Source organism: Hemiscyllium ocellatum, chromosome 2, assembly GCF_020745735.1.
Source record: "Hemiscyllium ocellatum isolate sHemOce1 chromosome 2, sHemOce1.pat.X.cur, whole genome shotgun sequence".
NCBI lineage: Eukaryota > Metazoa > Chordata > Chondrichthyes > Orectolobiformes > Hemiscylliidae > Hemiscyllium > Hemiscyllium ocellatum.
In genome coordinates, this window is record NC_083402.1 from 119354915 (window position 1) to 119643272 (window position 288358).

At 42.0% G+C, this 288358-nt stretch overlaps 2 protein-coding genes across 2 annotated transcripts in view; one reads left to right on the forward strand and one right to left on the reverse strand.

The window, feature by feature from the left end:
* Nucleotides 1-2272: 2272 nt before the first annotated feature.
* On the reverse strand, nucleotides 2273-184887 carry musk (muscle, skeletal, receptor tyrosine kinase). Its single transcript, XM_060845866.1, has 17 exons — nucleotides 184715-184887; nucleotides 164843-164969; nucleotides 152992-153143; nucleotides 150411-150538; nucleotides 149115-149259; nucleotides 132847-132971; nucleotides 128025-128184; nucleotides 104509-104515; nucleotides 101933-102196; nucleotides 95589-95755; nucleotides 95445-95468; nucleotides 86953-87041; nucleotides 83317-83476; nucleotides 79621-79801; nucleotides 77727-77924; nucleotides 13445-13593; nucleotides 2273-2955 (listed from the first exon to the last, which is right to left on the reverse strand). Exons 1-17 carry the CDS (start codon nucleotides 184797-184799, stop codon nucleotides 2273-2275), a joined length of 2844 nt encoding a protein of 947 aa, XP_060701849.1. The 5' UTR covers nucleotides 184800-184887.
* Nucleotides 184888-263997: 79110 nt separating this feature from the next.
* Nucleotides 263998-288358, forward strand: part of svep1 (sushi, von Willebrand factor type A, EGF and pentraxin domain containing 1) — a 232298-nt gene continuing 207937 nt past the window's right edge. The window contains exons 1-2 of the mRNA XM_060841756.1: nucleotides 263998-264498; nucleotides 284119-284374. Of these exons, the coding sequence (XP_060697739.1) occupies nucleotides 263998-264498; nucleotides 284119-284374 (757 nt within the window). The remainder of the gene's footprint in view (nucleotides 264499-284118; nucleotides 284375-288358) is intronic.

A 288358-nucleotide genomic window follows, 5' to 3' on the forward strand; every position in this document is an offset into this window, starting at 1 on the left:
AGGCGTTCTTCCTCCAAGCGTCTGGTGGTGAGGGAGTGGCGGTGAAGGAGGCCCAGGACCTCCATGTCCTCGGCAGAGTGGGAGGGGGAGTTGAAATGTTGGGCCATGGGGCGGTGTGGTTGATTGGTGCGGGTGTCTTGGAGATGTTCCCTAAAGCGCTCTGCTAGGAGGCGTCCAGTCTCCCCAATGTAGAGGAGACCGCATCGGGAGCAACGGATACAATAAATGATATTAGAATAATCAGAATGATCAGAACAGGCAACACAGATGCAGGTGATTCTGTGGACCATGCTTTTACTGGTTCTGTGGAAAGCTCTCCATTCCCTCTGACTGCCCTTCCCCCATCCCCATTCTCTCTCCCAAGTCCAGACAAATTTTTCTTTCCCACCACAGTGCCAATTTTATTCTGAGAGTGACTGTAGGATCTGTTTCCATCATCTTTTCAGGTGCCGCAATTACCATTTGGAGATAGTGAGGACGGCTAATGCTGGATAGTCAGAGCCGATAAAATGTGGAGCTAGAAAAGGCACAGCAGGTCAAGCAGCATCAGAGAAGCAGGAGAGTCAATGCTTTGTGTTGGGACCCTTCATCAGTTATGGGGAGGGGGAAGGGGGCCTGAGAAATAAATAGATGGAGGGGTATAGGGCTGGGAGAATGAAGGGCTTATGCTCGAAACGTCGAATTCTCTATTCCTGAGATGCTGCCTAACCTGCTGTGCTTTGACCAGCAACACATTTGCAGCTGGGAGAAAGATGGAAAGGATAGCGATAGATGGATTCAGGTAGGAGGTGATTATGATTGGCCAATGGGAAGAGTTAAACAGATAGGTAGGAAGGAAGATGGACAGGTTAGATCAGGTCAAGGGGGTGGGGTGGAGAGGGAGCACTGGACCTGGGATGAGGTGGGGGAATGGGGAGATTTGGAAGCTGGTGAATTCTATGTTAAGGCCATATGGTTGTAAGCTCCCAAGGTGGAAGATGAGGTGTTCTTCCTCCAGTTTGCATGTGGCCTTATTTTGACGATGGAGGAGGCCCAGGATAGACTTGTTGTCAGGGGAGTGCGAAGGGGAATTGAAATGGCTGGCAACAGGAAGATGCCATTGATTAGAGCGTGTGGTCCATAGATGTTCCCTGAACCGGTCCCTGATTTTGTCCCCTGTCTGTCCTATGTAGAGGAGACCATATCAGGAGCAACGAATGCTATAAATCAGGTTAGAGGAAATGCAGGTGAATCTCTGCCAGGCTTGGAATGATGCTTTGGGGCCTTAGACGGAGGTAAGAGGGGAGGTGTCGGGGTAGGTGTTGCATCTCCTGTGACCGCAGGGAAAGCCGCCAGGTGTGGAGGAGGGGTTGGTGGGGTGTGTGGACCTAATGAGGGAGTCGTGGAGGAAACAATTCCTAGGATAAGGAAGGAAATATTTTTTGGTGATGGGGTCAGACTGCAGGTGGCGAAAATGAAGGAGGATGATTTGTTGGATTTGGAGATTAGTGGGGTGGAATGTGAGGACCAGGGGACTCTGTCCTTGCTCTGGTTGGGGGAGGGGATAGTGGAGTTTGAGGGCAGAGTTGTAGGAGATGGAGGAGATGCTATTGAGGGCAATGTTGATTACAATTCACAGTGGTTAAAATAAATCTGCTTTCCTGCTGAATTTGTTTTGCCAAGTGGTGACAATGTTACCCTAGTTAATTGTTGTAAAAACCCATTTGATTCATTCATTTCCTTTCTGGAACGAAGACCGGTTTCCTTACCAGGTCTGGCAACGACATTTGTATTCACACCCAGACAGTGTGATTTGTCTCTGCTCTGCTCTGAAGTGGGTCAACAAGCAACTCTGTTTAGGGACAATCAAGAATGTCTAACCAAAACTGGCTTTGAGAGCCACACCCATATCCCAAGCAAGGATTAAATACATTATCTAGAATCTATGACCACTGGTTACTGACCCAATGCTGGTGGAAACAGTTTCTCCTTATCTATTCTATCATAAACCCTTGCAATATGTTGTCATATCACTAATGAAATCATTTGCAATTCCTGAATAAAGAACATGAGGGTGGTATCTTTAAAATGTTATGTGATCATGAGTTATCTGTATAAAACACAACATTCAGAGAGGGAAAGCTCTGCAGTGGTCTAAACGTTGGCTTCTGTGAGTTCTGGTGGCACACTATGTCTCCACTTTTGTTGTCCATGGCAACCAGGCCAGTTAACGCAATGCTCGCCATTCTCACAGGGAATCCAGGGCATGGAGTTATAGAGAGTTACAGGGGGATTAGACGGGCACTGCAACAGTCATTCTTTCATGCATGCGCTCCAGAATGCGATGAATGCTCGCAAATCTCGGCCTGTCGGATGGCATGGTACTCCAGCAGAGGCGCATCAAGTTGTACAGCTCAGGCGGGCAGTTCTCCGGACATGACAGGATGTTTCCATCTCGGACGTAGTAAATCACCTCCTCGTGGGCCATACCATAGTAGGGTTGCATGCCAGAGGAGAAGATTTCCCAGAGGACCACGCCGTAAGCCCAGACGTCAGATTCAGTCGTGTAACGGTTGAAGAATATAGATTCAGGAGGCATCCACCTGATGGGGATGGCATCATTCTCATTGGCTTTGTAATAGTCCGCAGAGTAGATATTCCTGGAGAGTCCGAAGTCTGCAATCTTCACCACCAGGTTCTCCCCCACCAAACAGTTGCGTGTGGCTAGGTCCCGGTGGACAAACTTGCGTTCAGACAGGTAGGTCATGCCAGCTGAGATCTGCTTGGCGATGTTGAGCTGGTCTGCGCAGCTGAGGGGCATCAGGTCCATGCCTGAGCCGATACTTCGCTGCGAGGAACTGGCCTGACTTAAGGTGCGGATGTTAACGGCTGACCTCGTGCGTAAGAACTCGTTCAGGTCTCCGTAGGCCATGTACTCGAAAAGCAGACACATTGGCTTTCCGACTGCACACACCCCTGTAGAGAGATATCAGAAAACACCTCTCAATTATCAATGTAAGCTCTGCTGCCCCTCTCCTAAGCTATACCAAGTCTCATTCACACATCACTGGCCATGCTCACTGATCTACATTGGTTTATGTTTGGTAACATTTTGATTTCAAAATTATCAATTTTTCTAAAACAGTTCATGTTCTTTACTCTCTTCTAATTCTAATCTTTTACCTAATCTTGCTTTTTAATCACCCCACCACTGGCGGACAGTGTTTCCAAATGCCCAAGATCTGGAAATCCCACTCTAAACATTTGTGCCTCACTAGCTCCTTCAAAACACTCTTTAAAAACATGTCTCTTTAACTGAGCATTTGAGCATCTGTCTCCTCATATGGCTCAATGTTTAATTTTGTTTCATGTTGTTATTGTGGAGCACATTGGATTATCCCTATATGTCCCTAATTATTCCAATATTTGATGAGTCACCATTCCAAACTTTAATTCTAAAAGACCACCATTTAAGTCAGCAGGTCTCTAAAAACAAACTTGTGCATTGATGTTTATTTAAACAAGCAGTATTCCTAATAGCTTCAGCAAGAAGATGGATTAATATAAAAATAACATTATTGTTTGGTTATTCTTATTGTTGTCCAAACTAAACAGCTATAAATTAATTTTAATACAATTTTGTCCTGAGCCCCTCCCAGCCCTTCTTCTGCTCACGGCGTGTTGGGAGGGTTTCAGATTGTGAAGTATATGAAATTTGACCTTATTTGTAACACTGTGGTGTGGGGCTTCCTAGTCTGGAATTACATGAACTTTCCTTTTTAAATTGAAACCTCAAGATTGACCAGTTTTAAAAGATTGTGAATTCATTGACAGTATCCAACTGGAATTGGCCTGAGTATTCTGCTCTTTGTCCTAATCCTGTCTCCTCTGTTTGTCATTTATATGATCCATTTTATGATGAAAAACACTTGTGCAATGCAGGCTATAAATAGAATGCTTACAGGAATTGAGTACACTGCATTCGTTGTCAACCGCATACATTTGAACTTGGTAGTGTAAGTTAATTTTTCAGATGGTTCATATTAATGGACCCCACTGTATTCCAATTATTTTGTCCTTAATGCTTTTTCATGTTGAATGAAAATGCTTTGGAAAGTGCTGCATCAGGCATTAATAAGAAGGGTTATTAAACCTGAAAAGCAATGTTTTGTAAAACTTGATGCAAGAGCAATATGAATAAGACAGACATTAATAAACCCAATAAGGAATTCAGGTGAAAACCCCTTACCCATTAGGGTGCCGAAGACTGTAGGGAGTACAGTTCAAATTATAATATTCTTCCCCAAGGTAAAAAAATACTATGGGTTCAAGTTACATTTCAGGGAGTTCCACTCAAAATCCAGGTTGACACTTTACTGCAGTACTGAGAGAGTGCCGCACTGTCCAAGTTTCTGTCATCCTCATCTGCTGTGGCCTACATGTGACTCCAGACTGACAACAACGCGATTGACTCTTAACTGCCCTTTGGGCAATAAGTGATTGCCTGTGATAAAGCAATAAAACCTGTGATACTCACATCTCTTGGTAAATAGGGTCAATATTACTAAAGTTAAAAATATAGCTCAAAATCACTCAATACCAGGTTTATTTGGATGTACAAGCTTTCAGACCTCTGCTCCTTTGTCAAGTAGCTCATGAGACAGGATCATGGCAGCAGCTGTATGACACTTTGATCTTTTACTATAAATTCTGTGTCCTATGATCCTGTGCCACTAGTTACCTGATGAAGGACCAGCGCTTCGAAAGCTAGTCCTTCCAAATAAACCTGTTGGACAATAACCTGGTATTTTGTGATTTTTAACTTTGTCCATCCCAGTCCAACACTGGTATCTCCCCATCATGTTTACTAAAGTACAGCTTCAGGTTGTAATAGGCTAGGGCCATATTTTACAAGTGTCAGAATTGGGAATACAACAAGTGTACAAACAGTCAGAAGATTGGAAGACATGGAACTTTTGAGACACTTCCTGTCCTAGATAGAGTTGAACTTCTTGGACATTGTCATAGCTCTGTGCCTTTTATATTGTGGACAGGTTTTGAGAATTTACTTTCCACAGAATACTCAGCCCTTGACCTGTTCTTGTAGTCACAATATTTGTACGAATGTAAGTTTGTTCACTGAGCTGGAAGGCTCTTTTTCAGACATTTCATCACCATACTACATAACATCATCAGTGAGCCTCCTGTTAAGCACTGGTGTTATGACCCATTTTCTATTTATGTGTTTAGGTTTCCTTGGGTTGGTGATGTCATTTCCTCTGGTAATGTCATTTCCAATTCTTTTTCTCAGAGGGTGGTAAATAGGGTCTAAGTCGATATGTTTATTGATAGAGTTCTGGTTGGAATGCCATGCTTCTAGGAATTCTCATGCATGTCTCTGTTTGGCTTGTCCTAGCTGCTGTTTTAGTGTGTTTGTGGGTTTGTGGGCTACCATAATGCCAGGAGGTCTGAGTAGTCTGGCAGTCATTTCCGAGATGTCTTTGATGTAGGGGAGAGTGGCTAGGGTTTCTGGACGTGTTTTGTCTGCTTGTTTAGGGTTGTTGCTGAGAAATCGGCACACTGTGTTCATTGGGTACCCGTTCTTTTTGAATATGCTATATAGGTGATTTTCCTCTGTTCTTTGTAGTTCCTTTGTGCTGGTTCATTGAAATAATGTTCTAATGCTGCTTCATTTCTGGGTGTTGGGATGATTGCTTCTGTGGTTTGATATTTGGTCCTTATGTATTGTTGACAACACATCCATCCTAGGGCAAGCCAAACAGAGACACGAACGAGAATTCCTAGAATTGGTGATTGACAAAGTAGACATGGAAAGGATATCTCTTATTGAGCAATCTAGAATGAAGAGTCACTGTTTAAGGCTAAGGGGTTTAAGACAGATGAGAGGAAATTACTCCTCTCAAATGGTCATCAATCTGTAGAATTCACTACCACAGATTGTCATGGATTCTAGGACATTGAGTAAATTTTAAGGAGGAGATTGACGGATTCTTAATTATTAATGGATTGAAAGGTTATTGGGAATGGACTGGAAGGAGTTGAGACGTAGATGAGATCAGCCAGGATTGTATTAAATGTCTGGGCAGGTTTGAGAGGCTGAATTGCCTGCTTCTGCTTCTAGTTCTTATTTTCAGTGAACAGGTTCTGTAGTGTAAGTTTCAGAATGCAGATGATCCCCATGGGAGTATTGAAACAGCTGGAATGTACATTTGCTGCAATGGTTTATACAATAGGAAAAATGGAACTTGTGTTCACCCAGTGCAGATAGTGATAATGTCTCAAACTGGTAATCCAGAAGCCAAGGCTAATGGTCTGGGGATCTGGGATCAAATATTATCACAGTAATTGATGACATTTGGATCCAATTTACAAATCTGGAATATACCCGTCGCAGGCTGTGGAGGGAGTCATTTCTGCCGACCGTCTGTCCCTCTTCTGCAGACACATTGGTGCCTGGGTGTCCTTAAAGTGGCTGCACCAATACTCTCTATGCCTTTAGAGAGAGGTGGGCACCGCTGTGGGTACAGTGCTTTATCTACAGCTCCAATTCCATTTTGGTATAGCCCTTTCTAACTCTCCCTACTTCTCCCTTACCTTTTGATGGTTTGCATTGCCCATAACGGGCTTTGCATGTAAATATTCAATTGGTGTGTGTGGGCGATGTAGATCATAGAAGATCATAAAATCCCTACAGTCCTGATAAAGGCCATTCGACCCACTAGATCTGCACTGGCCCTTCAAAGATCATCCCCCCCGACCCGACTGTATCCTGTAACCCTGCACTTATCATGGTTAACCCACCTAGCCCGCACATCCTGTAATTTAGCTTGGTCAATCCACCTAACCTGTGCATCTTTGGATTATGGGAGGAAGCTGGAGCACCTGGAGGAAACCCACACAGGCTCAGGGAGAACGTGCAAACTCCACACAGGCAGTCACCTGAGGGTGGAATCGAACCCAGTTGCCTGGCACTGTGAGGCAGTAGTGCTAACCACTGATGGTGCTGGTTGTACTTAAAACAAGCAAAAAATATCATAGTCATTTGATGGTGGAGAAACTTTTCCGTTATGTGTGATCGCATTTCTGTATATTAAAGTCATCAACAATGTATTTGACACTTAACTGCTCTTTGAATGGGCTACCTGGCCACTCAGTTCAAGAGAAATTAGGGTTGAACAACAAATGCCAGCAATACCCTCAGCTCATGTGAAAGAGTGTTTTACAATCACATAATATTCTAAAGCACTTTCCAGCTTGGAGTTCAGGAGCGACACTGTAATATAGGAAACAGAGAAGCCAATTTTCATACAGCAAGCTCACCTAACACAACAATGAAATAAATGACCAGTTTATCTGTGGTAGGTTGTTGGTCAAGGAAATCCATATTGAAGCACTCCCTTGCCTTGCTTCAAAAATAATGCCACAGGATATTTTACACCCACCTGAGGGAGCAGACAGTGCATCAGTTTAACATCCTATCTTGAAACCGACACCCTCAACAGTGCAGCATTCCCTTAATCATTACGGGGAAGCACTCACCTAGATTAGGGGCCAATGTCTCAGGAGTAGGAGTTTGAACACACATTTTTCTGATTAGAAATGGAAATATACCCACTGGATCACAGCAACACCCTCAGATTGCTTAGAATTCACAGCAAATTTGCGACTCAGTGAGCGATTCAATAACTCAAAAACTGGAGGGAGGCAACTCTTAATGTAACCCTGGGGGAAATGATCTTTGTAAATGGGACCTTGGAGTCTGGGTCCAGTGTGAGCTAATGGAAAAATAAAGACAAAACAGCTTGGCATTGCTGGCATTCACTACAGCTATTTGTAGCTTGTTGATAAGACACATAATCAGTCATTTAAAAAAGATGGAAGATACTGTTCTTTTTAAAGGCCTCCCATGGTTTGCTGAATGTATTGTAATGTGATTGTATTTAGATACATGATTAGCCAAGGGATAATCTACCCTGATTGCCAGATAAATCACCATGTGTTGTTTTAATGTTGCTTGGCAGCACATCATTATCACCAGTAGAACAAAACAGAAACCTTGGGAACAAATAATCTATTTTCAGATTATGGCTAATATGCAGCTCTAATCTTCTCAAATGATGGAAACTAAATCATTTAAACCTATTTAAGGCCTGCTTTCTTTTGTCCAGTGACTTCCCTGTCTCTCACAAGGTTACCCAACTCTCCAGATTTGTCCTGAGGTCTCTAGGAAGTGAAGGATTGATCTCTGGGACACTGCTGTGGGAAATCCTGGAAAAACAATCATAAACGTGGCATCAAACAATTTAAGGTTAATTTTTGTCACACCTAGTTTTTAAACGTCTGACTATTAGTTACAAGAATGTTGAGATTGTGGAGGGAATGTGTTTGATTGACAATCAAGGTACATCTACTCGATTGGTGAAGAGGATTTAGCATGCTTTCTGGTTGGTCATGGCAAGTGGAGCCATCCTAAAGGAAATCAATGATGCAAGTTTGGGAGCGGTCCAGTTGAAAGTGAGAAGCCAGATCATGAAACGTCCAGGAATACATTCAACCCTAAAGGTGCCCCGACAGCTGACACAGGTCACGGCCCAGTCCCACTAGCCTCAAATGGTCATTTTCTCATGAGGTGAATTCATCAATGGATTACATGGCTTGCAATCCCAATTGATGAAGAAAAGTTCTTTGGAAAGAGAGAGGCACTCTGCCGTTCCCTTGTGGTTTGAGAACGTGAGCCTGGGAGTAACTGATGTCCCGGAGTGGGACATTGTCAAAATATTCCCGTAGTTCATCATTTCACGTGGCAACCTTTTTGTCTTGTTTATCTCATGTAATGTCATGACCACTGCAACTCGGATAAATTCATCTTCCCGTTTACAGGTTCTGTTTTGGGGCTGTTTAAAGGGATCACATTTCTACCATGTGAAGATCGATGTTCACTGAGCAGAGGGCAAGACAAAATCAAACTGTCCTGTGGTGGAACCAATTCATGGTGAACGTTTTACAGGCTATCTTCACATTGCAATCAGTTTGTTCGAGGTTTCTAGGACTAACATAATTGACAAATGAATCAAAGGTGAAGGTAATTAGGGAAGATAATGAGGAGGGGGTAGGGGTGGTTACGGTGGCACAGTGGTTAGCATTGCTGCCTCACAGCGCCAGGGTCCCAGGTTCAATTCCCGCCTCAGGCGACTGACTGTGTGGAGTTTGCACATTCTCCCCGTGTCTGCGTGGGTTTCCTCCGAGTGCTCTGGTTTCCTCCCACAGTCCAAATATGTGCAGGTTAGGTGAATTGGCCAAGCTAAATTGCCTATAGTGTTAGGTGAAGGAGTAAATGTAGGAGAATGGGGTCTGGGTGGGTTGCGCTGCAGCAGGTCGGTGTGGACTTATTCCACACTGTATCTAATCAAAAAAGAAATTTGCTAAAAATGTTAAATTGTGATCTGGAGTATGTACTGTGACAGGATGGTGGAAGCAGAATCAATAGTAATTTTCAAGAGAGGGAATTAGATAAAGGAACTAAAAATGCAGAGCCACAGTACAAGGGCAAGTGGACATGAGAATAATTGGATTATTGTACAAAGAGTCAGGACAAGCACAATGACAGAATCACTGCATCACTTTGTTATAATCAAGTCAAGGCTAGTGAGAATGACTGAGAATATTCAGTATTGGAATATTTCAAAGCCAAGTATTTTCTATCCTTTGTAATGAATGGCCTATCATAGTCCGATGAAAGACATCGTTGCTTTTTCTTCTTGTATGTAGGATGTGCAAGGTGCAGTCAGTAAACGTAACCCCCGCAGTGTGCGACTGTAACATTCAGAACAGGTAGTTCCCAGTTTGCCTGCTAACTTCTCTAGTGTAAGAGATCAAAAAAATAGATTTCTATTGCTAAGAATCATGATCAGATGAGGGCTGGTTTAGGCCTCACTAGTTTGACTCTCCTGTTCCTCAACTTTGATAATGAACAACACAGCTCAGGAGCAATGTGACTTTGTCAGGCCACCAGAGGTTGTCTCTAGTTTACTAATTCCTAATGCTTCACACAATTGCACATCCACAATGTAACACTGACTGAGGCATATTCATTATCTTTGCCTATCTATTTTTCTGATTCTTTCCTTTTTCTAATCTTCTTTCCAACCCTAAAGGAAGTTTCCTTCGCATACTCTTCAACTTATCGTTTTAGACTGCTTATTCTCCTTCTTTTAGATTTATCTCCAAAGCCGTCCCCAGATTTGAATTCTCCTCTCCTGCTTCACTTTACTTCTCATTGTAAGTGTTGGTAGACTCTCCAATGGCGTTTCTAAGAAGTTAATCCTGACCTGCTCTAAGTCATTAGTGAAAAGTCTAAGCCCGTTACTTCTGTTCTTCTCTCTACAGATGCTGACTTAGCTGCACACTTTCTGCAATTTTGTCTACCATTCACTCAAACAGTTCACTAGCTTCAAAGAGCGTATTGCACCAATTTCAAAGTTCATGTTAACCACCTCTCCTGGCTTCACAGCAAAACCTTTCAAGGTGGTGTTTGTTTGCTGGACCAGCTCGATGCTTGGAAAGGCTGAAGAGTTGAGCAGGCCCAACATCTCCAGGAATCAGGAATCATTACTGATGGAGGGCTTTTGTCCAAAACATCGATTTTCCAGCTCCTCGGATGCTGCCTGACCTGCTGTGCTTTTCCAGCAACACTCTAATCTAGACTCTGATCTCCAGCATCTGCAGTCCTCACTTTCTCCAATATCTCCTCTAGGCAATCTAAGTACGTCTTCCTTAAACAGGCTCATTAATGCATGAAAGTGACTTAACAGCTGTTTAAGGAGCAGAAGAGTGAAGACTACCTCAAACTAATATCAGGTCCAATTTCATTTGGCATTCTTCTTTCATAAGATGGTGGTCCTTGAAATTGGCCACCTTTTACTACCCTTCACCCAATTCCAGTTCAAGCTAAACATCCTCGTTTATGCTCTGCCTTGGCATTGCTTCAGGAGAGGAAAGTCAGGAATTAAACTACTTTAGGTCTTGGATAAAGCTTGGACAAAACTGGAAAATGTTAGGCTGCACCTAGTCTTGACTGAGCTTCACAGGCTATCATAAAGAAAAGCCACAAGGGATTATTTGCTTGTTCTGGTCTTTGGGTGCAGAGAATCACCAGTTTGGAGTGCAATGATGAAAATCACATAGAGATCATTGAACTCTTGGCACTGTACACTATTCATGGTTGAGTGGGTAGTTCGCTCCTACCTTGCAGAGACTTGAATACACTACCTAACCCTAACCCTTACCCTAATCCTAACCCTAACCCTAATCCTAAACCTAACCCTTACCCTAACCCAAACCCTAACCCTAAGCGTAAACATAAACATAAACATAAACGCAAACGTAAACATAAACCTAGCCCTGCTGAGGCTAGTACTAAAGGACTGCTACCCTCTGTCTTCATTTGGATGAGATGTTAGAATGAGGCCCTTTCTGGGGATATTTCCACAGCCAACACAAGAATGATGGACCTCCTTCTCCCTCATGTTTTGTTGTTTGATTGGCCTAGTTTGTTACTGTGTGATTCTCAAGTTTTTTTTGTTAGAGTACAAAGGCAGGGCAGGCTTAAAAACAAACAAAACCAGATGTGCAGTATTGACAGGAATTTTCCTGAAACTGCTGGCAGTTTCAATGTTTAGCATCTCCCAAACTTTGATCCTCAAAATCCCATTTTATGATCTTCACAAACACTGAGAGAACCTCAAGCCATTATTACTGTGTGGGATTTATATTGTGAAATGTGTGACTTAAGCAACTGATACAATCTTCTAGGACAGTTAACCACCAAAATATGTGTCAAATAAAATGGTTTCAAATTGTCAGCTTGTGGAATTACAGTTTGCTGTTTGAGTTCTCAAGCATTGAACATCAACTTGAAAATTTACATTGTCTATTTAATAAGCTGTCTTTCCAACAAGATGCTAATCCCAAGTTTCTGCCTGTCATCATGTAAAGATCCCATGAAGCTAAGGGGAGGTCTTCCTGCTGTTTGGCCATATTAATTGCTCAACCAATGTTTTTTAAATAAACAGAGTTATCTGGTCATTGTCAGGTTGCTGTTTGTGGGATCTTGCTATGCACAAATTAGCTATTGCAATTCCAAAAAAGATACATTTTGAAAGTTGTAAATCACTTTGGGATGTTCTAAGTTCATGAAATGTGCTGAGGAAATGTAAGTCCATTCAGCCCAATTGGACCCCTACCCCTCCTTGCTCAGTTAAAACGTGCGGAATCCTCAGCTTTGAAAGGCTCACGTACACACTGGGTCATGGCACCAGGGAGAGAATTCCTTCTGACCCCTTCTTGAATTTCATCCACCTCAGAGAACAGATTGTGAACTGAAAAAGTAGACATAGGGTCAAGGACACAGGTCTGGTGTAGATTAAACTCACAAAAGATCACTCGGGGCACTGTCACAGTTGTGTGCTACAATGAAATATTTCAGGCAACATTAATAGCATGTGAAATGTTACTTTACAAATCTTTTGTAGTTATTTTGGACTCTACAGTGGTTTCATTAGCCATATGCACAGAGCTCATCACTAGCAAATGCTTGGCCTTTGTTCACCATTGTGGAAATATTAGTTTCGCTGATGTTTTACTTCCCTGTGCGTATATATTAGAAAAAAACATCAGCCTCTTTTGAATTAATCCCTGGCTTTAGGCCCCCTAAGTATTCTGCACATGAATGGAACAGCTGCTACTCAACATAAAATCAGCAACTTCTCTGACAAATACTTTGAATACCTTTCGAAATTGATAAGGCCCAGTTTGGGGTTGCTTTGGGCCACGTTCCAAAGTACTACGTCATGGGCTTTAATTAACAGAGCAGAATAGCATTTTAGCCCATTGACCTCTTTCTTATGACACTGTCTGCTGCTGATGGCCTTGAGCAGGTCATTGTTAGTCTAGACCCAACTATTCCAACACTGCCCTGGCCAACATCCCATGTTCTCCCCTCCGAATGGCAACATGCAAAAATATGTGTCCTGTACCCTGACACCAAGTCCCATTCAGCTATCCTCCCTGTGTGGGCCATGACACTGACCCACATTTCTTCCCAGTGCTCCAGTTTTAACATTCTCATTCTTGTTCTTAAATTATGTCAGATCCTCACCCCTCCCTGCCTCTGTAATCTCCTCTGCAGCTTTTAGAGTTCTTCAGACTCCTCCAATATTGACCGCTTGCACATCCCAGAATTTAACAGCTCCCCCGTTGGCGGTCGTATCTTCAGCAGCCTGCAGGCTGCACTTTCTGCAGTTGCTTCCTCAAATCTCTCCGCCTTTTCAACTTTCTCCTAGTTTGCGATTTTCCTTAAAACCTATGTCATATTTTGTGAGTGGCACAAGGTAAAATGTAAGTTATTATGGTAGCTTGCACTTTTGCTTTTGAAAGCTGGAGTTACCTAATAATTTGACAATGTTTGGGTGGTCAAACTCTGCCATGAGGGCTGCCTCTCTCTGGAAATCTGCTTGCATGTCAGGCGAAGCCTCTTCTTTCAGCATCTTCACGGCCACCATGGTGGAAGTCTCTTGTTCCAACAGCTGAGGGGCTCTAAAGGAAACAATGCACACCATTATAACAAGAACCTCGAGCAGCTCATTAACAAACAGGCAGTGCCTAAAACCTTAGGGAGTTTATGGTCAAATTTTAAAGTTGTTACTGACATATGTCCTACTTCCCCTGTTTAATTAAATAATGATAGATTTTACTTCTGACCGCCAGGAAGAATATAGAAGCACAAAAGAAAACACAAAATGAAGCGTTACCATGGTAACAGCAGGACTGCTTGAGAGTGTAGTGCAAGTGAATTCAATTGTGGCTTTTGTGAGGGAATTGGATCAATCTTTGATGAGGAGAGGATCTGTAAGGGTACCAGGGAAAGGCACAGAGAGTGGGACTAGCTGAGGTTTTTTTTTGCATCAATGAGATTAGGTTATTACTAGGAACAAAGCTGGTTGATGCTTATGGCAAGGCTTCTCATTGGAGAACAGATTCCTCTACTTAGGACAAATATAAGTTGTAATCTTTCCTGGACACCACCATCATCAACCCCCTGCCCGCTCCCCACCCCCCCCCCCCCCCCCAACACTGTAGGACAAACTCTCTGTCGGCTACAGCAGTCCAACATTTGTGAGGACTCGTGGATTGTTAAGTGATGGTCAGATATTAAAAAGATTCCATTCAGTCAGGCTGTAAATTATAAGTATAGCTTTAGACACTTTCACAGCAGTTGAGTCTTTGAAAAGTGATTACGAAAGGCTTGAATTTATATATCATCCTTTAGGATTGCAGAACACCACAAACTGTAGCCAAGATATGTTGGAAGTGTCGTCACCATTACCAGCAACAATCAATTTACATGCAACAAGTGCCCACAGTTACCAAAGAATGGTTAGGATGCTGGAGAATTGCCCCTATGAAGTGACTGGCATAGGATTTTTAATGTCTACGTGAGTTCCCAGACAGATCCCTATAATAAGATGGCACCATCCACAGTGCAGCAACTGCAGCGTTGGCTCAAGTTATGGAGTGAAACTTGAGCCTATAACCTTTTGACTTTGAGACAGGAGTGTTCACAAAATCAAGGCTAATGTGTAACTTGAAACAGCAGAGCTAAACACACCCAATAAGTTAACAAATGGTGGATATTTCAGCTGGTCACAACTTTGTGTCAGGTGATGGATTTTAAAAGCGACACTTTTCAATGCAACATCTTTGAGAGGGTTATTGCTACAGCCATTTACTGCACATCAGAAGTGTAATTATATCGATGACCTCCTGCGTATTATTTTATTTCCTCCAGTGGATCATTTTTCAGCAACAGTTCTAATAGTTTCATAAAATAAATTCTTGCTACATCAAGATTCTCCTTTATGCTTCATGACCCGACTTCATTAATATGCTTTTAATAAAGTTGAACCACGGAGAAGTCCCTGTTCTCTGTCACCTATATTAGACAGCTGTCTGACAGCTTGACAGTTTCAAACCCAGACACCCTGAGATAATCATTGAATGGATGGAGTTTCTATTTAGTGCCTGGCTGAGGTCATGTAGATTGTAATCCGGTGCATGAACTAGGCACAGACAAATATATTCTGTACAGCCTCAAGCTGGGAGTTAGAGGAATATAGCTGCATTTAAACCCATAAAGAAATTTGTGAACAGGATCTTTGCTTACTCCTCCTCAAATGCTCTCTGTATAGACCAGAATGTGATGAGCCATGCACACACATATCTTTTTTTAACTGCCATATCAAATCGGCCTGCCACCATCAAAGATTTCTGTAGATAAACCTCTAAAATCTCCACTCCTGCTCGCCATTTAGATTTGCAATGTTTACACTAGAATAGAGTCGAATCGTAGAATCTCTACAGTGTGGAAACGGGCCATTTAGCCCCACAAGTCCATACCGACCCTCCAAAGAGTATCCCACCTAGACACATTCCCTTACCCTATTCTTTTCCCCTGACTAATGCACCTAACCTACACATCCCTGAACACTATGGGTAACTTAGCATGGCCAGTTCACCTAAACTGCACACCTTTGGACTGTGGGAGGAGACAGGAGCACCCAGAAGAAACCTACGCAGACACAGGGAGAATGTGCAAACTCCACACGGACAATCGCCTGAGGCTGGCATTGATGTGGGTATCTGGCATTGTGAGGCAGCAGTGCTAACCATTAAGTCACCTTGCAGCCCACTAAATACAGATTGTACTACCTCTCCTTACTCTTTCTTCCCTGATCCATCAAAGAATATTTGGTATTTGGGCAAATGCTGCTTGAGTTTCCCTGGGGAACAGTGTGCCACAGGTGGACAAATGGTTGAGATACATTGCAGGCAGTTCAGACAAAGTGACAAGGGTGCCCTCATAGTCCACACCCTTCTATTGACGATGGTAGTTTACTTTATGATTGTTGTCGTCAAATCAATGTTTCAAAGGCAACCTCATAGAAAGGAGTACCTCCCCCTGCCAAGAAATTCAGTCATTTGTTGTTAATTAAAACAGAAAGTAAGAAGGAAGACTATAAAGGGACTTTCCTGTCCTCAAAACACTTTAAACTCAATGAAATACTTTTTGAATTATGCAGCTGAATCTTACATTTTCTTTGGCTCAGACTCAACTGTCAGTGTTGAAATGTTTTGGAAGGTTTATCGCCATGAGGCCTGGTGAGTTTTCTCACAGTGTCTTACCAAACTGGCCTCATTAGCTACCTACCCCGATTGTGTTCTTTTATCCAATTGTGACCCCATTTTATACGTTGTCCTGGAACAACATAATGCAATTGGGATATCCCAGAATTCACCGGCATTCCTGGTGCCAGCACATTCTTTATAAGACCGCGCGCACTTGGCCAAGTACTATCAGTTTGGAGTTGCCCTGCACACTCCTGATACTTGCCCCAGACAGGGGGATATTTGGTGCCACACTTTGTTGCAGGGACCTCCTGGTCCTCAGCAATCTGATGGGATACACAGCACTGTACAAAGAAGGTCAGTAACCTTCTGCACGCCACCAGTATGAGTACAGGTCGTTGTGCTGCATTGCGCATTTCGTCAACACAAAATCATTGTAACGCGATTGACGACTTGGGGATGCTGTTTCTACAAAATGTAGTTTTAAAATGTATGTTGGCTGTAACGCAATTGAATCGCCAACACTTTCAGCACTGTTTCTACAGCATGATTTGTCTATAACACAGGGTTGCAACCAACACGTTATCGAAGAACTGATTGTATCTCCCTCTTCTGTCCAATATCTCGTAGCTTCTTGTTTCTCTGCTACTAAAACCACCTCCCACCAAGGCTCACTACAGCCTGTAATATCTTCACTTGCTGTTACACATCCTAACCCTATATACCCTCTGCACTGCCTACTCACTCACACTGGATACCTCTACCTGTACCAGTACTAACAGCAGCAGCTGAATCACCCACTTTCAACCCCCTTACTATATTCTCTCTGTCTCTCTGTCTTTCTGTCACTCTGTCTTTGTCTCTCTCTCTCTCTCTCTCTCATTCCTGGAGGTAAACAGCCCATAGGAGAACAGAAAGAGACAAGGTAGGTAGTGGGTTTATTGCCATGTAACTCTTTATCTCCTATGAGGAGAACATCCTGACTGTGACCAATCCAAGTGACTGACTGATTTTGTATCTAGGGGACTGCAGGATGCCAAAGTTATGCTGTAATTCTACAAAACCCTGGTTCAACCCGTTGTGAAGTACTGTGAGCAGATTTGTACACCATACCTTAGGGAGGACATATTGACCTTGGAGGGAGTACATCATAGGTTTACAAGAATGAAACCCGAACTTGAGGGGTTAAGTCAGGAGGAGAGACTTTAAAAATGACGTCTGTTTTCTCTAAAATTTAGAAGGATGAGACACAATCTGACTAGGTTTTAAAGATACTAAAAGAAAAAGACAATGTAGATAAAGAAATCATTTCCACTGGATGGGGATTGTAGAACTTGGGGGCATGGTCTGAGAATTAGGACCAGGAGAGATGTTAGGAAGTACTTCTACACACCAAGGGTGATAGATGGAACTCTCTTCCATAAAAGGCAATGGATGCTGGATCAGTTGTTCATTTGAATGCCAAGATAGATAAACCTTTGTTAAGCACAGATATTAAGGGATATGGGCCAAAGGCAGATATCTGGAATTAGGACATAGGTCAGCCATGACCTTGAGGGGCCGAATGGCCTGCTCCTGTCCTAATGTTTCTATGCTCCCGTGACTGACTGTGTCCAAGCCCCAGACTGGTGTGAGAGGTCCTGATTCACTGAGCCAGGACCCTTTAAACTAAACTGAGCCATGAGAAGCTTCCTTCTTTTGTGTATATAGTAAATGGCATAACAATACAGCACTACCAGGAGCCTGGCACCTGTGGCTAAGGGGGCAATGTGTAAAAAGGCAGTGCAAGGATGCTGTGAACATTCAGATAAGTTCTGAGTGCTATGAGAACAAGTGAAGAGCCTGGAGCTGCAGCCTAGTCCAGTCTGTGAGCTGGGGTGTGTTTCCCTGAGTATACAGGCTCCTTGTTGCAATAGTACAATGATAGATGCTGGTGCAGTATGAGGTGCAGTGTTGCAGAAGCATCCTGAGAGTGAATTGGAAATGTGTCATGACGCTCATGTCCAACATCAATGTCTATGGACATGGGGTGCATGTGGTCTATACGTATGGAGTGTGCCCTGAGATTTTGGTGCCCAGTGTTCAACATTAGGAAGGAGTAAGGTGAAGTCATTAGGTAACCACTCTTTGACTTCTGCATTGAGAGTTCTCAGTGTTCAGTTTGTTCACTGCGTTTGTAAAGCTGTGTACTAATGAGGTGAGAACAACCATTAATGAAGTTGTTAATAAGCATTATCCCATTTAATTGGCAACTTGCAGTCACCTAGTGAGAGATATGCCTCGATGCTGACCAGTTACATAAATATCAAGTTGCTATTGATGTTGAGATAGATCTCTCTGGACTTCTCACATGATTCTGTCAAAAGTCTCACCATAGCTCACGCCAATCAGTCTCCTATTTTGCCCATAGTTAATGCTATAACATAGGAAGGACGGCAATCTGCACTTTGGTAAGAAGAATAGACTATTTTCTAAATGGGTAGAAAATTCAGAAATCTGAAATGCAAAGAGACTTGGGAGTTCTAGTCCAGGTTTCTCTGAAGTAAACTTGCAGGTTGAGTCAGCAGTTAGGAAGGCAAATATAATGTTGGCATTTATTTCAAGAGGATTAGAATATAAAAGCATGGATGTACTTTTAAGGCTTTATAAAGCTCCGGTCAGACCACATTGAGAGTATTGTGAGCAGTTTTGGGCCCCATATCTCAGGAAGTAAGTACTGGCCGTGGAGCAGACCCAGAGGAGGTTCACAAGAATGATCCCAGAAATGAAAAGCTTAACATTTGAGGAAATCTTGAGGTCTCTGGGTCTATACTTGATGGAGTTTAGAAGGATGGGGTTGGGGGGGATCTAATTGAAATGTACAGAATACAGAACAGCCTGGACAGATTGGACGTTGTAAAGATATTTCCATTGGCAGGAGCGACTAGGACCCAAGGGCACAGCCTTAGAGTAAAGGGAAGACTTTTTAGAACAGAGATAAGGAGAAACTTCTTCAATCAGAGTGAGGTGAATCTGTGGAATTCACTGTCACAGATGGCTGTGGTGACCAGGTCATTGAGTATATTTAAGACGGAGATAGATAGGTTCTTGATTGTCAAGGGGATCAAGGGTTACAGGGAGAAAGCAAGAGAATTAGGTGGAGAAACTTATGAATCATGATTGAATGGCAGAGCAAACTTGATGGGCTGAATGGCCTAATTTCGGCTACTATGTCTTATGGCAAGCTCCAACAATGAACAATGTGATAATTACCAGATAGTCTGCTTTTGTGTTGTTGTGAGGGATTAACATTAGCCAGGGCTTGGGGCTTGGAGGGTGGTAATGGAGTTAGGGGAGGAGCCTTCTACGGTCTTCTTTGAAATAGTGCTCTAGGTTCTTTCACATGTATCCAAGCAGGCTGATGAGAATAGTTATTGTCTCATGTAAAAAATGACACCTCTGGCAGTACAGCACTCGAAATCAAGACTAATGTCTTGGTGCAGTGTTGACAGAAGTGCCATCTTTCCCATAAGGTCTCCCCTGCCTGCTCATAGATCACGTATCACACTCAGCAAATTGATAGACATCGGTGTCATCTAATGTGAGGTTAAAGAATGCTCTCTAGTTGTAAACAACATTGATAATTGGATCTGTGAATCTTGACCTGAGCCTGATTTTTCATTTCCAGGTTGATACTAAAGAGACAACAACATTTCCAGCTCTGCAAATCCAAACTGGAAAACGTGTGCCTTGGATATTCTGATTTTAGTTCCACGGGGGGAGGGTTTTCAAGGCGTTAGGCCCATTGGCTCAGAGGAGATTTCAGAGGCTACCACAAAGCTTGCTGGGTGCAGCAGAGGCCTGTGGTAATAGCGCACTTTGATGCTCTAGTTCCTGTGATATGTTGCAGTTTAACCACACAATAAACAACTCTCACTCTTTGCACGCACTCACTCCCTACCAATCCTCATGCTGACTTTCACCACCTCATACCCCCTACTCACCCCACATATTCTCCGTGTCAATCTACAGCCCTCTAACAACCCGCATGGCACTTTAAGTGTTCCATGCTAATTTAGTGTGCCAACCTATTCTGTGTACCCACTACTCTTTGCCCTTACAGTGTCCATTCCTGATGAAGGGCTTATGCCTGAAATGTCGATTCTCCTGCTGTTTGGATGCTACCTGACCTGCTGTGCTTTTCTAACACCACACTCTCGACTGCAATAAGAACGTGTTGATTTTGCACATCAGCCATTCTCTCTCAATGTTATCACCAATTTACTGTCAATTCTTCCCAATTTGTTTTTATTTTCTTTTGAATTGGACTGAAGACGAGATTAAAACTGCATCAGGCCTGACATGAGCTATAGGTCATGCAGCTAAGAGGATCTCCAGCATCTGCAGTCCTCACTTTCTCCATCAATAATTAGAGCCCTTAGGCTTAGTCAACAGATGGAGCACAATAGCTGGAACTGATTTTTTTTAAACACTTTTTTTTCAAACAGTTAAAGGGCAGGAGATTTAAACACCTGACAACTTGACAGCTGTCTTGCCCGTTGCGTTGGTAGCTTGGCAACTCCACTGCACTCCTCCACTTTTTAATGCACACTTATGTTGATTTTTAACAATTCGAAAGGGAACAAGACTTCTCAAAAGTTAACTCACCTTTCCAAAGAAATCTAGCAGCTATAGAAAATTCCTGAAAGATCTAAAACCTAAAATGTTTAGGGCGTCCCCCAAGGAAATAGTGGATCTGACTGAAAATCTTGTGAACTTTAAGACTTTATGGACATGCAAAAAATATAATTGGTCCCCACTGCCTCCATTCAGAGGGGGAATTCTGTAACTGGGTCTCCGGCACCATTCTAGCTTAGGTGAAGGTACTTCCTGACATGATGAATATTCAGGTCCTGATCTTTATTTTTCACTATTCTTCAATGTTTGCCATTATTGCTTTAGTGGGGACAGATGTGTCCACTTCCCTGTGCTTGCTGGCTCATTTTTGAACAGTTCCTGGTTGGAAGGCAGCAAGGAATTTTGGTCGGTAGATTTTCGCAAGCATGGCTGCCCTTCTAATTGCATTACAGCAGTGACCACAGTAAATACTGCAGACAGGAGCCAAAATGTCACAAAGGGTCATGGATGGACTAAGTGGCTGGGCAAAACAGTGGTACATGAAGTTTAAGTGGAATAATGAAAGGTTTGGACCCAAAAGGTAGTTCAGAATGTTTTCTAATTAGTGAAAATTTAGAATACAGCCACTTAGGGTTTCATCTACAGAAATCACTAAAAGAAATTGGGCAGACAGAAAGAATATTTAAAAACTGATCAAATATTGACTTTTATCTCAAAGATCCTGAAAAATAAAGGATTGGAAATTAGTTGTCATTTATACAACACTCTTATGTGACCCATTTCTGAATACTGCAACACACAAAAGATAGTAGTAGTGGTTCTGTTCGCCGAGCTGGAAGTTTTTGTTGCAAACGTTTCGTCCCCTGGCTAGGAGACATCATCAGTGCTGTGGAGCCTCCTGCGAAGCGCTTCTTTGATGTTTCTTCCGGTATTTATAGTGGTCTGTCCTTGCCGCTTCCGGGTGTCAGTTTCAGTTGTCCGCTGTAGTGATTGGTATATTGGGTCCAGGTCGATGTGTCTGTTGATGGAATTTGTGGATGAATGCCATGCCTCTAGGAATTCCCTGGCTGTTCTCTGTCTGGCTTGCCCTATGATAGTAGTGTTTTCCCAGTCGAATTCATGTTGCTTGTTGTCTGAGTGTGTGGCTACTAGGGATTGCTGGTCGTGTCGTTTCGTGGCTAGTTGGTGTTCATGTATGCGGATTGTTAGCTGTCTTCCTGTTTGTCCTATATAGTGTTTTGTGCAGTCCTTGCATGGTATTTTATAAACTACATTAGTTTTGCTCATGTTGGGTATTGGCTCCTTTGTTCTAGTAAGTTGTTGTCTGAGCGTGGCTGTTGGTTTGTGTGCCGTTATGAGTCCTAGGGGTCGCAGTAGTCTGGCTGTCAGTTCTGAAATGCTCCTGATGTATGGTAGTGTGGTTAGTCCTTTTGGTTGTGGCATGTCCTCGTTCCGTGGTCTATCTCTTAGGCATCTGTTGATAAAGTTGCGCGGGTATCCGTTTTGTGAACGGAGAATTCACCACAAGGGTACACAGGAAAACAACACACACAGACCAAGTCCTAAACTATGAAAGTAACCACCCCAACACACACAAACGAAGCTGCATCAGCACACTATTCAAAAGATCTACAACACACTGCAGTACACCAGAACTGCGAAAAGAGGAAGATGAACACCTATACAAGGTATTCGCCAAAAACGGATACCCGCGCAACTTTATCAACAGATGCCTAAGAGATAGACCACGGAACGAGGACATGCCACAACCAAAAGGACTAGCCACACTACCATACATCAGGAGCGTTTCAGAACTGACAGCCAGACTACTGCGACCCCTAGAACTCATAATGGCACACAAACCAACAGCCACGCTCAGACAACAACTTACTAGAACAAAGGAGCCAATACCCAACATGAGCAAAACTAATGTAGTTGATAAAATACCATGCAAGGACTGCACAAAACACTATATAGGACAAACAGGAAGATAGCTAACAATCCGCATACATGAACACCAACTAGCCACGAAACGACATGACCAGCAATCCCTAGTAGCCACACACTCAGACAACAAGCAACATGAATTCGACTGGGAAAACACTACTATCATAGGGCAAGCCAGACAGAGAACAGCCAGGGAATTCCTAGAGGCATGGCATTCATCCACAAATTCCATCAACAGACACATCGACCTGGACCCAATATACCAATCACTACAGCGGACAGCTGAAACTGACACCCGGAAGCGGCAAGGACAGACCACTATAAATGCCGGAAGAAACATCAAAGAAGCGCTTCGCAGGAGGCTCCACAGCACTGATGATGTCTCCTAGCCAGGGGACGAAACGTTTGCAACAAAAACTTCCAGCTCGGCGAACAGAACCACTACAACAAGCACCCGAGCTACAAATCTTCGCACAAACTTTGAACACAAAAGATAGATTCATCTTAGAAATGTGCAGCTTAGATACACACAATTATGTAGTTATTAAAAGGGTTAAAACACTAAGATTGATTGGATAGACTAGGGATATATTCCTACACACAGTGAAGATTAAGGAATGATCTAATTGAAGTGTTTAGGATAATTTGCCAGTGTAAATAGAGAGAAATGATTTCCTCTGATGAGGATGGGGGAGGGGGAACAGAGGAGTCTAGAAAATAAAAGGACCATTAATTCTCTCCTTGAAGAGCTGTTTAATGTCCAATTTGATCTGTTCCGTTCCATGAGGTGTATAAAAATATAGACATACATTCCCTTTATTTGACATTCTTGAGATTGATTGAAAGTACTGTCAATGCAAAAGCTTATCTTGAAGCTGTAAGTTTCTTTCCGCTGGTAATAATTCTGCACTCTGTAGGAGTCCTTCAATGCAATAAGTCAGCTATAAAAAATAGATCAGACTTCAAACCACTCAGTGGCCCATAACTAACTGTGTCAGATTCTCTCAAGCCGTAATATTCCACTTGATCTTCAAGCCATTAATAACATCAAAATCACTTTGTGACATTGAAATGCCGCGGTTTCAGGAGATCAGACTCTGTGGAGAGTTTGACTGATTTGTGGTCAGTCACTGCTTTATGCCTAATCTGTATTTCCTTAAATCTAATGCAGAGAAAAGACACCACTGCCACCTCCTCTTGTGCATGTAAACAATACATGCATGATTCTAGCCTTGTACAAACTCTTCTTCTAAAACTATTTTGAATTTTTCAATAAGCTTATAGAATGTCTCATTGCCTTCAAAACATAAGCAAGGTATACATTTATGTAGCAGTTCTCACAGTTACTTGATGCCTCCAAATGCATTGTAGGTAATTAAGTCCTGTCAAAGTGGTTTTTTATATATTCATCCATGGAATGCGTTTCTGGCTGGGCCAGCATTTATTGGCCATCTCTAGTTCCCTTCAGAAAGTGGTGGTGAGCTGCCTTCCTGAAAAACTATTGTCCATTTGCTGCAGATATACCCACAATGCAATTAGAAAGGAAATTCCAAGATTTTGACCCAGCAACTCTGAAGGAACAGCAATATATTTCCAAGTCAGGAAGCTGAGGGCATTAGAGCAGAACTTGTGGGTGGCTGTGTTCCCATGTATCTGATGCCTTTGCCCATTTAGATGGTAGTGTTCTTCGATTTGCAAGGTACAGTTTAAGGACTGTTGAGGATTTTCTGCAGTGCATCTTACAGATGATGCACACTGCTGCCACTGAGTATCAGTGGGAGAGGGAATAGATGTTTGTGGATGTGGTCTATTTAAAGTAGGCTGCTGTGTTTTGGAAGGTGTCAAGCTTCTTGAGTGTCATTGGAGATACACGTTCAGACAATCCAAGAGTATTCCATCATATATCTGAATTGTGTCTTGGAGATGGTAAACAGGGTTTGGGATATCAAGAGGGGAGTTACTCACTGCAAGCCTCTGACCTGCTCTTGTAGACATTGTATTTATATGGTGAGTCCACTTTGATTTCTTTACCCGGTCAATGGTAAAGCCCAAGATGTTGCCAGTGGGGAGATTTAATGAGGCTAACACTGTTGAATGCCAAGGTGGCAATGGTTAGTTTCCTTGTTGTTGGAGATGGTCATTGCCTGTGTAGAATGAATATAATTTGCCACTTGTCAGCCCAAGCCTGGATATTGTCCAGATTTTGTTGCATTTAAATATTTATTGACATTACCTTCATCTACAAGGCACAGGAAATTTGGCTAGGAGGTTGATAGTGGGGGATTCAGTGAATGCCATTGAATGTCTGGTAGAGATGGGAGGGTATTGCAGTTCTTCTATCACCATTTAAATCTAGTTGAATCCCACCACTCTTCCTTGAAATAGTGCCATGGAATCTTTTACATCAACTTTAGCAGGCAGATGGGACTTTGCGTTTGTCAAAACCTAGAGAGAGGAATGAATTGAACTCCTTTTTGGAAGGAATGTAATTGGCGGGGTTCGGGAACAGTTACAGTTTAGTGTAGCGTGGAGTTGGGAGGATGCCTAATACAAGAATTGTTAAAAAATAATTTGCATTATATGGGCATTGCTGGGTGGACCAACATTGATTGCCCATCCCTAGTTACCCTTGAGAATATGGTGGTTAGCTGCATTCTTGAACTGCTTTAGTCCATTTAGTATAGGTAACCCCATAGTGCATTGGGAAAGGAGTTCCAGGACTTTGACTCAATGACAGTGAAGGAACAGGATGATGCATGAGCAGTTAAGTATGAAGATGGAAAATGATGTGGATGAGCATTTTAATGGCCAGTGGACTTGAGGTGAAACAATGGGTAGCCAGTGTCTGTGAGATATAAATAAATTGCTTCAGTGATCGATGGTAAGGTTAGAGGCTCAGTGAGGCTCTGCTCAACACACTATAAACAGAAAACGGAGTTTGAAAGCCAAGTAGAAGCTTAGACATCTCATAACTCTTGTGTTAATTAACCCTGGTTAAGGTTGTTTTTTTTTCACCACATTTTTAAGCAATCTTGTGGTTTATGGGCATCTTTTTTGTTTACAACTGGCCAATTACAATGACTAATTACAATATATCAGTGCTTATTTTGTAGTACAAACTGATTCATTGTCCTACTCATGACGGTCTTCATTATTCAGAGTCTTTACTTTGATCACACAACTTCTCTTTCTTTTTTCTTTTTCTTTTTTCTTTGTTTTCTTTTCTTTTAAAACTGGAGAGTAGCAGCTGAAGGAGGAGGTCTGCACTGGCAGTGGCAGCAATGCCAGGATGAACTGGACACTGCTCCAGCCCAGCCTGGGGTCTCAAGGCCAGCGAGGACCAGATCCTGGACTGACTCCCCCGGCCCATTCTTGCAGGCTAGGCTGAGGCTCCAGGTCTGCAGCTGAGCCTGGACACCCAAAGGAGGAGACCTGGTGGTCTCAGCCCGACGTGGTGGTCTCGTCCCCGTGTGGAGGTCTTCTGCATTGCGGCTCCAAGGTATTCCAGCAGCCTTGTGGCATGGCACCCTTCTTCAGCAGAGGCTTCTGGCCCAGTATTCCCGTGACCTGGTGTAGCCATCCTGTCCTTGCTGTGTCTTCAGGATATTCCATCATTTCCTAATTGGCTTTCCCTGAGCATAGCATTCATTAACTAAACTGTGATGAACTTTGTCTTAATATTGCATTTTAATAAAATTAAGTGTGACATCTGTCTTTAATCTAGGTGCCGTGGTGGGGCAACATAAAGCTTTTCACTGTATTTTTCATGTAAAAGTAAATGTGACAATACATTTATTTCTATTCTATTACGGACTTTATCAAATAACTTCTGCAAATTCTCCTTAATATGATCTAAAGTCCCCACCTGCTTCAAGAAGCCCACTGTTATCTCAGTGCCAAAGAAAACTCATGCAACGTACCTCAATGACTGCCACCTGCAGACTTTGACCTTCCTAATTATGAAGCGCTTCAAGAGATCGGTTATAGCACACACCAGCCTCCCAGCCTGCCTTGATCCCTTGCAATTCACCTTCCATTGCATTAGGTCCATAGCAGAATCCATATCCCTGGCCCTACACTCATCCCTGGTATGTCTGGATAACAAGGATACCTTCATCAGGATCCTACTTATTGATGTTCCAATACCCGGGTGAACATCACTTCCGTAAATGATGCCACCCACCTTCCCCCAACTATCATGCCCACTCCAGTTACAGTCTCTGTCCCCCACTCCCAGCACCAGCACTATACTAGGCCCTAGCTCCCAGCCCTGCTGAGTTTTCACCATTCCCCCCAGATCTCCCCCTCACTGAGGATGAATGATCAGTCCTCAGCAAAGGCCTTATCTTCAACCCTCTCCATCCACACATCAACTAATTCAACATGTGTTGTGACATCAAACACTTCTTCCACCACCTCCACCTCTGAGCTTACTTTTTCCATTAATACTCCCAACCACCTTCTGAGGACCCCTTTACCTGCCTCCAACAAACTCCATCCACTAAGGTACCTCTTGCCGGTCTGTTATCTGCCCTTGATCTCTTTATTTTCAACTGCTGCTGGGACATTGACCACCTCAACCTGTCCACCTCCCCCCACCCACTCCAACCTCTCGCCCTCACAATATGCAGCCCTCCACTCCCTCTGCTTCAACCCCAACTTCACCATCAAACCAGCAGACAAGGGAGAATGCAGTAGTAGTTTGGCGCACTGACCTCTACACTTCTGAAGCCTGTGCCAACTTGAAGACACCTCCTTCTACCATCCCCTTGACCGTGACCCCACCCCCATCACCAACCATCATCACCTCAGGGGATCTTCCACCTGCAGCTTCCAACCTTATAGTCCAGGAACCCCGCACTGCCCGGTTGTACCTCCTTCCCAAGATCCACAAGCCTGACCACTCTGGCCGACCCATTGTCTCAGCATGCTCCTGCCCCACTGAACTCATCTCTACCTGCCTCAACACTGTCCTATCCCCCCAGTCCAGGAACTCCCCACATATGTTTGGGACACCGCCCTTGTCCTCCACCAAGACTCCAGTTTCCCTGGTCCCCAATGCCTCATCTTCACCATGGACATCAAGTCCCTATACACCTCCATTCGCCATGACCAGGGCCTCCAAACCCTCTGTTTTTTCCTCTCCCGACGTTCCTATCAGTACCCTTCCACTGACGATTTAATTCATTTGGCTGAGCTAGTCTCACCCTCAATACTTTCTCCTTCGAATCCTCCCACTTTTTCCAGATGAAAGGGATAGCATGGGCACCCACATGGACCCCAGCTATTCCTGTCTCTTTGTCAGCTATGTGGAACAGTGTATCTTCTGCAGTCACACTGGCACCATTCTCTATGTTTTCCTTTGCTACATTGATGACTGCATTGGTGCCACCTCGTGCTCCATGAGGAGGTTGAACAGTTCATCAACTTCACCAATACATTCCACTCTGACCTAAAATTTACCTGGACCATCTCTGACACCCCCCTCCCCTTTCTGGAACTCTCCATCTCCATGAATGGTGACCGACCCACTGACATTTTCTGTAAACCCACCGACTCCCACAGCAGCCTGGATTACACCGCGTTCCGTCATGCCTCCTGTAAAAATGCTATCCCTTACTCCCAATTCCTCCGCCTCTGCCGCATCTGCTCCCAGGAGGACCGGTTCCACCACAGAACACACCAGATAGCCTCCGTCTTTAAAGACTGCAAACATCCCCCCCAACATGGTTGATGATGCCCTCCAGTGTAACTCATCCAGTTCCTGCACCTCCACCCTCGAACCCCACCCCTCCAACCGTAACAAGCACAGAACACCCCCTCCTCCTTCCCCCCCGGTCCTCACCTTCCACCCTCCAATCTCCGGATACATTGCGTCATCCCTCCGCCATTTCCTCCACCTACAAACAGACCCCACCACTAGCGATACATTTCCCACCCCACCCCTATCCACTTTCTGTAAAGACTGTTCCCTCCACGACTACCTAGTCAGGTCCACGCCTCCCAACAACTCATTCTCCCTTCCCGGCACCTTCCCCTGCACCACAGGAATTGCAAAACCTGTGTCCACACCTCCCACTTCACCTCCATTCAAGGCCTTAAAGGAGCCTTCCACATCCATCAACGTTTCACCTGCATCCACATATGTCATTTATTATATCCATTGCTCCCGATGCGGTCTCCTCTACATCGAGGAGACAGGTTGTCTACTTGCAGAGTGCTGCAGAGAACATCTCTGGGACACCCGCACCAACCAACTCCACTGCCCTGTGGCCAAACACTTCCACACCCACTCCCACTCTGCTGAGAATACACAGGTTCTGGGCCTCCTTTATTGCCACTCCCTTACCTACCTGACCTGCTGTGTTTTTCCAGCACCACACTCTCGAATCTAATCTCCAGCATCTGCCATTCTCACTTTCTCCTACTTATTGACTACACCTCTGCCTTCAACACCATAATTCTAACTAAAGTAATCTCCCAACTCTACAACTGTAACTTTGATTTCCTGACCCACAGACTGCAATCAGTGAGAATAGGCAACTACACCTCCTCCATGATAATGCACATCAGTGACCAACAAAGCTGTGTACTCAGCCCCTTCCTATACTCCCTGTACACACATGACTGTGTGGCCAAATTCGTTCTTAACTCCATTTACACCATTGTTGTAGGCTGGATTTCAAACAATGATGGGACACAGTGCAGGAAAGAGACAGAGTGTTTGGTGGGGCATGGTGTAGAGATAACAATCTCTCCCTCAACATCAGTTGAATGAAAGAGCTGTCATTGACTTCAGGAAGCAAGGTGGAGGACATGTCCCTTTCTACATCAATGGAGCTGAGGTGGAGATGGTCGAGAGTGTCAAGTTCCGAGGAGTGATAATCACCTTTCTTGGTCCACCTAAATTGACACGACAGTCAAGAAAGCACAATACCTCTAGGTTCAAGAATAGCTTCTTTCCTGCTGTTATTAGACACCTGAAAGGACCTCTCAAGTTTCAAATTTAGAATTGATCTTGCTGTTTGTGCACCTTCTGTGAAACCATAACATTGTATTCTTCGCTCTGTTCTATTACCCTAATGTACTTTGTATGGTATGACTGGCCTGCACTGCATTCAAAACAGAACCTTTCACTGTACCTAAGTACTTGTGACTATAATAAATCAAATCAAATCAAATTTCCTTACATAATGAAATATATTATATCATCCTAGAATTACAAATATTCTGTTCCAGTCATAAGAAATTTCAACAAATATCTTCAACACAACCTTTGTTGCATAAATCATGTTACTTTGCAATTTTGCATTTGTTAAGTGTCCATGAAATATTCCCTTTAAAACAGACTCGAGTGTTTTGCTGACAATAAATACCAAGCTAAAAGTCCATAATTTCAGACTAACTTATATTTTTCTACATGAAAATTACAGATCCAAGCATTCTGGGGGTTTAATTTTGGTTGAACAGTCTGATTTACGTTTGGATAGCTAAATGTTTTTATTTGGTAGCTGGGACCATTGGTTCTTTAGAGCTTGATTCTATTGATTTGCACCATTTATCCCCCATCTGGTACCCAGAGGGAGTGAGGAAATATCAATCAGCATTTCACCATTCTCCTGTACTTCTTAGAACTGTATTGGTGATCCAGGAAGATTTATAAGTAGAAGAGATAGTAGAGGATTATGTAGAATAATCTTTTGGCCATCTGAGGGAGTCCAACAAAAGGGAAAATTGTCATAAAGACTGAAATGGTTAAGTGGGTCACTAATATCCTTTAGGAGATTTCAAAGAAGAGTGGGGAGTTCTCCATAGTGTCCTGACGAATGTTTATCTTTCATTCATCATTACAAGGACAGATGATCTGGTCATGACCAAGTTGCTGTTTATGGGAGTTTGCTATGCACAAACTGGCTTCCATGTTTCTTTCAATGCAATAAACTTCAGAGATTTTTCATTGACATGAAGCAATTTGAGATGTCCAGTGGTTGAGAAAAATGCTACATAGGTGCAAGTCATTTTTTTTTCACCCAGTCATTGATTCTTTACTGCCTTTTGAAGTGGACAATTCTGTCAAACTGCAATCAGCAATTCAAGTGCAAGGCCCACAGCTACCTCAGAGTCATAGAGTTATAGAAATGTACAGCATGGAAACAGACCCTTCAGTCCAACCTGTCCATGCTGACCAGATATCCCAACCCAACATAGTCTCACCTGCAAGCACCCAGCCTATATCCCTCCAAACCCTTCCTATTCATATTCCCATCCGAATGCCTCTTAAATGCTGCAATTGTACCAACCTCCACCACTTCCTCTGGCAGCTCATTCCATACACGCATCATACTTTGTGTGAAAATGTTGCCCCTTAGGTCTCTTTTATATCTTTACCCTCTCACCCTAAATCTATGCCCTCTAGTTCTGGACTCCCCCACCCCAGGGAAAAGACTTTGTCTATTTATCCTATCCATGTCCCTCATAATTTTGTAAATCTCTATAAGATCAACCCTCAGCCTCCGATGCTCCAGGGAAAACAGCCCCAGCCTGTTCAGCTTCTCCCTATAGCTCAAATTCTCCAACCCTGGCAACATCCTTGTAAATCTGTTCTGAACCTTTCAAGTTTCACAACATCTTTCCGATAGGAAGGAGACCAGAATTGCATGCAATATTCCAACAGTGGCCTAACCACGGACCTGTACAGCCGCAACATGACCTCCTAACTTCTGTACTCAATACTCTGACCAATAAAGGAAGGCATACCAAACGCCTTCTTCACTATCCTATCTACCTGCGACTCCACTTTCAAGGAGCTATGAACCTGCATTCCAAGCTCTCTTTGTTCAGCAACACTCCCTAGGACCTTATCATTAAGTGTATCAGTCCTGTTAAGATTTGCTTTCCCAAAATGCTGCACCTCGCATTTGTCTGAATTAAACGCCATCTGCCACTTCTCAGCCCATTGGCCCATTTGGTCAAAATCCTGTTGTAATCTGAGGTAACCCTCTTCAAGTAAAAAATGAGGTCTGCAGATGCTGGAGATCACAGTTGAAAATGTGTTGCTGGTTAAAGCACAGCAGGTCAGGCAGCATCCAAGGAATAGGAAATTCGATGTTTCGGGCATAAGCCCTTCATCAGGAAGGGCTTATGCCTGAAACGTCGAATTTCCTATTCCTTGGATGCTGCCTGACCTACTGTGCTTTAACCAGTAACCCTCTTCAAGTTCACTATACCTCCAACTTTGGTGTCATCTGCAAACTTACTAACTGTACCTCTTATGCTCGCATCCAAATCATTGATGTAAATGACAAAAAGTAGAGGACCCAGCACCGATCCTTGTGGCACTCTACTAGTCACAGGCCTCCACTCTGAAAAACAACCCTTCACCACCACCCTCTGTCTTCTACCTTTGTTCCAGTTCTGCATCCAAATGGCTAGTTCTCCCTGTTTTCCATGAGATCTTACCTCGCTAATCAGTTTCCCATGCGGAATCTTGTCGAACGCCTTACTGAAGTCCCTACAGATCACATCTACTGCTCTGCCCTCATCAATCCTCTTTGTTACTTCTTCAAAAAACTCAATCAAGTTTGTGAGACATGATTTCCCACGCACAAAGACATGTGGACTATCCCTAATTAGTCCTTGACTTTCCAAATACACGTATATCCTGTTCTTCAGGATTCCCTCCAACAACTTGCCCCCACCAACATTAGGCTCACTGGTCTATAGTTCCTTTGCTTGTCTTTACCACCCTTCTTAAACAGTGGTACCATGTTAGCCAACCTCGAGTCTTCCGGTACCTCACCTGTGACTATCGATGATACAAATATCTTAGCAAGAGGCCCAGCAATCACTTCGCTAGCTTCCCACAGAGTTCTGGGGTACACCTGATCAAATCCTGAGGATTTATCCACCTTTACCCGTTTCAACACATCCAGCCCTTCCTCCTCTGTAATATGGGCATTTTGCAAGATGTCACCATCTATTTCCCTATAGTCTATATCTTCCATATCTTTTTCCACAGTAAATACTGATGCAAAATACTCGTTTAGTATCTCCACCATTTTCTGTGGCTCCACACAAAGGCTGATCTTTGAGGGGCTCTATTCTCTCCCGAGTTATCCTTTTGTCCTTAATATATTTGTAAAAACCCTTTGGATTCTCCTTAATTGTATTTGCGAACGCTATCTCATGTCCCCGTTTTGCCCTCCTGATTTCCCTCTTAAGTATACTCCTGCTTCCTTTATACTCTTCTAAGGATTCACTCGATCTATCCTGTTTATACCTGACATATGCTTTCTTCTTTTATCTTAACCAAACCCTCAATTTCTTTAGTCATCCAGCATTCCCTATACCTACCAGACTTTCCTTTCACCCTGACAGGAATATACTTTCTCTGGATTCTCATTTTCTTATTTCTGAAAGCTTCCCATTTTCCAGCCATCCCTTTACCTGCGAACATCTGTCCCTAATCAGCTTTCAAACGTTCTTGCCTAATACCATCAAAATTGGCCTTTCTCCAATTTAGAACTTCAACTTTTAGATCTGGTCTATCCTTTTCCATCATTATTTTAAATCTAATAGAATTATGGTCGCTGGCCCCAAAGTGCTCCCCCACTGACACCTCAGTCACCTGCCTTGCCTTATTTCCCAAGAGTAGGTCAAGTTTTGCACCTTCTCTAGTAGCTACATCCACATACTGAATCAGAAAATTGTCTTGTAACATAATAAATTCCTCTCCATCTAAACCTTTAATACTATGGCAGTCCCAGTCTATGTTTGGAAAGTTAAAATCCCCTATCATAACCACTCTATTTTTCTTGCAGACAGCTGAGATCTCCTTACAAGTTTGTTTCTCAATTTTCCTCTGACTATTTGGGGTCTATAATACAATCCCAATAAGGTGATCATCCCTTTCTTATTTCTCAGTTCCACCCAAATAACTTCCCTGGATGTATTTCTGGCAATATGCTCCCTCAGCACAGCTGTAATGCTATCCCTTACCAAAAATGTTACCCTCCCTTCTTGCCTCCCTTTCTATCCTTCCTGTAGCATTTGTATCCTGGAACATTAAGCTGCCAATCCTGCCCATTCCTGAGCCATGTCTCTGTAATTGCTATGATATCCTAGTCCCATGTTCCTAATCATGCCCTGAGTTCATCTGCCTTCCCTGTTAGGCCCCTTGCATTGAAATAAATGCAGTTTAATTTATTAGTCCTACCTTGTCCCTGCCTGCCCTGACTGTTTGACTTGCTTCTGTTCTCAACTGTACCAGTCTCAGATTCTCAGGCAGCTAAGATGTAATACATTTTGGGCTTAACTGTGATCCCATGTCTTGAGAAAAAGTAAATGAGAAGTTGTGATGATAGGAATGGTGGTTGCCTTCAGAATCTGGCTTCCAATGGTTCAATGGAAATTGGATTTGTTCTTCATCTCTGACTCAGTTGTGCACATCAGACTCCATTATCAAGTGATCTGAACATTGTATTTGGTTCGGTTTCAAAAACAGCCAAATGTAAACATCAGATCCTGAAGTTATTCCGAGAATGATCAGTAACAAACTTGTTGCTATTTAACAATGGCTAAATATTGCAGAAGCTAGACCTCAAAGAAGGATAAAAACACTTAGCAGGTCAAGAGGCTTTTGTGGAGGCAGAAACAGAAGTAACATTTCTGAAAATATGTCCCTAACTTGGTCCCTTCAATTTGAAGGTTAATGATACTTGATGCAACAATGTCTTGTAAAGGAACGCAGGAACCTGTCCCGTGATTAACATGGAGAGGGGAAAGTTGTGAGGCAAGGCTTGCAACATATATTTAATAAATTTGTGTTGACGCCTGATGGATAGCAGACCAGATTGACTACCTTTCCTGAAAATGGGAGCAGAATCTAGCTTCAGGAGGTCTATGTTTTAATAGATAGGGGATGAGTTCAGGCCTACTTTCGGTACCTACCCTGCCCATTGAAGAGGGTGTGCTAAAATCAAGGCTATAATGTTTGTAAGCACACATTGCATAAATTAACCATTGGCTGGTGAGTCAAGATTGTTGGAACTCTGTTAGGCTTTGGGAAATGGCTGGAATCTCTCCAGAAGCCTCATTTGTCCAAGCCTTTCTTTTGTGTTCCTAGCAGCACGCAGAGTCAAATCTGTCAGACATCTGTCCCGATAATTGTTTCCAACTGCATTCTGTTGTTCCTCCACCTCGCGTATGAAAGGAAATGTTGATGTTGTTGCGACCAAGTGTCCGAAGAAATTTCTGCCAGATTCCCTGGTGCCAGATTGATAGAGATGACAGAATGAGTAGAAGAACTTCTAGAAAAGGAGGAGAAAGTCCCTTAAGGTGGAGGTCCATGATGAAGAAAGGGCAACAGAGGGACTTTAATGAGTGAGGTTCTAGATTGATAAACAAGGCAGGGTAATCTCCTGATTATTTCCTTTGTCTTATGCTGAATAGATGGAGAAGACTAAGTAGGGGAAAATGTGATGGTGGGGGAGGACAAGGGAACCATTGGCCATTCAAGACAAATATTGGACAAAGGAGAGCTACACCAAAAGGATAATCTTCACTAAAAGTGAACACCCCCTGTGAGACTAACCAGAGGAGTACAGAGCTCGTATTGAATGGGAAGCATTGGGAGCTGTCTAGGCTTAACGTTACTGCAGAACAGGGGCAGAATTAATGAAGTTTTAAGAAAAAAAGGAGAGACTCTGAGAATTCACTTCCATAATTAATTGAAAGCACAAGTGCAGGTTCCCCAAAGTAACAACAGTGGAAAATAGCATTCTGTGTTTTATAAACAGAACAATCATTGTAAGGCTGCAATGATAAACTTGTACAGGCCTATGATTAGAGTGCTGTACTGCAGTTTTACATGTCATTTTAGAGAAATACACAGAGGGCTGATTTAACCTGTCATGTCAATCAGAAAACAAACGGAATTGCGTGCAGTGTTCGTTTGGCACCTCATCTGATTTTGTGAAGTCAGTGAGTGATATTAGGTGTAATGCAAAATTTGTCTTCCACCTCATCCCATAGATCTCTAACCTGGTAGGTGGCCACATTAATCTCAAGGATTCCACAGGAAATATCTCCAAGGAAGTAAGATAATGGTATCAAATACATCTTGATCCTGATATCAGCACAGTTCTTGAGGAAATGTCCAAGCTGAAAGCGAGCTCTGTGACTGCACTGACCTCTCTCTGTGCAGCTAATCTTTCCACATTTGCCCCACACAGCTTCCCCCTTTTAACAAGCAAACTACTTCATCCCTGAATTTTCTGATCCCTATTTCAATGTGATAAAAGCTAAGGCAAGTTTTGAGAAGATTTGTAGCTCAGGTTGAGATTCTGGATGTAGGTGCTCGCTGAGTTAGAAGTTTCATTTTCAGATGTTTCGTCACCATACTAGGTAACACCTGCATGCACGAGAATTCCTAGAAGCATGGCATTCCCACCGGAACTCTATCAACAAACACATTGACTTGGACCCTATTTACCAACCCCTGAGAAAAAGAACAGGACATGACATCACCACAGGAAATGACATCACCAACCCAAGGAAACTCAAACATATAAATAGAAAGCAGGAAACACAAGTGGTACTTTGTCTGGAGGCTCACTGAAGATGTTACCTAGTATGGTGATGAAACATCTGAAAATGAACCTTCCAGCTCAGTGAGCAAACCTACAGCCAAAAATCTAAGGCCTCAGGGCACAGTTTGCTTGGAGCATAGTCAGGTAAAATGGTTTCACTTACCATATTGAGAATTAGCAAAGCCACTTGCTACACTATGGGCAATCACAACAAGTGCACCTGCATTTCAGACCAGAATATTACAATTTGGTTGAGATTTCAATCAGGGCTCACATTTCATTAAAGAAAATGCATAGACTGTGCTGAATTTGTAGAAAGTTGCCTACAATTTGAGTGGAGAGTGTGGTGCTGGAAAAGCACAGCAGGTCAGGCAGCATTTGAAGAGTAGGAGAATGAAGGGCTTATGCCCAAAATGTCAATTCTCCTGCTCTTCGGATGCTGCCTGACCTGCTGTGCTTTTCCAGCACCACACTCTCCACTCTGATCTCCAGCATCTGCATTACTCACTCTCTCCTGTCTACAATTTGATTCTGGTATCAGCTCAAGGGAATACTGGCTCTCCAGGAATAGTGATGACATCAAGAAGTCAATCACATTGAAGAATGCTCATAGACCAGAGTTCAAGAAGCGAAAAGCACAGAATAACTTGCACTCTTTAATCATTTTATACAAAACAATGAAGAGTCAACATTGCTTTGTGCATGGGAAGTTGTGTCTCACTAACTTGATTGAGTGTTTTGAAGAATTCATAAAGAGATTGATGAGGGCAGAGCAGTGGACATGATCGCTCTTGATTTCAGTAAGGCATTTGATAAAGGTCCTCATAGTAGACTGGTTAAAAAGATTAGATCACTTGGAATACAGGGAAAGCTAGCCTTTTGGATGCAGAACAGTCTTGAAGGTAGGAGACAGAGGGTGGTGGTGGAGGATTGCTTTTCAGACTGGAGGCCTGTGACCAGTGGTGTGCCATAAGGATCGGTGCTTTTTGTCATTAATATGAATGATTCGGATGTGGACAAAGTCAGAAATCACACAACACCAGGATATAGTTCAACAGGTTTACTTGAAATCACAAGTTTTTGGAGCACTGCTCTTTCGTCGGGTGAAGTCACTTGACGAAGTCACACTTCACCTGATGGAGGACCAGAGCTCTGAAAGCTTGTGATTTCACATAAACCTGTTGGACTATAACCTGATGTCATGTGACTTCTGACTTTGTCCACCTTCGTCTAACAGCAGCATCTCTACAATTTGGATGTGACCATCGGAGATATGGTTAGAAAGTTTGTACATGACACCAAAATTCGAGGTGTAGAGGACAGTGAAGAAGATTAGCTCAGAGGAAAACAGGACCTTGATCAGATGGGCTAAGGAAAGGACAATGGAATTTAATTTAGACAAATGTGAGGTGCTGCATTTTGGAAAGGTAAATCAGGACAGGACTTATGCTCTTAATGGTAAGGTCCTGGGGGGTGTTGCGGAACAAAGAGACCTTGAAGTACAAATTCATAGTTCCTTAAAAGTGGAATTGAAGGTAGACAGGATAGTGAAGAAGGCATTTGGTGTGTTTGCCTTTATTGCACTGAGTACAGGAATTGGCAGGTCATATTGTGGCTGTATAAGACATTGGTTAGGCCACTTTTAGAATACTGTATTCTGTTGTGGTCTCCCTGCTATAGGAAGGATGTTGTGAAAGTTGAAAGGGTTCAGAAAATATTTATAAGGATGTTGCCAGGATTGGAGGGTTTGAGCTAAAGGGAAAGGTTGAATAGTCTGGGATGATTTTCCCTGGAGCATTGGAGGCTGGGAGGTGACCTAATAGAATCGTGAGCGTCATAGAAAGGGTGAATAGCCAAAGTCGTTTCCCCAGGGTGGGAGAATCTAAAACTAGATGACATAGGTTTAAGGTGAGAGGAGAAAAATTTAAAAAGGATCTGAGGGGCAACTTTTTACGCAGTGGGTAGTGCATGTGTAGAATAAGCTGCCAGAGCAAGTGGTGGAGGTGGGTACAATTACAACATTGAAAAGACATCTAGATGGGTATATGAAAGGAAGGGTTTAGTGGGATTTGGGTCAAGTGCTGGCAAATGAGACTAGATTAATTTAGGATATCTGGTCAGTATGCACGGGTTGGACTCGATGGGTCGAATGGCCTCACTTTCACTCCTATATCTTATGGTCTTATGGACTGAAGGGTTTGTTTCTGTGCCGGTTCTTTAACTCCATGAGTCTATGACTGGGACCTACAAGTGACAGTAAGGTAGAAACTGTAATGTTAAAACCAAACTTTGAAGAAGACTTCATATTTCTTTGAAATGTTTTCATCGTAATGGAGAAATAGGACGTTCCATAAATGTAAAGTTAAATGTTCAAGACTCAAGAATCTTTAGTAGTGATTCTGATTTAATATACTGTTAAAAACTGAGTGACACCTCAGTCAACAATGTTGAATTTTTTTCAAAGTTCTATCAAGTGAGACTAGTACCATATGTATAAAGTTGAAATTCATGTCAAAGCAAATAGTTTTTAAAAGATCGTCTGCAGGAATTTGAAAAGCACACCCTATGGAGCAGCAAGGAAATCACTGACAGCACTGACTGAATTTCCACATTTAACTATGCATGTATAAATGCCAGAAATGCAGTCACTCTTAAAGTAATAACGGCAATGAACATCGACAATCTTACTGCCATTCCTGCTGCAAAATCTGGGCTATTGGTCAGAATTGTGTGGCCCTGCAGGTCTGAGAGCTGCTGAGGGACCTGTCCTACCTCTTCCAGGGAAACAACTTGCAATCAGGCAATGGTGAGGCAATTGGTATGCCCTGTCCTGGAATGAAGGCCCCAGAGTGACCACTGTCAATCATCACAAGCTGAGGGTACTTGTGCTCTGCAGCATCGCCGGGGGAAATCATTGCTGGTGGGAGGGCAGGTGGGTTTGAGCCAATGAAAGAGGCTTGGCTCCCTGTGGTTTTCCCCATGCTTGATGTCCAGTCTTTTGATCAGGTGCTGATTGTCTTTGACTCAACCCTCAAGCACTCCATTTCATCCAAGTCCCATATTTTCACCACTCTCTAGGTAAAGGTGTTTTGCCTGAATTCCACTTTGGATCTTTTAGTGACAATCATAAATTCATGATCCCTAAGCCATTTGATAGAGGTATTCAGAATCATGTGGGGTTTTGTCAGAGTGGCTGGAGAGAAACTGTCCCTATGAGTGGAAGTGTTGAGAACAAGATGATACAGTTTTAAGGCAACAAGCACAAGATGCAATGGAGACATGAGGAAAATCTTTTTCACGGAGTGAGTGGTAATGATTTGGAATACGTTGCGAAGAGATTGTGGTAGAAGACTATTCAATTGAGGTTTTCAAGAGGAAACTGGATTGTAATCTGAATGGGAAGAGTAATTTAATTGTGTGCAGTCAGGATGAGAAAGTAGGAAAATGGAAGGAGATGCATTGTTCATTTGGACAACTGGCAAAGACATCATGGGCTGAATTGTGTTCTCGTTCTGTTGTACCTTTCTGTGATTGTACAGTGAAGGGCAAATTGTGGAGGGTCAAATCAGCTAGTAAACGTTCATGCTATTTACCAGTGGGGTTTGGGCTGCTTTTTATTTGATCCCACTCTGATTTTGTCATTTCTTGCCCCTGGCAAAAGACATAACTAGAAGTCTCTGAGTGATACAAGAAGAAAATCAAGTGGCAAGAAATGATCCACATTTTAAAAAAAATTCTGATCCCTGATCGCAAAGCAATAGGGTATCCAAAAATCTGTATGTAACTGGGGGAACAGGCTGCTCAGTGCGGGGTGTTCAAAGATAGATCTCGCTGCCAAGATCCTTCCTGTGGCTGGAGATTGTAAAGAAGGAAGGGAGTACCATGCTCTCAAGCAGCTCACTCTGCAGCTCAGCAAAAGAACACAGCTGTCTGTTTGGAAGATATGCACAACATTTTCAGTCTTTCCATGGCAACAAGTGCTGGCCGCAGCACCTTATAAATAGAAAAGAGAACAACTTGGTGGATACAAGGACTGTCTTCATTCAAGCATTGCCCTTGTGAAATTTTAATGAATTACAAGGGACACTTTGGATGTTCTCTCTAATTAATTGGCTTCAAATGAAACCTCATTCTCAAAGGTTTCACATAATGAAGCTGTACATTGTTTGCTGGACACTAATTGAGGAGGGAAATTGTATTGTGTCATTCTATGTTGAAAGTGGAGTCCACGCCCAGCTCCTCTCTGTAACATTAACATTAAGAAACATGAAAAACATTTTAGGAAGTGAGATAGAGGTGCAGGAAAAGCCTGAGTTCATGTAACAGGTCAGTGTTTGGAACAAAGTGAGAATGTGTGTGACAAGAGTTGTATCAGACTCAAAGTTCCTTCCTAGTTCCTTGAAGCTGTTTTAAGAGCCCAATTGCATTCAGTGAACTGTAGAATAGGACTAACGTGGCCGACACATTTTTCTATATTTGATCTTGTTTGATTTAATCTGGGTCATGACCAGGGAGACAGATGTTTCAAGGTGTGAAATATAAAGAGAAATCTTTCCAAACCCTTTGCTGCGGTCACTAAAACATGCTTAAGTTTTAGCTTAGCAGCTGCTTATGTATCTCCCAGGAGGTTTCTTTTTCAAAGTTACAATGGATTACACTAGTATAGCGAATAATGTTACATTTTTAAAAGCCAAATTGCTCATTCAATGGAAGCATCCTCTGTATGGCAGAGACTAAATCAAATCCAATTCATTTTTCACTTTCTGTCAGTTGGTTTGCAGTAAACATGCCTCCTCCACCCTCATCTGCTCTATTCTTAACTACCCTGTAATTCTGTCGGTCACTCCACTGTTTCTGATTTGCCAGGCTGCTGTCGGACATTGAATACGAGACGAGTGGAAATTTTCTTCAACTAAGTATTGTTCTCTTTGGCTCTGTTGCCACAGCCTCTCTTGTCAGAGTTAAATTTGATCATTCCAAAGCTCTCCTGGTGAACCACCCATCATCCAGCCTCCTAAACCTTTCAACCTTACCTTTTTTTTTGGCGAAGTTCCAGTTACATCGAGTTTTTCCGGAGGGTTTGACACTGCAAGGCCTGAAAAGTTTTCTCACCATTTCTTAACTACCTTGCCTCATTAAATACTTACCACGCACCTGTGATGTCTCTCTTATGTCTGGTTTCTGCCGCATCTTACCACATGCTATTCCCAGAACTAGTTGCCACTCGCTGGATATCTGCAAATATACTGGCACGCTACGTGCCACGCCAGACCTGAATGAACACTGTCAGTCCGGAGGTGCTGTCCATGGTTGTTCGCATATACTCTTGGCTGAGAGGAATCAGCGGGGTGTGCCAACACCTGTCTTCCTTAACCTCCAAGACCAGTGCTAGAGACCAGGCCCCGATCATACCAACCTGATCCATAGTTTCCACTTACTTAAAGCAGTCTCAGCTGCCTTGTGGAATGCCTGGCACTTTTGGAAGAAGATCAGTGTCTTTCTTCACCTTACGAGGGTTGGTGACACCATTTTCTCTCTGATACGTCACATCCACTACTGTATCCACCTCCTACCAAGGCTCATGTTCTACCACTCTCACTACTGCCTGCAACATCTTCCCTCAGTTGTCCCAACTCCTGACATCACTAACCCCTCATGCCTCTGCGCTGCATACTCGGTCACTCAGGACACCTATCCACTTACACCAACAGCACCAGCTATGTCACATACTTTCATTTCCTTTTTTACATGCTCCTTGCTCTCATTTCAGGAGGATCGACAGGCAGGCAGAAAGACTCAAGGTGGGTGTTGGGCTGTCCATCATTCATCTCCTCATCCCTTTATGAGGATGTGATCCTGACTCCGACTGCCCCAAGAAGTTCCTGGATTCGTGTCTGCACTAATCTGTACTTTCCTTGTTGTGGTTGCTTGACTTTGAGTTAATTTGGTGAGTCTATTAAGATGCGAGGCAGTATGTTAATGAGGTTGTTAACAAGGCTTCTGAAAGATAACAATCAGCATCAAATGGCAACCTTCCATTTCTCATTTCTCCAATGAGAGCCTCACTAGAGAGTTTGTGAAAAGTATAAAAGGTGGCACAGGTTGCTCCCAATGTTGAGATGGGCTGCTCCACAATCGTCACCTGATTCTGCCTCATGCCTCAACATAGACCACACATCCCTCAGACCTCTATAAGATTCTCCCCAAAAGCTTTCAAAACTTTGTTGCCTCAGCAGGCTCCTGGTCATTTATCGCCTGTGGCTGGGTTTAATGGTTTTTGGTGAGGATAGGGAGGCTAGAATCGACAGTAAGTGTCCCATTTGCTCCCACTGCCACCATCTCATTTCGGAGCATCAAGCATTGGGCAGCCACCTGATCCAAAGCAGGCCAGTGGGTGTGGAAAACGCTCTATCTCCCAATCAGGTGCCTAAGTCAAGACGTCAAATAGGAGAGAGAGCTAATGGTTGAGTCTGAAGTTGGTTGCGTCTGCCAATTTAAAGAACTCCTGCCCTCTCACTCCCATCTTATATCTTATGTCAGTTTAAAAAATAAATGAATAAATGAAGTGGAAAAAGCATAAAGTTGTTGCCACCTTTCTCCAGCAGAATCTTGATGCTGCACCCAGCTGTGGTCCTGGTGGCACATTGTGTCGCCTCCTTGTTGCTGCCATCTAACACTTCAAACTTTTCCTGCTTGTTGAGCAAAATGTGGAATTACATACAATTGGCTCTCTGACAAGCCCAATGGTTTCTTACTTAGATACTTCAAAATGGCAGCCAGACTTCAGCTTCCCTTCCCCACCTAGGTTTTGCCAACTCTGCAACGTCTCATCCTATTTTACATCAATTGTGTGGGGGAGGGTGGAGGGACAATGAGGGGCTGCAGATTCCCAATTGATTTGCAGCTGCAAAATCCGGCACCATTTGATCTGATGCTGTCGAATCTAGTAATAGCTTTCATCAAAATTCCTCCATTGAAACCACTTTATGAAGTAAGAATTCTGCTGGTACTTTCTTGCATCCCCAAACAGTTGGGTTAATCATTGCTGTAGTGTTGTTTTATCCCATGGAGCGTGCGTCCTCCCTTTGGTACCTTTCACCAAAACGTTGGCCAAAGTAGAGAAAGCTAATCCTGTTTTGTGCTTACAGTGACTTTTCATTAAAACTATCCACAGAATTTCTTTCTGAGATCCAAAGACAAGCTTCATTGCTTAATATCAAGTGAGGGTAGGCAATGGGGAACTAAAGGAGAAACAGCAAAATGTGTCTTAACAAAATGTTCTTGACTGACCCAGGAACAGAATACTGACAAACATGGTGTCACTCAAAATAACCAATAAATAATATGATGCATTAACAGATTAAGTTAGCATAGGACTTGTCTAGAGTATGGTGTGAACACTATTTCACCCTGGTGGCACTCCTATTGAGCAGAAACGCCATGCTAGTTTCTACAGAGTAACATTTTGACTCAATGAGCACTTATAATACAATTTTGTAATTTTATCCCACTTCACAAAGTTCTGATCTGTGAATTGATTCTCCCTTTGGCACAGGCTATCACAACAATAATCCTAACTATGATAGGCTGCATGCTATTGTCAAAATTATTCAACCTACACACGGAACAGATATTCACAGTCAAATGTGCTTCCATGGGTAAAAATTGGAGGCACACCATTGGAATAAATGAGACTGGAGATTAAAGTGGATGGTGTCACACTGGAACAAGTACATAATTTGTCTGTATAGGACAAATGGCAACTGAAAATGGTAGATGCAATACCAAAGTCAAAAGGATAGAGATAGCCAGAAGGGAAGCTGGAAGTTGTGCTAACAAGAAAACTCAAGCTTGGTAACAAGCAAAACACTTAAAGGCATGAAGGTCGAAATGGTAACAACAGAAAACTTTGTCAATGTAATAGTCTATGGATCATTATGCTCAGCTGCTGCTGCTCCTTGAAGTTACTCTTGCCAGGAGAGCTGCTGTCATAGTGTATTACACTTACCTGTCTAATGCCAATGTCGAATTCCATTCCCCATTTGCCTCATCATCCTGCACAATAAGTAAAGATCAAAGGAAGCAAATAAAAGTCTTTAAAATGTAAATGCTATGACATAGACTATACCTCCACATATAGACATAAGACAAATGAAGAGGTGCTTGAAATTTGAAGAGTTAAAAAGGAACATTAAAAAGTGACATCCAGACAAGGGAATGTCAGTAATTTGGCCAATTGATGAGTGATAAAAAGCTACAGCGATCTCTTCTAAAGAGCAAATTGGAAGTCAGTAGGAAGTGGAGCTGAGTTATGTAAATAGATGGTGGATGTCAGAGAGTAGGTGCAGATGACCTATTGTGATTGGCATTATACAGGTATGTGTAATACAGAATGGCAGCAGCTCTCCTGACTAGAGTAACTTCAAAGAGCAGGAGCAGCCGAGCATAATGATCCATATGACTATTACATTGACAATGCTTTCTGTTGACACCATTTCATCCTTCACACCTTTTGATCCTGCTCCTACGATTAGCTTTTCCAGAAAGGTTTTTAAAACTTTCAATATTTTTCCAGTTGTTCAATATTTCCACATGGAAAAATGTCTTATTTAAGAATGCATAGACAATGATGTAAACATGAAGATGGTTAAAAAAAACTTGAGATGTAAGAGCCATAAAGGGGATAAAAGCTGCTATTAGTCAGTATAGTAGGCCAGGCAGCATCTCAGGAATAGAGAATTCGACGTTTCGAGCATAAGCCCTTCATCAGGAATGAGAGAGAGTAGCCAAGCAGGCTAAGATAAAAGGTAGGGAGGAGGGACTTGGGGGAGGGGCGATGGAGGTGGGATAGGTGGAAGGAGGTAAAGGTGAGGGTGATAGGCTGGAGTGGGGTGGTGGCGGAGAGGTCAGGAAGAAGATTGCAGGTTAGGAGGGCGGTGCTGAGTCGAGGAAACCGACTGAGACAAGGTGGGGGGAGGGGAAATGAGGAAACTGGAGAAATCTGAATTCATCGGAAGATCCGGAGGGAGGTCTGTTGCTGGAGGCTTTGGATTTGTTGTAGGTACAGGTTGTCCTGGTTGGGTCCAAATTTTGTTGGTTGGAATGTAGTTCGGAGTCCGTGTGGGATCAGTCGGTTCTGTAGGCAGGTGCTGAGGAAGGAGATGCAGACCTCATTTTTTACTCGAAGATTTTAACCTACTGCGAATCCTCTTGCAAGGATGCCTTCCTTGAAGAAGCTCTCTTCCTCCCTCTACAAGGATTTCAGTGAGTCTCTCTCTCACTGCACCCCCCAGGTCATCTCCTCTGCACAGAAACTCTTCAGCCACGTTCTCAAACAGACTCGTTACCACAGCCACATCTCCTTCCTCAGCACCTGCCTACGGAACCGACTGATCCCACACGGATTCCGTACTACATTCCAACCAACAAAATTTGGACCCAACCAGGACAACCTGTACCTACAACAAATCCAAAGCCTCCAGCAACAGACCTCCCTCCGGATCCTCCGATGAATTCAGATTTCTCCAGTTTCCTCATTTCCCCTCCCCCCACCTTGTCTCAGTCGGTTCCCTCAACTCAGCACCGCCCTCCTAACCTGCAATCTTCTTCCTGACCTCTCCGCCCCCACCCCACTCCGGCCTATCACCCTCACCTTTACCTCCTTCCACCTATCCCACCTCCATCGCCCCTCCCCCAAGTCCCTCCTCCCTACCTTTTATCTTAGCCTGCTTGGCTACTCTCTCTCATTCCTGATGAAGGGCTTATGCTCGAAACGTCGAATTCTCTATTCCTGAGATGCTGCCTTGCCTGCTGTGCTTTGACCAGCAACACATTTTCAGCTATTAGTCAGTATAAATGAGCACAAACTTAGAACACATCTGTCTTAGAAGAGGCAGTGATTTGTTTTCTCTCTAGAAGACTGAGGGGTGACCTGGCAGAAAGCTGTATGATTATGAAGGGATTTGATAGGATAAATGTAAGGAACAGGTTTCTACCTGTAGGACAGATCAAAACTAACGGCTGTAAATATCTTACAGTTGCTAATAAATCCAGTACTGGATCAGGGGAAAACATCTTTAATCAGTGCTTGAGTAGAAGGTGGAATTTGATATCACATGAATTGCAATTCTTGAGATGTTAGATAAAGGCATGAATGAGAGCGATTGAAGGATATGCTAGGAAGGTGAGACAAAGTAGGATGTGTGGAAACTCATGTGGCATAGATCGATTGGGCAAATCACCTTTATTGTGCCATACAATGGATATTATAAAACAATAGCTACAACTCTTTTTAACTAAATGTAAAAAGAAAATGGTTCATTGATAAACACTGTACACTGCAATTTAATGCCATTTCAGTGCAGTTGTTAACCAACATTTTTATAGAAAATAATTCATGGGATGTGGGCATTATTGGCTGGGCTAGTGTTTAATGCCCATTCTGAGCTGCCATTGAGAAGGTGTGGTGAGCTGTCTTCTTGCATTGTTACAACACTGAAGGAGCAGTGATACCTTTCTATGTCAGGATGGTGAGTGGCTGGGAGGGGAACATGGTGTTGTTCCCATGTGTCTGCTGCTCTTATCCTTGAAAATGGTAGGTGCTTTTAAACTTTTGTATCCAGAGTTTGCAAGGCGCTGATTAAGAAACCTTGGTGAATTTCTGCAGTGCACCTTGTGGATGGTACACACTACTACTACTGAGCGTCGATGGTAGAAGGATTGACTGATTATAGTTGCAATCAAATGGGCTGCTTTATCCTGGCTGTATCAAGCTTCTTGAATGTTGCTAGAACAGCACTCATTCATGAATTTGGATAGTATTTGACCACATTCCTGACTTGAGTCTTGTAGATGGTGGACATGTTTTAGGAAGTCAGGAAGTGAGTTACTCATGGCAGGATTCCTAGCGTCTGACCTGCTGGTGAGCCACAGTATTTATATAGCTAGTCCAGTCCAGTGTCTGGTCAGTGCTAACCTGGAATATTGATCATGCAAGCTTCAATGACGGTAATGCCATTGAATGTCAAGGAGCAATGGTTAGATTCTCTCTTTTTGGATGTGGTCATTCCCTGGCATTTGCATGGTGTGACTATTGGTTGTTACGTGTTAACCCAAGCCTGGATATTGTTCATGTATTCTGCTTTTGTGGATGGACTACTTCAGTGTCTGAAGAGTTACAAATGCTGCTAAACATTATGCAATCTTCAGTGGACATCCCCACCTTTGACCTTATGTTGGAGAAAAGGTCCTTGATGAAGCAGTTGAAGATGGTTGGACAAAGAAAAGTTATAATGGCATCAGGAGCTGAGGGCCCTGGCAGGAGATAAATTGGGCATCAGTGAAGAGCTTTTTGACAACACTGTAGTTGAACCTTCCATCACTTAACTGACGATCGAGAGTAAACTGATGGGGCAGGTGGTAATTAGCTGGGTTGGATTTGTCTTAATGTTGACAATGCATAGGAACCATCTGGGAACTTTTCCACATTGTTGGTTACATGCCAGCATTGTAACTGTACTAGAATGACTTGGCTAGGGGTGGAGCAAGTCCTGGAGCACCAGTCTTTAGTACCCTTGCCAGAATGTTGTCTGGGACCACAGCCTTTGCCCTATCCAATGCCTTCAAGCAATTCTTTGTATCATGAAGAGTGAACTAAATTGGCTGAAGACTAGCATCGGTGATACTGGGAACCATTGGAGGAGGCCAAGATAAATCATCCACTCGGCACTTCTGACTGAAGACTGTTGCAAATACATCAACCTTATCATTTGTACCAGGCTTGAGGTTGGGAATATTTGTGGAGTCTCCTCCTCCAATGAGTTGTTTAATTGTCCACCACCATTCATAACTGGATGTGGCAGGATTGTTGCTCATCCGATCTGTTGACTGTGGAATTGCTTTACTCTGTCTATCATTCACAGCATAAGCTGTGTAGTATGCAGGCAGTTCAGTATTGTATTTTCACCAAGTTGACACCTTATTTTTAGATATGCCTGGTGTTGCTCCTGACATTTTTATTCATTCAAAATTTGAGAGTGTTGCTGACTACAGCAGTGTTAATTGCTCACCCACAATAGCTCTAAGCAGTTTGTTCAGCCATTTCAGAGGGCAGTTGAGTCAGTTGCTGTAGTTTTAGAGTTACACGTAGGCCAAGCCAGTTAAAGACACTAAATTTCCTTCCCAAAAGAACATTAGTGACTCTTCTTGGCAGCTGTAACGTAGTATCCTGCATTTTCTGTTACCCTGATGGACTTGTATCACACAATATTTCCGCAAAGCATAAAGAGTTATAAGTTGTACAGCATGGAAATATACCCTTCAGTTCAACTCATCCATGCTGACCAGATATCCTAAATTAATCTAGTCCCATTTGCCAGCATTTGGCCCATATCCTCTAAACCCCTCCTATTCATGTACCCATCCAGATGTCTTGTAAATGCTGTAGTTGAACCAGCCTCCACCACTTCCTCTGGCAGCTCATTCCATACACGTACCACCCTCTGTGTGAAAACATTGCTCCTTAGTTCCCTTTTAAATCTTGCCCCTATCACCATAAACCTATGCCCTCTAGACTTGGACTCTGCTAGTTTGTGGAAAAGACCTTAACTATTCACCCTATCTGCGCCTCTCATGATTTTATAAACCTCTATAAGATCACCCCTCAGCCTTTGATGCTCTGGGGAAAATAGCCTCAGTCTATTCAACCTCTCCCTAAAGCTCAAACCCTCCAACCCTGGCAACATTCTTGTAAATCTTTTCTGAATCCTCTCAAGTTTCACATCATCCTTCCTATAGCACGGAGATCAGATGAATGCAGTATTCAAAAGTGCACTAATCCATGTCCTGTATAGCCACAACATGACCTCCCAGGGCTTATATTCAATACACTGACCAATAAAGGAAAGCATACCAAACACCTTTTTCACTACCCTATCTATCTGCGACTCCATTTACAGGGAACTATGAACTCCAAGGTTCTTTGTTCAGCAACACCGCCCAGGACCTTACCATTAAGTATATAAGACCAGCCCTGATTTCCCTTTCCAAAATGCAACACCTCACATTTATCTAGATTAAATTCCATCTGCCACTCCTTAGCCCACCAGCCCATCTGATCAAGGACCCATTATACTTTGAGGTAGTCTTCTTGGCTGTTCACTACAACATCGATTTTGGTATCATCTTCAAACTTACTAACCATGCCTCCTATGTTCACATCCAAATCATTTACATAAGTGATGAAAAGCAGTAGACCCAGCACTAATCCTTGTGACCACAACACTGGTCACAGGCCTCCTCCACCACCACCTTCCACCACCACCCTTTGTCCCCCAACTTCAAGCCAGTTCTCTATTCAAATGGCTAGTTCTCCCTGTATTCATTGTGATCTAATCTTGCTAACTAATCTATTATGCAGAATCTTGTCAAATGCCTTAATGAAGTCCATATAGATCATATCCACCACTCTGCCTTCATTGATATTCTTTGTTACTTCTTCAAAAGTCTCGATTAAGTTAATGAGACATGATTTCCATGCTGACTATCCTAATCAGTCCTTGCCTTTCTAAATACATTGAAATCTGGTCCCTCAGGATACCCTCCAACAACTTGCCCACCACTGATGTCAGGCTCACCGATCTTTAGTTCCCTGGCTTTTCCTTACTACCTTTCTTAATTAGTAGCAACATGTTAACCTACCTCCAGTCTTCTGGTACCTCATCTGTGGCTATCGATAATACAGATATTTCAGCAAGGGGCCCACCAATCACTTCCCTAGCTCTCCACAGAGTTCTAGGGTACACCTCAGGCCTCAGGCGACTGTAGTGATAGGTAAGGGGTAAATGTAGGGGTATGGGTGGATTGCTCTTCGGCGGGTCGGTGTGGACTTGTTGGGCCGAAGGGCCTGTTTCCACACCGTAAGTAATCTAATCTAATCTAATCTAACCTCATCAGATCCAGCGACTTATCCACCTTTATACGTGTTAAAACATCCAGAACCTCCTCCAATGTAATTTGACATTTTTCAAGATGTCGTTATTTATTTCCCCAAGTTCTCTATCTTCTATATCCTTCTCCAAGTAAACACTTTTGCAAAATACTCAGTTAGCATCTCCCCCATCTCATGCAGTTCCACACATAGGCTGCCTTGCTGGTCTATAAGTGGCCCTATTCTCTCCTGAGTTACCCTTTTTTCCTTAATGCATTTAGATTCTCCTCAACCCTCTTTGCCAAAGCTATCTCATGTTCCTTTTTTGCCCTCCTGATTTTCCTCTTAGGTATGCTTCTACTGTCTTTCTATTCTTCTAAGGATTCACTCAATCTATCCTTTCTATACCTGACATCTGCTTCCTTCTTATTCTTAACCAAAACCTCAATTTCTCTCATCATCCAGCATTCCCTATATCGACCAGCCTTTCCTTTCACCCTAACAGGAACATACAGTCTCAGGACTCTTGTTATCTCATTTCTGAAGGCTTCCCATTTTCCAGACGCCCCTTTACCTGCAAATATCTCCCCCCAATTCAATCTTTGGAAGTTCTTGCCTAATACTGTCAACATTGGACTTCCTCCAATTTAGGACTTTGACTTTTAGATCCAGTCTATCATTTTCCATCACTATTTTAAAACTAATAGAATTATGATCACTGGCCCCATAATGCTCTCCCACTGACACCACAGTCACCGACCCTGCCTTATTTCCCAAGAGTAGGTCAAGTTTTGCAGTTTCTCTAGTAGGTACATCCACATACTGAATCAGAAAATTTTCTTGTACACTCTTAATAAATTTCTCTCCATCCAAGGCCTTGACACTATGGCAGTCCCAGTCTATGTTTGGAAAGTTAAAATCCCTTACCAAAACCACCCTAATATTCTTACAGGTAATTGAGATCTCCTTACAAATTTGCTTCTCAATTCCCTGCTGACTATTGAGGGTGGGGTGTATAGTCAATCCCAATAAGGTGATCATCCCTTTCTAATTTCTCACTTCCACCCAAATAACTTCCCTGGATGTACTCCCAGGAATATCCTCCCGAGGTACAGCCATAATGTTATCCTTAGTCAAACATACTACCTCCCCACCACCACCACCACCACCACCCCCCCCCCCCCACCTTCCTCTCTTACTCCGTTTTCTTTCCTTCCTGTAGCATCTATCCCTGGAACATCCCTAAGTCATGTCTCTGTAATTGCTATGATATCCCAGTCCCATGTTTCTATGCCCTGAGTTCATCTGCCTTATCTATTAGGCCTCTTGCATTGAAATAAATGCAGTTTAATTTATCAGTCTTACCCCATTCTCTGCTTTGTTCATGCTTTCCCTGACTGTTTGAGTTGCTCCTTTTCTCAACTGTATCAGTCTCAGACTGATCACTTTGCTCACAATTTTCCTGGGTTCCAATACCCCACCTTACCATCTTAAATCTTCCTGAGCAATTCTAGCAAACCTTTCTGCCAGTATATCAGTCCACTTCCAAATCAGGTGCGACCTGTCCTTCTTATACAGGTCACATTTACCCCAGATTCTAATTATCCAAAAATGTGAACACTTTTTCCCTACACCAGCTTCTCAGCCACATATTCATCTGCTCTGTCCTCCTATTCCTACTCTTACTAGCTCGTGGCACCGGGAGTAATCCAGATATTACTACCCTCGAGAACCGACTTTTTCAATTCCTGCCTAATTTCTTTTATTTTACCTTCAGAATCTCATCCTTTTCTCATCCCATCTTAAAAATTACAATGTGTATAATGACCTTCTGCTGGTCCATCTCCTCTTTGAAAATATTCCACACCCTTTCTGAGGTATCCTTGATCCTGGCACCATTCTGATTTCTCGCTGTCAGCTGCAAAAAATGTCTGTCTGTGCCTCGGACTAGACAGTCCTTTATCACAATTGATTGCTTGGAACCTGACATACTCCTCATACATTTGAGCCAATCTCGATACCAGACGCTGGCTGTCAGTGCTACATTCCCCTGAAACTCCATAACCCCCGACATTTTCCACAACAGTGTACTTGTTTGAGATGGCGACAGCCAGAGGAGACTCCTGCACTACCTACTTCTCTCTCGTACCTTTACTGGAGGTAACCCATCTTTGACTGTATCTGCAGTTTTTCTCCCTTCCTATAATTGCCATCCATGACACCCCGTAGCTCCTATAAATTCCTCATTACCTTTAACTGCCGTGTTAACTTATCCATGCGATCCAATAGGATTTGCAACGAAATTCACTGCCTGCAGACATAAACATCAGGTATATTGAAATTCTTCCTAATCTCCCACATCTGACAGGAAGAGCACATCATTCTATAAAATGCCATCTTTGTACCTTAACAATCTAAAAACTCAGAAAATAGCACAATTTTACTGCTCCAAAAACACTGCTCCAGGATCACTTAATATCTATGTTTTATATTTTTAATTTTGTTAAAGACACATATCTTAATAAAACATATAATTAAAAGAAAACAACACTCGACTTACTATTATAGATTTACAAAAAAATAACAGAGTAAAGTTACACTTTAAAAAGCCACTAAGCTGCTTCCCTCATGTGAGCTCCCCTATATAGTTTCTCCAAGTTCAGATGTGAATTTAACCCTTTGTTTAATTTTCGTAAAAGGAAGTCTGATGTCCAGAGGTACTTGAAACTAAACAGCAGAGACAGTCAGCAATGCAGATTTACAGCTGGGTCAGTCAGCTGTGCAGATTTACAGCTGGGTCAGTCAGCTGTGCAGATTTATTACTGGGTCAGACAGCTGTTCAGATTTACATCTGGGTCAGTCAACTGTGCAGATTTAGTGCTTGGTCAGTCAGCTGTGCTGGTTTACTGCTGGATTAGTGGTGCTGGAAGAGCACAGCAGTCCGGGCAGCATCCAATGTGCAGAGAAATCAACGTTTCGGGCAAAAGTCACTAGTCAGCTGTAAAGATGTACTGCTGGGTCACTCAGCTGTACAGATTTACTGCTGAGTCAGACAGATATGCAGATTTACTGCTGGGTCAGACAGATGTGCAGATTTACGTCTGCGTCAGTAAGCTGTGCAGATTTATTACTGGGTCAGACAGCTGTGCAGATTAACTGCTGGGTCAGTCAGATATATAGATTTACTGCTGGGTCACACAGCTGTCCAGACATACTGCTGGGTCAGACAGCTGTACACATTTACTGCTGGTTCAGACAGCTGTGCAGATTTACTGCTGGGTCACACAGCTGTGCAGATTTACCGCTGGGTCAGACAGCTGTGCAGATTTACTGCTGGGTCACACAGCTGTGCAGATTTACCGCTGGGTCACACAGCTGTGCAGATTTACCGCTGGGTCAGACAGCTGTGCAGATTTACTGCTGGGTTAGTCTGCTGTGCGGAGTTAATGCTGGGTCAGACAGCTGTATAGATTTACCGCTGGGTCAGACAACTGTGCAGATTTACAGCTGAGTCAGTCAGCTGTACAGATTTACAGCTGGGTCAGTCAGATATACAGATTTACTGCTGGGTCACACAGTTGTCCAGATTTACTGCTTGGTCAGTCCGCAGTACAGATTTATTGCTGTGTCAGTCAGCATTGCAGATTTACTGCTGAGTCAGTCAGCTGTGCAGATTTACTGCTGGGTCAGTCAGATATGCAGATTTACTGCTGGGTCAGACAGCTGTGCAGAGTTACTGCTGGGTCAGACTGCTGTGCAGATTTACTGCTGGGTCAGTCAGATATACAGATTTACTGCTGGGTCAGACAGCTGTGCAGAGTTACTGCTGGGTCAGTCAGCTGTGCAGATTTACCACTGTGTCAGTCAGCTGTACTGATTTACTGCTGGGTCAGTCAGATATACAGATTTACTGCTGGGTCACACAGTTGTCCAGATTTACTCTTGGTCAGTCCGCAGTACAGATTTACTGCTGGGCCAGACAGCTGTACAGGTTAAATGCTGGATCAGTCAGATGTACAGATTTACTGCTGGGTCAGACAGCTGTGCAGAGTTAATGCCGGGTCAGTCAGCTCAACAAATTTACTGCTGGGTCAGTCAGCTGTACAGACTTCCTGCTGTGTCAGACAGCTGTACAGATTTACTAATGGTTCATACAGCTGTACAGATTTACTGTCAGGTCAGTCAGCTGTGCAGAGTTACTGCTGGGTCAGTCAGCTGTGCAGATTAGCTTCTGGGTCAGACAGCTGTACAGATTTACTACTGGGTCAGACTGCTGTGCAGATTTACTTCTTGGTCAGACTGCTGTGCAGTTTTACTGCTGGGTAATTCAACTGTACAGATTAACTGCTGGGTCAGACAGCTGTACAGATTTACCACTGTGTCAATCAGCTGTGCAGATTTACTGCTGGGTAAGTCAACTGTACATATTTACTGCTAGGTCAGACAGCTGTGCAGATTTACAGCTGGTTTGGACAGCTGTACAGATTTACCACTGTGTCAGTCAGCATTGCAGATTTACTGCTGAGTCAGTCAGCTGTGCAGATTTACTGCTGAGTCAGTCAGCTGTGCAGATTTACTGCTGGGTCAGTCAGCTGTACAGATTTACTCCTGGGTAAGTCACCTGTGCAGATTAACAGCTGGGTCAGTTAGCTGTACAGATTTACTGCTTGGTCAGTCAGCTGTGCTGGTTTACTGCTGGATTAGTGGTGCTGGAAGAGTACAGCAGTCCAGGCAGCATCCAACGTGCAGCAAAATCAACGTTTCGGGCAAAAGTCACTAGTCAGCTGTACAGATTTACTGCTGGGTCAGTCAACTGTCCAGATTTGCTACTGGGTCAGTCAGCTATGCAGATTTGCGTCTGCGTCAGTAGGCTGTGCAGATTTATTACTGGGTCAGATGGCTGTTCAGATTTACATCTGGGTCAGTCAACTGTGCAGATCTACTGCTGGGTCAGACAGCTGTGCAGATTAACTGCTGGGTCAGACAGCTGTGCAGATTTACTGCTGGGTCAGTCAGCTGAGCAGATTTACTGCTGGGTCAGACAGCTGTCCAGACATACTGCTGGGTCAGACAGCTGTATACATTTACCGCTGTGTCAGACAGCTGTACAGATTTACTGCTGGGTCAGACAACTGTGCGGAGTTACTGCTGGGTCAGACAGCTGTATAGATTTACTACTGGGTCAGACAGCTGTGCAGATTTACAGCTGGGTCAGTCAGATATATAGATTTACTGCTGGGTCACACAGTTGTCCAGAGTTACTGCTTGGTCAGTCCGCAGTACAGATTTACTTCTCCGTCAGGCAGCTGTACAGATTAAATGCAGGTTCAGTCAGATGTACAGATTTACTGCTGGGTCAGACAGCTGTGCAGAGTTAATGCCGGGTTAATCAGCTCGACAAATTTACTGCTGGGTCAGTCAGCTGTGCAGATTTACAGCTGGGTCAGTCAACTGTGCAGATTTACTGCTGGGTAAGTCTGCTGTACAGATTTACTACTGTGTCAGTCAGCTGGGCGGATTTACTACTGGGTCAGACAGCTATGGATATTAACTGGTAGGTCAGCAACTATGCAGATTTAGTTCTGGGTCAGTCAGCTGTGCAGATTTATTACTGGGTCAGACGGCTGTTCAGATTTACATCTGGGTCAGTCAATGTGCAGCAGATTTACTGCTGGGTCAGTTGGCTGTACAGATTTATTGCTGGGTCAGACAGCTGTGCGGAGTTACTTCTGGGTCAGTCAGCTGTGCAGATTTTCTGCTGGGTCAGACAGCTGTGCAGTTTTACTGCTGGATAAGTGACCTGTGCAGATTAACAGCTGGGTCCATCAGCTGTGCACATTTACTGCTGGGTTAGTCAGCTGAGCAGATTTATTACTGGGTCAGACAGCTGTTCAGATTAACTGCTGGGTCAGTCAACTGTGCAGATTTACTGCTGGGTGAGTTAGCTGTACAGATTTACTGCTGGATTAGTGGTGCTGGAAGAGCAGAGCAGTCCAGGCAGCATCCAAAGTGCAGCAAAAGCCACGAGTCAGCTCTACAGATTTTCTGCTGGGTCACACTGCTGTACTGAATTACTTCTAGGTCTCACAGCTGTGCGATTTTTCTGCTTGGTCAGTCAGCTGTACAGATTTACTGCTGGGTCAGTCAGCGGCACAGAACTCCTGCTGGGGAAGTCAGCTGGACAGATTTACAGCTGGGTCAGTCAGCTGTGCAGATTAACTGCTGGTTCAGGCAGCTGTACAGATGTACTACTGTGTCAGACAGCTGTGCAGATTAACTGCTAGGTCACACAGCTATGCAGATTTACTGCTGGGTCAGACAGCTGTACAGATTTAATGCTGGATCAGTCAGATGTACAGAGTTACTGCTGGTTCAGTCAGCTGTACAGATTTACTGCTGGGTCAGTCAGCGGCACAGAACTCCTGCTGGGGAAGTCAGCTGGACAGATTTACAGCTGGGTCAGTCAGCTGTGCAGATTAACTGCTGGTTCAGGCAGCTGTACAGATGTACTACTGTGTCAGACAGCTGTGCAGATTAACTGCTAGGTCACACAGCTATGCAGATTTACTGCTGGGTCAGACAGCTGTACAGATTTAATGCTGGATCAGTCAGATGTACAGAGTTACTGCTGGTTCAGTCAGCTGTACAGATTTGCTGCTATGTCAGTCAGCTGTACGGATTTACTGCTGGGTCACACAACTGTGCAGATTTACTGCTGGGTCATTCAGCTGCACAGATTTACTGCTGTGTCAGTCAACTGTGCAGATTTACTGCTGTGACCGACAGCTGTGCAGATTTACCACTGTGTCAGTCAGCTGTGGAGATTTACGGCTGGGTCAGACAGCTGTGCAGATTAATTGCTAGGTCACACAGCTATGCGGAATAACTTCTGGGTCAGTAAGCTGTGCAGATTTATTACTGGATCAGACTGCTGTTCAGATTTACTGCTGTGTCAGTCAGCTGTGCAGATTTATTGCTGGGTCAGACAGCTGTACAGATCTTTCTGCTGGGTCAGACAGCTGTGCAGATTTACCACTGTGTCAGTCAGCTGTGGAGATTTACGGCTGGGTCAGACAGCTGTGCAGATTAATTGCTAGGTCACACAGCTATGCGGAAAAGCTTCTGGGTCAGTAAGCTGTGCAGATTTATTACTGGGTCAGACAGCTGTTCAGATTTACATCTGGGTCAGTCAGCTGTACAGATTTACTGCTGGGACAGACGGCTGTGCAGAGTTACTGCTGGGTCAGACAGCTGTGCAGATTTATTGCTGTGTCAGACAGCTGTACAGATCTTTCTGCTGGATCACACAGCTGTGCAGATCTTTCTGCTGGATCACACAGCTGTGCAGATTTACTGCTGGTTCAGTCAATTGTGCAGATTTACTACTAGGTCAGTTAGCTGTACAGATTTTTCTGCTGGGTCACATAGCTGTGCAGATTTACTGCTGGTTCAGTCAGCTGTGCAGATTTACGACTAGGTCAGTTAGCTGTACAGATTTACTACTGGGAAAGACAGCTGTGCAGATTTACTGCTGGGTCAGTCAACTGTAGAGATTTACTGCTGGGTCAGTCAGTTGTGCAGATTTACTCCTGGGTCAGTCAGCTGCACAGATGTTTCTGCTGGGTCATACAGCAGTACAGATTTACTGCTGGGTCAGACAGCTGTGCAGATTTACTGCTGGGTCAGACAGCTGTGCAAATTTACTGCTGGGTCAGTCAACTGTACAGATTTACTGTTGGGTCAGTCGGCTGTGCAGAGTTACTGCTGGGTCAGTCAGTTGTACAGATTTACAGCTGGGTCAGTCAGCTGTGCAGATTTACTGCTGGGTCAGACAACTGTGCAGATTTACTGCTGGGTCAGTCAGCTATGCAGATTTATTACTGGGTCAGGCAGCTGTTCAGATTTACATCTGGGTTAGTCAACTGTACAGATTTACTGCTGGGTCAGTCAGCTGTGCTGATTTACTGCTGGAGTAGTGTGCTGGAAGAGCACAGCAGTCCAGGCAGCATCCAACGTGCTGAGAAATCAACGTTTCAGGCAAAAGTCACTAGTCAGCTGTAGAGATTTACTTCTGGGTCACTCAGATGTACAGATTTACTGCTGGTTCTGTCAGCTGCGCAGATTTACTACTGGGTCAGTCACCTGTACAGATTTACTACTGGGTAAGACAGCTGTACAGATTTAATGCTGGTTCAGTCAGCTGTGCAGATTTACTGCTGTATCAGTCAACTGTACAGATACTCTGCTGGGTCAGACAGCTGTACAGATTTACTGCTGGGTAAGTCACCTGCGCAGATTAACAGCTGGGTCAGTTAGCTGTACAGATTTACTGCTGAGTTAGTGGTGTTGGAAGAGCACAGCAGTCCAGGCAGCATCAAAAGTGCAGCGAAATTGATGTTTCGTGCAAAAGCCCATAGTCAGCTGAACAGATTTACTGCTGGGTCAGACAGCTGCGCAGATTTACTGCTGTGTCAGTCAACTGTACAGATTTACTGCTGGATCAGTCAACTGTACAGATTTACTGCTGGGTCAGTCAGCTGTACAGATTTACTGTTAGGTCAGACAGCTGTGCAGGTTAACTGCTAGATCACCCAGCTATGCAGATTTATTTCTGGGTCAGTAAGCTGTGCAGATTTATTACTGGGTCAGACAGCTGTTCAGATTTACACCTGGGTCTGTCAACTGTGCACATTTGCTGCTGGGTCAGACAGCTGTACAGATTTACTGCTGGTTCAGACAGCTTTGCAGATTTACTGCTGGGCCAGACAACTGTACAGATTTACTGTTGGGTCAGTCAGCTGAGCAGATTTACTGCTGGGTCAGACAACTGTACAGATTTACTGTCGGGTCAGTCGGCTGTGCAGAGTTACTGCTGGGTCAGTCAGCTGTACAGATTTACAGCTGGGTCAGTCAGCTGAGCAGATTTACTGCAGGGTCAGGCCGCAATGCAGATTTACCTTCGTGTCAGTTAGCTGTGCAGATTTACTGCTGGGTAAGTCACCTGCGCAAATTAACATCTGTGTCAGTTAGCCGTGCAGATTTTCTTCTGGGTCCGTCAGCTGTGCAGATTTACTACTGTGTCAGCCAGCTATGCATATTTACTGCTGGTTCAGTCAACTGTACAGATTTACTCCTGGGTCAGTTAGCTGTACAGATTTTTCTGCTGGCTCAGACAGCTGTGCAGATTTTCTACTGTGTCAGTCACCGTTGCAGATTTACTACTGGGTCACACAGCTGTGCAGATTTACTGCTGTGTCACACAGCTATACAGATTTGCTGCTGGCTCAGTCTGCTAGCCAGATTTACTACTAGGTCAGATAGCTGTCCAGATTTACTGCTGGCTCAGACAGCTGTGCAGATTTACTGCTGGGTCAGGCAGCTGTGCAGGTTTTCATCTGGGTCAGTCAATGTGCAGATTTACTATTCGGTCAAACAGCTGTACAGATTTACTGCTGTGTCATTCAGATGTACAGATTTATTGCTGGGTCAGTCAGCTTGAAAAATTTACTGCTGGTTCAGTCAGCTGTGCAGATTTACTTCTAGGTCTGTTGGCTGTACAGATTTACTGCTGGGTTAGTCAACTGTACAGACTTACTGCTGGGTCACTCAGCTGTGCAGATTTCCTACTGGGTAAGGCAGCTGTGTAGATTTACCATTGTGTCAGTCAGCTGTGCAAATTTACTGCTGTGTCAGACAGCTGTGCAGATTTACTGCTGGGTCAGACAGCTGTGCAGATTTACTGCTGGGTCAGACAGCTGTGCAGATTTACTGCAGTCAGTCTGCTGAGAAGATTTATTACTGGATCAGACAGCTGTTCAGGTTTACATCTGGGTCAGTCAACTGTGCTGATTTACTGTTGGGTCATTCAGATGTAAAGATTTACTGCTGGGTCAGTCAGCTGTGCAGATTTACTACTAGGTCAGTAAGCTGTATAGATTTACTACTGGTTATGACAGCTGTGAAGATTTACTGCTGGTTCAGTCAACTGTGCAGATTTACTGCTGGGTCAGTCAGTTGTACAGATTTACTGCTGGTTCAGACAGCTGTGTAGATTTACTACTGTGTCAGTCTGCATTGCAGATTAACTGCTGGGTCACACAGATGTACATCTATACTGCTGGGTCAGCCAGCTGTACAGTTTTTTCTGCTAGGTCACACAGCTGTGCAGATTTACGACTAGGTCAGTCAGCTGTGCCGATTAACTACTGGGTAAGACAGTTGTACTGAATTACTGCTGGGTCAGACAGCTGTACAGATTTACTGCTGGGACGGACTGCTGTGCAGATTTACTGCTGGGTCAGTCAGCATTGCGGATTTACTGTTGGGCCACGCAGGTGTACAGCTATACTGCTGGGTCAACCAGCTGTATAGTTTTTTCTGCTGGGTCAGACAGCTGTCCAGATTTACTGCTGGGTCAGTCAGCTGTGCAGATTTACGACTAGGTCAGTCAGCTGTACCGATTAACTACTGGGTCAGACAGATGTGCAGATTTACTACTAGGTCACACAGCTGTATGGATTTACTGCTGGGTCAGACATCTGTACAGACTTACTGCTCAGTTAAAAAAAATGACTGCAGATGCTGGAAACCAGATTTTGGATTAGTGGGTGCTGGAATGACACAGCAGTTCAGGCAGCATCCGAGGAACAGTAAAATTGACGTTTCAGGCAAAGCCCTTCATCAGGATTTACTGCTGGGTCAGACAGCTATACAGATTTACTGCTGGGTCACTCAGCTGTGCAGATTGACAGCTCGGTCAGTCAGCTGTACAGATTTACAACTGTGTTGATCAGCTTTGCAGATTTACTTCTGAGTCAGACAGCTGTGAAGATTTACTCCTGGGTTGGTCAGCTGTACAGATTTCCTACTGGGTCAGACAGCTGTGCAGATTTACTGCTGGGTCAGACAGCTGTGCAGATTTACTGCTGAGTCAGACAGCTGTGCAGGTCTACTTTTCCATTTGCTTCACTTCCCACATGGCCATTGTTTTGTGTCTGTTTCTCCTTTTTAAAGTGCAGTTGTTCTGATTTCTTTTTTCCAAAGTTGCAAAAAATGCAATCGCTTTTGAAACAGTTACTGCTTGAACTGTTTGAGGAAATCAGCTCCAACACTGGAGGAGGAGCAGCTCTTAGAGCCTCGTCCTGTTCTCCATTACCCAGAATCCACGTAAGACAATACTTTTCACTGTACCTCAGTGCACATGACATTAATAAATCAATTTTTTAAAAAAAAAATGTGTTTTTTGACAATGGTCACATGTTCTAGTTTTTATTTCCAGATTTTGTTGAATTCAAACTGCACCATCTGCCTTGGTAGGATTTGAACCCATTCCTACATTAGCACCTAGTTTTCTGAATGTTTAGTCCAGAAGCTTTCCTACTACTCCACAGATTCACCAGAAGGCACATCCTGCACTCTTCATTGAACCAGGGTGCTCTCCTTGCTTGATGGTAATGGTAGAGTGGGAATATGTGAAGCCATGAGATTAAGATTGTACTGGAGAGGACAATTCTGCTGCTGCTATTAGCGCACAGCACTTCATGGACTCCCAGTCCTACTAGTTGATGTTCACTGGAAAAACACTAATTCATCACCTCAGAGTATGGGCGAGGGGGCTTATGTGATAATCAACAGACTTCCTTGGCCATGTTTAACCTGATGCCATGAGACTTTACAATCAATGTTGCGAACTCTCCCAATTGTAGCAGTAGCGCCCAGAGGTTGGTAAAAGTCAAAAGCGCTGAGTATACCATTGTCATCTTTGGTAAAAGATATAATGAAAGAGTAGGAGAATGAGAATAACTGGATAGGTCTTTTAAAGAATGAGGAGAGCATAATGGATCAAATGGTCACCTTCTGTGCTATACCATTCCGTATGGATGGAAAATTATATCCAGTGCATGGCATCAGCAGGTGAGAATCTTTGGGATTACAAAGTTAGAACACATTGCACTGCTAACATTGCACTCTCAAAATGGCAAAGTGATCTTTCCAGATATGGCCGTGACTAGTGTCATTGACAGGGGAACATTAGAAAGGGTGCAGAAAAGATTTCTCCAAAGATGAGAGACTTCAGTCGTGTGGATAGAATGGAGATGTTTGCCTTAAAGTAGAGAAGATCAAGAGATGATTTGATTGAAGTTTTTAAAATCATGATGGGTTGGGCAGAAATGATAGAGAATAAAGGGTTAACTATTTCTTAACTCTAATAATTGTTCCTGAATTCTGTGTCAAGAGCTATACCACAGACATTTCAGGTCACATAGAACTGAGACTTGAGTGTATAGGAACTCCAGAGATATCTTCTCTTACTAGTTCATGTGTATATGTAAATGCATATACTTAGATTTAATAAAGATTGTTAATATTCACTGATATGGGTTTGGACCATCTTCTATTAGCAACCGAGATCTGATCATATTCCACCCCTTAGTTGAAGAATGCAGAAACAGAGGACACGGACTTAAAATTATTGCGAAGCACCAATGGCAATACATGGAAAAACTTGTTAACGCAACAAGTTTGGATCCGGAACGCTCTTTCTGAGAATGTGGTGGAGTCAGATTCAATCATGGTTTTTAAGAGGAATAAGATAATAATCTAAATTGAAACAAAATGGCTATTTGTTGCTTGACGTACAATGGATCAGTTTTGTGTTGCAATAAGAAGCTTACAAAATGTAGCTTACTCATATACCTCTGGCCTGGAAAGTGGAGCTTACAATTTCTGAGGAGAATTCAGGGAGAATGAAAAGAGGCATCCAATCACAAAATGTCAAAGTGAAGAACTTCCTGTATTTGCAATTCGATCTGGAGCTTCCACAAGACTAAATAATTGTCAGGTCAATGATTCTGGTTTACATACACAGTTATAAATAATTAAATTGGCAGAAGTGTACAGGGCTGTTGACAGGAATCTGACTGCAGAGATATTCCTACTAGAACAGTTCATATAAAACATTGCTGTGTCTGCAGTATCAGATATTTAACAAATTATTTAACGGGCACAAATCCAATCTGCCAAAACTAGGTGCAATACCATCTTAATTGTGCAATATATATTTGAATCCAGAGAATTCATCAAGGTAAGTGTCAGGAATGGTGTTTGGCCATCTCATCAGTGGCACAGAGACACTGAATGTTCATTCTCAGCTTTGATTCGCACATGAAACTGACCTCATTTCAAAGTGCCAGACAATTAGAGGGTTTTACTTTGGAAAATGGGAATATTGAGAGAGCACATTAACACAGGATCAATGGAAAGTGAGTCTGTGCAGCCAGGGAAATGGTTACTGAGCCATTAATAGCTAAGCCTTCTGCTTTGGAAAGAGTGATGCTGATGTTATCATTGTTGCTGAGTGGCAGGTTGCCAACTTTTTGCCTTTGTAGAATTAAACAGATGTTCTTCCATTATTGCTTTGAGCCCCAATCAATTGTGATGGCCCTCAGCCACATAATTCCCTTCCTGAACCTCTGAATGCCTCTCTTTTAAGATACTCCTTAAAAATCACTTCTGAATAAACTTTTGCCCATCTGTCCTGATATCACTTTATGTGGCACTGTTTGATAGTGCTCCTGTGAAACACCTTGGGACATTTTACAACATTAAGGTAAATTGCTCTTGAAATCAGTCAAATATGCTAATGCCCTAGGGATTTTACTTTTATTTTTTAAATGCATTCAACTTCATGCACAAGAATAAATTGTCTTAATCGCGTCTCTGCACAACAGCAGGTCTGGCCAGCAGCATTGCCATTTCCATACAAGCTAGAACAAGGCCTGAACCCCATGCAGTTGACACCAACCTGGTTCATACCAGGCATTAAGCCACCATCCAGCCCCCAAGGAGTCCAGGTTGCTGTTGCAACATGCGTTTTCACATGCATGTTACAATTCAGAGTTTTGCAGAATGATGGGAGCTTCCACAATTTCTTTGTATCTCATGGCTAACCACACATCTCTTCTGCACTTGCTGCCTGTCATTGAAATGATTTGCAAGTTGCTAACTGACATTTTTAGCTCCATTTTGAACATAGCCTGGACTTGGACTTGAACCTACATCCTTCTGCTTCAGAAGTAGGGACATTAACGCTGCATGTTATAAAATAAAATAACGAGAGGTCTCTCCTTGCTCTTTACTCTCTCCAGTCACATGTGAGTTTGCCCAGGATCTAATATTTCCTGGTACTCCTGGCTGCTCCTTTTGACCAGTTGGCCATTCCAGGCTAATGATAAATGCAAAATGCCAGCAACCGTGTATTTTACTCTGCGCTAACTTTCATTGGCTGCTGTGCCTCCATTTCTTATCCTAATGCCTTCCTCCTTTTGTTCAGTTGTTATTTCCCTGCATGACACAGTAGTCTGGCTTCTTCTCTTGCTGTAATTTTCTCTGAACCCTATAACCTAGAGAGATCCCTGCACTGCTCCGATCTAAGCCTCTTGAACATCTCCCAATTCCTTTGTGCCTCCATTGACTGGCTGTACCATCAGTCACTAAAACCCAAAGCTCGGGAATTCCTTGCCTAAATCCCTCTGCCCACTCTCTCTCCCCCTGGTTTAAGGTGCTTTGTAAGACCTATCTTTTTGAGCAGTTTTTTTTCTTGCCTGTCAGAATACCTTCTTGCTTGGTGAGATTTGGATGACAACATTGAGGTGGCATTTATGGAGATGTTTTATTATAATAAAGGTGCTAGAACTCACTTCCATCTGCTTGCTTCATGTAGTTTATTAGTGTCATGGGCCACATGCTTCACCATATGGAGACTGTCTGCCCAGATTATGCAACTCAATCTGCAGCCTACCAGACATAGGAGGAAGGGGGGTGGGGGGTTTGGTGTCAAGCTGTCTCCCCTCCTTCAGATTCAGTTTAATGTTCCTAATTCCAGGCTCAATAATAGTTGGCTCAATATTCATGTCTCATTAATTTATTAGAGCACCCGTAACTGTTGTTAGGAATGCAGCCAGCTGTAATATGGCACCATTTATCTGTGACAGATCTGGTACAACTATCTTATGCCGTCTTTCTGTTTATTTTCCACAGGTTCCTGCATGAATATTCTGGTAGGATGCTTTTCTATGGAACGAAGATACGAATCACAAAATCTCCACCACCCTCATGTTGCGTAAACTAAATGGCAGTTTCTAAGCGAGTTTCAGCAAGTGATCCAGGAACACAGAGTTGTTCGAAATTTAATGTGAGACATTTGGAGTTTCAGAAGAGCTGTCCCTAATTTGAAGAAAATTCATCAGATATTAGATGTAATAAAGAGCTCACAAAACAGAAAAAAAATGTGGTGCTTTATGATCCATCAGCCATTCCCCTGCATTTACTTTATCTGAATTGAGATCTAAGATTTACATTGCAATCACATAATCCAGGTAGCCATGATGTAGAGGTTGCCAGTGTTGGACTGGTGTGGACAAAGTTAAAACTCACACAACATCAGGTTATAGTCCAACAGGTTTATTTGGATGTAAGCTCCGAACACTAGTACTTCAAAATAAACCTGTTAGACTATAACCTGGTGTTGTTTGATTTTTAACGTAATCCAGGTAGGAATACTTGATTGCAAAGATTTCCAAAAAGTTACTGACTCTGAAGAGTTCTGCAAAAGAAATAGCTGTTCTGTCTTCTAATGGCCCATCTAAAGAAGCAGGTCACATGGTACTGACCAGGCAAACCACACAGTTGCATTACAACCTTTAATATTTAGAGTGATTCAATTAGTTTTCTTATGACTCCTAGTTTCAAGATTTTGCATATTCTACACAGTTTCTCAGAATTCTGGACCATTTCTGTAGTTTATTCATAGTGAGGCCTGCCTTCGACTGACTGAACTGGTCCTCACCCTGAATAACTTCTCTTTTCAATCCTCCCACTTCCTCCAAACTAAAGGAGTTGCCATGGGCACCCGCATGGGCCCCAGCTATGCCTGCCTCTTCGTAGGATATGTGGAACAGTCCATCTTCCGCAACTACACTGGCACCACCCCCCACCTTTTCCTCCGCTACATCGATGACTGTATCGGCGCTGCCTCGTGCTCCCACGAGGAGGTTGAACAGTTCATCAACTTTACTAACACCTTCCATCCTGACCTGAAATTCACCTGGACTGTCTCAGACTCCTCCCTCCCCTTCCTAGACCTTTCCATCTCTATCTCGGGCGACCGACTCAACACAGACATCTATTATAAACCGACTGACTCCCACAGCTACCTGGACTACACCTCCTCCCACCCTGCCCCCTGCAAAAACGCCATCCCATATTCCCAATTCCTTCGTCTCCGCCGCATCTGCTCCCAGGAGAACCAGTTCCAACACCGCACAGCCCAGATGGCCTCCTTCTTCAAGGACCGCAGATTCCCCCCAAACGTGATCGACGATGCCCTCCACCGCATCTCCTCCACTTCCCGCTCCTCCGCCCTTGAGCCCCGCTCCTCCAACCGCCACCAAGACAGAACCCCACTGGTTCTCACCTACCACCCCACCAACCTCCGCATACAACGTATCATCCGCCGTCATTTCCACCACCTCCAAACGGACCCCACCACCAAGGATATATTTCCCTCCCCTCCCCTATCAGCGTTCCGCAAGGACCACTCCCTTCGTGACTCCCTTGTCAGATCCACACCCCCCACCAACCCAACCTCCACCCCCGGCACCTTCCCCTGCAACCGCAGGAAATGTAAAACTTGCGCCCACACCTCCACACTCACTTCCCTCCAAGGCCCCAAGGGATCCTTCCATATCCGCCACAAGTTCACCTGTACCTCCACACACATCATCTATTGCATCCGCTGCACCCGATGTGGCCTCCTCTATATTGGTGAGACAGGCCGCTTACTTGCGGAATGCTTCAGAGAACACCTCAGGGACGCCCGGACCAACCAACCCAACCACCCCGTGGCTCAACACTTTAACTCTCCCTCCCACTCCACCGAGGACATGCAGGTCCTTGGACTCCTCCACCGGCAGAACATAACAACACGACGGCTGGAGGAGGAGCGCCTCATCTTCCACCTGGGAACCCTCCAACCACAAGGTATGAATTCAGATTTCTCCAGTTTCCTCATTTCCCCTCCCCCCACCTTGTCTCAGTCGGTTCCCTCAACTCAGCACCGCCCTCCTAACCTGCAATCTTCTTCCTGACCTCTCCGCCCCCACCCCACTCCGGCCTATCACCCTCACCTTGACCTCCTTCCACCTATCCCACCTCCATCGCCCCTCCCCCAAGTCCCTCCTCCCTACCTTTTATCTTAGCCTGCTTGGCTACTCTCTCTCATTCCTGATGAAGGGCTTATGCTCGAAACGTTGAATTCTCTATTCCTGAGATGCTGCCTGGCCTGCTGTGCTTTGACCAGCAACACATTTTCAGCTGTGATCTCCAGCATCTGCAGACCTCATTTTTTACTAGGTTATGCAGTCGCTCTGCAGCCAGTTCTGATGCATATATGGTAGAGGTAGACTGCATAAACTCACCACTTTCTAAATGATGTTCTTCAATCTAAAAGACAGACTTCAAATGCATGTTGTGTAGTCCACATGGGTTCAGTAGAATAGACTGGAAACAGCAGCCATCTGGGATCACTAGAATGAGGTGAATTTATGCCTCATCCATTTATACAATCATAGTCATGGAGTTGTACCGCACAGAAACAGACACTTTGGTCCAACTCACTCTTTCAGACCAGATATCCTAATTCAATCTAGTTTTATTTGTGAGCACTTGGCCCAGATTCCTCTAAACCTTTCATATTCACATACCCATCCAGGTGCCTCGTAAGTATTGCAATTGTATCACCTGCATCACTTCTATACATGCACCAAATTCTGCGTGAAAATGGTGCTCCTCAGAACCCTTTTAAATCTTTCCTCTCTCACCTTAAACTATACTGTCTAGTTTTGGTCTCCCCTACCTATCCATTATCAAATACCCTCCAATAATCATTCAACAAAGCACTTACTTTGTTTGAAATACACACTTTGGAAAAGGACCAAAAAAGATTGCAGGCGTAAATTCAGTCCTGTGTGGGACACAGGGAACGTTACACCAGTAAAATGTCAGGGAAGTTTCAAATAGATGGAGACATGATACGAAGAGCTAATGACAGGCTGACTGCCTCCCTCTGCTCAATTGAAAACCACTTCTTATAGACATTGTTTTCTGCTTTGCCTTGCCAGGAATATACAAAAAAGTGATTAAAAAGTAACTTCAACTCTGGTCTATGCGTGTTCGTGGAAGAAGATGTGCTAATGAACTGAGGCCTCATTGTTTACTGGCTTCCATTCAAGCATGAGTGAGCTGTGAAGTTTACACTCAAAGAACTACCCACTTGTCATTCTGTGTTACAGGTAAAAACATGCACCTGTTCATAGTGGCCAGTAAGCCAGTCAGAAGGAAACAGGACAACAGAAGAGTCCTTTCATTCTGGTTGCTGTCAGCCACCCAACATTGAAGAAAACAATATAAAAGAATTTCTACTAATTTCAAAGCCAAAAATCCCAAAATCACATGTTCGATCATCAAATTCAGGCTGATGTTCCTAATTTAAGGCTCAATAATTGTTGGCTCATAGGAATGTTTTCTTACATTCCACCAATTACTCTTCATGAACAGCTCACAGAAACTGATCTATACATTTTTCAACTTTTACCTTTCTCTAGACTCCCTTCTCATTTTAAATCTGTATTATGTTTCTTTTTATTTTTGCTTTAGCAATGAAAAGACTCATTGTTTTGCTAACTCAAGAGAGCCTGGTTAATTTAGCTTGTTTTGAAACATAAATTCAGCTTATCTGGGAGATAAGGGAGGGACCCTTTCAAATTAACCGTATTTTAACCAAATAAACAAGCTGCTGAATGAGAAAGGGGAGCCAATTCAGCCCTCCTCACCTGAGAGCCGAACGATTTAGAGTATCTGTCTGACACTATAATAATTTGTGGAACCTTGCGTGGAATCTGGTTGTCATAGTAATTTGCATTCTACTTCTGGACTCTATTTAGATGGAGTGGCATGGTGACCCAGCAGTTAGTACTGCTTCCTCACAGTGCTGGGGACCCGGGTATGATTCAGTCCTTGGGCGACTGTCTTTGTGTAGTTTGCACATTCTCCCCTCATCTGTGTGGATGCTCTCTGGGTACTCCCACAGTCCATAAGTGTGCTGGCTAGGTGGATTCGTCATGGGAAATGCAGAGTTACAAGGATAGGATGGGTCTGGGTGGGATTCTGTTTGGAGGATTGGTGTGGACTTGATGGGCCAACTGCTTTCTGCACTATAGGGCTTCTATGGTACTCTGGGTTTTGTGCAGCCTGATAAATATTACCTAAGAATGACTGTTGTCTTACTCTTGTAGGTCTCTGCAGCACTCCTCTTGTTTACACTATAATGCATGCTCTACTGTGAGGGTCTCTCTCTTTTATGCAGACTAATCCTTCTCTCTGCTTGGACTCAAGCAATAAATGCTAATGTGATTATTCCATCTATCACACACAACACGATTTCATTACTCTACCGATGGAACTGAGGAGGGCATTTTATGTGGTGAGAATGTGCATCATGCTATCACTTCAGATGGTTGTGCCGATGAGCAGGGATGCATTTAATTGGAAACTAGATAAGAGATGATTGATGGATAGTGTAATGACGTAAACAGAGAAGGAGGATGTTCGTGCAGAATAGAGACACCAGCATCGATCCAATGGGCTGTTTCAGTTCCGCCAATGCTAATAACTGATTTGGGAAGATTTGTAATCTGGAGGAAGCTTTGCGTTTGTTCCAAAATGACAAGTATCTCAAAACACTTTTACTGCACATCTGTGTTCACAACCTATTTGCACAGAAACTGCCAGCTGTCTCAGAGAACATAAGGCCTGTAGAGATTTGTTGATTTAAATGTAAGGGGTTATCTTATTCTTACAGAAAGGCAACTTACCATTATATTCATGCAAAAAAAATGTTAAAGATAAACAGGATGTGTCATAAAACTGAATTACAGCATTCTGTGACCTGTGGCAGATGAATGATGCCATCATACATTTTTCTGGTTTATATGTTGATAAGGTGAGCTGAAGGTCAGCCAGAGGAATAAGGGATAGTGGTGTAGTGGTTTGGTTGCTGGTGCAGTGATTTAGAACTCTAGACTGATTATAGATAGGAGTTCAAATCCAGTCACTACAGTTGATAAACTTAAAGTTAGGTAATTAACCAAATCTGCAATAAAATACTTACATCAATAATGGAGATTGTGTGACTACTTGATTGTTGCCAAAACAAATAGTTCCAATATTGCTAGCTTGAGGAAGGAACATACCCAGTATGGTGTATAGGTAACTCCAGACCCAATGATATGGTTGATTCTGACATGGCCAAGCCAGTCGTGTGCCAACTCTGATGTAAAGTGTAATAAAAACAAAGTGAGCAGTTCCCCTGACACTGACCTCAGCTTTGGAACAGCAAAGGCACTCCTGCTCAATTAGCCTGCAAACTCCTGCTTTGGTGGGATTGTGCAAAAGTTGAGGGATTGGTCAAGGTATCATATTTATGGAATCAATGTTCCTTCATGTTGAAGGCCATGGGAAGTTACAGAATGTGTTTTGGCTGAGATACACTAATGTCCATAACAAAGAATTGCTCAGTAGCACCAATACTGATGGAGTTGGAAAGGTTCTCATGAATATAGTGAACAGACCGGGCCAGCAACAAGGGGGAGAAAAAGAGCAAGAGGGGTAATTTTACTTGAATTTTCCCTTAAAGATCTATCTGTTGAAGGTAGAGTTCCTCAGGGCAGTGTCCTAGGCTCAACCTTCTTCAGCTGCTTCATCAATGACTTTACATCCAGCATGATGCTGGAAGTGGGAATCCACTGCATCTGCTCTCAGGAGGACCAATTCCACCGTAGAACATCCCAGATGGCCTCCTTCTTCAAAAACCACAATTTTCCCTCTCACATGGTCAACAATGCCCTCCAGGGTATTTCCTCTACTTTCTGCACCTCCGTCCTTGAACACCACCCCTCCAAACGCAACAAGGACAGAACCCTCCAGTCCTCACCTTCGACCCCACCAACCTCCGGATACATCGCAATTTCCTCCACCACTTCTGCCATCTATAAATGGAACCTTCCACTAGGGATATATTTCCCTTCCCACCCCTATCTGTGTTTCAGAGAGACCATCCCCTCCATGACTCCCTTGTCAGATCCATGCCCCTCCCCGTCCCCACCCCACCCCCCATCAGTCTACACACCACTCCTGGCACCTTCCCCTGACAATACAAGAACTGCAAAACCTGTGCCCACACTTCCCCCGTCACCTGCGCCCAAGGGCCCAAAGGATCCTTCCACATCTGACAGAAATTTACCATACCTCCACTAATGTCATCTACTGTATCCATTGCACCCAATGTGGTCTCCTCTACATTGGGGTGACAGGATGCCAACTTGCGGATCATTTCAGAGAACAGCTCTGGGACACCTGCGCCTTACAAACCTACCGGCCCATGACCAAACACTTTAACTCCCCTTCCCACTCCATCAAGTCCATGCAGGTCCTGGGCCTCCTCCATCAATAAGCTCTAACCACCCGACATCTGGAGGAAGAATGCCTCATCTTCCACCTTGGGATCCTGCAACCACATGGGATCCATGTGGATTTCACCAGTTCCTTCATTTCCCCTCACCCCACCTTATCCCAATCCCAAGCCTCCAACTTGGCACTGCCCTCTTGACCTGTCCATCTTCCTTCCCATCTATCCATTTCACCCTCCTCTCTGACCTATCACCTTTCCCACCCATCTTCATCTACCTATCACATTCCTAGCTACCTTCCTTCAGCCCCACCCCTCCTCCCATTTATTTCGTAGCCCCCCTGCCCACAAGCCTCATTCCTGATTCTCCTGCTCCTTGGATGCTGCCTGACCGTCTGTGCTTTTCCAGCTCTCAACTCTGATCTCCAGCATCTGCAGTCCTCACTTTCTCCATGTTCAACACCATTGTAACTCCTTAGACTCTGAAGCTGTCCAAGCCCATTACAGCAAGAACTAGACAATATCCGAGCTTGTGCTGAATAATCATAAGTCAAATTTGTGTCAAGCAAAGATCAGGCAATGATCATATTCAACAAAAGTGAATCTGGCCATTTTACTTCAAGTTAATTGACATTACAGCAAAGGAATCCTCCACTGTCAACACCATAGGGATAACCTTTGTCCAAAAACTGATATAAATTCAGTAGCTACAAGACCAGGCCAGAGGCTAGGAATTCTGCAGCAAATAATTCATCTCCTGATTCCTCATAACCTCTCTAACATCTACAGGGCACAAGTCAGGAGAGTGATGGAATACTTCCCAACTGTCTGGATGAATGCAGCTCCAACAACATTCAAGAAGATCAACACCATCCAGGATAAAGCAACCCATTCACCACATTAAATATTTCCTCCCTTGACCAGTGATGCACAGAAGCAAAAGTGTGAACTACCTACTTGATGTACTGCAGTAACTCACCAAGACTGTTTTGTCAATACTTTCCAAAACTCTGAGCTCTATTACCTAGAAGGACAAGAACAGTGGATGCATGTGGACACCAGCACTTGCAGGTTCCTCTCCAAGTCAATTACCATCTTGACTTGGAAATATATTGCTGTTCCTTTAGAGTCACTGTGTCAAAGCCTGGAGTTTATTCCTTAACACCCCTCCCATGACTTGCAGTACTTCAAGAAGACAACTCACCACTGCCTTCTCAAGACCAAATAAGAATATGCAATACATGCTGGCCTAGCCAGCAAATCTGATGAATAAATACAAGCAGTGAAGCATAAATGGTGAGAAATTAAGTGTCTTCCTAAATATTACTGCAGCCACAGGATTGGATCAACAACACTGAAAGAAGATCATAACTAAATATTGCACAGTGATATCTCTTGAAGTGACACAGTAACTGGAAGTAGGGTATGACAGACAGAGTAGATTCATTTTCTGTAAAGCTATGAACACCAGAGGTTTTGATATCTTGAGTTGTAATACAAACCAGTTAATGCACTCAGTGACTTCATTGGCAACCTGCCCCTGGAAGATGGGTCATTGCCTAAGAATATTTGACTAGTGTTGATTGGACATAACAGATAGCCAGTCGAATTATTCTGTTGGTGACATGGTAATTTAATTCACAATTATTTTAGTCCAGTTCAGTGGGGAATTATTCCATTTAATAAGACATGAGGAAGCATTGATCTTTCCTGTGTTTTTTAACATTTTCCTCTCACTTCTGGATCAGCAGGTCCTGCATTCAAGTTTCACTTTAGAGACTTGAGCACAAATTCTTGCCTGACTGACTGATACACTGTCAGAAGAGCCAGAATTTAGATGAATCATTAGTCTGATGTCCTCTCTCAGGCAGATATAGAAAGTTCTATGGTCACTATTTCAAAGCAGTGCAGAGGTGCTCTCCCTGATCTCCTGGATGATATTTATCCCTCAACCAACATCCCAAAAAAAAAATTACCTGGTCGTTATCATATTGCTATTTATTGGAACCTGCTGTATGTATATTGGCTACTGCATTGCCAAAGTTGAAAAGTGTGATACTGGAAAAGCACAGCAGGTCAGGCTGCATCTGGGGAGCAGGAGAGTCAACAGTTTGGGCATAAACCCTTTATCAGAAATGTGGTGGGTGAAGGAGAATGAGAGATAAATAGGGGGTGGGTGTGCAGCTGGGGAAAAAAATAGATGGGATGGCGATAGGTGGATGCAGGTGGAGGGTAATTGTGATAGGTCAGTGGGAAGGTGGAGTGGATAGGTGGCAAGGAAGATGGACAGGTCAAGAGGGTGGTGCCGAGTTGCCAACATTACCCTGGTGACTCCACTTCAAAAGTAATGAAGTGGCTGGAAGTGTTGGATGAACAATCTTCCTCATTGTCCATGACATTGCATGTGGCTGTCTGCAATATTGTTCACCAGGGGGTGGATTTTCTGCCACCATGTACAGAGTAGGGATCTACAGGGCCCACTTGTCTAATAAGTTAGAGATATATACTTGTTAATCCAATGAGAAGAGGCACTCTGATCCTAAACAAAATGTAATTTATTGCATGATAACAATTTGACACAACTTACTCTGAAGTAATAGACATTGTTACAGAGACAATGAGGAGAACCTGAGTTGAACATTTTACTTCTTCAAGTTCCTGAGCTGCTCTCTAACCAGGTCAATATTAACTTAAAAGGTGCTGTTTAAGGTAATCCTCAGGATTAACCATTTTAGATCCTTCATATAACATCTCCCCTGAGGTTTTTTTTTCTGTTACTAATATGCATTTGTGCATAAAATCACATTTACAACTACGCTATCTCCCCACGTGATCCGGGTCCTTGACTTCACAAATTAAGGCAGTTTGGAGTTTGTACAATGCTCTGGAATGTACAAGACCACTGGGTTAAAGGCTCTTGGCTTTGATTTGGTTTGTGACTGTGTGAGGTCTAAAGTCCCTGTGGTTATGACATTCCTCATTAGGTTCAGCCCAGTCAAACAGCAGAGGATGATTGATCTGCAATGGGACAAGGTTCCTGCAGTTCCTTTAGCTGGACCAGCGATATAGGATTGCTGGTAGCCTGAAGCTCCTTAAATGACCATACCTTTCTTGTTAATGTCCAGTATCCAGACCTGTTGACCTCGTTCAATTGTGTCAACCATATGGAACATGTAGTTTATTGTTGTGTATGGCCTACTGTGTTCTTCCTTCTGACATACATCTTGAACTTGTGGGTGCAGATGCGCAGTCACCTCTTTGATAGAGTAGGAAACTAACTCTTCAGCTTTCTGCCTATCTGAAATTCTGATGGTGATAGATTTCATTGGAGTGAGGTGGATTGGTAATTTAGCAATGTTGTTTAAAAGTCAGCATTCTTCTTTAGAGTTGACTGACCCACACTTGGTGTCCCCATTCAATTGTCAGTATCTTGGTGACTTATTCAAATCCAGAATTGGCTGCAAGCTAGTTGAAGTACTCATTAACAAATTTTGGTGTACATCTGATATGACCACATCACAGATATCATGTGTTGCAGTCCTCTCTTGAAAGACCTTGACAGTGACATTCATACACCCCTCAAGCCATAGTGAAAATAGACTATACCAATAAGGTTAGACTTCCATCAAATACGTATGGCTCTATGCCCACATGCTGTCATGATCCGATGGCGAATAAAGTGGGTATTAGTGGGTCTCATTGTTCATTTTTCTCAGCTAAACTGCAAGGCCAACTCCTTCAGCTAAAATCAAGGATTTCCAACTTTCATTAGTGAAATAAAGGACTCTCATCTTTTCCGAAGTTCCCTAGATAAGTCCTGCTATTTGCAATGTAAATTAATGGTTCCCATTTCCTTAACAGGTTTGCTAAATGAAATCTATTGCCTGCAGCTTCAATAACAAGATCTGAGTTAATTGTTCTGGCTTGTTTCTGCAGTCTGGGTTCTTATAATAATCCAAGTTTCTTTCATGGTTCCCCGGGGTTTCTTCTGTAGGATTCTTGAATGATCAGCTCTTCCTGATGCTAACTGACTGCATGAGCAGGATGCTTTAAATTGTATCCAAAGAAATCTTCAGACTTCCATTGCTGCCAGCATTTGGCATAAGAGACAAAAAAAAAACTGTAGATCCCAAAATCCAAAATAGACAGGGCAGGAGGCTGGAAGTACACAGCAAGCCAGGCAGCATCAGGAGGTGGAGAAGTTGACATTTCGGGTATAACCCTTACCGTCCTCAAGAAGGGTTACACCTGAAATGTCAATTTCTCTCCCTTCTGATGCTGCTGTGCTCTTCCAGCCTCCTGCCTGTCTAGCATGTGGTATAAGGCAGCTAAATAGGATTGATATCATTGCTCACCATGAGCAATCTTCACTGCTGACTCCTGTGTCTTATGAAATTGACTGCGCTATGGCTCATATTGGGGTAGGCTTATTTTCTCCACCTCCTTTTAGGCTTGAAATCCAAATGTCCTTCTTGCTCCAGTGTACTTTCTGTTGAGAATAGGCCCTTGTCTTAAATAAGATGTGGTTTATTGCTTGCTAGCATTTAAATGCATGTTTGGAACATAGAACATAGAAGGATACAGCGCAGTACAGGCCCTTCGGCCCTCGATGTTGCGCCGACCGAATCCTACCTAACCTATACTAGCCCAATAACTTCCAAATGCCTATCCAATGCCCGCTTAAATGACCATAAAGAAGGAGAGTTCACCACTGATACGGGTAGGGCATTCCATGAACTCACAACCCGCTGTGTGAAGAATCTACCCCTAACATCTGTCCTATACCTACCACCCCTTAATTTAAAGCTATGTCCCCTAGTAACACCTGACTCCATTAGCGGTAAAAGGTTCTTAGTATCTACCCTATCTAAACCCCTAATCATCTTATACACTTCTATCAGATCTCCCCTAAACCTTCTCTTCTCCAATGAGAACAGCCCCAAGTGCCTCAGCCTTTCCTCATAAGATTTTCCTACCATTCCAGGCAACATCCTGGTAAACCTCCTCTGCACTCTTTCTAAAGCTTCCACATCCTTCCTATAGTATGGCGACCAAAACTGCACACAATACTCCAGATGAGGCCTCACCAGAGTCTTATACAACTGCAACATGACCTCAGGACTCCGGAACTCAATTCCTCTGCCAATAAAGCCCAGTACACCATATGCCTTCCTCACAGCACTATTTACCTGGGTGGCAACTTTCAGAGATCTGTGTACATGGACACCAAGATCCCTCTGCTCATCATTACTGAAATGATGGAAATTATTACAGACTATGGAGTATCTGGATGGTAGTTCTTACTCCTTCAAGATCCGAAGTTATTCTCCAACCAGGTCTATGTAACATCATCATAATGGGTGGTGCTTAAGGCATTCCTCAGCATTAACCCTTTCAGACCATCGTACCCTTATTCAACATAAAGCACATTGAGAGATCCTGAAGCTATTAAAGGGGCAACAGAAACACGTCATTCCATTTTGTTGACATTAAGTGTTTAAAAATGTCTAGCTTTTGCGAGGTATTTTTCACAATCACCTTATATTATATTTTAAAGACCATGAATTTTCTTTAAGTATTGTTGTGGTTGTATTGTTGGAACATGGCAGCCAATGTACACTTAGCAAACGTCCCATAGTGAATAATGTGGCACTGACCCTTTTTTTGTGGAGTTAATGGAGAGATAAATATTAGCACAAGAAATCACAAATCACACAGGACCTCCTTTTAACATCTCATCCAAAAGACTGTACCTCCAATGGTACAGCACATCCACTGTACTGCACTGAAATCCTGGCTTTAACTTTTATACTGAAGCCCTGGAGTGGAGGATGAACCTGGAAACTTGTGACTTGGAGCCAAGAGAGCTAGAAATGAAGCCACATTCCTGATAGTTATTATATTCCTCTATAACTGTTCCAGAGAGCAAATGCTTGCTTACCTGGCCTGGAACACTCTTCCAAAAGCTCCCTCTCCAATATCCCTCACGTACTCGATATTATTTCTTGGATACTCAAGGCTCAGCAGTTTAGGATTTAGAAGGAGGGGAAGCCGCTGGTACATTGGGTTGGGATGAAGTCTATCCAGTAACAGCTCTGATGGAAGAGCTGTCAGAGTAGGTGTTTCAGTTCCTCTGTAGCTGGGGTATTTAAAAAAAAAGTGTGAGAATATATTTGGTAGTTACTGGACAAAAAAACTGTTAATGGGAGAACCCACGTGAAGGTGGTTCAATTCTCCAAGACTTTACGCCCCTGCAGCAGATCAAAGCTATAACATTTTTATTGTTTTGTTTTGTTCTTCATGAAAGTGCCAGGTCATCAAGGTAAACTGAATCATTCAGTGAATCACCATTTGGCCCATAATGCATCCATTGCCTCTCGGAAGCAGGTGTTGATTATTCCCAATGCCTCCTCTTTCTCTATGGTCATATCTGGTAGAGTACTATATTGTATCCAGTCCTTGGCATCACCCATTACAAAAGATGTCAATAAAATTGAGTGGTTACAGAGAAGATTTACCTGAGTATTACCTCTACAAATACTTCCTTTTAACATATGTGTCCAATTCCTTTTTTTAAAGTTAATACTGAATCTCATGCACTTTTCAAGCAGCACATCTCAGATCATAACCACTCACTCAGCAAAGTAAAAATTCTCCTCATCTCCCCTCTGTGTTTTTTAAAGTCATAGAGTCATACAGCACGGAAACAGATGCCTCGGTCCAACCAGTCCATGCCAAACAGAATCCCAAACTAAACTAGTCTCACTTGCCCGCGCTTGCCCTATTCTCTCCAAATATTTCTTGTTCATGTACATATCCAAATGTCTTTTAAATGTTGTAACTGTACTGCATCCACCACTTCCTCTGGAAATTTATTCCACACGTGAACCACTCTCCATGAAAGAAAAATACTCTTCGTGTCCTTTTAAAATTTTTCTCCTCTTACCTTAAAAATGTCCCCCTTGGTCTTGTAATCCATCATCCTAAGGAGAAAACACCTACCATTCACCTTATCCATACCCCTCATGATTTTATAAACCTCTATAAGATCACCCCTTAACCTCCTATGCTCCAGTGAAAAAAGTCCCAGCTTATCCAGTCTCTCCTTATAACTCAAAGCATCCACTTATGGCAACATCCTGGTTAACTTCTTCTGAACCCTCTCCAACTTACTAATATCCATCCTATAATAGGGAGATCAGAACTGCACACAGATTCCAGAAGAGACTTCACCAACGTCCTGTACAACATCACCATAATATCACAACGCTTACGTTAAAAGGTCTGAGCAATGAAGGCAAGCATACTAAATGCCTTCTTAACCACCCTGCCTATAAGTGATGCATATTTCAAAGAATCATTTATCTGAACACCTAGGTCTCTATTCTACAACACTGCCCTAGGCCCTACTTTTAATTGTATACTTCTTGCCTCTTCAACCCAACTTGTTTTTACTTTACTGCAATTTTATTTTATTGTAAATTATCTTAAATCAAGGTGTTCTGCTTACTGTTAATCTTGCAAAACACCATATAATTTGCAACACCTCAATTTAAATCATGCCTCAGCTTCTCTGCTCTCCAAATTCTCCAATCTGTCTGCTTCATTTTATTTCTTAATACCTGTTAGCATTCTGGTAAATCTCCTCTGTGCCCATCCGAAAATATTAACATATTTTGTGATGTACAGTGCCTGGAATTGGGCAGAGTATTCTATCTGAGCTCTGATTCGGGATTTGTATAAAATTACTGTAACTTCCTTTATTAGGGGTTACAAGATGAGATACCCATTGCTATCACAGTGTGCAGGAAACAAAATAAAAAGACAATCTTTACCTTTTCCTGTTCTGCCATTCCTTTTGACGACGGTGACAAGTAAAAATTATAACTATCAAGAGAACAGAAGCTGCGATGCTTGAGATTATGGAAATGATGATGGTCATAGAATAGGTTGCAGAAGTGAGAGTGGGTGTATCTAATGTTCCTGCTTTAGGCTCCACACCCATTACTGAGGTAGCTGAAAGAGAAAAAGACATTGAAAAATCCCCTTAACACAATATTATTTCAACACTGTCCATGTTCAAACACTTAAGGTAAGATTAAAACCTACCGCATTAAACTGGACCCCTGGTGCACATACAAGAAAAGTGCATCTCCATTAATTAGTGATGACAGCTCCTCTGATGGCATTGTGTGCCATACAAACAGGAAAACTCTGCCCCAATTGCATTCCAGTGTGTTTCTGACAGTTAGTGAGGACCAGAACAGGGTGGCGTTCTGAACCAAAGTATAAACACTGCCTTGCAAGTGAACAGAAAGACCAAAAGCAGCTCTGATGCCCAATGCAAATAATGCCTTCAAAAAGGGATGGGAAGAAACAAGAGCATTGATGCTTTAATGTTCTAAACATTTGTCATGAATGATTTCCCAGTATAAGTTAGACTAACTCAAATGCCAAATCAAAGGCACAAGAGGACACCAGGACTTCACCAGTTTCCTCATTTCCCCTCTCCCCACCTTACCCCAGTTCCAAACTTCCCAGCTCAGCACTGTCCCAATGACCTGTCCTGCCTGGCAATCTCCCTTCCCACCTATCTGCTCCACCCTCCTCTCTGACCTATCACCTCCATCCCCACCCCATTCACCTATTGTACTCTTTGCTATCTTCTCCTGAGCCCCACCTCCACCCCTCCATCCCCCCATTCCCCCCACCCCCCATTTATCTCTCCACCCTGGGGGCTCCCTGCCTCCATTCCTGATGAAGGGCTTTTGCCCAAAACGTTGATTTTCCTGCTCCTCGGATGCTGCATGACCTGCTGTGCTTTTCCAACACCATTCTAATCTAGACACAAGAGGACGCCAAGCAACCTGTGAGCCTGGTCCACCATGTGAGTAGATTGTGGCAGATTTGCAACTTAATTCTATCTACCTGCCTTGCTTACATTACCCTTAATACCCAATAGTAATAGTGTCCCAACCTCTGAGCCAGCAGTGGATTTTCGTGCTCCTCGGATGCTGCCTGAACTGCTGTGCTCTTCCAGCACCAATCCCATCCAGAATCTGGTTTCCAGCATCTGCAGTCATTGTTTTTACCCCTCTGAGCCAGAAGGCCTGTTTCAAGTCTCACGTGCTCCATAAGGTGTGTCATAAAATGGCTGAATAGGTTGATTAAAAATGTGTATAAATCTCAGTTTTCAAATTTTCCAATTGACATCCTAGGTGGTAGCTTTCTGGGAGAAGAGAATTGCAGACTTGCTCTTTTCCTTGAGTAAAGAAGTAATTTGATGTATTATCATGGTACTGCCAACTGGTAAGAACTGGTCATACCTTAGTTTTGACCAGCCCTTCTGCCCTTTTGACAAGAATCTTGGTACTTCCCAAGTGAACTGACTATGATTGACTCAAAATGCTTAGTAATAGGACATATTACATGACTTACACATGATTACAGCAGATTATTTCTGTCCTCGTTAGTGAAAGGACTGGAACGTTCATTGCCACATGGGAAACTGGCAGTTGTTGCACCTGTACTGAGTAACTTGACTAATTTAAATATATCACTCAGAGCTCACTCACTACAGAGCTGTCAACATGAATCCAGAAGCACTCAGCTCACATCATAATGTCAGTATATATCTAACACAGGGTTGCTTATTTATACGTGAGGAGTTTGTTTGTAAATGGATGTTTTGGGTCAAGACTGTGAAATTGGGGTCAAATAAAGTTTTGGGAACTGTCATAAAGCAGTGAATTTTATTTTAATTGACCAATTAGTGGCCAAAAGACAAGGTTGTCATTTGTTTAAAGATTAGTGGGCAAGCTGTAGATGCTGGAAGATTGATGGGGAAACTGGAATAAGCCACAACATGCTAAGAGAGAGAGGGTGCCTCTATCTTGAAGCATCTCTTAACAACTTTAAAACCTTTCCAATTTAAAGGGTGGCAGCAGCTGCTGAGCTACCGTGATGTAGAGGGAACACCTCCACAGGGCAGCCTGGGCTGTGAGCTGGAGCCTTCCACATCCATCAAAGTTTTACCTGCACATCAACTAATAACATTTATTGTATCAGTTGCTACCGATGCGGTCTCCTCTACACTGGGGAGACTGGACGCCTCCTAGCAGAGCGCTTTAGGGAACATCTCCGAGACACCAGCACCAATCAACCACACTGCCCTGTGGCCCAACATTTCAACTCCCCCTCCCACTCTGCCGAGGACATGGAGGTCCTGGGCTTCCTTCACCGTCGCTCCCTCACCACCAGACGCCTGGAGGAAGAACGCCTCATCTTCCGCCTCGGAACACTTCAACCCCAGGGCATCAATGTGGACTACAACAGTTTCCTCATTTCCCCTTCCCCACCTCATCCTAGTTTCAAACTTCCAGCTCAGCACTGTCACCATGACTTGTCCGGACTTGTCCGACCTGCCTAACTCCTTTTCCACCTATCCACTCCACTCTTTCCTCCCTGACCTATCACCTTCATCTCCTCCCCCACTCACCCATTGTACTCTATGCTACTCTTTCCCCACCCCCACCCTTCCCTAGCTTATCTCTCCACGCTCGAGTCTCTCTGCCTTTATTCCTGATGAAGGGCTTTTGCCCGAAACGTCGATTTCGCTACTCGTTGGATGCTGCCTGAACTGCTGTGCTCTTCCAGCACCACTGATCCAGAATATGGTTCCTAGCATCTGCAGTCATTGTTTTTGCCTTGTGAGCTGTGGCCACAGGCAAATGAGGAGGGCTGTCCAAAGCTTATTCTGAAGTTCTGACTGCTCTGACCAAGGCTGTTTGTACAGAACATAGGAAAAGAAATATTTGCATTCATGTTGCACAATTCATGACCTCATTATATCCCAAAGTGTTTTCTAACCAATTAAGCAGTTTTGGAACACACATCAAAGACAGAAATTGCTGGAAAAACTCAGCAGTTCTGTCAGCTCTGTGGTTTTGTATGTTTCCGATCTCCAGCACAATGGTTTTTTTGTTTTATTCAAGCAGTTTTGAAGTCTAGTTGCTTTTATGGTATATGGAAACAGTGAAGCCAAGATCCCACAATCAATACAGAAAAGCCCATTAGATAAACTGGTCTTTTAGTGATGCTGTTTGAGGGACAAGTATTGGTTGAGGGAACAGCGAAACCAGGCTTTTCTTCAAAATAGAGCCACGTTTATCCAACCTGCGAGAATGGATAGAACTTTGGTTTGACACTGTATTTGCAAATTGTCATCTCCAAATATGCAGCATTTTAATATTGCAAGGAGCATCATGCCAGATTTTGTATCCAAATCTTCAAGGGAGACTTGAACCATCAGGTTTTTGACCCAGAGATGATAAGGCCAGATCTCCACATTGTGCAAAATTCATTGCAAATGTTTGTGAAGGTTATTCATTTTAACAAATATACAAAATTGTTTCCCATGAGCTAATAAAGGGTGACTCAGATCTTAGCCCAAGTCCTTGGTTGACACTCAAATGTGTTTCCAATCATGATCGCGGCTCCCACAAATCTCTGGTACATGTCAACATACATACCATTGGTACAGAGAGGCACGTTGCAGAATTCCCATCTGACTGTTTGATCCATGGTATAACACCAAGGGCGCTCACTCTCACCTCCTGGGTTACGGCAGTAGTTGTCTGAGTTGGTCAGCTCTGGGAATAACTCTGGCATACGCCTGTGGAAATGGGGAGCCTTAGGAAAGGTAAAGAATAGCATTGTCTGTGAATTGAATATGAACTTCTCATGGGACCAGACATGGAGTTTTGAAGTGCAAAAACAATTATATTTATGCCATTGTTTTGCAATTCCTTGGAGGACTGCTTCTGAGGGAACGGAGACTTCAGTTAAATTGGATATGTTACAAAGACTCTCATAAAGAGTCTCCAGTTTAAAAAAAAAGCATGCCTTGTAGCCTAAATGTCTGGGCCAAGGTTTAAGGTCTCTATGAGCCTCCTCCCATCCCACTTCATCTCACTCTTTCAATTTACTTTCTTTTGTTTGTGACATGTATTTATTTGGCTTTTAAATTCATCTATGCCAGATTTTCTTAAAGTGACATAAAAAATTCAGAAATATTCAACCATGCAACCTGTAGATGATGGAAAAATGCCCATGTCCCCGACAGTGCAGTGACTGCAGGAGGGAGTGGAGTTATAAAACAAAATAAGCCTTTGTGTCCCACTCACAATTGCTTTATTTTCATCACGTGCCTTCCCCTTCAAAGATTTTCATCTTGAATTTTCTTTCAAATTGGTATAAAAGCTGGAGGAGTGCAAAGTCAATCAGCCAGATTCAACAGCTTGACAATGCCTTTCAGGCCTGTCAGCCCTGTTGGGCGGATGTAAAGTTTCCTGTTGCACTACCTCAAAGAAGGCCAAAGCATTTCTTCCCAGTGTCCTGATCAATATGTATCCCTCAGACATCACTGAAAAACAGATGCTTGTTCTCACATTTGTGCTTGTGGGAGATTGCTGTGCATTTATCGACTGCTACCCTTCCTAAATTCTGCAGTGTCAACACTTCATTTGTCACCAAGTGCTTTGAAATGTTATTGGGTCTGGAAAGGTACTACAGAAATGCAAGTTTGTCTTTAACTATCTTAATCTTTGATTGAGCCTAAGTGCACTCAATCTCCAATGGGTAAAGCTTTCTGTCATTGGAAAATCGACCAGTCAAAGTTGAGCAGTGGAATGGGAATGACTGGCACATTTGGGAAAGAACCAAATGATCCACTCACATCACATGGAGATCACATTACTCTCTACATCCCCCAGGCCACAGATGGAACCTCATTTTTTTTTCTAGTCGCACAGATTGTGGGTGCTGCTATACTTCTTACTACAGTACTTGTTACTTTTTAATTTTGCTCATATATGGAGACCATGCTGCATACCAAAGCGATAATACATGTTAACCAGGCCCATTCAGTGACCATTGATCTTTAAATTTGCATTTCAAATTTAGATCTTATAAACAAATATTCAAAAGTGTGTGATTGCAAAAAATATTGTCCTTAGTCTTCCAGAGCTCTGAATGTATCCATTGACTGGCAATTTCTCTCCCTTAATAACCATCATTCAGCCTTCCTTCCACTGGCTCAACAAACACATTCAGCTTCCTCAGGAAGGTAGCCAATGTAATTAAATACCCCTCCCATGCCGGTTATAATCTCTTCCACCCTTTTCCATTGGGTAGAAGATACAAAAGTTTGAAAACTCATGCCAACAGATTCAAGAACAGTATCATCCTTGCTATTATCAGACTTACAAATGGACCTCTCAGATATTAGAGTTGATCTTTCTTGCACCTTCTCTGTACCTGTAATATTATATTCTGCATTCTGTTCTATTACCCTGATGTACTTATGTAAGATACGGTTTGCCTGGTTAGCATGCAAAACAATACTTTTCAATGTATCTCTGTCCATGTGACAATAATAAATCAAACAAAATCAAATCATCAATAGCAGCTGGACATTTTCTTCCTCTTCTGACTAAGTATCTGTAAATTCTTCTATCCCTGCTTTCTGAGCATTAGACACAAATAAAACCAGCCAGGTTGCTACTGGAGAGCTAAGGATCTGATAATTACATGGAACTCCACAAGACTGTTGGACATAATTTCAATACCTTGCAGCAATGCCACCTGAAACATGATGGCTCTAGACTTCAAGCCATCCAGCTGACCAAATAGTGACTCCAGCAAAGTTCTGATTGAAATGCTGAGCCAACAAAAATTGTTGGTCATGTCACATTTCAAGCATCTTATTCAATTCTGGGCATCTTACAATGGGAAGGATGTCTAGGGACATGGGAAGGAAACAGAAGCCTGATAATTCGAGATCGAGGATGAAAGACTTTTGATGTACAGAACAACTAAAAGGAATAACTGAGGTAAATTCTCTGCCTAGTTTCAAATCCTTCCACGGCCACTCCCTATCTTTTGTTTTTAATCTCTTCCAAAACTACATCCCTCTGAAGTCTCTATGTTTATCCGATTCTGGCCTCTTGTCCATCCCTGATTATCTTCATTTCAACATTCCCAGTTGTGTTTAATGGTACCTAGGTTTCAGGCTCTCAATTCCTTCCCTGCACCTCTCAGCCTTTCTCTCCTTTAAAATGTTCTTCCAAACGTGTTCCCATGACCAGACTTTTGGTCATCTGTCCTAACATCTCTCCACGTCAAGGCTTGATGTCAATCTTTGTTAAATAATGCTCCTGTGAAGTGCCATGAAGTGTTTTACAATATCAAGGTTTTTTTGAAAACTTACATTCAAGTTGTTGATAGCTAATAGAAATGTTTAGAACTGGAATGGTTTTCAGTAAGTTATGTGTGGTTTCAATGGTTGGTTAATTATCTCCAATGCTCAATCAGGAAGAGTGATAGAAGCAGAATCCATGAACAGTTTTTAACAGGAATACTGGGAAAAAATTGTTAAAGGGGAAAGGACAGCAGCATGGGATACAGTCTGAGTCAAGCATGGAAGGCCTTCTTAATTTGCCGTATAATTAATTGACTCTGAAACTTATTATTTCCTTTTGGTACACATTCATGATGTTAGTTGGGTAATGTTGCAGTGTATTATAGGGTTCAGTATGGACAACAAAAAGAAACATGTTGCATGTTTATAGCACTTTTCATGTCCACTCGACTTCTCAAAACACTTCATAGCTAATTAAGTCCTTAGGAACTGCAGTCACCATCTTAATGTAGGAAGCACAACAGCTAACCCGCACACAACAAGTTCGGAGAAGCAACATTTTTGAGAATAAGCGGACAGTCTGTGCTTGTTCTGAAGGTGGGATAAATGTTGGCCAGGACTCTCCTACACTTCTTTGAAAGAGTACCTCCAGACAAGCAGAAAGATGAAGCCTCATTGAACATCTCCTCTGAAAGTCAGCACCACCTACAATGCAGCATTTAATGTTACATTCAGCATTGACCTTTTCACTCAATCCATGATGTGGAACCTGCACTAAGAACCTTATACCCCTCGGAGAAAATGAGCCATGGTGCCAACATAAGTAATGGGAATGCTACAGTCTGGACAAGTTGTTGACATTAATCACAGAGAAAGGGGTCAGTGGTACGATGGAAACTGAAGAATATTAAATACTATTTATTTTCAATCTGTAAATGGCAATAACTTGGTACCTGCCAATACTGACCTGTTCACTCCACTTCTGACATGGGATTCCAGATGCTGTTACATTTACCATACCTTGGTAGAACCTTCCGTTGTCACTGTAACACACTTCTGCAAAGATACAGATAAAAATAATACAAAAAAATCCCTCAAATCATTGACATCAATCAAAAACAATCACTTAAAAAGTACCACGTTAATGTTCACACTCCTGTACAGTCATTGAAGTGTTTCTACAATGGTCAAATTTATCTGAGTCTCAATGTTATGGTTAGAAGGCAGAAGCAAGCATAAACCTTTTAACTAACTGGACGTGTATCTTTGAGTCCTGCATGATTACTATCAAGCCCCAAAGGCCATCACTATTACTTAGCAAGCTCTGGCGGCATCTGTGGAGAGAAAGTAGAGTTAACCAGTGACTCTTCATCAAAACTGTTAGTAACTGAGAAAATATAATTTATGCTGAAGGTGAAATGGGGGGAGTGGAGAGGGTGGGGTGGGGAGGAGGGATGGGGAGAGATGAGCAGATAGGTGGAGATGGAGCCCAGAGAGACCAAGAGAGAGATATGAAAGGAGCAGATAAACAAGGAGAATATGGATAGCTGGCCAGGACAGAAGAAAAGCTGAACAAATGATAATAAGAGTAAGAGTGAAAAAAATGGGTGAGCTGTACTGAATGCAATTCATATAGTCAACCTAGGGGTAGGTGGGAGATTGGTGACTGTGCTAAAAGCAACCCATGGCTTAACAGTACATATGTCATGATCTTAGCTAGTTTTGAGAAGATTTGTAGCTCAGGTTGATGGTAGATGGGGTCTACATTGAATTAGACACCATCTACAACCCCCGAGAAAAAGAACAGCAAGTCACTTCACCACAGGAAATGACACCACCAACCTCAAGAAACCCGAACATATAAATAGAAAGCAGGAATTTTCAGCACCGCTTCACCTGAGGCCCACTGAAGATGTTACCAAGTAGGGTGACGAAATGTCTGGAAATGAACTTTCAGGCTCAGCGAGCAAACGTACATCCATATGTCATGGCGTATGACTATATGTGTTGGATGAAAAACATGGAAAGATGGAATCAGGCTCTAAAATGATTGAACTTGATGTTGAGTCCTGGAAGCTGCAGGGTCCCAAAGTACAAAATAGGATGTTGTTCTTTGAGCTTGCGCGGAAGTTCGCTGGAACACTGCAGCAAGCCTGAGACAGAAATGTTAGGCAGGAAGCAAGGTGGTATGTTGAAGTGGCAGGCGACTGGAATCTCAAGATCATTTTGGCGGGCACAGCGTGGGTGTTCGTCGAAGTGGTCACCCAGCCTGCATGGCGTCTCCCCATTGTAAAGGAGATCACACTGTGAGCAGCGAATATGGTACATCAGATTGTATTAAAAACAGGTAGATCACTGCGTCATCTGGAAGCTGTGTCTGGGACCTTGGATAGTGAAGAGGGAGGAGGGAAACGGGCAGGTTTTATACCTTCTGCGATTGCATGGCAAGGTGTTATGAGACGGTGAGGTGATAGCAGGAATGGAAGAGGAGTGCATCCGAGTGTCCCAGAAGGAATAGTCCCTATAGAGAGCTGGCAAAGGAGAGGAGGGGAATGTGTGTCTGGTTGTGGAATCCAGTTGGAGGTGATGGAAATGGCAGCTTACAGTCCTTTGATGCAGAGACTGATGGGGTGGCAAGTAAGGACCAGGAAACCCTATCATTATTGCGGGAGGGAAGGGAAGGGCTGAGGGCAGAAGTGTGGGAGATAGGTCAAACATGGCTAAGGACCCTGTCGGCCGTGATAGTGGAAATTCTTGGTTGAGAAAAAAGGTGGATATTTCTGAGGACCCCTTGTGGAAAGTGGCATCATCAGAAGAGAAGTTACAGAAACAGAGAAACTGGGAGAGTGGGATAGAGTCCTTACAGGCAGTGGGGTGTGAGGATGTATAGTTGAGGTAACTTAGGGAGTCAGTGGGTTGGTGTAGAAATCGATGGCCAGCCTATCCTGAGAAATAGAAACAGAGATGGCATGGAAGGGAAGGGAGGAGTCAGAGATAGACCAGCTGAAGGTGAGGGCAGGGTGGAAATTGAAAGCGAAATTGATCATTTTTTCCTGTACTTTTAGAACAGTCACCCATTCTCACACTGCCAGAGGAAGTGGGGGTGGCTGGTACAATTGCAACAGTTAAAAGGCATTTGGATGGGCATACGAATAGGAAGGGTTTGGAGGGATATGGGCTGGGTGCTAGCAAGTAGGACTAGTTGGGTTGGGATATCTGGTCAGCATGAACGAGTTGGACCGAAGGGTCTGTTTCTGTGCTGTACATTTCTATTACTCTATGTACTCTCAGGCCCATTGTAACATTATATGTACTGCATTCAGCACAGCTCACCCATTTTCTAACTCTTAGCTGTTATTATCATTTATTCAGCTTTTTTTCTCCTGACCTGCTATCCACAATCTTCTTATTTTCTTACCCCTTTCATATCTCTCTCTGTCCCTGGTCCATCACCTATCCGCTCACCTCTCCTCTACCCACCAAGCCCTTTCCACTTCAGCGTAAATACCACTTTTTCCAAGCTGTTAAACAGTTCTGATGAGGAGTCATCAAACTAAAAATGTTAATTCTGTTTTCTTGCCACAGATGCTACCCAACGTGCTGAGTTTCTCCAGCAATTTCTATTTTTGTTTCAATCTCCAGCATTCGCAATTCTTTGTTTCATATCACCATTAGTTGACTGGTTAGAAAAGATGCCCATCATTATTTAATTTGAAAGGAAGTTCTAGATTTTGGCACAATCTTATTGGGTAGTTTCTACAAAGTGTGAAAAAATATTTTATTTCAAACAGTCTCTCGTTTTCTACCTTGAGGTCAATTCAAAATTTATTTGTTTGTCTTATTGCTGAAACGAATTGAAATTTTCATGAAGTCAAAGTTAAGTGTATGTGTCCAATCGACACACAGAAAGTATCTCTATTGTGTTTCAGTTCTCTTGCTGAGAAGTTAGTTCTGTTTAGACCTGGTCCTGAACTGTGACCTGATTATAATTGATTAAAGCAAATATGGAAAATCTAAAAGCAGTGGATTAAAATGGCAGAACAAAACAGGCAGATCATAGAAATGAAGTCAAGACAAATAAAATTACATTGTGAACTAAGCTGCACCCTAAATAAGAATCGCAGAACTACAAATTAAAATTACAGAAAGATATTAACATTTCAATTACCAAAGAAATACATCCAGGACTACCTAGATTAAAAATGTACTCATCGTTAGAATACATCAACTTTGTTTTCACAGTGTCTTTTGCAGCTTGTCATCTGTAGTTAATTTCTCCCTCTTTCCTTTGAGGCTTATTTTAAACTCCTCACAGGCTGAGGTTACCATGTTGTTTGAATTGGTTAATTTTTATATCCATCTGACTATTGATGTCTGGGAACACTTGCTGTCTTGAACAAACATATTCTGTCCCTCAGTTCTGACATCCATACCTTGATGAATACACATGCCTCTACATACTATCCTAGCATCCCTACAACAGTGTCAGGAAGGTAACTGGTTAGGTCCAAGACCTGCCTCACTTTTCCAATTATTTCCTGCAGTTGAATTGGAAAAAATAGTCTGAATTGATGTAATTCATCCCATTTCCAGGCTTGGCAAGTTCTCCATGATCAAATGTATCCAGTCGGTTGAGTTTATCTTCTTCGCTGGTTTTGCTATTTATTACACACCATGTAATGAACATAAAGCAAGGTTACAAAGCAAACAGTAGTTTGCATTTATATAGTGCCTTTTATGCAATAAAGGGTCTCAATAGAAATCAGCACATTGATCCACATAAGAAGATAGAATGACAGGTGACCAAAACTTGGTCAAAGAGAAGAATTTCAGATAAGTCTTAAAGGAACAGAGACAGGTAGAAAGTTTAACATGGGAATTTCAGAGCCTGGGGTGATGATATCCGAAGATATGACCACCAATGGTACAGAGATGAAAACTGCAGATGTTCAAGAGTCCAGAACTGGAGAGACTTCAACTCTATTTCACCATTCAACATGATCATGGCCGATCTAATAATCCTCAAATCCATATTCCTTGATTCCCTCACTGATTAATAATCTGTTTACCTCAGCCTTGAATATATTTAAGGATTGGGTATCAACAACCCTCTGCAGTAAAGATTCACTCACCTCTGAAAGAAGAAATTCCTCCTGATCTCTATCCTAAATCTGTATAGTCCGTTTTTCTGAGGTTATGTCCTCTGGTCCTAGATTCTCCTACAAGGAAAAATAACCTTTCCACACCAACCTTGTCAATTTCCCTAAGAAACGTATATGTTTCAATAAGGTTAGCTCTCATTCTTCTACAATCTAACAAGACCAGACCAAATCTACTAAACGGCTCGACATCGGTGGTGGGCAAATTGTTGGAAGGAATCCTGATGAACAGGATTTACATATATTTGGAAAGGCAAGGGTTGGTTAGGGATAGTCAACATGGCTTTGTGTATGTGAAATTGTGTCTCACTTATATGATTGAGATTTTTGAAGAAGTAATGAAGAGGATTGATGAGGGCAGAATGGTGGATGTGATATATGGACTTCAGTAAGACATTCAACAAGGTTCCTCGTGGTAAACTGGTTAGCAAGGTTAGATCACATGTTGCTGAACAAAGAGACCTTGGTTCATAGCTCCTTGAAAGTGGAGTTGGAGGTAGGTAGAATAGTGAAGAAGTTGTTTGGTATATTTGCCCTGACTGATCAGTGCATTGAGTATTGGAATTGGGATGTCATGTTGCAGCTGTAAAGGACATTGGTTGGGTCATTTTTGGAATACTGTGTGCAATTCTGATCTTCCTGCTGTTGTGATGTTGTGAAACTTGAAAGGGTTCAGAAATGATTTCCAGAGATGTTGCCAGGGTTAAAAGATTTGAGCTATGAGGGAAGGTTGAATAGACTGGAGCTATTTTCCCTGGACCATCGAAGACTGAGAGATGACCTTACAGAGGATTATAAAATCATGAGGTGCATAGATAAGGTAAATAGACAAAGTTTTTTCCCTGGGGTGGGGGAGTCCAGAACCAGAGGGCATAGGTTTAGGATGAGATGGAAAGATACAAAAGGGACCTAAGGGGCAGCTTTTTCATGCAGAGGCTGGCATGTGTATAGAATAAGCTGTGAGAGGGTGGTGGAGGCTGGTACAATTACAGCATTTAAAAGGCATCTGGATGGGTATAGGAATAGGAAGGGTTTAGAGGGTTATGGGCCAAATATTGGCAAATGGGAATAAATTAATTTAGAATATCTGGTCAGCATGTATGAATTGGAACATTTCCATGCTGTATTTCTTTACGACTCTCCTTAAAAGACAGTTCCACCATCGGCAGGGTCAACAGAGTGAATCATCTCTGGACTGCCTCCAATGCCAGGATGTCTTTTCTTTGGCAAGGGGGCCAAACATTTTCCCAATATTCCAGCTGAGCTTTGTAAAGTTTTAGTATTATCTCTCTACTTTTATACTCCATTCTCTTTGAAATAAAGGTTAACATTCCATTTATCTTCCATGTTACTGAACAACACTTACTGCTAGCTTTGTATGACACGTAGACATGGTCGCCCGAATCCCTCTCTTCTGTAGCTTCTAACAATCTTTTATCATATAAATAAAATTCAGCTCCTCTATTCATCCTGTCAAAGTACATAATCTCACACTTCTCCACATTTGCTTCCTTCACTTCTTTACATTCCTTGGCAGACCCTTTGTATCATCTTCACCACTTGCTTTCCCACCTATTTTGCAAACCAGGTTATTGCACATTCATGCTCCTTATCCAAACGATTAACATATATTGGAAGTAATTATGGCTCCAATGCTAACCCCTGTGGTACACCAGTAATTTCACTTTGCCATCCTAAAAATGCTCCTTTATTGTACCTCTTTTGTCTTTGATTAGTTAGTCAATGCTCTGTCCATGCTTATATACTACCTTCAACATCATGCACTCTTATCTTATTAAGTGTGGTCCCTTATCAAATACTTTTTGGAAATCCACATATATTACATCCACTAATTTCTCTTGACTGATTCTGTGTGTTATGTCTTCAAAGGATTTTTATAAATTGGTTTGGCATGATTTCTCTTTTATGAAGCGACGCTGACTCTACCTTTCTATATATGTAGTTTTGTAGTTCTAAGTGCTTTGCTATTACAATCTTTTTAATAGACATTTTCCAAAATCAGACAATAAACTAACTGACCTATGGTGACCTGTTTTTGCCTCTTTCCCTTGTTTCCATAAAGGCAATGGCAGTTTTCCAATCCTCTGTGACTTCTCCAGAATCTGAGCATTGAACAAAAATCACCAGTGTATCCATTATCTCTGTACCTATTTCATTTAATATTCTTGGATGCATCCCATCATGTCTAGGGGACTTAACAATCTTTATCCCAATATGTATCCCCAGCACTTTTCTCCAGTGCTAGTTAGTCTATTTATTTCCTCTCCTCCTTTTGCCCCTTGATTATTTAGTAATTTTGAAATGCCATCAGTGTCTTCTACTGTGAAGACTGATGCAAAATATAATTTAATCTTCTGCCATTTCTTAGTTCCCCATTATTATTACTATAGCTTGATTCTCTAAGGGGTCAATGTTCACTTCTCTTCTCTTTTCATGTAGTTAAAGAAGCATTTGCCTTCTACCTTGATGTTACTTCTGAGTTTATCCCCAAAGTTTATTTGCTTCCATGATATTATTATTATGATTGGCTTTTGTTGGTTTTTAAAACTTTCAAATCGTTTGGCTTACCAGTCATCTTTGCCAAATTGTATGCTTTTTCTTTCAGTCTGATGTTGTGCTTAACTTCACTGGTTAACCATAATTGGCTTATCTCCTTTCTAGAATCCTTTGTCCTCATTGAAATATGTCTTTTCTGCAAGTCATGAATAATTTTCTTAAACATTTCCCATTTATTCTCAACTGCTTTTGCTGCTAAACTCCTTTCCCAGTCTACTGCAGCGAGCTCTGCCCTCATTCTTTTGTAATTATGAAAATTGGTCTCAGTGATATATTTTGAGGAATAAATGTTGCTTAAGACAAAGAAGAAGTCTTCTGCTCTTTTTCTCAATAGTCTTGGAATGTTTTATATACAAGACAAGAGACAGAAATGCCTTATTTTAACAGCTCATCCAAAAGACTGCACCATGTACAAAATCCTGGGACCATTTCTCAGAAGTAGGATTTGAATCCAAAAGGTTTCATCTGAGGAACAGTGTGAAAGAGCAACTCCAGTGAGTAAAGATAGGTATCTAAGTAAGCAATGGGAGATCTAGCCATGGTCCAGATTGTGTCTGTAAGTGGCTGATCTTAGAAGCACTTGGACTCAGGCTAATTGGAACGCCTTATGGCTTTAGTTCCCTTATCCAAGATATTTCTGTACTAACTAAGACCTTGGTCCAGTGCACAGTACCCATTTGGAATGACACACATCAGTCACACATAAATTCCAGACATTGAAACTCTGAGTTGAATTTGCAAGGATACACAAGGATATTACTGCCAAGAATTTATCTGTGCTTGATTCTATGCATATTGATTCAATACCTCACTCCTTCTAAACGATTCCTTCAAATGGTGACATTAACATTCATGGTTGAGAGGGAAACATTTGTAATACATCAATAAAGCAGCAGAAACAATGAAACCCTATAGTAGATGTATGCATTGCTTAATTATAAGCAGGTCAGCTCTGGTGGTAAAACTTTGGTGGCTCAGTGGTTAACACTGCTGTCTGCCACTGCCAGGGACCCAAGTTCGATTCCAGCCTCAGGTGACTGTCTGTCTGGAGTTTGCACATTCTCCCCATGTCTGCATGGGTTTCCTCTGGGTGCTCTGGTTTCCTCCCACAGTCCAAAAGCTGTTCAGGTTAGGTAGATTGGCCATGCTAAATTGCCCATAGTGGCCAGGGATATGCAGGCTCGGTGGGTTAGCTATTGGAAATGCAGGGTTACAGGGATGGGGTGGGTCTGGTTGAGATTGTCTTCAGAGGATTGGTGTGGACTTGATAGGCTGAATGACTTGCTTCCATACTGTAGGAATTCTGTGATTCTATGATTGTAAACAGCGACGGTAGATGTTGCTAGTTTGCATCCTGAGTTCCACAACTCGGAAGACAATATTGGTCACAAATTCTCTCCCACACCATCGTTTTAATGTACAAAAGATGGAACTCACTGTAAAACCTGAAGCAGAACTTCAACTTTGGTGAAGTTATGGCAACGCAACCAAAACAGTTCTGGGTCACTATGAATTTGCAACTTGAATCTCTAGGATTTGGGCCAGAAATGCAAAATTGCAAAATATGCTCATAAATAATTTCTTATATTAACTCACTACAAAAGAAAAATGGAAATAAACCTATGAATAGAATGCACCATATGTGTTAATTAACACTATTCAATACATTCATTTAAATTAATTTGAAAGTAGTTCAGTATAAAATAGAATGGCATTCACTCACTGGTAATGAGTCCTCGCTTTATGTCTGCAAACATAATGGAAAAATAATTAACAAGCTAGAATCTTCATCTAATGTTTGATATTAACTTGAAAATTAGCAATGATATATTTGGCAACTGTTTCCCTCCAAACAGATAATACTTGCCAAGAAACGAGACTTTGGTGCATGCATCAGGATCTTGGTGTAGGCTAGGAAGCCTGTCGCAGTCGGGTAGCTTCAGCCTTGCAGAGTAAATTCCTTTGCGTGAATGTTCTTCCATAGAGAGCCACTCTTTGTAGCAATAAAGCTCTTTCACTGCCAGACAGTGTTCACTGTAACAAAGAAATATCCAATGTTTAATCTTTGCATCATTTTAGAAAAAAAGTGACCCTAAAAAAGGAACAAGTTTTGTTTGGAATTCATGTGGAAAATAACCCCTCCACAACTCCTAGATAGGTGGATAAAAAGAAGTGAATTTACATAGTACCTTTCAGACATCAGGATAGCCCAATGTTCATTATAGCTGATGACATGCTTCCTGTCACTGTTGTAATGCAGGACACATGGTAGTCACTTTTTTTGCATAACAAGATCCCACAAACAGCAGTGTGATAAGGATGAGATAATTTGATTTGAGGCCATAATTTTATAACGAGGTATTTGGAGAGAATTAGCCCATTCTTTGGACAGTACTGTGAGGGATTTTACATCCATCTGAATGAGCTAATGCCTTAACATTTCACCCAAATGACAGCCCTATTGAGCTCTGCCATTAGAGTGTCAGCCCAAGTGGTGTGTTTATGGTCCCTGGAATGGGACCTGTAACTGAGCCACCTAAATACTTAGGAAGGAAAGCAACAAAACCCCATTCTTCCAGTCTGATATGCTGTAACCAATAGAGTCAAAAGACAATTTACATCATTTATTCAGAAAAAACATCTCATTCACTCGGAAGTACAGTTTAATAATGTACATGTTGTACATTTAGACAAGATTATTCTGCTGATGTGTAATGAATGGGAAACAGATGTGGCCAAAGTCCTCGATGGTATAGTGGACTGAAGCTTGTGGTTTCCTCCTCTGGGACCTAGACATGAATGTAATCCAGACTGATGGGATGTGTCTCTCATTTTTTCCTTTCAAGTTAGCTACAAGAGCCATAGTTCAAATTAGGCCTGTTGCAGTTTTGACCTGGTCTTCAGTCCAATTCAAAAGGGAATAAAACCTAATTAGGAAGACTTGACAGTAAATTGGTGATAACATTCAGAGGGAATGGTTGATGTGGAAAATCAACATACTCTTATTGCAGTCGAGAGTGTGGTCCTGGAAAAGCACAGCATCCTCAGAGCAGAAGAATTGACATTTCAGGCATAACCCTACACCAGGCATGATTCCTAATGATTGCTTATGCCGAAACGTTGATTCTCCTGCTCTACAAATGCTGCCTGACCTGCTGTGCTTTTCCAGCATCACACTGTCCACTCTGATCTTCAGCATCTGCAGTTCTCACTTTCCCCTCCATGGTCTTACTGCATCAATGAGAGGATGTGCACTTAAGGTCATACAGCCATAAAGTATGGAAAAAGGCCCTTTGGTCCAACTCATCTGTGCTGACCAAGTTTCCCAAACTGAATTAGTCCCATTTGCCTGCACTTGACCCATACCCTTCTAAATCTGTCCTACTCATATACCTATCCAAATGTCTCTTAAATGTTGTAACTGTACTTGCATCTATCACTTCCTCTGGCAGTTCCTTCCACTGTCTATGTGAAAATGTTGTCCCTCAGGCCCTTTTTAAATCCCTTTCCTCTCACCTTAAAATTAGTCCTCTAGTTTTGAACACTCTAACCCGAGAAAAAAAGACCTTTGCTATTCACCTTTTTTAATGCCCCTTGTGAGTTTACAGACTTCTGTAGGTTCACCCATCAACCTCCCAAGTACCAACCTATTCAGCCTCTCCTAATAAGTCAAACCCTCCAATCCCAGTGACATCCTTGTAAATATGTTCTGCACCCTCTCCAATGTAATAACATCCTTCTTTATAACTGGGCAACCAGAACTGTACACAGTACTCAAAACGTGGCCACATCAATTTCCTGTATAACTACAACATGACGTCCTGACTCCTAAACTCAATGGTCTGAGTAATGAAGGCAAATACCTTCTTTACTATTCTGTCTATCTGTGACGCAACTTTCAATGAACTACAGGCGTGTTAAAGAAACAAATCTTCCAGAAGCTCAGGACATCCAGAGAGGTTAGCAGAAAATGAAATACACATAAAGCCTACTCCTTCTGGTAATGTGGAAAACACAGCAGCCATTTTGGATGCAGCAAGATCCCACAAACAGCAATATGACAAACATCAGATTATCTGTTTCTCAGTGTTGGCTGGATGATATTAACCAGGACATTGCAAAAAAAAGCCCTAAAACAGAAGTGCTCTTCTTCAAATAGAGTCATATGATCGTTTATATCTACTTGAACGGAGTAGTTGGAGCTTTGATGTTTCACCTGAAAGGTGGCAAACTTGCCAGCTTTGCACTCCCCCAGCACCTGTTTGGTCAACTCATAATCTTCTGATCTAGGAAGCAGGAGAATGCTTTACCACAGCACCTGTCTAAGGTACATGGTTGGAGCAATGTTATTCTACATCTAGCTCATGGTCTTACTGGCCTGAGACTGGCTGTAAAAAGTAGAAAAATGGTTGGTTTTTCAGTGGTGACGTAGTTCAACTTGAACATAAAATTCATGAACTTTCACTATTCCTAATGAAACTATTCCTAATGGTTGACTTTGGTAATTACAAGCAACATTTTATAGGTAATCTGATCTCCATAAATCCTCACAATTTCACAGGTCAAAAGGCCTCTTAGCTCCATGGAGACCAGACTTGTGTTATTCACAATACTGCAGCTAATTGCCTTCTCAATCATCCTATTTTTAGCGATGACAATCCCCATCTCATCGCAACCATAATGTGATGGAAATGGGATCACAGTTTGGAATTAAAGGCCACCTGTGCTGCTCCGATCCATGTTTCAGACAAGATATTAAACCAGGGCCCCAGTTGCACTCTCAAGTAGATCCTGTAGCGTGATCTTTGAAGCACAGTCGGCTAGTCCTCCTCATTTTTCTGGGCATACCCAAGAATCATCATGAGAATGGATTGCCTGTCCATTTAATTCACTACTATTCATGGGATCTGATTATATATATACGTTAACAGTTATATTTTCTACACTACAGTTACCCCTGGCCAAGTATTTTGTCAAATGTTCACTATTTTGATATGTCCTGAGGCCACGAAAGATACTATAGAAATATAAATTCTTTCTCTTTCAGTAAGAATTTGCAAACAGGTAAAAAATGGAAAACACAGCAGGTTCTTAAGGTTGCTAAGACTTAATTACAGGAATGATTTCCAAAATCCAATGTATTTGGCACTGTGGACTGTTTCGGATTTTAGTTCAGGCAGATATAGCTTTGTCATACATTGGAACAACTAGATTTGCTTTCTCTGCACTAAGAACTGCTTTCACACGATGTACTTATGCCAAATTGAGGGCAGAGCTGGCTGGAATGGACTGGGAAAGGAGTTGAGCAGCATAAGTGGTTGAGAATCAATAGTAAGTGTTTAAGAAAATTGTGCATGACTCACAGCAAAGACACATTCCCGTGATGAAGAAGGCTTCTAGAAAGGGAATAAGCCAACTATGTTTAACCAGGAAAGTTTAGCATCAAATGAAAAGAAAAAAGCAAACAATGTGGCAAAGATTAGTGGTAAGCCAAATGATTGTGAAAGTTTTAAAAACCAACAAACAATAATGGAAATAATAATAAAGAATGAGAAAATAATCTTTGGGGTAAAATTGCAAATAATATCAAGATAAATAAACAAGTGCTTCTTTAAAGAGATAGAAAAGAGAGAAGCCAAAGTGAACATTGTCCCCCAAGAGAATGAGGTTGGTGAAATAATAAAGGATGATCCAAAAAATGCTAGAGGAGTTGAATAAATACTTTGCATCAGTCTTTACAGTAGAAGACATTGATAGCATTCCAAAATTAGTAGATATTCAAGGGGCGCAAGAACAGGAAATAAATAGAATAACTATCATTAGAGAAAAGATACTAGGGGAACCAATTGGGCTAAAGACTGTTGTGCTCCTGGATCTGATGGGATACATCCTAGGATGCTAAAGGAAGTAGCTACAGAGATAGTGGGATACTCTGGTAATAAGCTTTGAGGTATCATTAGATTTTGGAGAAGTCCCAGAGAATTCGAAAACGGTCAATGTAATATTTTTACTTAAGAAAGGAAAGGAGACAAAAATAGTTAACTATAGGCCAATTAAAAATCACGCAACACCAGGTTATAGTTCATCAGGTGGATGATGAAGGATGAAGGAGCACCTGATGAAGGAGCAATGCTCCGAAAGCTAGTGCTTTCAATTAAACCTGTTGGACTACAACCTGGTGTCATGTGATTTTTAATTTTGTACACCCCAGTCCAACACCGGCATCTCCAAATCATATAGGCTAGTTGGCTAAACATCTGATATTGAGAAATGTTAAAGTCTATGATAAAGAAGTCAATAGTATTTAGAAATAAATATGGTCAAGCAGAGTCAGCACAACTTGCTGAAGGGTAAATCAAGACTGACAAATTTAGCAGAATTCTTCGAGGAGGTAACAAGCAGGAGAGATACAGGGAAGCAGTAGATGTAATATATGCAGATTTTCAGAAGGTATTTGATTAGGGACCAGGCTGAAAAAGATAAGACCCCATATTGTTGGAGGTGGATATATAATTATGGACAGAAGGTTGGCTAACTAATAGAAGACAGGGATGTATGATAAGAGGACATTTTTAGGATAGCAAAATGAAATTACTGATGTGTCATAGGGATTAGTGCTGGAGCCATAGTTATTTCCAATAAAGGTTAATTATTTAGCTGAGGAAAGCGAATTTACAACAGCCAAGTTTGTGGATGACACAAAAATAGGTGAGAAGGCAAGTGTGAGGATGATACAATGAGTCTGCGGAAGGATATGGACAGGTTAAGCGAGTGGGAAAACCTTGGCAGATGACATATAATGTGAGGAAGTGTGAGGCTATGCACTTTGGCAGGAAGAATAGAGGAGCCAGGTATTATTTAAATGGAAAAAGACTATAGAACAAACAGATTTAGGAGCCCTCATCCATGAATCACAAAGAGCTAGCATCCAAGTTCAGTGGGTAACAGCGAAGGCAAATGGAACCTTGCACTTTATCCCAGAGTATAAAACTAAAGATATTTTGCTATAACTGTACAAGGCCTTAATCAGACCACAGGTGGAGTACTGTGAACAGTTTTGCTATCAAAGGAAAGTGACACTGGCATAAGAGTCAGTACAAGTAAGGCTCATGAGGTCTATAACAGGTGTAAAGGAATCGTCTCAAGAGGGGAGGTTGAGTGGTTTGGGCCTGTACTTGTTGGATTATAAATGAGTGAAAAGTGACTTCATTGAAACATACAAGATTCTCAGAGGGCTTGACAGATGCGGAAAGGCTGTTTCCCTTGGGGGAGAGTCTAGCACCAGAGGACATAACTTCAAATTAAGGGCCCATATTGTTAAGATAGAAATGAGGAGCAATTTTTTCTCTGAGAGGGCAGTGAATCTGTGGAATTCTTTATAACAGAGAGCTGCTTAGGCCAAGCCATTAAGTATATTTAAGGCTGAGAGAGACAGAATTTTAATCAGTAAGGGTATGGAGAAAAGACAGGAAAGTGGAGTTGAGGAGTATCAGATCAGCCATGGTCTCATTGAATGGTGGAGCAGATTCAATGGGCTGAATGGCCTAATTTTATTCTTATGCCTATAATGACTATAGGACTGAAGTCTTATAGTTCAATGCAAATTGAGTATTTGGTGTCAATACTTGGGAACTGTAGACTGCTTTCTCGAACTTTCTTATCTGAATTATGAAAGTATCTTAAATCCATGGCTAATCTCTTCTTGCAGTTCACAAACACAACAGTGTTTAATTTTGGTAGTAAAATAAGTCATTGCCCTATCCTCCACAAAAATTTTATCTCTGACCGATTAGTTTTTTCGGATTAATTTTCATAATGGTTATTAGCTTACATATTTCATTGCTGATAACAACCTACAGGCACTATGCTTATGCTCTTAAAAGATTTTAAAACGCCCAGTTTCAGATAATCTATGCTTGATAGTCACTTGGACTTGTGATACCATACCTGCATTAATTTATTTTAATGGAGATACTAACCCATTTTAAAGCAATGGGTTTCTAGCTGCCTTAAACTGCTGGAGGAAAATGTCTGTTGTGTTCATTTAATATCTGCAAAAATAATTTAGAATTATAAAATCTGATGCCTAGAGGGAGGCAATACAGCCCCTTTAGTCTAAACTGGCTTTTTGAACGAGTTATTCAATCGTGCAGCTCTTTCCCTGGAACCCTGCAACTTTCCAGGTCGAGAACAGTCCTGCAGCTGACGTACCGACACACCGGTTTCGGAGCAGGCCCCAGACCAGATGGATTGCAATCCTGGTAAATGTAGTGACACAACAACGCCTCAGCAGCTGGTTTGCACAGCAAGCTCACACCATCCAATTCCGTCCAGGCGCTCTTGGTCATTGACTCTTGTGTCCCCTCTGCATCGGCATGAGAAGAGTTGAAGAAAACGAGTTTGTCTTTGCCCAGTATGTCTTTGCATACCTCACCACGATAGATACTGCAATAGCCCAAGTCACCTTTGTACAGCCTGAAATCAAAACCAAAGTCCTTTGTTGAAGTAAAGAGAACAAATGATTAAGAAAGTCTCTCTCTCTCTGTTTAATATCCTCCCTGACCTTATCAAACACAAATTGAATTTTCAACAGAGCCTTATCAATGTCTGCTGTCTTTATACGTACATGCACTCTTCCTCGGATAATAGGTAAAACTATTGAAATTTTGTCTTGACATGAATTTGAGAAATAACTAGAAAGGAATTGTTAGAAGATAAACAAAATTATTCTATCAGTAAAGGCGAATGTACAATACTGTTATTAGAATTGTGAGGCTATGCAGTCCTTTTAGGCTAAACTGGCTTTTTGAAAGAGTTTTTCAATTATGCAGGGTGGAGTAATTATGGTGGCTGGTTGGAAAGGGAGTGTTGTTGGGTGGCACAGACCACCCATTCTTTTCAGTTTTACATTGTCTTCAAAGCCATTAGGTCATTTATAAAGAAATATTAAGGCAGGTAACCAAAAGCTTGGTCAGAATGATTGGTCTCAACCAGCATCTTAACCACTGGGCAGCACAGTGGTTAGCACTGCTGTCTCACAGCACCAGGGACCCGGGTTCAATTCCCGCCTCGGGTGACTGTCTGTGTGGAGTTTACACATTCTTCCCGTGCCTGCGGGGGTTTCCTCCAGGTGCTCCAGTTTTCTCCCACAATCCAAAGACGTGCAGGTCAGGTGAATTGGCCATGCTAAATTGCCCATAGTGTTAGGCACATTGGTCAGAGGTAAACATAAGGTAGAGGAATGAGTCTGGGTGGGCTATTTTTCAGAGGGTTGGTGTGGACTTGTTGGGCCAAAGGGCCTGTTTCCATACTGTAGGGAATCTAAACAAATCTTAACAGAGTAGAGAGGTGCAAGGAGGTTTATACAAAGAATATCAGAGCCAGGAGCCCAGGCAACTGGGGACACTATGATCAATGATCGAGCAATGAAAATGATTGGGCAAGCTAAATAGGAGGAGAGCAGAGAATTTGGAGAGTTGTGGGGCTGGACAATAGATTTGGAGATAGGGAGTAGAAAGACTATGGAGGGACTTCAAGCATCTCATACCTCTATCAGAATCATAGAATGGTTTGCAGCACATCACCCATTCAGCCTGTGATGTCTGGCTTTCCAAAGGAGCAAAAGGTATTTAAGAAATTAACTGGCCCCCTAAGGGAAGGCACAGGTCTTTAGAATATAATCTGATTGGGAGTGGGACAAAAAGAAGTGGTAAGGTGTGCTCCATCCCACTGAAATTGTGAATGCAGATCCATCAGTTTTTCCATGCCCATGCTGAAGTTTACTCATGTAAACAAAAGATGCTGGAAATCCCAGTGGATCAGGCAGCATTTGCAGAGACAGAGCAAGCTGACATCTTGAGTCTAGATGACTCTTCATCAGAGCTAATGGGAAGTGTGAAGGGGCAGCATTTATGCATTAGTGGAAGGGTGGAATGCTGGGGGAGCAAAGGTGTTGACAGTTAAAGTTGACAGTTGACAGGTGAGAATAAAGAACAATGGTGTGTCTAACTGCCAGACTGGAAAGAACAGACAGTCCCACTGGAGTCCACACTTCAAGGCAGCTCTGATGAATAGTCATCTAGACTCGAAACGTTAGCTTGCTCTCTGCCTATGGATGCAGCTTGTGATTTCCAGCATCTTTTTGTTTACAGTACAGATTCCGGCATCCGGAATAAGTTGCTCCTGAAGTTTACTCTTGTACAGTCCAGAATCATACCAAATAAACACCCATGTGCAAACTCAGGAGCTAGTAACCCCCCACCAGCTACGCTATGGGAGGTAAAGCATTCCGGGTGGCTCGAACAAGTTGTAGTTGTGTCAGCAACATCCTGCCCTGGCTATAACCTTTATTCCAAAAGTGGAACAATAACAAGGAGAATATACCAAAAAAACACACATGACCGCTGGCTCAAAGATTTATTTCCCCATAAAAAATTATTTATTTTATTGTGGCCAACCCTGGAAAACACCAAGTCCCATGAGGCCAACAGAAAAGTGTGTCACCAAGGTGAACCCATGTATAGTAGGCTGGGGAATGTAAAGTAGGCAACATTAGCAAAATCTTAACTTTTATTGCATCTGGGTAGGCAATATTTTATCTCTTGTTTTTTGATTTCAAAAACATAAGCACTTTCCAGAATTAAACTCTTATCCTTTGACAAAGACAACATTTGCCGTTTTTGTTGCTTACTGCGTAAATGCAAACTTCCATAGCCGCTGTTTAGACAAGGAGTAAAATAATACAAGAAGGTTGAAGTGAACCTTTCAGAATAATTCAAATGTCTTACCTCCACTCTATGGGGAAATAGCAGGTTCCATTGCAGGTCGGGTGGAATGAATCGGAGATAAAGAGAAAAAAGAGGAGAGTTAGATATTTGTCCATCAATGTAAGAGAGAGTATGTGACAGAGTTGTATGGAACTGCTCCCCAATCCTGTTTCTGAATGCGAGGAAGCTGTGGTGACTGCAGCTCAGCTTTCTGTATGTCTATGAACCAGGTTTGACTGTACCCCAATCCTACAAATGTGTGGGAGAGCCGTGTTAGACTGTCCCCTGACCTCTTATGTGTTTGCCGTGTGAATGTACATATCTTCTAGTGCACACGTGAGACAAAGGGAGAGCAATGATAGTCAGCACGCTAATCCACTGAGATCTGTGGGTGTGCAAAAGCTGTGATAGACTTCACAATGTGGGTGGGTGCTTCTGTGAGCCTGAGCATGGATCTGTTTAACAGCTGTGCTATGTGAGAGTGTGTGTGTGTGTGAGTATGTGTGTGTAAGAGAGAGTTGTGTAGACTGCGAACTGATTCTTTAGACTGAGTTTTTCACTGCTCTCAATCGTCAAAACCCAATGTGTGTCTGAGGGGCCCAAGTTCTGGGTTAGACAGGTGTGCAGGAAATCAGACAGCCTTAACATTGCTGAGGTCTTGAGAGACAGAAATCTAAGTGTCAGATTTGCAATATCTTAACAACTTCTTAAACATGCAAATAATTATGAAGCAGATCTCACAGGAAAGTCCTGCCTGGTGACAAAATTGAGGATTAAAAACACCAATCCTCATCAGAATTTAACATTTTTCAGATTGGTTGCTGCGTTGAAACCAGACAGAACCAGATATTTTGCTGGGTTATTTTGGAAATCAATGAGATAGTTTCAAAATATGAGATTAAAGTTTTTAAAACACACCTCTCAGGGCTGACTAAATGAATAAATCTTTCAATTGAGGTCCTCAACATGATTCACAGGATACTCACCTCTCTGATCTGTCACCAGGCAACTTTCCTTTCAGTGCTTTACTGTTTATTCTTGGCCAAGGCAATTAGAACCGGCAATTCCCTTCCACCTTTGTACCTTGTGATTATCAGCTAACTTTATTGATTACAGATCATTTGCCCAGCTCTTATTTATCCACGAAATGCAAGGTCAAGTGTAACAGTTTAAATGGTTAGGGAATATTTAAAGGGAAGACAAATTAAATATTGATTGAGTTGAATTATCAGGTTTTCGATAACTTGCACACCACTCAAACAATCATTTCAGAATGCGTTTACAGTTTGCAGGCACAGACCAAGGATTGACTGAGAAAGCTGGCAGTTTTCACTTGGAAAGAAGCCAAGTTACAATTAAGCATCAGGTAACACCACAAGCGATGAATATTTCTTAATATGGTCAACCATACAGACGCATGGCGATCTGGGCAGTAAAATCCCACCCACTATAAATTCACACGGTGGGCTGGGAGGAGCCTACGTCTTTCAGCTTGATTTGAGTATTCAAGTTCCACCAAGTGACTACTTCCTTTATCAAATCTCTCCTTAATTTCTTGCTTTAAAACATGGTAGCTTCTGTGGTGTAGGTTCAGTAAATATCTGACAGTAAATATACTCGTGGGATACACACGATAATGAGGTGAAGAAAAATAACTTTCCTGAAAGCCATGGACTTGAAATTGAGGGGTTCTATGAAAGTAATGTTCCTGCTACATCTTGCTGTATAAAAAATCTGGTTTCGAGTTGGATTCAAAGAATGAATTCTGTTCTGGTTTATGACTGGGTATAACAGATTCTCAGAGGCCTCTGTATTTATATTAAAAGCTTCTTTTTTCTTTAATCTTTCCCCTCATTCACCGTTCATTGCACTGCATCTGTTGCCCAGCTGGGAATTCAGAGAGGTGGCAATCAAATGATCATGCACCACTCCATCTCTCTGATTCAGGTCTGTGAATAAGTTTTCAGGAAAGTTATTTTCCTTCGCTTCGTGGTTGTGTTTACCCCATGAGTATGCTGTCTGATATTTGCTGAACTTATCTCAGAGAAGTTGCCATGTTTTTAAAGCTTAGGGAGAGATTTGATAAAGGAAATAGCTGCTTGGTCAAACTTGAAAGGAAAGCACATTGCTGAAGCGTTTTATCTTCCACTCACCAGGACAGGCATGAGAATGCCAAGTGTCAAACAATCACAACAACTGACTCTGCAGGAGCAAAGGGTGCTGATTGGTTGACAAGTCAACTCTGTTTGGCTGCCGTTGAGAAGGAAATGGGAAACTGTACACTCCCCAAGCTACCAGACTTCCAGATAATTCAAAAAAGCTGCATTCCTTTTGTATGGAGAGAATGAGCTCCTGCATATGATCATGCCTAACAGGGGTAGAGGAAGCCATATGACTAGCTTGATGTTTTAAATCAGTCATCACTGCAGTCAATAACACACTCAGGATTATTCTGTACATGCTTCTCAGACACAGAATCACGTCTAACAGCAGACAATGTTTGTTAGTTTATCAATTATTGAATATGGTCCATTCTCTGCCTCTTATGAAAAACTGAAGGAGCATGATGTTAAATTCGAACAGCCAATTATCAAGATGCAAGGCCTCTGTACCCAGTCTCACACTGGCACTGAACTTCATACACAGTATTACTCAACTGTGCCACAGGCAGCTTGTTGGACTAATTGCAGAATCCCGAGTTAGTAATAAATGTTGCTCTCGTGTAATTACTTCATAGTAGCAACATGAAATTACATGCTTAACCTGCTGTTCAAATAATTGACAGCACCAACAGGAGTAGTGGCCAATGCTAGTACTGCACTTGGGAGACCATAGAATCCCTGCAGGCCATCGAGTCCACACTGACCCTCTGAAGAGCATCCCATCCAGACCCACCCCTCTATCCTTTCCTGGAGAAAACCCACGCAGACGCAGGCAGAATGTGCAAACTCCACACAGACAGTTGCCCAAGAGTGGAATCAAATTCAGGTCCCTGGTGCTGTGATGCAGCAGTGCTCACCACTGAGCCACCGTGCCAACCTTTGATGACGGGAGGTTAATGCACTGGATTGGAACCTTTTAAGCATTTCAAGATCTGTGAGAGGCTGGGGTTTGAAAAGACATGAGTGGACAGCAACCTACCTGAGGGTGGTGAGGGGATTGAGGGTGAGGAAATTCCTATCTTGGGGATGCCTTCAATAGATACTGAGGGCCAACAAAGGTACAGGAGCCCACCATCATCCCACACAGACGAACTTACTGGGCATGTCATTTGACAGCAACTGCTTCCATCATGGTTAAATGTTTTCAACAGAATTTAATTGCTGACTGAAGTGTCTCAAATGGCACACCAGTGGATGGGGTGCTCAAAGCCACATATCGCTGGTACAACTGCAGTGGAGGCTTGAGCAGAAGGTTAGATGACAAATAGACTGTCTACAGGATTTAATGTGCCTGCACCTTCAAACTCACAGGGAAGAAAGCGTCAAATCTAGCCCAATGATTCCACTTATGGAGTGTCTGAATCTGTCAGCTGTGAATGTATGGATAATATGAATGTAGGGAATACGGGATAAGCCTCTTACTCAGAGAGCAGTGACAATTTGGCAGTTGCTACTGGAAGTGATTCAAATGAATAGTATAGATGCCTTTAAGGGAAAGGTAAGTCAAAATTATCAACTCTGCAGGAATTAATGGCCAGATATACCAATGACCAGAAAACTGTTGGAGTCGCCTATACTGATATTGTGCATTTGTACTGGTGTTATCCCTGACTAGCTCACGTTATTGCAATTGTCCAGGGAACTTAAAGTTCTGACAGACCATTCCTCTCTATGTAGAAACTGCCAAGAAACCCTTTAAAGTCAGAAACTCCAGAGGGTTCTGACTCTGTAAAGCTTAATATTTACTGAGGAAAGGTTGGAGGATTATAAACTATTCTAATTCCTGGGTAATTATTAAACTGACTCCTGACTCACTACTGACTCCTCCCCTCCAACTACACCTCTACCAATCCCTTACACCACCTGCCCTCTGACAAACACCCCCTGACGAGACCCGTCTGACCAGACCATGTCAACACCCACACCCCTTAATGCTGGTCTGAAACTTGCCAGGCACAACATCATCCTGGTACTCTACTGACCTCACCACCTGGCACCCTAATGACCTTACCCACCTGGTGTCCTATTGACTTTACTCACTTGGCATCCTACTGACCTCACGCACGTGGCACCCTTCTGACCTCACCCACCTGGCACAATTCCCAGTTTATTGACCTGGTGCACTTAACCTCTCACCCAACTGGTACACTAACTAATCAACTACATGCCTAACCTTACACTTACACCACATACTTACACGTTCACAGGAGCTGTCAGAGTGTCTGGCTGTGCTGCTGAATGTTTAAGTCACAGAACACAGCAAATGACTGCTGCAAAAGGAGGATTGGCTTCTCCAAAGATTTCCTTTGCTGTTGGATTCCCAGGTGGGTTTGTAACAGGAGACACCTATCCCAGAATCACCAATGCAGAAGACATCAGAAGGTAAGTGGGTAATTTTTTATCTGATTTTTTATCAGAACTAGGATTTTCTCGAACTAGGGTTGGTCTAGGACAGCTCAGTGGCTAACACTGCTGCCTCACTTTGCCAGGGATACGGGCTCGATTCCATCCTCAGGTGACTGTCCGTCTGGAGTTTGCACCATCCCTCTGTGTCCGTGTGGGTTTCCTTTGACTGCTGTGGATTCTTCCCACCATCCAAAGATGTGCAGGTTGGGTGAATTGGCCATGGGAAATGTAGGGTTACAGGGATGAGGTGGGGTGGGTCTGGATATAATGCACTTCAGAGGGTTGGTGTGGACTAGATGGGCTGAATGGTCAGCTTTTACACTGTAGGGGTTCTAAGATTAATCACCAAGACCCAGGTGCAAGTAACCGAGAGGGAAAAACAGAGGCATGCTAAAGACTTGTGTTTTAATGAAGCATTATCTTTGAACACATTTGTTTATCAGGAATAAAAACGTTCCATATGGGGAAAGAAGGATGTTATTTGACTGATGGTCAGGAATCATCCAATTGGTTAATTAATTTCCCAATCGACAGGGGACAAGAATTTGGTGTGATAATGGATATATTGGGATGAGATCAGTGGGAGAGCATGGTCTCCCACTAGGGTACTTTACTAACATATACAGGAGAAAGCAATAGGAGTACAGGGTCAACATGTTGATATAAAGTAGAGCAAGAAGACAAAGCATGGAACCTAAGGGGCCAAATTGACTTTTTCTGTCCTTTAAACTTGAAATGAAAGAGTGGTAAAGTGCAGTAAGTGTATTTTCATTGCCAGAGAAAGCTCCATCAGTATTCATATTGTGACTGCAAATGGAATTAATACAAATCTCTGTGCTGTTAAGACAACACTGGACATTGTTTTACTGATATTTAAAGATAAAATGCAGTGGAATTTGACAGGGATTTGAACAGACTACATCAATATCATAGGTTAAGGTCATTGTGAGGTTGGTATTAAAATCAAAATAGACTCTGGGTCTCTTTCTTTCGAGTCCACAATCCCTTAAACAGAGCTGACAGCTTGCCAACACAAAAGGTTTCACTGCATCTGTTTTGCAATGGGGTCTGTGAGCAGTTCAACTCTTGTAAGAGCTGAAGTAGTACAAAATCCAGAGATCAAACACAATGGAGGAAAAACAAATAATCGTTGTTATGTCTATCCGCAGACAGCCCCCTAACAAGCACAGTCCCAGTGCCAGGGCCTCGAGAATTTCCAATCAGATTTCTATTATCTGGTCAAGCTGCTTACTTGGGAAAACAAAGCATTTTGTGATCTTGCAATGAACTATTTACCTACCTGACAAAGTTAAAAAAGAGGGTTGGACACTGAATATTTCCTGTTCTGTCAATGTTGATCCCTGCCAACAGTGGGATTATACTAAAAGTGAAAACATTGTGGAGTGTTCTGTTATCCCCAGTGTCTTTACTCCAAGTCCAGTTTACTTAATACTTGTTGATCTCCATTGGCTCCTAGTCAAGCAATGTTGCAAATTTAAAATTCTCATCCTTGTTTTCAAATCCGATTTATGGTATCATCCTTCCCTTTCTCTGTTATCTCCTTCAACTCCTTAACTGTCAAAGGTTGTTCTAATTCTAGCCTCTGGACTGTCCCTTGATTCTAACTGCTCACTGATGGTCTTTAGTTGTTGAGATCTTGAATTGTCTCCTTACACCCCTCCACCTCTACCTTGCTTTGCCCTTACCCTGCTTTAATACACTCCTAAAGGCAACTCCTATCACCAGCACTTGGTCACCTGACCCAACAGCTTCTTGTGTGGCTTGGTGGTCAAATCTAGGTTTAAAATGACTCTGTGAAGTGCCATGTGATGTTCATAACCTGAAAGATTTTACACAAATGTAAATTATTATTGTGGAATGTTTTAAATAAGAAAAAGAGCTGCTCATGAGGGGTAGGTGTCAGTTAGCCCCGTCATCTGCATGGCTGATTTACTGTATAAGAACATTGACAGCATGAGTTCAATTCCTGCACTGGCTGAGGTTTCCATAAAGAATTCTCATTCTCAACCTCTCCCCTTGCTTGAGGTGTTGTGACCCTCAGGTTAAACCACCCCTCTTCTCTCTCTCTCTCTCGCTCTCTACTCTGGTAGGAGAGTGGGAAACCCCATTACATGGGCTTTGAGTTGACCAGTGCCCCCTTTCAGACATCGGGTGGGAGGAGCTGCAGCTGGGTGCATTTTCAGGGAATTCAGTCCAGAATCAGCCTTCTGAGATCCAGTGGAACCAATGTCCAGAGACACTGCCCTTTTCTCCTGGGCAGTTCAAGATGGGCAATATATGTTGGTGTCTCTGGTGACACCCAAATCAATTTTAATAAAAGCATCCAGAGTGAAGGAGGGAGTCAGTGAGTGACCCTGGAGGGAACAGTGGCTTCCAGAGAGGATACACACTGCTCACTTTGTGGAATTAGTCTGTGATTGAGGGAACTCTTCTCAGATCTTCTACTTCAATCTGATGTAGGTTTATGTTGGGATGGACAATGCTGAAGTCTCCTTATAACGATGATGGTAGCTCACCTCAAGGATTTGCTGAGCACGTCCTCATAATTTAGGTACCTGTAGTTACTTCCATAGGAATCCATACACTGTTATCGTGTCAGCCAGTAAGGCAAATCTAGAACTTCAGACTCCTTGGGCTGATTTTTCATCATAAGTTTGGTGACAGGAACTGGGCTTGTTTTCAGAACATAAACCCAGGGCAAAATGGACTAAGGTAGGGATTCCTCACACGGGTGAGCATATAATTGAGTGAGCATAGAGACAGATTCCTCACCTAAGTAAGTGTAGTAGATGAGATTTTTTTCCAGTTGGGAACACCCAATGGCAATGTAAGTTCAGTCAGTGCACAGCGCTTCGTTAAGGTGCTGCCCGCTGAGCTATTTTTGAGAAACATTTGAATAAGCAACACAACCACCAAGGTGGGGAGCTGAGCGTGAAGGCAGGGAGAACTATTGTATGGGTTAACAAATGTTATAGGGTAAAAGTTGCTTCCACCATTGAGGAAATCACAATGTCTGGTCGAAATCATTTGCCTTTTTCCTTCATGGGATGTCGGTGTGGCTGGCCCATCCCGAACTGCCCAGAGGTTAGTTTAAGAGTCAACCACATTGCTGTGGTTCTGAAGTCATATGTAGGCCAGACCAGGTAAGAATGGCAGTTTCCTTCCATAAATAACATTAACAAACTAGATGAGGCTTTCCCCGACAATCAACTACAGATTCATTATCATTAGTAGACTCTCAATTCCAGATTTTGTTTAATTGAATTCAAATTTACCATGGCCGGATTCAAATCTGGGTGCCCAGGATATTACCTGGGTCTTCGAATTAATAGTCTAGCAGTAACATTACCAGACCATCTGGTCTAACTATCAGAGTTGCCTGTGGATACCAAAATATAGCTTAGCGCATGTTAGGAACAAGTTCAAAGCTATATTGATATAATAGACATTATTGCAAGATTTGAGGAGAACCAGATGCTAAGACTCACTCCTTTGAGACCCTAAGCTGTTCTGCCCATATTTCCACATGACCTTTTAATGCATTTCTCCTTAAAGCACTGGGGACCCTGGCCTACCACCTCCAGTCATTGTCTGCATCAGGAAACTGGAAAATTCCAGCCTCCCTTTCCAACCCTGAGCTGGAGGTATGTGTGGAGTGATACCTGAAAATTAAACCACTTGTAACTGCCACCTGAGATTAGTTTGAAAGTAGCTGAGGTGATTAGCAAAGGTGAATTTGAGAGGGGATTGTGGTTCAGGTGAGTGCACGATGTGAAAAGGAAGAGAAGGACTTGCAAGTAAACTAGGCTGGGGAGGCAGGAACTGTGTAGGGGGAATGAACATTGGCATTCAGCAGTTTCTGTGCTGTAAATTCCTTATAATTTGAAAAATTTTCCAATTGGCAATCTCCAGGTGAAAGCATTGCCCAGATCTGGTTTAGGAAAACATCCAGTTGCTTCTTTGAAATGGAGGAAGAAAAGAGATGAACTACATGTGAATTTCCTGTTAGTGCTCCACCGATGGGCAAATGGGGTTTGTTCATTTAATGACTTTTAAATTGTTAGAGTTGGTACAGCCAACAAGTCTTAACGGTAGCTTTCATGTCGAGGAATGTGATGAGGAAGTGATTCAGATATCTTACTGGAGAGCCGGGAAATTCCAGAGTTAGGCAACACATCGGATGGGAAATAATCCAGATTCAGTACTGAAGTAAGGAGAAGATTGGAGCAAGGAGGCATTACTTGGCAAAATTCTGCTGAGCAAATAATGTGGCATTTTTTCAAGTCCACTGAGCTAATTGTCAGTGGGAAGCAATTGTGCCTCCAAGGCAATAGGTATGTGAAGTCCAGACTCACTCTGGTAGGTGGTAGAGCTTAATATCTAGGCTGCCATTTTAATGCAGTATTTGAGGGAGCACTGATCTTCGACAAAAATGGAACTCAATCACATGAAATAGGAGCAGGCCACTCAGCCTCCTCCTGATCCTGTTCTGCCTTTCAATAAGGTTGTGGCCGATCTGATTCCTCCACACTACCTCCAATGACCTTTCATACCTTCTTTCAGAAAATCTATCTACATCCGCCCTAAAAAGTATTCAAGCACTCAGCCTTTTGAGGTAGAGGGTTCCAAAAACCCATGATCCTCTCTGAGAAAGGATTTCTCCTCATCTCTGTCTTAAATGGGCCACTCTATTTTTAACAAGTAACCCCTAATTCTAGGGTAAACATCCTCTCCACACCCACTCTACCAGGATTGCTCAGCATTTTACATGTTTCAATCAAGTTATCTCTTACTCATAAAATCATAGAATTGTACAGCACAGAAGCAGGACCTTTGGTCCAACTCATCCATGCCAACAAGTTATCCTAAACTGATCTCGTCCCATTTGCCAGCATTTGGCCCATATCCCTCTTAATCATTCTATTCAAATATCCAATGTTGCAATTGTACCAGCCTCCACCACTTCCTCTGGCAGCTCATTATATACATGCACCACTTTTTACATGAAAAAGTTGCCCTGTAGGTCCCTTTAATACTTTTTCTTCTCTCACCTTAAACCTATGCCCTCTAGTTGTGGACTCTCCTTGCCTGGGAAAAAGGTTATTCACCCTATTCATGCCCCTCTTAATTTTATAAACCTCTATAAGGTCACCCCTCAGCCACTGAGGCTCCAGGAAACATAGCCGCAGCCTATTCAACTTCTCCCAATAGCTCAAAACCTTCAACACAGGCAACATTCTTGTAAAATTTTCTGCACCCTTTCATGTTTAATAACATCTTTCCTAAAGTAGGTAGATTAATGTAGAATATCTGGTCGGTATGGATGAGTTAGACAAAAGGGTCTATTTCTACACTGTACATCTCTAACCCTATGACTCTATGATGAACCCTGTTTATGATGGAGAACTTTATGAACATTCCTGAGCTGAATCATGCATCAGAGTATTCATCCTAAAATCTGATCTTGTATCAATACTTTGATGTGACTGGTTTAGTTACATTTCGGGTTAATGATGCCCCCCTCCAAGATGTTGTTGATGACTAATCTAGTGTTGTTAGTGCTGTTGGAATCCAATGGGAGATGGCTGCTTCTTCTCCTATTTGAGATGGTCATTATTTGCCATTTAAAGCAGAGCTCAGAAAATGATTGTGCTAGAATTTATACTCCACACAAGTCTCTGTTCCTAATTTATTGCTATCATCATAATCATCTCTTTCTTATCCAAACATTTGTTTTTCAATCAGTCTAGTTCCACATTTTCACCATTATCTTGGTAAAGACACATATCTTGAGTTCCCTATTGGAATTATTAGTGGCTATCTTATATATGTGTTCATGGTTCAAGTCTGCCCCACAACTCAAAAAAAACTCCATGTGCTTTCCTATCAAACCCATTCTTAATTTTGAGACCCTCAATTCCCATTCTCAGTGTTCTATTTCTTACAAGAGTCCCAGCCTGATCCATCTTTCCTAATTGTTGTAACCTTTCCATTTCATTGCAGTCATTGTGCATCTAGTTACTTGCTGGGTCATCCAGGACTGGATTTACAACTGGAGGCTGGCGTAGGCTAGTTTATCATCATGTAGTGCATCATGTGGTTTGCTGCAAATCTTTGACCTCTTGCTTGTATGACCTCTCATAATTCTTCATGTATTACAATTACATTTGTGCAGTTCAACTTTGCTTTAATATCTTCACAACCAAATCGTAGACATGTGCAGTGAGGAAAGAAGCCATTTGGCCCCATTGTGCCTGTGTTGATCTTTGAAAGAACTATCCAATTTTTCCAACTTAACTCTGTTATATTGCTATAGCGCTTTAGGAAATCTGAAGCACAAATGCTATTGGGAGTCCTAGCTCAGGATTCTCTTAAGGTTAACATGTAGGCTCAATTAGCAGTTAGGAAAGCAAATGCAATGTTAGTATTCGTTTTGAGAGTTCTAGAATGCAAGAGCAGAGATGTACTGCTAAGGCTGTACAAGGCTCTGGCCAGACCGCATTTGGAATATTGTGAGCAGTTTTGGGCCTCGTATCTAAGCAAAGATGTGCTGACCTTGGAGATGGTCCATGGGAGGTTTACAAGAATAATCCCAGGAATGAAGAGCTTGTCGTTGGGGAGTGGTTGAAGACTCAATGAGTTTAGAAGGATGAAGTGGATCTCATTGAAACTTACAGAATACTGAAAGGTCTAATTAAAGTGGATATAGAGAAGATGTTTCCACTAGCAGGACAAACTAGGACCTGAGGGCACAGCTTCAGGGTGAAGAGATGTCCCTTTAGAACTGAGATAAGGAGAAATATCTTCTGCCAGACAATGATGAATCTGTGGAACGGATGGTCACAGAAGGCTGTGGAGGTCAAATCATTGAGTACATTTAAGACAGAGATAGATAAGTTCTTGATTAGTAAGGTGATCAAAAGTTATGGGGAGAAGGCAGGACAACGGGGTTGAGAAACACATTAGCAAGATCAAATGATGGAGCAGACTTAATGGTCTAAAAGCCTAATTTTGTCCTGATAGCTTACGGTATTATAGTCCTACAAATCTCTCCTTTACAGATATTTATACAATTCCCTTTCCTGCTTTCACCACACCTTCAGGCAGTCCATTACAGATCCTAACAAGCTCCTCTGTAAGAACAAAAGTACATAAGTTCTAGAAGCAGGAGGAGGCCATCTGGCCCTTTGAGCCTGCTCCACCGTTCAATAGGGTCATGGCTGATCTTTACGTGGACTCAGCTCCACTTACCTGCATTCCACCATATCCCTTAATTCCTTTACTTATCAAAAAAAAGAAACATCTTCCCCACGGTTCTTTTGTCAATTATCATGAATCAGCATTCTTTGATTATTGACCCTCTTGCCAGTCGGATTCTTGCCATGTTCTCGAACAAAAGCCAAATCAACTTTGCTTTAATTTTCTGCTCCTCCACCTCTGGAGGTCAAGCCAATTTCTCTAGTCTATCCACCGACTGAAGTCCTCAAGCTGGTGTTGTTCTGCCAAATCTGCGCACCCTCATATCCAATAAAAGGATAAAATTTTCCCAGGTAACAATGTTCCATACCTCATATCATATTAGTACATTTTATTCTTTTCTTTTCCTTAGATGAACCTGAACTAACATAACAAGAAGACAAGAACATGTGTTTTTACAGCCACTTAACAGCATGTCCCATAATACATCGCACCAAATGATTTAATGTTATGGCATAGTCATTCCTGCTATATACATAATACAGGAGGCCAATTTTAGCCCAGGCTTCAGCCAATGTTACTTCTGAATTGACCTTTTATGAGGTGAGAGCAACTGTTGTAAGGGATGGGGAAGAATTGCTCAATTTATTTAAATATTTCTCTTAGCTGCCCTGAAATGTTCTGGTCTCCACTTCCTAAGTGTTTGTTGTGTTTAGATTTATGAGACATGGAATTGAGCCCTACTGCTCCTAACTGTGGAATTTGGCCTTGGATGTGCAGCTCCAAACAAGTTTTCAAAACTCTTTTAAAAAGTCCATTAAAAAATATTTTATAAAAAAAAAGTGGCCCTGTTCAAAAACACTTAGGCCTCTGTAAGAATTGGGAAGAATTTCAGCAATTCATTTATCTCCATCTTGATTCACTTAACTGGTTGTTATCTGGCATTTATGTGACAAGGACATGATAACGAATTTACAGCAAAACGCAATGCAAACTATTTAGCTCAAAGATCCAAGATGTTTTATTTTTATTCAAATGGCTTCAGTGGGGTGTGGGTGTTGCTGATAAGACCACAATTTGTTGTCTACAGCCAAATGGTTTTGAAATCTGTGAATGGCTTGACTATTTCAGAGAACAGTTCAGAGTCAGCCACATTGCTACAGGTCTGGGGTCACATTTCGGACAGACCAGATAAAGATAGGAGATTTTCTTCCCCAAAGGACATCAGCAAACCAAGTAAGTATTTACAATAATCAACGATAATTGTCATAGTGACCATTAAGGAGACTACTTTTATATACCAGATTTATTAATTGCATTTGAATTCCACCAGGTGCCATTGTAAGATTTGAACCCATTTGTTCTCATTTACTAACCAAGTGTCATTATCACCACACCACAACCATCACCGCCATCACCTAAACTCAACCCACACTCCAAACAACCTGTGGGAGCCTCAACTCATCCTTTTTCATCTAACCCGATCAGGCTATCTTTCCATTTCTTTCTCTCTCGTGTGTTCATTTAGATTCCCTTTAAATACGTCTATGTTACTCATTTTAACCACCTCATGAGGTAGCAAGGCCAGCCCAGAGCCTTTGTTTTTTACAGACTAGGCACTGGCAATGTTAATAAACAAGATCCATTTTAAAAACTTAATCAAAAACACAGAACCTGAAGAGTCATAATGCTGTTGGTCATTCGATTTCAAAAGGAGAAATAATTCAAACTATAATATTCTCATATCAAATCCAGTGCCAGCTCATAATATAAACAGAAACTACAGGAGAAACCAAGTCAGCTGAGTAACATTTAACTCTGAAGAAGTCATATTGAACGCAAAATGTTTATTGCTCCAGATGCTGTCAGATCCACTGGGTTTTTCTTTCTATTTCTATTTTGGATTTCCAATATCTGCAGTATTCCATTACCAGCATATCAATTTTGAACTTCAAACTAATTTTAAATCTGGACTCAAAAGGCTGGAACTGATAGCTACCTGACATGTAACCTGACTTTTTTTTTCGTGAATTGAAATCACTCACTCTCAGGAAGGATAACAGTCACATTTCAATCTAATGTGTGTCAATGCCCTCAGCTCAAACCAATTGGTTGGGGTAATGGGAGTGGGGCTTGTTATCTGACTGAATGGTTCATTCAGAAGCACCATTAGCTGTCTCAGATGCTTAGAAGAGTTGACTCACAACAAAATGTGGAATCAACATAACTACCTGCCATATTTGGAAAGACCACTGAACTAGCGAAAGGTCACTTAGTGAGAAAGATTTTGTCTGTCTGCTTTAGAAATCAACTCGCAGCTGCATACAGGAATTTCTCCAAAATCCATCAAATTAGCTATGTGCATTTCAAACAGACAAGGTAATTATCACTGATACCTTGAAAACAGGAGGTTCTAACAGAGCAATGTGTTCTGACTTCACTTGTGAAATAGTTTCCAAACAATTCAACTATAAGAAGCCTTACAAGCTGCTGTGAATCCTTTGCTTTACAAAACCTTAATTTCAACTTTAAAGCATCAAAATCTTCTCAGAAACTATTTTTTAAAACTGCATTTCTGACATGAGGGAGGCATAGACTGTAAAACACAGACTGGATTAAGCATAATTAGCAACTGTGTAGTATTTCACTATTTCACTTGGTTCTAATATTCACCTGTACAAGAATGTGTGCAAGGTGATGCATTTAATTTTCGGTGTGAGAGATACACACCTCTAATGTCACAAAGCATGCTGATCACAGTGCATGCAAACAGGTAAGTTCTGTTCCTGACACTTGGTTGACTAACAACCAATTTAAGATTAGAGTGGTGCTGGAAAAACACAGCAGTTCAGGCATCATCCGAGGAGCCGGAAAATCGACATTTTGGGCAAAAGCCCTTCATCAGGGCTTTTGCCCAACACGTCAATTTTCCTGCTCCTCGGATGCTGCCTGAACTGCTGTACTTTTCCAGCACCACTCTAATCTAAACTCTGGCTTCCAGCATCTGCAGTCATTGTTTTTACCTAACAACCAATTTAAGATTATTCAAAGGGTTCGCAATATGTTTAATAGAAGTTTCAGATTTTGGTACACCGAAAGCTGTCCACTGAACAGCAGAGGAATGTGTCTAGACTTTGGGCCTTTTGTGAATTATACAAAAGAGTGGATGACAATAGTTCCATGGTGCATTCTCTTCAGCAAGTCTGAGCTGAGTTGTTAACCAATCAGCACCTTTTTCTCATTGCCACACAGGGCTGAGTCTTATGTTTTTTGTTTAGGTGTTAGGGTTTTTGGAGGGATTCTTGCTGTGTGGCTCAGTGAGATGTTTTGCATTATTTCACCAAGCCTGCCCCCATTAAATAGCCACCCAACTCCTATGGCACCCCCCATAAACGACTTACATTAACACAGGACATTTCTGGAACAACACAGTGCTCAACAGATATTCCTAAAACACTGGCACTCTTAAAAATGCATCATATAAGCACGGTCTGTCCAGAGCTGCTGTTTAGCCCTGATGCAATGTTGTGATTTGAAACATTGATCTCTTTCTCCTCTGATGTTGTTTGACCTGCTGTACTTTTCGAGCTCCACTCTTTGTCTACTCTGCATGGTTCCTGACATACCCCGGACATACCAGATAAGGGGAAACTGACATTCCAACTTGAGGCAGGAATCTGGAGGCCTTGTGGGATTGGTGGTACAGCTGTCAGACTCCTTCATTGACCAGGACTACCAATGGAGCCCACAGTACCACATCGTGCAGCTTGATGTAATGGTGTCATGTGGGTCAATACAGTTTCATCCTCCTTCAGGGATACCGAGCGATGTAGGAAGAAGATGAATGCCATTCTCCAGTTTGCCAGGGTAGGTGTCATTATCTTCTCTCCATTACCTCATGCTTACTCTCTCTCGGGTCCTGAACCCACTTCCCACCAAAGCCCCTGTGCTGTCATTGTTGTCTGCATTTCCTTACTCACCCTCATCCACCCTGACCCTTCACTCCATTGACCTTGCATGCCCTCGGTGTTGCCCATTCACTAGCTTAGGGCACTTGCAGCAAGAATAACAGCCATCTCCCATAATACCTGCTTCTCTCTCATTTCAGGAGGAAGACAGCCGCACCCTCTCCACCCTGCCTGCCTCAAGAGGACAGAAAGAATCAAGATAGGCTGCCTGAATTTCAGCACCTCACTTTATATGTGGAGAGCATTCTGACGCTGACCACCTTCCCTTACTATGCCAGGATCCCCTGTATGAAAATTATCTCCTTTAACTTCCCTGTGACAAAAAGAAAGGCAAGTCAGGATTAATATGAACCAGGTATCTCTTGCTGAAGAGGTAATGTCCAAACAGGCAAGGCAAGGCAATACAAGACAGGGATGCTTTGAGCTTCCAGGTAATTCTGAGATGCAGTCTGGTCCAGTCTATGAGCTGGGTACACGTCCATGGGCACATGGTATCCTAGCTGCAGCATTGAAACATTAGTAGCTGTTGTAGCCTGAGAGGTGCGACATTGGGAAGTGGATTGGAGACGTGCCATGAGAATTCTTACAGGTTGGCCCATGTTGTATGCCAATGTCTATGGATGTGGGGTCCATGTGGCCAATGCTTATCGAGCAGTTCCTGAGATGTTGGTGCCTGGTGTCTAACCTGAGCTTCTCTCCAGCAAGCAGTGAGCTTGACATCCCTCTCAAGATTTCTCAATGTCTCGTTTATTTGGCGTGTTTTGTAAGATAGGAAGCAGAATATTAATAAAGTGCTTAACAAGCTTTAACTGTCCCTCACTGGTAACTCATGAGAAACCCATCACGTGGCTCCACAAAAGCATCAAAGTTGAAGCAATATATTCCTGATGTTGAGATTGGCCTCACTGTACTCATTGTCTGATTCTGCCACAAGTCTCAACATAGCCTTCATTCCTCGGACCCCTGTAAAATTCCTCCCTTTGCAATTTGGTATTCTTGTGTATGCCAGAGTTGTTTGGAAGGGCAGCTTCACAGAGAAGATGGTGGAGCAGCAACAGCCAGAGTTTATGGCGCTAATATGGGAGGCACAGCAGAAACACATCCCCAGGAAGAAGATACATACTAAGGAAAGGACGAGGCAATCGTGGCTGATGAGGGAAGTCAGGGACAACATAAAAGCAAAAGAAAAAAGTGGTGAAGACCAGTAGAAAGCCGTGAATTGGGAAGCCCTTTAAAAATCAGCAGAAGACAACTAAAACAGCAATAATGGGGAAGAAGATGAAGCATGAGGTTAAGCTAACTACTAATATAACAGAAGAATGCAAGAGTTTTTTTATATATAAAGGGTAAGAGAGAGACAAAAGTGGACGTTGGACTGCTGGAAAATGGGGCCGAAGAAATAGTAATGGGGAGCAAAGAAATGGTGGAGGAACTGAATAGGTACTTTGCATCAGTCTTCAAGGTGGACAACACCAGTAGCATCATAGAAGTTCAACATAGAATCAGGGGCAGAGGTGAGTGTAGTGGCCAGCACTAAGGAGAAGGTGTTGGGGAAGCTCAAAGGTCTGAAAGTGGATAAATCACTCAGACTGGTTGGAGTACACTCCAGGTTTGTGAAGGAGATATTGAGGAGGTTGTGGAAGCATCAATGGTGGATCTTTCAGGAATCACTAGCATCAAGGAGGATCCCAGAGGATTGGAAAACAATTAATGTACACCCCTGTTTAAGAAGTGAGCCTGACTTCAGACTTTGCTCATTTTTAAGGATATTCTTGCAGGGTACTGAAAAATGCATGGTGAAACAGGCTAAGTAAGCATGGCTTTGTCAAGGGGAAGTCATGCCTGAAAAACTTGATAGAATTCTTTGAGGAGGTAATGAACAATTTAGATAAAGGAGAGCCAGTGGACATAATCTAATTGGATTTACAGAAGTCCTTTGACAAGGTGCCGCACAGGAGGCTGCTAAATAAAATAAGAGCTCATGGCATTAAAACCAAGGCATTCGGCATGGATACAAGATCGGCTGACTGGCAAAATGTCCAGAATGAGGATAAAAGGGTCTTTTTCAGGTGAGCAGTCAGTGACTAGTAGAGTTCTGCACAGGTCAGGGTTGGTACCACAACTATTTACAACTCCTGAAGAAGGGCTCATGCCCGAAACATCGATTCTCCTGCTCCTTGGATGCTGCTTGACCTGCTGCGCTTTTCCAGCAACACATTTTCAGCCCACAACTATTTATGTTATACATCAACGATCTAAATGAAGGAACAGGGGGCATTTTTGCTAAGTTTGCAGAATGATGCAAAGATACATGGAGGGGCAGGTCATGTTGAGGAAGCAGGGAGGCTGCAGAAGGATTTGGACAGGTTGGAAGAATGGGCAAAGAAGTGGCTGATGGAATATAATGTGGGAAACAGTGAAGTCACATTTTGTTAGGAAGAATTGAGATGTAGGCTATTCTCTAAATGGAGAAAGGCTTTGGAAATCTGAAGCACAAAACGACTTAGGAATCCTAATTCAGGGTAACATGCAGGTTTAATTGGTCGTTAAGAAGGCAAATGCAATGTTAACATTTATTTTGAGAAGGATAGAGAGCAGGGATGTACTGCTGAGGCTGTATAAGGTTCTGGTCAGATTGCAGTTGGAATATTATGAGCAGTTTTAGGCCTCATATCTAAGGAAGGACATGTTAGCATTGGAGGAATTCCACAGGAGTTTTACAAGAATGATCCTGGGAATGAAGGGCTCACCATATGAGCAACATTTGAGAACTCCTGGTCTGTACTTGATGTAGTTTAGAAGGATGAGGGGGATCTCATTGAAACCTACAGAATACTGAGAGGCCTGGCTAGAGTGGAAGTGAAGAAAATGTTTCCACTCATGGGAGAGACTAGGACCCGAGAGCACAGCCTTGGAGTGAAGGGAGAATCCTTTAGAACAGGGATAAGAAGGAATTTCTTCTGACAGAAGTCATTACAGAATCTGCAGAACTCTTTGCCATTGAAGACTGTGGAGGCCAAGTCATTGAGTTTCTTTAAGAGAGGGATAGACAGGCTCTTGATGAGGAAGGGGATCAAAGGCTATAGGGGGGAGGTAGGAGAATGAGATTGAGAAACATATCAGCCATGATCAAATGGTGCAGCAGACCCAATGGGTTAATGGCCTAATTCTGATCCTTTATCATATGGTTTCATGGTCCATCCTGATAAACATGTCTCTTATGTTACCTCCTTCCAAGCAACTAAATACTAAAATTTGTCTTTCTCTGAGTAGTTTTATAAAGATATGAATGTATCTTAGTTCCTTAACAAAAAAGTAGTATATATTTTGTTATCTATTTGTTCAAGTTTGATTGGAATTAGCATCAAATATTTTATTTTTAAAGCAAATTTAATTAAAATTGAAAATAATATGGTGACTAAAAATGTAAAACATTTGTGAATACTAACAACAGAAGCTGGGTGTACTTATGTTTGTATAAACAAGAAAATGAATGCAAAAAACAGAAAGGGAAAGATATTGTTACTTTATCGTGATTTTTGCTGTTCAGCTGATTGGTGTAGAGACACACTTGCATTTTTTAATGAACTGTAGTTTGATGACTCCTGTTCCAGACAGAAGAAACCCAGCCTGTTGCATAATTCCTGGCGGATACAACCTCTTAATGTTTGTGTCAACAATCAAGACTATTTTGGGCCAATTTTAAGAAGATGTTAAAGGGGACAATCCATCATAAAGCCACACACTAAGCTAATATATAGATCCTTGCAAGCATCCGATTTCCTTTCTGGTCACTGAAGATTTACAAGGAAGATATCAGAAATGAGAGAGCTTGTATTCATCAGAAATGTTGGAAGATGGTGATGGGGGTGATACAGCATAAATTATTTAAGACGCTGAAAGGGATAGATAGGGCAGACATGGGAAAGGAGTTTCCATTTTGGGAGAGGCCAAACTAAGGCCTGTCAATATGAGACAGTCACTAAAAATTCCAATAGAGAATTGAGAAGAATCTTTTTTTTAAATCTGGTTGTTGTTACGATGGGGGGTAGTTGGGGTCAATAGCACGGATGCATTTAAGAGGAAACTGGATAAACATACAAGAAATAGTTGCAGGGCTATGGTGATAGGATGACTTAGGAATTCTCCACCTCAGAAGGCAATTGAAATGGGGTTGTTGAAGATTTTTTAAAGACAGAGCTGGATACTTATTTTTGTTTGGCAGGGGAATCGAGGGTCAGATGGAAATAAGTGTGGACGTCCATGTGGAAGATAAAAATGAGTATGAACAGTATCTGTGCTGTAAACACTTTATAATGTAGATATGTATTTTAGATGCAACTCTCAGGCTCAGACTAGGCCAGTAAGGATGAATTGGTGTAAATTGGTGTAAATTCTCCATTATAAGCACTCATCCTTAGGCTGTCTCCATGAAAAGATGATGATTTAGCACGAAGTAGTGCCAGAAAGAAGGTCACATTTAATGAAGCTGCTAACAAAATGGAAAAAGCATTCACAATGGCCATTCTCAACTCCCAGATAATCGTTACCAGCTGTTAGACTTCAGTTCACCTTCTCAGCTATCAGAGATAGAAAATATTTGTTCTGCCTGCCCGTGTTATTTATAATAAAATGTGTTATTTTCAGAGTGAAAAGATGCATGGAGCTAGGGATGGAACAAAGTGTCTCTGATTCACGACACCGACTACTGCGGTGATTCTTTATTCATGACCCAAACACAGCGTCCAGTATCTCTGAATCTTAACCCAAACTGCAGCAAAACAGCATCACTGACTCATGACCCAAACAGCAACAGTGGATCTGAATCTTAACCCACTGTAGAGTAAACAGCGCCTATGATATATACAACAAACTGCAGTAAACAGCGTCACTGATTCATGACCCAAACTACAGCAAACAGCATCTCTGAATCATAACCAAAACTACAGCAAATGCTGTCTCTGACCCACATTACCACAAAAAGTGTCTCCGACTCATAATCAAAATGATAGCAATGTCTGTTCCAGATTAAAGTAGTCTCCCTGAATCATAACCCAAACTACAAATATGCCCCTGAATCATAACTTATTTTTATTTCTTTACTGATTGAGAATCCCAGTGTTTGAAAGGGTGACTGCAGTTTTGAGGCTGATCACCTGGCACACATGACAAGTGCCATAGACAATTGTTTGAGCATGTATTAATTGCAGTATGAGTAGCAAATGATTTGAAGCTGAGGGGATGTACTGACACAGTTTTTATTGGCAACAAGATGTTGATTGGTCTACGGATTGGTGACCAGTTATCATTGACCTTTTGCCTGCTAACAACTGTGTGATTGGTTCTCAGCTAACTGAACAGCTTGGAGTTGGGAACATATTACGAAAACAAAGGAGTATACAGTTGTTCCGGACTCAGGAGCAGTCTTTCTGTTCTCCGTTGTCAAAACTCACTGTAAATCTGGGGAAATCGGTTTATCTTGGTGCAACAATTGTTATATGCTGTGACTAAACTGATAAGTCAGAGAATTTTTATCAGGGAACCAGCCACCTTTTGTGTCTCTCCAACCAGTAGAAGCAGCCATAGAAGGACAACTGAAGTAACATATTGGTCAGCTGAAGAGTCATCAAGACCATCTCAACAACAAAGTCTGTGAACATAGACTTCTGAGCTGTTTTTCCTGTTTTACCTCTCCAACTTTCCTTGTTTGTTGGTCTGTGTGTAAGGGGCAGTTGTCAGGGGATTGAAGTTATAATTATTAGTGTCATTAATGATGGTTTATAACTGCTTAGCTATTACTAAAGTCTAATTACTTGTCACAAATAGTAATTCTTATTCAGTACAGAAACCTGATTTGTGTTTTCTATGAAATTTGTCTGTAGATAAAGATGAACCGATAGACATGTATGATAGTATTTCTGGAAGGTTTTAGTTCAAAAGACATTGGTTAAAGAAAACAAAAGCTCAAGGTATAGGGGGTAATATATTAGCAAGGAGAAAGTGAGGACTGCAGATGCTGGAGAATCCTGAAGAAGGGCTAATTCCTGAAGAAGGGCTCATGCCCGAAACGTCGATTCTCCTGCTCCTTGGATGCTGCCTGACCTGCTGCGCTTTTCCAGCAACACATTTTCAGCTAATATATTAGCAAGAATAGTGAATTGGCCAGCTGGCAGGCAAAATACAGACAGTATTGACAAATGGGCCATTGTCTGGTTGGCAGGGAGTGATAACTAGAGTCCCACATAGATCTGGGTCTGTGTCTCAAGTTTTCCAGTTTACATCAACGAATTTTGTGAGGGAAACAAATACATTGTAGCTAAACTCACAGATGACACCGATATAGGTAGGAATGTGTGTTGTGAAGAAGACATAAGGAAGCTGAAGGCAGATACAGATAGATTGAGTGAGTGAGCAAAGATCTGGCCAATGGAGTTTAATGTGGTAAATATGTGAAGTTATTCACTTTGGCAGGAAGATAATAAAAACAGAGTATTACTTAAACAAAGAATGATTGAAGAATTCTGAGATGCAGAGGGATTTAGGTGTTCTAGTGCTTGAGACATAAGAGGTTAGTATGCATTTAATCAAGAGAACCAATGGAATGCTATCCTTTAGTACAAGAAGAATCGAACATCAAAGTAAAAATGTTGTTTTATTTATTTAGGGTGTTGTTAAGACCATATCTCAAATACTGCATGTAATTTTAGTCTCATTTAAGAAAGGTTGTAAACGCATTGGAGATGGTTCAGAATAGGGATGGTATGGTAACTTAGTGGTTAGTACTGCTGCTTCACTGCACCAGGGACTTGGATCTAATGCCAGTCTCGGGTGACTGTCTGTGTGGAGTTTGCAGTTCTCCATGTGTCTGTGTGGGTTTCCTCCCTAAAGCCAACGATGTGCAGGTTAGGTGCATTAGTTGGGGATAAATATAGGACAGAAGAATGAGTCTGGATGGGTTACTGTTTGGAGGGTCAATGTGGAATTGCTGAGCTGAAGGGTCTGAATCCACGCTATAGGGATTCTATACTTTGTGGAATGAGTGGATTGTCTGCTGCGTATAAGTTGGACGGGCCAGACTTGATTTCACTGGATTTAGAAGAGTAAGTGTAGCTTTATTGAAGTGTTTAAGATCCTGAATGATCTTGACAAGATCAACTTGAAATATTAGTCCCTTTGTAACAGAGATAATGGGAATTTCTTTTCTCTCAGAAGGTTGTGTGACTTCATTTCAGAAGGCGATTGAAGTGGGTTATTGAATATTTTTAGGACAGAGGTTGCTAGATTTTTGTTCGGCTGGGGAATCAAGAGTTAGTAAGGGTGGATGTAAATGTGGAATTTGAAATACAAAGAGATCGGCATGATATTAATGAATGGCAGAGCAAGCCTGAGCGACTCAATGGGCCAGTAATAGGGGCAAAGAGGTATACAACATGGAAATAGACCCTTTGGTCCAACCAGCCATAATCCCAAACTAAACTAGTCCCAGCTGCCTGCGCTTGACCCATATCCCTCCAAACATTTCTTATTCATGAAAGAACTAAAATGAATCAAAATAAAAATCTTATTTGACTGAAATGTAATAACTGTAAAAAATCTAGAAGTAAATCTAGAAATAAGCCTGAATCTCTCAGGAGCAGCTGCAAGATCCATGCTGCTCTCAGTCCACCATTTTAGTTCTGCTCCTATTTTGAAGATTCACATGTTCATAATATTTTGCATTAAGAAAATTGTTAGGAAGAACAGGAAGACAGCAATTCCTAACTTAGTAACATCCCTAACTTACCTGTGATGCCGAGTGTAGCAGTGGCTTTTGCCGTTGTACTCCCTTCATTGTGTTTGTTTGTCGTCAAGCAAGTGAACAGTGAAGGCCTGGTAACATGCACTCGCAACCTCGACTCCATCACTTCCCCCTTAATGCGGTTCTCAATCAAGACCATGGAAACCTGGAAAAAACATCAAGGAAACCATGGATTGATACCACTCATTTTGCCAAAACACTCTGGGATCAAAAACTTAGTGTAAACTTCTTGAAATATATCAGTGGTTAGCACTGCTGCCTCACAGTGCCAGGGACCTAGGTTTGATTCCAGCCTTGGGTAACAGTCTGTGTGGAGTTTGCACATGCTCCCCGTGTCTGTGAGGGTTTCCTCCAGGTGCTCCGGTTTCCTCCCACAGTCTAAAAATGTCCAGATTAGGTGGATTGGCCCTCCTAAGTTACCCATAAAGTCCAGGATTTGTAGGCTAGGTGGGTTAGCCACAGGAAATGCAGGGTTACAGGGATAGTTTGGGGGGGTGGGTCTGGGTGGGATACTGTTTGGAGGGTTGGTGTGGACACAATGGGCTGAATGGCCTGCCTGCACATTGCAGGGATTCTATGATTCTTGTTGATGGGGCCATTTGTTGAAGAAAGCAACAGATCTGTATCACAAAAAGTGAACTGAGGTAAAATATAGATAAAGTGTTTTTTTTTAAGACAATATCTGTGACTACATGAGAAAATGGCATAGTTCTAATTTCTTATTGTAGCATAGTTTTTGATTTTGTATTTTAGAGGAAATTTAAATGATAGGTGTAAGTCTCCAACACTGCTGCGAGGGGAATATTGATCACTTAACTTAGGGGAGTTTAATTACCAACACCACAGATTGTTGAAGAGAGAATGAGTGAGAAAGACTGAACTAGAAATCATTTAGGCAATTGTCTCTTTTAGTCTTCTTCATTCTTGGATTTTTAATTCTTAAACAAGCTTCACTGAATTGAAGAAAGCAAATTGACTTGTCTGTGCTGGGCTCTCATTGCAATTTATAGCAATGACTTAGATGAATTATGATTGAAGTTCTGTTGACTAAATATGCAAATGATACAAAGATAGGTAGAAGCATTCGGTGTGAAGACGTAACAAAGAGTGGTCTACTATAGATAGGTTAAGCAAGTGCACAATAATCTGGCAGATAGCATATTATATTTGAAAATGCAAAGTTGTTCATTTTGGCAAGAAGAATACATGTAGAGTATTCCTTAAATGGAGAATGACTGCAGAATTCTAAGGTGCAGAGGGATATTGTTGTTCCAATGCAAAAGTAACAGAAGGTTTACTAGATTGATATTTAGCCAGAATCGATAACATATGAGAATGGGTTGCATAGGCTGGGGTTGCTTACACTAGAATTTAGAAGAACAAGGAGTGATTTGATTGAAGTTTTTAAGATTTTGAATGGTCTTGACAAGGTGGACTCTGAAAGGATATTTACACTTGTGGGCAAGCGAAAATATAGGGAATAAAGTCACAGAGTCATAAAGCATGGAAATAGACCCTTCGGTCCAACCAGTCCATGCTGAACATAATCCCAAACTAAACTAGTCTCACCTGCCTTGTCTTGGACCATATCCCTTCAAACCATTCCTATTGATGTACCTATCCAAATGTCTTTTAAATGCTGTTAATTGCACCCACATTCACCATTTTCCTAGAAAGTTCATCACACATGTGAAACACCCTCTGTGCGAAAAAATTTGCCTCTCATATCTTTTTAAAATCTCTTTCCTCTCATCTTGAAAATGTGCCTCCTCATCTTCAAATCCCCCATCCTAGAGAAAATGCAAGTACAACTTACTTTATCTATACCTCTCATTATTTTATAAACTTCTATCAGGTCACTTCTCAATCTCCAACATTTCAGTGAAAAAACTCCCAGCCTATCCAGCCTTTCTTTATAATTCAAATCTTCCATGCCCAGCAACATTCTGGTAAATCTCTTCTGAATCCTCTCCAACTTCACCTCCAAATCATTTATATAAATGATGAAAAGCAGTGGACCCAGCACCAATCCTTGTGGAACTCCACTGGTTACAGGCCTCCAGTCTGAAAAGCAACCCTCCACCATCACTCTCAGTCTTCTATCTTTGAGCCTGATCTGTATCCAAATGTCTAGTTCTCCCTGTATTCCATGTGATCTAACCTTGCTAACCAGTCTACCATGAGGAACCTTGTCAAATGCCTTATTAAAGGCCATATAGATAATGTCCACCACTCTGCCCTCATCAATCCTCTTTGTTACTTCTTCAATAAACTCAATCAAGTTAGTGAGACATGATTTCCCACTCACAAAGCCATGTTGACTATCCCTAATCAATCCTTGCCTTTCAAAATATATGTAAATTCTGTCCCTCAGGATTCCCTCCAACAACTTGCCCACCACTGAAGTCAGGCTCACCGGTCTATAGTTCCCTGGCTTTTCCTTGCTACTTTTCTTAAATAGTGGCACCATGGTAACCAACTTCTAGCCTTCCAGCACTTCACCTGTCACTATCAATGATCCAAAGATCTCAGCAAGGGGCCCAGCAATCACTTCCCTAGCTTCCCACAAAGTTTTAGGATACACCCGACCAGGTATTGGGAATTTACCCACCTTTATGCGTTCTCTTTTAATCAAGTGGGTGGCAAGGTGGCACAGTGGTTAGCATTGCTGTCTCACAGCGCCTGAGACCCGGGTTCAATTCCCGACTCAGGCGACTGTGTGGAGTTTGCACGTTTTCCCCGTGTCTGCATGGGTTTCCTCCAGGTGCTCCGGTTTCCTCCCACAGTCCAAAGATATGCGGGTCAGGTGAATTGGCCGTGCTAAATTGCCCATAGTGTTAGGTAAGGGGTAAATGTAGGGGTATGGGTGGGTTGCGCTTCGGCGGGTCGGTGTGGACTTGTTGGGCCGAAGGGCCTGTTTCCACACTGTAAGTAATCTAATCTAATCAAGATCACTAAATATCTTCAAGGCAGTGTTCGATAGATTCTCATTAGACAAGAGAATCAGAGCTATTGGCGATTACTAGGCATGTGGAATTAACTGCAATCATATTGAGTGGCAGAACAGGATGGCAGGGTCAAATGGCCTACTTCTGTTCCTAATGCAGAAGTTGGTAAGGAAATCCCTTTTGAAGGAACCAGACCTGAACGGATGAGGGGAAAAGGAATTTCAAAAACTGTTACAACTTCTCAGTACCAATACTTGGGACTGAAGTGATTGAGACTCCAAGGATTAGATGAAAGGTTAAGAGTAACTGAGTATCAGTCAAAAAAGGGGAAGAGGAGAATATGGAGTTATTCACAGGTCGGCGTAACACGTAGGCCCGAATGGCCTGTACTGTGTTGTAATGTTCTGTGTTCAAATGAGAAGAGTGGAGGAAAAGGAGTTGCATGTGAAGGGTTGGTGAGTAGAGTATTGAAAAGCTCATTGTGCATTTTATCAATTGGAGGGTACTATAACCATATGTGTAGCACAGCGAGTCTGGTCAGAAGATACAGTAAAGGATTAATATTCAACACCTCACACAGTTCTAATTCTGAATGTTTCTGGCTGAATATAGAACGGTTTCTCTCCCAAGACTTCACAGTAAGAGAATCATTGAAAGTCAAGGTCACAGGATATAAGTAAGGTCTAGGAGTTTGCAAGTGAGAAAATGAATGGAGTGGCCATTTCTCCTTCCTATATAATGTCCTTACAGCCAACACCTGCCACTTGAAAGGAAAGAAAGAATAGGCAAACAGAGAAATGAAAGTAAATGTTAATGGGAGACAATGATGGAGGAGATAGAAGAGAAGAAAGGATAAATCAGAAAGGATAAACAACACAAAAACAACAGAGGAAGGTAAGGGAGTGCCTAAATTCTACAATGTACTACATATAACAATGTCTGGATTAACTGTGCTAAATGTGGCCTCTTGGAAGAACAACATCATGGATTTCCCAAAATGGTATCTGGATTGCAAGGATGAAATAGCATTGAGAGTTTACAACTACTTGTTGTATTCAATGCAATTTTGAAGTTTAAGCATTGATTTGATATATTTTTAAATATTAGAGGGAACTGATAACATAAAAGAGTGAATATGTTTCCAGTGGTCTAAGACTGAAAGTATCTTCCCATAAGCAGGAGAGATTGAAGGAGAGGACCCCACAACCTGTCTTGGTGTGAAATAACCTGCCAGCTCTTGCAGCCTTCAGGCAGCTGATTGGCTATTCGATTGGCATGGTGATCTGGGACGAGGAGGTCCCAACTGCTGGGGAAGGTGGAGCTTAGGCCTTCCAACCCAATCTTAATTTGGGCAGAGCTGTGATAGTGGCAGGATCCAGCCTATTTAAGTTCCTGTCCTACATCTAGGCCCAGTGATTCCACCCTAAGGGACTAAAGCCACGAGTGCAATTAGGAACATTTCTGCAAGCATATGAGAAAACAAATATGCATTTACAAGGCACTTTTCATGATTAATGGACATCTCAAATTGCGTTACAATCAATGAAGTGTAAGGTAGGCAATAAGGGATGATAGAAATTTCAAACATTCTTCCCCAAATGTCAGTTGATGTTGGATGTATTATTACTTTAAAATCTGAGATTGACAGATTTATTTAACCAAAGGAAGCAGGGGGTACGGGAAAATTCAAAGCATATCAAGTCAGGTCACAGATCAGCCGCAATCTCTTAGAATGGAGGTACAGTCTTGAGGCAATGAGAGGCCTCCTCCAGATCTCTTGTCCAATAACAACACCATCACACCATGTTATCCCTCAGTTTCATGACCATCCAACTGAAAGATATACGAATGATACTCACTGGTTTTCCATTCTCTAACCACTTGATTGTGGGAATAGGGACACCTGTGGCTTTGCATTGCAGAGTCACCTCAGACCCAAAACTGACATTCTGCGATGTAGGAGCCTTCACGATTCTGGCAGGGACTAGGAAGAAACAAAACAGACATAGAGAATACCACCGACCTTAAAAATCTATCACTGAAGCAATGACAGTCACCTCTTAAATACTCTAGAGAGCTCTTTATTTTTATTGCAATTTTTGCTTTCTGAGAAAAAGGAACTTGCATTTAAATACCACCTTTCACATCTTCAGAATTCCAGCAGTACTTTTGAAGGGTGGCTTTTGTAGATGCGGGAAGCACAGCAGCTAATTTGTGCACAGCGAGCTCCTCAAACATGGCGGTACCACCATGTCATTGTCTCTCCTAATTTCATGATCATGAAAACTGAATTGGAAAATGTCAGCCTTGACTTTTGTGGTCAATTCTCTGGAATGGGAATTGAATCCAAAAGCTTCTTATATGGTGGTGAAAGTGCTCCTCCCTGACCCACAGCATTCATCTTTTCATAAACCTGAATTGCTTATGGCAATAACCATTTGGGAATATTATTAGTTCGTACATTCATACCCGTGTCTATTTAATGGAAACATTGATTCTTAAATATTGATTAAACAGGGGCTTGGTGATGTCACAGGATTATACCAAATACCTCAATGGTAATATCAAACCTTCACTCTGTGGCTAATTATTTTGCTGGAGGAAATGCAGCTGTATTTAAAGGGCCTGCATTGGTACAGGAGCAAAAGTGATGCTCAGATATTTATCACAGTCCCTAATCTAATTGCTCATTAATGTTCCTAATAGAAAGGCAGGCAATTCTCTGTGAGTAAGAGAGACTACATACTGTAAACAAACCCTTAACACCAGCATTCTGAGATTGCAATTCCCTTTGAAACCTGTTTTCTCTTCTATCTGATAGTGAGTTTAGTCATGTGTGTCACCACTTAGAAGGGATTGAATAGTTTTCTTTGATTCGTTCATGGGAAGTAGCATCATCTTGCTGCTTCTTGCCAAGGTAGTAGTTGGCATAGGTGGATCTTTCTTCACTTCACAGCTTCATGCGTTTATATTTACCATCACTTTGCAATGTAATTGGTTTAATTAAAAAATGTGGATCTCTCACATGATATCTGACATCTGATAGTGACCCAATCTTCCCTGAAGGGTAATTGTGAGTAAGAATCCCAATTATCTAATGCTGGCATGCTCATAAGATAGGAAAATGTACAAAGCACACTCACTATTCCTCAATTAAAGGGAATCTGGGCTGTCAGGGGACAAGTAGCTCTCTAACACTGCATGGTATATTAAGTACAACAGATAGTCTTAATGGGAAGTCGCATAATTTGCCAATAGATATTATATGTAAAATGCTATACTGAGAATGTGAGCGGAGGTTTGACTGGGGAGATATTTAGTTGCACAATGAGCTCGATACCCCCTCCTTCTGAGTTCAATTCCCGCCAGCTTAATAGGATGAAGACTTTCCTGTCTTTTTGCTCAAAGATTCCTTTGGGACGAATTTGGACAATTTCAAATCCAATAGACACAAGTCTACTGCCATATTGTCTCTAATACAGCATTGGTTGGCAATTGCTTTCAGGTCAAACAGTAAACAGAAATTTCCTCCAATAAATTACCAATCGAGTGGTGAAAGGGAAAACTGAATATGACACAGGAAGAGTATTTTTCTCAAGCATGATGGCACACTCTGCAGATTACACAAAAATGATAGAGCGAATGAGCTTATTCTGAGGCTGAAGTACACATATTTTAACTTGTTCATATATTACTTTTCACAACAACAACTTATATTTATAGATAACTTTTATACATGAGGCATCCAAAGGCATTTCACATGAAAGTTATAAAGCAAGATATGAATCTGAACCACATAATAATATATGAGAGCAGATTGCCAAGAGTTTGTTTGAAGAGGTGGGTTTTAAAGAATGTCTTAAAGAATAATAGTGAGTTCAAGCGATAGAGAAGTTTACGGAGCAACTTCCAGACAGCTAAAGACACAGCCACTGAGAGTGGTGTGTTTCAAATGGAGATGCTCAAGAGGCATCCAGTGACATCAGAGGACTGTGGGGCTGGAGATCACAAAGAGAGGACAGCAGTATATGTCTTAATTGCTAAATACTTTATTTAATCATAGACTAATAAAAGCTTAAAGCACATTTGGCCTAACATGTTTGCGCTGGCTCTTTGAAACCCCAACTATTTGTTGATAATGCTATAATCTTTCACACACAAGTCCCTGACCAACAACCTTTTAAAATTACTTATAGAATTAACTTCCACCATCCCTAATGACTAGAAAGAAATCTCCCCATGTTCTTTCTCGATTTTTTTGTCAATGATTATAAGTCCTTGATCTGGATCCATGCTCTAGAATGAACAGTTCTTCTACTTTTTAATCAGCATTTATATAAGGAAGTTCCCTGCTCCTGGAAATTAAGGTCCCAGTGATTTTATGTTGTTTCTTCAAGCGTTCATTGAAATCTTTGGAACCTACAGCAAACCTTCATCCATCATGTCAGGACCAGTCAGTACATAGCCACCCATCCTGATTCTTATTTCCAGTTCTTGGACTGTAATGATATAAATTTTGATACTTCAAATGTATATTCAGAAAGATGTTTCCACTATACCCTTTCACGCTGTAAATTCACCTTGAAAGGATTTCTCCTTTAACCTCCTAATGATTATACTAAATCTAGTCCTTTAGTCATAACCAAAGGCAATATGTCCTTCTGAACAACTCTATTTAGACCCCTCAGAATTTTATGCATTTCAAATCTGATGTCAGCATCCTCTGTTGTAAAGTAAATAACCCTGACCCGTCCAACTGTTCCTCAAAACTAAAATTCTCAAGTCTAGACAACACCCTCATCCATTTATTCATTTTAGAATCATAGAATCCCTGCAGTGTGGAAACGGGCCCTTCAGCCCAACAAGTCCATACTGGCCCTCTGAACAGTTACCCTGACCAATGCACCCAACCTCGGCATCTGTGAACAGTGTGGGCAATTTAGCATGGCCAATTCACCTAACCTACACATCTTTGGACTGTCAGAGGAAACCAGAGCATCTGGAGGAAACCCACGCATACACGGGGAGAATGTGCAAACTCCACACAGACAGTCACCCAAGGCTGGAATTGAACCTGGTTCCCGGTGCTGTGAGGCAGCAGTGCTAACCACTGAGCCACCGTAACCACCCCCCCACTATCTTCCCTAATTACCTTCACACTCATGACTACTCTGTCTTTTGTGTCTCTTATTATCGTCATGGGATCAAATCCCAAGCTTAGCATTGTCAAACCACTATTTGTTTATTTATCTACTTTTTCTTGTACTCTTTCCAGCTTTGGTACAGTCCAGTACTAAAGAAATTGCCATTGATTTGAGGTTATCAATAAACTGAAAAAAGATTTCAACGCTGAAAGTTCTTGATTACACATATTGCCCAGGGTCAACCTAACATAAAGGATGAACTCAACTTTGAATCAGCAGCTTTGATGGGTGTGGATGTAAGATGGGATTGACTAAATCAAAGTGGTATAAACAACATGTCCTTTGGCACCCGTTTGAATTTGATCATAAACATTCCACTGAAAATCAGATTTTTTTTGCTGAAGTCGCAGACTTTTAAAGTTCAATCTTTGTTTTCTACTTTGAAACAGCAACAACAATCCTAACAATCTGCAAGATCTTCACTGATACTGCTGCACATCTGCCATTGAAATAAATGACAAAGTTGAGATTTGTTTTGTTTTCCGTTCCCTCCCTCTTTTCTTCTTCCTCCTCCCTTCTGAGTGGGGCTGAGCAGTTAATCTGCTTCCTGGAACCAGCCATTTGCTCCCATTGATCTGTCCAATGTTCCAAACGAGCCCAGTCTCTCATTTTTAATTTATTTATCTTCCGTTCTACCCTTTCCACTCTATACAAAGGGACTTTCCTTTAATTTCCCTGGCCTCTGCTGTGAGTCTCAGATTCTGCCAATTTCGTCATAACTGTGTTACAGCATGAGGGAATTATAAAACAAAAATTGCTCATCATCCCCTGTAATTTCATGGCTGAAGTTTTAGCAAGTTGACTTCTATTCAATTTTCCCCTCCCATTTCCTGAAAGCACTGATCCAGGCTGGTCTGCATTTCCAGCTGTTTGTGGTACTTTATTTAAATAGTTCTTGTATGAAGCTAGAAACTGCTGGAAGCTCTTAAAACAATGAATGGGAGCATCACAACTTGAGCCAGATCCTGCCTGATGTCAGTGACTACAAGAACAAATCCTGCCCAATTTTGTCCTATCCCTAGTTTTTGGGGCATTGAGATCAGTTTCTGGGTACTACAAATGTCCTCAACTGAGTCAAGCCAATTTAGAACGACAGCTGAATCCTTCTGGGGTCTATACCTCTCTGTAATGCAGAGAGTGGAACTGCACAATTAACTGGAATTAACAATTAATCACCAACCTGCGACCAGCCTAGAACAGAAAGTAGAACATTGAAACCTGATATGATGTGCTATTTTCTCCTTTTCTTTTTCTTATGTTTGATTGATGGAGCCCAATCACAGGGTGCAGGGTTTCTTATAGTTAATTGTAGGTTTGCAAAAGAAGTTCTGAGTGGACATTATCCAGGTCCAATTAGTCAAGGTTCCTAATTCTTTCCAAATGATTTATCCTCTACTATCACAATGTTAACAAATGTATTATTATCAACAACATTTAATATTATCAGTTACACTTCACCATCAAGAATGAAGACTGATCCAAAATACTTGCAAGCCAAATTTTCGTCCGATGATAGGACCAAAAGAGGATTCATTTATTTTCCAGAGGAAAAAAGGAATACATTAATGCTAGCCCAGCTTGTAAATGGATGGGTTCATGACACTGGTGTCTCAATTTTAATCCTTATACCACGAGGTGACAGGTTAACTTTGGATGATATCAATATTGACTGGTACTGGTCAATTCCACATTTCTTTTAAGTACAGGTCATGGACTAGGGTTTGCAACTTTTTGGGATTGATCTGGATTCTTCACCAATTCAAAATTGCTCTCCAAGATGAGGCATGAATTAAAAAAAACATGTGCTTTTAACTTTCTATGAACACTTCAATTGACTAATCATAAAAATGTTGGAGATGACCAGATGACCAACTGCAGTCAAGTATCACCCAATCAGGTACTCAAGAGACTGTTTGTTGTCCAATGGGCTGCAGGGAAGCAAGCTAATATAATATTGGATGTGTCAGGCAACCAACGAATGGAGAATGAAGGCTGAACAGTCCTGAAGAAACCTCCAGGAATACATTGAACAAGAATTACTGGCAAACTGAATCCAGACAATCACCTGATCATCACCTGAGCAGATTGTCACAGATGCACACATTGACTGCTTGGCATTGTGGCTCAACCTTCAGATATTGGTTACTCTGTGCAAATTCAAACAAGTAGTCCCCATCCCTTCCTCCAAGGCCCAGCTTTTTGACTCAGCTTGCAGCCAGCCTTCCTAAAATCTCCTGAGCACAGGATGGGTTTCCCTTTCAGGGCAGCACAGTGGCTCAGTCGCTCGTACTGCTGCTTCACTGCATCAGGGACCCAGGTTCAATTCCACCCTCAGGCGACTGTCTGTGTGTACTTTGTACATTTTCCCTGTGTCTGTGTAGGTTTCCTCCAGGTACTCTGGTTTCGTTTTGCTGTCCAAAGATGTGCAGGTTAAGTGGATTGGCTATGGGAAATACAGGAATAAGGTGGGATGCTTTTTGCAGGATTGGTGTGGACTCAATGGGCTGAAATGTGCTTCCACACAGTAAGAGTTGTATGATTCTATCTTTCTGCAGTGCCTTAGGGCATTCTTTTCCTATGTAAATTGAAGGTGTTGTCTCTTCCACTGTTTCTCCCTTCTCTAAATTCTTGCTGATGTAACTACTGTCAGAATTACACAGTGTGTGTGGAACTTTCCCATTCTTTTCGAAGTGTGAGGCTGAGTGTGTTCAGTGATGATGAGCATGCCAACTCTACCAATCATCTCATTAAGACCTAACAGACAGCATGGGTGAGTACTGGGCCGTAGAGCAGGTCTTGACACCAATGACCTGGGTTGCCTAAAACTGCCATCCAATCAGAAGCAAGTACGTTTTGGTGCATGGCAGATACATTTTAAAGTCCGTGGATTGAGGCCAACGCCTAAGGGAATCCAAGGCCAAGAAAATAAGTATCTTTTATTCTTCCCTTCACAAGGTGGGATTGGGAGAGATGGGCAGAGGTCAGGGCAAAGGTGTGGCTTTTGGGGACAACCCATAGTCCCCTATCTATGCTTCCATTCTCCCCCCCATTGGGGAATTGGAGGTACTCCCCTCAACTCAGCAGGGGGCTCACCATGGTTTCCCATTTTGGTAACTAGTCACCTTTCCCACCCACCGGGTAAGCTGGAGATAGAGGGAGTGACACTATCCTTAGGTGGCCACTAATGCATCCCTTGAGGATTTTAATTTCTGGCAGGTTAAGAAAATCCTCCATGGACTGATCCAGTGAGGTGAAAAAAATCCATGCTTAGTTTCATCTTCACTTCCCTGCCTAAGTACAGGTCTATCCCAATGGTAGGGTAAGGAAGCAGGTCCCAAAGCCATCCCGAATGGGACAGGGATGGAATCATGTGCTATTGGCACCAATCTGATCCAGACTAACCATCCAGCAAACCAACATCTCCCTTCTCCTAACCATGTTTCCTGTGGAACATGCACTTTAAACCTGCATGCTGAGGCCTAGAGCTATGGATAGGAGCTCTGATTCTCTATCCATCATATGGAACCTCTACCTTCCACTCTTACCACCTGGCATATGTTGGAGGAAATTACAAGTTAAAACTCAACCTTTTCTGCCAGATTATGAACACATCAGTTGGTAGTGTCCTGGCTTCTGAGTAAGAAGGTCCACGTCCAAGACCCGAGGATGTGACTGACATGTTCTATTCCTTGAAAAGATAAAATGAGCAACTTGTTTTCTGCTAAATATCTGAACCTACTATTAAATTAACAAAATCATAATTATTTTCAATATCCCTTAAGTCCATTATTTCTACAAAGCTATAGCCTGGGCAGTGAAACACGTCATGTATTTTGTGCTATACCAAGAGTATAATTTCAGTTGGTCACATTCTGTGTGTAATTATGTATCTGGTAGATCCTCTTCCAAGCCACTGATGTCTAATTAACCTCATGTGAGTGACCCAAAGTGAGACACTGATAGTTAGAGCATAGGAACAGAATGTGCACACCCTCTGGGAAAATAAACACACTCATTACATGGCTAGAATTTAGAACCTTTACCATTCACATACTTTTAAGGAAATATTTTGGTATTGTTTCTTCAGAAGTGGCAGAAACAACTCAGGTGAGCTGTTAACTGGAAGCCAAATTTAGCTACCTCATATGGTGAAAACCTTGAATAATAAACAGGTCTTTGGAATCAGTAATAAATTATCTCATTAGAGCAAAGATGGACAAGGGACATTTAATAGAGATGTTCAAATTTATTTCCTCAATCAAACCCTCAAAGAGAAACTGTTTTCACTGGTAAAAAGCTGAGGTTAGGAACTGGAGGGCAGAGATTTAAGTTAATTGGCAAAAGAGCCAGAGGATTGACAGGGGCAATTTTGTTTGCACAGTGAGATGTTGTGATCCGGAATGAGCTGCTTGGAGAGTCAGTGGAAGCAGATTCAATAATAACTTCCAAAAGTGGAATGGCTGTGAGGAAGCGAAGAAGTGTAGGACTAGTTGGAAAGCACTTTCGAAGATATTACTCAGGCTGAATGAGCTCTGATAAACCAGTGCCTTGATTAGACACTCATACATGTTCTATATGTATTAAATGGGTTTTGAAGCAAGTGTCAGCATTTTCTACTAAAAGCTTTCCCTTAATTAATTTTAGACATATATATTGCTTTCCTGTTGAAATTTGTTTTGATGCCTGAAATTCTAGTGACCTGTTTGTAACCGTCGTGAGTCATAACCCATAGCAATTGCATTATATCTGGAGTACCTTTGCTTCTAGGGACTGTGTCTCAGGTAAGTGATATTGACCTTGAATGGGATGTTGTGAATGCAGAATATACTGGGGATGTAATTGTTAAATTATGAGCACAAGTTGTAAGGACTAGGTTTGTAGATAATTTAACAAAGCTGTTCAGGCATGTTATGACACACTTGTGGAGGTAGAGGTAGAGATACTGCCATTGCACCACATGAGTCCCTAGACTGGGTTTGTATGTCCTTGCCTATAGGAAGTAATCTAATTGAAGTGATTAAGATGTTTAAAGAATTTGATTGGGTAGACAGAAAGAAACTACTTTCTCCCATGGAAAAAGACCAGGTCAAGGGAGTAGAGCTTAAGTTAGAGCTATGCCATAAACAGGCTATGTTCCCTCACCCAAAGGATCATGGAAATCTGGAACTATCTCCACCCCCATGCCCACTGCATCACCCCATCACTTCCTCAAAAAAAACCTATTGCAGCCAAAACATTTCAAGTTGAGATTGACTATGTGCAGGCAAGTTGTGGACGGATCAAATTAATAACACAGATCTTTTGTTTAAATGGTTAGGAAGGCATAAAGGATGCTTTCCTTTATCAGCTGAGGCTTAGAAAACAAGAACAGGGAGGTTATGCTGGAATGGCACAAAACTCTAGTTAGGCCACAGCTAGAGTACTGAGTGCTGTCCTGATTACCACATTACAGGAAGGATGTCATTGCATTGAGGATGCCTGGGCTGGAGGGACTGAGCTTTGAAAAAGACTGGATAGGCTGGAGTTGTTTTTCTTGGAACTGTAAAGGTTGAGAGGAGGCCTGAAAGAGGTGCATAAGCTTATGAGGGACATCAATAGCAAAGATGGGAAGGCACTTTTTTTTCCTCATTAGTGGAGGGGCCAATAACGAGGAGAAACAGATTTAAGGTTAAGATGAGGAAGACTAAGAGGAGGGTTAAATATTTTTTTTTACCCAGATGATGAAAGCCAGGAGCTCATGGCCTGAAAGGTCATGTGAGTCTGAAATTCTTACAACGTTTAAGCAGTATTTAGATTCACTTGCATTGCCACAGCCACCAGGACTATGGGCCAAGAGCTGGGTAATGGGATTAGTGTAGCCTTTGTTGACTGGTACAGACATGATGGGCTGAATGGCCTCATTTTGTGCTGTAAACATCTATGAGTTGAATGATGGAACATGCTCAAGTGGCTGAGTGGCCTCATCCTGTGCCTTTAGACAGCTATCACCTGGTGGCAAGTGCACGTAAAACGCAATAATTCTGTCAATGGCAGGTATCTCACTGTTCCTTGCCATTTCCCTGACTGAAGGGTTCTCTCTGCTTTGGTACCCATTTTCACTTCTCTCATTTATTTTGAAATATCCAATTTTTTGATGATTCTGATTTAGGTCAAGAAAGAAGGATTTCTCTGAATGTCTGTCCCGAGAAAACAGATCCTAATTCATTTAGAGGGCTATACCCGGCATGACATTCCAGTTCCACAAGACACATTTGTAGAGGAGGAGTTGAGGATACCTTTGATGTCCTGCTGAGTTTCATTTCCTTCTATCACCATAAAGAAACAAGAAGCATGTTAAAATGACGAAAGCTTCCAGGAAGGCAAAAAACAAAAATTCAACAGCGGACATCAGAATCAATATTGTTAATCAAACCACAGGAACAATGTGCAAGTCAGTAAATGGAACATTAGATCACACGCCGTCATCTACTATTTTAATAGATATTCATCTGTAACTACAATATACACTTGGACTAAGGAGATGGGACTCTAGTTTGCTAATGCCTGCAAAACTCAATGCTCATTAAGAATTTGGGATTGGTATACAATGTGGGAGGATCTGATGATCTTGGTCAATGACGTCAGGGACTTGCTAGCATGTTGTTAAAATCCTTTTGTGTGTGATGTTGGAGGAGTTGATACTGTCCAGAAAAGCCCACATAATCAGTAATGGTTCTCAGTCTAAATTAAATTTGACGGAGTAGAAGAGCACTTAGCGTTTTAAGAACATAAGAAATAGAAGCAGGAATAGGTCATCTGGACCATTGACCTTGCTCCGCCACTCAGTCGATCCATGGTGGATTGTCTTGTGGACTCAGCTCCGTTTCTCCACTATAAAGGAAATAAGGATCATGGTGAGCAGGTGGCTAAGTGGAGCTGAGTTCCTGAAAAGATCAGCCATGATCTTGTTGAATGGCAGAGCAGGTTTGATGGCCAGTTGGCCTACTCCTGCTCCTATTTCTTATGTTCTTATGTTCTTAGGAAGCTTTTGATCATGTTAAGTGTTGTGATGCTGATTGTGGTCCCCTCTTGCCACAAACTTTGCCAGTTAGCATGTAGCCAAGCAGTCAATGCTGACGCCTTGAGTTGATGGAGAACAAGCAAGCACTTTGTCAAGCTAGAAAATCACACATGAAGAGTTTCACAAGGCAATGTTAGTGACAGCATGTTAATAATAGCAGAGATATTGACCACCAACTATATTTTCCCATCCTTTCCCACCCATCAATGGGATAAACCTTAAGACATTAGGCGACACATTTCCATCAGCAGCTTTTGTTGCTGTTTTAGCAACAGGAAATGAGTTTGAGTGGTTTGTGGGACATTTCGAAAAGGCAGGGCCCTTCATTAACATATTTAAATTGAGCACCAGTGGCGTAATTAGGAACTTGATCTAAATTTAACGGTCACCAACTTGTTTATCTAGGGGCTCGGAATACCCAGAATGGAACTGCAGGAGTGGTGCGAAATAGAGGGGGATCAGTCCATGGAGGGATTTAAAACCACAAATAAAGTTCAGATTTTGTTGTAGTTGAAGGATATACTCGGGACTGAAATTAACATGGATCCAGTAATTCTTCTTTTGGGGCTGACAAACTTGCCCTTTCTGGGGGAACATGGGAAGAGACTGTGTAATATCCTTGTCCATTGCGCGAGGAAGAACATTTTACTAAATTAGACGTCAGAAAAACTATCAGGTCTTATGGGGTGGCGTAAGCTGGTGATGGAGCATCTCCTCCAAGATTTCCTCACAAATATGGTACACCACAAAATGGAACAGTTTTATAGGACTTGGCAGCCCTTTTTAAATTATATTGAAACTGACCTGTCGGCAATATTAGTCAGGGCCGTGGTACAGCCGTGGGAATCTTTATGGGCACCTGTGGGGCCACGGGAGGAGGAGACTGGATGGAAAAGAATATGGCTACTGTTGGGGTACTCCCAGGGACGGGAGCCTCAGTGGAGGTGTGATGAGTAAGACAGAATAAAGTAGTAAGACATTATCTAATTTAAGTAACTTGAATGTAATTTAAGCTAGTATTTATTAAATATGTTTGTAGTTTAGTTTTAGTTAAGTAGGTAGGTTTGTTTTGGGAGAATAGTGGGTTGTTTAGTAGCAATGGTACTGTGTTATGGCCTTGTTCTTTGTACATTTTTTTCTGTTTTGATGTTTTTTTTTATATATAAATATTTTGTAAAAGATTTTAAAAAGCTTTTCAATAAGAATATTTATAAAAAAAAATTTTATTGTAGATCAGGGATGTGGAATAGAAACATAAGAGTGGGCATGCAAAATTGTACATAAATAATGTTTGTAGTAGTAAGGATATTCTAGGCTAGATATGAAATTTTTGAAAGCTCGTTCACTTCATAGAAACCCTCAATGTAGAAAGAGGCCATTTAGCCCGCCAAGCCTGCACCAACTCTACAAAGAGCATCTTACTCAATACCTGCACTTACCATGGCTAATCCATCTAACCTACATGTTCCTGAAGACTATGGAAAAATTTAGCATAACCAATCCACCTAACCTGCACATCTTTGGTCTGTGGAAGGAAATCAGAGCAGCTGACCCACACAGACATGGGGAGAACACGCAAACTCTACTCAAGGCTGGAATCAAACCCGTGTCACTGGTGCTCAGGGGCAGTAGTGCTATACCCTGATCCACTCTGCCACCCAAACATGTATTTTATTTTTATTCTTTCATAGGATATAGACTTTGCTGGCCAGGCCTAAACCTAATTACCTTTGAACTGAATGGTTTGCTTGGCAATTTCGGAGTGTAATTTAGAGTTAATCAGCATTGTTGTGAGTCTGGAGTCACATATAAACAACACCATACAAGGACGGCAGATTCCTTTCCCTGAAGGATTTTAGTGAGCCAAATGAATTTTTAAAAGGATTGATGATAGTTAGTATGGTCAACATTACTGACTCCAGCTTTATATTCCAGATTTATTAATTAATTAAAATTCCCCAGTAGTGGCTGTGGGATTTGCGCCAATGTTTTCAAACCATTAGCGTGGGTACTTGGATTACTAATATACCACTATACCACATCTTCCCTTAAACCTGTGTGTAGTTTTGTTTTCCACTCTGAAGGGGTGGATGCCTAAGATATAGGGAAAAAGAGGCTGAGGAGCAAGGATTAACATGTAGACAAATAGCTGGTTGGATGCACGCCCTGGACCCATTTTCTTTATAACTGAATGTAGCTCAGATTCTGCTTTCAGGGTATTAAAATTTTAATCCTCTGTCTGATGTCAAACCATAGCTGTATCATGGTTAAAACTTCCTCACAGTGGGTCAATTGTTCCAACTGCCTCTCCATTAGTACCAGTTATCCAACATGAGGCACATGCTTTCCCAGTTGCAGATGTGGAGGAGGTCACTGACAGGGTGATTCTCGTAATTGTCAATGGTGAATGCTTTGGGGTTAAACTGCCAGAGATTAATGTTGCCGTGACTGTGGAAAATTAAGATGTAGCAGGAATATCAGAACTGCTGCAGAACACAGCCATGAATACAACAAGCAGATTTAACATTTGAATTTGAGTTTGATTTATTGTTGTCACATATACCAAGATACAATGAAAAGTTGTTTTGCATGCTCTACTGGCAGATTGTATAATACAAAGAGCATCAGGGTAACAGAACAGAATGCAGAATACAATGTTACAGTTGCAGAGAAGGTGCAGAGACACAGATCAGAATTAACGTCTAAGAGATCCAAAATAGTAAGAATTTTCAGGAATGGGCCAATGAGTGGTGCCTGACAGTTAAAGTACATCCAGTGGAAAATGAGGTCTTGCACTGTGAGATATTCTGATTAGTTGTTTTAAGATGAACCTGAAGGTATAACTGGCCAAGTCAGTGAGAAGGGTCAGCTCAGTATGAAGAGTAAGAACTGTACAATAATGATTACTTTAATGGAGGCTACAATCACAAGATAATTACAGATGAGGCACATTCGGCCTCTCTTAATTTACTAATCCAGAACTGTTTCTAGTATTCCCCCATTGTAAATCCAATTTTTTTTTTAAAATGCGTCCAGGATTTTGGCTTGACTCTATTGGGAAGTTTTATCTCACATTGATTAATGCTCATGTGAAGAAGATGCTGCTGAAATTCAGGCTGTATCCCTTGGTTCTTTAATAAAACAGAACTCAGCAGGTCTGGCAACATCAATTCTGGCGTGCTTCTTTGGAACTGAATTCTGAAGTAGACTCAAAATGTTAACTTTGTTTTTGTCTGTCCATGTATGCTGGGTCAAAAGTGTGTTGCTGGAAAAGCACAGCAGGTCAGGTAGCATCCGAGGAGCAGGAGAATCGATGTTTCAGGCCAGGGCCTTTTATCAGGAGTCAAATTCCTGATGAAGGGCTCTGGCCCAAAATGTCGATCCTCCTGTTCCTCGGATGCTGCCTGACCTACTGTGTTTATCCAGCACCACACTCTCGACTCTGATCTCCAGCATCTGCAGACCTCACTTTGTCCATGGGTACTGCCAAACCAGCTGAATTTCTCCAGCATGCTCGGTTTTTGTTTTAGATCTTCAGCATTAGCAATATTTTGCTTTAGCTTCCTTTAATTTTATGATGCTGAGTGTTGCTATTCCAAAGGGCTGCACCCTTCGAAACGTTTTCTCTTCCCAAATTAAGGTTGCCATCTAATTATTGGACTAAATGACCCATTTACTGACACATGGGTTTGGTACCTAAGGTTCAATGCAACAGATTAGCACATTCAGCCACATTGTGTATTCATTTCCTCAATGTTTTCTTTTCAGAGATAATTTTAAGAAAGCATTGAAATGTGTCCCATGCTTACATCCCATTACTTGAGAAGATTGCAATATCCATTAAAGACTTTTGACTAAATTCATCATTGAAACAGTGAAATATTTCATGTCATTGTGAAATCATCTGTTTTCCCTAAATTGCTTTACTGAGTACTGTTCCTTTGTCAAAGAGAAGGCAAAGTGATGACCTGATGGAGCTCGTTATAATTTTGCAGGGGTCCAAAATAGGCTGGAGCCACAGAGATGTTTCCACCTCAGAGAGAGTCTCAGACTACATGCTATAAAAGGTTAATCACTACTAAACTCAATAAGAAATTCAGAAGAAACTTCTACATCCAGAGAATGGTGAGAATACGGAACTTGCTACTAATAGGAGTGGTCGAAGAGATTGTCTGATGTACTTAAGGTGAACTAGATAATGCCATGAGGAGAAAGGAATAGAAAGATGCCCTCATAAGATTGGATGATGTAGGTTAGAGAAGGCTTGTATGGAGCAATTAGGCCAAAGATTATTGTGTCTCTGTCCTGTGCATTGAATGTAATTATTTTATTTTCGGTGGTCAGGTAACTGTTCTTATGCTGTTAAATGGTTTTGGACATCCCTAGCACATGATGTACTTGACCTGATCTTACATACACCCAGAGCAATTACTCTGTGCTTTTAAACTTTTTCAGAAGCAATATATTTGTGGACGATACAGAAAATGGTGTCGGATGGAACACATTAACTTCTATAATAAAGGCATTTTCCACTATGAATACGCAAGAATATAAACAACACATATCCGATCATGCATAAACTATAGAACTCCAGGCTGTTAATGGCCTCCCTTGCAAATTGCACATCAACATAGCAGGTGACAGCAAACACAATAAGTATAGGAACTGCACGACAGTCTTCTTAGGGAGTCCAAGTAACTTTGGCAATAAGCATTTTTCCATGCATGTTGTATTCCAAAATTGTGGGTAGTCTTGGTCGAAGCTCCAACTTCTAGGAATCTCTCCTGCTTTACCAGCTGTCATTGAGGTGCTTTGGTGGGATTTACAGTTTGATATTGAAGCTTCTCAACCCTGTAAGTAATGCATCATCCATGGCCATAAAATCCTGGAATGGATTTGCACCCAGAGCTCCAGCTCAAAGACAGTAGCCCTACCACTGTGCCTCCAATTTATGAGCTGTAGCAGCCTTTAGCAAAAACCTCTTATTGAGAGGAGTCCCAGTAATGACAAAAATGCCTCTTTCATCCAGTCCTTTCTACGATATTTCCATAAAGTAGGTTTTAGTGAAAAAAATGACCATCTATTAAGTCTCTCAATAAGTTGTTCTCACTGTATTAGTAGCACCACTCACAGCACACATGCAGCAATCTTATTTGGCAAAATACCTCTCTCGGTTGCATTTGTCATATTAAAATCTGCACAATGAGGGAGAAAAGCAAATAAATGTCGGAAAATAATTTGACATGCAAACAAAATAATCACACTAGCAGAAAAAAACGCTGTGTTGATCTGGGAGTTTATAGATGTGATGGCCTTCTTGCTTATTGCTTTGCAAATGGATTTGATTGTTTGAAGAAAGCCCAATCAGATGATGTCGGCTTTAAGGCTTGTGTTAAACCTATTATCTTTCATTTGCCTTATGGGATTTAGAATTAAGTCATCATTTCAGGCAAACCTGGTGTTCTCTTTCCAAAGACTGAAGATTGATTATTTAACCAGTCTTGTCAATGTGTTAATGTCTTGATCAGTCATATCCTCAGAGTAATCAGCTGTGTGTTTGTGAACTAATTATTTAGGCTTATTTAAATTGAAATGATCCTGAACCACGTGAATAACAAAACCATCAAAACTCCTTTGTCCTTCCATTTTAAACAAAGAATTAATGTATTTATTTCAAGTAATTTGATATCTTCATTAAAACAAGGGATAATCATATTTCTTATGTGGTCATTAATACATGATGTTTGCAGTAAGATTCCAATTCCATTTATAGGTTAGTCCGAATGATATTGAATATATCTGTATTCATATGGCTACTTCTTCCTCAAAGTACAGTTATTTGAAACTTCAGTACCTGTCTTACCCTGAACTTCCAAAGTTACTGATCTGGAATATTCCAAGCCCAGACTGTTCCGTGCCAGACAACGATATTGTCCTGCATCTTCAATTTGAACACTGCGAATTCTTAAGTTCCCAGACTCAAGGACAGATGTTCGAGGGCGATCTTTCTATGAGCAGAATACATTTCATTATTAGTTGGGCTCTGCAAAGCACAATTTTAATAGGAAGTTTAAAATCAGTGATTTGGAGGCTTTCCACAGTTAAATGAGAATTCAGAGTTCCCAGTGCATTGCTGAAGGAGCACCTTATTGTCAGAGGTGTCATCTCTCATCTTAGTTGTTTAACAAAGGCCCAAGCTGCTCTCTCAATGGTCTGATAGCACATTTCAAAGCATGTCATAAGAGTTTATTTTTCATTCATGGGATGTGGACATCACTGGCTAGGTCACATTTATTGCACGTTTCTAATTACCTGGGAGAAGGTGGTGGTGAGCTGCCTTCTTGAACCATTGCAATCCTTGTGATGTAGGAATACCCACAGTGTTGTCAGGAAGGGAGTTTGAGGACTTGAACCAGTGACAGTGAAGGAACGGTGACGTGGTTCCAAATCAGGATGGTGTGTGGCTGGGAGGCAACCTGCACATGATGTTGGTGGTCCCATGTACCTGTTACCTTTGTCCTTCCATTTGGGAGTGGTCGTGTGTTTGAAAGGTGCTATTGGAAGAGTCTTGCCTGAGTTTACGCAGTATCCAGGCCAATAATTCTCTCTCAATAAACATCATTAAAGGAGATAATCTGACCATCCCATTTTTTTGTTATTGGAAGCCAACTGTGCACAAAATGGCTGTCACCTTTCCTATATTATAATCAATGACCACACACCGATAGTATTACTGCTACAATGCACAGGTCATAAAATGTGTTATTTAAGTACAAGTGCTTTAAATAGTAAATGAAAGAAGATCCTGAAGAAGGGTCATCGGATCTGAAATATTAACTCTGAGTTCTCTTCACAGGTGCTGCCAGACCTGCTGAGTTTTCCAGCAACTTCTTTTTGTTTCTGGTTTAAATGGAGAATTGGAAAATTATTTTCCAATTGAAGCTGATCCAGAACCTAAATATGACTTAATTCAAATGTCCCTGTATTTTAGAAGCTTTCAGACAGCATTTAAATGGAGTAGTAACACAGAAATATTGCATGAACAATTCTGATCAAGACAATCCTTGAACTAGCCTATTGTCTATCCATTCTGAGTCAATGACAGAAAATCTGGTCCTTATAACTTGTTCATATCTATGGAGGACATTTATTTACTTACTTTGAGTGCAGTTTCATCTTTAATCCATGAAATGGCTGGCTTTGGGTTGCCCATTGTGCTACAAGGTAACACAACCTTTGATCCTAGCAACACTCTGACATCAGTGGGTGGTCGAGTGATCTTTGGTTCTGAGGGGATTAAAAAGTAAACAAAATGACATTTGAGCAATATTACTACAAAATTGTTAGAAATGATTGATGTATTTGTTGATCTAAATTTGTTAGAAATGATCGATGTATTTGTTGACCTAAATTAAAGTCTTAATAAGTTCACCAACTTAGCTCAGTTGGCTGAATGGTTGGTTTGTAATGCAGAGTGGTACCAGCTGCACAAGTTCAATTCCCACATGGAATGAGGTTACCATGAAAGTCTTGCCTTCTTGACTTGTCTCCTAACCTGAGGGATGTTGACTCTGAGGTGAAACTCACCACTCCAGTAAGAGAGCAGCTTTCACACCAGTGAAGCCAAACTTCCATTTACATAGCTTTATGGAAAAAAAACAATAATTGTTCAGTTTACAGAATGGTATTTGCCAGAATCAGAGCAGGATTAGATGGTGGAGCTGGAGGTACTGGGGTCGCCTCATTGTTCTGGAGCAGAAAAGACAAGCAGGAGATTTAATAAAAGTGTTTGAATTATAAAGAGGCTTAAAGACTTGAAAGGATAAAACTGTTTCCACTGGCTGTAGAATTGGTACTCAAATGTAGAATTACAATGATTGGAAAATGTTCAGAGGGAAATGATTTTGTACAATTCTAACCTGGAGTGTACTACCTGACAAAGTGGTGGAAGCAGATTCAATATCATACTTCAAACTCAAATTGGATATATAATTGAAAAAGAAAATTTTGACGCCTATGGGGAAAGACCAAGAAGAATGGGCCGAATTCGATGAACTTTCAGAGAAGCAGTACATGTATGTTGGGCTGAATGGCCACATTCACTTCTTTTTCCTCTATTTTATGACAAGCTCATTCATCCAACTTTTGCTCCCCTTTAACTACAGCTATTGAGTCTTTGAGGATTTGTGCCAGGCAGCTTTCAATATCTTTCCCAACTCACTGTTCTTGTGTATAAATTAAGACAGTGAAATTTGATAACTCACTCAAAAGTAGAAGTCTTACAATGCCTTTTAGTCTGAGAGTCGGACCTGCATTTGTGATGAATGGGATTCCTTGCTCATTCCTCAACTCATATTTCTCAACAATCTGGAATCAACTAGATCGACATAGATCAACTTTTTGATAAACTCTCTATGAATATTTAACTTGCCTGCTGTTATTTTAACAGAACAGTTAATTAGTTTCAAAGAAGTGGATTAAAAGTTTTCAGCTAAACCTCTGATCAAATATCAGATGTGATTGTATAATGAATCAAGTAGTCAAACACATTAACTTTATAGCTCATATTTTTAATTCTATTTCGTCCAAGCACTAGCATCACTGGAAAATACAGCAAACCCTAAAATCCTGCATGCACCTTCCTAAAATCAGGCTATCGCAAAGCGTGAGAGCAAGAAGAAGAGAAAGAGCTGGGGCCAGGATTAATTATGAATGGCTGTCTTGAGTGCTGTTTTGGTAAATGAGGTTTTATTGCTAAGCTTCACATTTAGTGATGTTGTGTTGTAGAGTGGGATGTCCATGAAAATGGGAAGAGAAGATAGAGATTTTTTCCCAGATGACCACCTTGGTACTGAATGGTATTTGCCATCTCGATCATTACATGGTACTGGATAAGGCTTGTTTAAAGTAGACCGTTGTTACTGGCCCTCCTTTGTCTTACCTTTGTATTGGGGCTATCTAATGGTGACTGGCAGAAGAATGAACAAAGAGGTTTATTACATGGTAGCAATAAGCACAATCATAGTTAGTCATGTACAATTGATAGGACCTTATAGAAACAGTAGAGATATACTGTTACCTCTGACAGCTAGAGGAGAACTCCTTGTCTCCATTCATAGACTCTGTGACATCAAAAAACTGGGTGGAGCCAATGTAATGTGAACATTAACTCCTTCAGATCTTAAGAAAATTTCTACAGTTAGAATAATTTTGAAGCATATCATTTGGAAACAACTGAGTTTATACCTGGTAACCTTGCAATTTCCTATTACTGTGACTCACTGGCTAGTAGTCTTGCCTCTGATTCAGGTTATGTGGGCAAATCCTACTCGAGAGACTTGTGCCCAAAATCAATGTTGAAGTCCTGGAGGGAGTGCTACTCTGCCAGAGGGGCTGTCCTATTGGTAAGCTATGAAAGTGAATTCTTGCCTTCTTTCTCAAATAGACAGAAAAAAAAAATCCATGTTGCTATTTCAAAGAAGACCAGAGGAAGTGACACTGGTGTGTGAACCAGTATTTATCTCTTAATTAATATCAGTTAAACATAGAATGCTGTCCATTATTGCAGTACTGTTTGATAACAACTGTAAATCAATTGTGCAATGTCGGGTGTAAGTGTTTTAACTTCAAAAGTATTTCAATGACTGTAAATCATTTCCGGGATGCCCTTTTTGAAAGATGCTATATAAATAGATGTCTTTGTATTATGGGAACTGAGCTGTTTTAAGTGTTCAACTTACTCATTTTCACCTGCAGGGCTCCACAGCTTTGCACAGAGCTCCCTACACCATTGTTTGCCGTGCAGCAATACACTCCATTATCTGTATCTTCAACACTGAGAATAGTTAATATCTGGCCATTTTCTTTCGTGCTGTAGCGTGTGTCAAACGGTCTGTAAATTATGACAAGAAAAATCAAGGCAATGTACTTGTCAACTAATGAACCCATAAACAGAAATGCCTCTAAAGTGGATAAATTAACATAATTTTAGATTAGATTACTTACAGTGTGGAAACAGGCCCTTCGGCCCAACAAGTCCACACCGACCCGCCGAAGCGCAACCCACCCATACCCCTACATTTACCCCTTTACCTAACACTACGGGCAATTTAGCATGGCCAATTCACCTGACCCGCACATCTTTGAACTGTGGGAGGAAACCGGAGCACCCGGAGGAAACCCACGCAGACACAGGGAGAACGTGCAAATAATCTCTAGATTTAGCTATCAAATTTGCCCACATCTTTCAGTCTCAGGTGAATTGACTGTGCTTGCTGCTACTTGAAAAGAAAAGATGCCCACAGAGATTTAATGATCTGTGTGGCATGCTTTTCCCCCATTCTTGACACCAGGTTGAATCTAGAGCCAAGCCAAAGGGACCTCTGTGCCTTCAGAAGTAGCAATGTCATTAAGCAGCTAATCGCATTGAAGTAGTCTCACAGATAGCGAAACAGAAAGTAGAATGCACTAGTTATCCTTCACATTTTAACTTAAATGTGACAAAAATATTGCGACATACCATTTTTTAAAAGTATAGATTTTTTAATTCCATAATGGAAAATATTGTCATGCCACAAATATAAAATTGCTTTCTCATTGGCTGAGTTTATTGCCATCACATACTTGCCATCCATGTCGTCACAAATGCATTAGACATCACTGACAGCAACATTGGCTACATCAGAAAATAGGAGCAATAATGTCAGTGTTTTGGTAAACATGTAGAATGAACTAATCAATTTGCCCCACACCAAAAACTTGCCTGTCCTGTTCCCAACACTATGCTACCATCCTCCCAACTACTACTGTGCTCCTGTGCTGTGTATCATCTCTGGGAGTGAGGGAGTAGGGTAGACAAGTATATGAATCATAGAATCCCCACAGTGTGAAAACAGGCACTTCAGCCCAACAAGTCCATGCTGACCCTCCAAAGTGTAACCCATACACAACCATTCCTTTACCCTGTTATTCTCTATTTTCACCTGACTACACATCCCTGAACACAATAGGCAATTTAGCATGGCTAATTCACCTAACCTGCACATCTTCGGATTGTGGGAAGAAACCAGAGCACTCAGAGGAAACCCACGGAGACATGGGGAGAATGTACAAGCTCCACACGGACAGTCACCCAAGGTCAGAATTGAACCCAGATTACTGGCACTGTGAGGCAGTAGTGCTAACCACTGAGCCACAGTACCACCCCTAAATGGAGTGGGACAATGAGCAAATTTCTCATCTTATTTAAAACATTAGAATTAAGTAATTTTCATCCTTCGAGATGGGGGTGTTGATGGAGGTAGCAAGGAGTGGGTGGTGAGTAGGGTACCAAATGGGGGAGTGGACTGCAGAGTGTGTGGTGAGCTGAAGAGGAGACTGTGGGTTAAAAGGAAGAATGATCACTAAGTGAAATGGGACAGTAGTGTGTGCAGAAGAGCAGTGTTGATGCCAGCTTCTGGTTCCAGTTACACATTGTTATGGACCAGGCCAGACCCCCTCAAAATATTTTCAGGACATAGCCCAGACCCTAACTTTTTCTTACTTTATAGGCAGGTGTGAAGTGGATGTTCCAGGTTTGATGCAGCTGGTCAAACCACTCGGCTTTAAGCAAAACAGAGTTTATTTAAGCTCTACAGTTGAAACATGAACAAAAGAAAACGGAATTTAGAATAACTTAACTATTGGAAAACTCAACTGACCCCGATACAGCAACTTAACTAAGGAGCTGTTCCAATTCCTGTAACATCCCATAAACACACCCCTTGGGAAAAGGTAAATTCAAACACAGATCCTTACAGGCAGGAGAGATTTCAGAAAGAAAAGTGAGCCAGCAATCATCTGCTGAAGTGTGGGACCCTTTTGCACTCTAGTAGCTTCTGCTACAGCTATAAGCAGCTTCTCTGCTACAACTAAACCAAACTAGAAAAAACCTGAATTGGGAGAACTGGCCACTCCCTTGTCATTGTTAAAGTTGACATTTTAAGACATTTTGGCATTGCTTCCTTTACCACCTCTCTTGAAAAAAGGACAAAATAACCTTTTTTAAAGTGACAGCATCATTGATGGCATCAATGGCTCTGACCTGCTGCACCAGTAGAGTGGAAGGAGATGTACCATTTTTTGAATGCAGAGAGGTTGCTCAGGAACAATTATGAAAGTAAATATCTAGCTATACTTCGATCAAGAGTTTTACAGAGAGACTAATAGCATTAAACATAATCTCTTGTCATTTCAGTGATTTATAATTGATTGCAGTATGCATGGGCTTCAATAGTGTAGCTTGGGAAGAAACATAGCAATAACTTATGGATTTTCATATTTAACAATATACGTACAGACTTCGGAAATAGTCAACTTCAAAAGAACAATGACAGAAAACAGTAAGTTTCAATATCATTCCTCTTGTGCAATCCAACCATAGCACAACAATGACCATTCAGCCCAAGTGATTTGTACCATTGTTTCTGTTCCACACAAGCCTCCTCCCACCTTACTTCATTTATTCTTCCATTCCTTTCACACCTAAGCATAGCTAACTTTGCCTTAAATGTATCTACATTTTAGGAGGATTAGAACATTGGATCAGGAATAAACTATTCTGTCTTTGAGTCTCCCCTGCCTTTTGCGATTGTGAATGATCATTTCTTCAGTGAGATTTCCACACACAACCTCCATATTCTTTTATGATATGGAGGTGCTGTGTTGGAGTGGGGTGGACAAGGTCAAAAGTCACATGACATCAGGTTATAGTCCAACAGGTTTATTTGAAATTGCAAGCTTTCAAAATGTTGCCCCTCCGTCAGGTGAAGTGAAGAGAGCACCCAGGCATAGACTTTATAAACAGAGCGATCAAACGATTATACAAATGGTGTGAGTGGAGTGTTGACAGGCTGAATAATAGGTCTCTGCAGGTGATCAAGAGTATCAGACCCTGTGAGTAAAATGCCAACAGCTGAGTAACACATGAAGGGATGACCTATAATCTGATTAATTGAAGCAGAGAGATAATTACAAAAAAGATAAAAATAAAGTGTTGTTGGAGACAAACCAAATGATTGGAATAACATGTTAGGCATGAGAGTCATATGCCAAGGGTCTAACCAAAAGAACAAGTAATCCAAAACTGTAATTAAGGTAGAGAAATCATAACAAGGTGATGGTGTCAAACAGGACTGTAGGGAAGATTTTACAGAACAGTATGGTGCAGTCAGCTTTAGTATGACACAAACCCAAGATCACGGTTGAAGCCGCCTTTATGGATATGGAACTTGGCTATCAGTTTCTGTTCAGTGATTATGCATTGTTGTGTATCTCGAAGGCTGCCTTGGAGAGTGCTTACCCGAATATTGGAGGCTGGATGTCCCTGACCGCTGAAGTGTTCCCTGACTGGAAGAGAACATCCATGTCTGGCGATTGTTACGTGATGTAAATTCATCTGTTGTCATAGCATCTGCTTGGTCTCGCCAATATAACATGCCTCAGGGCATCCTTGCCCACAGCATATGAGATAGACAATATTGGCCGTGACACATGAGTACCTGCCATGTATGTGGTAAGTGATGTTTGCATGTGTGATGGTAGTATCCATGTCAACGATCTGACATGTCTTGCAGTGGTTGCCATGGCAGAGTTGTATGGTGCTGTAGTTGATGTTGTCCTGAAGTCCTGGAAGTTTGCTGCAAATGATGGTCTGTTTAAGGTTTGGTGGTTGTTTGAAGGTAGGAAGTGGAGGTATAGGGATGCTCTTGATGAGATGTATGTTTTCATTGATGGCATGTTGAAGGCTGCGACGAACATTGCGTGGTTTCCCCGCTCTGGGTCACAACGTCTTCATCTTCAACAATCAATCTTCATCCAGACACACGGAACAGCCATGGGGACCACTCATGTGATCCAGGCAGTGTTGTCTACCACACTGTTTTGTAATATCTTCCTTATGGTCCTGTTTTGACAGTATCACCTTGATAACTTGTTATGATCTCTTTACATTAATTAGTTTTTACAGTTTTGGATTACTTGTCACTTTGATTAGACCCTTGGCATGTGACTCTTCGATGTAGCATGGTATTCCAGTCATTTGATTTGTGTCCAGCACTATATTATTTTTAATTTTTTTGTAATGATCTCTCTGCCTCAATTAATGGGATTGTACGTCATCCCTTCTCTTGTTAGGCAGCTGTTGACTCTTTACTCACACTGTCTGATACACTAGATGACCTGCAGAGACCTGTTATTCAGTCATCAACACTCCACTCACAACATTGGTATGATCTTTTGATCTATCTGATTATAAAGTCTGTGCCTGGATGCTCTCTTCATTTTACCTGACAAAGGAACAGCGCTCCGAAAGCTTGTGATTTCAAATAAAGCTGTTGGACTATAATGTGCTATCATGTGACTTTTGACCATATCCTTCCATGTCATTGGTCCCCAGAAACATAATGACTTCTGACTTTAACCTGCTCAATGATTGAGCTTCCACAACCCTCAATTCTTCCTGACTGCTCTGTGCGGGAGCTAGTTCCACATTTTCACTATTCAGAGTGAAGAAGTTTCTCTTGAAATTTTTATTTGAATGTATTGCTGATGAGTTCTACTGATAATTCTTAGTTTTGAATTCTTCGCAAGTGGAAACATCTTCTTTACATCCACCCGATCATATCTTCATCAATCTCTATCAATTCACTCCTAAGCTTTTTTATTTTCTCGAGAATTAGAGATTGTTCAATCTTTTCTGATATTTATAACTTCCTTTCTCAATCTATTTTACATTGAATCATAGGCTCCCTACAGTGTGTAAATAGGCCCTTAAACCCAACAAGTCCACACTGACCCTCCGAAGAGTAACCCACAAGCACCCAATCACTTACCCTATTATCCTATATTTATCCCTGACCAATACACCTCAACCTACAAATCCCTGAACACTCTGGGCAATTTAGCCTGGCCAACTCACCTAACCTGCACATCTTTGGATCAAATGAGGAAACTGGAGCACCCAGAGGAAACCCAAGCAGACACGGAGCGAATGTGCAAACTCCTCACAGACAGTCACCCGAGGCTGGAATCAAACCCAGGTCCCTGTTGTTGCGAGGCAGCAGTGCTAACCACTGAGCCACTGAGCCGCCTCAAATTGCTTCAGACATGTGCACCATACTGCAAGTGCAGCTGCACCAACATTTGTACAACTGCAACATAATTTCCCAACTTTGATACTCAGTGCCCTGACTGATGAAGGTCAGTGTGTCAAAAGCCGTCTTCACTGCCCTGTCTTCCTGTGACTCCACTTTCAGAGAACTGTGTACCTGAATTCCAAAGACCCTCTGTTCCACTACACTCCTTAAGGCTCTACCATTTGCCACAAAACTCCTACATTGATTTGATTTCCCAAATGCAAGACCTCCCACGTATCTATATTAAACTCCATTTGTCATTTCTCAGCTCACTTCCCCAGCTGATCAAGGTCCTGCTGCAATTTCTGAGAACCACCTATTTTAGTCCATGATACCACCTATTTTAGTGTCATCAACAAATGTACTACTCATGCCTTGTACATTCTCATCCAAACCAGTGATATAGATAACAAACCATAATGAGACCTGTAATGACCCCTGAGGCACTGCCCTAGTTACAGGCCTCCAGTGAGACAATTGCTGTCTGCTTCCTACCATCAAGCCAACTGTGTATCCAATTTCCCAGTTCGCCCTGGATTCCATGCAATCTATCCTTTCAGAGCTGCTTACTATGTGGAATCTTATCAAAGGCCTTTCTGCAATCCATATAAACTACATCTACGGCCATGCCCTCGCCAACCTTCTTAGTCACTTCATTTGCTATTTCTCAGCCCACTTCCCCAGCTGATCAAGGTCCTGCTGCAATTTCTGGGAACCTTCCTCACTGTCCATGATACCACCTATTTTAGTGTCATCAACAAATGTACTAATCATGCCTTGTACGGCATGATCCCCCATGCATAAAGCCACGTTGACTATTCCTAATCAAACCATCTTTCCAACTGCATGCATATCTTATCTCTCATGGATCTTCTCAAGTAACCTACTTACCACAGATGTTAGGTTTGCTAGTCTATAATTCCCAAGTTTTTCTTTTGTTAGGTCAGACCACTCAAAACAATCTTGAGCAGGCAACCCAGACCATACCTTCACAATTTGTTTCGGTAAGTGTACAGTGAAAGTTACCCAGAGTAAGGTAGCTAGGTTGACTACTAAATTTTAAAACAGACAGAAACATATTCACAGAATTACACAATGAAACACAAAGAACAGAATAAAGAACCCCTACAAAACTCAGTCCTATCCAAACTAGACTTATTATACTGTTGTGAGTATACACAACAGTCCCAATAAGCAAACCCCCTTAGAAACCAACACAAATGGAACACATGCTTACAGGTTGAAGTTAGAAGGAGAGAGAGAGTTTCCAAACAGCTCACTGCTGAAATCCCAACCAGTTATGGACTGAACTGCTCAGCTCAGCTCGAGAGCTGACCACTTCTCTTTCATTATACAGGTCTCTTCTAAAACGCGACCACTTTAGCCTGAAGTCTCATCTGTTTACATATAAACAAAAGGCCCCTCAAAATCTTTTTCATCTCTGTACCAAACCAGACTGATCAGAGCCTGGCCCAGTTTATTATTCCTCTGAAAAAATCGAGAACAGAGTATCCTTGAGTCAAGAATATCTTTTTTTTTAAAAAAAGGACTAGCTTTGTGACACTACAGCCCTTCTTGAATAAGTGCACAGCATTCGCTACCCTCCAGTCTTCTGGGACTTCACACCTGGCTAAGGATGATGCAAAAATTTCAGCCAGGGCCCCTGAGATTTCTTCTATAGCCTCTTGCTGTGTTCTTGAATATATCTGGTCAGGACCAGGAGATTGATCCACCTTCACACATTCTAATACATTCAACACCTCCTCTACTGTGATATGGACTGTCCCCAAGATATAACCATGAACTTCCCCAGGTTCCCAAGTCTTCATGTCTTTCTCCACAGTAAACACAAAGGCGAAATATTCATTGAAGACCTTACCCATCTCCTGCGGTTCTACATATACATGTCTAATTTGGTCCTTGAGGGGTCCTAGTCTCTCTCTAGTTGTTCTTTTTCCTTTAATATACTTAATAAAACCCTCTTTGGATTCACCCTAATCTTCTCAGCAAACACTATCTTGTGCCCCCTTTACACCCTCCTGATTTCCTTCTTCAATAAATTCCTGCATTCTCTATGTATCTCCTTTGATATATCATTCCCCTTGATCCCAGCTTCCTGTACCTGAGCCATTCCCCTTTTTCCTGGTCAAAGTCTCAAAATCTCTTGTCATCAAGGGTTCTCTATTCCTGTCAACTCTCACAGGAACATTTAGGTCTTGAACTCTAGCTATCTCACTTTTAAAGGCCTCCCACTTGCTGGAGGTTCCTTTGCCTGCAATCAAACTATCCAATCAACCCCTGCAAGCTCCTGGCTAATTCCATCAAAATTCACCTTGGCCCAGTTTAAAACTTGAACCTATGGGCCAGTTTTGTCCCTCTCCATAACTATTTTAAAATTAATAGAACTATGGTCACTGGTCCCAAAGTGCTCCCCCACTGTCATCTTGTTGAGTAGACCTTCTATATATTGTTTGAGGAAACTTTCCTGAACAACTTAACAAATTCCATCCCACCTAAGCTCTTAATGCTCTGGCAATCCCAGAGTATTTTTGGAAAATTAAAATCTCCTACTATAACAACCCAATTGTTCCTGCAAGTTCCCCAATCTCCCTGCATATATGTTCCCCTAATTCCCATTGACTATTTGGGAACCTGTAGTACAACCCCAATTATGTTACCATCCCCTTCTTATTTCTTGGCTCCACCCATAAAGCCTCTTGGATGATTCTTTCTTCAGTTATTTCATCTCTGATTACTATTGTGACAGTCACCTTAATCAAAAACATAACTCCCCCACCCCTCTTTCCACCACCCCTGTCCCACCTAAAACATCTGTACTCTGGTACATTAAGCTGCCAGTCCTGTCCCATGTTTCTGTAAGGGCTATAATACCCCAGTCCCATGTACCTAGCTACATCCTGAGTTCATCAGTCATACCTATCAACCCTCTTGCATTGAAATAAATGCAATTTAATCCAACAGGCATTCCTTGCTCCCTGCCATGTTCCAGCCTCTCCTGTCTTTTCACTTTACTATTTCTGATTAGTGTATCTCCTTCGAGCCTCATTCTTGCCTCTCTGCTGTTGAGGATCCCACTCCCCTGCCAATCTGGCTTAACCCCTCCCTTGCAGCCCTAGCAAACCTGGTCGCCAAGATATTGGTTCCCCTCCAGTTCAAATGCAAACCGTCCCTCTTGAACAGGTCGCCTCTCTACCTCAGAAAAGATCCCAATTATCTAAAAATCTGAATCCCTGCTACCTGCACCAATTTTTTAGCTACGCATTCATCTGCCATATTCTGCTGTTCTTACCCTCACTAACACGTGACACGAGAAGTAATCTGGAGATTACCACTGACGAGGGTTCTGGTTTTTAACTTTTTCCCTAGTGGTCTGTAATCATTCTGCAGGGCCTCATCCCTATTTCCACCCCTGTTGTTAGTGCTAATGTGCACAATGACTTCTGGCTGCTCATCCTCCCCCTTCAGAATGTTCGGCAGCCACTCTGAGACATCCTGAATCCTGACACCTGGGATTCCTATTTATGACCACAGAATCTCCTGTCTGTCTCCCTAACTATCATGCATCCTATTACTAAGCTGCTGTTTACCTTTACCCTTTCTCTCTGTGCCCCAGAGCCAGTTGATCTGGCTACTGCTGCCTTCCCCTCAATGGTCAAACCCCCTCAACAATATGCATAATGGTATATTTGTTTTTGAGGGGAATGGCCACAGGGGATTCCTACACTCTCTGCTTACTCAGTTTGCCTTTCTTGGTGGTCATCCAGCTACTCTCTGCCTGAACCTTCAGTGTAACCACCTCATTAAAATTCTGATCAATGAAGCACTCAGCATCTCGATGATCCTGAGCGCATCCAGCTCCAGAACACAGTCTCCCAGGAGTTGCACTACCCGCAGGTGTAGTCATCAGAGATGATGGAAGTCTCCCTGAGCTTCCACAACCTATAGGAGGAACATGCAACTGCTCTAACTGCCATCTTAACTGCTGTAAGACTAAAGAGAAAAGTTAAAAGGACTTTACCTGAGCTTATCCATACATTTTGCTGAACCACTGCTCTGCCTCGAGCCTTACTATTTACTCTGCTACAAGCAAATGTTGCAATAGCACTCCTCTCTACGCTCTCCCAGTTCCATTCTGGTTAATACTGTTTGGCAGGGTTTTAATGCTGGTGATTCTGATAAATGTCAGGCGAGAGGATAGATTCCCATTTGTTGGAGGTGGGCATTGCTTGGCACTCATAGAGTCATAGAGTCATAGAGATGTAAAGCATGGAAACAGACCCTTCGGTCCAACCCGTCCATATATCCCAACCCAATCTAGTCCCATCCAATCAGCACCTCCAAACCCTTCCTATTCACATACCCATCCAAATGCCTCTTAAATGTTGCAATTGTACCAGCCTCCACCCCTTCCTCTAGCAGCTCATTCCATACACGTACCACCCTCTGCGTGAAAAAGTTGCCCCTTAGGTCTCTTTTATATCTTTTCCCTCTCACCCTAAACCTATGCCCTCTAGTTCTGGATTCCCCCACCCCAGCAAAAAGACTTTGTCTATTTATCCTATCCATACCCCTCATAATTTTGTAAACCTCTCAGCCTCTGACACTCCAGAGAAACCAGCTCCAGCCTGTTCAGCCTCTCCCTGTAGCTCAAATCCTCCAATCCTGGCAACATCCTTGCAAATCTTTTCTGAACCCTTTCAAATTTCACAACATCTTTCCACAATATTCCAACAGTGGCCTAACCAATGTCCTGTACAGCCGTAACATGACCTCCCAACTCCTGTACTCAATACTCTGACCAATAAAGGAAAGCATACCAAACGCCTTCTTCACTATCCTGCGTGATATGAATGTTAGAGTTGAGACTGTGGTGCTGGAAAAGTACAGGAGGTCAGACAGCATCTGAGGAGCCCCTCAATTCTGATCTCCCGCATTTGCAATCCTCACTCTCTCCTGCCTGATATGAATGTTACTTAATTTTGGATGGTAATTGAAGCTAAATCCAACCCGTGCTCACCTGATGGCTGATATGTATGTGAATATTTCAACAGGGCTCTCTGCATGGTGGTCAGTGGTGAGACCCCTGGTTGATTGTTTCTCTCCTTAAGCTAGGAATGTTGAGGACAATGGTAGGGAGTGCTGCGTATATTCACTGCACATGAAGAATCAAGATTTTAACCTCCCTGATCGGTGTGGTATTAAGAACCAGCAATATTTTTAAAAATGCTTAAAAGTTTAGAAAATCCAGGATTCAAAACCATAAAAGTAAAGGCATTTTTCATTCATTGGTAATACTCGACAGTAGAAATTCCAATGAAAACATTTATCCCAGCCTGCACTGAGGTAACCTTTCTTTTCTCTGGATTGGAGAAAGGAAAATTGGCTAGAATTCCTACACTTGACTATTATCCAGTGACTTGAGGAGTTGGGTGTTCTCACCTTACAGGAATGTTACTACAAGGGTATGGATAATCTCCTGTGGTCAGATAGACTGCCAATATTCACATGAGTAGCTGGCGATTGGAGGCTGGAACCACATGAGACTGTCCCTTTGGATCGCAGGGGTGGCTTGATGGTTATCTGTTCTCATCTTTCTCCTCAACTTCGAAGTGTTTGTTTGCACTGGACGTTCTTTGTTTCTTTATTTCTCACCCCCATTTCTTATTAGGGAGATACTGGTGTGCAAGCCCAAACTAACAGCATCCCCTTTTGTGGGGTCATATATAATGAGACAAAGGAACATATAGTAGAAAATCTGAAGTTTTAAAAACACCATATTTTTGTCATTGCATAATCCTCACTAGAATGAACCAACTGTCCTGCAAGGAGAGATTGAGTCAACAGAACTTACATTCTCTAGAGCTTGAATAATGAAATCTCATTGAAATGGATACAAATCTAGATGTTTTGACAGGTTTGGTGCCGAGACACTTTTCTTCCCATAGCAGGAGTGTCTGGAATTAGGAGGGTGAAAGATCACGGCTATTTAGTGCTGAGATGAGGAACAATTTTTCCAGTAAAGCGATTATGAATTGCTAACAATCCTCTATCGTTATGAGCTGTGGATGCACAGTCCTTGCATCTATTCAAGATCAAAATTGTTAGATTCTTAAGCACTGAGAGAATTGAGGGATGTGGAGATAGGGTAGGGGAGTGGAACATCACTCATGATCTTGTTAAATGGGGCAGCAGGAGCAAGAGGCCAAAGGGCCTATGTCATCTCCTAGCACTCATGTTCTCATCGTCTTGTGTATACTCCTGTCAGTGAATCACAGTACCATCTCATATAAGGCAAAAATTTATGGCTCTAATGTACTGTATTGTTTTGACCTCCTTCTGAATCTTTGCAGTGATGGAGGCCAAAATCTGCTTCTTTCAAACTTTAGGGTGCTCTCACCTTATTGGAATGTTATTACGAGTCCAAGTTATCTCAGCTGCTGGATATGACTCCACACCACACAGGAAAGAAGCTTCATCTTCAACCAGAGCGTCCACTGTCTCCAAGGGGCTGGTAATCTGAGGAGCTGGCAAAGTAACACAGGTTGAAGAAATACAATCCCAAAATCATTTTACAAAAACTACAGCAAATTCTTAGCCATATGAATTGGAGACCCTGCTTTTCTCTTTGTTTTAGTGCCCTTTTTGCCTTCGTGGGGACTAATGCATTCAATAAAAATATGGCTTAAGTGAATCTAATTGTAGAACACCAGATACAACAAAAATTTAATATTATTGTCATAAACAATCAATTTCGCCAGCAGATGAATTTTGAAATCACAACTTTGACCTTGGGGAAATCAGGAAATGTGTGGACTCGCTGATATTGTTAAGGAATGAAAGGAAGCAACATTGTCTTCTGTTATTATGTCTCATGGTCAGTATATCAGTTCACCTTCAAGAGATGTGCTCATGAAATCATCACTATATCACAGCATGTGATCTAAAGCTGCAACTCTATTAAGATTTCTTACTCCACCTTACTCTCGAATCACTTGAAGCATGACCTGCTATTGCAAGAATGCTGCTTTTCCATTGCATTCTATTCACTAAATGTGTGCTTAAAAATCCTGAGAGGTTAATTTTAACAAAATTGCAGTTAAATGGTCTGGAGATCACAACTCCAAAGCATTTAGAGAACGAGATATGAGTTGAAAACACTAAAAGATGTTTTTTCTACACTAAGCAGATTTACATGCCGCCAGATGCTGGCAGAGTAACAGCACAGTGTGCAAGCTCCTGTCAAGAGCACACCGACTCTGTCTACTTTTACTTTTTGTCTTCTTTCACAACTCTTTTTGTTTCTTCTTTCACAGCTTTTTTTTCTTAGTTCAAGGACTCAGCATGTCTGAGGGAATGGTTCCTCACGGTGGCAGCAGTCGAGGGAATCACTTTCAGTGCAGCATGGAGGAGAGTGAGCACAGCGCAGAAGAGAATGGTACCAATGCGGAGGAGAGTGAGCACAGTGCAGAGGAGAATGGTACTAACACAGAGGAGAGTGAGTGCAGTGCAGAGGAGAATGGTACCAATGCAGAGGAGAGTGAACACAGCGCGAAGGAGTATGGGACCAATGCGAAGGGGAATAGTACCAACGCGGAGGAGAATGGTACCAACGCGGAGGAGAATGGTACCAACACGGAGGAGAATGGTACCACACAGAGGAGAATAGTACCAACGCAGCGGAGAGTGAGTGCAGCGCGGAGGAGAATGGTGCCAACATAGAGGAGAATGGTACCAACACGGAGGAGAATGGTACCAACATGGAGGAGAGTGAGCGCAGTGCAGAGGAGAATGGTACCAACATGGAGGAGAATGGTACCAACACGGAGGAGAATGGTACCAACATGGAGGAGAGTGAGCGCAGTGCAGAGGAGAATGGTACCAACATGGAGGAGAATGGTACCAACACGGAGGAGAATGGTACCAACATGGAGGAGAGTAAGCGCAGTGCAGAGGAGAATGGTACCAACATGGAGGAGAATGGTACCAACACGGAGGAGATTGGAACCAATGCGGAGGAGAGTGAGCCCAGCGTGGAGGAGAAAGATACCAATGCGGAGGAGAATGGTACCAATGCGGAGGAGAGTGAGCCCAGGGTAGAGGAGAATAGGACCAGCGTGGAGGAGAGTGAGTGCAGCACAGAGGAGAGGGAGCCCAGGGGAGAGGAGAATGGGACCAGCGTGGGGGAGAGTGAGCACAGCACAGAGGACAATGGGACCAGCGTGGGGGAGAGTGAGTGCAGCACAGAGGAGAATGGGATCAGTGTGAGGGAGAATGAGCGCAGCATGGAGGAGAATGGGACCAGCACTGAGGAGATTAAGTGCATCGTTCAGAAGAGTGAGCCCAGCATGTTGGACAGCAAGATCAGCACGTTGGAGAGCAAGACCAGGGCAGAGGAGAGTGAGATCGGCGCGGATGAGCTGGGACAATGGTACAAAAATCCTTGGTACAAGCAAAAGCTTTAAAAGGCACAGTAATTCAGAATAAATTGAGACTAGGACCCATGGACACAGCCTTAGAATTAGAGGGGGTAAATTCAGAACAGAAATGCGGAGACATTTCTTCAGCCAGAGAGTGGTGGGCCTATGGAATTCATTGCCGCAGAGTGCAGTGGAGGCCGGGACGCTAAATGTCTTCAAGGCAGAGATTGATAGATTCTTGATGTCACAAGGAATCAAGGGCTACAGGGAGAATGCTGGTAAGTGGAGTTGAAATGCCCATCAGCCATGATTGAATGGCGGAGTGGACTCGATGGGTCGAATGGCCTTACTTCCACTCCTATGTCTTATGGCCTTATGTCCTAAAAGATAAGAATCAAAACAGTGTATGTTGTAACTCTGTTTGCCATCATCGTTTTGAGTGTCTGCAATGTATAGCTAGAACATAATTAACAGGTCCAAAAGACAAACTCATGTAACCGGTTTAGAAAAGAGAAACTACATCCAGGAGGAAATTCCTGAATAATCACATCCCTACAGTGTGGAACCAGGCCATTCGGCCCATTGAGCCCACACCAACCCTCCAAAGAGCATCCCACCCAGAACCACCCCCCTACCCTATCCATGTAAGCCTGCACTTCCCATGACTCCTGCTCCTAGTCTACATATCCCTGGACGCTATAGGCAATTTAGTGTGGCCAATGCACCTGACCTGCACATCATTGGACTGTGGGAGGACACCAGTGCATCCAGAAGAAACCCATGTAGACACTGGGAGAACGTGCAAACTCGACACACACAGTTGTCCAAGACTGGAATCAATTCAGGTCCCTGGCACTGTGAAGCAGGAGTGCGAACCACTGAGCCACCATGCCACCTGTGTAGGTGTAAAATAACCTCTAAATTGGATACTAAATCAGAAGCAGAACAAGTAAATTGGGATTACTGCAGATAATAGTTACTGTTCACCAAGAAGTAAGAGATGTGAAGTGGTGCTGAAAGCCTTTGAAATATTTCAATTTTAATACGAACAAAATTCTTGAAAAAAACAAGATTTAATAGAAGAATAGAAAATCCTGGAGAATTCATAGATGACCCTTCATTATCACTGCAGACAAAGGGAACCATATAACAACGTTGACTTAATATTAGAATTCATAAGGGACAGAATTATTATAGCTATTACTGCTGAAACTTTGTCAGATTTGCTACAGTCCAAAGAAGATAATTCTGAAAATGGCTGTTTAGATGAGTGAAGCTGCGGTCAAAAAACAACAGAGCTTAATCCTAAGGGAATAAGATCAATTTCACACAGAGTTGTTTGAAATTCAGTCAATTCTAATGGTATTGAACCCCAAAAGAGATAGGTGATAACCCACCATGTTATTTAAGATAGTTAGCAGATATTAAAACTCTTCATCAAGGTTGTGGAGCAAAATATCCCACAGACATGAGCAATGTCCAGTTCATAAAACTGAAGGCTTTTATTGTAAAGTAATAAGCCACTTTCAGAAAAGCTTCCGAAGCATGGTAGGACACAGAGAGAAGTAAAAGACCACTTTATAAAGCAATAAATAAATTAGAACAGTCTGAAGCAGAAGACAAGCCCAAGATTTTCCTGAGGGAAATTCATGACCCAAACCAAACATTTTGGCATGCTGCCATTTATGCCTGTAGGCATTTCATGGATTTCGAGTTAGAAATGGGAACACGATATTTCGAGATAGCAAGCCTCGGTTGACAAAATGCATGATTTCATAGTTCAAAAGGCATGGCACTTAATGGTAAAAGTATGCCACACACAACACTCCAACATAGGGGACACCGTGTCGAGCGGCACGGTGGCACAGTGGTTAGCACTGCTGCCTCACAGCGCCAGGGACCTGGGTTCAATTCCCGCCTCAGGCGACTGACTGTGTGGAGTTTGCACATTCTCCCCGTGTCTGCGTGGGTTTCCTCCGGGTGCTCCGGTTTCCTCCCACAGTCCAAAGATGTGCGGGTCAGGTGAATTGGCCATGCTAAATTGCCCGTAGTGTTAGGTAAGGGGTATATGTAGGGGTATCGGTGGGTTGCGCTTCGGCGGGTCGGTGTGGACTTGTTGGGCCGAAGGGCCTGTTTCCACACTGTAAGTAATCTAATCTAATCAAAAATACTAGAAAGCCTTTATATATTTCACAAGAAGGAATTCTTACTTCTGAGTACAAGGGTGCAGATTGATCTCAGTCACATGCAAAAGTGCAAGGAGTTAAATAACAAGAAGTCTAGGAACAGCGGGTCCATTTCCTGTCAAGAAACAGGCAGTAGAAGGTTCTTCTGGGCTCTATAGTCATGGTGGAACCTAAACAAAAAAGCAGACTCCCCTGTGGTCGGTTAGAATAAGAAATTTGAGTGCAATAAGAACCATCCACAATGATGTCATAAAATGGGGAGAGTTGTGGATAGTGAGGAAGATTGTCAAAGGATACAGCAGGATATAGATCAGTTGAATAGTTCAGTGGATAAAAAAGGTAGGGTCATGGAAGCTAGGAATTCTTAATAGCCTTTGCATTAATGTAAAATCTATTCTTATAACATGCAAATGTTTGCAGACATGGGATAAGCAGTAACTTGCTTACTCCACAAGACACTTCACATCAGAACAGGAGGTGGCTATCCTGGCCAACACTATACAACTTAAGCCTTAAAGAAGTCATACACTTAGAAAATATGCCGGACAACATTCAAAATGCCATCTCAAGTGTAATTAGAGGTGGACAATCTTCATAGGCTTTGCCAGTGACATTCGCATCCCATGAACAAAGAAAACTATAAATGATCTTTTAATAGTATAGAACTTGAATGCTGTTGCAAAAAGAGAGATTGCAATAACTTTTTTTCTCTTGCACTCATCAGGACATATCACAAGAAAACCAAATTTCAAGGGAATAGCAATTTCTAATGACCAAGGAAAGTTATTGATTGGTTGGTAAAGTCTCTGATTGGCACAGGCCTTACCATAGAAAATACATCAAGACGCAACTACACCTGAGGCTTTTGTTTATATTCAAAGTTTTCAAGCCAACTTTGGTCATGGATTGCCATGAAAAACACTTCAGAGAATAGCTATTCCTCAAGATTTTGTTTAGTTGAAATAAATGACAATACATGGTCATGTTATTTCTCATGGTAGGCTGGACCAGAAAATTAAGACACATGAGATCTATAGTGTGTTAGTAAGTTGGATGCAAATTTGGCTTGATCATGGAAGACAGAATGTAGTTGTGGAGGGGTAATTTTTTCGACTGAAGGTTGGTGACCAGTGGTGTTCCGCAAGGTGCTGGGACTTGTAACGTTTGTAATATTTATAAATGACTTTTATGAAAACCGTAGGTGGTCTGATTAGTAAGTTTGTGGAACAACATGAAAATTGGTTGAGTTGTGGATAGTGAGGAAGGTTGTCAAAGGTAATAACAGGATATACATCAGTTGAATAGTTCAGTAGAGAAATAGCAGATGGAGTTTAATCCAGAAAAGTGTGAGATGATGATGCACTTTGGGAGGTTGAATGCAAGAGGAAAGTATACAATAAATCGCAGGACCTTTAGAACAATTGGTATACAAAGGAATCTTGGATACAAGTCCATATTTCCCTGAAAATGACACCAGAGGTGGATAAGATGGTAAAGAAGGCCAATGCTGTACTTGCCTTCATCAGTCAGGACACCAGTTGGCAAATCATGTTGCAGCTGTACAAAATTTTAGTTAGATCACGTTTGGAGTATTGTGGGCAATTCATTTCGCCATAGTACAGGAAGGATGTGGAGGCTTCAGAGAAGCTACAGAAGAGGTTGAACAGGATGATGCCTGGATTGGAGTCTATTAGCTATAAGGAGGGGGTGAACAAACTTGTACTGTGTTTGCTAGAATTTCAGAGGCTGAGGGGCAGTTGATAAAAGCATGTAAAATTATAATCGGGTGGATAGTCGGTGGCTTTATCCCAGGGTTGAAATTGCAAATTCTGGGAGCATAGGTTTAAGATGCAAGAAAAATAGTTTAAAGGAGATGTGCAAGGAATTATTTTTACACAGAGGCTGGAATGCGCTGCCAGGAAAGTTGGTAGAAGCAGGTATGACAGCAACATTCAAGAGGCATTTAGACAGATACCTGAAAAGACAGAGAATGACCATGTGCAGCCAGATGAGATCAGTTTAGAATGGCATCATGTTCGGCCTAGACACAATGGGCTGAAGGGTCTGTTCTGATGGTATACTGTTCTATATCCTAAGCCACATGCTCTGACTGCAAAGGATAAAGCTTGGTGTATAAATACATATAGTTGCTAGCACATGTGATTGAGTCACATTCAGATATACAGATGATAATCTTAAATTGTTTAATAAGTGTTGTCTAAGCTTAGAATACTATCTAAGATTGCACACTATGTTTTAGGTTTAGCAAGTGCAATCCAGTTGAATGCAATCAGTATTCTGCCTATTGTGAACAGACAAAGGAACATGACATTTGAGACAATCCAACAGGCATTGGCACATATATCCTAGAACAATGAAATTCTTACAGCACAATGCTCATTTGTGTGGTAGGCAGTGTGTCTTTGGTTTGATGACAACACCGTGTTTGTAGAGAATATCATTTGTGTTGCTACTTCATGGTATCAGTGTGAAATGGCTAGTTTCACCTGTTCCTCATATTTTGACATTTTATCCTTCCAGGAAAATCTGAGCTAGACTGGGCACTTTTCAAGGTCGAAAGTGGTGGCCTTGTATCATATGTAGTAGCAAACTGCACCTGTTCAGACAGCTAGAAGCTACATGGATTCAGATACATAGTGCTGTTCTTTGCAAGAGAAAGAACATGTGCGTGCTTTGAACCTTTTTCACTTAAACAAAAACCAGACAACTTTTCCTTAATACATTCACCATGGTAATACTTTGAAGGTAAACTGACTTGAATTTAAACAAAAGCCTGGGGAATAACTGTTCCCTGATGCATTCTCCATAGCATCACCTCTCCAGTCAGATTAAACGTGTCAACAAATCAGTCCCCTTTTCTCATGCAGTATAAATTGCTGGTCCTGTTGAGATTTGGTATTCCTGTCAGCTAACTTGATAAGTGCATGAAGAAATGATTTAACAGCATATATATATTTTTTCACAAAGTATTATACTAACAACATAAAAATACAGTGTTTTTTTTCTGTGGGAGGGACACATTGACATGTCAAATTATTTATTTTACAAATGGTATTCGGGGTAAGTTCCTGTGTGAGGCCTTGTAGTGGTTTAAGAAAGCAGACAAAAATCAGACAGTTCCCAACAAAATCCCTAGACTATTCTATAGTTATTGATGTCCAACTTTCATGAAACTTTTTTTAGCCTCACATCTTGCTTCCAATTAAAGGATGATACACGAGCTGTTTGGTTTTTGACAGGAATATGGATGACCTGCTACAAAAATGTGGAAGTCATTCCTGGCTTCTTCACCGAGTTCAGTGGGTCAGAGGTCCTTCACTGGATTGATTAGTGATCATTCCCACTTGCTGAGCAGCTGAACAACAAAGTCTCAGGTTTTCCATAGAATTTTACAATGCAGAAAGGGGCAATTAGCCTTGACAGGTCTTTGCTGGTGTTTACAGCACTCACAAATCTCTTCACAAGCCACGTCATCTAACCCGATGAGCCAAACATTCTATTCCTTTCTCCATTAAGTGTTTATCTAGCTTCCACTTGAATCTATCTGAACGATTTCTTGTGGTAATGTATTCCACATTCTCACAATGCTCAAGGAAAGCACCTTTGAGACCAGTTTAACTCTCACTGCATGCCATAAAATTGAGCTTAAAAGCAATTAAAGATCAAACGGAATTTGGCCAGAACCCTGCCAGTACATTGAAGAACGAGCTAACCTCTTTCTCAATATCCTACCGTCACCTTCCCTAACCCTCATTAATGCACTTCTGTTGAATTCTTCAGGGGGTTCAAGCAATGAAGTTTTTTTCCTTCAGCATGAAGCTCCTTCTTGCGATTTTTCTGGTTAAAATGGAGCTGACCTCCTCATGTCTCTAATTTGGAGATACTTGCTGACTGCATCGTGGCATCTTGGACACTATCTGATAACTGATTGGAAAATGTATTGCCCCTTTCAGGGGCTGTAAACTGCTTAAAGGTAAGATCCATTCTACTGTGTTCTCAGCCTTTCCAAACTCGATGGATGCGACGTGGACTTGATGGGCCGAATGGCTTGCTTCTATATTGTAGGATTCTATGATTCTACCAAATAGCCAATGCCCTTTGACCACATGAGTCGATGTGTGGCCCTCTCACCCTGAAGCTGGCCATTCATGGATTTAATCCCATTTCCTGGTCTTAAGCATATAGTCCAAACTAGAACTCCGAGTGCTATCTGAAGGAGTGCAGCACTGTCTTTTGAAATCAGATCCAAACTTTTGGTTCTTAGAGGGATGTTTAGATAGACGTGCAGACCACTTCACTGGATGTGGAAAGATGTGAGGTGTCCTGATATTGTGATATATCAGGGGCGGATACAAGCCTTTCTTTTTACAGGGAACTGACTGTGTGGCATTTACAACAACAACTACTTGCATTTATATAACAGCATTTAACATAGTCAGACATCTGTTAATAAGGCTAAACATTGGCTTTGGCCAGTTCTATTGGGAGGTGGACCCCATTTTCCCTCCAATAGCTGTTTCAAATAAAGACTAGCTCCATTGCGCCCCACCTATCAAGTTTAGTTTCAGCATCTCAGAGTTCAAAATTGGGAAAATCTAGTCAAATTTCCACATCTGATCAGAACTGAGTCACAGTTCGGTGAATGGATACACCTGAGGAAGTTACAGAAGGAAAAGGTTGGACCTATCAACTGTAGTCTTATTGTCAGATATCCTGCACAATATTTGCTATTCAAATCAGATATGAGTGCCATTCTTCAGGACTTGCAACATGAAAGGAGACCACCAAGCCCAACATGCTGTACCATAAAGAACAAAGAACAAAGAAAATTTACAGCTCAGGAACCCACCCTTCTGCACTCCAAGCCTATGCCGAACCAAATCCACTGTCGAAACCTATCGCCCAATTCCTAAGGATCTGTGTCCCTCTGCTCCCCACCTGCTCATGTATCTGTCTGGATACACCTTAAATGTGTGTAAGGAGTGTTTCTGAACAAAGAGACCTTGGAGTGCAGGTTCAAAGCTCCTTAAAATTAGAGTCGCAGGTAGATAGGATAGTGAAGAAGGCGTTTGGTATGCTTTCCTTTATTGGTCAGAGTATTGAGTACAGGAGTTGGGAGGTCATGTTGCGGCTGTACAGGACGTTGGTTAGGCCACTGTTGGAATACTGTGTGCAATTCTGGTCTCCTTCCTATCGGAAAGGTGTTGTGAAACCTGAAAGGATTCAGAAAAGATTTGCAAGGATGTTGCCAGGGTTGGAGGATTTGAGATATAGGGAGATATTGAATAGGCTAGGGCTGTTTTCTCTGGAGCGTCAGAGGCTGATGGGTGACCTTATGGAGTTTTATAAAATTATTAGATTAGATTACTTACAGTGTGGAAACAGGCCCTTCGGCCCAACAAGTCCACACCGACCCGCTGAAGCACAACCCACCCATGCCTCTACATTTATCCCTTACCTAACACTACGGGCAATTTAGCATGACCAATTCACCTAACCCGCACATCTTTGGACTGTGGGAGGAAACCGGAGCACCCGGAGGAAACCCACGCAGACACGGGGAGAACGTGCAAACTCCACACAGTCAGTCACCTGAGGCGGGAATTGAACCCGGGTCTCTGGCGCTGTGAGGCAGAAGTGCTAACCACTGTGCCACCGTGCCGCCCACTAATTATGAGAGGCATGGATAGGATAAATAGTCAATGTCTTTTCCCTGGGGTCGGAGAACCCAGCACTAGAGGACATAGGTTTAGGGTGAGAGGGGAAAGGTATAAAAGAGACCTAAGAGGCAACCTTTTCACACAGAGGGTGGTGTATGTATGGAATGAGCTGCCAGAGGAAGTGATGGAGGCTAGTACAATTGCAACGTTTAAAAGATATCTGGATGGGTATATGAATCAGAAGGATTTGGGACGATATGGGCTGGTTTCTGGCAAATAGAATTAGATTAGGTTGGGATATTTGGTCGGTATGGATGAGTTGGAGTGAAGGGTCTGTTTCCGTGCTGTGTATCTCTATGACTCTATGACTCTAAGGATGTGCCCTCGGGTCCCAGTCTACCAATGGAAACATCTTCCTAACATCCACTCTGTCCAGGCCATTCAGTGTTCTATAATTTTCAATTAGATCCCTCCCTCATCCTTTTAAACTCCATTGTGTATAGACTCAGAGTCCTCAAATGCTCCTCATATGTTAAGCTTTTCATCCGTGGGATCATTCCTGTGAATCTCCTCTGAGCATGCTCCAAGGCCAGTACGTCCTTCCTGAGATATGGGGCCCACAATATTTTAAATGTGGTCTGACCAGCGTGTTAAACACCTCAGAAGTATATCGCTACTTTTATTTTCAAGTCCTCTCAAAATAAAAACCATCATTGCATTTGCCTTCCTAAAAACTGACTCAACTTGTAAGTTTACCTTGAGAGAATCCTGGACTAGAACTCACAAGTCTCTTTGCGCTTCAGATTTCTGAATTTTCTCCCCAGTTAGAAAATAGTCCATGCCTCTATTCTTTCTACCAAAGTGCATGGCCTCACACGTTCCCACATTGTACTCCATCTGCCACTTCTTTGCCCACTCTCCTAACCTGTCCAAATCCTTCTGCGGCCTCCCCAACTTCTCAATGCTCCCTGTCCCTCGACCTATCTTTGTACCATCTGCAAACTCAGCAGAATACCCCCAGTATCAAGGCACTTCATGGGAGCTTTATGGAGTAAAATTTCACACTGAGCTTCAAAAAGAGATACAAGGACAAATGACCAAAAGTTTAGTTATAGAGTTAGGATTAAAGCTATGTCTTAAAAGAGTAAAGCAAAGTGGAGAGGGGGAAGAGTATAGATTGAATTCTGGATCTTGGGACCTTGCTCATTGAAGATACAATTACCAATGGTGGAAGTATGGAGATCAAGGATGCTCAGGCAGTTAGAATTAGAGGAAAGCCGATATCTCAGAGGATTGGGGTTCCAGCCATTCCTTACATTTGGAGACAAGGGCATGTATTTAGTTGAAAACTCGGATGAGAACTTTAAAATTGAGGCATTATTTAACTGGAACCTAACGTAGGTCAGCGAGCACAGGGAAGCCAGGTAATAGGCCTCACTGCTCTGAGTTAGGAACAATTATGAAGGGTGGATATTTGCCAAGGAGTGTATTGGAATAGTTGCATCTCAAGGTAACAGAAGCATGGGTGAAGGTTTTAGCAGCAAGTCAGTTGATGCAGTGATGAAGTCGAATAATGTTACAGAGGTGGAAAAGTATGTTCTGAATGATGAGACAAATATATGGTTGGGAACACATTTTGGGATCAAGTATGACACCAAGGGTGTGAACTGCCCAGTTCAGACACAGATGGTTGCAGCAAGAGAGATGGAATTTGTGGCAAGGGAAATGATTAGGAAATAATTAGTACAACTTCTCATCTGCTTTGTCACTGTGGTCCTGCAAAGTGTTCATTGTTACATATGGATCCAATTGTCTTTGTTAGAAAGTTATGATGGAATCTGTTTCAACAAACCTTTTGGGCAGTACCTTCCAGATCATAGCACCACACTGCATCAAAAAAGATTCACCCCAACTAGTCCACAGATTTTGTCATTTGAATATGGGATGCCAATGTGCTTGAGCAAATAGCTGCCACCACACTCCTTTTCTATCTGGGTCGATGGTGCCTATTTAGTCTACAGAGGTAGAGGAAAACCATTAGATAAAACCGTTAGAAAACCAGTGGGCGGCATGGTGGCACAGTGGTTAGCACTGCTGCCTCACAGCGCTTGAGACCTGGGTTCAATTCCCGACTCAGGCAACTGACTGTGTGGAGTTTGCACATTCTCCCCGTGTCTGCATGGGTTTCCTCCGGGTGCTCTGGTTTCCTCCCACAGTCCAAAGATGTGCGGGTCAGGTGAATTGGCCATGCTAAATTGCCCGTAGTGTAATGTAGGGGTATGGGTGGGTTGCGCTTCGGCGGGTCGGTGTGGACTTGTTGGGCCGAAGGGCCTGTTTCCACACTGTAAGTCTAATCTAATCAAATCATATTTTAATGAGAAGAGGCTACTTCCTTAAAAATGATATTGTTTCATGCATGATAGCAAGCAGGTATAAGTTGGTAAAACAGATGCTGTTAATAAGATTATTTGGAGCATCTAGGATAACAGAACTGCCCCAGAAGACTGTGGGATATAGGAGGCCTTTCAGACCATCAAGTCTGCATCATCATTCAATGATGTTCTCAACCCCATTTTCCTGCCTTCTCCTCATAACCCTTGATTCCTTAATTAATCAAGAACCTATCCATCTCTGCCTTAAACATACCCGATGACTTGGCCTCCATAGCCTTCTGCAGCAAACAGTTCCACAGATTCACTACCCTCTGGCTGAAGAAATTTGTCCTTATCTCAGTTCTAAAGGGTTGCCCCTTCACTCTGAGGATGGACCCTCAGATCCTAGTCTCTTTTACTGGTGGAAACATCTTGTTCATGTCTACGTTATCCAGTCTTCTCAGTATTTTACAAGTTTCAATGAGATTCCCGCCCCCTCCCACCTTTTTAAACTTTAGCAAATACAAAGCCAGATTCCTCGATCACTCCTCATGACAAACCCCATTGTTCCTGGGATCATTCTTGCAAACCTCCTCTGAAGCCCCTGCAAGGCCAGCACATCCTTTCTTAGATAGGGGGCACGAAACTGCTCACAATATTCCGAATGCAGTTTGACCAGACTCTACTACAGCTAGCCCTCTTGAAATGAATGCTACTACTTCTTATGCCTTCCTAACTGCCCACTGAAGCTGCATATTTACCTTAAGAGAATCCTGACTAGGATGTCTAATTTCCTTTGTGCTTCAGATTTCTAAAGTCTTTTGCCATTATAAAATGATCTCCCCCTCAATTCTTCCTACCAAACTATATAACATGTGTGTTCCATCTGCTCACTCCCTTTGCCCACTCTCAGCAGCCTGCACACTTCCTCAACACTACCCGTCCATCCACCTATCTTTGTGTCATCTGAAAATTTAGCAACAATGTCCTCAGTTCCTTCATCCAGATCATTAATGTATAATGTGAATAGCTGTGGTCATAACGCTGACCACTGCAGAACTCCACTAGTCACCGGTTGCCATTTTAAAAGAGATGCCTTTATCTGCACTCTCCGCCTTCTGCCAGTCAGCCAATCCTCTATCCATGCCAGTAACTTGCCCCTAACAAAATGGGCTCTTTTCTTATTTAGCAGCTTTCTATGCAGCACCTTGTCAAATGCAAAATTAGCTTTCATTTTAAGAGGGTTAGCATACAAGAGCAGGATGTCCTGTTGAGGTTGTGTCAGAGTCTGGTCACACTGCATTTGGAATATTGTGAAAATTGAAACAGATCATTTACAATGGTTCTCTTTTGTCTAAACTGCTCATTATCTTCTCAAACAATTCCATCAAATTTGTCAGGCATGACGTCCCCTTTATGAAGCCGTACTGACTTGGCCCTATTTCATTATACACTTTCAAGTCCTCCACAATCTCATCTTTAATAATGATCTCTAAAATCTTAGCGATGACGGGGTCAGGCTAACTGGCCTCTCATTTCCCATCTTTTGTCGCCATCTCTTCCTAAGCAGGGGTGTCACATTAGCTATTTATCAGTCCTCTGGCACCATCCCTGACCCCAGTGATTCCTGAAAGACCACCATTAATGCCTCCACAATCTCTTCAACTATCTCCTTCAGAACACTAGTGTGCAGTCCATCTGGTCTGGGTGTATTAATCCACTTCCAGACACTTTCTCTGCAGCCCAGATGATTTATCCTGAACCCAGGCACCAGGCAAACAATATAGCCTTCAGGACTTTCGATCCTAGTCACAGAGAACAATACCCATTCCCCTGACTGGACTATCCCCAATTACAACTAAATTTCTCTTTCTCCCCCCTACATGAATGCTCCCTGTACCATGGTGCTGTGGTAGCTTGCCCATCTTCCCTACAGCCCACGCTCTCATCCACACAGGGAGCAAGAATCTCAAACCTGTTAAACAAGTTCAAGTCAGCACTGCTTCCTAGATCCCTCTACCTGCCTCACTCATAGTCAGACTCACACCCTCCTATCCTGCACCACTGACTGAATTTAGAGTAGTTAATATAAAGAGTGTGACTGACTCCTGAAACATGGCATCTAAGTAACTTTCCCCCTCCCACTCCAGCTCATCAACCCGTAAGCAACCAACACTTGCTGCTGATGTGGTCACTATGAACGGCAATGGGGCTCCCATATCATTCATGTACAACACACACAACCTTGACAGGCTTCTCTATTTCATCAACTTTGTTCTTAATTTGATTTTGTCAAATTTCCTACTGGTCTTTTATTTTATTACCTCTAAGTATTTTCCCTATTTATCTTCAATCTGAAAGTAAACTATAATAGATAGTCAAATTAGCAACTATTAGCAACTGATGAACTTATGGTTTCCTTGTGATGTCACGCTGTCTTTTGTGCTGGGTCCCCAATCCTGGACTTCATCCCATGGAAAAACCTTACAAACTGTGACCCATCAAAATAAACAAGAAGTATCTCTTCCCTTCTGCACTGATTGCCCATGCTGCATCCCAATTTCCTGAACTGGATACTCAGTTCGACTGTGTCTCACTCTTTCCTGACTATGCACAACCTACTGGTCATGTGCTTTCAACAGATCTTCTCTTATATAGACCATTTTGCTATATAAAGATATTCTGCCTTTTTCCACTCGGGTGCTTATGATATCATCAGATTGGGTCTACCTCAATGCAGACTGTATTATTCTTTTGAGAAGTATTACATTATACATCAGTTAAATTGCCTGTTACCTTGTATCGGTGCAGGATGGAGGCCCAGGGCTGAGTGGTTACTGACTATCCTGCCAGTGAGGCAATCAATTCAATCTAAGTGCCTCATTATTTTCCCTTCCATAAAACCTCCTCAACTTCCTCCTGTTCTCAGGAGAACATCATCAACTTCTACATCCCTTCCACTTCAGTGAAGACTCTGTTAAAATCTGGAAAATATCTTTTGACTCCACACACAATGAGATTTCTGATAGGATTCTTCAAATTCATCCACACAACGTCAGTGAGAAATCCACAGAAGCAAATATAGAGTTGTGCTAGGGCTACTGTTTCCATGGACTGTGTGCTGAACCTTTGAACCCACGTCTGCAATATTCTATCCTCATGGTTTCTGCCTACCATGAGATCTGGCTCTGAGTGTTTGAATATACTCTCTGCGTAGTGAAATTGTCCCTATTCTGATCACAGCCTCTCTGTCTCTACCTTGTCTAAGACTATTGACTGCGTCTCGGAGTTCCTACAAACCCCTTACTTACATTCTAATGTACAGAATACTGACTGTAGTTCTCCAGTACAGTTCTTCCATTCTTTGCTTCTCGGAGTCTTGATGGCATTTGATTGTTGACAACTGTCAAATCTTCATCTACATTGTTGTTATTAACGTACTAATTTCCATTATACTGCAACAGCAACAATAATAAGTTGCTATATTAAAGGTGCTTTACAAATGCACATTCCCATTGTTGTAGTACATTATTAATGTGACAATGATATCCAGGGCCCTGAATGTAATGGCAGACTGAGGCAGAATTGGCATCAGCAGCAACACCAGGGTGAGGCTCCACCTCCAGTTTGAGGTCTGGCGAATTAGATTAGATTAGATTACTTACAGTGTGGAAACAGGCCCTTCGGCCCAACAAGTCCACACCGACCCGCCAAAGCGCACCCCACCCATACCCCTACATATACCCCTTACCTAACACTACGGGCAATTTAGCATGGCCAATTCACCTGACCCGCACATCTTTGGACTGTGGGAGGAAACCGGAGCACCCGGAGGAAACCCACGCAGACACGGGGAGAACGTGCAAACTCCACACAGTCAGTCGCCTGAGGCGGGAATTGAACCCAGGTCCCTGGCGCTGTGAGGCAGCAGTGCTAACCACTGTGCCACCGTGCCACCCATGAGGAGCATGTCCCAGGAGGTGGCAGTGGCAGCAATGCAAAGCCAGGATGAGGCGGATGTGGCTCCATCTCAGCCCGAGGTCACCTGATCCAGACTGGCAGGCTGAGCCAAGGCTCCTGACCGTGGCTACAGTGGAGATGGCAATGTTTCATCGGCAGCAGCAGGCAGGGACTCGAGGCAGCAGGATGGAGGACCTGGGCTGAGTGTTTCAGAGACCACTGATCTTTATTGAGATAAAATAAACTTTTTACTTTTCTGGCTGTGAGGCCAAGGTTGCAGTAGTGGGTCAGGACTCATGACAGAGGGGATGGGAGTGATCTTTTAGCCTTTCCTTTTAGCTCTGTTTCTTTTACTTCTGCTTTTGTCTTTAATTTGTATTTTAAGATGGCACCTGAGAATTGTGACTTTGTACAGTTTACCAGTACCCCTGTACTTTAGTACACATGATTTAAAAAAAAACTAATCTAATTCTAACTCTAATTACTGCTTCTGCCTGTGAACCAGATTTTAGTGATTACTGTACCTAGACATTAAAATCCTTTGGTTGCCCCATAGCTGCTGCAAGATCACCGTTAAGAAAATACACTGTGCTATTTATCTTAGAAGAAAACATGGATGACCTTCCCCCACTTTGAACTTTACCTCCTGACAGATTTTCCCCTCATTTAATCCATTTTCTCCCTTTCTAGCTCCCCATCCCCATCCAGTCAGCTTTTGGTTCATGTCTCACATTATTCAGTTTATCAGAATAACATTTCCAATCCTCAACTCCCCACGCACAAACTATGAAATATTTCAATGCTTCATGGCTTTCATTCCAGAATATGTGTAAAATATTTGCACAGCAGAATTGTCCACTTAATCTTCAAATTGCAATGTTTCTTCACAGCTTGGGTTGCATAGAATTTTTCAGTGCAGTATCAGGCCATTTGGCCCAACAGTAGATCTGATGGGTTGAAGGCCTCTTTTGTACTGAATGATTTTCAGTTGTGGGATGTGGGCGCCACTGACTGGTTAACATTTATTGCTCATCCCTAGGTGCCTCTGAAGAGACTTTTTAGGGATTGGTATAACTGAATAACTTGCTTGGTCAGTTAAGAGGGCAATTGACAGCCAATCACATTGTGGTTGGTCTGCAGTCACGTGTAGGTCAGACCTGGTGAGGATGGGAGATTTCCTTCCCTGAAGGCCTTGGGTAAACCAAATGGCTTTTCCAACAATCAAAAATGATTTCATGGTCATCAGTAGTTTCTTAATTACAGTTATATTTTTAATTGAACTCAAATTCCACCATCTGCTGTGGCATAGATTCGAACACAGGTTCCCAGAGCATTCACTGAGTTTCTGGATTAATGGTCTAGCAATAATATTATGAGACCATCACTTCCCCACAATTCTACGATTCATTGAATCAGGACATAGAGTCATAGAAATATGCAGCACGCCTGATCATCTATGATTGTCTACGCCGATCAGGTATCCGAAATTAATCTGGCCCCATTTGCTAGCTTTTGGCCCATATCACTCTAAACCCTTCCTATTCAAATACCCATGTAGATGCCCTTTAAATGTTGTAACATTAATGTCTCATCGGCTTCCATCACTTCCTCTGGCAGCTCATTCCGTGCACACACCACTCTCTGCATGGAAAGGTTGTCTCTTAGGTCCCTTTTAAAACTTTCCCTTCTCACCTTAAACCTATGCCCTTCAGTTTTGGACTCCATCGCCCTAGGGAAAATACCTTGTCTGATAACCCTATCTGTGCCCCCAAGATTATATAAATTTCTATAAATCTCAGTGTCCAATGATGCAGGGAATATAGCCCCAGCCTATTCAGCCTCTCCCTATAGCTCAGACCCTCCAAACCTGGCAACATACTTGTAAATCTTTTCTGAACCCTTTCAAGTTTTACAACATCCTTCCAGAGAGACCAATACTGAACACAGTATTCCAGAAGTGACCTAGCCAATGTCCTGTACAGCCACAACATGACCTCCTAACTCCTATACTCAATGCACTGACAAATAAAGAAAAGCATATCAAATGCCTTCTTCACTGCCCTATCCACCTGCCACTCCACTTTCAAGGAGCTATGAACCTGCATTCTAAGGTCTCTTTGTTCAACAACACTCCCTAGGACCTTATCATTAAGTGTATAAGTCCTGCCCTGATTTGCCTTTCCAAAATGCAGCACCTCACATTTATCTAAATTAAAATCCATTTGCCATTTCTTGGCCCATTGAGCCATCAGATCAAGGTCCTGTTGCACCCTGAAATAATCTTCTTCACTCTCTACTACACCTCCAATTTTGGTGTCATCTGCAAACTTGCAAACCATACCACCTATAGTCACATCCAAATCATTTTTATAAATAATGAAAAGCAGCAGACCCAGCAGCAATCCGTGTGGCGCTCCACTGGTCACAGTCCTCCATTCTGAAAATCAACCCTCCACCACCACCACCCTCTGTCTTCTACCTTCGATCCAGTTCTGCATCCAAATGATTAGTTGTCCCTGTTTTCCATGTGATCTAACCTTGCTAACCAAGTCTACCATGCATCTTGGGAATAAACCAGAAGTTTACTTGAAGAGTCTGCATGGGGAGGTGGGAAATGCTGAGGGAGAGAGGAACATTGGTATAAAGCAGCTGTTAACTTATGGCATTGATAGGTGTTGCCTCTGTTTCCCTGCTAACTACTAGGAAAGCAGCTTACCGATAGTGAGTTTTATTCCAAACACTCCGTGGGATTCTGATTTAAATATATTATAAGAATCGTGCCTCTCCATAGCACAGAAATCTCTGAAACCCCGATAGCCATTGTCATAAAAACCACAGCAACACATGTGTGGATTGGGAGCACATTTTAAATGCTTTCATCAGCACCCCTGGACTCTGTCCCATCTCATTGAGTGCAGGGGATTAATGTCAATGGCTGGAACCTCATCCAGCTCATTTATAGATTTTTTTAACCAACCTGGTCAGACAAATTACGACACACATCTGGAGCGGGTGAGACTTGAACTTCTAGCCCAGAGGTAGGGACACTACCACTGCACCACAAGAGATCCCCTCAGCAGCCTTATCACCCATGTTCATTGCCCCAGTAATAACTCAGCATTCACTTTGAATGAATCACATTTAAACAAGACAAGACAAGCTATCATAAACAACAAACTTGCTTTTCTATAGCTGCACCATTCCACTGACATCCATCTTTGACATTTCCTGATCCAATCAGCAGTCAGCTAAAACAAAGACGGTTTCTTTTAATTATTAGATTTGCGATTAATTGCTAAAAGGAATGATAATATGGCTCATTCGTTGCAAAAACGAAATGGCTTCCTGCCCTATAAGTAATGCATAGACATAACGATAATAAATCGCTACACTTTTAATAAGGCAAAACCTGAGCAATAAATATGAGCCATTAAGTAATTCTGCTCCAGTGTCATGCTCGGTGATAGTTTTGAGTTGTTTTCACAAACAGTTGAATTTTGTTTCATTCAAAGTAAATTCACAATTAACCAGAATAATTAAATGATCACTTCTAGCTGCTTACAAAGAAAGCGTGTTGAGAAACAGCACATGAAATTCTGCCCTAACTAAAAAGCAATTTTATTAACCAGAACAGTTCAACAATTGAAGCAAACCTTTGGGAAGAGTCCCGTCAATCAAACTCCCGGTTCCCATCAGGACGATCATCAGAAGTGGAATGCCGAATAGGGTAATGGTCATGATAAAGTGGTGGACGGAAGAATTTTCAGCCAAGCCACCTTGTATTCTGCGTTAAAACCTGAGTTTATAGCCGGTAATGTCTCTGGACTCTCTCACAGATCCCAAAAAGAGGCCCTAGTGCATCTAAGTATAAATAGGAATTTTCAAAAGACTGGAACTAGAAAATGATGGACGTTAGCAGATGTTCCTCATCCTATCCAGCCATCTGCTGGTATATAAGCCTACTGCCTCCTGTAACTAGAGTAAATAAATCTTTCATTCAGGCAGCTCAAGATTAGGCACAACAATAGTCTTTTGCTAATATCTCCAACAAATTAAGTCATTATCCTTCAGCAATTATAAGCTTCCAATTTACAAACATCAACATATAGTTCAAGGAGAGTTAAGTGACAGCATTAAGTGAGTTTGATTACACTAACCTTGAATGAAATTGAAACATATTCTGGTACATCTAACAGTCTTTGTGTGGAGTTCCCACCTGTTGCCTGATTAGTCGCATGTATAGGTTTATTTTAAGTCAGGAATGTGTGATTACCAGTCTTTCCAAGGGGTGATAACTATGTTTCCCAACTCAGTTTGGTGCTGTAATTTCAATTGTAGCAAACTCTATGGATGGAATCTCATAAGGGTCTGAGTGACTTGGACCATGGCAAGATGAATAAAAGAATTTAGCAGCAATAGCTGGGAGCCCATCTTGGCTTCAAGATTCACCAAGGCTCTTCTGACAGCATCTTTCAAATCCACAGCCACTTCCATCTAGAAGGTCAAAGGCAGCAGTTACATGGGTATGCAACCCTCTGTAATTTCCCATCCAAGCCACTCAACATCCTGACTTGGAAATACATTGCCATTGCTTCGCTGTCGCTAGATCAAAATCCTTGAATTCCCTCTCTGATGGCATTGTGAGTGTACCTACATAAAATGAACTGGAGTGATTCAAGAAGTCAACTCACCACCTTTTTAAAGGCAACCAAGGATGGGTGTTAATGCTGGACCAGACAAAATGCCCACATCCCACAAGTAAATTAATTAAAAGAGATCATCTCTCTCCATCTTTTATGCCTTTCATAAGAGATGTGCCAAGATTTATGCTAGGCAGTGCTGAGTTGACAATTGACAGTCATTATTGATTGTTAAACTCCTTGTTAACAACTCAACTCGCGTCATTAATATTAGTGCTTCTGATTTTACCAAACTCACCAAACAAGTCCATCATCAGGAAAGCCCAACAAAAAAGAGTGGGCACCTGGCAGATTCAGCTTATTGCAAACTCCAGGTGACCTCCTTGCTGGACACCAAGAGCCAACATCTCAGGCCACACCACTCCATGGGCACCAACCATACATCCAGAGACATTGGCATCCGACCTGACACATCTCTGATCCATTTATAGAAGGCTTCTGCATTTCAAATGCTCACAATGTGACTATCATTGGAATGCCACTGTCATTGCACTTAGGGATACACACGCAGCTCATGGATTGGACCAGGCCGCAGCTCCAGGCTCCTCACTCTCTGTCATAGTGATCACATGCTCTGAGCGTACCTTGATGTTCACGGCATCCTTACCATGCATTGCCTTGTCTTTCTGTGCTTTATCCCCTTAGACAGATATCAGTTCTGTATTGCTTCTCTGCTTTTTACAGATATAAAGCCGAGAATCCTGTCATGGTTGTCAGCAGACCTCAGTCAAGTCAAGAGGGATATCCTTTCCTCAGTGGTTCCCAGCAACATGTCAAGGGCAACCTTTGATAAGAGTGCAGGACCTGCTCAGGACAGTCAGAGTCAGGGTCCTCTCCTCATGAAATGCTTAATGATGAGCAGTCCCCCATACATCCTGACTCCTTTCTCTACTGGGGGCTGTTATCCTCTCGCAATGAGAAGGAGCGGTATTAAACCATCTGTGTCTATGAAAGCCTGCTTATAATACACCCCTACAGGATTAGGATGTCAGAAAGATTATCACAAATGTTTTCATTTTATTGAATGCAAATATGGGTAACAACCTGCCAACATACAGTGGGTATGAGAGGAAAGCTGAACAAACAATATTCTGCAACCATATCCGATGTAACTGATGGAGTTATATATTCTTTCCAATGAGTAGTTATGATTTAGTTCTTTCCTCAAAAATCATTGAGCATCTTCCTGAGGCAGCCTGACTAAACACTGATTGCATAAAATTTGTTCTGCTGTCCTACTCCTGGTCCAACTCAAATCCTGAGTTTTAACAGTATATTTATTTGCACATTGCATCTCCTAAGCAATTTAGACAATACATTGTTTTTTGATATGTTTGTTACAGTTAGACATTCCCACTACAGATCAACATATTATTTGGATTTGGGGGAGTTGGTTCTTTGATGTGGTTAGTTTGGTAGCTTTTACAATGAATTAATGAAAATGAAAGTGGATGGCATCGATGTTGCCTTTGGTGCAGGTAGGGAGATGTCCTGAGCAAGTGAGCAGGCAGCGTAGAGGTCACACAGAGTTAGTGGTGTCAGCAGTTGGAGCGTGTGTAATAGAAGATATCGCGAATAATAGCGACGGTGGTAGAGCATGGGCTTTGGTGAGAGGTGAGTCCAGTAGCAAAGATAGAGTGAATGTGAGATATTAGAGAGAAGATAGTGAGATTTGCACTTGGCAGAGTAAAGAAAAACATTGACTTTCTTCCGAGAGTGCTGGGCATTCCTCCAGACAGCTGGGATTACATTGGCCTGGCCAGCAACCTTGGACATTGTCTGGTGTCGTAGTCTTGACTCCTGCTCCCAGGGGAAGAGTAAGTTCCGGTTTGGCACCAGCACAATGCCAGGACCCTGCCTGCAAAGTGAGGTGCCAATTTCTCCCTGTCTCCCATTATGCCCATCCAACACAATGCCAGGACCCTGCCTGCAAAGTGAGGTGCCCATTTACCATCTCCAGAACTGACAGTGGATACAGATGGGCTTTTAAAGATGGTACAGGTGCCCGTCTATTGGCAAATATCCACTGAGTGGTGAGCTGTTCTGAGACTGGCACGTGGGAAGATGGGGTGGAAATTGAATGTTAGATGCACCACAGGGACAAGGTAAACAATTAACGAGGCAGGGTTTACAAAGACATGGTTCCACAGTGAGAAACCCTTCAAAAAGACTTGACACAAATGTCAATGTAATAATGATCAGAAGATTTGCTTTGGGGATGTTGTTTGAGGGAAATGAATTAGCTAGCCAGTACTCTTAGGGCAACTGCCCTGATTTTCTTTGAAGTCATGCCATTTGGATTTTAAAGGTCTCTCTCATAGGATAGATGGGACCTTAATTTGATGTTGCATCTGAAAGAGAAATCTCTGACAGTGCAGAAATCCTTCAGTGCTGCACTAAAGTGATAGCCTAGATATAATGTTCAATTCCTGGGGTATGACCTGAACTCACAACATTCTGACCCAGTGAGGGCAGAACTACCAATTAACTTTGCTGCCAAATGCATGACCATTGAGTTACTTGTTTGAGTTATTGTGCACTCTATTAATTCTTATACATCAATACCTCTTGACTTCCACCTTATAATAACCATTACATTATTTTACTTTGAATTAGCTGACAGAGCCTGAGATCATTTTGTCAAGAGTTGCAAAAGATCATACATTTGTGTATTCAATCAGCATGGACAATTTTAGTCCCATTAAAGAGGGTGATGAATCAAAATAATTAAACAAAGACTGAACAGGAATCCAATAAATTATAAAATGCATAAGAGCATAAGTAATGGGGTTGAGTAGGCCATTCAGTCCCTTGACCCTGACCTTGTAAAATATGACTAATAGATTATAGTATTCCCTCTTATCCCTGCAATCCTTGACTCACTAATGGAGGATGAATTGAAAACTACTTTTAATAAGAGAAAGCAATAGTTCAATCAAGGGATTTTTTCTTTAAAAAAATTTATATCACACTTTTCATCTCCCAAAACTCTTCACAGCCAATGAGTTATTGTCTGAAGTGGCCACTGTTATAATGTGTGTGGGTACAATACTTGCCTGTTTATATTAAACATGAGGGTGCTTACTTTGGCTGCTGGCATACCACTCACCCTGGAAATGAAGAGGTCATGGGTCACTTTTGAAGTCCACGAGAAATTATTGAGTTGTCACCCAGAGCATGGAACATATAACAACTTGTTGTCTGATTCAGAAAGATAATGAAGGCTTTTCTTTTCTAAACCTGTCACAGTTATCTAGCATAACAACCTGAATGCACAAATAGAGCTGTTGTTCTTTATCTACATCAGGCAGGGCAAGTTGAGCATGATGCTGCTTGTTTAAATACAAAAGTATATACATAGAAATGTATGCTTCATATAATTGAGTCACATGCTGTAATATAGTGTATCCCTGCTGGAGAGATAATACAATATTCCCTTTTTCCAAAGAAAAAAAACATCAACAAATGCGCCATTGCATATAGGCATGTGTGGTCAATTCAACAATTAACAGACATGTAAAAATAGAGTTTACAAGATTAATAGGAGGTTTCTAAACTCGTCCTGATCTGGTGATCATATATTCATCTAGAAAAGTATGTGTTATCCTTGCTTCCTCTTGGCTGACACCTTGGTTGTCTTTCCACAGTTCAGTGGTGCTCAGCATTATCACACGGTCATTGCATCAGAACTTTCTTCCTATTCTGTGGTATAATTTATAATGGTTTGAGATGGCTTCTGTTCCTTTGCAATGTAACACCATCATCAGTAATGACTTCATAAGACCTGGGCTGGGATGGATATCTTTGAAAGTTTTGCTGCTTTCCAGGTATTTTTTACTGGATTTCTGACTTGTCCTCACTGTCCAGTGTATAATCATGGTGATTCTCTACCTGCTCGCTGGAGGTGTAGATGTTTCACTCTCCGTGAGGTGGAAAGTCCTGTGGATCTTTTATTCTCAGCACCATGGTGGGTTTAAATCTTATGAATGATTACAATACTGAGATCTGTGCATAGTAGCTGTCATGTCATTGCTGGACCATCAGTACTGACCTGGTAGAAGATTTCAGGAATCTAAGCTGAATGTGTATGCTTGCACCTCAGTGTGATGATGACACTACACAGACTCAATGGTCCTTTGTAGGTTGTACTATGGAACACCACTTGTTTGGGTACTTGTATTTTAGGATACTCCTGAATTTGTGATGTTGATGGTTGTGAAGGCTTCTGCTTGTCTTATACCACCATCATGGTGTGGGCAGTTGTCATATGAAAGGCTTGGTCTTTCTCCAAAAGTTGCTTTTCAGTTTGTTGTCTCTTCATTTCATTGAGCTGTTTACTTACATTTGGACAATTGCCCGTGCCACCTTCAGTCTGGTGTTGTACCATCTGATTGGGCACCTGGGTTGTGTTTTGGATCAGGTTTGGCCTTTGAAACAAGATTCTCTGCAAAGATGTGACTGACATCTTTCGTGACTTATGCTTTGTAGATGTGAAGAAATACTGGAAATGTCTCGTTAGGTGTGACAAACTGCATTTATGTCAGAGGTTGCTGGTTTGTTGCACTTTGCTGACGAGAACAATAGAGTTTTCTATGTCATTGTTGTTGGTTTGCCACTATGGCTTCATGTTGGCATCCAACTTCCATCAAGGAATTAATGGCTGGATTCACTGCCTTTATGCTACATTAATGGCCAAAACATATGTTTGAACATCCAGTGTAAGGGTTTGTGAATGAGTGAGTGGGTGAGTGGATGAATGGATAGAGAGATAATGTGGGTAGATGGGCAGGGTAAGTCGGAATGTTGGCAGGTAGATAGGATGGCAAGTAGGCAAGTGGGTCATCAGGTCATCAGGTCAGGAGCTGCCATGTTGTATTAGGAGAGGTAAGTCAGGACAGGGGCAAGTTGGATTGAGTCAGGAGGTGGTGATGGATAGTTTGATCTATGTAATTAGGAGAGTAGTCAGATCAGCTGGAGAGCAGTCAGGAGGAGTTGACACATAGTCAGAGGATTAGAGGGATAGTTAGCAGGTTCAGGTGGCACAGTCGCTCAGTTATTAGCACTGCTGCTTCACAGTGCCAGTGACCCGGGTTCAATTCCAACCTTGGGCAACTCTCTGTGCAGAGTTCACACGTTCTCCCTGTGTCTGTGTGGGTTTCCTCCGGGTGTTTCAGTTTCCTCCCACAATCCAAAGATGTGCAGGTTAGGTGAATTGGCCATTTTAACTTGTCCCGTAGTGTTCAGGGATGTGTAGGTTAGGTGCATTGATCAGGAGTAAATATAGGGTAGGGGCATGGGTCTGGGTGTGTTACTCTTCGGAGGATTGGTGTGGACTTGTTGGGCTGAAGGGCCTGTTTCCACACTGTAGAGATTATAATTCTAAAAAAAAAGTTCAGGGTGAGTTTTAAGAGTTTGTGTGAGTGATTGGGAAATCAGTTCTGCAGTTACCCAGGATTTTAATATATCTAAGTACTACAGAAGTCTAACTCATAATGAAAGCTGGAGGCTTCTGTGGAGGGTTGCAGGAATCAGGAAATTGTTGTGGTTCTGTTCGCCGAGCACGGAACGAGGACATGCCACAACTAAAAGGACTAGCCACACTACCATACATCAGGAGCATTTCAGAACTGACAGCCAGACTACTGCGACCCTTAGGACTCATAACGGCACACAAATCAACAGCCACGCTCAGACAACAACTCACTAGAACAAAGGACCCGATACCCAACATGAGCTAAACTAATGTAGTCTACAAAATACCATGCAAGGACTGCACAAAACACTATATAGGACAAACAGGAAGACAGCTAACAATCCGCATACATGAACATCAACTAGCCACGAAACGACACGACCAGCTATCCCTAGTAGCCACACACGCAGACAACAAGCAACATGAATTCGACTGGGAAAACACTAGTATCATAGGGCAAGCCAGACAGAGAACAGCCAGGGAATTCCTAGAGGCATGGCATTCATCCACAAACTCCATCAACAAACACATCGACCTGGACCCAATATACCAACCACTACAGCGGACAGCTGAAACTGACACCCGGAAGCGGCAAGGACAGACCACTATAAATACCGGAAGAAACATCAAAGAAGCGCTTCGCAGGAGGCTCCAAAGCACTGATGATGTCTCCTAGCCAGGGGGCGAAACGTTTGCAACAAAAACTTCCAGCTCAGCGAACAGAACCACAACAACGAGCACCCGAGCTACAAATCTTCGCACAAACCTTGAATCAGGAAATTGCCTGTTGGAAGTTTAAACTTTCTAAGCAAATCCCACTGATGTCAAAACACTGGGACTTTTGCTGAGTCTCCCTACATGTATCTTGTGTTAGACATCCAGATTCCAATGAACAGGAGGGCAGAAAGTCTGGACCATTGCTGCAGATCAATGATAAACCTTCACCTGAACTGAGAAAAATGGATATGTAATAGGCTCTGTGTCAGTGAGGGAGAGAGGAAGAACAAAGAAGCAAATGGAAAATGTGTGACAAGATAGAGGGAAGGAGTGATTATGTGACATAAGACATCATGGTAACTGTTGTTCAAATTTGAAGCAAAGGAGTAAAGAAAGAAATGAGAAAAAGAAAACAGAACATGTTGAACCAAAAGAAACCAAATGAAGGCAGAGGTTATGATCCAAAATTGTTGAGATCAACATTAAGTACAGAAAGTTGTGTTACTTTGTCTGTGAAGGGCTCTCACAACTTCCATATTGAATGATATTTTCTATAAATAGTGAACTAAGGTTCACTAATAGACAGAATGCGAACTGTGCTTTTCTCCAGCTGCAATATTGAACTTAGTCCTGCTGAGAAACAGCAGCATTGGGAACAGATTGGTGGCATTCCTGAACATCAATTCCTCATACTGGGGTACAATCATAATATTTTATTTCAATTACAACTCTTCACCACTGGCGACCCCTCCTTCAGCTAGTTCTATAAGAACTAGTCTGTGGACTGTTTTGATGGCAAGGTTCTAATACACAGTCTTTTATCTCTTTAAGTAACATTAAGGAATGACCAAAATTCTTGACACCAGAAACGTCACCTCACAGTGCACAGTATCACTCATCTAAACTGTTAACAAGTACATTCCATCAAGTTGAGATAATGTTTGAAGACGATTCAATGGCTGAAGTATACAGACCAAGAAACCATTGTTTCTAGTGCACGTAATAAAAGAACAATACCTGGTATTTGTATAACACCTTTATTGCAGTAAAATATCTAAATGTGCCTCATAGGAGAATAACATGAACAAAATATGCCCACCAAATCACCTGAGATTGTACCAGGTTAGAAGTCAATGAGGTAAGTCAGCAAAGAGCATCTTAAAGGTGTAGAAAGGGGTAATGAAGTGGAGAGGTTTAGAAAGGGAATTTCAGAGCACAGAGCCCAAGTTAACTGAAGGCATGGCTGCCATTGATGGAGCAATTAAAAATTGTAAATGTGTAAGTGATCAGAAAGGGTGAGTACAAAGGCAAAGAGAGATGGGAAATGGGGACAAATATCAAGAGGTTTGAAAGGTTAATGAAGATGTTAAAATTCAGATGATGGTTGCCTATCAAAGAGACACCAGAGAGACTTGTTTTAAAAATACTTCCTGTTACTCAAGTAATGGTGGGTCTCATGTGAAAGTCAACTCCTGACTTTAAACCAAAGAAACCTCTTTGTAATGCCATGTGCTCATCACTGAAATCAAACTCATTCAGGAGAAAAGCTACTCATTGGTAGAGTCGTAGGATAGCCACTGAAAATGGCTTGTGCGCTCCTTGAGTGTGAGTATATCAACATATGGTTTCAAAGCTACAACCATACTGGTACATGATGCATTCCCATCAATCCTGCTCTCTAAAATGCCAACATGGTATTAAAAAGGAACAACAGATACGTGACAAAAGTGAGGACTGCAGATGCTGGAAACCAGAGTTTAGGTCAGAGTGGTGTTGGAAACGCACAGCAGGTCAGGCAGCATCCGAGGAGCAGGAAAATCACCATTTCAGGCAAAAGCTCTTCATCAGGAATCTAAGGGCTTTTGCCCGAAATGTTGATCTTCCTGCTCCTCGGGCTGCCTGACCTGCTGTGCTTTTCCAGCACCACTCTGATCTAAACAACAGATACTTGGTCCAGTTCACTCTTAAATTTGATGAGACTGCAGAGCAGACAAGTACTTAAAACAATTCAAGATATGGGAGAAGAATGTTTGAGGTTGAAGGAAATTTTCTACACAGCTGAGATAGATGCCTACAAATACATTTGCAAACAAACGAAAATCTCACACACAGTTACAGATGGAAAATAAAGTTGCAAAATGGGTAATTGAGAAATAGAATGGACTCTCAGCTTCTTGTAGATCTATTTGAATACTTGCTCTGAGTAAGAAATGAGGCCTGGCAGATTTCAAATCCAACCTTAGATGCTGTACCAGGTTTGGGCACAGAATAAAGTTATTATTTTATAAATAAAAATTCAATGTTAAAAATATTTGCATTGGTTTTGGGTGTTGGGTTATCAGGAACAGTCCATGACCTGGCAACTCTACGAAAGTGAGGCAGTGGGAGAGGGTGGATAGCCACCCCTCTCAAATAATACTCATGTTAAAGTCAGCCCCCTAAACATCTGGCTAAATATATGGTCACAGAAGTTCAAATTTCACATGAGTACATACGGTCACTCAAAGCAGAACATTGTATGTTAAATATAGACATTTATTTGTGTACACAGTAGTTCTATCTTCCACTCTGCATTGGGAGTTTTACAAAAATAACTGTAATAGAAAAGGGACATTATAAGCAGTTTGTTTGATTTGGCCATTAATGCAGGGAAGGTGCTGTGTGTTATATTGGACACAAAGTGTAATGTAGATTGTTACAGTATTGGACTGCTATTGAATCACTAGAGCATCCAATGCATGATATGTCAATGGTACCAGAGCCTTTTACAGCAAAACAGACATTAAAGTTCAAATATGGCATTGAAAAATGGCAGACATGGCAACTGCATAGGTTGCTTATATGAAATTCAGAAATTTCAACATTTGCTAATGAAAAACAAAGATGACTTGAAGCAAGTAAGATTGAACCATCAATTCTCGGAGACATATTGACTTACTTTAAGAAAAAGGAAAACAAACCCTTCGTATTGTTATACTGCAAATGTCTGGAACGGCTCCAAAAACAGGCTTAAGTTGACTTGAAATATCAAAATCTGGTGTAGCTTCTCTTTCATATTAAATCATTTGGAGGTATTTCTCGCTGTTTTTTAAATAAAAGACAAGAAATGGGCCTTTAAGTACAGTATATTTTTGACTGGTCTCTAGAATATGGCAGTTCTGAGGTTAAGGGCCCAATGATCAGTTTCTAAAGTTATTTCAAAATATTCTTGTAACTACAATGTAGTTCTTTTGAGTGACAGAAAACCATCAACAGACGAGACGCTTTTTCACATATAAGTACTGTTGCAATCTCCAGAGGCAAAGAAGTTATGTTTATTGTTTATGTTTATATTTGTTTATACAAAATAAAAATAAGTTTACACAAAAATGCCTGCTCTTTGGAGCACCCTTGGCAACTTCAGAATAGACTTCAGTGTTTTGCAGCAAATGACATACTTATGGACTGTAGTTGCTGTGGTAACTGGGGAAAATAGCAGCCAATTTGCACACAGAGAGCAATAATGATTTTGAATGTATAAGCTGCACTTTTAAGAAAAAATAGTTCACGATAAATATTGGCCAGACAACCATGAGGTTCATTTACAGCTCCTGACCAGGTGCTAGATTTCATCTGAAAGATGGCAGCTCTAACAGCAAAACACTCCTTTAGCATCAGCCTATTCTTTAACGTTCCAGTTTCTGACATGAGATTTGAACCTCCAACCTTCCAGTTGGGAGGTGAGGGTACTAACCGATAATTAACTTGACCTAGAGTATAGAAAGGATATCTATTCATCAACCTTGGACTGAATGTATTAACATTGCTCCATTAAATATTATTTTTACATAGACAAGGATTTTGCTAGACAAAAATTGAGGCATAATTATTGGCTTCTAATTCTTACATTGAAGAATAGTTCTATGTGGAGACAGTTTGAGACAGTTAAACTCTGCCTTCAGTTATTCCCTTTGGCAATAGCTTTCAGTTGTTCAGGGCTGCTAAGTGGGTCGGTGGTGCATTATGTAAACTAAATTTGACAAATCTCAGTGCGAGAGTCAGTGAACCACTGCTGTACATATTCATAAACACACTCATCTCAAAGCAGCTGGAGCCTGTTAAAGGTTAAAGTCTGCCATTTATTTCCTTGCGGAATAGCAAATTCAATCTTTTTGATCAAACAGTAAAAACAGTTGGATGAATGAATAATTTTGAAATGAGTAAATATTTTGAGGGAAAAGTGAAACTAGGGATTTGAGAGTGAGTGGCCCCCAAATTGATAACTTGCTGTCATTGATACTGCACAGCTGGTTTGACCTTTTACTGCGAGAATGTATGGCTCAATTTCTTTTTCGGAATTATTGCCGACACAGGGATTATATTGCTGGCTAGCTGCTTTACAGTTCACGCAGTTGTAAAGATTTTACTGGCTTTCAGGAAAAAGGATAATCAGCTGTGTCTGAATCCAGTCTTAATTAAATGTGTGTGGACCATATATGGCGCCAGACTGGTACACTTGCGTAACTTCAGCTCAACTCTAGCTTTCTCTCGTGCGTTAAGTCCGTATGGGCCTTGCAAACACTGGCAAGACAGACAGTGAGATGTTGCTTTTGCCCAGCTAACAGTGGGGAGGCACAACATTGAGAACAACTGTTGGATTTCCATGTTTAACCCTGTATCTGTTCTTGGTCTGAATGCTGTTGCATCATTAATGCTCAAAATAATGGGGAGCAAGTGCCAATACCTCACCGTTGTTTTGCCAAGAAAATAGGCTGAAGTATTGTGCAAATCTAAGTATCGCTGAAGCATGAGAATCCACAGTGAAGAAATGTGTTCAAATAGACCATAACTGCTGTACTGTGAGTAGCTCTTGGCACCACAACTTATGGAGGATATGTTGACTTTGAAGGAGTCCAACATAGATCTTCCAAAATGTATTCTGGACGCAAATGACTTTTTGTGTTAGTTTGTTCAATGTGTGCATTGCTGGGCAAGCCAATGTTGTGCATCCCTAACTGTTCTTGGGAAGGTGATAATAGGCTACTTTCTTGAACTGTTGCAGTCCTTGGAATGTAGGGATACACACAATAATGTTAGGAAGAATTTCTGATGTTTGACCTTGTGATAGTGAAGGGAAGGCATTAGAGTTCCATAGGGTTTGGAGGGGATCTTGTAAGTAGTGGTGTTCCTATCCATCCATTGTCCTTATTCTTCTTGGTGGTGGAGGACACAAGTTTAGGAGATGTTGTTGAAGGAGGCTGGGAGTGTTTTGTAATGGCACACACTGCTGCTACTGGACACAAGTGGTAGAGGAACTCAATAAGATGGTGGGTGGGATGTTGTGCATTTCACCACATGCTGAAAAATGTGTTGCTGGAAAAGCTCAGCAGGTCAGGCAGGATCCAAGGAGCAGGAGAATCGACGTTTCGGGCATAAGCCCTTCTTCAGGAATCCTGAAGAAGGGCTTATGCCCGAAACATCGATTCTCCTGCTCCTTGGATGCTGCCTGACCTGCTGCGCTTTTCCAGCAACACATTTTTCAGCTCTGATCTCCAGCATCTGCAGTCCTCACTTTCTCCCAGTTGATTTCACCACATGGTCACCTGAAGTTTTTATCCAGGTTGCAGACAAATCCTCTCCGATATTGCTGTGGTAAATTCTGGCCCAGTGGGATATCTGGTACAAACTTATTCCCAATGTGGGGAAAATAATTAATAGTTTCTCAGAAGTCCAATAGCTGAGACCAAAATGACAAAAATCTTGCTGGCTTCTCTCAATGAATCCTAACAGAATATTTTAAAAATAGTAATCTGCCACACTTCAAAAAGCTGAATATCACAACAGCCTCATTTAAAACAGCATAGTGGGAGATCTGCAGCGCAGATATGATTTAATGCACACTCAAAGTGGTCAGGGGCTGCCCTTTGAGCTGTCCTCTCATGGTTTATGGTCCTGTTGCTAACCCACCATTTGCGTAACTGACAAGACCGTCCTTTTTATACAAACCAGTATTACGTTACACACTTTCTCTGAATTTCAAGCACTGAGTTCTGTAAAATCATAAAATCAATTCCTTGAACAGTTGCTCTGTTGTTTGTCTGCTGCCCTGCTGAGTGCCACTGCTTTATGATTCTGCGTGAAGCACTGTGACCAAACCAAACAGGATATGAGGGCTTAAACTAAGTCTGTATTAAGTGTTGGTCCAGATGTTTCTGACTTTGCACCTGACAATGCACTTCCTATGTGACTGAACGGCAGGCCTGAATAAGGCTACAGCCATGCTAATGAGTGTAGAGCTAATTAAAGCACACATTTAAAGCCAAGTACTTTAATTAGCTTGCCGTCCCATATTTCAGCATCATATCTGTTGATCATTCACTGCAGCCAGATATATTCAGTTCACTAACAATTTTGGAACAATATTAGTATAATAAAGTGTCCAAAGAGCTTGGAAGAAGTCTTCTAGACATTAAAGAACGTAAGGAGATACTAGGATAGGTAGTGAGAAGTTTGGTTAAAGCGATAGGTTTTAAGGAACGTGTTAAAGGAGATAGGTAGGAGGCTGAGGGGGCAGACGGCTAAAAACAGAACTCCCATTGGTGGAGCATTTAAAATCATGGATCTTCCAGAGACGGGCATTAGCAGAGCCCAGATACCTTAGAGGGTTGTGTGGCAGGAGGAGGTCACAGAGATATGCAGAGGTGCGGCCATGGAGGGATTTGACAACAAGGATGACCATTGAAGTTACAGTGTTGCTTTTCAGAAAGTCAATGAAGTTCAGTGAGCGCAGGATTCAGTGTGAGTCAGGAAGCAGACAGTAGAGTATTGGGTGAACTCAATATTAAAGTAAATATTAAACATTCTTGTTATTTTTAATCCTCGATTTTTTTTAACCTTCCATCCGGATGTGCTATTTCTTAATATTTGTTTTAAAAAGTTCATGGTTAGAATTTAGAACTTATTCACTACACCAAACTTCCATTCCCCATATTACAAATGCCAGCTAACTTAAGGTTTGGCAATTAATTCCTACTTCAATTTAACTCTCAGAGAGCTGGGTTTCCAAAAATATTCCCATCTTTAGGCAGCTCGTCAAAAAGACAACATCAAACTTGTAACATTGTACACTTGAAGTAGAAGTACTATGAAGGAACAGCAGTCTATGTTTAAGTTCACTAAATCTTTGTTCCTGTTGCGATGCTCTGTAAACTATTCAATTTTGGTACAATACGGTGCCTTATTTGTTAGAAAGTTTCTCCTTCAGTGAAATTTCAGCCCCAATTATATCAGGCAGTCCCCTAACATGCCTGTGGAACACCAATAGCAAAGTGCAACTTGGGCCAAAAGATCGCAGTTATCAACAATATCTCGAGACAGAGCAGTCTGTTTCATTTGCACCCTTTTATTATTCACTAACTCCATCACTGGTGCAGGGTGGCAACAAGATACATTGCATCTACAAGATACATGCAGTAACTCATCAAGACTGTTTTGACGGCTCCTTCGAAACCCATGGCCTCTACCAGCTGATGTGTTATGTCTCAATATATCAGCACACCTTTAAGAGACATCATATCATCACTGTATCATGACATGTGACCCGGTGATATCAAGGTCTCAACCTCCACCTTAACTGGGGCTATTTGAAGCATGAGATGTGAATGAAAGCTTAACATTGTTCATAACTGAGTAGTTTGGAATTAGCCTTGATACTGAAGTGCTTGTGACTGCATTATAGAATATTCATCTCGAATATGGGTCAGTAATATGAGTCTGTTAAATCTTTCAGTACTACTTTACTCACTTTAGGTTCTCATATATGGAATCTAATATAAAAATTGCCTTATCTCATACAAATACCCTTCTGAGGGCAAAAGCCCAAATCAGAGTGGCAGATTGCCATCTAAAAGGACAAGGGCAGTAGATCAATGACTACACTATTGTTCAAGAGGGCAGCACACCACCATCTGCTTCAGGACAATTAGGGATGGGCAATAAATGCCAGATAGGTAGAAATCCCATGAATAAATTTTTAAAAAAACAAAACAAAAACCCACCAAGTTTCTTTTCAAGCCATATGCCAACCTTGACTTGGAATCAAATCACGATGAATAAGTTAATGGAATAAAATAAACATGCTAAACGTAAGTGTTGAGTTCAAACTCCTGCCCTGAATTTGAGCACAACAATTTGGGCTGACTTTCGATGCAGAAATGTGGGAATGCTGTACTGTCCAAGGTATCTTCTTTATGGTGACCTTAAACTGAGATTCCATTAGCCATCTTCGGTAGACTGGAAAGGTACCATCCTTTGTCTTTGAACAAGAGCAGGGAATTCCTAAAACAAATGTTATTTAAAGAAGCAAAAGTCATCATTGATTGATCTATGGTAAAGCTATATGATTCAGGAGGTGTAATCCTCAATGTTAAAGGCATCAACGTATAACACTGTCATACAGGGTGTCAGAAATTGCATATATAATCCATAATCAGGAAATATCATTCTAGAACAAGAAGATGTGTTCAGCCCATAACATTAATCCTAATGTTGAATAAATAGAGCAACACAGGAGCAACATCCTTTGAAATGGCATACCCTAAATGTCAATTTTCCAGCATAGAAATGGGGTCAGAGTGAAAAACAGTTTTGGAAACATTGTCTTAATGAATCAAGTTCAGAAACAACTTTGAGGAAATGATTGAAATAGGTATCATTTCCCTGGTGTCAAAACCAATGGTGTTTGGCCATGGTTACCATACCCAAAACCAATGGATCCTTCAGCATTGCCTTAAGATATTTCAATGAGGTGGTAGTGAGGGATAAATACCCAAGTTCACAGTCATTGCAAGTGCAGCCAAATTGCTTAAAAGTAAAGTTTTTTTTAAAATCAAACTCATTGCTAGCAATATATTTAAGCATGTGTAATTAAACAAGCAATCAAAAATCCCTACTACATCTAAGATTCTGATTTGGAGATTTGGCTTTACCAGACTGCCATTCGGAATTGTCTCAACTCCGGAGGTTTGCCAGCACACTATGTCCAATGGATTATAAGGTTTCAAAGGGATCATATACCATGTGGATGGCAAATTGATTCATGGGGAGATAGTCAAAGAACATGATCAATTGGTTCAAGCAGTTTTAAAATGCTTACCTTAATGGAAAGTGTGAATTTTTCCAAGGATGATAGTTCCTTCTTAGGACTCATCATTGACAAAAACAAAATGGCTGGTAAAAGATTCCCCATTCAGAAATCTGGTCATGAACAGCTAATATGTCCATAAATCACCTTCGTCCAGATTGTTAATATATAATGTGAATAGTTGTGGCCCCAACACTGATCATCTGGAAACAGACTCCTTTATCCCCATTGTTTGATGAAAAGTTGGTCAGCCCAACTTCACTGTGGATGGTATCCTAAGCGAGTGGCCCTTAAGGATCACCAAATGTACAGCCAAGCTCAGGTATCTTAAAGGAAATTAAAGTTGACTACCTGAGGCAGAGAGATGGTGGCTCATAATGACTGGGCTAGTATTCTAAACTCCCCAGGCTAATGGTCTGGGTCATGGGTTCAAATCCCAGTATAGCATATGGTGATACTTGAATTTAATAGAAACATAGATTCAAAATAAGCTCCCCTAATAGTGATCATTGCCATAAAACCCATCTGGCTCATTAATGTCCTTTAGGGAAGGAAATCTACTGTTTTGACCTGTATGTGACTCCAGTCCCTCAGCAATGTGATTAAGTGGAAGTCCACAAGGATCGGTGCTGGGTCCAATACCTTTCATCATTCATATAAATGATTTGGATGTGAGCATAAAAGGTATAGTTAGTAAGTTTGCAGATGATACCAAAATTGGAGGTGTAGTGGATAACAAAGAAGGTTACCTCAGATTACAAAGGGATCTTGATCAGATGGGCCAATAGGCTGAGATGTGGCAGATGGTGTTTAATTTAGATAAATGTGAGATGCTGTATTTTGGGAAAGCAAATCTTAGCAGGACTTATACACTGAATGGTAAGATCCTAGGGAGTGCTGCTGAACAAAGAGACCTTGGAGTGCAAGTTCATAGCTCCTTGAAAGTGGAGTCGCAGGTAGATAGGGTAGTGAAGAAGGCGTTTGTATGCTTTCCTTTATTGGTCAGAGTATTGAGTACAGGAGTTGGAAGGTCATGTTGTGGCTGTACAGGACGTTGGTTAGGCCACTGTTGGAATATTGCATGCAATTCTGGTCTCCTTCCTATCAGAAAGATGTTGTGAAACTTGAAAGGGTTCAGAAAAGATTTACAAGGGTGTTGCCAGGGTTGGAGGATTTGAGCTATAGGGAGAGACTGAACAGGCTGGAGCTGTTTTCCCTGGAGTGTCAGAGGCAGAGGAGTGACCTTATAGAGGTTTATGAAACCATGAAGGGCATGGATAGGATAAATAGACAAAGTCTTTTCTTTGGGGTGGGTGAGTTCAGAACTAGACAGCATAGGTTTAGATTGAGAGGGGTAAGATATAAAAGAGATCTAAAGAGCAACTTAATCATGCAGAGGGTGGTACGTGTATGGAATGAGCTGCCAGAGGAAGTGATGGAGGCTAGTACAATTGCAACACTTAAAAGGCATCTGGATGGGTATATGAATAGGAAGGGTTTGGAGCGATATGGGCCAGGTGCTAGCAGGTGGAACTAGATTGGGTTGGGATATTTGGTCAGCATGGATGAGTTGGACCGAAGGGTCTGTTTCTGTGCTGTATAGCTCTATGACTCTATGACTTTATGACTCCTAATTGCCCTCTGGGCAATAAATGTTGACTGAGTCAGTGCTTCCCATATCCTGTGAACAAATAGTAAAAACTGACTATGAAACTTGTGTTATTCACAGGATTGGGGATGGACAGCCACTGATTTCCACTATTTTCTCAGTAGACCTTGCGAACTAAAGGGAAGACACATATTTACATATTGACTTATTGTTGTTGATTAGTTTTCATAGTGGATAGATATATACCGTCACCACCGAAGTAATCACTAGGGTCTTCCACGAAAATTTCACGTTACATGGGATCCTGATATGGTTATGTCAGATAATAGATCACAATTTGATAATGAGTCTTTCAGCCAGTTTGCAGTCACTTGTGGATTGGAATATGTTACCAGCTCACTGAGATGCCCACAGCTGAATGGGAAAGCTGAACATGGAGTCCAAATAATCAGATCCCTTTTCAACAAAATGCTGACTTTTATATAGCCTTGTGAAATGACCAATTTCCCTAATCCCACTCCAGTATGGCTTACTGCCATCAGAATTACTGATGGTGAAGGAAAATTGGAGATGCAACTCTGTTGACTCCACAGGTCTATAAAAATGCTCATTGGGAACAGCAGGCTACTCATTATAATTGAAATGCAGTGTATGACAGTAACCACATTTGAGCCAAGGTTATGGATATGGTACGTCAATAGGAATGGTACAGTTATCAACAGGCCAGCAGTGATTGTATGTTATCTGAACTGAGGGAGTTATTTAGAGAAACCACAGGAACTTTGTCTTGTTGCTGAAGAATTAACCACTGATGTTTGATTGGGGCAAATCAGTGAAGACGTTATGAGCACATTGGTTACAGATCAACCAAAATCAAGAACAGGATCAAAGTTAACAATCCTCACACCAAAACCTATCAATCTTCCACGACCAAAGAGAGCACATTCTGCAAGAATTATGAAAGCACAAATTTAGTAATTCAAGGGAAGGGCAGATGGGGTAGCAGTCAATGCAAATGTAGCTATGTACCTGAATATATAACTGTAACTATAGATAAAAAAAAAACAGTGGGAGATGTTGTACCTGTATATGTTAATGTTTCTGAAGAGTTAATGTTAAAGCTGCATTAAGCTCCACCCAGTCTAAGGAGTCTATGGGTGGAGAAGAAGGAGTCAAGCATGATATCCTGATGGAGCCAGACATGTCACCTCTATTGCTTGATAGTCTTTGTAATTATGCCTAACTAGTTAATGTACCTATTGGTATTGTAGAGTAAACTACAACTTGTTGTTAATACAAGTGCAGCTTCTTGTTGAGACAATAGAGGTTTATTTTCTCCTACTGTGAATTAGAATCCCTACAGTGTGGAAGCAGGCCATTCAGCCCATCAAGTCCGCACGAACCCTCCAAAGAGTATCCCACTCAGACTCACCCTCTTGCCCTATCCCTGCACTTCCCCTGGCTAATCCACCTAGCCTGCATATCCCTCGACACTATGGGAAATTTAGCATGGCCAGTCCACCAAACCTGGACTGTAGGAGGAAACCAGAGCACTGAAGGAAACCAGCACAGACACAGGGAGAATGTGCAAACACCACACAGACAGTCACCTAAGGGTGTAATCAAACCAAGGTACCTGGTGCCATGAGGCAGCAGTGCTAACCACTGAGCCACCATCAGTTAGATAGGCCATAACTTCAGCATTGAAAAGAGGATTGTTATAGTTGTCAAAGCTCTCCACCACACTCCACAGGTTAGGGTCTGTGTATCATTGCAGTTGTATGTTTAGTTAGTTGGCTTCAGTAAGTCCTTATTATCATCCCGATAATAATACTTTGATTACATTTGGATAAGCTTTCATTGTAAACTTCTAACCTCTTGACCTTTTGTTACAATGCTTAACTAGGGCCTGTCTGTACTATTATTGTCCTTTTAAAGAGAGAGTAGAACTGAGGAGTGGTGGCAGTACTGTAACCAAATGACAGGGCCAGGAGTAGTTAGTATTGGAAAACATAATTAATTCAAGCTATTATTGAAGCTCAACTTAAACACAAGTTAATGTCAGAAAAAAATTCCGATGGTAGTCTTCTTGCCCTCTGAAAGCCATTTCTTTTCATTCTTCATTAAAAGCATTCCTTAATTGTAATTTCCAATGAATCCTCCTCTTCATCCAGTTTCCATCTTCATCATGTAATTGTCAGGTCTCGCGTAAAGAAAACTGATATTTTTGGAGCATCTTTAACATTCCAATCTACATTATGTATATATAATTTATGTATATATTACAACAAGCTTTGTTCTATATCCATACATTTCTTTTTCTATTTGAAGCTACTATTATCTTGTGGTTTCAGACTTTATTTTCTTATTTCCCTAGAGATCTAAATATACACACTAATATGTCATCTGTCTTTCCTACATTCTCCCAGTTTCCAGGATTTTAAGATTGAGGTGTCACAATGATTAATAACCACTCAGCACCAACTGGAATCTTTCGCTATGGTTCCACAATCAGAAAAGTCAAGTTGAGGTTAGCAGCGCACACGCTTCATATTAATCCTCTGTTGTAATTGGCAGTAGAGAAAAATCAGTGGACATATCAATGACTCAAGTTCCAATAGTTTGTCACAAACTCGATGCCTGAAGTGCTTGGTATTGTTTGTAGAGTGTGTAATCACAGCACCATCTTGTGGTGCCGTCATAATATGATGTATTAGGCTATGTTTTTTGTGAAAGAAGTTTGGTTTAATTGAGGGTGGAGGCCCAAATTTATTGTAATTCTGTCAAACTTCTGAAGTATTTGTAATGGGAACCTGCCAGAGGCCTGGGAAATGGAGAGGAACCTTAAGGTCTTGACTCTGGGAGACCTCAGTAGTTTATGGATCTACTTCCTTCTTCCAAGTTCAATGAATGAAGTGGCTGGGATGCAGAACCTTTATTTTGAGAGTTTGCTCTGCCCTCGCACAGAAGGTTTCTAGAGACAGATGCAGAATATCAGCCTCCACAATGACCCACTAGGGAGATAGATTGAGTCAGATGAGTTGCTTCAACTTCTCAAAAGAGATTTAAGATAACTTAAATTAGGAATCTGTATTAGCTCCCTGCAAAAGACCAAGTCTGGGGTGCACTGAAGGGAACCAACCTCAATTAATGGCAAAAGAAGATCAATCAAATGATATGAACCAGTGAACATACAGGAAACAACAAGGATGGTAGCTTCCAGGAAGGACTGGACAGGATTTGGCTCTTTTCTCTGGAAAAGAGAAAACTAAGGGGTTAACTGATTGAGTTTTTTTAAATTATAAGGAGGTTTGATAGGGTGTGTGTGGAGAAAATGTTTCCACTTGTGAGGGGTTGTGGGGGTCTAAAACAAGAGTACATGAATGTTTGGTAGTCATTAAGAAATCAACTTAACCAAATCAGGAGAAACAACTCAAAGGCCAATGAGAATATGGGATTCACTACAACAGGAAGTGAAGAACATCATTGCCTGTAAGAGGAGCCTTAAATAGAAGAGGGAGAAAGAAGGACCTAGACATCCAGGGGATCTGACTTCTCTTAATCCAGGGATTTTAAATATAACAGGTCAGGAGGTGACAATAATGAGGGAGGGCACTGAGAAAGGGAGCTCTAAGCTGTGAAATGGACCATTTCTCGAGGAAAGAGTGTCTTTACAAAGGATATCCTTGTCAGAAAGAGATGCCATGGAGTGAGGAAGAGTCAGACAAAGGATCTCCTCAATCAGATGTGAACCAGAAATTTAACTCCACACAAAAACTCAACATTTCTGGTTTAACTTCATTTGGAAAAACACGATTACAGTAGGGTAAAGAACACCTATTTCATAACCTTCAGGCCAGTTGTGTACTTAAATCCTTCATTTCTGATGTAGTCTGCAGAGTTTCATGGCACAAACCTCAAGTCACAGTGAATGAGCTTAAAGATGGAGCCTTTAGTGGAGGAACTGGGGCCAATATCCATGAGGGAGGCAGAGGCTGCTCCAGTATCATTGGATGCTCAAGTATTGTCAATGGCAATCAGACCTTTAAGCCAACCCTAGTCAGAGGCTCCCTTTGTGCACTCTGTTGTTGCTATGGAGAAAGGAAATGATACCTGCGGTTGGATATTCCAATTGGTGATGAGGAGGAAGCTGGACAGATTTGCAAAAAGACCAGAAACACCCGTTGATCTGGTCATTGAGGACTGCATTAAGGATGCACGGCTGGTATTGGTCTGCAGTGGCCTTAAGACGAGAGAACAGCAAGCATTTGTGGCAGAATGTCTAGGTGAGAAAGCCCTTCAGGAAATATTAGGAACTGGTACTGATGGTTAATGAAATCCGCAGCAGATCTTCAAGGTACTGACGAGCAGCAGAAGTTTATTGAGTGCAAGTAACTTGAAGGGGTGAATCTGATAACCGTATTCCTGGAGCTGGTGAAGTTGTTCAAACACATCATCCTCCTGGATCCTCCATTAAAATCAAACTGGTACAGGTAGCTGATGATTGCCTCATGGATACAAAATGAGTTGAGAAGGCTTAATTATGAGAAACTTCAGCTATCTATTGGTGATGCGCGGAATCACATCATTCAGATCATAGGGAAAGATTGTGAACTCTAACCTGAGGAACGAGGCTAACAACAGGGAGGAGAATGTCAGTCAGAAGGGAATGTAGACTTCAGACTGAAGAAGCAGTTCAAACAGATTACTGCACAGCGAGTGCAGATCCAGTTCTTGCTGTTCTATCTCCACAATATGCCTCAGGGATGATTCCACCCAAGGTGTGTTCCGAAGAGGTTTTGGAATTATGGCAAGGCTGGACACATCAAACAAAACTGCCCTCAACAACTACAGCCACCATTATCATTCAGTGTGGGATCCCTGTCCAGTGCATTCTCTTCTTACCAGACATTTAACTAGTTGGGCCTCCCATCGAGAGTGGTAGGGGTGGGGTATGGAGGGCTCCTTCAGGAAAAGCTCAGTCTTTGATGTGGCAACGCGGATATTCTCCAGTGAACATTAAATTTGGCAAGGTACAGGCATCATATCTAAATGACACAAGTGTGGAAGTGTGGCTATTACCATATTTTGTGTGATGTGAGCACCTTTGAGAGATGAGGGAGCGATTGATGTCTCTTCCTTCATCTGGGTCTCTGCTTTACAAGGGTCAGACATCATCTATTGTGGTGTTATTGAGCTTACTCCATCTATTCTCCATCACACTATTCATGTACTGGGGTTTCTGAATAGACCACGATTCAATTAATAACCCAATGAAAGTAAGAAAGTTGCGATTAAGCAAAATGTTCAGGTTGAATGTGTTAAGAGATACCTGGGTATCCTTGGAAAACATGTATGGTAATTAGTATGAGCAGCACATTACAAGATCGGCTGTTGGGGGTCAGTAGTTTTTGACTTTGTTCCACGTATTATTGCTGAATTAGCCCTTAATGGACCCTTAAACTGTTCAAGCAGGGAATCACTTGTTCATTTACCTGCTGCAACATTACTGCTCTTGAATGCTCATGCCAGCCATCTCCAACTGTCATCATCAGGCCCTGCTAGGGTGTCACATCACATGGAACAGAGCTTCCACTTGGTGTACCCCTGGTAGCCACTCTCTCACTATGGGAAAAATGGCAAGTGTACCATGCAGATTACTAATTTCAGCGACAAAGGTGTTCCTCTCCAATCAAGACACCCATATCTGTCCTTGAAACTGCCAGCATTGCAGACATTGGACTGACTAGAGGAGATATTTCTAACCTGATTTTAAAGACGGACATTGGCAAATTGGAAGAGGTTCAGAGAAGGGAGCTTGTTTCGATTCTAACGAAGTACAGGATCATTTTCAGTCAAAATGATGATAGCATTAGGTATCGTGATTTGGTGAAACTCAGGATTCTTGAGAAAAAGAGGGACAATAGAGTGGGAGGGACAGAGAAAGAATTTCCTCAACCCAATATGAATTCAAGGTTTAATATATCCAAATGATCTATTTTCCTGGTTTAACCTCAATTTACCTCATGATTATAAAGGCTTGGTGATAGTGAAATAAACACTCCCTGCTTCATGATTTTCAGGCTGTGTGTATGCTTAAATTTCACAGTTCAGGTTAAAAAGAAGGTGAGGAAATAGCAGCTATTTTAACAATAAACTTCTAACACATTCCTGATTCATTAAATGTCCACTTGGACTGAATGTTTTTTCCAAATGTAAGTACGTTATAAAAATGTGAGAGAGATTGAGCTTGGTACTTTAGTCCTCTTAGCCAAACATTTGTTGTGGAAAGTTATTGGAAACTATTAGAACAGATCGGGTGAACACTTCAAGAAATCTAAGCATATTTGAAAGAATCAATATGGCTTTATAAAGAGTCAATAATATTTAACAAACTAATTAACATTCATGGCAAGGGAAGAGGGATTTTTAAAAAAAAAATGCTCAAATGCTCATTCACACGATAGCTCGGCCAGAATTTATTGCACATCACTGATTGCCTTTGTGAAGATCCTGGTGAACAGCCTTTTGATTTAACGCAGTCCATGAAATTTTAGCAAACCCATAGTGTTGTTAGGAAGTGAGTTCCAGGGTTTTAGATCAGAGTTCAATTGATCTGTGGCATAAAAAGAAATGTAAAATTTCCCAAGTATCAGTCGCCCTTGCCTTTGCTGGTAGTAGAAATTGTGGGTTTGGAAGCTGCTATCATATTGGTGAGTTTTTGCAGTGCATCTTGTGGATGGTACACACTGCTGCTACTGTGCAGCATTGGAGAATGGAGTGATGTTCATTGCCTGAGATGTGGTACTAATCAAATGGACTGAATTGTTATGGATGGTGTCAAGGTTTGGGTGTTGTTAAGGTTTGAGTGTTGATGGAGCTGTATTCATCCAGGCTAGTGGAGAGTATTCCATCACACTCTTGACTTGTGCCTTGTAGATGGTGAACAACTTGATGAGTCAGGAGTAGAATTACTTGCCACATAATTCCCAACTTCTTGACTTCCACTTGCACTCACAATATTTATGTGCAGTTAAGTTTCTGGCCAATGATGACCTCCTGGATGTTTATAGTAGGAGAGTCAGTGATGGGACCATCATTCCAGGTCAAGGGATGAAAATTAAATTCTCTCTTGTTGGAAATGGCTATTTCCCAATCAAGTGTAACATGAATGTCATTTCAGCCTAAGTCTGCATGTTGTCCAGGCCTTGCTGCAATTGGACATGGGCTTACTTCAGTATTTTAGGAGTCTTAAATGAGGCTGGATATTGTGCAATCATCAGTGAATATCCCCAACTCTGACCTTAAGATAGAGTGAAGGTCACCACTGAAGCAGTTGAAGATGGTTGGGCCTAGGACACTACCCTGAGGAAAATCCACAACCATTTTCTTTTTTCTCGGCATATGACTCCAACCAGTGGAGAGCTTCATTCCTGATTCCCATTTGGGCTAGTTTCATTCAGGCTCCTTGGTGAAGTACTCTGTTTTAATGTCAGGGGCAGTTTCTCTAAATTAGTCTCTGGTGTCCAATTCTTTCATCCATCTTTGAAATAAATCTGTAACGAGGTGAGGAGCCCACTGGAACTGACAGATCCCAAACTGAGTGTGATAATAATAAAAACAAAGAATTACAAATGCTGGAAATCTGAAACAAAAGCAGAAAATGCTGCTCAAACTCAACAGGTTTGGCAGTGTCTGTAGAGAGAAAAACAGAGTTAACATTTTGAGTCCTGTGACCCTTCATCAGAACTGAAAGATAGAGGGTGGTTTTTGTGTTGATGACAGGGATGGGCCTGATGGGGGTGTGGGAGAGAGAGAATACACTACATGGAGATGGTGTTGAGAGAGACAGACAGACAGACAGACAGACAGAGGGGATAGGCAAACAAAGAGATTGCTGGCAATTAGCCGAGAGAGAGATATTTGCTCTGTACAGTGCTAACTAGAAGTGTAAATGGTTGAAAATAGGTTGACTATGCTGGGAACAGCCCACACAAAACAGGTCCTGGGCTTAATGAACAAGGATGAAGGTGTTCACATTCTGTAATTGTTAAACTCAATGTCGGGGGCTGATGGTTGTAAGGTAGAAGATGAGGTGTTGTTCCTCCAACTTCCATTTTATTTATTCATTTGTGGAACATGGGAATTGCTGGCAGGCCAGGATTTATTGCACGTCCCTAGTTGCCTTTGAGATAGTGGTGGTGAGCTGCATTCTTGAACCGCTGTAGTCCACCTGTTGTGAGTTGACCCACAATGCCATTAGGGAGGGAATTCTAAGATGTTGACGGAGCGACAGTGAAGAAACGGTGATATATTTTCAAGTTAGGATGGTGAGTGGCTTGGAGGGGAACTTGTTCCCATATAGCAGCTGCCCTTTTTCCTTCCAGATGAAAATGGTTGTGGGTTTGGAAGGTGCTGTTTGAGGATCTTTGGTGAATTCCTGCAGTGCATCTTGTAAATAGTATACACTATTGCTACTGAGCATCGGTGTTTATAGATGCAGTGCCAAAAAAGTGGGCGGTTTTGTACTGGATGGTGTTAAGCTTCTTGAGTGTTATTGATGCTGCATATGGGGAAGTGGGGAGTATTCCATCACACCCCTGATTTGTGCCTTGGAGATGGTGGACAAACATTGGACAGACAAGACGTGAATTACTCTCTGCAGTATTCCTAGCCTTTGACCTGCTCTTGTAGTCACTTTGTTTATATGGTGAGCCAAGTTGAGTTTCTGGTCAATGATAACCCCCAGAATGTTGACAGTGGGGGCTTCAGTGATGGCAACATCATTGAATGTCAAGGGGTGGTGGTTAGATTGTCTCTTATTGGTGATGGTTATAGCCTGATGTGAATGTTACTTGCCACTCGTCAGCCCAAACCTGAATTTTGTCTAGCTCTTATCCAGATCTTTGGACATGGACTGCTTTAGTACCACATAGTGCTGAACATTGTGCAATCTTCAGCGAACATCCACACTTCTGACCTTATGATGGAGGGAAGGTCATTGATGAAGCAGCTGAAGATAACTCCTGCAGGGATATCCTGGAACTGAGACGACTGACCATGTCACAGGCTCGCAAGAGTTGCTCCAGTAATTCTATTATGTAGTGTAACAATAGTGACTTCCTCCTTTTGTTGGAAAAACCTCCCCTTGAGGAGATTCAGAGACCTACGCTTGGTGTCCATAAACTAACTCAAATAGCATAAAGCCAGTAGACCCACTGGGAAAGTCCCTGGTGATAAACAAATGAATATCTAATCTCTTATCCCAGTCATGGAGGTAAGTGTGGTAGGATGGCCTAATCATTATTTTTAAGGTCTGATGGTACTGTTTTAGTGCTCCATGTGACACTGAGTGATATACTGAGGGCTGTATGCTGGGTGACACCCAGTTATTCATAAATTCTGCGAACACAAAATTGGTGAAAAATTGGGTCAATTTCCTCATGACAGCTTTGATGGATTATCTTTCTCAGAGGGATATTTTCAGGAAAATGAAAAGCTATGTCTGTGATGGTAAGTCTATATTGGCAACTCCCTTTTCATCAAAACAGGGGTCACACTCCACTAACACCTGACTGAATGGTTCCCCAAAAGCTGGCACAGGAATTGTAGGTGCATGTTTTATTGTGGGTTGGGGGTCTCCCCACAACATGATAGGTGTGACAGGCGTCTGTGGAACCTCACCACATCCTTGTGAAGTGATGGCCAGCAAAATTACTGACTGCTGTGGGCTTGGGTTTTGTTAGACCGACATGTCTAGTCATCAAGGTTTTGTGACCCACCACGAATATTTCCCAACCATGTCTCATCCTTCTTGCTGCTAAAGTGCAGAACCTCATATTTGTCTCTGTTTTACTCCATCTGTGATGCATTTGCTCACTCACCCAACTTGTCCAAATCGTACTGAAGTTTCTCCGTATCCTCCTCACAGTTTACCCTCCCACCTAGCTCTGTGTCATGGAATTCCTATCTTCTAATGTCGCCATCAAATTTATACGGCTGGTCCAGTTCATCTTCTGGTCAAGGTAAGATATTTATATGATGTAGAACATCAGTGGGTTTCATTTATTTGAAATCCCAGATGTATTCAGGTTTGCTATCGATGACAAATTGGTAGGATAATCAATATTGTAGACCAGAGAACAAGATTACCAATGAACGACTGATAGATTAAGCAAATGAATAAAACTGCAGCCGATGGACAGACTTGAACATGAGCATCAATTTTTTATTTAAAATGGATAGTCCCAGTATTATTGTGATCCCATCCTGCTATATCCTTGCTTGCCATCAAGTGAATGCCAGCAGCACTGGGGCGAGGTCTCTCATTGGACATTCATTTCCTCCTTAATGGCTCCACCTGGGATTGTTGGGAATGAAGGCCTTCCATAAACAAATCTCTACTCTGTGAACTTAATTGGGGAAGAGGTCAGGAGGCAGTGGGGTAACCCACCCACCACCGTCCTACCTGATTAATGCCCCCACTCCTTCCCTTAAACCTTCCCTGGAGAAGAACTTCAAGTTCCATCGAAGGGAAGGAGATCATGAGAGAAACTGAAACAAGATGGGAGAGAGATGAAGGAGATGTGGAGAGCGATGAAGATCAAGAGTGAGCAAGAGGGAGCTAAAGTAACAGAGTCGGATTAAAAGAGTGTGCAAGTGAAAATAGAAAGATCAAAAGAAATTGACAGCAAATGAGAAACAAAATAAGACAGAGAAAATCAATGGTAAGAAATTTGGTGCCAGTCTTATGTGTTAAAATATTCACAGGTTTTAATACTTTGCTGTGCGCAAATGTGCAAGTAATGAGCCCTTTGTGATATTACAGTATTGTACAGCTAATGAAGTACCACTAGATGGGGACATTTCACATGGGAACTATCAGTGTCAGCTAACTATTGTATCCTGGATGTTCAGCTTACTACACATCCCTGCTGGAGATATAAATCAGGCAGTAGCAAGACAGCCAGTCAATCTATCTGTCAGTTTCTCCTCCTGATACTGACAACCTCACCCATGCACTGCTTATTTGTTTGAGGACACATGTCTTCATGGCGGCCATGTGACTTAATCATACTCTCTGAGGTATACTGCTTTCATACCCATGGCTCAATGGGTCGAGCTTTCACCTTGGATTCTGAGGGCTATAAGTTCTAGTCCTACTCCAGAAACCTTAGAGCAAAAGTTAGGAGGACACTCCAGTGTTGTACTATATGAGGTAAACGCAAAAGATCCTACATATAACATAGAGTCATAGAGATGTACATGGTCTGCTTTTGTGATGGTGGCTGAGGGATAAATATTGACCAGAAGGCTGGAGAGAGAACACCCAACTCTTCTTTAACATAACGAGAAGATATTTCGTTATATCGACTTGAAAGAGATGTGACTTCAGTTTGAAATCTTATTGGAAAGCCTCTACAAGATTTTAATATCAAAAATTAATCCCTGGCTTGTCGAGTTCTCAGCAGCTGTGGTCAAGGATAACTCCTCAACTCAGATGCACTGAAATGAAGAACAATTCAACAATGTATGAGGATGAGAGTGGAATTGGTGCCACTACTGCAGTGTGCACTCAGACAGGTCAGCCCAAAATCTGGCTATAATTTGTCTCTGGGTAGAATTGGGCAATGAATTCCGAACTTTGCAAGTCAGCTACTGCAGGCATGGTCACAAATGAGTGAACAGTATAAATTAGGCCTTCAAGGAAATGGAAGAAAAACAAGCATTTATTTAACACCTTTCCCAATCTCAGGTTATCCCAGAGCGCTGGACAGCCAATGAAATATTACAAGCATAATGAAATGTAGCAACTAATTTGTGCAAGCTCTCACAAACAGCAATGAGATATTGTATGATGTCATATAATGTTATCTTATTAGCGTAACGTGTTTCAATGTTGTTCATTGAGGGTTAACTAATTATCAAGACGCCAGGGATAACTGCCCTTCTCTTCTCTGAAAGAGTACCATGGGATCTTTTGAATCCAACCTGGATTGGAGTGTTGGTTCAATGCCCTGAAAAGATGGCACCATAACTTGCACTGAGCTGTAAACCTCGTTATTTGTATTCAGAAATCTGGAGTGTAGTTCCCTGAGAGTTGTAGGGCTAGGGGAGGAAGGGCCAAGATTTTGGAGGGATCAAGTACTCAACAAGGAATCAAAAATAACACTTGCCCAATCTGTATGAAGAATGCAGGATGAAAAGATTGAAATAAATGGGCATTTGGGAGTTTCTATGGTAACAGATGTTAAAAGTAGGTTCCATCCTTTTGATGTCAGGAAGGTGGGAGGTGGGCCACTCAGAAAACAATATCCTTGTTAACATACTTCAGAGTGTGGTTAACAATTAGTTCTCAGGAGCAATACTGATTTCGTATAAACATTGCATGAATAAAGACTGCCAAGAACTCCTACATAGAAGGAAAAATGTTTCATGTAGAGGGTGATGAGAATAACAACTGTAAGGGTGAAAGAGACAGAAACCCTCATAACATTTAAGAACTAGAATTAGTATTAGCTTCATTGTCACATGTCACATGAGTTCAGTGAAATGTTTATAAACTGCTATATACAGCACTATCTTAGGTTCAAAGGTATAAATTCATCAGTACAAATTCCTAGGGAAACAAAATAATTAGAAAAATAAAGAAATAAAAAGTCCTGCATTACAGATCATAGGAATAAAATAGACAAATAAAGAAATAAAATGTTCAGAAGAACAGTCCTTCCAACCCAGTCCATGCCAATAGTTGACATCGGGATAGGACACTGCCACACTGGGCCAGCGAGAGACCGCTATGTTGGGCTGAGATTGTCACACTGCGCCAGCGAGAGATCGCTATGTTGGGCTGCGATTGTCACACTGGGCCAGTGAGAAATCGCCATGAGGCCAGGAGATCATCACAGCAGGCTGTGAGACAGCCGAGCTGGTCCAAGAGGATGCCACTCCGGAATGAGGGGACACCATGCCAAGCCAAAAGATCACCATGCTGGGCGAGAGACTGCCATGCTGAGTCTGTGCTGAGATGAAGAGTCCAAGTCCCCCAGGCCTGAGGCATTTAGATGTACACTTGCGATGCCAAAGCATACAAGGCTATGGGCCAATTGCTGGGAAATGTGACCAAAATAATTAGGTGGCTGTTTTTCACCGGCATTGACACGATGGGCCAAAGGGCCTTTATCAGTGCTGGAGATCTGGACAACGCTGTGACCCATCGGAGATGTATTGTGCTATAAATGAGGAAAAGTACAAAGAAAATTTTGCACCAAAAAGGGAGGTGGTTGATGGGATTGGTTTCTACAGCAACAAGTGAACCAATCAATCAATGGACAAAAGGTTTCTGCCAATCATAAATAAACAAGAGCAGGAATAGACCATTTAACATTCCAAGCTTTCTCTGCCAAGAAGTAAGATCATGGCTATGCTTCCATGCATTTATGTCTTGTATGTGCTAAATGGTTAAGCATTCACACCTCTCTGGGACAAAGAATTCCAATATTCACAACTCTTCGAATAAATTTATCCCCCTCAGACTGAAATGGCTCAGTCCTTACTCTGAGACGGAGGAAGGATGGGGCGGAGGAGGAGAAGGATGGGGAGAGGAGACAGGATCAGCTTCACTTTCTACATTGGCTGTTCATGGCTTAGTGATTAAAAGCCCAGATAGTGACAGTGTAGCAGAAGGTTGACTCTCTCCAGCTTGTACCTTTAACTGCAGCGCTTTGGGCTTTGTGTGAGCAAGCCTTCTTCGGTGATACTGGCAATTTAAATCCATGAAGCAGTTCAGCAAAAGCAATTTTAACAGGGGGCTGGGGGAATCAAATGTGGGCCATGGGTTTCCAGGGCTTCCTGGAAATAGCCGATGAAAAGGAGACATGAGGGCAGCTCAAAACAAATGGGTTAAAAATAGTGACCCAAAATTTCCAGAATTACTGAATTATCACTCCTGATTCTGTGAAAGATATTAGCTCAAAATGCATGTAAATTCTGTACTTTACACACAACTTCTATGATTTGGAAAAACAAGTTCACTACTTGGCTAGTTTGATCTCCATTTTACATTCTTGATAGATCAGATCAGCACGATTGCTGCTTATACTGAGCTCGGCCAAAATGAGGACTGAAAATGCTGGAGATTAGAGTCAAGAGTGTGGTGGTGGAAAAGCACAGCAGGTCAGGCAGTATCCGAGGAGCAGGAGAATGAACATTTTGGGCAAAAGCCCTTCATCAGCCCATTTCTGATGAAGGGCTTTTGCCCGAAACGTCGATCTCCTGCTTATACTGAGCTGTCTTGTCTCGGGTGTAAGACAAGGAACTAGATGGTCTAAATTGTTTTGCTACATCTATCAGGATGTAGTTGAATGTCGAATTCTTTTCTCGCACAAACAGATCTTTCTACACAGCATTAAATCTGCGATAGGGTATCCTTGTCCTGAGGGAGGCTTGCTGGGACTACTTTACAAAATCTACAACTCTAGTTCCCGAACTCTTAAATCCTTTATGTTTGCAATGTCTCTTTAAATAAATCCACATCACACACTCACACTAAGTTACTTGCAAATGCAGTGGTTAGATAAAAACAAAGCAAAGGTGTGCTCTTATATTCTAGTCCCCTGTGTTTCAGCCATCTCACCCTGACTGCTTCCAGCCTGTCATTAAGCTAAAACTAACTTCCTCCATGACTCTGACCTCTAGATTTCCCCAGCTAAGGCTTGGTTGCAGGCAGCTCAGCATGTACACCCTTCACAGCAGTTGATTATCTTGTGCACCAAATATTGTAATATTAAACATGATTTAAAATAAAACTCCTTTAATCCTTTGCCATGCAACTTAACAAACATGGAGGCCAACATAAAACTGCCCAGGTGGTCCTGCACTCTGATTGGCTAGTGTAATTGTCACTGGCCTGAAAACAATTCTTACCAAGGTCAACTTGTGCAGGATGCTGTGACCTATCTATTTACAGAATCCAACTCACATCTGGTAGGAATTAGGCATTTTCCAAGTGATTACTTGCCAGAGTTGAAGGTGAGGATACACATCTGGCCTTTCTGAAGGATTTTATTTTAACAATGATGAGCTGATGTTAATACTGTTCAATAGCAATAGAGAATATTAGGAATATGAGGTAACTGCCCTCCAAGTGCACACATATTCACAAACATGCAAATTTGAACATAAAAGCTTGTACACATGCACGATTGCACATATACGTAGGCACATCCACGCATATAATGCATGCACACAATTAAACCACATGAACCCATCACACGCAGTAACACTAGACTTAGTAGAGGAGCTCAAAGTTGAGAGGAAGTTTGTTAAGCAAGTAAGGATAAACTGTTTCCAAGAGTGGAAAGAACATTAACCAGAAGTTTAAAGTTAATTGACAAAGAACTTATACATACAATATTGTCTTTTACAAAATAAATTGTTGTGATTTGAATCACTGTCTGAAAGAGTAATGGAAACACAGACAATAATAGCTATCCAAAAAAAAATGAATAAGTTCATAACTCTCCAAAGTTTGCCTTTTATGGACAAAATGACTTCATAAAGGATCCTCCAGGTAATAAGTCACAAGACCATAAGACACAGGAGCAGAAATTAGGCCACTCGGCCCATCAAGTCTGCTCCACCATTCAATCATGGCTGATAGGTTTTTCAAGGAGAAAGTGAGGACTGCAGATGCTATCCTCTACATCAGGGAGATAGGACACCTACTTGCAGATTGTTTCAGTGAACATCTCCGGGACACCTGCACCAACCAACCCCACCACTTCATGGCTGAATGCTTCAACCCTCCCTGCTACTCTGTCAAGGACATGCAGGTCCTGGGCCTCCTCCATCGCCAAACCCTTACCACCCGACGCCAGGAGGAAGAACGCCTCAAATTCTGCATTGGGACTCTGCAACCACAGGAAATCAATATGGATTTCAACAGTTTCCACATTTTCCCTCCCCCCACATTAGCCCAGTCCCAAGCCTCCAACTCAGCACCAACTCCTGACCTGTCCATCACCTTTTCCATGTATCATGTCCACCTTCCTCTCCAACCTATCACCTCTCCCTCACCTTCATCTACTTATCGCATTCCCAGCTACTTTCCCCCCAACCCCACCCACCCTCCCAATTATCTCTCAGCCTCCCTGGCCCACAAGTCTCATTCCTGATGAATGCCCCAAAATTGATTCTCCTGATCCTTGGATGCTGCCTGAACTGCTGTGCTTTTCCAGCACTACACTCTTGACTCTGACAGGTATTTCAACCCAATTTTCATGCTTTCTCCCTGTAACCCTTGATCCCCTTGGCAATCAAGAATTTAGCTATCTCTGTTTTAAATATACTCATGACCTCGCCTCAATAGCCTTCTGTGACAATGAATTTCACAGATTCACCACTCTTTGGCGAAAGAAGTTTCTCCTAATCTCCATTCTAAAGGACCTTCCCTTTACTCTAAGGTTGTGCCCTCAGGTCCTCAAATCTCCTGCCAATGGTAACATCTTCCAGTAACGTCCATTCTGTCCAGGCCATTCAGTATTTTAAAAGTTTCAATCAGATCCTCCCTCATCCTTCTAAACTCCATTGAGAATAATTCCAGAGTCCTCAACTGTTCCTCATACATTAAGCCATTCAGTCCTAGGATCATTCTTATGAACCACTTCTGGACACACTCCAGGGCTAATATTTCTTTCCTGAGGTATGGCAAAATTGTTCACAATATTCTAAATGTGGTCTAATCAGAGCTTTATAAAGCCTCAGATATACATCCCTGCTCTTATATTCTAGTCCTCTCAAAATGAATGACAACATTGTATTTGCCTTCCTAAGTATTGACTCAACCTGCAAGTTTACCTTAAGAGAAACCTGGACTAGGACTCACGAATCTCTTTGCACTTCAGACTTTTGAATTTTCTTCCCATCTAGTAAACAGTCTATGCCTCTATTCTTCGTACCTCACACTTTCCCACCTTGTATTTCATCTGCCACTTTACCCACTCCCTCTTAACCTGTCTAAACCTTTCAGCAGCCTCCCCTCCTCCTCAATACACCTGTCCCTCCACCTATCTTTGTATCATCTTCAAACTTAGCCAGAATGCCCTCAGTTACTTCATTTAGTTATTTAATATATAAAGTGAAAGTCGTGGTCCAAACACTGATCTTGTGGAACATCACTAGTCACCTGCTTCCATCCTGAAAAGGTCTCTCTGCCTTCTATCAGACAGCAATCTCCTATCCATGCCAGCACCTTGCCTCTAACACCATGAGCCCTTATCTTACTCAACAGCCTCCTGTGCCGCACCTTATCAAAGGCTTTCTGGAAGTCCAGACAGATAGCATCCACTGCCTCTTCTTGGTCTAACCTGCCTATTACCTCCTTAAAGAATTCTAACAGATTTGTCAGGCATGACCTGCCCTTGATGAAACCATGCTGGCTTTGCCCTATTTTACCGTACACTTCCAAGTATTCAGAAATCTCATCTTTCACAATGGACTCCAAAATCTTACCAATGACTGAGGTCAGGCTAATTGGCTGATATTTTCGCATCTTTTGCCTTACTCTCTTCTGAAAGGGGGGGTTACATTAGTGATTTTCCAGTCACCTGGGACCCTCTCTGACTCCAGTGGTACCTGAAAGATCACCAGTAAAGCCTCCACTATGTCTTCAGCTAACTCCTTTAGAACTCTAGCGTGTAGCCCAACTGGACCAGCTGATTTATTCACTTTCAGACCTTGCAGCTTTTCAGTTATAGTGATTCACATTCCACATTCTGTTTGAGGATGGGAAATATAGACTGCAACTAATGTCCTGAAGATAGATGAAGACTGTCAGCTAAAGTAGTATGGGAAAATAAAATTTAAAAATTAAAATTTTGTCCGAGCAGTTGCCATCTCCTGAAGTAGACAGACTAAGTGGCAATTTTTGCAACTCCCACTACCCACCTAAAAGATGAAAATCCAGAACAAACTCCATTTAAAAAGAAGAGTTCTTTCATTTAAGTTGAAGATGGAGAAGATGCTCTCAGAGGCTGATGAATCTTTGAAATTCTCTTCTCCCGACGGCATTGGTGGGTGGGGGGTCGTTTATTTACAGCAGAGATTGATAGATTAGATATGATCCTACTAAATGTAGAATAAGTTTGATGGGCCGAATGGCCTGCTCATGCTCATGTTCTTATGTTGCTATATTGGTAACTTTCAAAGAGCCACAGAAATGCTGAGTGGCCTCCTCTTGTGTTTTGTAACTTTATCATGATCTGAAAAATGTGTTGCTGGAAAGGCGCAGCAGGTCAGGCAGCATCCAAGGAGCAGGAGAATCAACGTTCGGGCATAAGCCCTTCTTTAGTTTCCTGAAGGACTTATGCCCGAAACGTCGAATCTCCTGTTCCTTAGATGCTGCCTGACCTGCTGCGCTTTTCCAGCAACACATTTTTCAGCTCTGATCTCCAGCATCTCCAGACCTCACTTTCTCCAACTTTATCATGATGCATGGATACTTGAACATGTTGCGGTGCAATGAGTAGCATTCCTGACACTAGGACCTGATGACCAAAGCAGTGTGTTCATAATGAGGCCAAGCAAATTGTGAATGTTTTCAATGCACCCCATAGCAGGTAAAAGTGGAAGAGATTCTTGCTTGATCATTATCTGGAATGAAAGTTGAAGCCTCAACCACCATTATCTGTAGCTCCAGGGTACAACACCCACCTTAAAAAATATATTTTGCCATAGCAACTCGGACACCCTGAGTGAAATATAACAAACCAGCACCATATGGATAAGATCACTGCCACACACAGCACAGACATTCCACATCCATTAACCCATAAACGCTATCAGCTTAGCTAGAAGACCACAGGAAATGTCTGCACTGATATTGGTTCCTTTTTCTGAAACCCCATTGTCACTATTTAATAGTGTGTGGGTTAAGAGCTCCCCTAAAATAAGGGATAGAGGAATGTAGAATTCCTCTTTCATCCAAAATGTAAAATGCAAAGGATAAAACCCCTATCTTTCACAATGTTTGCTTCACCTGAATATGGTAAAGGGACAAAGGGATCTGGATGCACAGAGCCATCAATCATGAAAAGTAGCAACATGGGTAAACATGCTGACCATAAGGGAAAACAAATTAACAATGTCCAGAGGGAGAGAACTAGAAAGCTGAGAGGTGATGTCAAACTTACATGGATCCTTGGTTAGACCACACTTGGAGTGTTATAAACAATTCTGTTCTCCATTTTATGGGAAAAGCATGGAAGCACTTGAATAAAGTGTGAAAAAGATTTACAACAATGATACCAAAACTAAGAGCTTATAACCACTGGGGTAGATTGAACAACTTGGGCCTCTTTTGTTTATAATAGAGAAGACTGAGAGATGACCTGATAAAAATATGAAAGGGGTTGTTAGATTAGACATGGTGAAAATGTTTCCATTTGTGGGATAATCCAAAACTAGAAGCTATAAATTTAAGATAACCATCAATAAATCCAATAGAGAATTCAAGAGAAATTTTATAACGTGAATGTGAAACTCTCTACCACAGGGATTGGTTGAGGTTAACAGTGACCCACAACCAGTGGGAAAATGGATAAACGTTGTCATGATGACAGATCAGAAGCCCAAATTTTTAACTTTTAATTCTGAAATGTGCTTCTTAAAAGAGGACTGCTACAGACAAAGAAAATTGAAAGCTGATGTAAATTCAGTGCTGTCTGACCAAAGTCCTGTGTGGGACCCATGCAATGAATACCTTGCTTGCAGAGTTGTCAGGGAACTTTCAAAAAGAGAGAGATAACAGGGTGGGGGGTGCTGGAGGGGTGCTGACTGTCTCTCTCTTCTCAGCAGAAAGCCACTTCCTTCAGAAATGTTCTGCTTTGCCCATCCAAGAATGTACATAGAAGGCAAAAAGCTAATGTATGAGCGCTGATGTATGAGCGCTAATGAATGAAGGTATGATGGTGAATTGGAGCACCCATGTATATTAGCCTGTGATCAAATGCTAGAATGCTTGAAGGCCAATGTTGATGAGTCACACAATAGTCACCCCTGCATTGTAGGCAAAATGACTTTCTTCGACAGGGTGTGGCCAACCAACCACCATTAAAAGGAAACAGAACAAAAACATTTCAACTAAACTGGAAAGCCAGAAAATTTGAAATCAACTGTTTGACTTTCTGCTTTCTGCTCTTTAAAAACTACCCAGAGAAACTGATCCTCTTTCTTAACATTATTTGAACTTGTATCGTGTGTGTGTGTGTGTGTGTGTGTGTGTGTGTGTGTGTTGCATTATTAATTCTTCACATCACTGTAACTAATAAACTCTTACATTCATTAATCTAGAAAACCTGGTTAAATTAGGTCATAGAGTGATAGACATATACAGCAGCGAACCAGACCCTTTGGGCCAACTCAACCATGCCAATCAGATATCCTAACTAAGCCTACTCCCATTTGCCAGCACTTTGCCCATAGTCCTCTTAGCCCTTCCTATTCATGTACCCATCCAGATGCCTTTTAAATGTTGTAATTGTACCAGCCTCCACCACTTCCTCTGGCAATTCATTCCATATACACACCACACTCTGCATGAAAAAGCTGCCCTGTAGGTCCCTTTTAAATTTTTCCCCCTCTCACTGTAAACCTCTGATGGACTCCCCAACCCAGGGAAAGGACCTTGTCCACTTAACCTAGCCATGCTCCTCATGACTTTATAAACCATTATATGGTCATCCCTCAGCTTCCGACGCTCCAGGGAAAACAGCCCCGGTCTATTAAGCCTCTCCCTATAACTTAAGCCGTCTAACCCTGGCAACATCCTTGTAAATCTTTTCAGAACCCTTTCAAGTTTCACAACATCATTCCTTTAGGAGGGAGACCAGAATTGCACTTCCGAACCCAATGTTCTGTATAGCCACAACATGACCTCATAACTCCGATACTCAATGCACTGATTTATTTTAAAACATAAATTTATGTGGTCTGGGAAAAAGGGATCCACAAAGGGAAGAATCCTTTCTAAAATGATCTGTTTTCAACCAACCAAGGGATGGGTTATTAAAGAAAAAGAGCCACTTCATCCCTCCTCACTCCGTGACCTTGATGATTTGGTACATCCATTTGGAACCATAATAGGTTGGGGAACCTCATCTGTCTGATCACAGAAGGTAGGAAGAGTCTTGATTTGTATTCAAAACTGACACAGACTTGTTGGACTTACAGGCTTGATCCTATCTTGCAACTTCTGTATAGTTTGATATTTGACTCTGTCAGGTAGACATTGGAGCAAATTCATGTGACTATATAAAGCTAACTGTTACATAATGTTTACCTCAGTTTTGGGATACAAATGTAATGTATAAGAGTGACGGTGGACATCCTCACCAGAATAGTAATGTTATGGGGGAACACCATCTAAGTCCCAAGCCTATGTTTTTGTTTGTGCGTTATTTCCCAGTCAAAAGCCTGGAATCCCAACCACACTGCAGACAGCACCAGCAGCATAAGGCCACAGAGAGGTTTCTACAGAAGGCCTGCTGCCTCTTACTCAGGGTGCCAGGTCATAAATGTCATCTTGTTATTGTCACCCACATCCCACGACCAAAGTGAAATAGAACATTCCTTTCTAATGCAGGTCCATCGGATTTATTTCCCAGACTATTGGAATCCCCAAGGAATAATGTGCTAGAATCTTCTACTGGTAAGGTGGAACACAAGGGAAGCACTCTCTGGACTGCGGAAGAACATTTGTGATAGACAGAATGTTGCTAAAGTATTTTGAACAGGATTAATCCATGTTTAACTTTAGTTTGGTCTTCCTTTCCCAAGTTTAACTATCTCAGATTTTAACTGGTCTCTTCATTCCTCTTTCTTAAATAGAATAGGCAGAACAATGAGTCCGTATGGTTTCCAGGAGATGAAAGGCTCAATTTTGCAATCAGTGGCAAAGTGATTGCACTCACTGTTGGTCTCAAAGGAAATGCCACCCACAAAGATTACTTGATCACTATGTTGAATGGATTTCAAATATCAGGTTACATCCACCACCAAGTTAAGGGAACCTCCAGGAATCTAGCAGTTATGTTCCGATGCAGATAAGAGGGGATCTGGTTGAAACATCTAAAATTATTTAAGTGGTTTCATGTTGTGAAAATGGCTCTATCGATTGGAGAATTTGAATCATAGGGTCACCTCACTACCACAGAGAGTTGTAGGCATTCAGTCATTGAGTATTTCAAGACAGAGATTGATAGATTTTGTTGACACTGAGGTAATGAAGACATGAGGACAGTACAAGATGGTAGGAGATCAACAATGATCAAATCACCTTCTTCTCTCCTATTTTGTAAGGTGCTGATTACATTGAAATGTCTTCAACAGATAGCAAACCAAGATGTCAAAAGAAAAATGCTGTATCCATTCACGTTTAAATTCAAATTTCACAGGTAGCAAAGAAAGTGTTTTGGAGATGCACGTGGGATTAATGTCAAAATGGTATCATCATAAAGAATCACAGAAAAATACTATTTTAAAACTATGTGGAACATTTTGATACTCCAACAAGAACAATACCAGTTGTTGTGGTTCTGTTCGCCGAGCTGGGAAATTGTGTTGCAGACATTTCGTCCCCTGTCTAGGTGACATCCTCAGTGCTTGGGAGCCTCCTGTGAAGCGCTCCTGTGATCTTTCCTCCGGCATTTGTAGTGGTTTGAATCTGCCGCTTCCGGTTGTCAGTTCCAGCTGTCAAAAATATGACAGCGGGTCACACATATTAGATCAATGACAAAAAAACTGATCAAAGAGATGGGCAATGAGACTTGCCCTGAAAGAGATCAGTGAGGTGGAGAGGCACAAAGATCCAGGGAGGATTTATGTCGGCCCTAGCCAACTGAAGACACACTTACCAAAGAAAAACAATTAAAATTGGGAATGCAGAATTAAAATTGGACAAGAGACCAGAATTAGATGATGCATTTCTGTCGGAGGCAGCAAGAGATTGCAGAGATGGGGATGGGTGTGGCCATTAGGGGAATTGAAAAACAGGATGAGAATTACACAATCAAAATGTTGCTTAACTGGGTGTCCTTGTAGGTCAGCGAGCAGAGTGGTGATAGGGGTGTGCGATATGATGCAAGTTTAGACCTGACCAGCAGAGTTTTGGATGGAGTCAAGACCAGCCAGAAACATGTTGGAAAACTCAAGCCTTAGGGTAATAGGAACAATGATGTGGGTTTCAGCAGCTGATGAGCTGTGTGCTAGAGACGTCAGGTAACAGCACAGAGCTGCAAAGAGGCTGCTTTGGTAGTGCCACAAATGTTGGGTCAGTGGAGGGAATCTCTCAGATATAAAAACAATTACTTCAAAACCAGTGAAACTTCTCAGCAGTAATTATGGTATTAGCAGCTCTTTAAGTGTTAGCCACAGCCCAGTTGGTAGCATGAGGCTTCTGAATCGCAATATTTCAGTTCAAGTCTCATTCACGGCTTGAGAGCAAAACCCAAGGCTGTGCAGCACTGCAGGACAGCTGCACTGTCAGAGGTGCCAACTTTCAGATGAGATATTGAATCGGTGGGTTGCAAAAGATCCTGTGGTATTATTTCAATCAACACCACAAAAATAAATTGGCTGTTGTGTTTCCTACATTGCAATAATGACCACACTTGAAATATTATTTAATTGACTGTAAATCACTTTGAGATTTTCAGCAGTTGCGCAATGTAATATATGTTCAAGCCTTTTTTTTCAACTACATCTCATTTGAAAAAATATTTTAAAGGGAGACAATTAGTCAAAGTGAAAGTTCCCATCAGTTCAGTGATTTTTTAAATTGCTTGTGGATTGAGGAGATTTTGGCAGAACCTGTTATAGTGTAGGGAAGGTCACCAACAATAGCTTCAGGATTTCCAAACTTAACTTCACAGGACAGGTGCCAGGTGTAGCTTTCAGTTTCAGAGGAGCAATAAGGGTGATCTGTAGGTTCACTGCCATTTGCCACCATTAAATCTGGGCTGACAGTCTGTCAAAATATAAACCCGCCAAACAGAGACACCCCATGTCCCAAATAGCATATAACTTTCACAAGCTGTCAAAGTCAATTGTCAAGTAAATTTCTTGGTATTCTCCTTGGAAGGTTTCAGGTGTCTAATGATCTGACTGAATTTCTCTGATTTTTTTTTCCCAATAAGTGACCTCCATGAGTTGTAATCAAACATGTAAAGTTGCAAAGAGGAACTTCAGAAAATGGTCATTTATTCAATGGTTTCAGCCTTGCACTGTAAGTCAATAACTCGAATATCCAGCACAAAGTTAGAGATTTGTTGGCTTTTTCTAAAATAAAAACATAGCATGCACTTTATTCTAATGTTTCTTTATCCTCAAGTCCTTTATCCAGAGTGTGTTACATGTTCTTATCATGGGTCCAAAGTTCCCATTCAGATATTCTCTGCCAACGCATGTTGGCTTGTCAATGAAGAATAATGCTGAGCTTTGACGACAATAAGAAACACATAGAGAAGTTATCAATAGTGTGTAGCCAGCCCAAACTAGTACTCAGATGTGACATAAAAGATGGCTGGGTCAAAGTAAATCATATTGCCAAAGAATGAACAATAATCATGTCTATTTGAATCGCCTCTAACAATTTGGATTCACATGCTGAGGGGTGACCTTATAGAGGTTTACAAAATTATGAGGGGCATGGATAGGATAAATAGACAAAGTCTTTTCCCTGGGGTCAGGGAGTCCAGAACAAAAGGGTATAGGCTTAGGGTGAGAGGGGAAAGATATAAAAGTGACCTAAGGGGCAACTTTTTCACGCAGATGGAGGTACTTGTATGGAATGAGCTGCCAGAGGATGTGGTGGAGGCTGATACAATTGCAATATTTAAGAGGCATTTGAATGGGTATATGATTAGGAAGGGTTTGGAGGGATATGGGCCAGGTGCTGGCAGGTGGAACTAGATTGGGTTGGGATATCTGGTCAGCATGGACGGGTTGGACCGAAGGGTCTGTTTCCATGCTGTACATCTCTATGATTCTATGATCCAAGAAAACATCAAGATACATAATTATTGCCTTTCATCTTCTCTTTTAAACTGCAATATGGAATGGAGACTAATCCGTGGCATGGCAGCAAAGTCAGTAGTGAACATTACTTCCACTCTTATGTCCGAGGTGGGTAATTAAAATGAAAATTTTAAAGGTTAGGAGTAGGCACATGAAACATGGTGTACCATTAAAGCTGTGCTTAAATGAGGTGTAACTGGGTTTTTAAAATAAAGCCTTGTATTTCTAGCATGCTTTGCAGTCACAGACCATTTCACAACAGTTTACAACCAATGACTGTAAATTTTGATGTGTCGTCACTGATGTAATGGTGAGAATATGACAGTCAATTTACACACAGGAAGCTCCAGTAAATAACAAAGTGATAATGACCAGAGTAAGTAGTGGGAACAAATTTCCACTAGGGGATCTGACCATTATGTGACAACAGATCAACAGTACAGGAGGGCTGTAAAACAGCACCTGCACAAACTGGGACATGTTGGCACATTGCCAGGGAATTGTCCCTTGTGTGGGCATCAATTTTGTATTTGCATAAGTGTTAGTTAGGTGGGTGAATATGTGATCGACCTCAGGTTCATAATGCACTTGAGGCCAAAGAATTGTGATTGTTTGATTTGAATGTGTGATTAGGTATATCAGTAGGTTGGTACATGTGCTGGGGATGTGTGCGGACATTGATATTTGTCATATCAGTAAATGTCTATTTGCGCTTGCAGGTCAAGGAGACTCTGTCACCCAAAGCAAAAGATGGAGATGCCCAAAGGTGTTTCTGATCTCCCTCTGCCTAAAAACAGAGCCCTTGGAAATTGTGGGAGAATAAACCAGAGAAACAGAAATTCGCCTTCTCTATGCTCCACCTGAACTCTCCTTCCTATCCCCTCTCACTCCTGCCTCAGCCTTTATCTCAATCAATCTCTATCATAACTGTCATTCTCCTGCTCCCAAGCCCTTGTGCCACAGAGTTCAACAAGGAAAACCACTTACCCTTGTCATCACTGCACATTGCTGAATGGTACTCGCCAACTGTAAAATGAATGTGAACTGGCACCATCGGTTTCCTGTGCATTGCTGACTTAATCACATAGGTAAGCCTTAATGTGCAAATGTTTTAAGATAATGAGTGGTCATGGCATGTGAACAAATTACAAGTAAGAAACCCAATGATCTCAGATAGAACCTGCTACTGTCTCTGCCATGCCATTGACTTAGTTTTTCACTTTGTACCCACTGTCATAATTTTGAAATTTTGGCTCCAGCATAATTAACCTACCTGCCCTGTCTCTTCCTCCTCGAGTCCTCATTAATTTCTGCCATGTTGTCAGAAATTGGATACAGTATAAAATACCCACCTTTCCTCTATCTCTGAGGTTAAATCCTGTCTAAAGTGGTGAAATGATTAACATAAAGTAACCATTGATGAATGAGCTATCCACCATCAGACGTTGCTTGTTTATGTAACAAATACTGGCCTTTAGACATGCTCATGTTGCACCAGGGTTTTTTTTTTGCCCAAATGCTCTGGATGGATGGTTGTAGGCTCACAGGAGATTGCCGAGAAAAGGGAAGGCAAGGACAGAGAGGGATTGAACATAAGGAATAGAGAGTCAATCCGACTGTACATCCAATTCACTGCAACACTACCCCCCTCAACTGAAGGCACACTGAGGAGAATTCATCACACAGTGTAGTGCATCAACCTCTGACCTGATAAACACCCACAAAGAAAAGAATTGAATGTTAATGTGACTGACAACATGTGAGATTGTACAGCTGTGCGGCAGAGGGTAAATAAAATGTACATTGAGAGATTGGTTGATTAAGGTCAAGTATATAAAGAGTGCTCAGAAACAAATAACTTATGGACAAAATCTGACTTTAAGAATTTTTATGTGTGCAGCATAGCCTTTCTAAAACTAAAATGCACATTAGCTGCATGATAGCCATGAGCAAGAAATTTCATAAAAATGAATCATAGAATCCCTACAGCTTAAAAGCAAGTTATTCAGTCTATTGAGTCCACACTGACCTCTAAGGAGCATCCAACTCAGATCTACCCCCACTACCCTATCCCTGTAACTCTGCCTTTCCCATTGTTAATCCACCTAGCCAGCACATCCCTGGATGTTAAGGGCAATTTAGCATGGCCAATGCACCTAACCTTTGGAGTGCGAAAGGAAACTGGAGCACCCAAAGGAAATCCACACAGGCATGGGGAGAATGTGCAAACTCCACATGGACAGTCACCCGAGGCTGGAATCCAATCTGGATCCCTTGCGATATGAGGCAGCAGTACTAATCACTGAACTGCCATAAAAATGTATCCTTAAACATTCATCACTGATGCACTGTTGAGCAGAGTGCACCATCTCCAAGATACACGCCAGCAATTCATCAAGGGGTCATCCAAAAGTACTTTCTAAATGCACAATCTCTACCATCTAGAAGGACAGAGGCAACAGATATATATGCAAACCACCATGTACAAGTAACCTCTCCAAGCCACTCACCATCCTGATTACTCAGAACAATGTCACTGTGCCTTTACTGTCACTGCCTCAAAATCTTGGAACTCCCTCCTTATTAGCATTGTATATGTCACTACACCACATGGACCGCAGCAGTTCAAGAAGTGGCACAATGCAGTTTTCTCATGTGCAATTAGAGATGGATAATAAATGCTGGTCTTGATGGCCAACACCCAAATCTCCTAGCCAAATAAATAAACCTAATCACATTTCCATTTATCTTCAAGGACTGGGGAATTCAGTGATTTAATCAAAATTTACTCCTTAAAACTGATGTTTAAGTAGTACCATTCTGTTCTTAATGGGCGAGATTATTAGGGGAGGCATTTTAGGCCAGGTTATGTTTTAGAAAATAATGCAGTAATGAACTGTTTGCATGCAATAATCTTAGTTGGAGTTTATCTTTGAATAAACATATTGGCAACACATTTTTTTTAATGGTTGCAGATGGTCCCAATTACAGGGCACTTTGTGAACACATTTATGCAGGCTTGTGCTAAGTGTTAAAATAGCAATCATGAGAAAGTTGGAATCAAATATTCTGTAATGCAACAGAATCACACTGGAAAGCAACAAACCTGGAGAAAAGATGTTAAAGTGGCAAATAACTTTTTGATATAAATATATCGCGCAGTGGTCCATTCTGAATAAGAAAGCTATGTACTGCAATGGATAATAAGAGAGGAGGTGGGCAGAGAAAGAAAGGGACCTGAGGACAACAGGTAAACAAGTCACAGAAAATGATAACAAAGTTGACTAAGGTCAGAAATTAATGAACCCAATCACTAAGGTTCACATGAGAGGGATAGAGTTGAAAAAAAGGGAGGCCATTTCAAGGTAATCTTTGCTACACTACATTTGAAGTATTGTGTACTCATCATCTGCATTGTCACAAAGTTATATAGATTTAGATTTAGATTCCCTACAGTGTGGAAACAGGCCCTTCGGCCCAACCAGTCCATACCAACTCTCCAAAGAGCAACCCACCCAGACCCATTTCCCTCTGACTAATGCACCTAACACTATGGGCAATTTGGCATTGCCAATTCACCTGACCTGCACATCATTGGACTGTGCGAGGAAACCGGAGCACCCGGAGGAAACCCACACAGACATGGGGAGAATGTGCAAACTCCACAGACAGTCGCCGGAGGCTGAAATCAAACCGGAGCATCCTAGTGCTGTGAGACAGCAGTGCTAACCACTGTGCCACCCTGCCACCCCTTGAGCAACAGTGCCACCCCTATATAAGTCTAAACCAGAATATCAATAATTGCAGTGTACAGCAGTATTTAATATTAATGTATAATACATGGAGTTACTCTGAAGTCGAAGCCTGAAGACATTCTTGACTTTGCCTTCTATCAAGCAAACTTGTCAAGTGGCATCAAACCACATGGTAAAATATTCAATCTTCTCTGCAACAGTGAATGTCATATTAATGTAACTTGAGGGCTTCTTCACATCTTAGCCTGCTTGGCACTACCTTTTATCTTAGCCTGCTTGGCACACTCTCCTCATTCCTGATGAAGGGCTTATGCCCGAAACGTCGAATTTCCTATTCCTTGGATGCTGCCTAACCTGCTGTGCTTTAACCAGCAACACATTTTCAACTTCAACCTTAATGTAACTTGAATCTAGTTGCTATCTTGCAATAAATTACATCTCGTTTAAGGCATGACAGCCTCTTGTCATTAGACCACCAAGTGTCTTTTCTCAACCAGACTGAACCAAGACGGCCCTGCTTTTGGTTATTGGGAAAGAGGAAGGTAGCAGCAAATCTACTAGAGAGCTCATACAACATGAAGACCAGGGTGAGGAACTGCCTTACTACACCTATGTATGGACCCAGAGAAGGTAAGCTTATAAGCATTCTGTGACGCATACATATTTTAAAATGTGTGATTTACCTGTTGTACAATTTGAAACAAATTATACTCTCAGATTAATAAAATATACAATAATTAGGATCTTTAGTCTTTGTCAAGGTTTTCAATTTTAGTACTTCTCTTGAGTTCAGTATGTCAGACACCATTTGGTGACATTGGGACTTATGGAGTTAAGCTGTAAACACAAGTTGCATAGACCACAATCGTATTTCTTCAAGTATACACTATTCAGAGATAGCCTGATTGAAAGTATGAAAGGAAGATTCATTTATTTAGGGCTTTGTGTGGCTTGTGGATGTTTGAAAATACTTTATAGCCATTTTAACTACATTTTGAAGTTTAATTACTGCTTTAATGTGGAAAATGCAGCAGCAATTTGTACACAACAAACTCCAACAAACATCAATATTCGGGGGAAGATGGTAATATCATGGTAATATCACTGGACTAGTAATCCAGAGGCCCAGGTTAATTCACTGGGACAAGAGCCATAACCAGTAGGATTTAACTTCAATTCACAACAAAAATATCAGGAATATAAAACTAGTCTCAGCAATGGGGCCACAAGACTATCATTGATTGTTGTAAAGACCCACCTAATCCACTAATGTCCTTTAGGGAAATCAATTTGCCAACTTTATTTATTTCAGTCATTGTCTGACCTTATACTTGACTTCACACCTGCATCAACATGACTGAATTTTGACTGCCCTCTGAAAGGGGCTGAACCAGCCACTCAGGCAATTAGGGATATGCAACAACTGCTGAAGAAGGGCTTGTGCCCGAAACGTCAATTCTCCTGCTCCTTGGATGCTGCCTGATCTGCTGCGCTTTTCCAGCAACACATTTTTCAACTGCTGACCATGCCAACAATGTCAACGTCACATGAATGAGTAAAGAAAAATATTGACAAATGACCAGATAATCTGTTTCATTGTGATATTCAGTGACTGATATATGTTGGTAAGGACACCGGTGATAACACCCCTACTGTTATTCAAAATACTGCCACCAGATTTTCTACTTCTACCATGAGGTCAGGCAGTGCCTCAACTTAACGAGTCATACAAACTTTGGCATCTCCTTACAGCACTCCCTCACTGCTGACAGCATTGGAGCATCAGTCTTGGTTTTTGTGCTCAGGACCTGAGGATGGAGCTTTGGGGTGTTTAAAAGAAGTTGGTAGGATGGATAGAGAGAAACTGCTTCCTCTGGTGAAGGGAGTTGACACCATGGGACAGAACTGGAAAACTGGAATTAAGGCAATTCAGAGATGATGTTTTATACACTCCTACACTTAAAAATTAGAACCAATCTGGAACTCTCTCCCGTCAAACCTTGTGGAGGCTGGTGTGCCAATCAAAGAGTTCCAAGCCAAGATTGATAGATTTTCCTTTGGAAATGATTACGGAGCCATAGCAATAGAAAGATCCACTGTGATGATCAGCAGAAGAATCTCAAAAGCCTCCATTTGCTCCAATATTCTTCTACTCTTTGGTTGAAGTTGTGATAGTTGTTGGTTCTAGCGGGGGTTCCATGTACTTGTACATGGCTACACTGATGGGATAAGGACAGTCTGATTGACTATCTGAGGGTCTTTATGAGAATACATGAAGCCGCATGGTGGCAAACAAGACAGACATCTTATGGTCTCTCCCATGCTGTGTGCTGGTGGGGGAATGCCTACATCCTTATTTTGTTTACTAACTGAGCTCCTTTCTAAATTGTGCCAACTCCACAACAGCAAAGCAACAGCTGGAAAACATTCCACTCAATCAATCACCATCTCTCTCCACAGACTCCAAGTGCTGAAACCTGTCAGTCCACTTATCTTCATTGTGTCTGACAGACAGGGATTATTGAAATGCAAAGTCAGACCATTTTCTAGGCATGCTTCAGCTGACAAATTATTTATCCATGGGCCAACGACAAAAAAAAAATGCTTTGTAAGGAGGCAGTTTGGTCAGGAAAAAAAAAGGCATTGAACTGGAGAGCTCAAGATCCATACAAGTTTATAAAGAGGGAGGCGCATTGTGCCTCTGGCAGCTCTCTGCAACAGCAATTCAAAGATAATCGTATTGCCCTGCTCTCTCCCCCAGAGCCGACTTCCTTGCCCCACTTCAAGTCTTTATACAATCCTCGGTTAAATGCTGCCCTGCTCTCCAACTTAACTACTCCCCATGGCAAAGCATTCCGCCTGGCAATAATTCCACATAATCCTTCTCCCAACTCTGGGCAACACTGTTCATTGCTAGTTCACCCCAATGACTCCCTCATAACTTGTTAAATTTCTGTAACCCCTGTCAACATTCTCTGGTTCATTGGAAACAGCCCTAATATCTCAAGACTCCCTCATGACTGCAGCTCTTTCCTGCCCTTTGCATTTAAAATGCTGAAAGAGTTCCATTTCTTTTTAACCCTTTGACAATAATAGCTTATAAATTTAATTGGTAATGCATAGCATTCTATAATCCAATTTTGCAAATGTGAATGGGTCATAAGAAATATGTTGACAAGGTATTAAGCTTTCTTGGACTCTTCATGTGGATGCACTGGTTACAAAGATCCAACAACATCTCTCCTTCCTCAGGCAGCTGAGAAAATTTGGCATGACGGTGAATACTCTTGCCAACTTTTATAGGTGCGCCATCGAGAGCACTCTGTCTGGATGTATCACTACCTGGTATGGCAACTGTACCATTCAAGATCGGAGACGGTTACAGAGAGTGATGAACTCAGTCCGGACAATCACAAAGACAAACTTCCCATCGACATAATCCATCTTCCAGGCCCACTGTCAATGAAAGGCCACCAGCATTCCCAAAGATCCTCCCACCCTGACAATGCTTTTCTACAACCTCTACCATTGGGGAGAAGGTACAGAAGCCTGAACACACACACACACACACACACCAGCTGGTTTCAAAACAGTTTCTACCCGACTGCTGTTAGAATACTGAATGGACTCACAACTCTTAGCATTTGCCTGTACCTGTGTTTTGGTTTTTGCCATGATTTACCTATTATTTACTTATCTATGCTATTTAACTATATGATTTGCCAGTATTGCTCGCAAGACAAAGCTTTTCACTGTGCTTTGTGACAATAAATTCGGTACACATGACAATAAATTCAATTCAGTTCAGCTCAATTCAAGTCTGGATGAGATGCACCAAGGATACTGGGGGAAGTGAGAGTGCAAACTGTGGAAGCTTTGTCATAACATTTTGAAAGTAGTGGTGGAGGCACACCTGGAAAATTGCAAATATCACATCCTTGTAACCTTCAAAAATGAAGCAAAGATAGGCCCTGCAGCTATAGGGGTACTAATGTAACATGTAGGAAAGCTTCTAGAAATGATCATTTAGGAGAACACTACTAATCACATGGTTTAATTAAGGAAAGCCAGCTTGGATTTGTTAAGGAGATATTGGGTTCAGTTTACTTGTTGGAGATTTTTTGAAGAGATGATAGAGAGGATTGATCAAGCTGTTATAGATTAATGTGTATGGACTTCCAAAATTCAGTGCTTTTTTATTGTCGTGAGTCACACGACAGACTTGTGAACAAAATTATAGCTCATTGACTAAAAGGATAGGATCAATATAGATATGAATAGTGGTTTATAGATATTTTTCAGACGGGAGAAAGGTTTATTGTGGAGTTCTCCAGAAGTCATCATTAGGACTTTGTTCTTTTTAATATGTATTAATGATCCATGCCATTAATGAATAATCAACAAGCAGTTGTTACAAAACCTGGAAGAATAATTAACTGAGACCAGGATAGTGAAGAATTTCAAAAGACCTTGACAGACAGGGACAAGAAAGAGCAGAAAAAGTGGCAGATGAAATTTAATGTAGAGAAGTCATGAAGTGATTCATTTCGGTGGGAATAATGGCAAGAAACAATATTAAGTCATCACTATTGTGGAAATAGTGCACCAGTGACTGGACCTCACTAAGCTGCAAGCCATCATAACTGTGAAATACGCCCAATTTAAAACATGGCAATGACCATTAGCAATGGAGAATCTAACCATTACCGTTGGATATTTAATAGCATTACCATCACTCAATTCTCCTACTATCAATATTCCAGGGATTATTATTGACCAGAAACTGACTTGGACAAGCCATATAAATACAATGGTCATAAGAGCAAGTCAGAAGCTAGGGATTCTGTGTCAAGTAATATATCTTCAGTTTCCCATTGCCTGTCCATCATCTACAAGGTTTTGTGATGGTGTAAGGGGTACTATACCTTTAAGAGAGTTGAAAGCTAGCAAGGATTTAGGGAAGCACACAGAGTACTAGAACATTTAAAATATAACATTTTATCAAACAGCTAGATTAGCTGAGTTGCCTGGACACAAAAAAAAAACTGAATTCAGCCAATCAGTTTAAAATATGCCCCAAAATACCAAACTTCAATCAAGTTTGAATTTGGTACTTTGACAACATTAACACCAGTGAAATGATTCGATGCTTTAGGATATAAAACTGAAACAAAACTGAACAGTTGGGGGAGAACTGTCAAAGACTAAGAGATGTAGGTTGCTAGTAAGAACTCTCTGAGAGGTACCTATCTAGAGAAGGAGTTTGCACAGAGGAAATACATCGACAAAGGATAGGATCAATATAGCAAATCTACAGAGAGAAGATAAAAGAGAAGATTCGGCAGCTGGCTGGTTTTGAAACTTTAGTTTTTTGGTAAGTATTAATCAGGGGTTTTATCAGACTAGTACTTTAGAAGGGGAAGGTAAAAGATAGTTAGAGAAAGGAGTTGGAAATAGTTGTTACTTAATTATTCTCTGTTAGACTTTAAAAAATAAAGTTGTTACTTTTTACTTTAAATAGTAACTTTTGGGAATAGTTCTTGGCCTCTCAAATTTTCATAGATTACCACACGGGATAAACCTTTTCTGTGCTGCTGGTTTGAATTAGCCAGGGGTGGAGGAGGGGGTTGTGGGGTCGGGGGGGGGGAGGGGGGGGGGGAGGCAGGGAGGAGGTTTAACTCTCGGCATAACCGTTTGGTGGTTCATCGTCGGGATTTGAACGGTTTGGGTCTCAGATTCATGATTTGAACAGGTTTAGATAGATTTAAATAGATTTGGGATACAATAAAGCCCAGTAGATTTAAACACATACAGGTTAGTGTCTTAGATCTTTAAATAGGTGAGACAATTTGTTTAATTTAGGTGACTTGTGGCTGATTAAGTTAAAAGTGAGAGAAATGGCTCTTAAAATTGCTAAAGAGGTTCTGGGATTTGAAGATGATTCTCAAATTTGCCACGAAAGTTTAGAAGGAAAGAAAAAGGACATACTTTTAGAATTAGCAAATAAGTTAGATTTGGGTTTAAGCAAGGACAAAAGTAAAGCTGAAATTTTAAGGGAGTCACTCAAATATTTAGGTGAGTCAGAGAAACAGACAGGTGTAGTAGAGGTAGAAAAACTTAAATTACAATTGAGAAAAATGGAGTTAGAAGATAAACAAAGGGACAGAGAAAGAGAAAGAGAGGGGAGAGAGAGGAAAAGAGAGAAAGAAGGTTCTTGGCTGAGCAAAGAGAGAGAGAAAGAAAGTGAAAAAAGAAAGAGAGAAGATGTTTAGCTGAGCAAAAAGAGAGAGAATTTGAACTTGAGAAGTTGCAACTTAGTCAGCAAAGTCAAGTTAACAAGGTGGAGATTAAAAGAGAAGGTAGTGATATATAAAAATTTGTCAAAACTCTGCCACATTTTGATGAGAAAAGTGTTGAAGCCTTCTTTATTTCATTTGAAACATTAACTAGACAGATGGAATGGTCTGAGGATTTATGGGTAATGCTAGTTCAGACTAAACTGGTAATGAGGTATTTGCCACACTGTCAGATGAGAAGTCAAGACATTATGAAGAGGTTAAACAGGCTATATTAAGTGCTTATGAATTGGTATCAGAAGAGACATATAACATAATCAGAGGGTTAGATAGGGTGGGCAGGGAGAGCCTTTTTCCAAGTATGGTGATGGTGAGCACGAGGGGGCATAGCTTTAAATTGAGGGGTGATAGATATAGGACAGATGTCAGAGGTAGTAGATTCGCCAACTTTAAGTACAGTTAAGTCAGCATTGGACAAGCATATGGACGTGCATGGAATAGTGTAGTTTAGATGGGCTTCAGATGGTATGAAAGGTCGGTGTAACATCGAGGGCTGAAGGGCCTGTACTATATATACAGCGATTCAGAAACATAAAGAAGGAACCAGGTCAGACTTATGTTGAGTTTGAAAGAATTAAACATAGTCATTCTGATTGATGGATGCATGCCTTAAAAATGGATAAGACCTTTGAGGCTCTACGAGAGATTATTCTGCTGGAAGAGTTTAAAAACTCACTTCCAGAGATGGTAAGAATTCACGTGGAGGAACAGAAATTTCAGGAAGTGAGAAGGTCAGCAGAATTAGCAGATGAGTACATGTTGGTACATAAGATAAGCTTCTGTCCAGAATTTCATCCTGTGAGGGATAGGTGTTAGGATAAGGGGAGGCCCTAAACTACGAAACCAAGAGTAGAGAAGCACCAGTAAGAATTTACTACAGGTTAAAAAGGTGCCCAAAAGGGTGGAAAGGAGGTGAAAGGCATTAGATGTTTCTACTGTGGTAATGTGGGACACGTATAGTCACAGTGCTGGGTTGTTAAAGATAGGCACTGTAGGTAAAGATCTGGTAAAAGAAGCTAAGCCAGCGGCATTAGTGAAGGTAATAAAGGAAACCCCAAGAAGAGCTGAGGAGCTTCAGGAGAGTGCACATCCTAGGCAGGGGCTGGGTTTGGAGTTAGTACCTGATCTCCACAAAGAACTTGCCTCTGCAAGTAATGTTTACTCAGAAAAAAAACAGGGGAGAAGGACAAGACGTTATAATTTTGATAGATACAGAATCTAACCAGTCACTAATAGTAAGGGATGAGCAAATAACTGAGGAGTTAAGACAGAGATATTCTGATGTTTTCCCAAACTGTGTGGTAACCAGATCCCAATATCATAAGTCACAGTATGAAGCGAAAAGAGAAAGATGAAGGAATTGAGGTTCAGTTAGCGGATACCCTGTTTGACGTAATGGTGCAGGAGAAATCGGAACAGGTAGAGGGTCAGACAGAAGTGTTTAGCCCTGAAAGGCTAAGGGACTTGCAACAGCAAGACAAGACAAGAAAATATATATATGTGGATGCACACTCTGAAAGGAGAGAGAGAATATTCCAAAGAGTTATTATCTGAAAGATAGAATCCTAAAACAAAAATGGAGACCATGGCAGGTTCGTGCAGAAGAGAAATGGGCCAAAGTGCACCAGGAGGTTACAGATAGCTTAGGTATACAGCACTTTAAATCCAGTGTGTAACATCCTGAATTCCAGGGAGCTTTAGAAAGGTGGCATCAGATCTTGAAGACCATGTTGAGACCATACTGTCAGGATTACCCGAATGATTGTGATAAAGGTTTCCCATTCGTATTGTTTGCCATTAGAGGTACCCAAAATGAATCTACTCAGTTCGCTCCGTTCGAGTTAATATTCAGGCATGAAGTGAGAGGCCCTTTGTAATTAATTAAAGAAAATTAACAGGACCAAAGTCGGAGATCTCACACTTAGATTATGTATCAGAGGTATCAGAGATTAAATCAAGTAGGTGAGTTAACTAAACAGCACCTAAAGAGGGCACAGTATAGAATGAAACAGGTGGCAGATAAAAGCTCTGAGACTTGGACATTTTCCCAAGGGGATGACATGTTAGCACTGTTACCAGTGATAGGAAATCTCTTCAAAGCCAGGTTTAGTGGCCCTATCAAATTGAGAAAAAGTTGAGTCAGGTGAACTATCTAGTAATGATGCCAGATAGATAAAAAAAGGTATCGGGTATGTCTTGTGAAACTATATTATACCAGAGAGAAAGAACTGAAGAAACAGGTGTCAGTTGCTGACCTGCAGAGTGAGGAATCAAATCCAGATGATGTGGATTTTTATTTACCTCAAAATAGCTTAAAAAATGAAGAAGTCTTTGAGGAGTTGGATAGGTTAGTAAGCTATATGTCTCATGAGCATAGAATGTAGTTGAAAAAATTGTTACTGCAGTATAAGGACAAATGTAAGAATCACATGGGGTTGATTAATGCTATTGTACATGAAATAGATGTAGGGGATACTGCTCATAACAGCTTAATCCTTTCAAAGCCAGACAGGTCCAGATGGAGGTGGAGGCCATGTTCAATGAGAACATCACTGAACCAAGCCAGAACGAGTGGAGTTTACTGATCGTCTTAGTTTCCACAATGTACGGGACTCAACGATTTTACATGGATTATTGGAAGGTCAATGCCCATACAAAATCAGACTCATATCCAATTCCTAGATTGGAGGACTGTATCGAGAAAGTTGGATAAGCCAGTTACATCACCAGGTTGGACTTAAAGCGTGGTTACTGGCAGGTTCTTTATCAGAGACAGCGAAAGAAGTTTCTGCATTTGTAACTTCAAATGGGCTATATCAGTTTAAAGTGATGCCCTTTGGAATGAAGAACACACCAGCTACATTCCAATGACTCATGAACAGAATTTGACTGGGTTAGTGAACTGTACAGTCTATTTGGACGATGTAGTGATCTTTAGTACATCAGAAAGATCATTTATAGAGTCATAGAGACATAGAGATGTACAGCATGGAAACAGACCCTTCGGTTAAACCTGTCCATGCTGACCAACTATCCCAACCCAATCTAGTCCCACCTGCCAGCACCCGGCCCATAGCCCTCCAAACCTTTCCTATTCATAAACCCATCCAAATGCCCCTTAAATGTTGCAATTGTACCAGCCTCCACCACTTCCTCTGGCAGCTCATTCCATTCACGAATCACCCTCTGCGTGAAAACAGTGCCCCTTAGGTCTCTTTTATATCTATCCCCTCTCACCATAAACCTATGCCCTCTAGTTCTGGATTCCCCACTTCAGGGAAAAGATTTTGTCTCTTTATCCTATCCATGCCCCTCATAATTTTGTAAACCTCTACAAGGTCACCCCTCAGCCTCTGATGCTCCAGGGAAAGCAGCCCCAGCCTGTTCAGCCTCTCCCTATAGCTCAAATCCTCTAACCCTGACAACATCCTTGTAAATATTTTCTGAACTCTTACAAGTTTCACAACATCTTTCCGATAGGAAGGAGACCAGAATTGCACACAATATTCCAGCAGTGATCCTGAATGAATACGAGATGCAAAATTGGTAACAAACTGAAACAAAACTGAATTTGCAAAAGCAGAGGTGACATTCTTGGGACATAACATCGGTCATGGAAGTAGACCCCACGGAACCCGAAGACAAAGGCCATTGAGGAATTTCCACGACCAACCTTGAAGAAGGAGGTGCTTTGATTCTTAGCACTCAGTGGATTCTACTGGAAGTTGGTTTCAATCTTCAGCAGTGTTGTGGCACCGTTAACCGATTTGATGAAGAAGAGCACAAAGTTTCAGTGGACAGAACAGTGCCAGGATACACTTGACCATTTGAAAGACATATTAACCGCCGAATCAGTTTTGGTTATACCAAACGTCTCAAAACCTTTTATCATTGCCATTGATGCTAGTGACTAGATTAGAGTAGATTAGATTAGATCATTTACAGCGTGGAAACAGGCCCTTCGGCCCAACAAGTCCACACCGACCCGCCGAAGCGTAACCCACCCATATCCCTACATTTACCCCTTTACCTAACACTACGGGCAATTTAGCATGGCCAATTCACCTGACCCGCACATCTTTGGACTGTGGGAGGAAACCGGAGCACCCGGAGGAAACCCACGCAGACACGGGGAGAACGTGCAAACTCATAGGAGTTGCAGATGTACTGCTACAGGAAGATGAGGATGGGATTGAACTGTCAGTTGGTTACTTTTCGAAAAAGCTTAACATCCACCCGAAGAAATACTCCATGATCAAAAAAGAATGATTGAGTTTTGTACTGGCCTTACAACATTTTAATGTGTATGTCACAAACAATGTGTCAGAGATGGTTCTGTGCATTGATCACAATCCTCTTTCATTACAGACTTTTAATTTTAAAACCATACATGTTGCGGGTTGTAAGAATATAATTACAGATGCATTATTGTGGATTTAACTGATAAAGTTTAGATGAGATTTGTATTTATCCAATGTTTATGGGAAGAAGTTAAGGTGAACTTAGATTAAAGTTATCTCTATTTTATGGTAATGTGTTTAAAGAATAAAAAAAGGCTATCTTTTCAATTTGATGGTTCATTTTTTTCTTAAGCCGGGGGGGGGTGTTACCAACGTGGAAAGAGTACTGTACCTTTAAGAGAGTTGAAAGCTAGCAACGACTTACAGAAGCACACAGTGTACTAGAGCATTTAAAATGTAACATTTTGTCAAACAGCTAGATTAGCTGGGTTGCCTGGAGACAAAAAAAAATTCGCATTCAGCCAATCAGTTTAAAGTATGCCCCAAAATACCAAACTCCAATCAAGTTTGAATTTGGTACTTTGACAACATTAACATCAATGAAATGATCTGATGCTCTGGAGTATAAAACTGAAAAAAAAAATTGAACAGTTGGGGGAGAACTGCCAAAGGACCAACAGATGTAGGCTGCTAGTGAGAACTCTCTGAGAGGTACCTATCTTGAGAAGGAGTTTGCACAGAGAAAAACATCAACACCGAACTGGCGAGCAAACCTACAGAGGGAAGATTTGACAGCTGGCTGGTTTTGAAACTTGAATTGTTTGGGAAATCTTAATCGGAGGTTTTATCGGACTAGTATTGTAGAAGGATTAAAGGTCGGTTAGAGAAAGGAGTTGTAAATAGTTGTTACTTAATTATTCTCTGTTAGAACTTTAAAAATAAAGCTTTTACTTTTCATTTTAAATTGAGACTTTTGGGAATAGTTCTTGTCCTCTTGAATTGTCACAGATTACTGGTTTAAATTACTAGAGGGAGTTTAACCCATCTCATAACAAAGGCACATCTCAAGAGTGTGATTGAAGATTCTACACTTATCTTGATGAGTACAGCTCCAACAACATTCAAGAAGCTTGACACCATCCAGGCAAAAGCAGTCAAATTGACTGACACCCAGTTTATCACTTTGTATTCACTTTCTTCACCATTAACACGAAGTGGTTGTAATATGTACCATCTTCTACATGCACTGCAGCAACACACCAAAGCCACTCTGACAGTTTCTTCCAATCCCAGCCCTCAACTATGTGGAAATGGGAGGGAAGCAGTCACATGACAGCACCAGCACCTGTAAGACTCCACCAGGCAAAACATCACCCTGACCATGAACTATGTCAGAAAGGAAGATGGAGAGGATAGGTGGGCAGGAGGATGGACAGGTGATGAGTTGGAAGATTGGAACTGGGAAAAGGTGGAGGAGGGGATTTGAGAAAACTGCTGAAATCCACATTGATGTGGATACGGGATCAATATGGACTTGACCAGTTTCCTCAATTCCCCTCCTCCCACCTTATTCCAGATCCAACCCTCCAGCCTCCTCTCTGATCTATCACCATGACCCTCACCTCCATCTTCCTATTGCACTCTCAGCTACCCTCCCTCCCCAGCACCACCCCCCTCCCATTTATCTCTCTACCCCCACAGCTCACAGCCTCAGTGCTGATGAAGGGCTTTTGCCCGAAATGCCGATTCTCCTGTTTCTCGGATGCTGCCTGACCTGTTGTATTTTTCCCATCACCACACTGTGTCAATGCTTCTTCTTGACCAGTCTATGAAGAACTCAAATTCAAAATGTGACATCAAGAGGCGGTGTTCACTATTCATAAAAGAGAATTCAACCATATTTCATTGACATTATTGGCATCCAAACACGTTAGCTCAGACACCACAAAGATACTTTGGGTTTTCCTCAGCTCTGGCCTCCCCTCTTCCTCCCATCACATCCCACCCTCTCAAACAGATCTTATTGATCCTTTATCCCACACTTCCCTTGCCAGGCATGGAGACATTTTCTGTGGGCGCCTTGTTGTAAAGTGATTGCCTCTGCCAATGCCCAGCTTGTATTAAAACCTGATCAAATAGTCCACTCCAGAGGGAATGTTCCACAGAGAGCAACAAGTCCACATGCTAATCAAATATGCATGTTTGAATTACATCAGACTTTAGAGCCAGAGTATGCCCCTGAGCAACCAGTTAACATTTTGCCATTTGTCCCCACTCCGCATACTTTCAAGTCCTTAAATAATCCTTTTGATAAATGCACACTGTTTTCCTTTGCAGTCTATATTGTTATAAACAAAATGTGGATAAAGTGTGGCGCTGGAAAAAGTACAGCAGATCAGGCAGCATCTGAGGAGCATAACAGTCGACATTTCAGGCATAACTCTTCTTCAGGACTGGGGAGGGGGCAGGGGGCTAAGACATAAATATGGAGAGGGGTTGGGGCTAGGGGAAAGGTAGATGGGATGGCGATATTTGGGCGACAGTAGGAGGTGATGGTGATAGGTTGGTGGGAGGTGAGGAGTGGAAAGATGGGAAAGAAGATATCAGGACTGGTGAGAGAGGAGGGGACTGAGCTCCTCACTTCCAACAGACCTACCACCATCACCTTCTACCTTAGCCCACCTATTGCCATCCCACCTAGCTTTCCCCTAGCCTCATTCCCCTCTCCCTATTTACCTCTCAGTCCCTTTCCCCTCCCCAGTCCTGAAGAAAGGTCCTGCCCAAAACATCGGCTCTCTTACTGCTCTGTTGCTGTCTGACCAGTTGTGCCTTTTCCAGCGCCACACTTTATCCACTCTGACTCTCTAGCATCTGCAGTCCTCACTTTCTCCTACAAATAAGATGTCAAAAGCCAAGCAAATCTACTACAGAGGTATGACTGTGTCTTTCGGGACCATCTGAGATGCCTTCAATAGATTGACTGCCAACAATCCTCCTTGGTAGTTTATTAGTTTATTTTATTTGTACTAAGTGGGGAAGGCTGACTCCATAAAGTGTTTGGCAGATGATAGCCTCCATTTATGATGAACAGTGAAGTTTTATTACATAATATTTAATAACTAGTTACATTATATCTGAAATACACAGGTCCCTTGTGAGCTGTTAGGTTCAGCTTAAAATGAGTACACATTACCATTAACTACATTAACACTGTCAACTAGTACACTGGTCAGCAACTCCCAAGAACAATATCCCGATATATGGAATAAAAACTGAAAAAATTGTGAATGCTGAAATCTGAATCAAAAGCAGAAATTGCTGGAAAAGATCAGCAGATCTGGCAGCATCTGTGGAGAGAAATCAGAGTTAATATTTCGGAACCAGAGGGGTCACAGGTCTTGAAACGTTAGCTCTGATTTCTTTCCACAGGTGCTGCCAGACCTGCTGAGCTTGTTCCAGCACTTTCTGTTTTGGTTCCTGATCTGTGGAGCTTTACTCATGATGTCAGTTAACCCTTTCAGTTACCCACTACCTTACACAAGAAAACCTACGTTTAAGTTATTCCCCACCAATGAGAATTGGCAATCTTGAAAATGTTACATGCTGTCATACCACACTCTAATCGTTTACGCTAAAATTAGAATACTTGAAAAGGTGAAAGCTGTGCAAGTTTAATTTATTGATGTGCTAGTGCGCAATCCAATCAGTAAAAGGGAGAAATTTCAAAGTAAATTAGTCACAAAACCAGTCAAGTTCATTGAAAAAAACACAGCCAAGGCAAATGTTTTCTATCTGGAATGTGTTATGGAGTCATACAGCACGGTAACAGACTCTTCAGTCCAACTCGTCTGTGTTGACCAGTCCCAATCTGACCTAGTCCCATTTGCCAGCATTGAGTCCATATCCCTCTAAACCCTTCCTACACATACATTCATCCAGATGTCATTTAAATGTTGTAAGACTGTAAGGCTTTTCCTTATAGCTTTTCTTAAACAATGGCACACATCAACCAACCTGCAGTCTTTCAGCACCTCAGCTGGGACTGTAGTTGATGCAAATATCTCAGCAAAGAGCCCAGTCATCACTTCAGTAGCTTCCCACAAAGTTCTGGGAAACACCTGATGAGGTCCTAGGGATTTATCAACCTTCATTCCAAAAAGTGTTGCAAAACATTGTTTTGTCAAAATTATTATTGAGGTGTTCCAAAGATTTTTGAAAATGTAATTTTCTCTGCTAAAAATAGGTTCTGCCCATCTCTCTTGCTTTTCCCTGTAGGGCAACAAACTGTCAATATAAACCAGTTCAAACTTCTTAAACATTGAAATCATTTTAACATCTTAGCATCAATAGATTAAGGATTTCAAAAGATTTCCCACTACAGATATAAAGTGGTCAGTTTTTGAAACAGTAATTGAACATTGTTGAATACTGAATGTCTTTTGAAACTTGCATGTTTGTCTGCTAATAATATTGATATTTCTTTGTAATCTATATACTCTGTGATTTGTTCATTTTCCTGTCTTGTGATCAATTAGTTTTCCTTCTAAATAAGGCTAGGCCCTTTCTGTTGTGGTGACACATGCAATCAATCAGCCTGTGATGAAACTTCTTAAGATGGCTTCCAAGGAGCTGTCCTTTTCCTCTGTCTTCCAGCAGACATGCCACAAGTAATTGTTTAAGAATAAAAGTACCTTTAAGTATAGAAATACACATGAAGAGATCCTTCAAATCAATTAGCTCAGATTAAACAGATCAGACAATACAAAAGTGAACAATAAGAAGTTGTCAACATTCCAGAAATGCTTTGAAGTCTCATCAAGTGAAAAGCAAAGGGATGGGTTTTCACCTTCCAATGATGGAGTGAATCAGGTTGCAAAATGCTGAAATTTCTTTTGCTTGTGGGAGAAGTAAAATCCTGTTATCCTCATCCCACAACATTTTCTGCTGATTTTTAGTTAGTTAGCAAGATATTGGGTTCAATTCTTTTGAGGTTGGGTCCATATTATGAGGATTGTATGAAGATTTAATTTCTTCCAATACACTATGTCTGTATGCTGCTCAAGGTTTGAGAAACCACATTTTGAAAACAACCACACCTTCTTGGAGAGTTTATGACTATTTGGTGAAGTCTGCTGAGGTGCTTTGGCAATGCCTTGAAAGGGAAGTGTAAAACATTTTGAGACGTTCATATGGCATTATTAGATGCTGCATTACAATGTATGTTTTTAATGTGGTAAGTCAACATAGGGCTATTTACTGCAATGTTAAGTTACCCATTCCATCCATCACCTTGTAACACTAAACAAAAAAACCCCAAAGAACTATGGATGCTGGAAATCAGGAACAAGAAGAGAAATTGCTGGAGAATCCTAGTAGGCTAGGCAGCATTTGTAGGAAAGAAACAAAGTTAACAGTTTGGGAACAGTCTGACTCTTCTTCAGTACTACGAGGGGTTGGAAATGACTTTTTATTCTATTGCTAGAGGAGAGGGGGTGTGAGTGAAACAGATTGTGTGGATTCCTCTGAATAAGGGACCAATGGATTGCTAATGGTGGTAAAGGTCAAATAGAGGTGTAAAATGGATGTAAAAGAAATGTAAGAAAAAGAGAAAATAAGTCTGCTGTGCTGACAGCTCAGTCAGTTAATTTAGATAAATGTGAAGTGCTGCATTTTGGAAATGCAAATCAGGGCAGGACGTATATGCAAAGGTCCTGGAAGTGTTGCTGAACAAAGAAATTTTGGAGTGCAGGTTCACAGTTCCTTGAAAGTGGAGTTACACGTAGACAGGTCAGTAAACAAAGCGTTCGGTATGCTTGCCTTTATTGGTCAGTGCATTGAGTATAGGAGTTGGGAGGTCATGTTGCAGCTGTTCTAGACATTGGTTAGGCCACTATCAGAACATTACATTCAATTCTGGACTCCCAGCTAGAGGTAAGATGCTGTGAAACTTGAAAGGGTTCAGAAAAGAGTTACAAGGATGTTGCCAGGGTTGGACCATTTAGCTATAGGGAGAGGCTGAATACGCTGGAACTATTTTTCCTGGAGCATCGGAGGCTGAGGGGTGACCTTATAGAGATTTATAAAATCATGACGAGTATGGGTAGGGTGAACAGCCAAGGTCTTTTTGTCAGGATTGGGGAGTTCAGAATTAGAGGGCATATGTTTAAGGTGAGAAGGGAAAGATTTAAAAGGGATCTAAGGGGCAACGTTTTCACGCCAAGGTGATGCGTGTAAGGAATGAGCTGCCAGAGGAAGTGGTGGAGACTGGTATCATTACAGCATTTAAAAGGCATCTGAACGGGTACATGAATAGTAAGGGTTTATGGGCCACAGGCAGGCAAATGGGACTAAATTAATGTAGAATATCTGGTCAGTATGGACAAGTATGGACATGTTTCTGTGATGTACATTGCTTTGGCTATTACTGTATGACTAACAAAACACAGCTGAGGGAAGATGGGTGGAATATAAGAAAACTAACAGACAGAGGCAATGTTCTGAAGTTGTAAAACTCAATATTGATTCTCGAGGTTGTAAAGTCACTGTTATTCCACCTTAAGATGAAAGAAATTCCATTGACCATTTCAATTTCAGTCTTTGGAGTCAGGAAGCTAATGTTTTGAGAAAATAACAAGCAAAGTATATAACAAAGAAACAATGGATGTAATTATTTTTAGTCATGCTTGGGATAAGGGCACCACTGACTAGGTCAGCATTTATTGCCCATCCCAGAGGGCAGATAAGAGTAAACCACTTTGCTGTGGGTCTGGACATATAGTCCAGACCAAATAATAAAGGCACTTTCCTTCATTAAAGGATATTAGTGAACCAGATAGGTTTTTCTGACAGTGGTTTCCTGGTCATCATTAAACTCTTAATTCCAGATTTTTATTACGTTCAAATTCCACTATCTGCTGTAGCAAGATTTGAACCTGGATACCCAGAACATTACCTAGGTCTCTGGATTAACAGTCAACAATAATTCTCCTAGGCCCTACATGTTGGATTTCCAGTGGTTACTCTACATAAGGCTGCTTAATAAGATAAGAAACCGGATGTTAGTATGGAGGTATGATTAGCTAACTAGTAGAAGAGGAAGTGAGGACTGTTGATGATAGAGATCAGAGTCAAGAATGTGGTGCTGGAAAAACACAGTGGGACAGGCAGCATCCGAGGAGCAGGAGAATCGACGTTTCGGGCATAATGAAGGGCTTATGCCCGAAACATCGATTCTCCTGCTTCTCGGATGCTGCCTGACCTGCTGTGCTTAACTAATAGAAGAGGGAGAGTAAGGATAAGTGAGGCATTTTCAGAATGACAACCTGTAACTAATGGAGTGCCACATGGATCAGTGCTGGGGCCACATTATTTACAACATACTGCAATGATTTGGTTGGGGACAGTGAATGTACAATCACAAAATTTGTGGATGACAAGAATAAGTAGGAAGGCAAGTGTTAAAGATGAAACAGAGCCTGTAGAGGGATCTAAGTGAGAGAGCAAAAACCTGACAGATGGAATATCATGAGGGAAAATATGAGGTTATGCACTTTAGCAGGAAGAATAGACGAGCTGAACAAAAGGTGAAAGACTGCCGAAAACTGTAATACAGAGAGTCTTTGTGCATGGGGCAACACGATGGCTCAGTGGTTCGCACTGCTGCCTCACAGCGCCAGGGACCCAGGTTTGATTCCTGGGAGTTTGCACATTCTCCTCGTGTCTGTGTGGGTTTCCTCTGGGTGCTCTGGTTTCCTCCCACAGCCCAAAGATGTGCTGGTCAGGTGACTTGGCCACGTTAAATTGCCCATTGTGTTAGATATGTTAGTCAGAGGGAAATGGGTCTGGGTGAGTTACTCTTCGGAGGGTCGGTGTGGACTGGTTGGGCCGAAGGGCCTGTTTCCACACTGTAGGAAATCTAATCTAATCTAAATAAATCCCAAAACGTTAGTGCAGACATTTAGCAGGTAATGGGAAGGCAAATTGAAAATTGGCCCTTATTTGCAAGGGATTGGAGTATAAAAGTATGCAAGTCTTGCTAAAACTATATAAGGTACTTGTCAGACCACAGCTGGAATACTCTGAACAGTTTTGGTCACTCATTCTAAGGAAAGACATACTGGCATTGGAGGCAGACCAGAGAAGGTTCACTATGCTGATCCAAATTATGAAGGGACTGTTTAGTAAAGAGAGTTTGAGAGGGTCATGGATAAAAGCAAATTACTGCAGATGCTGGAATCTGAAACCAAAAGAGAAAATGCTGGAAAATCTCAGCAGATCTGACAGCATCTGTAAGGAGAGAAAAGAGCTGACGTTTCGAGTCTAACTGACCCTTTGTCAAAGCTAAAAAAAAGGGAGAAATATTTCTCCATTCCTTTAGTTTTGACAAAGGGTCAGTTAGACTCGAAACGTCAGCTCTTTTCTCTCCTTACAGATGCTGCCAGACCTGCTGAGATTTTCCAGCATTTTCTCTTTTGGTTTGAGAGGGTCATGCCTGTGCTCATTGGTGTCCAGGAGAATGAGAGGTGACGTCATTGAAACATACGCGATTCTTAAGGACTGTGATGTGGTAGTTGCAAAAAGACTGTTTTCCCATTTGGGTGGCACAATGGCTCAGTGGTTAGCACTGCTGCCTCACAGCACCAGGCACCTGGGTTTGATTCCAGCCTTGGGCGACTGCCTGTGTGGAGTTTGCACATTTTCCCCATGTCTGCATGGGTTTCCTCCGGGTGCTCCAGTTTCCTCCCACAGTCCAAAGATGTGCAGTTTAGGTGAATTGGCCGTGCTAACTTGCCCATAGTGTTCAGAGATGTGTAGGTCCAGTACCTTAGTTAGGGAGAAATGTAGAATAATAAAGGAATGGGTCTGGGTGGGTTACTCTTTGGAGGGTCAGTGTGGAGTTGCTGGGCCAAAGGGCCTGTTTCCACACTGTAAGGATTCTAATTCTAATCTGGGAGAATCAAGGACCAAAGGGTGTAATGCCAGAATAAGGGGGTCACTCATTTAACAAAAACAGATAAAGAATTTTTTCTCTGAGGATAGTGGATCTTTGTAATTCTTTAACAGAGCAAGGTGTGGGAGTTGGGTCGTATAATACATTCAAGGTTAAGATAGACAGAGTTTTAATTGGTAAGGAAATCAAGAATTATAGGGAAATGGCAGGAGAATGGATTTGAGGATTATCAGATCAGTTATCATCTCATCGAATAGCACAGAGACTCAGACACATGGCCTGGACATGGAGCCCATGAGTGTCGGAAGCTGAGCAATGACCTTGTAGAGGTTGGTAAAATCATGAGGGGCATGGGTAGGGTGAATTGCCATGGTCTTTTTTCTGGGGCAGGGGAGTCCAGAACTAGAGGGCATAGGTTTAAGGTGAGACCGATAAGGTTTAAAAGGGACGTAAGGGGCAGCTTTTTCACATAAAGGGTGGTGCAAAGTGGTGGAGGCTGGTACAATTACAACATTTAAAAGGCATCTGGATGGGCGCCTGAATAGGAAGGGCGTAGAGGGATATGGACAAAATGCTGGCAAATGGGACTAGATTAGTTTGGGATGTCTGGTCAACACAGATGAGTTGATGGAAGGCTCTGTTTCCATTCTATATAACTCTATGACTGGATCGGTTAGGACTATATTCACTGGACTATTAGAATAAGTGGGGGGGGGGAGAGGAGTGAGGTGAGGGGGGTGTTGGTGGTTCTCCTATAAACCTATAAAATTCAAACTGGATGACATGGGGCAGCATGGTGGCTCAATGGTTACCAGTGCTGCCTCACAGCACCAGGGCCCGAGGTTCAATTCCAGCCTCGGGTGACTGTCTGTGTGGAGTTTGCATATTCTCCCCGTGTCAGCATGGGTTTCCTCCAGGTGTTCTACTTTCCTCCCACAGTCAAAAGATGTGCAGGTCAGGTGAATTGGCCATGCTAAATTGCCCGTAGTGTTAGGTGCATCAGTCAGAGGGATATGGGTTTGTGTGGGTTGCTCTTCAGAGGGTCGGTGTGGACTTGGTGGGCCGAAGGGCCTGTTTCCTCACTGTAGGGAACCTAATCTAACTGTAGAAGGATGCTCCCAATGACCAGTTAGACCATTTAAAACTGAAATAAAGAAAAATTTCTTCATCAGAGAGCGGTGAGCCTATGATATTCTCTGCCACAAAAATTGTTGAAACCAAAGTATTGAATGTTTTTAAGAGGGAGATTAGCTTTTAGAACTAAAGTTATCAAAGGGTACTTGGAGAAAGCAAGAACAGATGAGTGATCACCCTTAATCATATTGAAAGGCAGCATGGGTTTGAAGGCTGAATGGCCTACTCCAACTCCTATTTTCTGTTTCAATGACCTGCCTGCAAGAGGCTGCTGGGGCATTGATTTACTACTTCATCCAGAAGACCGTGCAGCACTTCCAATGTCATGAGAGTCAATCCACAAGCCTCTGAGCAAAGTGAAATCTGCTACCAACTGAGCCACTGTTGATTTTGGGGTTTGGAGGAGTAAATTAGGTATTGGCAACTCCTCTGTGGGTTTCTTTCCTGGGACGATTAAGATGAAAAACTGCCACAATCTAGGAGTGTGCCCAATCTGTGGAGTCTAACGTCCATTCTCATGCTCTTGTCACCTAACATTTTTAAAGCTGAGCAAACAGTTTATTTATTTTCTACACTTCTGGTATGCAAGCCAGAAATTGTTGATAGTATCTACACCCTCACCCTCAAAATCCCTTTGACTAAACAAAATTGTGGTTATTGTAGTGTGCAGAATAAGTTTAAATTAATTCTAATAGCCATACCGCAGTAAGTATAATTCTACTTTATGCTATGCTTCATTTTAGCCTATAATTGCTTCATGGGTCATGTCAAAGAGCACGGTGTTATGTAGCAAAGGCACAAGCCCAGAACAACAAGCATTGTCTAGGTTTAACAAGATGAGGGCAGTAATCCAAACAATCACTTGTGGCTGGAAAAGAATTGCAGAAATGTGTGTTTAAAATTCCACAGACATGTTTCGAACAGACCCCCCCCACCTTCCCCCCCCTTTTACACACAGAACCTTCCCTTTAAGAAACAAAGGAGCCAATTAAAACCAGATTGAAAAATGTGCCAGGTCGTATGGCTATTTCCTTTTATCTGACCCTGCTTGTCGATTGGGCTGAATCAATAGTTTATGTAGCGTGTCTAGCTCCGGCTCTGTTCTATGTACAGTGCCATACAGGAGAATGTGGATTACTGCTTCAGTAGCGTGATATATTTAGTTTCTGGGTCCTTTTAGTTAAACAAGATAAAGGTCGTTTAGAATTTTCTACCCAATTTACTTGCTACTCACTTTGTCAGTTTGCTTCACTTTGTCGACATGAAATCATTTTTGTCTCCGCTCTGCTGTCTTTCAGTTGAGATATTAAACTGAGCCACCATCTGCTAACTCAAGCAGGCGTGATGCATCAGAGTCTGTGGTGACCCACAACTGAACTGGACTAACCATGGAAGTACTGCAGCTACACGAGCAGGTCAGAGGTGAGGAATAGTGCAGTGAGTAACTCACCTCCTGGCTTCCCGAAGCCTGTCCACCATCTATAAGGCACAAATCTGGAGGGGGAATGGAATACTCCTCCCAATGCCTGGTTGGGTGTAGCTCCAACAGTACTCAGAAAACTTAACAGAGGTGGGGTCAGGAGCACTCATTCCCTGAGAGTGGGACTCGGCTACTTATGGGCTGATGCGATAGGTTCGGCCACATCCACACGCTTCACTGTTGCCTTTCCAACTCAGTCATGTTTCTTTTTTGGCTTGGGTTACCTCGGAGCCTCCTCCTGGTCTCCTGCAGGAGGACATGTATCTCCATCCCCACTCCATCTTGGGTGACGGTTTCAGAAAACAAGTCAAACTCACATTGGTCAACTCAGAGCCAAGAGCTAGATTAGATTAGATTAGATTACTTACAGTGTGGAAACAGGCCCTTCGGCCCAACAAGTCCACACCGACCCGCCGAAGCGCAACCCACCGATACCCCTACATATACCCTTTACCTAACACTACGGGCAATTTAGCATGGCCAATTCACCTGGAATTGAACCCAGGTCCCTGGCGCTGTGAGGCAGCAGTGCTAACCATTGTGCCACCGTGCCGCAGCTGTTGGTCATTGTTCAGTGTCTGAGGAAGCACAGGACCCATGCTGCGTGATCCTCTCCAGCTCAGAGACAGCGGACTCGGAAGCAATGTGGCAGCAGAAAAGGAGCACGTTGCCAGAACCGATTTCGGATGGTGGCAACTGGAGGAGCAGAGAGAGTGAAGTCTACGGAGAGGGAAAGCTGAACTTTTGAAGCTGTTTCAGTTTCAGTAACATAAATTTAATATCAATTTATTCAGTATTTTATAATTTATTTAATAATTTATTCTGTAATCCAAAATGGCGGCCAACCATGGCGATATTAATTTCTTTTCACTGTACCTAGGTCCAAGTGACAATATTGAATAAATCTAAATCTAACAGCATCCAGGAGAAGCCAACCCAATTGATTGGCATCCCATCCATATTCACTCCCTATTTACACTTTAACAGCAGTGTGATCCACTTAGGAGATGGCACTACAAAACCTCACCAAGGCTCCTTAGACAGCACCTTCCAGACTTATGGTCACTTCTATGTAGAAGGACAAGTGCAGCAGATATAGGAACACCACCATTTGCAAGTTCCCCTCCGAGCCACTCCCTGTCCACAGTTGGAAACATATTGCTGTTCCTTCAGTGTCACCAAGTCAAAATTCTGGTACTCCCTCCACAATAATATTGTGGGCATTCCTACACCAAATGGACTGCAGTAGTTCAGGAAGGCAGCTCACCATCTGCTTATCAAGAATAATTAGAAATGTGCAATAAATCCTTGGCCAGCCAGCAAAGCTGCATTGCATGTTTTTTTTAAATACCCCTGGTAATTCTTCAGTATCATTGTTCCTTAACGATCACTGGGTCTAAATTCTCTTTCTATCCACACTGTCAGTGTCCCTACACCCCAAGGACTGCAGTGATTCAAAAAGACAGCTCAAGATCGATTTCTGCACTGTAAAAGTTCTATGATTCTATCTGTAGTGATTGTAATGAGGTCAGTCAGGGGGACCTCATTGAATATGAATTCCCTGATTGGGGCTGTTAGTCTGATCCAATCAGGGAGCCCAGGTTGAGGGATTAAAAAGGGGAGTGTCAGAGATGCTGGCACTCTGATAACTGAATCTGAGTGAGTACTAAAGTCAAGGACTGTTCATGTGTAAATAAAAGGTGACATAGTGATGGTATATCAGTCTCTATGGAGTTATTTCGTGAGGATTCTCTGGGCAACTAGGGATGGACAGTAAATGCAGCGTAGGCACCAACATTCATATCCCATGAACAAATTTTTTAAAAGTCCACAGCTCTTTTCAGCAAAGATGTCCAAAGTTAAACTACATTCTGAGAGAAGAAATTGTGCCTCATCTCTATTCTTAAACAGCCAACCCCTTCTGTCACAATTTCTTACATCAAAGCTCTCCGGTTAGGTAAACAACTTCTCAGGATGTTATGTTTTAATCGATTACCTCTCACTTTTGTGGGACTTTAGAGAAGATGTACCCATTTCATTAATCTATCTTCATAACAATACTTTCATCCCAATGATCAATTTAATGAAGTTTTATTGCACTCCCCATAATTAGACTATATGCTTCATTAGGTTTAGAGACCAAAATGTAATCCAAATGTGGCCTCACCTAATCCCAATGAATCAGGTTTGTAAATAGAGACAATCACACCTAATGCTTATCTTAACTAACTGTATAAATGTGGAGGTCTTCTGTCATACAGTGGTAGTGTCCCTACCTGAGTCCAGGCCCAAGTTCAAGTCCTATGCTTGGGAGGTGTACCATAACATATCTGAACAGGTTGATTAGAAAATATCTTCCATGGATGGGCATCAATATTCCCAGGTGAGGAGCATAATAATTCCACAGTAAATGTTTATGAGAAAGGCCCTTTGATGCAGTGGTAGTGTCCCTACCATTGAGCCAGAAGACCTGGTTTCAAGTTCAACCTGCTCCAGAGGTGTCTCATAACACCTTTAAACAGGTTGATTAAAATAATCTAAATATTTAAGAAAAAGGTCTCTTGAAGTGGATGGTAATGTCTCTGCCTCTAAGCCAGGTGCTCCTCGGTCAAGTCACATGTGCTCCAGAGGTGTCCCCTGCAACCGGAAAAGATACAAAACCTGTCGGTACCCCACTCTCTTCACCTCCATTCAGGGACCCAAACACTCTTTCCAGGTTAGACAGCGGTTCACCTGCCTTTCTTCTCACCTAGTTTATTGTATCAGGTGCTCCCAATGTGGTCTTCTCTACAATCGGGGAGAACAAACATAAACTTAGGGAATGGTTCGCCAAGTTCAGCTGGGCCTGCAGGAACCAACCTGACCTCTCAGTCACCATCCAATTCGCCTTCCCACTCCCTTTCCGACATGACTATCCTTGGTCTCCTCCATTGCCACAGAGAATCAAAGCACAAACTGGAGGAACAACACCTCATCTTCCACCTGGGAAGCCTACAGCCTGGAGGACTCAATATTGAGTTCTCCAATTTCAAATAACCTCCCTTCCCATCCCCTGACTTCCTTCCCAGCCCATTCCCTTCCCTTCCACTCCTCTCTGCCACCAACCGGATTAATTCCTCCCATTGACCAATCAGGTCGTACCCTCTACCTGTTTTCACCTATTCCCAGTTCACTACCCTATCCCCACCACCTCCTATATCTGCAGCTCCCTGTACACCTACCTCTAGTCCTGAAGAAGGCTTACATCCGAAATGTCGACTTGTCTACCTCCTGATGCTGCCTGGCTTGCCGTGTTCTTCCAGACTCCTGCCTGTCTACCTTGGATTCCAGCATCTGCAGTTTTTTTTGTCTCTAACCAGAAGTGACCTAGACAGGTTGACTAAATATACCAAAATGTTTGGGGAAAAGGTTACAAGAACTGAATCTTCCCAAAAGGTTTCTTTGAATCAAAGCTAATAATCAAGTCCTTTCTGTTTTATTTCTATAATTCCTGTCAAGATGCTTCTGACCTTATTAGAGGGAAGGTCATTGATGAAGCAGTTAAAGATGATGGTCTCAGGACAGTAATCATGGCAATTTTCTACATTATCAGGTGGGTGCCAGTGTTGGAGCCAAAGTGGAACCATTTGGCAAAATTTACAGGTAATTTTAGAATATATTTTTCAATATTACAGCTGTTGCCATTTCCTTTCTGAATGCAACATGCTCATCTTTTCTTGGAGTCACGTGGAATCCAAATGTCTGAGACTGGTATCTGAGATGCTGGGGATCTCCAGGATGCTAAGATGGATTATATATTTGGCCTCACTCTGAAGATGGTCTGATAGCTTTAGACTTCTGCTTGATGACAGAGCTAAAAAATCACACAACGCCAGGTTATAGTCCATCAGATTTATTTGGAAGCACTAGCTTTTGGAGCACTGCTCTTTTGTCAGGTAGATAGTGGGATCATAGCACACAGAATTTATAATAAAAGATCAAAGTGTCATGCAAATGATACAATGTATTGAATAAACCTAGACTGCTGTTAAGTATTTAATCAATTAGAATGGGGTTGCAGGTTTTGACTGATTAATATGTAACTCCCACATCATTGGTGATGGCAAGTTCATGGAGTCTCATCCTCTGGCTATTTGTTTAATTATCCACCACCATTCATGATTGGCTGGAGATGAGCTGCAGATATTCAAGCCAATTTGCTGATTGTGGGATCATATAACTCAATAGTACATTGCTTTTGTTCTTTAGCATGCGCACTTTGTAACTTCACCATGTGCACCTCATGTTCAGGTAATCCTGGTGCTGCTCCTGTTTATTGAAAAAGGGTTAGGTGTCTGGTTTGATGGGAGTGGTAAAGTATGCTGAATCTTGAGGTTATAGATTATGGTGGGATACCACTCTGCTGCTAATGGCCAACAGTGCCAATGGATTGAATAAGTTACTCAGCAACAATATCAGACAGAGGAACTTGTCCATTTTCCACTCTGAGCGAGCATTATTCAAAATGCTTCATTTGAGTCTTGTTTGGGATGTCTGGTCAGCATGGACGAGTTGGACCGAAGGGTCTGTTTCTGTGATGTACATCTCTATGACTCTATGAGTCCCATAGATCGCTTAACGCAGTCTCGATAGAATTGCTAACCGTGTGGAGGAGGCTTTTGTTTTGTGGCTTTTATGGTACAGATGAAGTGCTTTGAAAATAAGCACTTAATTCAAACATTCAAAAAAACGGCTCAATGGAGTGAGTCCATTTCTCTCAAGCTCTGTTCATCCACTAAAGCAGTTCATCGTTAGGGTGATTCTGGCTACAAGATTAAGTGATCTCTTCGGCAATTGTTCTTTAAAGGATTTGGATTACAAAGATTTTCCTATATAATTAACTATAACAGGTCATGAGAGTAACTTGATTTACCTAGTGAACTGTTTCAATCTGTGGTGCCTGAAAGATTCAACAATAACATTTTAAAAGGGGTATTGAATAAATATCATGAAGCAAAGTTTTGTAGAACTGCAGAGAAGGTGCCAGGGGAGTAGGACCATATGGACTGCTCTTTCAAAGAGCTAGTGTGGGCATAATGGGTCAAATGGCCCCTTCTTTACTTTTATGATTCTATTAGTAGCAGATCTTCAGGAAGATTAGCAGGTCAGACACGAAAGGTTTAGCTTGTTGCTCATCCTGCATTCCACAAATCAATGTCCTCTCCTCTGTGCAGGGTTACTTAATCCAACACAAAGAAAGAAATTTAATAGGTTGGTAAAGATTATATGTGAGATGTTCTTAGGACAAAAATAGTTATATATTCAGTCAGAGATATTTATAGTTAATACTACGTACTAAGCATAGGTCTTTTGTTGTCTCTTCCTTGCAGACACCCTCTGCTGGTATGTGTCTATATAGCAGCCTCAAGAGAACAAAGTGCACAATTTGGAGATACCGGTGTTGGACTGGGGCTTACAAAGTTAAAAACCACATAATACCAGGTTTATTTGGGAAGCACTAGCATTCAGAGTGCCACTCCTTCATCAGGTGGTTGTGGAGAACACAATTGTAAGACACAGAATTTATAGGAAATGTTTACATTGTGATGTAACTGATATTATATATTGAAAAATACCTTGATTGTTTGTTGAGTCTTTCACCTGATCGAATACCATGATAATTTCACTTCTTTCACGTGTAACTCACAGAACATTTTTTTTAAAATTACATTCTCAGGTGAAGTGACTGAGCAGAGGCTGATAGCTAAGTTCTGTACCCATTGGCAGGGCCTCAACTGGGACCTTGGGTTCATGTCATATTAACATTACAGGTGACTACCGTTGCACTATACACACCCACACGGACACTCCTACACACACACACACACACACACACACACACACACACACACACAGGCACTCCTATACACACAAATACACATGGACACATGTATACACAGACACGCACACAGGCACTCACACACACCCTTACAGACATGCACACTCCCACGCTCACACATACATCCTCTCACAGACTTAGACCACTCTACACTCACGCACACACATATATGCTCTCTCTCACAGACACTCGCAACTCCCTACCTCAGACACACACACATACTCCTACAGGCACACACACTCCCACTCTCACACATGCACCCCCCACAGACTTAGACACTCTACACTCACATACACACACATATGCACTCTCTCTCACACTCACAACCCCCCCACCCCAGACAGAAAGACACACACACACATAAACACAAAGACCTGCATGCACACATATACATATCTGTTTGTGGGGTGAGTTTGTACTTGCAGGGTTACATTGTACTTTGCTCAAAAACTGCATGAATTCATGAAAAGCTGCGTTATCTCACTTTTTAGATTGGAATCAATCTGAACATCATGACATAGACAGAGAACACAGGGGACTAACGCCTTCAACATATTGTTTGACTAACACCAATTGTTATAGTTAATCTGAGAATGTAACTTTTAAAAATAAGTTTTGCGATTTACACATGGAAGAAATGAAATTATCATGGTATTCGAACAGATGAAAGACTCAACAATCAAGGTATTTTTCAATGTGTAATTTCAGTTACATCACACTGTAAACATTTGCTATAAATTCTGTGCCTTACAATTGTGTCCTCCACAATCACCTGATGAATACTCAGTATCTCAAGGCAGAGTCTGTGGAAAAAGCAAGGAAGTTAAATTTCAAGTTGCTCAAAAACAAAAGCAGAAGAATGCAGATGCTGGAGATCTGAAATAAAACGGACCATGCTGGAATTGCTCACAAGAATGGCAGCATGTGAGAAAAGAAAATGAGAGTTAATCTTGCAATAGTCTTATGAAAGGTTCACAGACCTGACAAACTCCTTCTGTGCATTTCTGCTGTTGAGAAGAATGGCTTCCAACAACCACAACTATCTATCTTTGTGCCAGTTATGATTTCAACTAGTGGAGAGATTTCCCTTTGAATCTCATTGACTTGGCTTGTGGTAGGAGAATTAATGAAGTGTTCATTATAAATGGTAATTTGATCTTGACATTTAAGCAAGAAGGGAACATTCAAAACAGGTCCTACTAAAACACTACTTTTGCAATTGGAGTAGAATTAGATTTATTGTCACGTACTCACGAGAGAGCAGTGAATAGTTTACAAATTCGCACTTACGATGACATCTTAGGTACAAAGTTACCTTGGTACAGCTTCTTAGGAATAAATTAGAAAAATAAAGAAATTATAAAGTACATCGTTACAAACCTTCTTGCCATCTGAGTTACAAAAAGCATCAATGTTCAAAAACTTAGAAATAAATTGGAAGAGTAAAGAAATAACTTGTTGGGCTAAAGGGCCTGTTTCCACACTGTAAGTAATCTTAAATTTTAAAAAAATTCAGAACGACAGTCCTTCCAAACAGTGAAGATGGAGCGGACAAGTCTGCGCCAGGCCTCATTGTGGGTCGATGCCGGGACTCGCCTCCAGTCTGCACTGGGCCTCGTGCCTAGACCACGCTGAGACGCACCTCCAGTCCATGCCGGGCTTCAGCTCAGGTCTCTCAAGGCTGGGACACTATGCTGGGTTCACCTCGAGGCCGGGAGTCCGTGCTGGGTTCACCTCAAGGCCAGGAGTCCATGCTGGGTTCACCTCAAGGCCAAGAGTCCATGCTGGATTCACCTCAAGGCCAGGAGACTGCTGGGTTCATCTTGAGACCGGGAGACCATGCTGGCCTCACCTCAAGGTCGGGAGACCATGCTGACCTCACCTCGAGGCCGGGAGTCTGTGCTGACCTCACCTCGCGACCAGGAGACCATGCTGGGTTCACCTTGAGACTGGGCGACTGTGCTGGGTTCACCTCGAGACCAGGAGACCGTGCTGGGTTCACCTTGAGACTGGGAGACTGTGCTGGGTTCACCTCGAGACCAGGAGACCGTGCTGGGTTCACCTCGAGACCAAGAAACTGTGCCGGGTTCACCTCGCGACCGGGAGACCGTGCTGGGTTCACCTCGAGGCCGGGAGACCATGCTGGGTTCACCTCGAGACCAAGAAACTGTGCCGGGTTCACCTCGAGACCAGGAGACTGTGCTGGGTTCACCTCGAGGCTGGGAGACTGTGTCAGGTTCACCTCGAGGCCGGGAGACTGTGCAGGGTTCACCTCGAGGCCGGGAGACTATGCCGGGTTCACCTCGAGACCAGGAGACTGTGCTGGGTTCACCTCGAGGCCGGGAGATCGTGCTGGGTTCACCTCGAGGCTGGGAGACCGTGTTGGGTTCACCTTGAGGCTGGGAGACCTTGTTGGGTTCACCTCGAGGCCGGGAGACCATGCTGGCCTCTCCTTGAGGCCGGGAGACTGTGCAGGGTTCACCTTGAGACCGGGAGACCAAATGCGTTCACCTTGAGACCGGGAGACCAAATGCGTTCACCTTGAGACCGGGAGACTGTGCTGGGTTCACCCCAAGGCTGGGAGACCGTGCTGGATTCACCTCGAGGCCGGGAGACCGTGATAGGTTCATCTCGAGGCTGGGAGACCGTGCTGGGTTCACCTCGAGGCTGGGAGACCGTTATGGGTTCACCTTGAGGCCGGGAGACCGTGATGGGCTCACCTCGAGGCTGGGAGAACGTGCTGGGTTCACCTCGAGGCTGGGAGACCGTGCTGGGTTCACCTCGAGGCTGGGAGACCGTGCTGGCCTCACCTTGAGGCCAGGAGACCATGTTGGGTTCACCTTAAGGCCAGAAGGCTGTGCTTGCCTCACCTCGAGGCTGGGAGGCCGTGCTTGCCTCACCTCGAGGCCGGGAGACCGTGCTGGCCTCACCTCGAGGCCATGAGACCGTGCTGGCCCTTATTGAGGCCTGGACTCCATGCTGGCTTCATCCCTGAGCATCACTGATGTTGCCTAAAGATATGAGGCAAGAAGAAGGATAAGAAAAACATGTGAAGAGACAAAACAGAAAAGAAATGGATGAAGCGAATGAGCTCTAGCTCATGAGTCTTACGCCACCACCTTGGCTTACTTGGCTAATTATCATCCAAATAAAAAAAAGAGAGTCCAAATATTTATCAGTGTAAGTGTTTGAAACTCCTTTGTTTAACTGGAGTTCCAAGATATCTCGCTCTCTGCTTCTCAAATCAAAATTTTTAACTAGATTTTCTAGGGTGGCTCTCTAGGAATGCCACAGTGTCTGAGGTGCAGTAGTTTGGATGAGGCCCTCTCAGGATGGCGTAAAAAATCCCATGCCACTTTTTCATCGAAGAGGAGGGGGCATTCTCCCTGGTGTCCTTGCCAACATTTTCCCCTTAACTAACAAATGACCTGATCATTCATCACTGTTGGTAGGAGTTTGATATGGGCAAACTGGCTGCTGCTTTTTATACATGACAAAACTTCAAAAGTATAATGTTAGGCTATAAAGCATTTTTGGGTATCCTGAGATTGTGAGTAAAAGGATCTGCAGAAATACATGTCTTTGTAATGTCAAAAGCACAATTAATAAGTTGATTTGGAATGATACTGATTGGAATCCCTTTCAAAGCAGTGTTATGGTTAGAAGTGAGATTTTTGAGTTTTCTTGCCAGATGTGGTGGTTTAGCACCGATGTAGTTCTTTTTTTGTCCAACCCATTCCTCAACCAGTCCCTAAAGCTGTCTGCTCGCATGTATAGGGCAAAAGTTATAGTAAGAAGTAAAACATGTTTTGAGAAGGCTGCTTAAAGTGCTTGTGTTGAATGGAATGTGTCAATCTCCTGTTCTAGTTATCCTCTGGATCAATTGGGAATTGAGCGCATTCATCAAAGTTACATTTGGTTTAATTAAAAACAATACTTCTTGACGGCATAGCAGAAGCCATCTGGAAGGAGTACCATTGTCCAAGGTGAAACTGAGCTATTTAACAACTGGAACTGAAAAGTAGCCAAAATGTTTTCAATTAAAATGGCACTCTCGGTTACTGGTTTTGCCAGACATATGGGATCAATCAGGAAGTTTGTGCTGATGTTTTCTTTGGGAATGCTGATAGCTTGACGCATAAGTAACAGCGACAAGGAATCTCAGTTACTCCAGCAGTATTTTTTTTTGAAAAACCCGCCCCTCTCCTTTACTGCTTTAGTGTCAGACTCAGAGAGACACTCAAAAGTTTCATCCTATCACAACCTGACTTCTGTCCTGGTCTCCTGAGAAAGTGCAGTTATAAAGAGAGAATTCTGAGAGAGAGAGAGATTTGTTTTTGCCTGTGTCCGTTTTCCAGAAGAAACTGTTGCAGGAAGTCCTGGGAGATTTTGTGAAGATTGAATTAATAATTTTATTCTTTGTTTTTAATCTGTTTTCACTTTGTTAAATAATGTGGCTGACTGGGACACTCTTCGTGTTTGTGCACGCCGTTTGCTGTCTAGCATCTTATCACCCATTTTCTTTTCAAAGGAGCTTCTTAAAGGGAAAGACCTTCGAGTTGAAAGAGCGTCGAAACAGCTTGGCCACAGCTACCAACAGGGTGCTGAAGCTGGGCGCAGTCTTCAAACGCAATGTGCGCAAGCTGAGAGAGAAGAGCCTCAACCTGGATTTGGTCTTCCTGGTGGACGAGTCCTCCAGCGTGGGCAGTGTCAACTTCGACAACGAGCTGAAGTTCGTCAAGAAGCTGCTGTCGGACTTCCCGGTGGTGCCTTCTGCCACCCGGGTAGCAATCGTGACCTTTTCCTCCAGAAGCAATGTGGTGCCCAGGGTCGACTACATCTCGGCCCCCCAATACCACCAGCATAAGTGCTCTCTGCTGAACGAGGAGATCCCTGCCATTAACTACAGGGGAGGTGGCACCTACACCAAGGGAGCTTTCCAGCAGGCAGCAGTAAGGCACCCTCCTGTTTACCATTCACTTCTCAGGGTACAGCAGTTGACCATTCGCTGTGAGAGGAATGCAGGGTTGAAAAGTAACACGATGCCTTGTTGAAATGTAAAGATTCACTGACATTGAGGGGTCTGAGGGAAAATATTCCCTTTAGTTCAGCAGCTGAGTAATTTACATTGAACACCTTTATTGCTTTTAACTTGAGGTTAACAGATTCAAAACTGTAGCCCTCGATTTAGACAGGTTTACTACTGCAGAACAAGATCATCCTGTATTCCACTGTGCCCATTAACCAACATCACCTCCTTTCAGTTTAATAATATCAGACCTCCTTTATTTTGAAACCTTCTCCAGCTCCACAAACCTGCAAAAATCCCTGCATTCCTTCAACGCTGATTTTCTGCGGACAGGCATTCCCTCCCCGAACTGCTCCATCTCTCTCCCTTTCTCTCCTCCTGTAAAACTTTCCTAGCCACTATGACCAAGCTTTTGGTCATCATTCTTGTGTGGATCTGTGACAAAGTTCGTTTGATAACACTCTTTTTACGATGTCAAAGGCACTGTTTGGTTCTGATTGATGTTGCGTCTTGTCTGTTTGTGCTGGCTTGTGGAGGCAACGTATTTGTTTGCAAGCTCTAGTCTGTCCACATGGATTGTACATGTCTAATTTAGGCAGGGTAAATGCTCACAAGTTGTGAGCTACCTCGCAAGCCTTTAAGTTGCCTGATTGCAAGGATAAAACATGTTGTTTCTAATATCTTTGCAAGAGGCAGAGCAGAATGTAATTCACAGAACTGGCCAGCTCTTGAGCTGCAGAAGCACAAAGAGAGTACAATTTTGACTCTCTCATCTAGCTTTGTACAGTCACCAGCTTCTGAATTAAAGTTGTTCGATGCACTATTAGAATACAATAGGATATTGTTATCAAGAAAATAGGAACCAAACCAATTGGCGCCCAACTGGGGATCAGATGGTAACAGTGTCACTAAGTCAAAACCTTGTGGGGTTTAAGTATTGTATCCAGGGACCTAAGCATTAAATCTATACTGATACCTTCCGTTCTGCACTGAGGGAGCAGTGTACTGTGAGATTGGCTGTGCTTTATATGAGATGTGGTTCACAGGTGCACATACAAGATCTCTATGGCATTATTTCACTCCTTCAAGGAGAGTGTCCTGGTCAATATTTATTCCTCGACATCTAAAACAGAAGTTACTTGGTGGTGTAGAATTTAAATATTGCTGAGAGAAGAAGTTTTTTTTTAATCTCAGAACAACATTTTCCTGATGGGTGCAAGATGGCATATTTCAGCAATGTGTCTGTCATACCCAACAGCCAGATAATTTGGTTTTCTTTTATCTCACTGCTTGTTTGTGGGAGTTCACTGTCCATGCACTGAACCTAGTGAAAGCAGCAGCCAAATAATTGAGAAGTACTTTATTAGCTGTGAGTGCTTGGGATGAGTGAGGTTAGAATATATGACATGGAAATCACAGACTTTGGAGAATTTCATAAGTATTGGCTTGGAAAGCAGGGAGAAGTTGCTGCACTTCTTCAAATTAGCATTGTGGGATATGCTTGTGCACCTGAGAGGGCCTCAGTTTAACATCTCCAAAGGACAACAACATTGACACCCAAACCTGCCTTATGTATTCAACTGTCTTAAGCAGGCTTGAAGTATCAACCATTAGGCTGAGAGGCAAGAGTGGTACTGACTGCGCCACAGTTAACAGTGAGGTTTTTGTTAAGCTCATCAATCATGGGTCCTGTTATGGAGCTAGACTAACCCACTGAAGCGACAATCAAGCTCTGTTGCATGGCAAAGCTGGCTAGAAAGTTATGAGTAGGACAGCCACAGGTTCCTGTGGTGAGCTTTCACAATGCCTAATTAACCATCCATGAATGTAAAAACAGGAGGAGGCCATTCAGCCTCTCTAGCCAGTATTCGGTTAATTTTGTCACTAATCTGAATCTGTGCCAATTCCATAATCTACTCCCAACTCATTCCCAACAAAGGAAACCTACAAATCTCAATTTTAATTGACCTCCTCACCAGCCTCTACAAGAATTAGTTTGTGGGAGAAGAATGTACTGCTTGAAATTGGGGTGGGAGGGGTGGTAAAACAGATTCAATATTGACTTTCAAATGGGAATCGGATGAATACTGATGAAGAAAACATCTACAGGGCCCTGAGGAAAGTGTCAGTGATATAACATGAAGTAGACAGGCTCTACCAAAGAGCCATTACAGGCTCAATGGGCTACATGGGCTCCTTTATGCTGTGTCATTCCAGATATCTTTCAGATCAACCTGCTCAGTGATGTTATTGCACACCTCTGGAGCAGATGGGACTTGAACCCGGGCCTCCTGGATCAGAGCTGGGCAACTATCACCACACCACGAGCACCATGCTTGGTCAACCTAGGGTTTGATTGCAAAGCTTTGCAGTTGCAATCCACCGGTTCAGTCCCTATTTCTATGAGGAAAACCCAGCCATCTGTCCATCTACAGCATTGAAGAGTCATTTTGCCTGCAGGATAACTTCAACTATGTAATGTTATGGAAGTTGAACTCTTCTTTAGTGGCTTTCAAAAACTGAAGAAGAGAAAAGAACAAGTAATTTGTTGAAGTTTCAGTAGTAATGCTACATATCTAATTTTGCTACACAGAATGAAAAATTACAGTTCCAATTTAGTAGAGAATCTTGTTTATTGTTGGGTTTCTTACTCATTTGCTGAAAAGTTGTTGAGACACCTGAGTTAACTTTTCAGGGGAAGTCAACCATGTTTCCATCCAATCAGGCAGTTATGAGGGCAGTAAGGGTCCTTTCACTGACATCAAGGGCCTCAGAGTGGAATCCCTACCCAGGGCCAATCAGGGGCAACACTGCTGTTAGAAGGGCAACTAAGATCACAAGGACTGAGGTATCAAGTGTGCTTTAGGGGTTGTTGGGAGCAGTTTCCTGCAACTGTTGCACATTGGTAGAGAGGGACAGGGATGGTCAGAAACAGGGATAGGGTAGTGGCTATCAACCATCATGCCCACCCTCTGCCCTGTCAACAATACATGAGTTAGTGCATATCGAGAGAACCCCACTCCCATGCCAGTTAAGTAGCTCCTTTTTTTAACCGACCTGGAGCTGAGCTCATTGCAGGCCAGAAGGGAACAAACTCATGAATTGACCATTTTAGTCTCTCAATTGGCGGCAAGGTGGAAATTGTGGAGCTTGGGCATTCCTGCCCAAAACATAATTCCAAAGGGGGAGGTATACCATCACCTCTGGGTCCAGAAAATGCCACCCGTAGAATAATGGCAGCACAGTAAGAAGCCATTCAGCCATGCTGACCATAAATGCTATTCAGTTTGTCCCAAAACACTGTCCTTTCCCAGGTATTTACTGTTCAGGGAATTATCCAATCCCCATTTGAAAACATTGGTGGAACTGCCTCTGCCAATCCTCAAGCAGTGTGTTCCAGGTCCTAACCCCTCATTCTGTGGAAACGAAAAGTTATCGCAACAGCATGTTACGGTTGAGTACCTCTGGGCTTGGAGTCATAGAGTTATACAGATTGTTGAATAATGCAACATTAACAACTAGATGCTATAGTTATACTGGGCTAAGATTATTATAAGAATACTTAATATATTTCTACAGAGGAGCCAGTGGTGCAGCGGTAATGTCACTGGATTAGTAATGCAGAGACCCAGGTGCATGATTTGAGGGAACTTGTTCACATCTTACGGATGCAGTTTGGGAAATCTATCATCATTACCTTGTCTGACTTACACAACACGTCAAGCCCAAGGCAATGAAGTCAGTTCTAAGCGACTGCCAGAAGTGATCAAGCAAATTAAACACTGTAAAGACCATTAGGGGATGGACAATAAATGCAGATCTTGCCAGTAACGTTCACATATATGCCCAGTTACCTGGTCTGCAATTTCAATAACCTCAGTCCATTCTTTTTAAAAGTGTGAAGTAACTTCTGTTAAAACAGCAACTATTTATTGTTTGAATTTTAACATTTGGATACAGGATGAATAGCTTATATGTATTGTGGCTGAAATTTCCCTTTATATCTGTTATTCACAGTTTTAAATTGTTTATTTCCGAATCTCCTCTCCCCCACCCATTTCTATTCATAAACTTTCCCATTCAGTGATATGGGCTGCACTGTGTAATCTGTGCTCCACTGTGATGAAATGTAGATTCTCTCGATTAGTTCCTAACAAAGAACTCCTCACCTCATCCTCCCTGTCACTAGTGTGTAATAATATTTGCCTGTGTAATTATCCCAAAAGTGATCCTCACTCACTCAGCGGAGCAGGTAACGGCGGTCTGGTGGTGTTTTTTTTAAGTTGCGGTATAGTCCAGTTATTATTTTTTTAACGGCTAAAATGTAAAGTTTTTTTAAGCGCCTAGCGGACATGGAAGCTGGTGTCGCGCTAGCTTACCGGGGAAGGTTTTTTTTTCTTATATAAGCGCGCAGGCGAGGAACACGAGGCACTATAGGGGTAGAGCCTCCCACCCGCCCTCCTCCTCTAACCTAATAATAAGACCCGTTGTGGTAAGCAGGTAAGTGCTGCATTTTGCTTGTTTGTTTCTTTAGATCTAGTTTTTAAAGTTTACCTTTTAGAGGGATGGCAGCAAAGGCAGTGCAATGTTCCTCTTGCAACATGTATGAGGGGAGGGAAGCCATTACCGTCCCTACTGATTACACTTGCAAGAAGTGCACCCATCTCCAGCTCCTCCAAGACCGTGTTAGGGAACTGGAGCTGGAGTTGGATGAACTGCGGATCATTCGGGAGGCAGAGGTGGTCATAGATCAGAGCTTTAGGGAAGTAGTTACTCCGAAAGTTATAGAGAGATGGGTGACAGTGAGAGGGAGTGGGAGGAAGCAGCCAGTGCAGGGACCCCCTTCGGTCATTCCCCTCAAGAACAGGTATACCGTTTTGGATACTTGTAGGGGGGACGACTTACCAGGGGTAAGTAACGAGGTTCAGGCCTCTGGCACGGAGCCTGTCCCCGTTGCTCAGAAGGGAAGGGTGGAGAAAGATAGAGCGATAGTTATTGAGGACTCAATAGTGAGGGGCACAGATAGGCGGTTTTGTGGGGGCGACAGAGACTCACGATTGGTATGTTGCCTCCCTGGTGCAAGGGTACGTGATGTCTCTGATCGTGTTTTCCGGGTCCTTAAGGGGGAGGGGGAGCAGCCCCAGATTGTGGTCCACGTTGGCACTAACAACATAGGTAGGAAGAGGGGTGAGGATGTTAGGCAGGCTTTCAGGGAGCTAGGTTGGAAGCTCAGAGCTAGAACAAACAGAGTTGTTGTCTCTGGTTTGTTACCCATGCCACGTGATAGAGAGTCGAGGAATAGGGAGAGAGAACAGTTAAATGCGTGGCTACAGGGATGGTGCAGGAGGGAGGGATTCCGGTTTCTGGACAACTGGGGTTCTTTCTGGGGAAGGTGGGACCTCTACAAACAGGATGGTCTACACCTGAACTTGAGGGGCACCAGTATCCTTGGGGGGAGGTTTGTTAGTGCTCTTTGGGAGGGTTTAAACTAACTCTGCAGGGGCATGGGAACGTGGACTGTAGCTTTAGGGTACAGGACCTTGAGTATAGGGAGGTTAGGAACATGGCATCGATCTCGAAGGAGGGTGCCTGTAAACAGGAAGGTGGCTTGAAGTGTGTATACTTCAATGCCGGAAGTATAAGAAATAAGGTAGGTGAACTTGCAGCGTGGGTTGGTACCTGGGACTTCGATGTTGTGGCCATTACAGAGACGTGGGTAGAACAGGGACAGGAATGGCTGTTGCAGGTTCCAGGGTTTAAATGTTTTAGTAGGGTCAGAGATGGGGGTAAAAGAGGGGGAGGTGTGGCATTGCTTGTCAAGGATAGTATTACAGCGGTGGAAAGGACGATGGAGGAAGACTTGCCATCTGAGGTAGTTTGGGCTGAGGTTAGAAATAGGAAAAGTGAGGTCACCCTGTTAGAAGGTTTCTACAGGCCTCCTAATAGTCCGAGAGAAGTAGAGGAAAGTATTGCGAGGATGATTCAGGAGAAGAGTGAAAGTAGCAGGGTGGTTGATATGGGGGACTTTAACTTCCCAGATATTGACTGGGAAAGCTATAGCTCGAGTTCTTTAGATGGGTCGGTGTTTGTCCAATGTGTGCAGGAGGGTTTCCTGACACAATATGTAGACAGGCCAACAAGAGGTGAGGCTATACTGGATTTGGTTCTAGGTAATGAACCAGGCCAGGTGTTAGACTTGGAGGTAGGTGAACACTTCGGGGACAGTGACCACAACTCGGTGACTTTTACTCTAGTGATGGAGAGGGATAAGTGTGCACTGCAGGGCAAGAGTTATAGCTGGGGGCAGGGAAATTATGATGCGGTGAGGCATGACTTAGGATGCGTTGATTGGAAAAATAGGCTTCAAGGGAAGAACACAAATGATATGTGAAGATTGTTCAAGGAACAGCTAATGGGTGTCCTTGATAAGTATGTACCAGTCAGGCAGGGAGTTAAGGGTCTTGTGAGGGAGCCATGGTTTAATAAGGAATTGGAATCCCTTGTGAAAGGGAAGAAGGCGGCCTACGTAAAGATGAGGCATGAAGGTTCAGTTGGGGCGATTGAGAGTTATAAGGTAGCCAGGAAGGATCTAAAGGGAGAGCTAAGAGCAGTGAGAAGGGGACATGAAAAGTCCTTAGTTGGTAGGATTAGGGAAAACCCAAAGGCTTTCTATAGATATGTCAGGAATAAAAGGATGACTAGGGTAGGTATCGGTCCAGTCAAGGATAGTAGTGGGAAGTTGTGCGTGGAGCCGGAGGAGATTGGAGAAACACTAAATCAATACTTTTCATCAGTATTCACTCAGGAACAGGACACTGTTGCTGATGTGAATATTGAGTCACAAGTGATTAGAATGGATGGCCTTGAGGTATGTAGGGAAGAGGTCTGGGGAATACTGGAAAGGATGAAAATAGATAAGTCCCCTGGGCCTGATGGCATTTATCCTAGGATCCTCTGGGAAGCTAGGGAGGAAATAGAGGAGCCATTGGCCTTGATTTTTATGTCGTTGTTGTCTACGGGAATAGTGCCAGAAGACTGGAGGATAGCGAATGTGGTCCCCTTGTTCAAGAAGCGGAGTAGGGATAGCCCTAGTAACTATAGGCCAGTGAGTCTCACTTCTGTTGTGGGCAAAGTCTTAGAGAGAATTGTAAGGGATAGGATTTATGAACATCTGGATAGGAAAAATGTGATCAAGGATAGTCAGCATGGTTTTGTGAAGGGCAGGTCGTGCCTCACAAACCTTATTGAGTTCTTTGAGAAGGTGACCAAGGAAGTGGACGAGGGTAAAGCAGTAGATGTGGTGTATATGGATTTTAGCAAGGCGTTCGATAAGGTACCCCATGGCAGGCTAATGCAAAAACTACGGAGGTATGGCATTGAGGGTGCATTAGAGGTTTGGATTAGGAATTGGCTAGCTGGAAGGATACAGAGGGTAGTAGTTGATGATATAGGTTCATCTTGGAGTGCAGTTACTAGCGGTGTTCCACAAGGATCTGTTTTGGGACCATTGCTGTTTGTCATTTTTATAAATGACCTAGAGGAGGGGCTTGAAGGCTGGGTGAGCAAGTTTGCGGATGACACGAAAGTCGGTGGAGTTGTGGACAGCAAAGAAGGATGTGGCAGGTTACATCGGGATATAGATAAGTTGCAGAGCTGGGCAGAAAGGTGGCAAATGGAGTTCAATGTAGCTAAGTGTGAAGTCATTCACTTTGGTAGGAGTAACAAGAAGATGGATTACTGGGCTAATGGTAGGCAACTTGGTAGTGTGGATGAGCAGAGGGATCTTGGTGTCCATGTACACAGATCTCTGAAAGTTGCCACCCAGGTAAATAGTGCTGTGAAGAAGGCATATGGTGTACTGGGCTTTATTGGTAGAGGAATTGAGTTCCGGAGTCCTGAGGTCATGTTACAGTTGTATAAGACGTGGTGCAGCCTCATCTGGAGTATTGTGTGCAGTTTTGGTCGCCATACTATAGGAAGGATGTGGAGGCACTGGAACGAGTGCAGAGGAGGTTTACCAGGATGTTGCCTGGCATGGTAGGAAGATCGTATGAGGAAAGGCTGTTCTCATTGGAGAAAAGAAGGTTTAGGGGAGATTTGATAGAGGTGTACAAGATGATTAGGGATTTAGATAGGGTTGACAGTGAGTACCTTTTTCCGCTAATGGAGTCAGTTGTTACTAGGGGACACAGCTTTAAATTAAGGTGTGGTAGGTATAGGACAGATGTTAGGGGTAGATTCTTTACTCAGCGGGTTGTGAGTTCATGGAATGCCCTGCCAGTAGCAGTGGTGGACTCTCCCTCTTTATGGTCATTTAAGCGGGCATTGGATAAGCATATGGAGGTTATTGGGCTAGTGTAGGTTAGGTAGGCTTCGGTCGGCGCAACATCGAGGGCCGAAGGGCCTGTACTGCGCTGTATTTTTCTGTGTTCTATGTTCTATGATTCCGTATTTGGTTATGGTCCCAAATTTGTTATGATGAATTTAGGGATTGTTATTTTTTTCTTTCTTTATTAGATGAAATTAGAAATATCCAGTTAGTCACTAAAATAATAAAGCCACAAGATTCCACAATTTTAAACAAATAAAATTTTATGATTTACAAGTCAATAAAGCAAACAGTAAATACTCTCTACCTTATACTCTAGCATCCAGAATTAACGTGAGGTAAACTGTAGTTGAACACACTGTCACGCTGTGTTCAACTACATTAAATGGTAAGCATAGCCAAGACAGATCTCTCAAATTTCTCCACAACTCACCCAGATTTGGTATGCTTTCCTTCATTGGTCAGACCATTGAATATAGGAGTTGGGAGGTCATGTTGCGGCTGTACAGGATGTTGGTTAAGCCACTTTTGGACTATTGTGTGTAATTCTGGTCTCCTTCCTATAGGAAAGATATTGTGAAAATTGAAAGGGTTCAGAAAAGATTTCAAGGATGTTGCCAAGGTTGGAGGGTTTAAGCTTTAGGAACAGGCTGCTTAGGCTGCAGCTGTTTTCTCTGGAGCGTCGGAGGCTGAAGGGTGACCTTATAGAAGTTTATAAAATCATGAAGGGCATGGATAGGATAAATAGACAAAGTCTTTTCCCTGGGTTCGGAGAATCCAGATCTAGCGAGCATGGGTTTAAGTTGAGAGGGGGGAAGATATAGAAGGGACTTAAAGAGCAACTTTTTCACGCAGTGGGTGCTGCATGTGTGGAATGAGCTGCCAGAGGACAAGGTGGAGGCTGGGATAATTACAGCATTTAAAAAGGCATTTGGAGGGGTATATGATAGGAAGGGTTTGGAGGGATATAGACTGGGTGCTGGCAAATGGGACTAGATTAGGTTAGGATATCTTGTCGACATGGACGAGTTGGACCGAAAGGTCTGCTTCTATGCTATACATTTCTATGACTCTCTGACTCTATGTCAACGAGTCACAATATTTGTTTTTCTTTGCCTGACGACAGCTTCCTTCCAGCCCCACTCAGCTAGTAAGTACTTCACAGCAGCACAGAGCCAGCAACCTTCTTAGCTCGCACAAACGTCCCTGAGAGACACTGCACAGAACCTATGACTTTCACCTGCCTCTTCAGCAGAACTTCTGTTGCATGGAGTCTCGTCACCTGCTACCAGCTATATCTCCACAAAGTGCCATTCAATAACCCTTGATCTAAACTATGTGACATATTAAAAGATCCTAACAGATCATGCCCTTGTTTCTAGGCAGAATTGAATGTGGCAACCATTGGAATATTCTGTGCCTTGAATGTTATAATCTCCACTTTACCAATTGCCAAGCTACACTGCTGGTAATTTACAAGAAGACAAAGACAAGTAGAAAATAGATGTGATTGTACCCATGAGGAGCGAGAGAAAATTGGACAATCAGTGATCCAGTTGACACTCCCATCCTTTTCTTGCTAGTTATTTGATTAAGTCAGAAAGTAAATAATAAGTTCTCAGATCTTGCAGTTGTTGTCACTATTGTTTTGAGGTTGGATTAACTGATGGGCTGCACTTTCATAAGTGCTCAGAATGCTCACAAATCATATTCTTACACTTTACTTTCATTTGGAATAAAATGGAGTTCTAAAGATAGTCAGCAAAGCTTTGTGTGGGGGAGGTCTTATCTTGTACGAGGGAGTTTTTTGAGGCAGTAACAAATGTTTGAGAGTAGGGCAGATGCTGTATTCGACATGGACTTTTGAAAAGCATTTGACAAGGTCCTTTATCATTGGCTGGTGCACAAGACTAATTAGATTATTTACAGTGTGGAAACAGGCCCTTCGGCCCAACAAGTCCACACCGACCTGCCGAAGCGCAACCCACCCATACCCCTACATTTAACCCTTACCTAACACTACGGGCAATTTAGCATGGCCAATTCACCTGACCTGCACATCTTTGGATTGTGGGAGGAAACCGGAGCACCCAGAGGAAACCCACGCAGACACGGGGAGAACGTGCAAACTCCACACAGTCGATCGCCTGAGGCAGGAATCACATGGGAGTTGAGTTGGTAAATTGGATACAAAATTGGCTTGGTAATAGAAGACAGAGAATAGTTGGGGAGATGTGTTTTTCAGACTGGAGGTCTATGACCAGTAATATTCTGCAAGGATCCATGCTGGGATTTCTATTATTTGTAAAATGTATAAAATGATCTGGCTGAAAATGTAGGTAGTCTGATTAGTAAATTTGCAGACCACATGAAAATTGGTTGAGCTGTGTATAGTGAAGAAGGTTGTCAAAGGATACATAGGGCATAGATCATTTGGAAAGTTGGACAGAGAAATGGCAGTGGAATTAATCCAGACAATATCCTTTGAGGTAATATCCTTTGGCTGGTCAAATGCAAGAGGAAAGTATACAGCAAATGGCAGGACCCTTAGGACATTAACATATTGAAGGATCTTGGGATGTAAGTCCATCACCATGAAAGTAGCAACACAAGTTAATAAGGTGGTAAGGAAGGGTATGACATGCTTGCCTTCATCAGTTGGGGCATTAAGTGAAAAAATTGGCAAGTCATGTAGCAGCTATATGAAACATTAGTGAGGACACATTTGGAGTATTGTGTGCAGTTTTGGTCACTGCACTATAAGAAGGATGTGGAGGCTTTGGAGTGGATGCAAAAGAGGTTTACCATGATTATGCCTGAATTGGAGTGTATTAGCTATAAGGAGAGTTTGAACAAACTTGAATTGTTTTTACTGGAGCACCGGACGCTAAAGAGCAACGCAATAGAAATATATAAAATTGTAAGCGATGTGGCGGAATAGATAGTTAAAGTCATTTTCCCAGGGTGGAAATGTTGAATTCTAGGAGGCATAGGTTTAAGGTGAAGGGGGGAAATGTTTAAAGGAGGTGCGTGAGACAACTTTTTTTTTACACAGATGGTGATAAGTTCCTGGAATGTGCTGCTAGGGTAAGTGGTAGAAGCAATGTTTGACAGCAATGTTTAAGAGGCCTTTAGACAGACACATAAACAGACATAAAATAGAAGGGTACAGACCAGGTAGAATTAATTGGGTGGCATGGTGGCTCAGCAGCCAGCACTGCTGCCTCACAGTGATAGGGACCTGGCTTCGATTCCAACCTTCAGCGACTGTCTGTCTGTGTGGAGTTTGCACATTCTCTCTGTGTCTGCATGGGTGTACTCTGGTTTCTTTCCACAATCCAAAAGGAAATGAGCAGGTTAGGTGAATTGGCCATGCTAAAATTGCCAATAGTGTTCAGGGATGTGTTGGTTAGGGGTAAACATAGGGGAATTGGTCTAGGTGGGTTAATCTTTGGAGGGTCATTGTGGACTGGTCAGGCTGAATGGCCTGTCTCCACACTGTTGGGATTCTAATTCAGAATGGCATCATGGTCAGCGAAGGGCCTGTTCATGTGTTATATTGCTCTATGTCAGATGTTCTCAACGATTAGGAGGATGTCCAGATTGGGTGACACAGGGAAGAATGGATGGAACTTGAGTGGAGAAATCAAGACCAGCAGGTTAAGCAGAACAGCCTGTATCTATGCTATATATAGTAATGTGTGCAATCCTATTTTAAAATATATTTACCTAATGCCTTTCACAAATTACTTTTGAATATGATTTATGCTTATCTTAGGCAGAATTCATTTCAGACCGCAAATCACAGTGTAAATTTAAAACGTTTCCTTAAATGCATCTTTTGCCATTCAGGTGTCATTATCACCAATCAGAATAAAATATTAACTGTCCTATTGAGATTCTTCTAATTGACAGTACAGAATTTACCAGCAAAAATTCAATGTAATTGAGTCACCTCCTGTTGCAACGTTTTTAAACAAATAAAAGAAATACATTTCCAGAAGGTTTAAAGTTGTGTGTAATCTCTCCCTGATCCCCCAAGGCGGTCTAGTATAAAATGCAAAGATTTCGCTCCAAAGTTGCATTCCATCTGTGTTCTCCATTTCAAAGATCGAACCAGCACAAGAACCATTGCATTCTATTGGAGCATTTGATAATCCCAAATGTACATTTCTGTAACTTTCAATCATGAGTTTAACCAGTTTAACCACCCTCTATCGTGATGAGAATATTTCATTTACAAGATTAAAGTAAATATACTTAAAGCATTCCATTTTAAGCAATACTCTCCATTCTCTTGATAATCATCCATTGTTAATCTGACAGCCTCACAGCTATTTGTTCCAGTTAGAATTCACTGCCAGTGTTTCGCACTGTACAGATGCTGACCATCAATATTCACAATGAAAGCTAAACTTCAATTTCTTTCTGGGGATATCTTGAGACACTTTTAAAGATACTTTTTCTTTGAAATATTTTCCAATTCACTTGTGAGAGCTCAAGCCTATAAGAACAGAAACAGTTGCTATTGCAACCCAGCCAGGTTCCCAGAGTCTTGGTTAACATTGATCCTGTAAAATCCTTCAAGGATTTTGCATTATTATTCTTCTCAATTCTAGGCAATATACATAATCTCTTCAGGACAATCCTTTCATCCCAAGAATCAGACTAGTAAACCTTCATTCTCTGGCAGGGAAATATATCCATCCTTAAGTGAGGAGATCAAAACTGTACGCAGTGCTCCAAGTGTGGCCATACTCTAACTTTAATAATATTTTCTTACTGGTCTACTCTAATCCCTTCATAATTAGTGCTAACAAACCATATGTCTTTCTAATTGTTTCCTGAATATATGTATTAACTCTGTAATTCATTCACAAGAAGCCTCTAAATTTCAACATTTCTCAGTATTCTATTATTTTGAAACTATTCTGTTCGATGATTTTTTTCCAATAAAGTGTGTAATTTCACATTTCTGCACATTTACTTCCATCTGCCATGCAAGGGGAGGTGACAGCCTTGGGGTGTTATCACTGGACTGTTAATCCAGAGATCCAGGTAACGTAGTGGGGACCTGGATTTGAATCCTGCTGTGGCAGAGGGTAGAATTTAAATTCAGTGAAAATCTGGAATTAAGAGTCTAATGATGACCATGAATCCATTGTCGAAATTTGGGAGAAAAGCCCATCTGGTTCAGGAAAGGAAACTGCTATCCATACTTGGTCTGGCCTAAATGTGAATCCAGACCCACAGCAAAGTGGTTGATTCTTAACTGCCCTCTGGGATGGACTGTGAATGAATTATTAAAAAATCAACTTTACAACTTTCTAATCTCCTCACCACTTATTTTCCCAAATTCCCTTATTTCCCTTGCTCCCATTGTTGGTTATACATTTAAAATGTTCAAACTGAGTCGGTTACTACATTCTGAATAATAGAAGCTAGGATTTTCTTCATTAAAAAGGCAAAGTCGGCAGTGTCAAACCAGACTGTGGGTACATCAAAGAGAGAGAGAAACGATTGATGGTGGTTTAGCCTGAGGGTCACCATGCCTCAGGCGAGGGGAAAGGTTGAGAAGGAGAATCCTTTTTTGTAACCTCAGCCGGTGGTGTTGGTGCCACTGTATTGCAAACCAGCTGTCCAGCCAGCCGAGCTAACTGACTGGACAAACTAGCCTCTACTTCCCTGTATTTTGCTCTTCCTAACAGTGGTGTTACTTTGGTTAGTTTGCAATTTGTGAAAACCATTCTGGAACCTAGAAATTCTGGAAGATCAAAGCTATTGCAAGCACAATCTCTGCAGTCACATCCTTTAAACCAGCTGACACAGCTATTATGTCTGGAGAATTTGCTCATTTTAGTCACTAAATCCTCCAGTACTAATTCTTTACTAAAACTAGCTTCTTTAATTTTCTCATTTTCACTAGATCATTGATTTCTCACTATTTCTGGATTTTTTTTCTGTGTCTTTGAGCATGAAGATGGATGCATGCTATTGACTTAACATCTCTGTTATTTCCTTATTCCCTTTTATAATTTTTCCTCTACAGCTAATTATTAAAAAATAAAGATGTGCATTTATATAGTGCTTCCACAGTATTATACATACATATGTTTGTATATATAAAAATATTTAGAGAGAGGACAACACATTGTGAGCCATGAATATAGCAGGTGAGTCGAAAGAAAGACATGTCACCGTTACTTCACCTGGAGAGAGGGATGGGGCTTTGGGCAGGGAAGAGAAGAATGAGAAAGGGTCACACCTCCTGCATTTGCATGGAAAGGTGCTTTGAAAAAGATATGGGGTTTGGGAGTGATTGAGGTGTGGATCAGTGAATCATAGAGAAAATAGTTCCTACAGAGAAGGGGAGGAAAGTGTTTTCATGTAACATACTGGAAGTGGCAGGAATAGCCTGTACATTGCGGTCTCCAAATGTTGTTTGGGTGTCCACTTTGGTTAGTAGGTTCGCAGATGTCATTAAAATAAGTCGTACAGTGGATTGTGAAGAAGGTTATCCACGATTATAAGGGTCAATGGGCTGAGGAGTGGTAGATGGAATTTAATCTGGACAAATGTGATGTACAGAACAACCTCTATTATCTGAGACAGGCGGGGAATATTTTGTTCAGATAACTGATATCATAACGTTTTTACGGGACATTGAGATCTTGTTCGATTCATCCGAAATTCGAATAATTGACGTTCGGATAACTGAGGTTGTTCTGTATTGCATTTTGGGAAAACAAATAAAGACAAGGCTTATACAATTAATGGCGGGGCCCTGGGTCGTGTTGTCGAACCTAGGTTCAGGTAATTCTTTGAAAGTTGCATCACAGGTAGGCAGAGTGGTGAAGTATGCATTTGCCTTCATTGCTCAGGCTTTTGAATGTAGGAGTTGAGACATCATATTGAGATTGGTGAGGTGACTTCTGGAATACTGTGTGCATTTCTGGTAACCCTGTTGCAGGAAGGATATGGTGAAACTTGGGAAGGTTCAAAGAAGATTTACCAGGATATGCCAGGAATGGCGGATTTGAGATTTAAGAATAACCTGGAAAGGCTGGGATCTTTTTTTCACCGGAGCATAGGAGGTTGAGGGGTGACCTCACTGAAGTTTATGAAATCAAGAGGAGCATAGGTAAAGTGAATGACAAGGATCTTTTCTGTAGGGCATGGGAAGTAAAAATTAGGGGACATATTTATAAGAAGAGAGGAGAAAGATTTAAAAATGACATAAGGGGCAACATTTTTACAGAATTGTTCACGTGTGGAATGAACTGTCAGAGGAAGTAGTAGATGTATGTAAAGTTATAATGTTTTAAAGGCATTTGTATAAGTTCATGAATAGGAAAGGTTTGGACGGATATGGGCAGACAGGTGGGACCAGTTTAGTTTGGGAACATGGTGACTGAGGACTGGTTGGACCAAAGACTGTGGTTCCGTACTGTATGACTCTATGACTAAGTCTGATCCTGAGCTTCCTGTCATTTTAGTTGCTGTCATACTGACATCACTGTCCTTGGCTTACACTTCAAAAATATATCACTGGATGTAAAGAGCTTTGGGATGTGCCGAAATGGCAAAAAGCTCCAGAGACTCGTAGGAAATGGATTCTGGCAGAAATTTTTAAAAAAATAGAGACTCCTGAGGAAGAGAAATTTGAAATCTCAAAATCATATCCAAGACCTGATCCAACAGATTCTAAATTCTGGTTCCAATTTGTCTCGTTTGGGTATTTGTCAGTCTGTTTGCCAATATGTTTTTCTCTGATTTGTTGCATTTTTCTCATTTGAATTCCTCGTTATGTAACTCTTTATGGCTTCACAAGTGCCAAAAATATATTTTTTTTATTAAACTATTTTCCTCTGAATTTTAAAGCAATCATTAGTCTTGTCTTAAACAGTCTGCTTTCAAAAGAACCCACACCATTTCTAAGCTTACCTTCCTCTCCCGCTTTCTCCATATTGAGTTGTTGCACTGGGCTTTTCAGTGCCATAGATTCAAAAGCTCCCAGTTTAAAAGTTTCAGCCCAACTTTCAACCTGTTTATTCCAACTCAGTTATAACATTGATGATACTTTAATACTGCAATGGCTGGAAAGCACATTGAGATGTACAGTGGTTGTGAAAAATGCTCGCTTTAATTTCTTTCAAAGTCATGCATATTATGTGCATCATCCCTCGTCGTCCCAATGGTCAAAAACAATCAGGCAGTAACTGTTTCTCCCACTCTCCATGACAACCATGAAATTGTTTCCTGTGGCAGAAGGGTCAGTAAACATAAGCCCCAGATATAAGATATTGGCGAAAGAATCAGGATGCAGAAAGGTTCTCCGAGAGCAGTGAATCTGTGGAATTCTTTACTGCAGGGGGCTGCTGAGGCTGGGTCATTACAAATACTGAAGGCTGAGATAGACAGATTTCTACTTGGTAAGGGCATTCAGAGTTTAAGAGGTTTGAGGATTATCAGATTAGCCATGATCTCATTCAATGGCAGAGTGGGCTTGAAGGGCTGAATGGCCTATTTGTGTCCTTCTGTGTCATGGTCTTGTGATTTTTTTTTTAAGATGCTCAAGGAAACTTTTAAGTTTAAAGACAGGAAGTTGTGATCTCAAATACACCACTTGAAAGGGCAGTGCATGCAAACTTAGAAGTAACTTCCAAATGGGGAATTCGAAGGAAATGCGAAGAAGTAAAATTTGCTGCGTAATGGGGAAAGAGAAAGGGAGTGGGACTAATTGAGCATCTCATTTACAGGCACCATGAACCAAGTGGCCTCCCCCTGTGCCTGTGAAGTAAATATATCACAAAATAAGTATCACTTCTTAAATTCACAATCGGCTTAAAATTCTTTCTGCAACCTTGTGTAACAATAATGCTTGTGTGGAATTTTGTTTGCCCACGGCTGACTGCCGTTTAGAATGAAAGATTTAAAACTCCATCATTAAACCTTTAGAGTTTATTGTCAGCCATTAATCTTCACAGCATACCAAACATTGTGCGCCTGCCGTACTTCATCATAAAAACATTTAGAACTCTTGGTCCTGAATCCAGTATTTGGAAAATGTGGTCTTGTTTATAGTCAAAGGGTGAACCTTGTCAGTCACAGTGACAGGAACTTACAACACTGCCTCCTGATTCAATGACTGATTGAGAAAGTCATGAACTCGTGCCATGAGTTTTACTGGCAATGGATAACTGAAGGCTTATAAACAAATGATAGAGTTACAAAAATACTTGCAGAGATTCTTACTCTTCCAGAATAAAAATGAAGCATAAGGCCAAAGACTTATAACAAATACGTTTTTTTTTAATTTATTCACAGGATAAGGGCATCACTGGCTAGGTGTTTATGGCCCAACCCTAATTGCCTTACCGTCACTCACATTCCTGTGGTTCTAAAGTCACCTGTAGGTCAGAATGGTAGTTATCTTCTCTAAAGGACATCAATGAACCAGTTGAGTTTTTCCAACAATCGACATTAGATTTGCAGTCATCATTCGATTCTTAATTCCAGATTTTTATTGAATTCAAATTCCACCATCTGCCGTGGCGGGACTAGAACCTGGGTCCCCGGAACATTACCTGGGTCATTACCAGTCCAGCGATAATTCCACCTCCCCTGTACGCAAATATGGAAGAAAAGCTAGTAATAAAGTAGCCCAGAAATAACAGGAATAGTTGAGCACCAGTTATATTAAGTCAATAATCATATTACATACAGTCCAGTTGAAAAACAAAGTTATTCCTCTCTCAATATCCATGGGGATCATTCTCATGATTTCAGGAATTTCTGACCAGAATGGATTAGTGTTCAGCCGAGCAGAACTTTAAAAATAAATAGAAAATAAATTCTCCTTCCATTTCCATCTCAAAATCCAGTCATTTTTATTTGTCTTTCTAGTTTTCAGCTGCAAGTAAAACACCTCTTGGGATTGTCATAGCCAAGTGACGGCTTCATCTGGGTGCTAACAGACATGAGTAATCAGCATCCTTGACTCCACAACTGCATCAGTGCCAGCAGCTTGCCAGTTACTCAGTGTCTTTATAAATGAGCCAAATGTTCCTCCAACTAAAGATTGTAAAAACATGAATTCATTACTGTTTCCACTCCCTTTCTAAGATCTCAACCTGTTTGCCCTCACTGTACTTGCCTGCTTCTGCAGCGTGACCTCCCCTACAGGGAATCACAGTGGTCATCCTGTATGATCCAGATCAGAACCTCAAAGCAATTTCTTAACCCTAAGGCAAGACAGTAATGTTTGCCTTTGTCATATTATCTGTTTCTCATGAACCTGTCACTTGCTAACCCATGACTTCATCACCTCCATTTCTCCAATGCCCTTCTTGCCTGCCTCTAACCTTCTCAAGTCACACCAACTTTACCTTGACCCACAGAGTGAACCACTCCTTCACTCACTCACCCAAACTGGCTGACCCTCAGTGCAAAATGAAAGGATATCAGTCCTTTACAAATTGTCCTCATTCACTTCAACTATTCTCTACAGCTATCTTGTACCTTGCATGATTGCCAGTGCAATCTCCCACTGTCCTCTTTTTTCAGATTTTCTGCCTTTCCTTTATTCTACTAGCAGTGACAGTGCCTTTAACTGTCTCAGTGAACCACTTACAACCTTCTCCAGATCTTCTAAAACCTTTTTCTAAAAGCTACCAAAAGCACGTAGCAATAGTTGTTTATTCTAGTGACAAATGGTTATTTCTAACATTAAATCATGGGACTATAAAATGTTCTAGTATGAAATAGGCTACTTGGCCTATTGGAAATATGCTGGCATTTTTCTTGGGACCAATCCAGTCCAATCATGCTCGCTCCCATTTCAATATCCTATTAACTGTTCATTCTCTGAACATCCCATCCAGTCTAACCTAATACTTCATCGTCACAATTATATGTGCAGACTTTGTAAATAGAAAAGTCTGGCTGAAATATTAAGTGTTTTGATTGCAACTGCTTGTGTTATTGTGTTGGAAGAGAATAACAGTTATGGAGGGAGAAGAAATCACCATTGAACCATCACAGATAAATTCCTTTAAGTTGCTCCCATTTCTGCCATGCTCAGTTTGCTGGAAGTGTGGTGGACAAATCCGTGGAAAATGTTCTGCCAGCACATTTCCAGTCAAACTGCAGTGACACAGGAGCAATTCTGAACCGCTTGACTCCAGTAATGTGCCTCACTCTTCTCTCCACCAGCAAATTCTGCAACACTCACGGGCCAACTCCACCAAAGTGGTGTTCCTCATCACCGATGGTTACTCAAATGGTGGGGACCCGAGACCTATCGCCGCTTCCCTGCGGAACATGGGGGTGGAGATCTTTACGCTCGGCATATGGCAGGGCAACATTCGAGAGCTGCAGGATATGGCGTCTCACCCCAAGGAGGAGCACTGCTACATTCTACACAGCTTCGCTGAGTTTGAAGCTTTGGCCAGAAGAGCACTTCATGAAGGTAGGATTCTGCGCAGTCCATGATACAATGTCATGTAGACCACAGGGCAGAAGTAGGCCATTTAGCATACAACTAGTCTTTACCAGTGTTAACACTCCACTTAATTCTCCAGGACTAGGCCTTTCTACCCTTTGAGCCAGCTGAGCCATTCAATAAAATCGTGGCTGATTTTCTACCTCAACTCCACTTTCCAGCATGGCCCCCATATTCCTTAATTCCTTTACTGCCCAAGAATCGAGTAAACCCGTCTTGAATGCACTCAATGTCTGAATTTCCACAATACTTGCAGGTACAGAATAACAATGATAAACCATTCTATGAATCATAGAGATGTACAGCACAGAAAGAGACCCTTCAGTCCAACTCGTCCAGGCCGACCAGATATTCTAACCTAATCTAGCTCCATTTGCCAGCATTTGGTCCATATTCCTTCCTATTCATATACCCATCCAGGTGCCTTTTAAATGCTGTAATTGTCCCAATCTCTACCACTTCTTCTGGCAGCACATTCCATACAGGCATCACCCTCTATGTGAAAAAATCGCCTCTTAGATCTCTTTTAAATCTTTTACCCCCTCACCCTAAACCTATATCCTCTAGTTCTGGACTCCCCTACCCCAGGGAAAAGACCTTGTCCATTTACCCTACTTATGCCCCTTATGACTTTATAAGGTCACCTCTCTGCAACCGATGCTCCAGGGAAAACAGCCCCTGCCTATTCAGCCTCTCCTCATTGCTCAAACCTTCCAACGCTGGCAACATCTTTGTAAATCTTTTCTGAACTTTTCAAGTTTTGCAACATCCTTCCTATGACCTTCAATCTTGAAAGTCAGTCTCTTATTCCAAGACTGTTTCTCAATATTGCAGATTCCCTGGTTTAGGGGAATCTTTTTTTCTCAACATCCTAAGAATCTTTTTTATGTTTCAATGTGATCACCTCTCATTCTTCTAAGCTCCAAGGGGTATAGCCCTAGTATACTCAATCTTTGTTCACAGTGCAGCCTTCCTGTTCTAGCAAACAGTCTATTGAACATAGGAAAATGGGTTCCTGTGATTGATATACTTTCAAACCAAAACACTGACTTGAATGATTTTGGGCAGATCTGCTCTGGACCTGCGTGACCTGTTAGCCATAAGTAGCTATGCACCAAATTAAGAAGCAGAACCTCAAGTGTATTAATCTACCTGAGTCATAGGGAAATTGGCATAGGGTAAACAGGGTTGGAGCGATGAATGCGTAGCTGAAGGACTGATGTGGGAGAAGTAGGTTCCAGTTCATAGGACAGTGGCACCTATAATGGGGCAAATGGGAGTGTACTATTGGGATGGCCCACACCAGTACTGCATAACTATGGAAGTAGAATGGGTTCTAAACTAAATAATGGGGTCACGAGCCCTAATTTGGGTTGTTTGAAAGAGTGGAGAAATACAATACAGGAAGGAATTTACGTGGGAAATGATAACCAGACAATGAGAGGAAGGGACAGAAAATACAGATCTTAAAGCAAATTATCAGACGTGTCTTGAGATTACAAAAATAATAAAAGGACAGTACTTAAACAATGAACTAATAATGCAAATTGAGATCATTAAATACAATCTACTGGCCACAAGGGAGACATGGCTGCATAGTCAGCCAGATTGCAACCTGGCTATTAAAGGGTATGTAATGTTTAGACAGGATAGGAAGCCAGGAATGTTTGGAGGAATGACTCTGTTAATTAAAATTGACATCAGCACAACAGGGAGAGTTGACCTAAATACAGGAAACCAAATAATAGAAACAGTCCATATACAGATGAGGAATGTTAAAAAGGACTTGAGGGACTTATATCCAAACTCTCTAACAGTAACCATGTGATAGGACAGGGTATCAAGAAAGAAATAATGGAAAATTGTCAAAACAGTATAGCAGTTATCGTGGGAGATTGTAACTTATATATAAACTGAAAAAATCAGATGGGAGAAAGTAGTCTCAATGAGGAATTCATTGAATGTCTTTGTAGCAATTTCTTAGACCAACATGTGATAGCCCAAACCAGAGAGCAGGCTATACAACGCCTAGTGTTGACGAATGAGACAGGATTGTGAGAGTGAAAGCACCTCAGTCGCAACAACTGTACTATTACATTTTACGTATAATTTAAGGCAGAGAGGTGTGGGTCCAAGACTATTATTTTGATTTTAAACTTGGGTAATTAAAGACTGCTAGCAAAAATTAACTGGCAATCTAGGTTAAAGGATAGGCCAGTAAAGATGCAATGGCAAACATTCTTGCAATTGCAGAATAAATACATAAGAACAATCCGAAGGGATGGATTCCCCTTCCGTGGTTAAGTCAAAGATAGTCCCAAATTCAAAGGAAAGAAGTATAGCTGTGCAAAGATAGGTGCCAGGTCAGAAGGCTAGATCGACTATTGTAAAAGCAAAGAATTACAAAACACAAATAAGGAGGCACAAATTAGAGTATGAGAGAAATTTAGCCAAAAATGTAAGAACAGATAGGAAGGATTTCTTCAGCTATTTAAAAAGAAAAGAGTTAACGAAGCATGTGTTGGTCCTACTAAAAATGAGTCAGGAGATGAAATAATGGAGAATAAAGAGTTGGCAGATGAGTTGAACTGATATTTTATATAACAGTGCAGTCTTCACTAGAGAGGGTATGAATGCATTCTGGAAATAGCTGTAAATCAGGAATGGGATGGGAAGCAAGAATTCATAAAAGATTCCTTTAGATTGGAAAATAGCTAAGATAACTCCTGTATTTAAAAAGGGAGGGAGGCAGAAAACAGGAAACTACAGACCAGTTAGCTTAACATCTGTCATAGGGAAAATGTTAGAAAGATATTCTAACAGGGCACTTGGTCAGGTTCAAGGTAATCACATATAGCCAACATAGTTCTGTCAAAATGAAATTTATAAAGTATCGGAGGTTTTTGACAAAGTTACTTATGCTGTGAAGGGGAACCAGTGGATGTATTGTACTAGAAGGCATTTGGTAAGGTGCCACAGCAAAGGTTATTGTAGAAAATAAGAGCACATGTTATTTGGGGAAACATATTGGCACCAATAGAAGATTGACTGGTTAATATGAAGCAGTGTGTAGGAACAAGTGGGTCCTTTTTTCAGGTTGGCAGGATATCATGAGTGGTGTGTCATGGGCTTGGTGCAGGACCCCCAACTCTCTACAATGTGTATAAATGATTTGGATGAAAGGACTGAAAGTATGATGTAGATAAATTTGCAGATGACACAAATTCATCAAGCAAGCTGTGACGAGAACATAAGGAGTCTACCAAGGGATATGAACAGGTTCAGAGAATGTGAAATGATCCAGCAAGTGGAGTATGATAAGGGAAAGTGTGAAATTGCCCATGCTGGCAGAAAGAATAAAAAAGAAGCATGTTATCTAAATAGTGAGAGCTGTGAGATACAGAGAGATCTGTGTGTCCTATGAATCACAGAAGATTAGTATAGAGGTACAGCGCGTCATCAGGAGAGCCAATAGAATGTTATGCTTTATTGCGGGAGGAATTGAATGCAAAAGTAGGGAGGTTATGTTTCAATTATACAGGGAGTTGATGAGATTGCATCTGGAGTACAGTGTACAGGACTGGTCACCGTAGTTTCAGAAGGACATCAATGCATTGGAAGTTATTCAGAGAAGGTTTACTAGACTAATAACTGGATCGAGCAGATTGCTTTCTCAGGAAAGGCTGTACAACAGTAAATTTTCTTCCTGACTGCATGGGGTTCTGAGGCCCATGTACGGAGGGACTTGCTAAAGCGGACGACAATGCCACCACCTTGGAGCAACTGTGCATGCAGACGTACAGCTAAGAGGGAACATTGCTAGGCAGCCTGGGTCCATGCCTGTCCAGTTTAGTAAAGTCAGAAGTGCCTTTATGGAAACACACAAGATCCTCAGGGGACTCAGCCAGGTGGATGTCAAGAGGATGTTTCTTCTTATGGGAGAATTGAGAA

What these genes read in the sequence shown, in the direction of transcription:
- musk (XM_060845866.1), bottom strand. Translation starts at nt 184,799, where the DNA reads ATGACCATTACCCTATTCGGCATTCCACTTCTGATGATCGTCCTGATG. An exon ending in TGACGGGACTCTTCCCAAAG is followed by an intron (nt 164,970 to 184,714) that starts GTTTGCTTCAAT and finishes TTACTTTGCCAG; the next exon opens with CTCCTCAGATTACCAGCCCC. An exon ending in AGCCCTGCAGGTGAAAATGA is followed by an intron (nt 150,539 to 152,991) that starts GTAAGTTGAACA and finishes TAATCCCCTCAG; the next exon opens with AACCAAAGATCACTCGACCA.